Source organism: Mesocricetus auratus, unplaced genomic scaffold, assembly GCF_017639785.1.
Source record: "Mesocricetus auratus isolate SY011 unplaced genomic scaffold, BCM_Maur_2.0 Super-Scaffold_100013, whole genome shotgun sequence".
NCBI lineage: Eukaryota > Metazoa > Chordata > Mammalia > Rodentia > Cricetidae > Mesocricetus > Mesocricetus auratus.
This window is the reverse complement of record NW_024429196.1, coordinates 75,529,477-75,816,633: the sequence shown is the minus strand read 5'-3', so window position 1 is coordinate 75,816,633 and position 287,157 is coordinate 75,529,477. Positions and strand designations below refer to the sequence as shown.

The 287,157-nt window shown below is 48.9% G+C and overlaps 6 protein-coding genes and 1 long non-coding RNA gene across 19 annotated transcripts; 2 read left to right on the top strand and 5 right to left on the bottom strand.

Moving 5' to 3' along the window:
- The first annotated feature begins 80,804 nt into the window (after positions 1-80,804).
- Positions 80,805-91,930, top strand: Pitx1 (paired like homeodomain 1). Of its 2 annotated transcripts, XM_040756058.1 has the most exons (4): positions 80,805-80,960; positions 86,041-86,277; positions 88,394-88,626; positions 90,433-91,930. In XM_040756058.1, exons 2-4 carry the CDS (start codon positions 86,109-86,111, stop codon positions 90,973-90,975), a joined length of 945 nt encoding a protein of 314 aa, XP_040611992.1. In that variant the 5' UTR covers positions 80,805-80,960; positions 86,041-86,108; the 3' UTR covers positions 90,976-91,930. The 2 variants fall into 2 exon arrangements, with proteins under 2 accessions (XP_040611992.1, XP_005078437.2); XM_005078380.3 differs by lacking the exon at positions 80,805-80,960 and having other exon boundaries at positions 85,752-86,277.
- A 19,383-nt stretch (positions 91,931-111,313) lies between these two features.
- Positions 111,314-138,816, bottom strand: Catsper3 (cation channel sperm associated 3). 3 transcript variants are annotated; one of them, XM_005078460.3, is made up of 8 exons: positions 138,625-138,816; positions 134,381-134,534; positions 125,868-126,107; positions 114,581-114,763; positions 113,745-113,885; positions 113,220-113,339; positions 112,315-112,469; positions 111,314-111,447 (listed from the first exon to the last, which is right to left on the bottom strand). In XM_005078460.3, exons 1-8 carry the CDS (start codon positions 138,720-138,722, stop codon positions 111,348-111,350), a joined length of 1,191 nt encoding a protein of 396 aa, XP_005078517.1. In that variant the 5' UTR covers positions 138,723-138,816; the 3' UTR covers positions 111,314-111,347. The 3 variants fall into 3 exon arrangements, with proteins under 3 accessions (XP_005078517.1, XP_040611984.1, XP_040611983.1); XM_040756049.1 differs by having other exon boundaries at positions 111,383-111,466; XM_040756050.1 differs by lacking the exons at positions 134,381-134,534; positions 138,625-138,816 and adding an exon at positions 126,953-127,077.
- Positions 138,817-138,884: 68 nt separating this feature from the next.
- Positions 138,885-157,597, top strand: LOC121143675. Of its 2 annotated transcripts, none has more exons than XR_005880983.1 (3): positions 138,885-139,522; positions 154,142-154,352; positions 156,707-157,597. It is a non-coding gene; the product is annotated as an uncharacterized LOC121143675 (long non-coding RNA). The 2 variants fall into 2 exon arrangements; XR_005880984.1 differs by lacking the exon at positions 138,885-139,522 and adding an exon at positions 140,953-141,231.
- Pcbd2 (pterin-4 alpha-carbinolamine dehydratase 2) lies at positions 144,922-195,041 on the bottom strand. Of its 7 annotated transcripts, XM_040756051.1 has the most exons (5): positions 194,952-195,041; positions 190,912-191,043; positions 154,176-154,331; positions 146,200-146,280; positions 144,922-145,086 (listed from the first exon to the last, which is right to left on the bottom strand). In XM_040756051.1, exons 1-5 carry the CDS (start codon positions 195,024-195,026, stop codon positions 144,991-144,993), a joined length of 540 nt encoding a protein of 179 aa, XP_040611985.1. In that variant the 5' UTR covers positions 195,027-195,041; the 3' UTR covers positions 144,922-144,990. The 7 variants fall into 7 exon arrangements, with proteins under 7 accessions (XP_040611985.1, XP_040611986.1, XP_040611990.1 ...); XM_040756052.1 differs by lacking the exon at positions 154,176-154,331; XM_040756056.1 differs by lacking the exons at positions 154,176-154,331; positions 194,952-195,041 and adding an exon at positions 185,075-185,142 and having other exon boundaries at positions 190,912-191,044.
- Positions 195,042-202,338: 7,297 nt separating this feature from the next.
- Txndc15 (thioredoxin domain containing 15) lies at positions 202,339-212,679 on the bottom strand. Of its 2 annotated transcripts, none has more exons than XM_005078379.4 (5): positions 212,412-212,679; positions 209,428-209,909; positions 206,371-206,534; positions 204,040-204,170; positions 202,339-202,863 (listed from the first exon to the last, which is right to left on the bottom strand). In XM_005078379.4, the coding sequence occupies exons 1-5, from the start codon at positions 212,662-212,664 to the stop codon at positions 202,667-202,669; spliced, it is 1,227 nt and encodes a 408-aa protein (XP_005078436.2). In that variant the 5' UTR covers positions 212,665-212,679; the 3' UTR covers positions 202,339-202,666. The 2 variants fall into 2 exon arrangements, with proteins under 2 accessions (XP_005078436.2, XP_040611982.1); XM_040756048.1 differs by having other exon boundaries at positions 209,428-209,903.
- An 8,978-nt stretch (positions 212,680-221,657) lies between these two features.
- On the bottom strand, positions 221,658-232,637 carry CUNH5orf24 (chromosome unknown C5orf24 homolog). 2 transcript variants are annotated; one of them, XM_040756047.1, is made up of 2 exons: positions 232,374-232,637; positions 221,658-226,165 (listed from the first exon to the last, which is right to left on the bottom strand). In XM_040756047.1, exon 2 carries the CDS (start codon positions 226,160-226,162, stop codon positions 225,596-225,598), a length of 567 nt encoding a protein of 188 aa, XP_040611981.1. In that variant the 5' UTR covers positions 226,163-226,165; positions 232,374-232,637; the 3' UTR covers positions 221,658-225,595. The 2 variants fall into 2 exon arrangements, with proteins under 2 accessions (XP_040611981.1, XP_040611980.1); XM_040756046.1 differs by lacking the exon at positions 232,374-232,637 and adding an exon at positions 231,039-231,282.
- Positions 232,638-243,934: 11,297 nt separating this feature from the next.
- Ddx46 (DEAD-box helicase 46) lies at positions 243,935-286,699 on the bottom strand. The gene is made up of 23 exons (XM_005078377.4): positions 286,509-286,699; positions 282,332-282,520; positions 281,161-281,304; positions 275,390-275,486; positions 273,433-273,598; positions 270,254-270,405; positions 269,666-269,779; positions 269,031-269,196; positions 268,336-268,456; positions 267,188-267,363; positions 266,269-266,390; positions 264,183-264,261; positions 262,513-262,595; positions 258,811-258,975; positions 258,218-258,380; positions 256,989-257,182; positions 253,080-253,217; positions 252,672-252,821; positions 250,371-250,544; positions 248,424-248,642; positions 247,338-247,482; positions 246,494-246,567; positions 243,935-244,272 (listed from the first exon to the last, which is right to left on the bottom strand). The coding sequence occupies exons 1-23, from the start codon at positions 286,523-286,525 to the stop codon at positions 244,225-244,227; spliced, it is 3,096 nt and encodes a 1,031-aa protein (XP_005078434.1). The 5' UTR covers positions 286,526-286,699; the 3' UTR covers positions 243,935-244,224.
- Between the last annotated feature and the right edge of the window lie 458 nt (positions 286,700-287,157).

The window sequence follows — 287,157 nt, the reverse complement described above, 5'->3', positions numbered from 1 at the left end:
TCAGCTTCTAGGAACTTCTCCCGGGCACAGGCAAGACACCTGTGCCCCAGAATTTCTCACTACGACAAAAGACAGGGAGCAACTGCCATGCCCACCACCACCAGAGCACTGGTCAAAGAAGAAAACTACATCCTGTCTACACAACGGAGGGCTGGTCAGTTCCTACAACGGAACGCCGTGGGTGTGTACAGGCAGATATAGGAGGGGTAGCAAGATGCGCCCAGTGTTCCAAAGCAGCGTGAAGAAGTGTGGAGCCCTCTTCACTTGAATGCAAATCCCTAGCGGGGCGCAAAGCGAGCACTAGGGACAAACAGGTGGGGGGCCCAGTTGTCGGGGTGCACCCCTCCGTATGACACGTTCACCTTGCATCTGTGCTACCTAAGACAGTCAACAAGCGAACCTGCTTAGGAGACACATCCATCCGTGTTGTGTTCTTCCCACCCTGCCCTCAGCAGCCATGCAGCGTTCTTTTCCCTGAATCCCAGGGCCTGGTGACTGCAGGGAAGGGGCCAGTACTTCCAGCTCAAGGCTTCCCCAAGCCAACAGAGACCAGCGCTTGCTTCCTTCTCAGGGTCTATGCGAGCAGGGGGAGAGACAGCAGACCAGGCCACCAGCCCCCAGGACAGTGCTTTGCTGTGGGCAGTGTGTGTCCATAAGGGCCTGCAGGTCTGGAAGAGGCCTCAGCACAGCATGGGGCCTGAGACAAGCTGCCAGTGGTCCTGGGAATCCTCTTTGTTGACCAATTTCTGTACATAATTTACAACCAGGATGAGTCAACAGCCAGGACAGACAGGACTCCCTAGGACAGTCCCCAAAGCTATTCAGAAGTCCGAGAAGAAGCAAAGAGAGGGCCCCGTGTGGGTTCCCTTGGCCAGGCCACTCCTCTCTGGAGGAGCTTGTGTGTCAATCCCCAGGCCCAGTGGAGCCAACTTCGTTGGATGGAGAAGGAGCCCTGCTCTTTGGTACCAGGGCCAGGTAGCCCCTTATTCCACCCTCTGCTCCTCCGGCTGAGCTGGGTCAACCTATCCTACCTGATGCTTTCTACCCACCCTCCAGAGGCAGCCATGATGACACAATGCTACAATTCATCAAGCCCTGCATCCCCACACAAGTCACCATGACCTGGCTGTGGGCCCAGGGGCTGACCCTTCCCTCCCCTGCTGAGCACCTGCCTCAACAGGCAGGCTTTTCCAGTGGCTCCCATCACACCCCTCATGCACAACACCTCAGTCACCAGGCCAGGGCTGGCACTTCTGGAACCTCAGCCTATGTGTCTGTCAAATGGGCCCATGAAAGTCGTGAACCCAGCACACTGGGCACATTACGAGGACTCGGCAGCTGGCATACAGCACACCAGAGCGATCACCCCAGGGCCCCACACCACCTCCAGGGCCCTTCCTCACAGCACTGAGTCGTCGGGGAGGAGGACATGGGGAGGCGGGCTTCTGCTGGCCCTTGTGCTCTGCTCTGCAAAGCCCGGTAGCATCACCCCTGCCTGCTCCTTTGTTTGCTCTCCCCTCTCCTCCCTCCCCAGTGCCGCCTGCCTTCCCCTCGCCCGCCCCGCTCCTGCAGCGGCAGCATCTCCTTGTCGGCAAACGGCACATTAATTGCTTCTTGGCCATATTTCAAATGATATCACAGAAGCGGGCTGCTCAATTTGAGCGAATGGGAAGGAGGAAGGAGGGGCAACCTGGCAACCCCCGCCAGAGCCGGGGATGATGGGTAGCTCCGGTTACTAATTAATTGACTGCTCAGATGGAACAAATCTGAAAACCCCAACAGGTTGGGCAAGTGAGCCCTGGGCTCCCTGCCAGCCCTTTTTCAGCAGAGAGCAGAGCTATGGTCCCGACCACCTTCAGATGGGAGCACAGGCATCCCGGTGCCGGTGCCAGTCAGTCACCCAGGGAGTGTCGCCTCAGACACCGAGGACCAGTCTGCCACAAGATCTCTCAGTCCACGCACAGCCGCCATCATCAAAGCCAGCCTATGGGCAGTTGGCAGAATATGCTGCTATACTAACCTCTGAGAGTGCCGAGAGAGAGAGAGAGAGAGAGAGAGAGAGAGAGAGAGAGAGAGAGAGAGAGAGAGAGAGAGAGAGAGAGAGAGAAGAGAGAGAGAGAGAGTCCCATGTAAGTAAACAAAGGCTCTGAGGATACTGTATTTAATAAATCCATGCTAGCCTGGCCTAATGACACCTTCTACTACAGGGATTGCTTTGCACCAAGTAACCAATTAAAGCAATGTGTCGATCATGATAAGAGCCACCAAAGAGGAGGCCACCAGGAAAGAGTGATAATAGTGAGGTATGTCTCCAACTAACAGTCCATGAACCCAGGCTCACCACCATGTGAGTGGCCAGCCCAGCCTCATACCTTCTAACGCCCCCCACTCCCAAGCACAGAGGACCCAGGCAGGCAGGGTGTGGCCCAGGAAGAGTGAGGGTAGAAATGAAAGGGGAAAGCGGGGACATCTGAAAAATCTGGGACCCTGCCCAGATGCAATGAGACCACAGGTATATGGGACAGTGGTCCAGAAATGCCCAGACCATGTGGACCCACAATCCACTTTTTCTTCAAAGCCCAGTCCTCACACCATTCTGTAAACACCCAGGCTTCCATGCCCAGCAGAGGCTGTAGACCTCTCCGAGGGATAGCCATCACTTACCGGGCACACACCCCCAAAACAGTCTGCTTCCAAAAGAACTGCTTTGGAAGAGCATTGGGACACAAGCCTGTGCTTGAGTCTCAGTCCCATAACTCTGTTCTCTCTGTAGGAAGCCATTTAGTTTAGCTTTTTTGTTTTCTCAAAATAATTGGCCATTTTCTCTAACACAGGATATATTCCCAACTACAGGGTAATGACCATGTGACATATGCAAAAATATTAAGACCACATACATGACCCAAACTGTCCGCTGGTGACCTTTGTTCCCCTAATTTCCTTTACCAGTTAGTTTTTGGGTGGGGGTGGGAAGCCATCCTTGGACACAATTTCTGTTCCTCCCCTCCACCTGTACCACCTTTGATTGACAGCCCAGATAGTGTGTGAGGTAACCTTCCACTATCTCCTTCATGACCCAGGCTTACACCCAGCATGGAGGGTCCTTCCTCAGAGGTGTCTGACATTTTACAAAGCAGTGAGGTTTTTGGGCGTGTTATCATCTGTACTGGTATTAATAATGGATCCAGAATCCTGATAACAGACATGAAGCTAGCCATTTGCTTAGAAGGGAAGCCAAGAAGAGCATATCAACTAAGGTGTCCATCAGCAGATAAGAAAATGGGGTGTATACATGCAAGGTATCCTTCCACTAGAAGAGAATGAAATCCTGTCGCCCATGCCTCTTGTGACTGGAACAAGAAGGCTTTGTGTTAACAGAAGGAAGACACAAAAAGACAAATAGTACATATGTTCATTCTTTTGGGAAGCTAAAAAAGGTTGCTCTCAGCCAGGTAAAAACAGTGGTCACTAGAGACTGGGGAGGGCAGAGGGGAGGAGAGATGGGCAGAGGGGAGGAGAGATGGGCAGAGGGGAGGAGAGATGGGCAGGGAGAGGAGAGATGGGCAGGGGGAGGAGAGATGGGCAGGGGGAGGAGAGATGGGCAGGGGGAGGAGAGATGGGCAGGGGGAGGAGAGATGGGCAGGGGGAGGAGAGATGGGCAGGGGGAGGAGAGATGGGCAGGGGGAGGAGAGATGGGCAGGGGGAGGAGAGATGGGCAGGGGGAGGAGAGATGGGCAGGGGGAGGAGAGATGGGCAGGGGGAGGAGAGATGGGCAGAGGGGAGGAGAGATGGGCAGGGGGAGGAGAGATGGGCAGGGGGAGGAGAGATGGGCAGGGGGAGGAGAGATGGGCAGGGGGAAGAGAGATGGGCAGGGGGAAGAGAGATGGGCAGGGGGAGGAGAGATGGGCAGGGGGAGGAGAGATGGGCAGGGGGAGGAGAGATGGGCAGGGGGAAGAGAGATGGGCAGGGGGAGGAGAGATGGGCAGGGGGAGGAGAGATGGGCAGGGGGAGGAGAGATGGGCAGGGGGAGGAGAGATGGGCAGGGGGAGGAGAGATGGGCAGGGGGAGGAGAGATGGGCAGGGGGAGGAGAGATGGGCAGGGGGAGGAGAGATGGGCAGGGGGAGGAGAGATGGGCAGGGGGAGGAGAGATGGGCAGGGGGAGGAGAGATGGGCAGGGGGAGGAGAGATGGGCAGGGGGAGGAGAGATGGGCAGGGGGGAAGAGAGATGGGCAGGGGGAGGAGAGATGGGCAGGGGGGAGGAGAGATGGGCAGGGGGAGGAGAGATGGGCAGGGGGAGGAGAGATGGGCAGGGGGAGGAGAGATGGGCAGGGGGGAGGAGAGATGGGCAGGGGGAGGAGAGATGGGCAGGGGGAGGAGAGATGGGCAGGGGGAGGAGAGATGGGCAGGGGGAGGAGAGATGGGCAGGGGGAGGAGAGATGGGCAGAGGGGAGATTACGGCACTGAGTGCCAGCTGGACAGGAGGAGCAAGTGTCCCGTCCAAGCATGGGGTGACCGCAGTTCACACGTATGTGTGGTGTGCTTCAAAATAAGATGGCTGGGGCTGTCCAAGCCACAAAAGATGAGTGAAGGAAATGGAAATGCTACTTACCCAGACTGCATCGTTACATGTTGTAAACACATTTAATTATCACACTATAGCCTCATAAATATATGCAAATGTCACGTGTCCATTAAAAATAAATATGCATCAGTAAGAAGCTGGGGTGTGGCCAGTAAGACTGTGTCTGGACCTGCATTTGCATAAGGCATACCCTGGCATGGGCAGGAGTCTGGGGGCTATCTGCAGGATAGCAACAGTAGCAACTACCTCCACTAACTTTACCAAGCCTGGTGGCCAAGGGCTTTACAAAAGTTTCATTTGATTCTTTGACCAACTGAGACGGTATTAGCTCATTTTACAGACGAGTAAACCGAGGTCTACAGAAAGGCTAAGATCTTACCCAATATCCTATGGTTAGTTGGCCGAGAGTAGAACCAAGACTGAGACACAGACCCCTCAGATGCCACCTCCGCGGCCACTGTTAAGTGCAACCCCTACCCTCCTCCCCACTGCCCCACACTCCACTCTCCTGCCACTCAGGACACCCGCCCCACCCACCCGACCACCCAGGCCGCCAGCCTGCAGCTGGAGGGCTTCAAACTCCCCGCAAATGGATTTCTGAGCTCAGTCTTTTTTTTCTTCCTGGTGGGAGGCTGAAAAGACTACCTACTCTTGGTAACTGCTGTCTTAGGCTTCTGAAAACATCAGGGAGGCCCTAGGTGCCCACTAGGGTCAGAGCCCCCTCATGCAGGGCCTCTCCTCAACTGAAGGAAGCTTAAGGTAGCAAAAACTTCCCCTCCCTCCTAGACACACCTGCCGGGTTCTGTTCCTCGGAGGGCAGCCCAGCCCAGCCTCAGGCCACTCTGCACAATGAGCCCCCACCTACAAAGAATGCATGTAAATCCCGGGGCTCCACACAGGGAAAGCCAGATCTCAGGGCCTGGCAGCAAATCCCAGGATAAAAGCAGAGGCCATCCTGCTGACAATCCATTCGTGCTTCTCCCTCAAATCCATCCACAACAGAACTGTTAAGCTCATGTTTCCTCTTCTGCTGCAAACAATTGTAAAAATGATTGGTATCTGCCCTCGGTGGAGAGCCCGGCTGCTTCATCCCCAGGCTCGAGCCCCCTGGAAAGGGCTGTGTGTGTGAGAAGCAGGCGTTCCCAAGATGTGCAAACAATGACTGTGAGTGGAGACCCTAGTCACTGGGAGCGGAGAAGCGCCAAGACTGTTCAGCACAACCAAGAGCTTGCTGGAAGCCGGAAGCCCACCACAGACTCCAGGTGGGGCACCTGAAGCAAGGTGGCGTACGGTGTGTCTAGAAGCCGAACTGTTTGAAGGTGTCACTCTGCTGCTTGGGCTCCTGTGGTGCCTCCTCTAGCCTCCTGCCCGGATCTCCAGTCTTTGTAGCTCTAACCCTTGTCTAAAACAGAGGGGGGCATTGAGGAGCAGGGTTGGGGGTAAGGAAGAGAGCTCTGGCTGAGGTCAGCACATCTGTCTCCCATCCCAGAGCTGCCACTTGTGGGCGATGTCTTCAGGGGAGAGCCTTTGTGTCCTTGGTCTTCAGCGTTCTCATCCAGATATTCGGGACAAACACCCTCAGCGCACCCAGCCATGAGTGGCACATGCAGATTCCAGGATACTTATACCAAGTAGCACTACAGAGCCAATAGCCAGCCCCCAGTCAGGCCACGCACTGGCATCTGTGTGTCACTGGGCACAGCTAGGCACGCACCGTGTGCAGAGTCACACAACAGGCCACAGCAACTCATACAATGGGAGAGGAAAATCTCTCTTCAACCTGAAGCAACCCAGAGTGGATGTTCTGACACAGTTTTTCACCTTGAGTTGCTATGAGGAACATACTACCTGGTCCTCCCCACATTCATTTTCCTTCCTCCAATACCAGCTCCAATTTTGCTGGAGATCCATCGCTCCTACACTGTCTATCTGTGTGTATGAAGCCCAAGCCTCATATTTAAGCCAACCAGTACTTGGCAATTCCACTAGCCAAAATAGCTCAGAGGAAGACATGTGGCCAAAGCCAACCTAACCAGAGTAAGGCAAGGACCTCTACCAGGGATGCTGGAGTGAAGATTCTCAACCTATACCACTGGACCCAGTGAAATAGAGATGGGGCTGTTGAAGCCCTCCCCCTTCCTCCCTCCCCACCCTCCCACGGACCCCTCCCCACTCGCCTTCAGATTCATGGCCTCTTTTTTTCATCAGTTATTGCATGTATGTACTTATATGCATTTATATTATTAAACATAACATGTCGAGTCCATATATTACCTGCATGTGTGTTTTCAGGGTTGACCATTGGACACTGGACAACCAGTCGCTGTGCTCTTCCCTGGAGAGGGCCCCCTTTCTCACTCCCAGGCTTTACTTAGTTGCCTGTAGTTCTTTGTGTAGGGTTGAGGTCTCATGGGATTTTCCCTACCGGTGCTCCTTGGTGCCCTCCTTGTTCAGCTCATGTTAGGGCAGCCGTGCTGGTTCAGCTTCTGACGTTACAGGGAGGACACAATCCCACAGCAAATCCCTAAGCCTCTGCCTCTTACAGTCTTCCACAACGTTGCCTAGCGCAGGAGTGTTTTGTAGATGTGTCTACTGGACTGGGCTCCACAACTCTGCATTTTGATTGGTTGTGGTTTTCGGTCTTTTGCAAAGAGACGTTTCCTTGATGAGGTGCGAAGACTACACTTATCTGCAGGTATAAGGACAAGTGTTTACAGATTGTTGCTAGGGATTATGCTGGTTTAGTAAATTAGTGGTTGTAGATCCCACCCCCAATAACTATGAATTCACTAGCACTGAGCAGTTAGCTAGGTTTCCAGTGTCGGGCATGGGATCCGTCTTGTTGAGCGGGTCTTAAATCCAATTCAAGAGCTGTTGGTTCCTGTTGAAGTGAGTGCCCCAACTGGGTGTTTATCATGCTGTGCTGGTTGTTGATGCCGTTCTTACCCACAAGAGTTGGGTTGATGGCTAAAGCTATATTTTAACCGTGTGGAGACTGAGAATAAAAGCTTCTTAAAGCACCCAAGCAATTGAATTGTGTGTCAATAGACCATTGCGATAATGAACATTAAGAGGACATCACACTGATTCCCTATGTTCCTAATCTCCTTGAGGAAGCCCTCTGATGACTGACAACACAGCATAGACCTACAAGCAGAGCCAACCAATTCTTGGGACTAGAAATGGGTTGGTCCAATCACATACGGATGAAACGAACACTGAGTTACACATTTCTGCCATCAGTGAGACGGAGGTGCAGTCCTCACCCTCCAGACTGCCCGATGAGGCAACACCTCTGTTCTGCTCACAACTCTAAAGCATGGAGGCTATGGACGCAGTGTACCTGGAGAGGACGGGAATGAAAGACATCTTCCAAGAGCTATCTAACGGCATTTGCTACCCTCTTACACCTAAAGCACCACACCCCTCACACATCCTAGTGGGCCCCACGGCAGCTCTGCGGCACACACTGATCAGGGAGTACCACACCCATTCAACAGAGAAAGGCAGACTTGCATGGCAGGATGGGGTTAAGCAAGGAGGAAGAGCCACCCCATCTTAGAAGTGTCACCCTGTCCCATCTAGATTCCAGGAGTGTCCAGACGCCAACAGTGGCATCAAGAGGTTTAAGATCAGCCAGCTGCCCTAGATGCCTATGGTCTCTTAGAGACGTAAGACAGAGAAGGCTGATGTTGGCCAGGTACAGGGTCCCTACTGTGACTACACAGACCCAGACCAAACTCCCAGGTGGGGTTCACCACTTCTGAGGTTCCCACTGGCAGAAAAACCCATAAATGCTTCACACATGGCTCCACCAGATCCCTGATGGAAGGGGACAAGAGAAGCACCTGGCTCACCATCTTCATCCCAGGGCAAGGAGGTCCAGCAGACGGATGCACGCAATCCTCTCTTGCATATATGAACAATGGTGTGTTGAAGAACCAGAGAAAATAAGAGCAGTTTTAAAAGATGAAGAGTTTAGACTCGGGCAGCCCCCACACTCAGAGAGTGTTTACTACGCTGGTAATGAGCGCTTCCGAAGAACGCCAGCGAAGGCAGATGAGGATAACTTGGGCTTCTAAAATTCAGTTCCGCATCAGTAAGATAGAGATGATTCCTGCCCTCAGGGCTTGGACAGAGTACCAAGAGGTGCAAACAGACACAGCAGCAGCTGCCATGGTTACATAAATGGCAATACCTTTGACTGGTCCTACAGTTTCCATGCACACTCGCTGTCAATTTCCGCACAGAGCTACAGAAGAAAACTGAAGACACATCAGGCAAGAGGAAGAAAGAAAAAAGCCCAGTGATGCTTTTCCCATGAAAGTAAAAAATAAGGGCACGATGCATAGTCTCACAAAAGCAGCTAGAGGCCCTCAACACCTCCAAAACATGCAAAATTGGGGCTTTGCTCCCTGCCCAACAGTCAACACATTGAGGGCCATTCCCACCAGAGGCACGGGCAGAGCCTAGAACTCAAGTTTTCTCTGTTTCTGAGGTGCCTCCCAGCACTGCAGCACACTCAAGACACCAGAGCCTTGGTTGCTCTCCACGCCTAGTCATAGGACACCGTGGTCCAGCTGCACTATCGAGGGCCCCTGGCTCTACACTCCACATCCCCTCAGGCATCAGGGTAAGTTCACAGCCTTGGTAGGGTTTCCCACACGTAGCTTTAGCGGTCTCTCCCCTCTCTCATTTCTGTCTCCTCAGTAGTAGGCCTAGATAATCATGGCACCCACCTGACAGAGGACTCTTCTGGGATCTCTCACAGCCAGATGACTCTGTGATGGAGAGAGCCCGAGTCAACCCGAGTCCCCTTGGGAATGAGGGGCTCAGCTATGGGAATCAAGAAGACCCAATAGGCATTAACCTCAGAGGGTGAGGCATGGGTGCTAAGACTCCACGTGCCCGTGTGTTCTGCCTTGAGTGTATTATCTACGTGGAGGCCAAGTCCAGGGAACACAAGAGGCAAAGGCCTCAGGGCCACCCCAACCCACTTCCTCACCCCCAACACAGTGCGTGTCACTGGCCCTGAAGAACAGAGGAGAACGCTGCAGTCATCCTTCAATACCCACCTTGCCCTCCCTCTTCGCACGCTGGTCCAGAACGAGCAGCTGGATCTGGTTAGCACTCGCTCTCCATGCCATGAACGTCAAGCACCAGATGACAGCACACGACCCCATCCCTCAAGAGTTCAGTTGGTGCGTGACAGTTCTGACATTACAGAAGCCACTTTCCAGCCCTCTGTGCTTGTCACCAGGCTGCATGGCTCTCTGGAGTTTGTTCTTAAAGTCATGTATGTAGAGAGTGTCTGTGTGTGTGTGTGTGTGTGTGTGTGCGCGTGCGTGTGTGTGCGTGTGCCTGTGTGTGCGTGCGGTGTGTGCATGTGTGTGTGTGCGTGTGCATATGTGTGTGCGGTGTGTGCGTGTGTGTGTTTCATACATGTACAACATGCATGAGGAAGCCAGAGGATGACTCAATGCAGTCAGTTCTCTCCTTCCAGCTTTATGTGGGTGCTGGGGATCAAAATTCAGGTCACCATGCTTGTTCCTTTACCCACTGAGCAATCTTGTCTCTTGGGTCTCATTTCTTTATTTTTTGGCTTTTCGAGACAGGGTTTCTCTGTATTGTTTTGGAGTCTGTCCTAGAACTTGCCCTGTAGACCAGGCTGGTCTCTAACTCAAGAGATCCACCTGCCTCTGCCTCCCGAGTGCTGGGATTAAAGGCGTGTGCCACCAACGCCCGGCAGGTCTCATTTTTAAACTTTGCAGTTCTACTGTACACATTACACATATGAATAAACAGGGAAATAAACTAAGGCCATCGCTCCCAAGAGCACCCTGAGAGCAGAGAATAGGGACCTAGGGTGTTCTATGTAGGAAGAATGTTGACTTTAGGGTTGGCTCTTTGCACTGTCATTTATTCAACAATTTTCCTTAAGTATCTTCAGTAACTATCACAGTAGCACCAAATGCTTACTACATACCAAGCACTCACAAAATACTCTCTGCATTCTAAGCAACTTCCACCTGAAGTCCAGGAGGCAGACTCTGCTGTCCCAAAGTCAGACAGCAAGATCAGCAACAAGCCAGTCCAGTCCCATGAACTAGACCAGGCAGTCGGGTTCTAGGCTCCTGCCTATAGCAGCAGACACTGCCAGCATCAACACCCTGGGTTTCATCTGTGGTTCTAACCCCCGAGAAAACATAGGGGCTTCCTTGTTAGTTAACACAGTAAACACACCTTCACTATTAAATTCAAACCAAGTTCCTAAAGAGGCTTCCCGAGGTCATGGTGGGTACTCCTGGTCTAGAGCAGACAGTGCTCCTAGTAACCCTAGTTTGGGAAGGAGAAGCCCAGGTATAGGAAGCCCTGCCTTAATTGGGCTCCTAGTATTATGCTAGAACTATCTTCATAGCCAGCAGAGAAAGGAAACGGTTTATTTCAGATCACAGTTGTCATCAAGTATAAAGGAAAGCCAGGGCAGGAACTCAAGCAGAAACCTGGACTCAGGAGCCGGAGCAGAGGCCGTGGAGGAACACTGCTTCCTGGCTTCCTCAGTCTGCTTTCTTATGCGCCCCAGGACCACCAGCCCAGGGGTGGCACCGCCCAGTGGCATGGGCCCTTACGGTCATCTATCAAGAAAATACTCTACTGAAGGGGACAGTTTTTCAACTGAGGTTCCCTCCTCCCAGATGACTTTAGCTTGTGTTAAGTTGACAAGAACTAAAGAACACAGGCCCTGAAGAGACTGTACGACCTCCATCACCCTAATGGACTCCACACAGCCTAGAGGAGGGCTGGCAAGCAATAGGGACGGCCTGTCAGCTCGGAGGCTGAGGCTCACACAGTGCGAGCACTCTGCATGCGTGTGTTCTGTCCTATGCTAGGCCTCGAGTGAGTCAGCTGTGTGGAGGCCAAGTCCAGAAATCAGATAAGGGACAGAGGTCACAGGCCACCCCCAACCTTCCCTCCTCTAGAGGACATTCTGTGACCACACATCTCCCCGCTCCCTGCCATTTTTCTCCTTCCCTCTAGCTGTTTCCATGGCAACAAGAGAGGACTCTACTCATAAATAAAAACTGCTTTTCTCTCAAAGTCACGTAAAAGAGAAATTCCCACCTATTCTATGCTCAGATAGCTGACAAGCCAGGCACCATGTCACGACCCAAGAGGAGCTCCATGTCACCTCATACTCAGAAGACCCCACTTCCGTCCTTTGCCTAACCCCAACATGGTGACACCAGTGGGTCCAATTCACAGACGCTGCCAAGCACCCCTACTGTCCTCTCCTCCTTCACTGTTTTCTGACTCCCCACTCTGTACATCATTGCTTACGCACGGCATCACCAGGCCACCCCTAGAAGAGACTGGCATGTTCTGCAAAGCAGGCAGCTTTGAATGGGAAGGCAGTGGGGGGGCAGATTTAGAAGAAGACGGTGTTACATATGAAGCTCTGCATTTCTTCTCATGCCCAGACACACTGTTGTCCAACTGTGTTTGCTCTCTGCACTAGTTAAGGCCTTGATTCCCTAGCATTCCATGTACAGGTTCCCATAAAAATGCCACTTTGCCCCAATAACTTCCAGCAGCCACAGGCTCCACGTTGAACATCTCCCTAGCTGCTCACCTCGCAGGAAGATCTGTCTGCTTCAATCAAGCACTGAGCGGTACCCTTCATGAAGACCTGGGTATCACCCTCCATGACACCTCCCCTTAGAGGATGCGGACAATCGGTCTCACCATTGCTGCACTATTCTCCTTAAACATCTCTGTGGACTCCCCTGCGCTCTGTCCCGTTATCACCGCCCCCCTCCTCTCCACTGTCACACGTCATACGTGGTGCACTGACACCAGCAACTCGGCAGAACTTCCAACCATATCCAGGTGCGAGCCAGCCAACTGCTGCACGCTTTTAAGACGGGAGACGTCACATGGGGCAGGGCTGGGGCACAAACTAAGGATCCGACGCTTGTTTTTGTGGAGGTTTGTTTTTGAGACAAGACCTCACTGACCTCAAATCCATAGAGGCCCACCTGCCTCTGCCTCCTAAGTGCTGGGATCAAAGTTGTATGCTGCCTCATCCAACAGGAGCCCAGCACATGTGAGTGCCTTCCTGAGAGAAGCCATCAACAGACTGTAGGGAATGTCCTGTCATGCCTACTTCCTAATTCCTGCCCTCAGAAAGCCTAGAGGGAGGACTCAAGTGACCACAGTTTAGTCCCAGCTCTGCCTCCCACCCTGGGATGAGGCCCTTCCCTTCAGACAGCAGTCACTGTCACAGACGTCTCTTGGCCACTGTGTCCCAGACTCTGCCTGAGAGGAAGACCTCTAGACCACGAAAGGCGCATGCCACCCTGTTCACTTCCCCAGACACCACCTGGCGGGCCCAGGGTCACAGCTACAGAAGCAGTAGATCGGGGATTAGAGCCCGCTTCTTCCCACTTGATACAGTGGCCAAAGACCCGGGCCCTGAGTCCGGAGCCCATGGACCACAAGCGGGTTCACCACTCTGCCTACATGGGTCCAGAAGAGACATTATCATCCCCACGGTAAAACATGGTCAGTAATCTCAACCTTTTAGACTGGGAGGATTAATGAGTTAATGCTGCAAACTGGAGTAGCTCCTACCATGTTTGTAAGCACAGTAGCTTTATGGCTTTTTTTTTAATTTTTCTGGAATTATTACTACTAGCCCCCTAGCAGAGGCCCTGACACCTACGGCCCTCTAATTTTTGCCAGAAAACCCTAACTTCTGTGGTTCTCCTGCAGTATACCAGGAATCACAGTTGGGACTTGGCGTCATTCTACCCTGCTCAGTGCCACCTTCTCCCCCTTGCCCGGTCCAACGCTTCATGGGCTCTAGGAACACACCTGATGCCTGGTCAGTGACCACCATGAACCAGGAACACACCTGATACCTGGTCAGTGACCACCATGAGCACATCTGATGCCTGGTCAGTGACCACCAAAGTTCCAGATGCCTACCCCAACCCCATACCTAGGCCCCTGAACTTCTACATATGTGCTGCTTTGTCTCTGTCCCCCAGAAAATGGGGCGCCGAGGTTTAGATGGTTCCCACCTCAGGAAGCACTTAACAAATGCTAAACACAGCCAACGGCATAATCAAACTTTGGGAAGCAAGAAATCACGAACAAAGGCCCCAGGGACACATCCAAACTGTCTCTGCTTCCCTCACAAGTCAGAGACGTCTTTCTTGAACCAGGGACGTATTTGGGAAGTGAAACCAAAGCCCCAGGAATCTACCTGCGGCATCAAGGCCCCTCCCTGTCTATGGCCTGTCACCCAACAAATCACGCCAGAGGCATGGGGCTGTGGACTGCGCAGGTGCCGCCCCCAGAACTGACTGCCACCTCAACCAGAGACACTTTCGTCGGAGAACACCAGAAGGAACTGCGAGTGCACACATGTCCTCGTCCTACTGTAGGAACAGAGCCTGTCAGTGCGGAGGCCCCACATCTGCACAGACAGGCACACGAGTGTTTACACAAGGCCCACAAGCATGATGTAAGATGTGAGGCAGTAGGGCTTCCGCTGCACAGGAATTCCTAGGACTAGACCACAGAGCCCCCGCCTTTCTTCTCAGCGGGGATGCTCTTGGGGCTGGGTGAGCCTCCTGGAAGTCAGCTAGGGCCTCTCTCTCTGTCTTCCTGTGTGACTTTATAAGGGTTCCTGCTGCCGACAAGCACCCAAGCGGGCAAATGCAAGAAGAAAGAAAGCAGCCGCCCTCAACATCTCTGAGCCACAAATTAGCTTCCAGAACAACAGATCCAACATGCCAGGGGGTGGGGAATGGGCTTGGGCTCAGAGAGTAGAGCGTCTTCGATGATCCGAGCTTGACCTCCACTCTGCTGAAGTCTTGACCACATGATACCTCCTAAGAAGTGCCAGTTAAATATGTTCACTGAGAAGTTGCAACTCGTGGAACCCAAGTCTTTGCCATTTTATTCAAAAATGTTTACTTCATGTTTCCCTATTAAATATAAGCAACTTCCCCTTGTATATATTTGAACCACATTCACACAATGTGTTCCCCATCAACATTTGAATTATGGGCACGGGCCCTGAAATGTTAGTTTTGTGCTAAGATAAATACTGGAATAATATTCACTCTGCTTTTGTGAAGCGCTCGGCATTGACGAGCTGGAGCACCATTTGCTTTGTCAAGTAACAAAAGGGTAAGCCCGGGGAAGCAGACCAAAATGGCTCCTCAGGACACTTTCGCTGCTCTGTCAGGGTCTCTAAGGATTAGCACACCAGACACGGGCTCTCTGGCGACAACAGAAAGTCCCCGAGCCTCCAAGCCTAGCCCGGTGAGGATGGCAGCGTCCACTGGGAATGCCAACCGCCCGCCACCACTCTCCCCATAGCGCAACTGAAGCCGGAAGCCAGTGCCCACGTAAGCTTCTCTCCATGGAACTCTGGAAGAAAAAGGAAGCGAGAATGGGGGAGAAAGAAATGGGGGCCAGGGTAACAGCAGACAGGGAAGAAATCTCTTCCTGTCTCGGGGACCCTGACCAGGAAAAGCGCAGACCCCCTACATACACCTCTCGGGTGACTCCCTTAAAGTCTGCTGCAGAACTCAAGAACCGTAGCAGCGGGTCAGGACACCTGCTCCGCTACGCATCGTGCAATCAGTCAGTGGCTAGAAACCGAGGAAAACATTCATCTGGGCCATGCAAGGTCAGCCGCCTGCCCCGCTGTGGTGCTCTATCCTTAGGGACTCTGGGAAACGTAACATGCTCCCAGGCTGAGTCTGGGGACCTCTGCTTGCCAGTGAGGGACCCCGGTGTGATGGCAAGAGGCTACCCTCTGCTCCTCCTCCCCCTTGGATTAATTTTTTTTCTGGTATCGCAATCCAAGTCTGTGAGGAAACTGTAGTGTGTATGAGAAGCCCCATTTTACAGGTATGGAAAAGTGAGGCTCAGCCCCCTCACAGCCCCTCCCCTGCCCAAGCTTAGCTATGAGTTGCATCCCCAGAGCCTTCCCTCTGGTCTCGGTGAAGAATGAAAGGAGAGGGACCCAGGCTGTCATAAGCAACTTACTCCATAGCATCTCAGGAACGTCATCCCCTCCGCTACAAGATAAGGGGTGGCGCTAATTCTCACCACAGTTGCTACTGCTCTTGGGTTACTAGAACATCATGACCCCTTCCCAGCTCAGCTTGTAACCTCAGCATCCTTTCAAACACAAAGAGCCGTGAATAATAACTGTATGAAAGCCACGAACCATAGCTAGGGAGCACCTGCTGCTTTGGCCACCACTGTCTCAGAGCCCCTCAGTGCCCCATCTCACGGACATCACCCCCGGGACTGGACAAGACTACTGCAGCACCCGAGGCCGGCCACTTCCCTCCACCCTGCCAAGCACGCTCACTTCTGAGGGAAAACACGGTACGCGCTTGGCTCCGACGTTGGGGTATGATCATCCGAGCTCCGTTCAATTACTCCTATTAAATGCATGAGCGAAACACATAGCTGGTGGGTTGGAGTCTCGTTAGGCAAAATAAATGGGTTTTCTATTTCAACTTGGAAGACATCTCTAACCAACGGATCCAGGCGAATGAAGTAACTTCAGACCTCCATCCCCCACCCCTTTTCCACAGTGCTTCCCTCACAGGAGAAGTGCGCCTGGTTCACCAGAACCCCGGCCCATTGCTGATCTGCTCAGCCTAAACCCAGCTAATTAAATTAAGTCACTGCCACCTCACTCCTAACTGGGTGAAGAGGGGGCTCGTAAATTACGTTGCCCTGAGCTCCCTACAAATTGCCTGTCCCCAAAGAGGGCTTCGCCATTTGAGACGGCGCATCCAAAAGCAGTGTGAGGCGGCGAGGCCGTCATAATTGGTCCTTGTACTCGCCCTGCCGGCGCAGAAATAATGAGCTGCCAAAGCCACAGGGCACAGTAATGCGGAAGGGCTCGGGCTCCAGCGCTCAGGCCAGGGGCCAGCCAGTGCAGGCTTCCAGAGAGCCACAGGCAGCAGGCGGGCATCAGAGCCTTCTAGGTGAAGCCTCATTCCCTCCGTCCTGAACACACTCCTCAGAGACAACCAGTCACACTCGTAAGTGGTGACCTGGACGGGGAAGGCAGTCAGCTGGTCTTGCAGGTAGTACCAAGACCTCAGCCTGCCCCCACAGGACTATGGACCCCACAGACCCAGCACTCCTGTGAGAGCAGCACGGAGCCGTGGGGTGAGAAGGCCTTGGCACTCAGAGCCCCGGGAGCAGCAACCTGTGTGCTCAGCAGCTCCAATGCTACCACAAAGCAAGGAGGAAAGGGGACAGAAACGACTCCAGAGACTTTCCTCCAAGTCACCCCGAGGGACCTCCATGAGCACTTCAAACGCCCAGGGGAGCATGGGGTGTCCAGATCATGTCTCTTGTTTCTCTGTGTTGCCAGCAGAAGTTACTATTTTTATGCCAAAGCAAAGAAGAAAAGCTCTCCATCACTTCAGCTACGGGAGTGGCCCCCATTATGTGCAGGAAAATCCCCTGGGTGTGTCGTGGGCAGATCAGCAAGAAACGTGCAGCCAGGAAAGTAAAAATGCAGGCAGGCCTGGGATGGGAAGTTTGCAGAGCGCTAATCCCCCTGCACCAAGGGACTGACTTTAACAAGGCAGGCAGTTTGCGAGGCAATGCTGGGTTGACTCCCATGTGCTGCTGGGGCAGGCTCTCCTGCTTTGTTCCGGGCTCCGAATTTTCACGTTTCAGGCCCTCTGATCAGAAAGTGACTGTGCCGTGGAAGCCGGCTCCATTTTGCACAACTCCTCGACTTGAGACACAGTTTTATATGTCACTTCTTTGCAACACGCTGCCACTCAAAAAGGCAGGCTACAGAGGGTAGTTTCAGGTTCCCTCTCCATCCGCATCTGACTCCGCTCCCCTGTGAGCTAGGAGAGCACCCTGGGAAAGGAGCTGAGCCCCTCACCCAACCCCCAGCTGAGGAACAGCCTGATAATTGGGCTGCATGGCTAGGAAAACCCGAAGGCCACAGGGGAGCCGGGGCAGGTCCCTCCCCACTGCCGTCTAGAACTGCTCTCCCGGGACTTAGACAATAGCCGTAATAGCAGCCATTACTGAGCACCACGCACCAGGCACGGTGCCAGGCACTTTACACGCACCATTTCATTTAATCCTCACGGCAACTCTGTGAGGTGGGCACCATTATCCCCCTCTCACAGACAAAGAAACTGAGGCTTAGAAGAGCTGAGAAAGTTGGCCAACGTCCCACAGCTGACCGCCGATTGGAGCTGGCTTTCCGGTGCAGGATTGGTTTCCCAAGGGCTGTTACCCCCCTGTTGGCCTGTCTCCTGTGCATGTGTCTACTCCGCTCTCCGGCTAGGCTATGGGAGGCCACTGGCACAGTCGCCAGCCAGGAAAAAGATGGGAGCACAGAGCAAGCGACCAAGGCAATGGCTCCCCATTTTCCTAGACCAGTCCCGGCATGCTTCTGGGACGGCCGACTCCCACCTGCGCCTTGGATGAAACTGCCACAGTACTGCCATGAACCCCAAGTTGGGTAGCAGTATAAGACCCCCATGAGGGCTGAGGGATAGTACCTGGCTCGGTGCCAGAAACAGCAGGGCCATCAGAAAGCTGTTTCCTCTGTTCACCCCACCAAGGGTGGGCTAGGCCACTTTGTGAGTCAACAGAGGGTGTGGGTGACGCCAGGAAAAGGAGCTGAAAATTGACCTTCTCCCCAAAGTCACTACTGACATGGCACTGGTCATGTGACTCACAATGGCTGCAAAAACAGGGGGGGCTAAAACAACTGGTCCCATGTGTGTTGTGACCAGCATCGGAAAACCCACCAGTCCCCCTAGTTAGGGAAACCAGTTGGCAATGTCTCGCGAAGCCATCACCATGACAGAAGTCAAGTCCAAGCAAGGGCAGCCTGACGAGACAACCGTGCCCTCCCCAGGCCTCCTCATTTCTCTCACGCAACCCCCCTCCCGGATAAACACATGCTGAGTGACACTCGCTTGGAAATCCACATCTAGAGATGAAATCCCGGGTTGTCAGGCATCACACAGGACTGAGCATGACTCGCGGGGCGTGGCCACCCCCAGCCCAAGCGGCCACATCTGCTTGCATTTCATCGGCATTGGTAAAGTCTGACTTTCAGCTGACCTTGAAATCCACAGACTGCAGCAGGGAGAAGATGGAAGGAGAGGACAGGAGCCGAGGGAAAGCCGCTAAAGGAAACAGCCATAATCTGGGACCGCCCTGTGTCCCCCGGATTAAAACCAAATGGACCTATCAAAGGGCCCTTTCTCCAGCTGTTTGGGCTCTAGCGTGTCCCGGCTTCCATCAAGTCCCCGAGAGAGAACGAGCCAGGTGCCCACCTGTTTCACCTGCGCATCTCGGTCTGTGTCTGGGGCTTGTTTGGGGTCCCTTTCTCAAACACACAAACCCTGCTGGGATGCCCTCTCCCCAAGCCACGCCAGACTCCCCGAGTGCTGACAGGGCATCTGAAGCCTTGGCCAATCAGTCCATGAGAATCCGGCGGTATCTTAGGCGGCAGAGGGGACCTCCATGTGGGCCCTGGCTCAGATAAACCCGATCCCTCGGGACACAGGGTAGGCAAAGGGCATCAGGGAGAACCAATTACAGCTAAAGGCGCAACTTTGCCTCCTACCTCAAGGCACTCCCAGAGGGTAGAGGTAGGGAGAGGCCCTGACAAAGAGGCAGGAGGCCTCCCGCCCCGACCATGCGCCAGGCCAGTTCTGCCCTCATCAAGTGAGCCTTAGGAGCCTCCGCAGCACATGAAGACCAGGAAAGCTGCAAACAACGCGGCTCCGCCCTCATACCCCTGGATGGTGTAGACAAATGTATGCCTAGCTTTTGATTTTGTCAAGACTTCGTTTCAGCCTCACAAGAGCCCCTCAGGGGTGGGGCTACGGATAACCTTGTTCGGAGAAGGGAGGTGGGCTTCCCAGGGCGTACAGCTGGCTGGCCACAGCACAGGCATGGAACTTCTAAGTTAGGTGCCCATGCCAGGCTTCCATGCTGCCCCTCGGGGCCACCCCACCTCAGGCATCCATCCATCAATTCCAAGATGGCTGTGGTGCCTGTGCCTGGGGATTTTCCCCCAGGAGTCATCACAGTACCTCTGCTTTCCAGTAATCCTGGGGGTACCAGGGCAGAGGGGAGGCTGATGAGAAAAGGAAGCCAGAGGGTGAGAGCTGTCTTGAGAATGCAGAGGCTTTGCTCCTGTGCCCCACCCACGCGAGAGAGTAACAGCACCAAGTGTTTTCCGCCATCTTGTCGTTCAACTCCCAAGAGCCACTGAAGAACGAAACTGTGGCAGGGCATCCCTAATCCCGCCAGCCAAACCGTGTCAAAACTTCCCAAGGACTGGCATGACAACAAATGAAAAAATCCACACACGGGACACACAGGATGGGTCGTGGCCAAAACACAGGTGCACGTGCCTTACAATGTATATGAAATCTTACGCTGCATATGTAAAGACTTACACTAAAGTCTCACTCCCAAGACCTCATTATATCTGTGCAAATATCCAAAAACGTTCACTGTAATCCACAACCCTTTCAATCCTTCTTGGACAGGAGATAGTTAACCTGGATTTAGAGATCTCATTTTATAGATTCGTTCCTCCTCCATCCTGGATATATGGCTGTTATGATGTTGCAGCCACTGGACGAAAAACCTGGGACTCAGCAACCATGACTTACCCCAAGTCTCACTTCAGGTTCAGGGACAACCCAAGCACACCAGTATCATGTGGTCCCACAAATATTCCCGGGCTCATCCTCCCTTCCGCTGGAGGCTTCCTCCTATGAGGCGTCCATGAAAGCACAAACTCCGCAAGCATCTTAGGCTGTTACTAAGGCATCTGTGGCCAAGCACCCAAAGAAATGACTTCAGGAGAAAGATGTGGCCTGGCTCACAGTTTCAGAGGTGTCAGTCCATCTGTGGCAGGAGAGTGTGGGAGAGCAGAGCTGCTCACACTGTGGCAGCCAGGGAGCAGAGAATGGGAATCCAGGAGGAGTGGAGTGCAAATTATATAACAAAGGGTATGAGCTCAATGACCTGCTTCCTTTAACCAAGTCCCAACCCCTATTTTTAACCGCTTCTCCAAAGTCCTATAATGAATACATTATGAGGTTAATCCATTCATTAGGTCAGAGCCCTTAGGATCCGATCACTTCCCGAAATCCCACCTACTCACAATCATGCCCCCAGAACATGAGACTGTGCAGGACATTTCATACCCAAGCCTAACGTCTAGGAATACGCTATGTATGCTCTGACCTACCAGTCAGTTCATCTGGGCTGGCAGCAGAGTTGTCCCGCCCTGGAGTACTGACGGGGCTGCCTCGGGCTTGTCTAGTGTATAGTTGGCCAGCCCCGAAGCAGCAGGGTCCCTACGAGGCTTCTCATAGAAGAGGCCGGTAGCTCCCTGGGTCAGCTCACCACCGCAGCATGGGCCCCAGTAAGTCCAAACCTGCATTGCTGCAGTCCTAGACCAGAGCAGCAAGGCCAGCTCCGGGAGGCCCTCCGTACACGCGTGCGCTATGGGGCTGTCCTCCAGACGGCCTGGAGCCGTGGGCACTTTACATCCTCTTCATACAACCGAGCAAGAACGGCCGAGCAACAAGGCACGGAGTCCTCCCCTTAAACCCTCACAGATGCTGCTACCAAAAAGAAACCGTGGAGGAGCCACGGGCTTGAGGCCAGATCACCTGGTTCCAATCTTGCTCTCACCTGAGCCTCTCTGAGGATCTCACCTGCAAAGCAGGTGCTGCAGAGCGGGTACCAATGAGGGAACTTGGTAGGCGGCCTCAGACTTGCTTGAAATGGAGGCAGAAACTGATGAGGAAGAAAACTAGGACACAACAGGTGTAGCGTTTATTGTGAAGGCAGCAGGCACTTGACACAGGAATGGGTGGAATTGCCAAATAAGGTATATTACCCAGAATCCTCTTGTGCCACATCAGCACCGGTAGGTGATTCACAATTGGGTGGCGTTGGGGAGGGGAGAGTGACACCAGGAAAGACAAACGCACAGCATAGTCAAACTCTAAGCATTGAGCACCCACTGGAGATACTGTTCTGCCTGTGAGGTGCTCCGCTCAGTGGGCCTCCCTGCCAAAGGCAGATGGCCAGCCTGCCGCACAGACCTCATCCCCTTAGAGGATCATTTCCAAGACTCCAGGATGCTATGGCTCCTACATGAGAAAAACCCTAAACAAGATTCAACCCTCACATGGCTGTGTCCTCCTGGTCCTAACCCCGGCCCCCGGCTGTGGTGCAGAGTCCTTGTCTCCAAATTCTACACTCAACTCTACCCAGCTCCAGTATCCTTGTTCTGAGGAAGAAGAGACCTGCTAGTCATGAGAACTTGGGACCCAGGAGAGTCCCACATGTGTGCCCAACAATAACTTCCTGTAGCCAGGAGTCTCTACATGCCTCCAGCATGGCCAGACAGGCGTTGAGCTCCCAGAGATATAACATGACTGTTTCAAAGGGGGTCAAAGCCAGCTCTCTCTCACTTATGAACCTCTAACCACGCTGGGACTGTCCCAGCTTACTTCTCTGCTGCTAAGATAAAACACTGACCAAGAGTACCTTAGGGAAGGAAAGGGATTACCTCATCCTGCAGGGCAGAGTCCATCCAGGGCAGGCACTCCAAACACACTCAGCAGCCAGCTCCCCCTGGCTTGCTCAGCTACATCTGTTACATAGCTCAAGCCCACCTTCCCAAGGATAGCAACGCCCACAGTGGGCTGGGCTCTCCCACACCAGTCAAAAGGATGCCCCGCAGGTTGATCTGAGGCTCCCTCCTCCCAGGTGTGTCTAAGTCCGTGTCGAGCGGGCAAAAGCTATGACAGGAGCCATGGAGAAATGGGTTCGCTCTGTGCTGGGTTCAAGTTGTTAGTCGAGCTTTAACCAGTTTCTAGTAAGCTCTTGGGCCACAGCATCCTCAACTGAAACTGGGGGCTGGGGGTGGGGGGACAGGATTGTGTGAGGTGCAGAGATAAAGGATCGTCTGGCTGGTGCGTGGGGGCCATTCTCCCTGTAACGTCTGCAGGCCCAGCGGCCTCTGCAGTCCAATGGCTTCTTGACGGTTATTGGCAGGGCCTCACTAGCAGCCACGAGAGGGGGAAGGGGCAAAGAAAGAAAAAGCCAATTTTGTTTCCCAGGGAGAAACGATTGCTGACAGCTGTCCGTAGGAAAGCGGAGGCACGCGCCCACGTAATCTGAACTCAAGCGGCCCAGGTCTCCAGCAACCCAGAGATGAGCTTGTTAGAAGGTACCGGATCCCAGCCGTCTCCCTTGACAGCTTCCTTCCCCTAATACATGCGGCAAATTGGCAACCTGTCCTCCAGCATTTGCATCCCGTGTCCCTGGAGGGAGATATCTCTATTATTCTGTTTTGGATAAAAGAGGCTGTTTGAGATGACAGGTAGCAAGTGCCTCTTTAACAAACCACACAAGCAGGAGAAGGAGCCAGGATGTGGAAAGGGACTTGACAAATAGGTATATTTGCAACCCGGGAGCATTAACAGGGCCAGCCGGAGCAGTGAGCAATGGAAGGTTGGGGCCGTGAGCTAAATCACCCCCTTGTTATTCTGGTTTAACCATCTCTCTGCTGGAGACGCCGGCCGGCAGACTCTGGAACTGGACTCACACGCTGCTTTCTGGCCCAGGCCTTGCAGGCCGCGACTTGATTCTCTGAGCTCATTGCCTGCCACGGTGCAGCGAAACTTCCAAGTCAGTTTGAAGACCTTTGAAGACAGGCCCCTGCTCTTCCTCGGCCCTATCCCGCCTTCTTCTGGTGCTGAATCTGCTCTGTGCTCTCCACAAACCCGATTATAAGGGAAACAGGCATTTACTCAGCGCTGGCCGTGTGCATCTAACACACTGCTCCTAGTCTTAGTAGCTCATGCCCCTCTGGCATCCTCTGCCCTGCGTATTTGCTCCACTGTGCAGCTTCCCGTAAGATCTTTCTAGCTGGGCTCTCTTCTCCCCACTTCTTTAAGCCAGAGGTGTGCGGTGAGACGTTCTTGAGCTCACAATCGGAAAGGACTATGCGTAACCTGTCATGCAAGCTGCGCCCAGCAGCCTCCTGATTCTGTCCCTTCTTGCAGTCTTCCCAACCCCCTCTACCCCAGGAAAAATGCTTCCACCCCGGGATTCAGTGAACACAGACAAATACACAAACCCCTTCCCCTAGTGGACAGGCCCTGCACACTGCTGCCCGTGAGAGCAGGGCTCTTCACCTCGTACGTACACCCAGGACTCAGGCCTCCAGCTAAAAGACATGCTCAGTGACGGGTTGCATTCCAGCAATGCTCTGTGCTTTGGTTTCCACCTCTGAGTGGCCGTCCCAGCTCACAAAGGAGGGTGGTGACGAAATGGGTCAATGTGTTTTGCAACGCCTGGTGCACAATAGATGTTATGTCGGCACACTTCCTCCTCAGAACTCTCCTGGCCGTGCCGTCTTTGACCACTTCCTTGCTGAGAGCTATTGGATGAGGACTATGGGCTTGTCTGCTTCGAGAGGACGTACAGGTGCACTTGATGCAGCCAAGAAAGAAAGGGCCAACAACTGGGCCCCAACTCCTCTTCCTCCAGTGCCAGCTCTGTGACGCAGCCAGTGTGCCGGGATCATCCAATGAGACTGACAAAGGCGCTCTACCCGGGTCCTCCATCTTGATTTAATACATCTGGGATCTCACCTGAATAAACACAGTAGGGTTTTTGGGTTTTTTTGTTTTGTTTTGTTGGTTTTTTGTTTGTTTGTCTCTCCAGATTATTCTAATGTACAACCAAGACTGAAAACTATGAAGACTATGAGCATGTATGTGAGAAGCTTGCTGCCAGGGGGGGGGGCCTCTGGCATGTCCTGGGCCAGCAAGTCCTGGGGCTGGAGTGACTCATAGAGGTGATGCTGTAGAGAGAAGTCCCCCAACCCAAGGAGCCCAAGCGTGAGTGGTCGAGAGGGGTTTCCTGCTCAAGAATGCTGGGCTTATCCAGCACCCAGGAACTACAGCCAGTGTCTGGACACTCCTGCCCCAAGAGCCAAGACCACACTGTAGTCATGTGAAAGTCACCCTGGGCATTCTCCATGCAAAGCCCAACCCACTCTCCACAGTAGCTCCAACCTAGGCTTCAGCTACACACAAGCACAAGGGACCAGGGCTGATTTACTCAGAAGACCAGAAATCGTCTTCTGAGTACTCTTTGGACTCATGGCCAAGATGCAAAGCGTCTTCTCACAAAACGGAACGGAGTGGAAGGTGCCATGCTTCCCACGCTCACAGGACTGTGGGGCCGTTTGCTCACAGTATTCCAAGGCCAGCAACAAAGGATGACCGACTGCCAGAACTTCACACGGTGAACAGGCTCTGCCTCCGGGGGAGACGCAACCCCACGGAAGGGTGGCCACCAGAGGGGAAACTGCTGTGGAAGCACCAGGGAGACTCTAAGCCAGGAGTCACTCTAAATCCCACAAATAGTGTAGAGCAGGCTTGGGCAAAGCGTGGATTATGTAAATACGTATTTAGGGACTTTTTAAACACAGATTATTCACCCAATTAACTCTAATGGCCCCTCAGAGCTGAGAGAGACTATTGTGTAAACACGTGAGGCTGAATGTGGCCTTGGCCCCAAGATTTCCTCAAAAGACCAGGTTTACGAGTCCCCTATAAGGGTTCCCTCCAGGCCCCAACTTGGCAGATAAGTTCATTGCTCGGAAGGGAATTCTTACCTGAAATTTGGAAAAGGCGAGAAGAGAAAGAAGGACCCAGTCCTTTGTACGTGAGTGGGCCACTCTCTGAGTAGGCTTTATACACATTTTCATTTGCCGCAAAGCATATGTTATATGATACAGGGCATCCAGTAGGCTCTGGTCACCTAACTCTTCCCCAGTAATGGGAGAAATAGCAGTTACTCTCCAGCAGCCATTACACACACGTGTTCCAAACGCTCCCCCTGGATGCAACACGGCTAGTCGGGATTGCAGCCCGACTCTTGCTTCAGCGAGAAAGAGGAGCCCCGCGACCAGCTGGCCAGCCCACCAGCCCAACTGTGGGTGCCTGCAAGAAGCCCGGGTTCTTCCGGGAGTTAGGGTGAGGGTACCTACCCAACCCAGAGAGACTTGGAGTCCAGGGAGACTCATCCATGGTCATATCAGCCAAATGATAAGAGACGGGGACTAAATTTATAAACTTAACCAGGAGCAAGGCTCCCAGGATCCTCCTGGTTACTCAGGAGCTATGGTGGTTTCGGTGAGAATGGCTGCCTTGGGCATGCTTAGTCCCTGGTTGATGAATTTAAGGTTTCAAAAGCCCACTCCAGGCCTAGGCCCGAGCCCAGGCCCAGTCTCTCTCTCTCTCTCTCTCTCTTTCTCTCTCTCTCTCTCTCTCTCTCTCTCTCTCTCTCTGTCTCTCTCTGTCTCTCTCTGACTCTGTCTCTGTCTCTGTCTCTGTCTCTGTCTCTGTCTCTGTCTCTCTCTCTCTCTCTCTCTCTCTGCCTACTGCCTGATGTAAGCTCCAGCACCATGCCCGTCTGCTTCCCACCATGATGATCATGGACTAACCCTCTAAAACTACAAACAAGCTCCTAACTAAGTGTTCCTTTTATAAGAGTTGCCTAGGTCACGCCGTTTCTTCACAGCAGTAGAACACTAACAACAGAGGCCAGGCCAAGCATTTCAGGGTCAATCCCTGCAGACCTGGTCCTCCCTCAGTCTAGTCAGATCTCCACCTGCCTTGACATAAGAGCTGCTGGCCTCCTTTTCACTCACTGTGTAAGCCAGTAGTCACCTCAGCATCCCCAACATCACCCAAAATGCCCCAGGGTGTGCTCCAGAGCCACACCCAAGCCTCTGCCCGGGAAAGCCGCCCCTTCTGTGGAAGGCTTCCGTCCACCGTCCGCGCTGGGGGAAGGTAAATGTGACTTTGCTTACACAGTGCTTCAGAACCCTTTCCGGAACTCACAGCTGATAGCTGACTGGGTTCCTGCACCCAGCTGCCTGCAACCGTCCTCCCTCCTATCTGTCCAAGTCACCATCCCTTTCTTCCCCAGGTCTCAGCTCCAGGGTTACTTTCTGCCGGCACCCTTCCCTGACCCCAAACTAGCCAAGCTCTCTTGCAGCAGCATCTTCCTTTGGAAGCAGATTCCAAGGCAACGTCCTACCCGGTGCCCAGCACCCAGCACTCAGTGAAGGAACAGCAGGCATGTCCTGGGCACATCGCACCCATGTCTCCCTCCATGCCGCCCTCCCAACAGTCCTGGGCTCTGTTTACTGCTGAGTGCATTGTAAACTGGTGACAGGATTCTGAACGCTCATCCTGTTGACCTCACCACCCATGCTTTTTCTCAAGCCGTGAGGAGTCGCACTGGACAGATGGGGCCCAGTCACAGGGACAGGTGAAAGAGGGAGGTGAGGAGTCACACTGGACAGATAGGGCCCAGTCACAGGGACAGGTGAAAGAGGAAGGTGAGGAGTCACACTGGACAGATAGGGCCCAGTCACAGGGACAGGTGAAAGAGGGAGGTGAGGAGTCGCACTGGACAGATGGGGCCCAGTCACAGGGACAGGTGAAAGAGGGAGGTGAGGAGTCACACTGGACAGATAGGGCCCAGTCACAGGGACAGGTGAAAGAGGAAGGTGAGGAGTCACACTGGACAGATAGGGCCCAGTCACAGGGACAGGTGAAAGAGGGAGGTGAGGAGTCGCACTGGACAGATGGGGCCCAGTCACAGGGACAGGTGAAAGAGGGAGGTGAGGAGTCGCACTGGACAGATGGGGCCCAGTCACAGGGACAGGTGAAAGAGGGAGGGTCCAAACAGAGGAGTCGACACGAGCATGTCTACATAAGGCCGGCAGCGAGCACAGGAAACGCAGACGCTCCGGGGACTGGCAGAAGGCTCTGAGAGCACAGACATGAATTCTGAGCTCCCTTTGGAGCCACGGCGTCACAGCCTTGGAGCCTACGCGCTATCCTGGGTGACAGCAAACCATGAACTTGAGCCTGCCCTCCATGCCAGAGACAGTCACCAGCTGCCTTGTCACTGTAACAGCTGCGGCCTGTTTAGACCTTTTAGCAGATCCTCACATATCACCAGCCGGCCCGGAATGAACAAACAAGCAGAAAATGCAGGGCACGCCCAAGACACTTCTCTGGAAAACGGAGTCCGAGTTAGCATTAGCAAGTCCCGTCTCTTTAGGACCTAAGGGGGGGGAGATAGCATCTGGCTCCTGGCACAAATCAAACCTATGAGGACTTAAAAGGAGGGAGATGAGGGTCCTAAAGGGACCCCACCCACTACTTTATCCCAGGTCCTCAGTCTCTTCCTCCAGGAAGTCTCCCAGAGTTTAAGACAGCGGTTGAGCCCCCGGCCATTCAGCCCAAAGGTGCCCCTCCCACGCTTTCCCCTCTCACCCACGCCCCTGCACCCCTTTCCCACGTCACAGCACACGAGAACCCTGCCAGCTGCTGACAACAGTTCCCAGCCACCCTGTTAATCACCACCCTCAGCATTTCCCACTGGCTACGGACACTGCAGCCTCTGCAGGATCGTATCCTCCTAAGAGGGCTGGGACAGGCCCACTTCACCCCTTGGGGTGGCAGCCGGCAGGCACAGGCAAGCACCTAATGCCCACTGAGGCCTGAAAAACCTTTCAGAATCTGGTGAAGTATTGGCTAATTCCAAAACAACCGGCAACCAGCATTGCCTTGGGGCCGGCCCACAGTGCACCAGACACGGGGAAAAACGCAAGATGGCGGGGAGTGGGTTTCTCTCCTAATTGGATCAACCAGACTTCAGCTCATAAAGAACCAAGGCGGCGCAAGCAGCATTACAGGGCAAGGTTGAGAGAAAGGCATCGGGAGACAGCAGGAGCCTGGGCACCACTCGGGCGACGCACAGGAACGCACTGAGCCTCCAAACAGCCAGCCAGAAGAGCTATGGCTAACGCAGGAGGAAGGGCCATGGTGAAGGAAGGTTAACGCCAGACACTGTACCACAGACCAGTCAGGTGGATCTGTGACTGGCCCAGGCATCACTGTGTGCCCCCAAAGATTCACATAGCTCGTGTGCGTGCGTGTGTGCACTCGTGTGTGCATGTGTGTATGTGTGTGCAACATATGCATGCTTATGTTCCGTACCACTGGCCAAGGGGTTATGTAAGTCTGAGGTTTGGCCTTTTCTCCCATGGGAACGAGCTAGCAGACAGCACTTGAAACTCTCAAAGTACAACTAGGAGGTGCCAATCCCAACAGTGATGCTTATCTTGTTCTTGGCAAATGCCCATGGTGTCAGCCACCAAGGCCATAGGAACAAGAAGGTCCAGAAGAGGAGCCCCCTCACATCATGCTACCAACACCTTCCTAGCATTGTTTAGCAAGGCCCATGCCCAGAGCCATGCCATGTTCCAGGAGATTAGGCTGTGCCTCTACCCAACACCTCCAACCTTCTGTTGCTGATAGCCAGGAGCTGGTCCAACTTCAGGGCTGACTCAAGAGCCTCGTTACAAGCTGTGGACCTGAGAGCATGCCCAAGCTCACCACAGCACTGAGGAAAGTTGTCACTGCTCTCCTCATAGCAGAGGACTTTGGGGGACTTTCTTTCCCCACTCTGGGAATCAGCTTGGTCATCTAAACACAGCAGGTTTGGATTCTGTGATCTTTAGACCCGGCATCATCTACAACCCTGAGATCCAAGGGAACCATAGCATTCCTATAGGGCCAGAAATAGGCCAGAATCCACAGGCCCAAGCACAGCCTGCTTATTTCTATGAGAAAGGCTGGCCAGCCAGCTGCATCTGCAGAGGGACTCGCCTGTGGTAATGGCTCAGCACACATAATCCCAGCACCATGCCAACAGGTGGGCTCTGCTTGGAAACTGATCTAAGAAGCAAGGTCAAATGGCCACATCCCAGACTCGGGTCTCCTCTAGCCATGCCTGTGGCCTGGGGAAGGTCTCTGCCCTGCAACTTAAGAGTTCAACTGTATGTATTGAGGGCCAGCTAGCGTTCTGTTGATATTTCTAAGCTCCCCCACTTCCATTCCCCCAAAGACAGAGGGAGGAATCACTGGGAGTAGCATAAGACTCAGAAAGCGGGAAAATATTCATAGTATAAAATACCTTAAAACTGTGATCTTCATGAATGTGAGGAATGCATTATATAGGGTATTTGTAGAAGGCACATTATAAACAGCAGGCTACAAGTCCCTAAAGGTTTGCATTCATAGGACAGTTATCAAAGTGGCAACATCCCTGTGCAATGTCCCCCTTTGCTTAACTTCCAGTTTTACTTCCTTGATACTTTTATGTATTGACTGAGCGACTCAGATGAACATGTGTGATTTTGATTTTAAACAGCTTCTCACGACACTGCCCCAACTCAAGCAAAACTCTGTAGGAAGCTACAGTTGTGTCTCTTCTGTTGGACAGTGTATCCTCAGGGCTGTCATAGTAGCTGGTGCACAGTAGGTCCAAAGCACATGAGATTTTTCTTCCCTTTCCTTCCCTTCCCTTCCTTTCCCTTTCCTTCCCTTCCTTTCCTTTAATAACTAAGAACCATAAAAGACAACTCTGGTACTCGTGTATCTAAGGAGACTCTCACTCACCCCAACGGTTCTGCCAGCTGAAACTAGAAATGTTTGAGTTACCTGTGTGTGCCCAGACAGCAGCCTCTCACTTGCCTGGGCCCCTCCAATGGCCCCTTCTGACCTTTTACAGACCCCACCGTCTTGCACTGATACTTCCCCAAACATACTGCTACCTCTCATCAGCTGCTTGGAACACAGAAGAGAATGCCCAGCAGAAGGCATTAAAGGAGAGGTAGAATAGGGCCCAGGGACCAGCATCCCAGGTGCCCATCACTGAGCATCAATAGAATGGGACTCAGGGACCACATCCAAGTCATGTGCAACTGTCCAGTGAGAGAACCTAGAGTTAGTGGCAAAGATACCAGGGGGCCACACTTTCCAGGTATGAGGAGGTTCTGGGTACTACTGATCTGGGGGCAAATTAACAGTCATCCCATTTACCCCCAAATAAGATGTGTTACCATCCGGGTTTATGAGAGAGGAAACCCAGTTACAAAGAGGTCACTTGCCTGGGGTCACAGAGTTAGAACATGGTAGAGCCGGTACTGGGTCCAAGCAGACTGGCCGATATAGAGATTAAAGCCAGGAGAATGGAGCGGAAAGCACCAAGGACAGGGACTAGGGCACCCGTCAAAAGCTAGGCACCTTTGAGGCCAACCCAGGCAAGACAAAAAAGGGATCGGGAGCCGGGCGTTGGTGGCGCACGCCTTTAATCCCAGCACTTGGGAGGCAGAGGCAGGCGGATATCTGTGAGTTTGAGGCCAGCCTGGTCTACAAGAGCTAGTTCCAGGACAGCCTCCAAAGCCACAGAGAAACCCTGTCTCGAAAACCCAAAAAAAAAAAAAAAAGGGATTGGGAATGGGGAGTCTGCGTTGTATACAGTAAGTACTCAGTGCGTCAATGCATACAGTGAGTACTCAGTGTGTGCACGAGTCAGCAAGCCAAGAAGTAGGTGATGGCAACACCACGTGGCAGATGGGCGCAGAAGGTGGGTGCGCCCAACTGTGTAGACACTGCCAGGCCCAGCCTGTCCCAGAACACTGGACCCAGAGATCAATCCTGGACGGGTCTGCCAGGAGAGAACGGCCTCATCCCGCTCCGCTAGGCTTCCCAACAGCCGCTTCCTCTCCATCCGCTGGCTCTTCCTCTCTGCCAAGTTCTCTAGAGTGCGAAGAGGATTCGCTTCCCAAACAGCTCTCAGCTACGCCTAAAGTGCACACTATAAGATGCTGCCTATTTATAACTGCAAATTCCCCCAGAATCAAACAGGACAAAGAAAAGTAGACACTCTATATTGCCTTTGATTTTGTTTTAAATAACAGCTCAGAATCGCATCCTTGACTGTATCCAAGTTACTCCTTTTCCCCATATATGGCCAGATCCACTGTTTGCCAGGGCAGGCCGTGTTTTCCTTATTAAGCAATATACAAAGTTAGCAAACAGAGTCTGCTCACTGTCCATAGCGCAGTGGTCACAGCTGAAGCAGGGGCCTGACCAGGCTGTAAGGCATTGCAGCGAGGTACAGACCAGAGGACTGGGCGAGGACCCGAGAGCTGTCACGATGTAGGGACCCTGAGTATCAATCACATACAGCCCGCTGGTCCAGGCTCTCTGGGGACATTTATGTGGAATCTCAAAACAGCGATGAGGTGTAGCTGGGTTCACCCTGTCTTGTAGAGAAACAGAACAGGCACAGAGGGCGCACTGGGTGGAGGTCAGCCTTCTGGGAGGGTAGGAATGGAGAGGCCCGTTTCTGTCTGGCCTCCCAATCCATCTGCGCACTCCCGTGAGTCCTCTGCCCTCTCTGGGCTTAGTTTACTCATCTGTGAGCTGAGACAGCTGAAAGGTATTTCTCCAGCCCCTCTGGATCTTACACAAGTACTCACTCTGCTACAGGACAGCAGACGCTGGAGCCCTTTGGTCAAGGTCCAAGACTGAAAAAGAGCCACAGGTACGCAAAAGCAGACGCCCACCTTCGCCCGGGGCCAACCGCCAGGGCTAGCGTGCGGACCAGTCTCACCCCTCCCTGTTAGTGCTTCACGGCTCACAGAGCATCCTTGATCTCTCTAAGCCTCCCTCCCTCCCTTCACAGCCCACATCGTGCCCAGGGCCCTACTGCCTGAGCCTCACACATCTGACTCTGATCGCCAAGCCTCTCGTACTTGGCACCAAGGGCATGTGGGGCTCAGGGAAAACGTCCCTCTCGAGTGCCTGGACCTAGTGCCCCCTGAATCAGCAGAACCCATGCTCTACCTAGCATCTTTGGAAAACTCTAAAAGTAGCCTGAGCTCTCCAGGGAACCCCGCTTCACCCGAGGACTACCCGGAAGGTTCGAACCGAGTCTCTGGGATGGGTAGTGACCCTGTCTATGTGCTTAAGCGGTGCAGGGTTTCGGACGATAATGAGAGCCACCCCTCAGGACAGCACCCACTGGCTTCCACCCACCCTCCCACCTCACATACTCCACTCCCTCTCCCCCCCTCTACACACACAGACCCAAAGCTGTGGCCTAAGGATGCTCACAGGCCATGACTTCCCCTTGCAGACTGAATTCCCTAATGCGCTGTCTACTAACTGGACAATGAATGAATACCATCACTTTAAGGTGCCTTCATACCACCGGGAACCACAGTATCTCACTCTCCATCGGTCTAAAACAGCGGCCCTCAACCTGTGGGTTCCAAACTCACAGGGGCCACATATCAGATGTTTACACCGCGATTCACGACAGCAGCAAAAACTACGGTTATGAGGTAGCAACGGCTGGGGGTCACCACAACACAAGGAAGGAACTGTATGGAAGAGTCACGGCGTCAGGGAGGTTGAGAAGCACCGGTCTAGACAGCAGATTCTAACACCTCACTAGGGTGCTGTGAAGTTAGGTCGGCAAAGACAGGAATGAAGAAACCACAAGTCAGAGAGCCAGCATCCAAGCAGGTGGCTTCACACTGGTGAGGTTTTAAAATATCAGTAAATGTTCCAGGCCACGGCTGCAACACTTGGATCACACAAGGCTTTTAATCCATGATGACTGGGTGCCGAAGCTGTCATCTCAGACGGCAACCAGTCACCCCTGACCCACTCCACTCAGAAAGGCTCCTGGGGCTCCTAGGTGCTTCCCCACATCCTGTCTTCTTTGGTGTGCAGCATTAAAACTGAGTGCTGGTCATTTCAGTTAGTAGTGTGATGTCTTATAAAGATGCCCGATGATGTGAGAGCAAGAGTCTGGTCTAGCATGAGCTCGGACAGGCCAAGTGGCAGCAACCCTTCTCCTCAGGCACCAGCATTCCGACAGCACTTTGGAAGTCCCTGAGCACTGAACAGCGGGCACAATCCAGTTCCACCTGCGATTGCTGAGAAGCCGAGGGCCACCAGATGCTGCGGGACCCACAGCAGTGCTGTCCACTGTCACCTCTCCCCATCCTGTCAGTTGGCTTGTGATGCCTGGTGACACTTGACTTGTCAAGAACAGCTGCTCCCCTCACTGCACCCTGCTGTTTGTCCCCCACCACAGGGAGAGCTCTTCTGTCCTCCCAGGACCCAGCCCACTCTCCTGCTACAGGCAGGCAGTCTCCTCGGTGACTCCTGAGCACCTTAAAACCTCCTGCTGGCCTTCCTGCCAGCCCTCAGTTTCCTGTCTTCCTAAAGCCACTCAGACTGTCCCCACTGGAAGTCCTCCCTAAGACTTTGCTTGCCAGGACCCAATCCCTTCTCACATGCGAAGACACCCCAGGTCCACCTCCCCCACTGAGTCCTCCCTGAGAATCCCTGCAGGAAGCAAGCACTGACTGCTCCCTCGTCTACCTGTAATGGGCCGCAAGGAGCCACTTCCCCCAAGTCTGACCCATTGGGTGGACCAGGAGCTCCTTGAGGCAGAGACTAAACCTCATGTACTTGACGTTTCCATAAACCCTACTATGTGGAAAATATGTAGTAGATATATAAACCAGTCAACAACGGTGTGTGGGTAAATGGAGCATGAGGTCATTGAACTGCAAAAGATGCACGGTTAGGGACCATTTAAAAAGATGCAGAAATGCACAGTTAAGGACCATTTAAAAAGATGCAAAAGATACACTGTTAAGGACCATTTAAAAATATGCAAAATGCCAACAATCATGATTTTGATGAAAGGGGACGAGCTCAGGCTTGCAAGGCACATTCCCTGAGAGGCAGCATCCTGGGCAGGGTGAGACCTTGGAGGGAATAGGAATGAGACTGGGGACCAGGCGGGCTCTGCTCAGAGGAGTTTGAAACTACTGACCCGCAGAGCCACCGATCTGACTTCTCAACCAGACAAAACTGCATCTTGACCCCATCTCACCGCAGCACAAGGCTTTCTGCCTGAGGTAAATCTGCCTCAGGTGAGCGCCTTCACCTTTTCTCTGCGGGGGCCACCATTCCTGTCCTCCTAGGTCCATACAAAAGAGCCATCTGCTCCATGAAGCCAGTGATGGACAAGTAAGATGTGTGAACTCAGAAAGTTAAACACACACACACAAAAATGACTGGCAAGAAGATTCCAACAGTCTCGCTTTGTTTCCTCGGTACAGAAAAATCATTTTCTATACGCCATCCTAGAACCTTCATCCAGCGACAGACGGACGCAGAGGCAGACACCCACAGCTAAACACCGAACTGAACCCATAGAACCCCACAGAGAGAGAGGAGTGATGAGCAAATTGGCAAAGAATGGGCTAGTGAAACCAGCAGAGACAGCTGATCCGAACGGGGGAGAGCTCTTGGACCCCAGACCGACAGCTGGGAGGCCAGCATGGGACTGATCCAGACCCCCTGAGTGTGAGAGTCAGTGAGGAGGCCTGGGCAACCTATGGGGCCCTGGGCAGCAGATCAGTGCTTATCCCTGGCTTACAAACAGACTTTGTGTGTCCATATCACAAAGAGGGATGCTCTCTCAGCCTGGACTCTTAGGGGAGTGCATGGACCCTACCCTGAGTGAAATGACAGACTCTGGCTATCCCCTGTGGGGAAGGAAGTGGGGATAGGGTGGGAGGCTGAGGGGGGATGGTGGGGGGATGGGAGGAGGGGAGGGAGAGGGAACTGGGATTGACATGTGAAGCAAACTAAAAAAATGTAATAAAAAATAATGAGAAAAAAAATCACTTACTCTGGTTCCGCTGGTCATTATCTCTTGACACAGATGGTCACCCCCAACAACTGAAGACACAAGTCTTGCCACATGAGCACACACTGACAACTGACAACAGAACCAGTGTGCAGTTTGCTTATCTGAGATCTGCATGAAGACCTACTGTGTGCTGAGCACTGAAGGCTTAGAGATTGGCCAGATAGGCAAGACCATTGGAGCAGAACATTCATCTTGGTATTTTCTATGGCGCCATGACTAGGGCGACTTATAAAAGGAGGCATTTATTTTGGGGCTCACAGCTCCCGAGGGTTAGAGTCCATGACCATCACAGTGGGGACCACAGCAGGAGGCAACCAGGCACAGAACTAGAGTGGGAGCTGAACGCCTACATCTGATCCGTAAGCACAGGCAGGGAAAGGGAGAGCTAACTGGGAATGGCGTGGGCTTTGGAAATCAGAGACTACATAGTGACGCACCTCCTCCACTAAGGACACGCCCCCACTAATCCTTCCCAAACAGCTCCACCAACTGCAGACCAAGCATTCAAATATATGAACCTATGGGGGCCGTTCTCATGCAAACCACCACAACATCCTAAGTTTTAAAACACAGAAAATGGAATCTGTACAGAGGGCCAAGATGAGTTCCGGGACCAGGCTGGCTGCCCTGAGTGCCAGGAGGCAACATGGGACTAAGCCACACATGATGAAGTAAGCAGAGGCCATGGTTCGCGTGCAGAGAAACGGACTCCTGTGGGAACAAGCATGGAGGAAGGCTCTACAGGGCTGATGACCAGTGCAGAGGGTGAGGCAGGACATCCTAAGCATACCTGACCCTGGGGTGAGGCTCTCACTAGTCATCACTCTGCCCCCGGCCAAGTCAAAAGTCACCACTGGTACCGAGGAGCGAGTCTGTTGTCCAAGGCTCCCGACCCTTCTGCATCAGTCAGAGTGGACGCTCCCAGTCCCGCACTCCTGGGGGTGGGCCACAAAATACATCTGAAGCATTAATGAGACTCCCATGGCAGGGAATCACGTGCCTGAACTTGGCCGTGTATTGCATGTCACAGACTGGGCACTGACGGGCAGCAGGAAGGCACTGTGAGGTCCTAGAACACTAGCCACACTAGACTGTTTAAACTGGACTCATCACAGACTGAGTCGGACTCTCCCGTGGAGTAGGCACCTCATGGATGGGGTGCGGCACTTACTACTAAGAAGGAATTAGAAGGCAGAGTTTGGGGCTGGGACTGCTCTTCTCCCATCAGCCCCTTGAGCAGGAGCAGCTGGTTTTCTTCCAATGAACCTAACTGGACACAATAAATTCACTTTTCTGGAGCAGGTCTCCTCTTCACACGATGGCATATTCTGTACTTCCAACCCTCTTTAGCCTAATTTTGGGACAAAAAAAATGCAAACTCCCACACTACACAGACACATGTGTATACATGTGCGTGCGCACACATGCACGCACACACAGATACACACATCCACGCACACACACACATGCATGCATGTGGGAGGGCACGTGCGCACGTGTGTGTACGTGTGTGTGTGTGTGTGTGTGTGTGTGTGTAGGCATTCTGTGGCACTTCCTGGTCAGCACTACCCCCTGCCTAGGCTGGGCAGGTTCAAGGTAACTTGGAAACACCTTTTGGGGGAAAGAGCCAGAGAAAGATAAATACATAAGGTCCTGCTTACACCTCAGTAGACCTGTCTACTGGTCTACCTCACATCTCCCACTGTGTGGCCCTCGGAACCCCCAGCCTGCTCGTTAAAACAAAGCTCACCCATTCCCGCACAGATCTGATTCTTTTTAAGTCTCCCATAGCTCCAGGATGGTCAGCTAGGACCTGGCTCTCCTTCACCGGTCCCTCAGCATCCATCCAGGAAGCTCTGCCAATCCTGGCCCCCAGTCCTCTTCACTCCATGGCCACTGCTTCCGCCAGGGCCTCTCGTCCCTTTTCTTCTACACAGAATCCGTGGAAACCTTAAAGAGCATGATTGGCGTGCCCTGCCCACAGCCACAACCTCCTACAGGCTCCCATGGCTCCCCACACGGAATGCCCCTCCATGCCCCGCCCCTCATCGCAACCCTCTGGGCTTCTTCCTGGTACCTCAGGTTGGCTCACAGTCTGCTGGCTGTTTCTATAGACAGCCTCCCTGGCCACCCACCTCCCTGGCCACCCACCTCCCTGGCCACCCACCTCCCGTGCCTGCCTGGCTCAGTGTGATACCCCCCCTGCCGATGTCCTGCAGCTCCCTCCCTGTCCTGCCCAATACCAGACAGAGCATTCTGCTGTGGCATGCCACCAGCTCCCAAGCCGCTCAGTCTGTCCTGTCACCCACTTGCCACCCCTTGTCTGGCAGACCAAAGCTGAACACAGAAAGGGCACCTGGGAGGGCAGGGAGTGGGAGCAGGCAAACTACATGAGGGCCAAGGCCCGCCCCCTGTAGTAGAGACCGCCATTCAGGCCAGTCCCCTGTAGTAGAGACTGCCATTCAGGCCCGCCCCTTGTAGTAGAGACTGACATTCAGGCCAGTCCCCTGTAGTAGAGACCACCATTCAGACCAGTCCCCTGTAGTAGAGACCGCTATTCAGGCCCGCCCCTTATAGTAGAGACTGCCATTCCGGCCAGTCCCCTGTAGTAGAGACTGCCATTCAGTGGACTGGGCATTCCGGTTGGAGTGAGGCTGGTAAGCAAAGGGAAGTAAGCAACAGAAACAAGTGTGCCCGCCTCAGAGCCAAGGGCGTGCACCTCTGCCTCCTCTTGGCAGCTCATGTCCTTGCCAGTCTATGAGGGGACAGTCTTCCTCCAAGATATGCAGGGAGAAGGAAGCCACGCCTACGCACCTAGTCAGACCAGAGCAGGAGGACCTTGCTCAGCCATGTCAGTAAACGCCTTGTGGCTGAGTCAACGACTCCTGAAGCTCCAGGCCCATCCCAGAGCTTCACACCGAATTTCTGGGCCTTTTCTGCTCACTCAGGCCCAAATTCCTTGGGTCTGGTGGTCCTTGGGGCAGTAGAGACCCAGGTCAGGGAAGCAGACCGGACAGGCAAAACACAACCGCCTAGTCAAGCCTACCGCAAGACTCCTCACCCCGGAAGGCATGCCTGAGTGCTGCCTCCACCACTGCGGGACACCCCTCCCCCGGCCTCACAACCTGGGGTAAGCTGGAGGGAAAGGCAGCCCAGCAGTCACGGAGCAAAGTGCCAGCTCACTTGCTACAGAATCACTAAGCCAAACGTCTCCCAGCACGGTGGTTACAGTGTTTGCTCTCCAGTAATTTGTTAAACTGAATGTTTTCTATACATGCGATATTTCACAATTTTAAAAGGGTCGCAGGAAAAGGCAACTGCCTTTGTGGAATGTAAACCTGAGATGATGCCAGGGCCATCAACCGGGGTGCCGATGCTGCCGGCCCTGTGTGCAGAGCCACCCAGAGAGTCACTCTGACCGTGAGGGCCCACTCACTGCAGCAGGCTTGCACTGATGGGGGAGAAGGCTTTGCACAGGGAATCTGAGACACTGGGCCAGGCACAAGCTGCTCTCTGGCCCATTCTGCCGCCCACAGCCCTGACAGCCTGCCCTGGGGCTCAGGGGCTCACAGCACACAGACAGCAAAGTGGGGCGAACCTGAGTTACACTCACAGGGCTCTGCCTGCCTCTGCCTCCCAAGTGCTAGGATTAAGGGTGTGCTTAATTAATCTGTTTCAGCCCTGTTAATTTTTTAAAAATGATCACACACTATGAAATAAATAAATAGCCCATTAAAATACTATGTAAGAGATGATTGCCCATAAGTCTATCAGGATCGGGAGACTGAAGGAGCAAACAATAATCACATCTGGGGTATGGGAAGAAAGATAGAGAGAAATAACTTAGTGGAGTAAGTAAACTAAATCCTAAGACAGCCGTGCAGATGCCCAAAGTCATCAGTGTTCTCATAGCGTTAGACAAAGCTCAGGGTCTCTGCAAGGGAATGGGCAGTGGGCAGGGCAGCTGGCAGGATGTCCCTCTGCCCCTGCCACCAAATGACCGTCCTCTGCTCACTGAGAGGAGGCTGCAGCATGATTTTTAGGATGTTAAGTGGGTTGAATCTGGCTTTGAGGACATGGGTACTACATGGATACTACATGGGTACCACATAGGAAAGGGGGAGATCAAGTGAAAGTTTAAGATCTGAATACACAGACACACATACACACACACATATACACACACAGACGCACAGACACATACACACACACACACACACACATAGCCACAAAGGTCATCAACACTATAAAAAGAAAAAGGCTACTCTAGGTCATCTAGTTATCCCCTAGGGAGTGAAGGGGAAAGGAATGGAGGGGACAGGACACACACAGATACAGACACACACACACACACACACACAGATACAGACTTACGCAGACACAGAAACACAAGCACAGAGAGAGAGAGAGAGAGAGAGAGAGAGAGAAAGAGAGAGAAACAGACACGCACATACAGAAACACACACACACAGAAACACAGAGAGAGAGAGAAGGGGGAAGGGGAGGAAGGGGAGAGAGAGAGAAACACACACACACACACATGTGCACACACACACACACTTCCAGTTGGCTTTTAGTGAGTGTGAATAGACAGATAATGAGTACCCATTGCTAGAGGAAAGTTGGTGCCCACACACATGCAAATAACCAAATATAGTATAAAAACATAAGACCAAAATAACAGAACAACAACAACAACAACAAAGAAGCTTCTGGGAAGAAAGAGATAACGCAAATGAAGGAAAACAGAGGGAAGTGTTAAAGAATAATAGCTAATACAATGCGATACTGTATTAGAAGAGAGAGAGCTGGGGGCCCAGGTTCAACATTCATTGACAAAAGGAAAAGAAAGCAAAGACATTGCTTCCAAGAAACAAGAAAAGGACACTAGAGTAATAACAATATGGAGTAACCAGAAAGTTCTCAGAAATTGGAAACGGGATCAAACAAATGCAGCAGAGGAACGGAGAGTTTAGGCCACACCCCCAGACATGATAGTAAAGGGAAAACTCAGGACTACACACACAGAGACCCAATAATCACAGGCTCTGGTGACTGACTTGACAGTTCTTGGTGACAAACAAAGCCCATGGCGTGCAGCAGCAGGCACTTACTCCCCAGCTGCTGAGCTGGGCTCCCACCCACCCTCCAGGAGCTGGCCACCCAACTGGACATGTTCTTCTCAGGACAATGGTGGCAAAAGAAGCAAACAAACAAACAAACAAAAAGGAATCTCAGTTGTGCGTGTGGCCCTCAGGCCTCTGCCTGTGCCGTAATTAGCAGCACACCGCTGGCCCAGAGTGAGAAGATGGGTGAGCCCCGTCCCTGATGAGGGAGGAGGTTCACATGGCAAAGGACCCAGAAGCAATCGGGATCAGCTGTTCCTGTGATTCACCACGCGCGACTCTAGAGACAGACAGGAAACAGAGTCCTAAGAGAAGTCGCTCGTGTAACGATGCCTAGCACCTAAGACTACACCCAGTGCCCAGGAGGGATTACACACTTGAGGCCAACCTGAGCAAGACCCGGCCTCAAAAACAAACAGGGAGATGGCTGTTTCTGAGTGTTTCCTCTGTATCAGACCTGACATTAGCGCCAGCGCCACGTTAGGCCGCCTGTAACTCCAGCTCCAGAGGACCAAACACATACTTGTGAATAAAATTAAAAGTAAATCTTTTCTATAAAAACAAAAGCGAACAATTCTGGAGGAACCCCTAAAACTAGAGGATGTAAGTTCTCAGACTGGAATATCCACAGAGTCCCTAGTTTTAATCATACCAAAGATCACCGTCAGAACGCAGAGAACACAAGGAAGTTTCTAGAAGCATCTTCCAAGGGAGTAGCAATAGATTTTTATACAATGGCAGAAAATCTAAATAACAGAATTTCTCAGAATCACATCAGAACCCAGAAGGCAATGGGCAAGGCCCTCAAATTTTTCAAGGGAAATGATTTCCAAATTGGAATTCAATATTCAACTAGACTATCAAATTGAGTGTAACGGGAAATTAGTTCCTCACATGTCACATGGAAATGCGTTACCTCCACTGTACCCGTTCTCAGGGTCCCCAGAGACTGTGCTCTGACAAGCGTGGGAAGAAACCAAGGAGGCAGAAGCCGAGTGAAACGAATTCCCAGGCAACCCCGGGGAGATAGTGCACCCCAGGGGCTGGAGACACAGCTCAGCGCTGAAGAGCTCTTACTGCTCTGGTGAGGACTGAGGCTCAGTTCCCGGCACCCACACAGTGTCACGCCCTTCTGTGACTCCACGCCAAGGAGACACAGTGCCTTCTGACCTCTGTAGGCTCTGCACGTGCTTGGTACACGTACATGCATGCAGGCAAACACCCATGCATAAAGTAAAAAGAAACCTCAAAAAAGGCAAGTTAGTAGACACTCTCGAAAGAGAGAAACCAGTCTGAGCTGGGACAAGTCAGAATATTCCAGAAGAGACTTTCTGGGAGTACAAACCTGGTAAATGTCCTATGAGTCTGGAGAGAGAGAGAGAGAGAGAGAGAGAGAGAGAGAGAGAGAGAGAGAGAGAGAGAGAGAGAGAGAGAGAGAGAGAGAGAGAGAGAGAGAGAGAGAGAGAGAAAGACTAGGGGATAGTGTGGAAACGGATAGTGAAGACACGTAGAAAACTAAGCAAATAAAAATTACTAAAGCCAGGTGTTGGTGGCACACACCTTTAATCCCAGCACTTGGGAGGCAGAGGCAGGAGGATCTTTGTGAGTTCAAGGCCAGCCTGGTCTACAGAGCGAGTTCCAGGACAGCCTCCAAAGCAATACAGAGAAACCCTGTCTCAAAAAACCAAAACAAAACAAAAAAATTACTAAAATGTGGGGAGGGAGGAGACAAAAAGTGTGCAGCCAAAATCAAACACTTGTAGTTTAACACACACTGCCCAAATAATGTAAACACAGTGTCAATGTTGCGGCACTTAGACCGCGGGCTCATGTGAGGCTCGGGTTTGATGCACAGCACCAAGACAAGTGAAGACTGAGTACTGACCGCCCACATTACAGCTCTCGCGAGCGTGGGAGACAGGAGTGGGGCATGTGGGCGGCAAGCGTAGAAGGAAGTGGGCACTCGCGTCAGAGAGAGAAGTCAGTGAGAACGTGGACACGTTGGCAAGACGGATAAACTGAAAGGCCACAAGCACGTTTGGGGGAATTGTTGACGTAAATGCTAAGCATGAATCGGCTCAAATAGCTGAGCTTCCTGGTCTCTAGAGAGTGGGGAAGGACTTGGTGCAGGACTCTTATTCAGAGGTTCTGCTCGGGAAGGGAGACATGACTCGGGTCAGAGTACCTGATGCTCCTGCGAGAGGATACAAGTTCAGTTCCCAGCGCCCATGCCAGGGGGCTCGCCACCATCTCTAGCCCCAGCTACAGGGGACCCAACACCTCTGCAGGCACCCACATACATGTGACATTTGCTCACATATACATAAGTAAAAATAAATCTCTTAAAGTATGGTATGAGTATACTTTAATTCTCTGTGTTAGTGTAAAGCTTTTGTAACAAGTGAAAACCACAGAAAAAAAGAAAAAATACCCCTTCTAGAGAAAGAAGGGGAAGAGGAGGAGGGAAAGAGGAGGAGGAGGAGGCGACAGAAGCCTGATAGCCATGGGTGAGCAGGCATGGCAAGAAACTGTCCTATTCCGGGGACAAGCCGAGGACAGAGGACTAGGAGTGAGCAGGGATGGGAGGAAGGGTTTGGATTGAGTGATCAGAAGGTCTCTGAAGACTAGGTGTCCCATCATTTCCACTGGGGATGAATGTGTTCCAGAACCTTCTAATCCATCTCAAAGAGGCTTTGCGAAACAATATGCTATTTGCAACATGATGGGGGGGGATGAAATATTGGAAACGTCCCAAATGTTCATCTACGAAAGACTCACTACTTACTAGTGGTGAGGCACCCAGAGCGGAGTATGACAAGCTGTGTGCTGATGACACAGAAAGATGCCCAAAACACTTGTGTAAAAATTGCACAGGTAACGCACTGAGATTCATGGGAGAACAGTGGAAGCTTATCCATCCAATCATCATATTATTAAATAATAGCTGCTTCGTTTTTTCTAGGTGTGCTTATTTTTAAGTGTGTGTGTGTGTGTGTGTGCATCCACGCGGGCATTTGTGAGCGCAGGTGGCAGCAGAGGGCGTTAGACCTTCCTGGAGCTGGAGTCACAGACAGCTGTGAGCTGCCGCCTGCCGTGGATGCTGGGTACCTGTTTTTAACCACTGAGCCATCTCTCCGGCCCAGACGATGCTTGTTCTGAAGAGTGTAACAAACGAATTTTATATTTCATATATTATGTTCACTTGCTCTTCAAATATTTACCCAGCACTTAAATACACTGTACACACACTGTGCTGTTTGGAGTTTTCACTGTGACTGTCAGTGCGGGGCGGGGGGTGAAGAATTATAAAGCAGAAAATAGTCTGTGCTGACGTAACTGGTTCAAATACATTTTCATTTATCTGTGTGCCAGACATGGTGTCACACACCTTTAATCCCAGCACTCCAGAGGCAGAGGCAGGTGGATCTCTGTGAGTTCAAGGCCAGCCTAGTCTTGTAAAATAAGTTCTAAGCTACCCTACACAGTGCAATCCTATCTGAAAAAATAAAAGATAAGAAGTGACTCAGAAGATGTATGTGTGTCCATGCACCCACATAGATGCACCATTCCGGACATGTGAGAGGACCCATCTGCGTCATCCCTAGACTAGCAGCCACAGACACTCCTGACCCTGCTCACTCAGAGGCTGGCTGCACAGCTTGCCCCAGAACCGGGAAAGTGGAACCCGGCTGGGTCTAGCTGGCCTGGACCTATTGAGGCTGGGTGGCAATAGTCCCCATTGTGAAATGGGGACTCTCCGTTGCCCAGAAGCTATCCCTTAAGCCTGTCTTAGGGCCTCAAGTGCCCCTCTGACTGCCAGCAGCATCGCTTCTCTGCTCTCCACAGGTCTGAGCTGAAGAGCTGATGCTTGTTCATCAACAGCCTTAGACGTGTGTGGAGGACAGGCCGTGGTGTCTCAGCTCTGAGCTGAGAGCTGCCACCAGCTGGCTTTGAGGCTCTGGCTTTGGAAGGTGTGCTGCCTTCACTCCAGCCCAGCATTATGGGGCGGGCAGGGGGGGAGAAGGGCGGGGGGGGGGGGGAGGGCGGGACGATGGGTGGGCGGGGCGATGGGTGGGCGGGGCGGGGGCACCAGCCCAGCATTGCAAGGCTGGGGGGCGGGGGGGGGAGGGAGGGGGATATCCGAATGCTGTGTCTGAAGTGGCCAGAGAAGGACCCGCATGCGCTAAAGCGCTCGACAAATCTGCGTGCCCTCCTCAGAAACCGACTTTGAGACATACCTTCCAGGAGGTCAGCTCACACTCTCTCCTCAAAGCCAGCCAATGGAAAGTGAGCTTGTGACACAGGCATGGGAGGATGGAGGTCAAAAGGCATGGGGGCGCGTGGGGGCACCAAGTCAAAAGGAAGACCCTGAATGCAACAGGAGCACCAGAACAGGTCAGAGGGCTCTCATGGAACGGTAGTCCAGAAACAGAGAACCACAGGTGTCCACACAGAAAGGAGGACACTTCTTCAACCGCACAAAGCAACTTCCCGTGGGAAATGAGGCCAGTTTGAAAGCCTACGGCAGAGAGGCCTGTGATACCAGCTGGAAGCATTGCCCCCCAAGAACAGAAGTGCAAATGAGTGTACAAGCACTGAACACCTTCCTTTATCTAATAAGTGGGCATTTATTTATAAATTTATTGTCCGTGGTGCTAACAGAGGATGGTGTGGAGCTGACGTTCTCAAGGCCTGCTGGTGCAGATGCTGCCCTTTGTAAAATAATTGCCTGATACACAGGGCAACCTAAAACACGCACATCGGGTTAGCAATACCTACTGATAGGAGCTGAGAGACGGCTCAGCTGTTAAGAGGACCTGGGTTCAATTCCCAGCACTCACACAACAGTTCACAACCATCTGTAATTCCAGTTCCAGCAGATCTGATGCCCTCTTCTGGCCTCTTCAGGCACTGCAGGCATGTGGTACACATATACACACACACAGATAAACACTGGTGCATATAAAATAAAAATAAATCAATTTTTTAGGAAAGATGAAAAGTTTATTGATAAGAGACTAGCACAAGCATATTAAGGTGCTGATGTCAGTGTGAGAAATTGCTCAGGTTACATTAAGTAGAAAATTGCTGTTCATGTTACGAGAGTTAAGAGTCTGTATAGAGTACTTGCCATATGCCCTGAGTTTGACTCACATGTTCACACACACCAGGAAATCAGCGTGGGGGAATTTACCCTGAGGAAAACATGCCTAGTCAATTATCATTTGTGAAATAAAAAAGTGTGCGGAGATTTGGCCCTGAGGAAGCCCACTACGGCGTCAAGAAAAGCCAAACCCTAAAATCAGCCTGTGCTTCCATTCACAAAGGACAGTTCCAACCATAGCAAGCGGAAAAGCATTCTGTGACAGCCACAGGTGGCCGCAATAAAATCAGATGATGTCGCATAACATCAACCCATTTTGCTTCATATATAAAAATGACAAAAAATACATATTAGAAGTGATTTTCTTACTTGGTATTTTCTGACTTTCTATAATATTTCTTTTTTAATAAGGGAAACCTCTCTACTCACAAATCTAAAGACTGAAATGAGAGGTTTGCCTCTATTAAATGAATGGCCATGCTAGGTGTGGTGGCTTTTGCCTGAAACCCCAGAACTCAGAAGGCAGAGGCAGGAGAATTACAGCTATGGGTCCACTCCACAAATAATTCCAAGCCAGCCTGAGTATCCCTTAATTTTTCTCTCTGTTGCTGTGATAAACAGCAAGATCAGAAGCAATTTGGGGAGGAGAAGTTTGGTCTTAAATTATAGCTTGTTAAACAATCCATCATGAAGGGAAGTCAGGGCAGGAACTCACAACAGGAAGCTGGAGGCAGGCGCTGAAGCAGGCTGTGGAGAAATGCTGCTTACGGGCTCTCTCCCGTGGCTTGCTCTTTCTTACACCATCAGGACCACCTGCCCGGCAGGCATTGCCAGTGCTGAACTCAGCTCCTCCACATTGTTAGTCAAGAAAATGTCCCGCAGACTTGTCTACCAACCAGTCTGGTGGGGGCATTTTCTCAACTGAGATTCTCTCTTCCCCGGGCAGCAGAAGGGGGGGGGGCAGGGAGGATGGCCTGATAGTTCCAGAAGAGATGAAGTGAAAAGAATAAGTTGCGGAATGTACTCAAACCTGGCTCACCGCCAGCATGTCCCACAGCCCCCAAGGAGTGAATGATCGTGTCCCGGCTTTGACAGTGGGGTGTGGTCACACCTGGATGTGGTCTCCAAGCGCTGGCACCCTGTGTGCCTGCCACTTGAGCCTCCAAGAGGATGGAGGCCAGGCCTGAGACGGTAAAAGAAAAGGGACAGGAGAGCCTTGCACGGAGGACTCAGGCAGCCCCGTCGTGACCTCGCATGGAGGACTCAGGCAGCCCCGTCGTGACCTCGCATGGAGGACTCAGGCAGCCCCGTTCTGACCTCGCACGGAGGACTCAGGCAGCCCCGTTCTGACCTCGCATGGAGGACTCAGGCAGCCCCGTCGTGACCTCGCATGGAGGACTCAGGCAGCCCCGTTCTGACCTTCTGGGACCCTGAAAGGGCCACATCTCTCTGAGTTTCTTCTGTCTGTCTGTCTGCTGCTGAGCCCGCTGCTGCCTAAAACAACCGTGCTGATGGAAGGGGTGAGTGGAATATCTACAGCGCACCAGACGCCGAGGAAGCGCTGTGTGAAGGTGAGGCCATTTCCTTGTCCTTTCCACGGAAGACTCGCAAAGCCCAAGCAGACATCTGGAGATGGCCAGGAATGTGCTGGGGGGGGGGGCGTCTCCAGCCACCCCCTCCCTTACGCTAGCACCGTACCCGCCCCGCTCCCGTCACCTCTCAGGGCACCCTTCTACACACCTGCTGCCCCCTCCCTGCCACATCTTTCAAGGAAGTCAGAGTCCCGGAGCAAAGCAAACCCCTTGGGCAGCTGCTTGGAGCAACAGTAGCGCTACTGTCCCAGTTATGGGAATCCCTCTGCAAAGAAAGGCTCACAAAGAGAAAGGCAAAGAGAAAGGGGGGTTATGACAACACAAAGGCAGAGCAAACCATTTCAAGTCCTGACACAGGCAAACTGGTTCTGAAAGTCACCTGTTGCTGGGCAGGAACGCAAAGTTCTGTCCTGTCATGCCGCACAGCTGGGCCACTGTGCATTGCCAACTGACTTATGTAAGCTTGTGAAAAACCCCATTCGTTTGAGTTCCCTGTCTGTGCAAATAGTGTCGGGCACATCCGAGCACCCTGGCCATCCATCATCACGGGTACGCTTCCCAGGCCGGTGGTGACTCACCTTGGGCCGAACCCACACTGTGCACTCAACAGGCAGCTTCTGTCACTGGAGGCCTTTACAACCTGTGAATGCCTCTTACCCATTTATCAAGTCCGCAAAGACTGCACAGACAGAGATGAAACCCTCGGCAGGCAGGAGGCGATGGAAGGGTCAGGCTGGCTCAGAAGATGTGAGTGGTCTGTTTTCATCTCTCAGCTCATGCACGGCAAGTCCTCCGACAGCACACCTGCCTTGGAGAGGAGAATACCAGCGCTGGGGTCTTCCTGAAGGAAGCCATCATGGCAACCCAGAGCAAGAGCCACAGAGAACAGGAAGCCTTGAGGGCCTTAATCTCCACCCCTAGAGCTTATATGGTAATGGGAACCAAGATCACCAGGTCAACAGCCTGTAAATGTGAGGGTACAGGGGCGTCTGCCTCAAAGTCTGTAGAGACTCCCAAGGTCGGCCAGTCACAGAAGACCCAGTCCGCTTGGACCAATGTTATGTCAGTTACTCAACCTCCAATGGGAACTCCTTGCTCGACTCAAAAGGAGAGCGGACGGGGGTACGCTGGCAGCATCCCTCACTAGGAGAGAGCTTGCATAGCATACCCCGTGCCACAGGTTCAGGTCCACACACTACCGCCTCTTCTCCAGGAAAAAGAAAGAAAATGACACACAGCCAGCCACAGCATCACTCTATGGGCCAAGAGGGATCAGGGGGCGCACCCTGCATGCAGCTCCATGCTGTGCTCTGGGTGTGGCTGACACTGCTTCACAGTCCATTCCCTTAGCACACCAAGGAAACTGACGAGTTCCACTGGCAACCCTGAGAATGACTTACACGTACTGGTTACAGGAATTACCTCAGGCAGGGGAGCCAATCGGATAGCACAACCCGCTGTGGGACAGTTCAAGTTATGCTTGACATGATTGGCACATACTTCTCCTTGCTATTTATGTACATAAACAAGTATAGACACTCATAACCAAGGAAAGATGCCACAGCTGGTGTTAACCGAGCCCATTGATGCTAACATCACCCCCAAAATACCCAGGGGTGTTTTTAAAATGTCCTCTGTGAGATGGAGACTATCACGATAGGTCACAAATGCAGAGAACACGTGACTTTGGGCTGCAACTCCTTGATAATCATAGAAGAGGCCAGCGTAAAGACTCAGAACACCAGGGTACCTGCTGCTAGTGTCCTTCTAAACACGGGAGGAATGCTGTAGCCATGAAATCACAACAATATAGCTGTCTAAGCAAGGCCTGCATGATGACAACTTCAGTTGACATGCCAACATAGGGGAAATTTCACAATGTCCCACACCTACATGAAGAACTATAGGCACTCAATGGCTGCAGGGGGTGGAGAGAGAGAGAGGGAGGGAGGGAGAGGGAGGGAGGGAGAGGGAGGGAGGGAAAGGGAGGGAGGGAGAGGGAGGGAGGGAGAATTCGTTTTCTCATGGGAAGAGGAAGACAAGCTTCTTGATAGGCTGTCCAGTTCCAAGTGGTCAGTCCTAAATACATATACCTACCAGCAATGCTGAACAGACTCCATAAACTGTGTGTGTGTTACAACAGCGGTAACCAAATTATTGATTTGAGGTCATAAATTTGAGAGGGGTGCCGGGTGGTGGCGCACACCTTTAATCCCAGCACTCGGGAGGCAGAAGCAGGTGGATCTCTGTGAGTTCGAGGCCGGGCTGGACCGATAGCCTTCAAAACAATACAGAGAAACCCTGTCTCGTAAAAACCAAAAAAAAATTTTTGAGAGGGGTTGGGGGCATGGGAGGAGTTGGAGGAGGAGAAGGAGGGGCATAAACGATATAAATAAATTATTCACATATGAAATTCTTTAAAAAGAGTGAAAATTTTGAAATTCTCAACATGAAGGCCTTTAATCTGAGTTTCAAGCCTGCCTGGACTACATGATGTTCAACATGGTGTTTCCTTAAAGGCCAGAAAGATGGCTTCTCCGAGTCCCCCAGGGACCAGCACTGGGGGCTACTTAGTGAGAATGTGTCTTTCCTCCCCTCCCTGAGGGCAGGGCTTCCAGGAAGAGTTTCCCATTCTGACAGGGCAGACTTGAAGGATAGGGAAACATTTTCCTCTTTGGTGAGAATGTCTCTGAGCCTGATACTGTTCCAGGGGCTGGAAAGCTGCCGTGAGCTGAGCAAGACAGAGCTTCTCACAGGGACCTTGGAGGTGCCTGTCAAGGGAGTTTACGCCTGTGGACGCGCATCACCGTAAGCAGCAAAGCTTTTCTCCTGCTTGACTTCACTGTGGTTGCTAATCTCCCTTCTTTGATGTACTTGAGCCTCAGTCGCTACTAATGGCCACTGAAAAGCCACTACTAATGGCCACTGAAAAGCCACTACTAATGGCCACTGAAAAAGCCACTACTAATGGCCACTGAAAAAGCCACTACTAATGGCCACTGAAAAGCCACTACTACCGGGCGTTGGTGGCGCACGCCTTTAATCCCAGCACTGGGGAGGCAGAGGCAGGCGGATCTCTGTGAGTTTGAGACCAGCCTGGTCTACAAGTGTTAGTTCCAGGACAGCCTCCAAAGCCACAGAGAAACCCTGTCTCGAAAAACCAAAAAAAAAAAAAAAACCACTACTAATGGCTATGGATTATATATTTTCCTTTCCTGAGTTGCCTCTGACAGGCCAGAGGCCAACATATCTGAGTGCCTCCCCTCTGGCTTCTGGAAGCCCTGAGCATCAGATCACCTCCCCAGAATCCAGGGCAATCTGGAAACATCCAGTAAACTATGAGGTGTTTCTAAAAATGTCTCAAAAAGAGGTTCACAGGATTAAAACTCTTTCTTACCAAAACATCACACCAGGAGCTGAGGTGATGGCCCAGTAGGTAAAGTGCCTTCCACACAGTCATGAGGACCTGAGTTCAGACTCCGAGAACCTATGCAAAAAGTTAGATGTGGCTGCTCATCTTCTGTAACCCTGCACTTTAGGGCAGAGGCAGAAAGGCCACTCCTCAGAGCTCACTGGCCAACCAATCCAGTCAATCAGTGAGCTCCAGAGTCAGTGAGAGACTCTGCCTCAGAGAAATAAGGGGGAGACCAATAGAGGACATCTGACGTCAACATCTGCCCCTACATTCATGAGGACGTGTGTTTTATCATTTATTTTTGTTTTGTCTCTGTTTTGACTCACACATGTATATGCACCACATGACTGCAGTGCTCACAGAGGCCTGAAGAGGGTGTCATATCTCTTGGAACTGGAGTTGTGGGCCATCACATGGGTGCTGGGAACTGAACCTCTGTCCTCTGCAAGGGCAGTGGTGCTCCTATTGCTGAGACATCTCTCTAGTCCCGTGTTTGATTGTTTGGTAGCAATAACAGATATTTTGTTAGAAACAAAAAGTGCTGTGCACTTCAGGGCACAGAGGAGACAGCTGGCAAGGGCAGAGGGATGCTGCTTACAGGGGGCAGCTCTGCACAGCTCAGAACCCAGGGACTGGGCGTGGCTCAGTAGGTGAAGTGCTGGTGGGCAAGCATGAGAACCGGTGTCTGAATCCTCAGCACCCACACGAAAGCCAGGAGTGGACACGGCTCAGCCACAACCCAACACCAGGCGGGGAGCAGAGACAAGAGGATCTCTGAGGCTACTAACCAGCCAGCCTGGCCAAATCACTGAGCTCCAGGTTCAGGAAGAGATCCTGCCTCAAAAAATACAGTGGAGAGCAACTGAAGAAGAACCTGATCTGACCTCTGACTTTGTACCATATGCACATGAACACACACATGCACATGTACACACACACACACACACACATACACACACATACAAAGACACACATATACATACATATATACAGACATACACACACACATGCACATGTACACACACACACACAACCACACATACACACACATACATACATAAACACATACAAACACACACACACACACATATCCCATACAAAGGTAAGAGCCTATCCAGCTCAGCAGGATGGGGACCCTGACATACATACCTTCCTCCTATTAGATGCAAAGAACAGAGTGTAGACTAGAGTCAGTATAGCACTGGCCCTGAAAGCATGAGGACCTGGGTTCAATCTCCAAAAGACATTTTAAAAAAGAACAGGCATGAGGCATACACTTAAAATGCCACCACAGGGGAAGAGGAGACAGGTAGCCAACCAACCTAAGCTACTTGGAGACCTACCCTCCCCCTGCCTGCTCTGTCAATAAGAGATCATGTCTCAAAAAAAAAAGAAAAGAAAAAAAAAAACAATGGATAGTACTTGAGGAAGGTTTTCCTCTGGCCCAGTAAACACGCATGCATGTCTACATACACATGAACATGTGCACACACATATATACATGCTCACAAAGACAGGGAAGGAGGAGGAGGAGAAGGAGGAGGAGGAGGAAGAGGAGGAGGAGGAGAAGAAGAAGGAGGAGGAGGAGGAAGAGGAGGAGGAGGAGGAGGAGGAGGAGGAGGAGGAGGAGAAGGAGGAGGAGGAGGAGGAGGAGGAGAAGAAGAAGAACAGCAACCACTCTTCACTGGCTTTGGGCTCAAATCCTCCAACCTGACCCCCTTGGTTGCCTGGCTTTCAGGGGAGAGGCAGATACCCCTGCTCACCTGAGGGCAGGTCAGCCTTGGGGGCTCTCTCAGCAAATCAGGAGGGGTCGGTATTTCCCCGATGTTTTTAATCAATCATTCCCCTATTCAGCGCCCATGAGCCCTGAGTCGGGGGTCTCAGCGAGTGTGCTCAGAGCGGGAATAATGTATTTTCTAACAAAAAAAATGCACCTCATCTCAGCTAGCCACCACCTCGTTCATCTGTCCAGAGTTTATAATTATAGTATTTATTTCATAATTGCTGGCTGTTTGCAAATACAAAATCCCTGAACCTTAGAATAAATTATAGTTCCCTTTCTACTGAGAAGCCCTTGTCCTGCTGGGACACCAGGAAGAGACGCCCGCAGTTGTGATTTTAATAACAGGGAAGCAAGGTTTGGGTTTTCAGGTGATGTGGCCCATTGGCGTGGGATAGAAGTGTTGGAAATCATTATTGGATAGCTTAATTATGGATTCTTCATTCCAGGCTCAAGGATCAATGACAGCAGTCTTTGATCTGCCCTTTCCCTGGCTTGCTGTTGACCTTGGCACATGAGCACATGCCAGCCCCGGGCAGTGAGCATCCCTTGCAGATTTCCTGGTACCACTTGCTAACCTTGGTTACTTCAGTAGTCGACTCCTATTGAGAGCGCTCTGGACCTCTCTGGAGATCAGCGTGTAACATGGGACAACTTGCTATAACACAGGACAGCATGCTATAACATGGGATATCATACTATAACATGGGACAGCATGCTATAACATGGGACACCATGCTATAAAACTGAACAGCATGCTATAACACTGAACAGCATGCTATAACATGGGATATCATGCTATAACACTGAACAGCATGCTATAACATGGGACACCATGCTATAAAACTGAACAGCATGCTATAACATGAAACAGCATGCTATAACACGGGACACCATGCTATAAAACTGAAAAGCATACTGGACAGAATGCTATAACATGGGACACCATGCTATAAAACTGAACAGCATGCCATAACACTGGACAGCATGCCATAACATGGGACAGCATGCTATAACGTGGGATATCATGCTATAACACTGGGCAGCATGCTATAACATGGGGACAGCATGCTATAACATGGGACACCATGCTATAAAACTGAAAAGCATGCTATAACATGGGACACCATGCTATAACACGGGACACCATGCTATAAAACTGAAAAGCATGCTATAACATAGGACAGCATGCTATAACATGGGACACCATGCTATAACACAGAACACCATGCTATAACATGGGAGGGTGCAGACACCTGTGGTGCCTGGCCTGGGGGATTGGCACCAGGCAGGCGGAGGGCAGGTGTGCAGTTGGGTGAGGGCAGTAGGACCCTGCCAGGCAGGCAGATGGTCTCAGCCTCACCTTTGACGGGGCTTTTGCCACTGAGTGAGGCCCACAGCTGACAGAGAATGCTCAGAATAGCTCAGCGCTGCTCTACAGAGAGGACAGACCAACGAGTCATGCCCAGCTCTGAGATATTTAAGCCAGGTGTGACCAACGAAAGGCCATAGCACCACACTCCTCCTCCAGAGCCCGTGTTTGCTCAGCACAGGCAGGCAGGAGGCCCTGGGCCATGTGAGCACACATGCTCAGTGCTTACTGTGAGCTGTGGGGAAACCGAGGCAATGAAGCCTCCAGTCTTCGTCCCTGTGACATTCCGGTTAGTGCCAGCTCAAGCGTGGCCACATCCCAGCGCTGGATCTGGGGTAACACTGGAAGGCCACAGGGACTCATGGGCTGTCATCCACAAATGATGACCATTCATGCCCCAGACTCCAAACCAAGAACAGGTGGCACATGACAACAGGCAGAGTCCCTGCCGGCTGGTGTGACGGACAGCCGCCCAACATACACACACACACACACACACACACACACACACACATACACACGCAGATCACACGACCTTATCCAAGCCCCCTCACCCTTCAGCATTAGCTTTCACCTGAAAAGACAGTCCAAAACACTTGTGGGTCACTGGGTGCTGATCAAGTATTTCCAAAGGCCACCATGAGAAGTCGCCTGACTAGTGGTTAAGATCAGTCCTGTGGTGTGCTGTCTGTGTTTGGGTCCTAGCCCCCTCCCTCCCTAGCTCTCGCAAATAACCGGAGAGAAGATGGGCGTGGGCAGAGTTCGGGTGTGAGCTTAATGGTAAAGCAGTCTTCTAGCAAGCGTGAGGCTCTGGGGTCCAGACCCTAACACCCCAGAGAAAAAGAAGAAAGGAGCTATTCCGCAGGCTGGTGTAGAAAGAAAATAAGCAAGCGGTTCTCAAATGCTGGAAGCAGCTCCTGGCACAATCCAGCATTGATTATCCTATGGTCACCCTTGCTTGTCACCGTATGGCATGACAGTCCTGTGACTTAGAGACAGAACTGACATCGGGTTAATCTGCACAAGACGGTCGTTATCCACACCCAGTTATGAAGCCAGGCTCCATGCTGCACTGCTTCTACTCGCTACGTCGGGCTGGCCTCGCTCTCTCTGTCTGTAACACATGATGAAAGTGAGTTTGTGTTCTGCCATCTTTATCTACAATTGCCTCTAGAAATGATGGAGTGGACTCGAGGGGAGGGGAACCTGGACCACAAAGGCCCAAATGGACAGGCTCATCTGAGTGTATCTCAGCGGGTTCACAGCAGGGCGAGCAGGCAGGCGGGCAGCCACGTGGTAATCCACGGCTAGAGTCCACGCCCCCAGCGTGCACGTGCCTTACGTGCGCCAGAGCCAGGCGGGAATCCTGCTTCTCACACCACCTTTCTTTTCCCAAAGCTGCTGCAGAGGCAAGCCCAACCTGATGGTATCTCTGAGAATTCACTCTCCCAATGATCACCCCGCACCCTGTCCTATGCTCCCAAGCTGTCGCTCCAAAGCAAACCCCAAGGGACCTCTAGTTTGCCCTGGAACAGCAGAGCTGTGAGTGAGCCTGCTACACCCAGCAGGCAAGCTTTGTTCCCTCCCAATACAGCCCGAACAGAACCCAGAAGCAGACACCACTCAGCAGGACTAGCTGGGCCCCCAAACTACCGCAAAGCCCTACACCTTATAATTAGTCCATAGCCCAGGCAAAGGACAATGGCCTGGAAAAGCCAGCAAATGGGATACGTGCATGATAACCGGGTCTCTGTGCCAAGTGTGTAACTTAATTACATATCCCGGGTACTTGCTTCTCTCCTGAACTCTCACCCCAGCCAAAGGAGGGATTAGAGGGCCGGTGAGGCCAAACCTGCCTCGTCAAAGTAGAAAGTCTGTGCGGAGGCTGAGCGGAGCGGCCCTCCCATGGCGCCACAGAAACAGAGCGGGTGGGCAGCCAGGTCTTTCACCAGGTCCAGGTCTACTGCTGTGATACCCCACAATGACAACAGCCCCCCACGACAGAAAAGAAGCCTTCTCTACATGGCGACTGTGGCTCCAGAAGGTAGTCACCATGGCTTCACTACCATGCTTTCTGCGGCCACGGCCACGGCCACGCCACCTGGAGAGAGTTAACTGCCACTTTGGTCTGCGGTTTGCGCTCTGCAGGGTCATGGGCTTACCCCAACACCCTCCAGGATGAGCATGAAAACCCTTGTGCTGGAGGTATGCCATAGGGAATCGAATTATTTGAGGAGAAGAGTGCGGTCACTACCTTCACTGGAGAAGGGAATGCAGCCACAGGGAGTCTCCTCTCTCCAAAAGGCGGAGGTGATTTCCAACCTGCCAAGACCCAATATGGTTGTGACAGCACCTCCCTTTCCGGCCATTCAGATCAAGGGGAAGCAGAGCTATTGAACTCTGATGGCTGCCTGAACCCCATTACCTGCCCTTGGTGAATCATGGGCCTCCTACATCACATCCGGGAAAGCCACACCTAAAGATGTTGGGCCTTGAGCCTCAGAGAGACCCAGAGTGCCCTTCCCGAAGTCCTCAAATGAGCCGTGCTGGCCCCTGCAATGGGCAAAGTCTGTTGCTGCTATGGGCTGAGTCTTCCATGGAGGCTATACTTGCTGTCCGTAACAACAGAAGCACAGTGTCTCCATCCCAGGCAGCCAGCTCCAAAAGTGTCTAATGAAAAGAGACAGCCAAGCAGTAAGAGTCTGGCAGCTTTACCTCACCCTAATATGGGAAACGGTTTGGCCAAGAGGTTAAAAAGATGGGTGGGTCAGCTATATGGCACCCCATAGACCACAAACATGGAGGGATGCAATCTACCACCTCAGGAAGGGACAGCAACAGGGCCGGAGTACAGATCTGAGCAAAAAACCTCAACCAGGGGGTCCCTGGAGAAGCGGGGACCTCAAATAAGGGAGACTATGCTCCTTAGGTCCCCACACCCAGGCCTTTACCAAAGCCACCTTTGGGATGTCCGTCACCCCACACTGTGAGACCTCTGCATCCCCAGGCCTGCTGAGTCCTGGAACCACACTTGCAATGGCTGTCCCTTGTAGGGACCTTAATCAGATTCTCCAGACTGATTCTAGAATGCTATGACCAGATTCCGGCTAAAGCTAAATGCCAAGACTGAATGAAGCCTCTTTAACCACTCCTGCAGAGTTAGAGATCTCAGGAAGTTGCTGCTCCCATTTCATGACTGTCCAGTTTGCTTTTCTCAGGGCCAGGAAACAGGCAAAATATACAGGTGGCGGAAGCAGCCCCGCCCCTGAGGAAGACAGCATCTTGACACAGGGCAGCCTCTGCCTCACAGAGGCAAGCAAGGCGTACGGGACTCACCTAGTCCATGCTTACACCACCTCGGCCTCCTGATTCCTGTCTCAGGGCTTCGGGGTAATCACCTCTAAAACAGGGGTCACAAACAGCCCCTGCCTCCCATAGGAAAGCCCATAGCAAAGAGCCCTGTGTGAGTGTCCACGCTAAAACAGTGCCACAGCAGTCCCATGAGAGGGGATTTGCAGAGAGGAATCCCAGCACAAGAGACACACAGCTAAGGGCCAGCAGTGTCATCAGCGCCCCGGGCAGCCTGACCCCAGAGCCCTTCCTCCAAATCACCATTCTGTTGCCAACATCTTCTCCTCCTTCCTTCCCCCAGCCCACGGCACACCACGGCCACGCCTGAAACTTCCGGCAATCACAGGAGCTGCCGGGTCGGCTCTTGTCTTTCTCTCCCCCTCCCACGGCCCCACCCTTGCACACCCAGCTGGGGATGCGGGCCTTACTCCAGACATACTCACCGTCTGCTGAAGCGGGCCTTACTCCAGACATACTCCCCGTCTGCTGCCGCCTGGACAGCTGGCAGGCTCAGCCTGGGAGAAGCAACCCCACTCACAGGCTGCAAAGGCACTGATGAAACGGTGGCCATGCCTCGTGCCATGACCGGGGGAGCAACTACCGCACTGCCCTGTTGCCAGCCAGCAAGCTCAAAGCAATGCCACACAGGACTCAGCAGCGGGCAGGGCAGGGTGAAATCCCTCTTTATAGAGTTATTTTTGCTGTGGAATTTTCACTGGCCTGTAAAATATTTTTATATTTATTACACGTTTAACGGGAGCTCCTAGAACCAACAGGGTGTAAATAATGAAAACTAGGCCAGTAAAGGCCCCAATAAACCTCGCACCAGCCCTTTGATGCTCCCCGTGAGCCCCAGCTTCTCCTTCCTCCCCAGATCCCATCCTTTTGACCCAGAGGAAGCCCAGAGGCCAGAGACCCTCAGGAAGCCAACACTGGCTCTTGAAAATGATGGTCACCCAACTGACAACTGTCTGTGTCATCCGCAGAGCCCACTGAACGTGCTGACCAAGGAAAGGGCCTACTGTGTGTTCGGCCAACACTTAAACTCATATGAGCTGGGCCAGAAGACCTCCGTGAGAGCTTCCATGTCCCCCAGCCCTCCAAGCTCAGATGGCTCTCGCACCCCTATGTGCTAGAACCAGTCCCCAACTCTACAGACACGCTACATAGTCGTCACACTCCTAAGACCGCAGCGCTCCATTTGGCGAACCAAAAGTCCTCAGAGAAAGCGTTCCTCCATGAGCATGGAACCTCTATGGGCTGCCATAGAGCCCTGATCAATGTGCCTACACCCTGTACTCACAAAATGCTCTGGCACGCCCCCCATCTATGCTCCATAGCCCAGGTGTCCTTTATACACCCACAAAACTCCAGGGAAAGCAGGACCTTAAATCTTGTTCCAGGAAGAAACCTAGACTCACAAAACAGAGAGGAGACACATCCAGAGGCCTGAAGGTCTGTACTTAGCAGGGGAAGTCTAGCCTGAGCTACTCCCCAGATCAGAATCATCTCCCCATGTGTCAGTAGCAATTGCCTAGCGCGTGCACGCGTGCGTGCACACACACACACACACACACACACACACACACACCAGCTCCTCATAGCTCCAGGCTCAATGCCAGAACACTCTGACTTCATGTAATCTAGACTCTAAGCAAATCAAGCATGTACCTGAGGTGTCTCCAAGACTGTGTTTACAGGATCTGGCTAGCGGACCCAGCTTTGCAAGTAAATCCTTGCTGTTGAGTCTGGCCCGGCACACATACAAGGACGTCGACTTCTGACGCTACATGCATGACTTCACACTTGCCCTGAGTAAAGGCCATGGCCACCACTGCAGCACACACCGGCCGCCCAGCACCCATGCAGTCAGGACTGCAAGTCCACAGGCCCACACAAGGTGCCTGTCCATCCTCTCAGGCCCCTCAAGGAATGGGGGCCACATCCCTATAAGTAACACGGCAGAGGGTGGAAACCCACCACCCAGGGGGCTGCCGTCAGGCAAATGCAAGAATGAAAGGCCTGAGGCCCAGGCTCCTCAGAGGCAGAGCTGACTGGAGCAGTTCCTCTCTGGGGATAGATCAGCCGCAGCCCCTGCCTGCAGCTGCTGCCTCCAGCACCAGGAGATTCTTGTCTCTCAACCCCGATAATTATAGTCCCTGGTGCTCACTTAACACCCGTGTCATTGCAGGGTGTTGGAGCAGGCAGAGAGTAAGCGAAGGAAATTAAACAATAGCGTTTGACAAGCGGCCCATCCCCTGTGGCACCGCACTGAGCCAGGCCATAGGGGACAGTGTCTAGGCTCCCTGGCCCACCCAGGAGCTGCGGCCATCTCAAGGCAGCCAGGAAACCCATGGTAAGAAATGACAAGAGTCCTCTTGGAGAATCCAGGAATGGGGAGAGGCATGAAGGAAGATACAGGAAACATGTCTCCTCCTGGGGGAGGGGGGAGGCTGGCCCATGGCTTCCACACAGGAGGGGGTATCTCTTCCCAAGAATGGCTCACCCCCAGAGACAAAGCACAACTCCAGATTCAAGTGCACCCTGTCAAGAGAGCCCTGGATTCTAGTCCAACTTCACCAGCTGAGAAAGGGGAACCGGGTCTCTCTGAGAAAGGGGGTTCTCATTCTCTCAGCTTCCCATGCTGGGACTCCAGCTCCTCCCCACCCTCCTGAGAGATGAAAACCATGAGGGACCATGTGGGATCTCCCCAGGCCCCGCTGTCTCTGCCTTCTGGCAACTGCGAACCAAACCAAGTGTGAGCCCTGGTGCTCTGGTGCTAAGGGGACTACGCCCATGCCGCTGAGTCCCCAGGGGGTGTCAGCACCGAGCACTAAACCTCCAACCCTCACTCCATGGAACTTCCTCAGTCCCGTGACAATCAGCACTCTGTAGCAGGTGACCGCAGCACACTGAGCAGCCAGTACAGACCCAGGTTCTATGGAACCCTGCTCTGGGCCTGGTACGCATGCCTGGTACTCATGCCAGCTTCTTACTGTCTTGCTCCTCATGATCTATCTCCACAAGAGAACCAACGGTGAGCAGAGCCTGAATGACCAATCTACACTCTCAACAGTGGCTGTTTATAAGTATGGAAAGTTGAAGTGGGTTGGGGCTCAGAGACTTCATCTGAAATCACAGCACAGACCCAGGCCTGACAAACTCCAAACTTCAGGACATCTAAGGACAGCCTGGGCTTGTTACAAAGGGCAGGTCTGAGACCCCCTGAGACCCCGCTCCCAACACAGGCCCTGCACCCTCCTGGCTTTCCTACTCCAAGCTGCAGATGTTGAGGAGGGGCCTCTGGCTTCCCCCAAATCCATCTGAGGAGATGCTGAGCAGACGTCAGCTTCCCAGTACCCGCTGTGAGATGAAACACATGTTTTCTGTGTTGCTTCCCCCCTTGGGCTCCCCAAACATGCTGGAGATATTATTATTATTTATTATTTGCTGAGTGCTGACAGCACACCGAGCATCAGGCCCAGGAGTCTCGGCCCTGCCAACATGGCTTGCAGTCAGCCAGCGCGACATGGCTCCCTGGTGACTAGGATACAAACTCAGCTGCTGGAGCTGGCTGCTGGGGACCCTGGCTTCCAAGACCTTTCTTCCTACCCTCGGCCCCAACAGCCCGCGGCTCTTGGCCTCTTCCTGGCCCAGGAGGCTGTCCTCAGCCCAAACAGCTTAAAAAGAGTGGAAAGACTCTCTCTGGGCCGGGTTGGGCGGCTGAGGGAAGAACCCTCTCAGCTCAGGCTTGCAGGTGCCTGTGCGGGTCCTCAGGAGTCACCAGCACTCCTTTCCAAGGAAGCCCACTTTCTTTCTCCCTTTTCCCTAGGAGGAAGCTCCCAGACACGCAGAACCCTTTGGGTCTGACCTGGAAAGTAGAGGGAGGCCTGAAAATGAAGGTTAGTCAAAAATCCCCATCACCCAGAAACACTATTTCCATGCAAGATTTTGTTAAGATCTAAGCAAGTTACAGCAAAAGTTCGTGTTTAAAAGAAATAGCAAAATGTTAAAGATGGAATCGGCATTGTTGATTTGTTATGTCTTAGGCTACACATGATTCAACACGACACTTCAGAGAAGGCTCTGGGGCCAGATGGCCGTGTTCTGGTCCTCTGTGCTGGAAGAGTGCCTGCGCCCCATATCAATATCACGGGTCAACACCACCAGCCCCAAGCATGAGGGCCTCCAGCGGAAGTCCCCGGCTGCCCTGAAGGGTCCTCCCAGGAAGCACACACAGAGGCCGATGATGGAGCCTGTGATGTGTAGAAAAGGGGACGAGCATCTCAGGGCACCTACGCTGCCCTTTCCTCGTACAGAAATGGGTCTGTAGCCCAGTGACTTAGAGCAGCTGTCCAGTGCTGCAGACACTTGTAATTACATTATCATCTCAGCTCCCTATCCCCAACCACATGCTCCCTAGAGCCCCGGGGCCGCTGGGGACTTGGGGACAGCCTGAGGGACAAGTGCCAGGGGATCTGGAGCACCCCAGCCATCTGCTGCCACACAGTCAAGAGGACAGGTCAACACGTGGGTCTCCAGCTGAGCAGAAAGCATGACTCCCCTGCGCAGGCCAGACAGCAGCAGAGCGTTCCTCCTCACACCAGACACACTCAGGAGCACCAGTTTGTTGATGTGATTGTCGGAGCCTCTTCTGCGCCCACAGACACGTGCTCCGCCAAGGCAGGGCGAGGTTAGTTTTCTCCCCACCTCGGAGCCTGGGGAACAAGCACTGAACTTTGGAATGAATCGATAGATGAGAACAAATGATGGGATACATCAAGAATGGGATAGCATCGCCGTTTATCTGCCTGCACACGTACGCGTACGCAAGTGTGGTCCTAAGGTCCCTCCCAGGCCCTTGGCAGGCTGCCTGCAAGACATGCCTATCTGTGATTGGGGTCAAGATTCGGGATTGGTTGGATCCCACACTAGAAAGGAAGTCTCCTTCGGACCCCAGCTCAGAGCTCGACCTGTCCCGAGTGCAAGCAATGCCCCAGGCTGGCGGGAGGGCTCATGGGGTCTAAGACTTGGTTTCCTCTGCTTATGTTGTGTGAGTCTTCACACAGTCCACAAATGCGGCCAGAGGAGGACCTCCAAAGGTATTGGTACATGGTTGGGGATCTTGGGTGTTCCATCAAAAAAGGGTTAGTGACATTGCAAGAAGGCTTCACAGGTAAAGGCCTTTGCTGCCAAGCCTGAGGACCTAAGTCCTAGGACTCACATGGTATAAGGAGACATTCAGCTCCAAGTTTTCCTCAGACCTCCACACATGCACTGTACACGCATACACACCACATAAAAATATGTAAATTTTAAGACAGGTGTAGTGGCGCACACCTTTAATCCAACACTTGGGAGCCAGAGGCAGGCGGATCTCTGCGAGTTTAAGGCCAGCCTGGTCTACAGAGTGAGTTCCAGGACAGCCAGAGCTGCATAGTGAGACCTTGTCTCTGAAGGGGGGGTGGGGGGACATGTAATTTTTAAAAAGGTCAAGTCTACCCTGAGAACATGCATCCTGACAGATGAGGACAGCCTCATGGGAGGCTGAGAAAAATGTTGGGGGAAAGGAGCTCACATGGCCTGGTCCAGACTCCAAGATGTCTGTCTTGAGCCTCTCACGCCCCTAAACAGCTATATGATCACACACCTACTAGGCACTGTCAGCCCAGCTGATGGTGTGCACAGTAGGTACCCATTTCAGCCACAGACTGCAGCTGCTGCTCCCAAGGAGTCCCCTGGATCAGGGTGCTGCAGATAGCTGAGAACTGGCTTCCTCAAGCCTACACACACACACACACACACACACACACACACACACACACACCCCGCACACACCCCGCACACACGCACGCACGCACGCACGCATGCACCACGCTCCATACATATACATCTCTGTGTGCCAGCAGAAGACTCCGAGGGCCCAGGAGTTGCCATGGGGAGACACTCCAGTCTGTGATTCACAGCCCAAGACACCCTTCCCCAGGCTACTGTGGATTTATCAGCTCCACCATCTTCAATTACTAGGCTTGTCACTCATCCCCAGTCGTCAGAAGGAAGCGAGTGAAGAGATTAATGTCTTTTTAAAACTGCTTTCATCCTTGAAAGGGTCCCTCCCCAGACTACATTTGCATCTCTAAGAGGAAGGGCAGAAAGGAAGGACAGGACGGGCCTCCCCAGGGAGTGGGGGGGGGGGCAGCCGCTCACTGCCTTTCACTCATGAAGCCAGGCTGGAAATCCCTCCAGCTGAGATCATGGTAGGTTCAGGACCAGAGCTTTTCTAAAGAAACGGCAATGGTGACACAAGCCCAGCAATTCCACAAAGCCCCTCCCAGGCCCGTCCCACGGTAAAGTGTGTGTCCCTCCAGAGGCATGCTGAAGCCCTAATGCACAGGGACACAGCTCATTGAAAGGAGGTCATCTTGGAGTAAGGTGGGCCCTTCAATCAAGCCGGTGTCCTTATAAGAAAAGGGACATTTGGACACAGACATAGAGAACAAAGATAAACAAGCGTGGTGGGTCTACAAGCCAACAGATGCCAGGAACTGTCTATCACGACTGGAAGCCAGGGAAGAGCTGTGGCCCCTGTCCCTGGAAGCCTAAAGGAAGGAGATGACAGCTCATCCTCTGGTTCCACACTCAGCTTCCAGAACCATGAGTGGCCAGATCTCCACTGCTTTAAGAGCCTGTTTGTAAACTTTACTGCAGTGGTCCAAGGCAAGGAGCATCCAGCCATGACCGTCCCAGCCTTTCCTCCGGGGCAGTGGTTCTCAACCTGCCTAGCACTGCGGCCCTTTAATACAGTTCCCCAGCCATAATACCGTTCCATTGCTACTCCATAACTGTAATGTTGCTGCTGTTATGAATCATAATGTAAGTATGTTTAAGATAGAAGTTTGCCAAGGGGGTCACGACTGACCCACAGGTTGAGAACTACCTGTCTACAGCATCTCTTCTCTGACCCAGTAGGAGGGTGGGTACTGCAGGAAAGCCCAGAAGACCCCACCTCGTATCTGCCTCCCCTCACCACCTCACCCCTCCCGCTGATGTGCTACGTGTACGCGTCACCCAGTCCAGCTGTGACCTCCACCGTAGTATCCAGCTCTGTCCTCCTTAGACTTAATGATGACTGTGTCACAAAGTCAAAGGACGGGCTTCCTGGTCCACCTGTCCAGGTATCAGCCAATGAAGCGCTGGCAGAAGGAAGGCGTAAGACCCAGAAATGGCCCAGTGCCACCTCTGAGCCCAAAGTAAATGTAAGCAGAGGGAGGTACCACCTGGGACCTGAGCCAGGCTTACCCAAACCATATTCCGCTTGAGCAGGGTCCTCTGTACGTGCAGAGCCGAGTGAGGAGCCAGCAAGTGGCATTGCTTCGTGCACACGTGTGAATGCTTGCATCACACCAGAGGAGAGGCAAGAGTTGCCTTTGTCCAGGAAAGCCATGTGTCCTCTTCCAAAAGCCATAGTGCCCAGGGCTCCCTAGGAGCAGGCCTGCCCTCCACACACCCCCTCCCCCCAGCAGATGCCGCACACAGTAAGAAGGAAACTAGAGTCTGGCTGCATGGGACTTACCCATTCCTATGCCTCTGTTTCCTGATCTGCAAAAGGGAGGGGAGCTGCACCTGCTTCTGGGACGGGGGGAGGAGGGGGCAGGCAGTGGCTATCAATAAGTTAATAGTGGAAAGCACAGTGCCTGGCATGTGACGCATACTTGTTAAATGTGAACTGACCCTGTTCGTCATCATTTTCCTGCGTCCTCCCTTTTTGCTTTGGCAGTGTTCACTAACGGCCCTCTCCTGCATGTGACACCAACGCCTATTTATGGCGATTTATGCCTTGAGCCAGGAACACAGAGCAAGCAAAGTTACAAAGGCCCAGTGGGAAAAGCAGGCACAACACTTGGAAAGCATGAGACACGAGACATCGTCGTGGTCGGTGGAGAAGTACCTGAGATCACGCAGCAGAAGGCACGTCAAACAAGACGTTTAGGTCTTGAGGGATGAATAGCAGTTTACCAGGAGAATCTTGCCCAGGCTGTAGCAGATTTTTCCCATAAATAAAAAGAGGGCAAATAAGGCAGAAAAGCAACATTCAAGCCTCAGGGGACAGAACTTATAGTCAAGCGGGGAGTATGTGAGCAGAAAGGTAGGCTGAACTGAACACAGAAAGGTCCTGAACGCCATGCTCAGACAGGTCTGGGGGCAGCAGTGGGGGCGTGGTCAATGAGAGCTGACTGCAGGAGCCTCATCTTCCTTCACCACAATGAACCCTGCTTGCCATTCGGTCTTGACGTCTCTTCCCAGTAGAGATGTTCTCAAGTTCACATCCCTGGAGATGGCGCGTTTGTACCTGTTCTGGTTATGGCCATGGTGCCCACAGCTGTGTTCTATCAGAAGAGGTTCTCGGCCAAGACCTTTGGGGAAATTTCCATGGATTCATCAAGTCCCAGTTGACAGACGGGTCTAGGCCAAGAGACAAGCTCAAGCCCTAAACTGGAAACCCCTATTGGCATGCTGGCATTCCAGCACGTCCAGCCTGCAGGTCTCTCTTCTCCCCTGCTCCAGAAGCACACCCCTTCACCTCAGCTGAGCCCAGGGATCTGGGCTGGCCCATTCCTTTCTGAATGCCTGTTGTGATCTTCTGTGGGGGGGACACTTGAGACTCTCAAGTGTCTTGGGCCTCTGTGACTTGGCCAGCCAGGTCCCAACCTGTGCTCTGACTTCACCTCCGGGCAGAGATGTTGTCAACACTGCCACTATCATCCCCAACTGACTACCTAGCAGCTGGGGCCACACTCCAGAAGCTTCCCAAGCAGGCACTAAAATTAGGTGACCCATTAGACCCAGAACACGGAGATCATGGGCAGAGTGCCGACGTAGCCCCAAGGGTCATTCCTCCCAGCCTAGAACTCAAGACCAAGTGAAGAGAGTATCTATCCCCTTCCCCCCAGAGAAGCGGAGGGAAATTTGACCTTTGTTTGTTTCATTAAAAGTTATTCCTGGAGGCAAAAAAGTAGCACATATCTGCAGTAGAACTTTCACATACATTCTGCAAGTTCTTCCGTTTTGAGGATTGCTTTGAATGGGAGGACACATACTATGGGAGTCAGGAGAGATGCCTGAACCAGTGAAAGCACTGGCTGCCAAGCCCTGAGTTCAATCGCCGGGGCCCACATGTTGGAAGGAGAGGACTGACTCCCACAAACTGTCCTCCAACTCCCACGAATATCCCTTGGCTCCAGTGTGTGCACACACATACACAAAAATAACCATTTTCTCAAAAAGAAAACACACTGCACAGGCTTCACACCACTCTAGTAAGTCTTCAAAGAGTCACCCTGTGCATCAACTGGAAACAATAAATGCATAATATTCCATGTTGTTACTGTGCCACAATTAATGTAACAAGACCCCCATTGTTGGGCCTACAAGCTGCACCCTCTTCTGTATTGCTCAAGCAATCAGTGAGACCCTGTGGGTTTCCTCTTCGGGTGGGTTCCAGGCACCTCGGGCATGGTTCATACGAGAAGCAGGCGGTTGGTATGGACTACCCACCCTCTCCAAAGAGGTTAGACTTTGAAGTCGCCCTGCCTACCTCTCTCTGCCAACTCTGGCCATGACTCCTTACAACCAGTTTGCCCATTCAGTCCTGGAAAATCTCTCTCCCGAGAGGATTTAGTGTCTATAGAACTTTCCTGCCAAGCCCAGCAGGCCCATATCTCTCTGCAGTGTGAGCCTGAGCCATGGTTCCTTCCCCCTAAACCAGCCACAGCATCCAGGAAACACAAGCCCCACCCAAGCAAGTCTCAGGACCCAGGGACTCAGAGTGGCGCCTACTCCAGAGTATGTGGACCTTAACGGAGAGTCAAAGTGAAATACACTGATCAGCACTTGCAAACCTCACCCCTCCCTTCTCTCTGTCTCTTTTCTGCTCCTGCCTCCCCTCCCCCTCCTCCAGCTCACTCTATTGCACACACACACACACACACACACACACACACACACCCAGGAAGCAATCCCCTTCCAAGGTACTAGCCATCCCCCGTGAAGGTTAACTGATGACCCAAATTATGGCACCAGCCCTCAGCTAGCATCCCATAAAGCAGCTTGCCACAAACAGGATTGCCTGTGCATTTCCCAGCAGAGAAGCTCAACTCTCAGCTCAGTGTAAATAGGCTGTCTCTGGGCCCACCACGTCACGGCACTCGCTGGCAAGTTATGGATGGCACTATGGAATCACTGTCATAAATACAGCCCCTCTGTTAAACAAAGCCGACAGCTTTGTGCCAATAACCTTTGAACCACTCAAGCCCAGTGTCAATTGTATTTGTCTTTGAGCTGAGGTTTACTCTAGACTGTTTGCTAAATCAGGGCTCATCTGTGGAGATAATTCAAATATATTACAGGCACCAGGCAGACACGAGGCCCTCCCCCACATGGCGGCTGCGGCATGGGTCTCTGCCACCGTGGCCTGTGCATCCTCTAACCATTCAGCAAGACAGACTGGGAAAGAGCGAGGAAAACGGGGCAGGATGAGCGCCCGCCGAGGCCTGGGCGAGAGCAGGGGCTCTTCTGCTGTCCCGTCATCCCCACACAGAGGCTGTGTCTCCTGAAGGAATCCTGTGCTATCTTCCTGGAACGTGGGGAACGCATACACGGTCGGACTCTGGAGTGGAGTCGGCTTTGCAAATGGAAGCCTGGGCGGTGCAGAAACAGAGGCAGCCCCTACCCTCCAAGTCCTGCTGGGGCTAGCGAGGGGAGTGGCCAACACTTTCACCTGGGGACTGGGACAAACAAACATACTGAACAAAAGCCAGACAGCAAAGAACACTCTGGCCAAGCCAGCTGTAGTTACCACTGCCCAGGAAGGCTGGCGAGTTTGTGCCCTGTGCCTGCTGCAGGGCTGACCCTGGGCTGAAGCCAAGAAAACAGAACTCAGGCAAGACTCCTCCCTCGGTCCCTCTCTCAGCTTTGCTCACTCGCCTCCCAAAGCTGGGGCCCTCTCAATCCCACCCTGGACTCCCCAGTTCCCCTCGCCATTTGGGAGCTCCGTCCAACACAGCTACAAACCGCCCACCTGGCAGGAACCCAACCCCTCCCTCCCACCACCGGAAGTGGAACTGAGGCCAGGGAAGTACCTTGCTCTGCTTTGTCTCATCATTATGAAGCTGCAGGCTTGACAGGTCAGGGGGTGAGGGCGGGGGGTCAGGGTTTTGAGGGCTGTGTTTAGATTATGTCCCATGAGCCTCTTTGAAACTCAACAAGGAACACCCTGTGAAGAATGGGAGGGGTAAGGAGTGAATACAGCTGTGTCATGGTCAACAGAGGCAGACCAGCTGTGTGCCCTCGGGCAGTCACGGGCACCCATGCCTCCCATCTGTAAAGCAGCGATCATTTGCTTGGCCTAGAGATCCAGTAGGATCCTGAAGTGTGCTTGCCAGCAGAAGGACCTGTGGCCCTTGAGATTAGGGGTTGGCTTTTATCCAGCAAGGAAGAGCGGGCCGAGAGTGGTCCAGGCTCCATGCCTGCCTCACTGTGGGTCCTTGTTGACCAGCATCATTGGAGTGAGGCCTTACAAAAGTCAATAAAATTCCACTGTAGTCTGCTGCACTCTGATACCCTGGGATTTGAGTCAGCCCTGAGGCCAGCCCCACCCTCGACCTCCATGGGTACCACGGGAGTTGAGTGAGACCGGAGGCAGAACCGGGGGTCAAAGAGATTGCCGCCACTCACCTGGAGGAGCCTCACCCCTGCTTGGGATGTGGGAGGCCGCTGACTTCCACTTCTCATCTCTGCCAGCACCTGGGAGAAGGGAGACAAAGGTCGCTGGGTTCAGTGCCTGGGGCATCCCTCTGACATTTCCTACACCTCAAGGAAGCCTCGGAGCGGAGCAGCAGCGCCTTGGCTGCACAGCAGACAGCAGACACTTATAAATGACCCTCTTAGCTGTTTACAAGACACCTTCTGAAAGAAAGCAGAGGAGGAGAAATAAACTTGAAGTAGGGAGCCCTGGCGGGAGTCTGCCCTGCGCTTTGATAAGCCGGCTGCTTCAGCGTTTCTTCTCCATCTTTATGGCCAGCTTTACAGCCCTGTGTTTGGGATGCTTTATCAGGGGCCGGAAGGGGAGAAGGAGCAAGATCCGAGGCAAGAAGCCTTCCCCAACAACTCCTCCGACAGATACCGCCTCATCTGGAGATCAAGATAACCTGTGTCCCTCCCAGTCCAGGCAGCTGTCCCCCAGACATCCAGATCTGGGGCAGACAAGACATTCCTCATCGTGGCAATAAACGTGCAGATCCAGGCCCTCCTGGACACCTTAACGGGGACTGAGCCCCATGAAGTCAGAAGCAGGACCGGGGCTGGAACAGGTTCTCCCAAGACCAGACAACAGCCCAGCTCATCAGGACACGGACACTTTGTCCCAGAGCCCACTAAAGTCAAGCCTGGTGTCTCAGGCCCCCCCACCCCCGCCTCCAGTCTAGCTCAGTGCTTTGCTGGACCTGGGATAGAACTCAACTTGAGCCTGAGGCTCTGCCATCATTCCACGTCTCACCAGGATCAGAGCTCTATTAAGGGCCCCTCATACCAGGCAACCCAAGTCTCAACTCCAGCCCCTCCCTCTTGCTATTGGCCAGTAACCACTGGCCTCCCTTCTGTCACCTGTCAAACAGCCTAGCAGTAAGTCCCTCGTGAGGAATGGGACACACGGAGAACTCCACCCAACAGGGGCAGTCTCCATATCGGATGAGGCCAGAATTCACAGCTCAATTTCCCAAGCTGGCTGTACTCCTGAAGCCTCAAGCTATGCCAGCCTCGCCTGAGTGACAGTTGCCCTAAACCCTGTCCTTAAGGCATGGCTTCTCACATGGATTTCTGTGCTAGGGGACGAGGAGCTAAGAATTGGACAAAGGTACAGTCCTGATCCCCAAGAAGGCCAACCTGAGGCCATAACCAAGCCTACAATACAGGCTGCCCTCGGGCAGACCTGGCAGTGAGCCCAGAGAACAGGAGAGTGGACAGCCAGGGTCAGGGAAGGGAGGCTGGAGAAGGGACCTCAGTGGGCAGCCTGTGCTGGGCGGTGGTAAAGCCCATCTCTGCTGTCTGGTACCAGGTCCTTAGTGAACAGGGGGAGGGAGGAAGAGAAGGCTGGACAAGGGGGGATGCAAGAATGAGGATTAGCCTATTATTAGTAATGCCCTGTGGGCAGCCTGGCCTGCCAGTGGAGGCCGGGAAGGAGGCGAAGGAGGCAGGGACACTGCTTTAGCTTGCTTTAGGGGAACTCCTGTTGGATGTGAAGGGACAGCCCTAAAGACAAGGGAAGCTATCGAGGAGGCCCCAGTCAGGGGTGTTTTCTCCATTTCCATGGCCAGGATCCCTCCTTCTAGGGTAAACTCCTTACCAGGCCACCGCACTGTTGGACCCTGACAAACTATACACTGTCCATATAAACTACCCACAGGAATGCTTCTGAAGGGTCAACCAAGAAGTCAGAACCAGACAAGCCAGCAACTCCACAGGCTGCCCTGGGTCTGTCTCTGAGCACTGCCAGCCTTGCCTCTCCAGGGGAGTGGAGCCTTCTGGAACCCAGATGCCCTCTCCTAGGTTGGCCAAAGCTCTCACAGGCACACCCCACCCCCCACAGCCCACCGCCATGCCTTCTCTCTCCTTCCTAGTCAGAGCTCTCCCAGAACCCCTCTACTTTCATGTGTGCCTGGATGTGCTCTCTGCATCAACCTGCTGGTTTTCCAGAAGCAGGTCCGAACGGGCTCAGAGTGACTCGTGTGCCTCAGCCCTTCACCTCTGCCCTCCAACACCTGTTGTGGTCCCTGGCCCTCCTGTCTCTCCCAGGGTCCCTCCAACCACTCTTGTCTGCTGTACAGGCTTGTCCTTGGCCCCCAAACAGAACTTCTACCTGGTCTTTTGCTCATTTTAGTTAAAAAAATGTTTTAGAAGTTGCCAAATAACAGAGATGGGCCCACTGTATACCTTTCGCTGTTTCCCAGTGGCCACATTACCAATACACGTCAAGACCAGGACGTATAAGATGTGTGCACGTTTCTATGTCATTCCTCATGTTTGTGATTTTCCCAGGGAGACAGGAACAAACATCTCTTTGTTTCCCAAGCGGGGTATCAAAGACAAATGGAAGAAAAAAATTCCACCCGATTCCTGCTCCATGAGCCAGTGAATTAATTGGAGGCACTTACAAAGCCATGGTCACTTACAGGACCACGAGCGACCCAGAGGCAGCTGCACCCCAGTACGGATAACATCTCAAGAAAGAAAGCCGCACCCCTGCAGCTCCCTGCACACCTTGCAGGCAACTCTACTTAAGAGTCCCCTCCTGGGCTGGAGAGATGGCTCAAAGGTTAAGAGCACTGGCTGTTCTTCCAGAGGTTCTGAGTTCAATTCCCAGCAACCACGTGGTGGCTCACAAACATCTGTAATGAGATCTGATGCTCTCTTCTGGTGTGCAAGCATACATGCAGGTGGAACACTGCATATATAATAAATAAATCTTAAAAAAAAAAGAGTCCCCTCCTGCTGGGCAGTGGTGGCGCACGCCTTTAATCCCAGCACTCGGGAGGCAGAGGCAGGCAGATCTCTGTGAGTTTGAGGCCAGGCTGGACCGACAGCCTCCAAAACAATACAGAGAAACCCTGTCTCGTAAAACAAACAAACAAACAAAAAAAAAAGAGTCCCCTCCTTCCCGGCAGCTGTTTGTGTGACCTGGGGAGGGCTTGTGGTCTCATGATTCCTGAGCCTCCTCCATTTCCTTACCTTCTTGGGCCGTGGAAGCTCCCCTCCCTCTTCAGGAGAGAATGTCTGGATTTAGAGGAAATGACCACACAACACGTCACAAATATACGTTTATGAAATGCCCCGGAATCAAAGAGGTGGGTCACCCACTGACTTCAATGTCGCCTTTACCGCCCTCACAGCCACTCTGCCTCTCCTCTGCCTCGCCGTTCAGTGGATTAACGGTAACTGCTACTCATGCTGGGAATTCTGCCATTTTCCTGAAGAAGCAGCTCAGTGACAGAATGCGCAAGGCCCTACGTTCAATCCCCTAGAACTGAGGGAGAAAAAAAAATTGCTGTATCATTTTGGGGCTGTCACACAAATAGGATTGCATAATCAGCGAGCTTTTGAGAATGACTTTCTACAGTCCTTAGAAATGTACTGAGACTAAAGAGAAAGGACTCAATGGTTCATCCCTTTTGGTGGCTGGTATAACATGGTGCGGTGTGTTCAGTTAGCCATCTGATAATTACAAGACATCTTCTGAGTGCTAGGGTTGCAGGTGTGCCCCGCCATGCCTGGTTCGTTTGGTGCTAGAGATCAAGCACAGGGCCCTGCTGCGTGCTGGCAAGTACTCTACCCTGTGAGCTACATCTTCAGGACCCTGGCAATACTACTTTTAAAAATATTCATTTATGTACTTATTTATTTATATGTGTGTATGTGTGAGCCTACATGACTTTATATGCAGCATGTGCATGCAGTACCTGAGGAAACCAGAAGAGGGCATTAGGTATCTGGAAACTGGAATTACAGGTGGCTGTGAGCTGCCATGTGAACATTATGAACCAAACTCAGGTCCTCTGCAAGATCTTAACTGATGAGCCACCTCTCCAGCCCCCAAAATATCACTTTCAAAAGTACTTTGTAATATAGTCATTGTGTTTATGATGTAATAATGTATTATTATACATTGACTTCCTCCCCAAAAGCCTTTTTTAAAAGTCTATACAGGACTGTAGAGATGGCTCTGCCTTTAAGAGCATTGACTGCTCTTCCAAAGGACCCAGCTTCAGTCTCAAGCAACTACACCATGGCTCACAACCATCCAGTTGCAGGAGATCTGATGCCCTTGTCAGGCCTCCATGGACACCAGCCATGCGCATGGTACACAGACAAACACGCAAGACACACACACATGTGCATAAAATACAATAACTTGAAAACTTGAAAGGGTATGCAATAAATTCTTTTTTCTTAAACCTTATAAGAATAGAAACTGAACTCAGATATACACTGAACAGATCTGAGCAATGACTTGTGTTGGGGGTGGGGGAATGAGTAGTGAAAAATTGCTGTCCTCCTGCTATCCTTCCAACTCCCAGACTCAGCACAAGCCCCCCCCAGAGAATGGAAAGCTATGAAGAAATGTGAGGAGAATGATTGTGCTGGCAGGAGAGAGAGCAAGTCACCAGGGCTTCCATGAAACTCACTCATAACCCAGCTGTCCCACCGAAAGCTCCTTACTCCCTCCCTGTAGGCTAGGATGTGGTCAACACAGCAGACCTCTTCACTGCCACACCACAGGGCCAGATGGACCCCCGAATCAGAGCGGGGCCACAAGCCATATACGTCCTTGGATCTGTCTTTGCCTTCATAGGCAATAAGTTTCCCCTAGCACACCTCTAAGTAAGGTGCGCATCTAGGTAGCCTGGACATCCGGCTACGGGTCAAAAATAAGCCTGGTACCTCTTGGCTACCCCCTTTCCTTCCTAAACCTGGTGGAAGACGTTCTTTAAGCATATCGGGCACAGAGTACGGTAGCACTGAGCAAGCATGGAGACACAGCCATTCGCCCTAGCAGTTCAGAACGGGCTATGGAACCCAGGAACCCAAAGCCTAGCTTCTGGGATGCCTCTACCCAGAAGACAGGAACCAGCTCTGCTAGGTAAAATGGCTGTGAAGTTAGGGATTCGGCCTTTCCCAACCCAAAGGAAAAGGTCAGGGGGTCTTCTTGGGTTCTCCAGAGGCTCTGACCTAGACCCGCCTCCTAACCCCTCCCCACTTTCTCAACCAAACACCTTCAGGCTCTCCCCAGGGTCTTAAGGACCCCTTGGCCTGGCATTTTGGCCCTTCAGCTATCCCATCATCCCCCTTCCCCCCCCCCCCGGCCCCTCGTGAGCCCTTGGAGTTCTGGGACATGAACTAAACTGAGCTCACAGCCCTCAGATCTCCCGCACTCCCCTTTCATACCTGTGCTCTCTGCTGGTGAGAGCCGCACGGAAGAGGAAGAGGACTCTTCAAGGAAGCCCTCTGTGATCCCACACCTCACCTCTCTGGAGGCTCACAGTAACTCCTTCTCTGGGAGTGACAGTTACTGACCAAAGCTGAGGAGCCCACGTTACAGTGGAAGGAACTGAGGCAATGCATCTGCCTCGACACCCCCTTCTCCTGCCCTAGTCTGAGATTAAGACAGGCAATGCATCTGTCTCAACACCCCTTCTCCTGCCCTAGTCTCCTTGAAGAAGTGGGTAGATACATTCGCCTAGAACCTGGTCAGAGAGGTCAGCTTCACTCCCCAGTTTGGACGGGACCATCGGGCTCCCTCGTGGCCTGGCTATAGCTGGTGGTTGCCAGCCCTCAGGCTCCAGTGCCAGACTAGCTCTGCCAGCTTTAACCCAACTTCCTAGCTTCTAGAAGAGAAAGGTCTGGTCATGCAGCACCCAGGACCTCCCAAGGATGTGGTTCAGCTTTGGCCAGGGCAGGGGAATTACCAACGTGCTGCCCAGGCTCTGGCCAACTAGAGAGGCAAACCAGGGGCATTCCCCAAGAGCCTTCGGGCCCCAGGCATGCTCCCTCGTATTTACAGCCCCAGGAGGCCGCCTTCCTGCTTTGTTCTGCCAGACTTTCAGCAGAGACTTGGCCACGTGTGCCAAAGCTCCCTACCCTGCATTGTGTAGTCAGCAGGGATCTCCGCTCTGGGCATAGATGAGGGAAGTTCCCAAGGCTCCCGGGGAGCTTCTGACTCTCTGAGGCCCAGCCCCACCTATGAGTGTACCAAAGTGGGACTCATCAATATTTTAGAAGTCCAGCCTCCCTCCACCCTGCCTGAAATGTTACCACAGCCCCTGAGGATCATGCATTCCCGTTGGCACAAGAGTTGCATCTAGGCTGAGTTTGGGTATGATTTAGAATGGGGAGAAGAGGAGCCCATGAGGACTTGAGGCTTAGAGTGAGGATCTGACTTGACCCCAACTAGAGGAACTCTCTCTGAGAGAGATCCTACCCTCACCCTGTGCCTGGGCTCCTCTTGCCCGGTCAGTCAGGTCAGTGTGACCTCATAAATGCTGTTGGACAGGGAGCTGGACCCCAGAAACCTGGGTCCTCTGGGGAGATACCAGACCTTGACTCACAGTCACCACCAGGGAGGAGAGAGAGACCGTAAAGGTGGAGGCCCCAGAAGACAGACAAGGTGTGGGGGCAAACCCCTGGCCTCGGTTTCCCTTTTTATGTAGCCCAAAGAGGAGCCGGCTCACCATGAGGCTGATGCAGCTCCCTGGAGAGGTGGGCAGGAAGAGCCTGGAAATGCAGTCTGCCCTCTGTCGCCTCCAGTGTCTCAACATCTCAGCCCTGCCAGAGCAAAGCAGTTCCTGTCATCCTTGTCTGCTGTGAAAAGCTGAAGAAGTTCCTGCCCAGGACGCCACCAGCGGAGGCCTGGCCCACATCTGGGTGCTTAATCCGGGGCTGTGTTATTACTGTTAGTTGGAATCTTGGGCCAGTAGCTGAGCCTCTTCCAGCTTGAGTTCCTCAGCTGGCAACTGGCTGTGGTGAGGAGACAGCCCTAGAGAAGCCATCCAGCACAGACCCTGGACCACTGGTGCGAAAACAATGGCAGCCCCTCCGCACTTAGATCCGCCAGCAGGCTCATTTGGATCCCAGACGACTAAGAGGAAATTAAGACAGGACAAGCAACAAGAGGGCCTTGCTGCCCTGAGCAGACGGCCACATCAGGCGGCCAGGAGGGGCTTCCCAACGGTCCCTTGCCCCCGACCAGGCCCCACTCAAGGTCGAGTCCTGGGCTAGGTGTGTGGGCCCCACACCAAGTCCCCAGGGCACCCCACCCATCGGAGCTGCGTGCTAGGCCAGCACACATCATCCCAACATGAGTATTTATTTAGAATTAGAGAGGAGGGGGAAACACAGACCACTTCAAAGAACTTCACAGAGGAAAAAGGACCATAATTCTCTGGGGAGCTGGTAGGGGCTCCCAGAGCCCACCCCTGGGGTGACCCCAGGACCTTCCAATGGTTGCTCTGATGAACATGAAAGCCAGTGGTTCAACACCAATTCCTCCACATATGGTCTTCCCCATGCCTCACAACCCTGCAAGGCAAGAACTCACACACAAACAAACATACACACACACACAGACACACACACACACACACACACACACACACACACACACACACACCCTGAATGGCTAAAAAGATAAGGCTCCTGTGGTAAAAAGGCAGAGCTAAGATTCACACCCAGACTGCCTCGCTACGTGCCTTGAGCACCAGACAAACTCTGAACTGGACATATCTACCCAAATGTCTCAGCCCCCGAGTGCTGCCCCACTTGGGTCTGCTGTCCTGGGAGTGAAGCAGCAGAGGGAACATGTCCCCAGATAACAGCAGTCACTGAGAAGCCACCGGCCCTGCATGCCCAGGGTTCCCACGGTGAAGGAGAACAGCCCCCGTGACACTGGGGAGCATAAATATTTCATGGGCAGCTCCCTCCGGTAGCTCTCCAACCACGTTTCAATTGTCAGGAAACAATTCGGAATTTCCAACTCAGCCCAGGCAGCTCAAGCAGGAGTAATTATGTTAAAAGCTTCCGACAGGACTGTTCACCACGCTGGTCCCCAGATTGCCTGGCTGTGGCAGTGGCTGTACAGCTTCAGGTCCCCAGCAAGCCTCCTCACACAGCAAGCGGGACCCGTGGAAGGCAACTGAGGCATCAAGGAGGATGACAGCCACAGGGAGGTGACGTAAGGGGTGACCTAAGCTCCCCAAAGAAACAGCCCTATCAAGCTGAGGGGCTACAAGCCCTCTTTGCATTTCCCACGCCACGCTGCGGCCTCTGGTGCTTGTGGAAGAATGGGCTGGCAGGGAAATGGGAAGACAGACAGACAGAATGGTTTTGTGCATGAGGTTTCAATAGTCTGTTTCCATTCGCCTCGTGAAGTCCACGCTCCGCTGAGTGGGCTTTTGGCTTTCCTTTCCGTGTCTTGGTGCCTTGGGTCAAACCCAGAACCTCACACACGCTAAGCACATGCTCTGCCACTGAGCTACATACATCCCCATTTCTGGCAGAGTAATCTTTCTAAAATATAAAGCTGAGCGTGCATCTTCCCACTCCAGGCCTTCCTCTGTCCCTCTTGTCTTTCAGGATGACATCCCACACAGGTCTGGAAGCTGTGTGGCACCTGCTTCCCATTTCATCCTGACGTCCCCCGTGCTTTCTTTCCCTTCTCATGGGTCCCCAGGCACCCGCCGTACACAGCCACCCCGCCGTTCCTTTAGGAAGCACGGTTTCTCTTGCTTGGGAACCTTTACCTCTCCAGGGAAAGATACCCAGGAGTGGAAAACTGTCCCCGGTAACTCCTTAGGCTGTCACTCAAGGTCCTTTTCTCTCCAGCGTTGTAATTAATGCTGTGTGGCAGCTTCCTTGGCCCAACCCAAATGAGCAGAAGCTGTCTTCACCCGAGAGCCTGAGAAAAACTGGGTTCTGTCAGGGTTTGCTGACCTGAAGGGGTCAGCCCAGAGGGGCTCCAGGTCAGAGATCCTCCTATTCCACGTAGATGCTCAGTGGATTGTGATGAAAAGAAATATCTGAGGGGCTCGTATAGTTTCTGGGTTTTCTGGGAAATTTCTAGGAGTCTCGGAGTACAGTAGGATGATGTTCAAACATAGCAATGCCTTCCCAGATGCAAGAGAGGCACCTCTACTTTGACAGCCCCCAGCCCCCCCCCTCGCCCTCATAGATGACCTTGTAGCCTCTGCTCACCACAGAGCCATGGAGCAGCCATCCGGACAGACAGAGAGAGCCAATGCCTCCTGCTCACGTTGGGGAACTCCTCCCCCCCCCACGGTGTCAGCAGCAGATCCCGAGAACCCCCAAGGACAGCAGTTTCCGTGGAAAGCACTTTTACTCAATTGTCATCATCATCACCGTCATTAACATTACTAATTACTATGAATGGACTTTTAGAGAAGTGTGGTCACTACTCCTTCCCACAGCAGACTACCTTCTGGGGTAGACTAACCACAACCCTGAACCACTCTTCCTCACCAAGTGATTGATTCAGGAAGAGGGAGAGTAAGTCGTACACCACCAATCAGCACACAGATCCCCTTGTCAACCGTAGGGAGGGGCTAGCAGGAGGGACTGGGCTCTGATGTCAGGGAGCTACACTGGGTTTTACTCAGTCATTATACACATTTTAATTTTAAAAACGTGGCAATAAGAGTTGCTAAGGAAAGATATCCTCCCTCTGTTCGCTATGCTGACGTAAGAGATGCTACCGGAAGACTCTCCGTGGCTTTCCCAGTGTGACCATGGCCAAAGACTTTGCCTGTTGTGTTTGCTGTGAAATCATGTGACAGATTCTCCTCGGGATCTTGTACTAAAAGAAAAAACTTCTACCAAGAAGTATGCCCAAGCCAGTGTGTGTCAGACCATCCTGCTATCTATCCTTTCCCATAATGCACCTGGAAGTCACAAAGCATATGCACCCCGTGATACCAAGACACAAAGAGAAACTGAGGAACATTCTTTTTGGGAAGTGAGAAGACAAGATCAGGAAAAAGATATGCTTTGGGCCATGCAGGTTCACCAAGGACTTCTGGGATCTCTGTCGCCCTTACCTCACCGCCTGCCCAGCTGTCCTGGCAGGAACTTCCTAGGAGACAAGCAAGGCCTGGAAGGAGGTTTACTAGGTCACAAAAGGGGTCCATCCTGTGACCACCTGAGAAAAGAGGGAGCATAGCCAAGTGGCCCGGTGGGTGTCACCATAGCATTTACTTGTTTGCTCACAGGTCTATCCTAGCTAACAATTTCTTAAGAATTAAGAGCTCTCGTGGGGAAACTGAGGCTGGATATTCTATTACTTCCCCAAAGCCACACAGCTAGTAAAGATTCCAACTCTGGCCAACTGCTGCTTCAAAGAGGAAGGTTTGGGGGGGAGGGCACCCCAGGCAATGCCTGGGAACAAGGCCATGCAGAGAGTCTCACAGGCTGCCCAGTCATGAGCTGGTAACAAAACCCAGGAAATCACTACGGCACGGGGCTAGAATGATGCAGTTTCCCCCTGCAGACAGCAGAAGAAATGCCACCCCAACCAGGCGCCTATGTGCCCTTCAATAAAGGTCCAGTGTTTTGCTCGTGTGCTCAAAATGCCAGTAGACTGGGCAGCCTCTAATAAGGTGGACGGTCATTTTACCATAAACCAGCCAGGAGGACTCAAGAGACACTGGCGAATAGGAACCAGAGGCTCCAAGCTGGGAATGGCTTCTCTGCCAGGCAGTTCGAGATCCTGGTCTAAAAGTACTGGGCAACCAGGATTCTTAACCCTTCCCATCCAGCGAGCATGGAGCTCCTCAGCATACCCGCTTAGGGTAGAATGGAGATTGTGGAGTTTCTCTTCCTCATCTTAGCTAAGGGTCTAACTTTCCAGACCTCAGCTAGCCTGGACCCCGCAGATTGGTGCCAGGGTCTTGGGCCTCCTGGTTCCCGGGGCAGGTGGCCCTAAGGGTACCGACGAGTAGAGTACCAAGGCAGACAGAGTCGGGGCATCCACCACAGCAGCTGTGGGCTAGAACTAGGCAGGGAGGCGCCGCCTTTGATGGCACCTCATGAAACATTAATGCCGCTGCGCAGCCATCTCCCGGCACCTTACACCAGATCAGCCGCCCTGGATCTGATGCTCCAGGAAGCTGGAGGCCAGCCCGGGTCGTCTCGAACCCCTCAACCTGGTCAGTCGAAGGCGAAGGTGCATTCTGGAGGGAGCAGAGGCAGGTTCAATTTGGGTTGTTTTTTTTCTCCTCCCCGATTAGAAGACTCTTCTTGCAGAGTTATTTGGCCCCAGAGCACCCACTGGGTACCCAGTGGGCCGTGAGTTGTATGTCTGCTGCCTAAATTCTGGACATTTCCCAAAGGCCGCTAGTCAGGACCAGGCCTGCAGATCCACAGGGCTCCGTGCCTCTCTCTGTTCCCCATCCCAGATCAGGATGACCGCTGGAGAGGAAGAGCAGGACAAAGGGCAACAGGCGATCTCGTCGCCTGTGATCCTTCAGCCCTTACCTCAGCAGCCCAGCGCTTGAGGAGGAAAGAGTCACCCACAGGCGCGCACGCGCGCGCACACGCAACCCGGCAAGCATAGAGGGTGCTCTCTAGCATACCCCACCCCTGTACACAGAACCCCCGAGTGTGTGTGCAAACAAGTCCTCTGTGGATAACAAGATCTGTGCAGCAAATACTCCTAACCCGCAGAACGAGATCCCATCCTCAAGCCGGGCAGAAAAGTGGCTTGACCTTCACCTGACAGGACCCGGGAAAACTCTGGCCAAACCTCGACTAAACCAAAACCAGACAAGCCCCTGGAGTGTCGGGTGGGAAACTGAGACCTAGGAGAAAGTGTGCTGGGCCAGGCTAAGACCCATGATTCCGTCGGCCCAAGGCTGAGCCGCTCCCTGAGCACGCAGTCCTGGGCAACCTCCCCGGACCCGGCCGCGGCCCTGGGCTGCACCAAGGTCGCCTGAGCTAGCAGAAAGGCCCCGGCCCCACGCCCGTGGAACTCCGCGCCGCCCCCTCCCCTCGGGTCCAGGCGATCGCCTAGCTTCTCCCCACCCCACCCCCCCCATTCCCGCCTCCCCGGCCGGTGTCCCCGCCTTCCCCGCGGGCGTCGGGCGGACGGGCGGCGGCAGGAGGAGCGGGTTGAACCGAGGCAGCCTCGACCTTGCTAGGATGTAACGAACGGCGGGGACCCACACTGCGCGCAGAGCAGAGCCGGCCGCAACCTGAGCCGGAGTCCGCGGCGGGCGAACCCGGAGCCAACCAGCCGCAGACACAGCGAGGCCCCAGTACGGTAAGAGACGCCGGGCTACGGCGAGGGGTCTCGGAGGCGCGGGGGTGGGAGGCTAAGTCCAGCGCTGTTGGCTCCGGCGTGCCTGGGGTCCCAGGGCAGCGCAGGACTGTGTGCCATCGAGGCAACGCGAGGAACTGGTTCCCGCGCCCAAACGGATCGCGCCATCACCTGATGCTAACTCACCTACCCCGTGGGCCGGCTCGACCTGCACCCTCAGAGGGCAACTGTGTCGGGGACGCAGGCTCAAGCACCGCAAAGGCGCAACCCTGGAAGCTTCTGGCAGTGCTGGACGCAAGGGCCTGAGGGAGACAGTGGCCGGCTAGTCAGTCGGCAGCCGCCTGGTCCAGGGCTGGGGCCCCACTGCGAATGGAAATGCTGGCCCCTAGGAATGGCTAGGGACTTGGGGCACAGCTTCGCGTCAAGAGGGTATTTTCCCCAAACGAAACTGCTTCATTCGTTGGTTGGTTCGTTGGGGCAGCGAGGCAGCCAAAAAGCAGTAGACACGAGTCCCGACTTTTCTGCCCTGGACCACGATGTCCCGCCGCCACCCTCAGAGGTGCCCCAACCCATGGTAGCCTGCTCTCACTGGCACAGGTCTGGTTTTTCCTTCCCTTAAAAAAAAACCCAAATACTCTTTGTAAATTCAGATGAAGTCATTCCCGAGACTATCTCCGGGTTGATTGTTGACACAGAATCCCTGAGCACACACCATTTCTCTAGAACGGGGTCTCCAAATTCTGAAATTGCCCAGTCTCCTCCACTAAGGCGGATTAAGGCTGAAGCAAAGACAGGACTCCCGAGGCTCACCTCTGACCAAGGTACAGGGCATCTCAGGTTGAAATCCTGGGTCCCAAGATTTTCCTATTTAGGAATTCACCGAAATCTAAGAAAATATTGATCCCAATTTTATGAGAAACAAAGGCTTGGGTATTCTTTTAGCATCTCCTTGACCTCTGAAAACCACCGTGGCCAGCTAGAGAGACCCTCAGGTTGTTGTCCACTGGCAAAGATAAGGTCTAGGGGAATTGCCCGGTCTAGGGTAAGGGCGGAAACTACCAACAGCAGCGGCAGGCCTGGAGGAGACACCTTAGTCGGTCCCCTGTGGCTTTGGGCCTTGGTGCCTCCACCAGCGAGAAAAGGGAGGCTGGGTTTGCAGGGGAGGCTGCTTGCTTCTACCACAGGCAACTAATATAACATGTGAGACAGGCTTCCAGCACCCGTGGGGGAGTGAAAATCAAAGCCGACCCTCTGCTCCACAGCGAGTGACAACCGCCACCAGTTTCTTAGCCGCCCTACCCCGTAGCTGAACCGCTCTCCAGAACCAGTAAGCATGGGAGTCTCAAGGGTGAGCACAGGCCTGGAGAGCCATGAGCCGTGCCAGCCATGGAGAGCGCCAAGCCCTATACTTGCATTGTACCTGGTGGCTAGCTGTCCTGCCCCGTCAGCATTCCCACACATCTCTGCCCGGCTAAGAAACTTCAATTGGCAGGAACCTTCTGAGAAACTGACAGAACTCAACAAGCTTGATCAGATTTTCACCTGGGCACTATGTGTCTGTCTGTAATTGCTTGTATACAAAAAACAAACAAAGAAACAAAAAACAAGAGCTTTTATTGGGGAAGTGTATTAAATGGGGCAAAAAGAGGTAGGTGGTCCCTGATGCACTCCAAAAACTGGGTTTTCTAGTTTGAACTTCTCCACAGCCTAAGAGGCTTAGAGCTGGAATGTCCCAGAGAGTCACCGATGGCCCTGGGGGCAAGCCATGGCACATTCCTTCCTTTTTCCTAAAATCTCTTTATTCTAGGAGCACAGATTTTAGGACAGCATAGACACATAGGGGCATGAGGATGCCCCCCCCCGTCCTCCAGTCAACCTTCACAAGAATTAAATTTCTAAACCATTATTTTGCCAGATTCTGTTTTAAATAAGCCCAGCTTCATTCAGCAAAGGTCCTGTGTTGTCTACTTCAACCCTCCACAACAGCCCAGGCTCCTTGGGATCACAGTCTCCAAGTTTCTTGAAAATCTTCGATTGCTAGCTCTATGCAGGTGGGGAGGAATAGCGCTCAGGACCCGGCTTCAGTAAGCCCCCTTCCCTCCGCTCCTGTCCCATCTCTCCGCAATCTGGAGGTCGAAACAGTAGTCGGACTCTCGTGTTGAACATGAGAACTGAGATTCAGTGAGAGGTCAAACCATGTCCAAGTCACACATCAAATTGAAGGGTACTGCACATGGAGCCCCGCTTCCCATCCGTGTGTAAGTGCATGCACACACGCACGCACCGGAAGCCCCTGCTTAGACGGTGGGCGAGGCAGGCAGGGGACAGCTGGGGAAGAGCGAATTCAGGTCCCATTCTCCTACACACCCTTCCCCCCTACCCATGATCATTCAGTACTACTGAAAAACAGACAGCCCTGGCAGCCCCCATCAGTCTCCTCTGGGGCTCAGGGTCTTGGGGGACAGTGGAAGGATTATCTGAGAGGGTCTGAAGACCTTTGCACACACACGTGGCAAGCCTCGAGACCTCCAAATAAACGGAGCAGCGCTGTGCCTACCAAGAGCGGTGCTAGGGGCTTGGGCCCAGAGGGACACACGGATGGAAGCTTAATCGCTGCATTAATGCGTCCACAGTGAAAGATCAAGGAGCAAAGTCACAAAACTGCGCATCCTGTAGGACCTGAGTCATGTGCCCATGGGCAGACCATTTCTGTGTCCCCATGCAGAGGTGTACTGTGCTTTCCCACCTCGGCCTGACTTTGGTGGGCTTAGAGCATGCCCCCGTAACCATGCTATCCAGCCTCACACCAAACAGCACATATGAGTGTCCGCGGGTGCACAGCATGCCAGGTGCAGATGTTCACTCTCATCTTTGCGAGCTCGGGCTGCTCTCTGAAGTAGGGTAGCCTCATGGAGGCTATTGTGGGACAAGTACAGCCCCTGGACATCTCCTTGAAAGGAGACCATTGCTGCTGCAAAGCATTCAACCAGGAGTTGGGGTAAAAGGCAGAGTTCAGAGAGCTGCTGGGCAGCCATGCCTTCCCCCAAGCACCTCTTCAAACTAGTGGTGGTGAGCTCCACTTGCAGGGAGAAATCCCGAGTCCCGGGCCTAATTCAGCTCCCTGGAAAGCATGCTAATCCATCTTTGCCTAGATTCTGCCTCCTGCAGTCCAATAGTAAAAACGGGCCAGGCCCTAGGGAGCTGGGCGCCTTGGAGTAAGACCAAGGGAGTAAGGCAATCTCGGTCCCTCCCTGCATATCTGCTCTTGCCCCTACAATTCTCACCAAGGAACCCAGCCCTGTTCCCTCCGGTGGTGAAGACAGGAGCAGGGTCAAAGGCAGAGCCTTGCCGGTCCCCAGCACTAATAGCTGACACCTGTACGACCAGTCCAAGTGATGACTGCAGAGATGCCCTGAGCTCTGGACCCTGAGCCTAGAGAATAGGGAAGTGCTTCTCCCTGACGCTTCCGTCCCACTACCAGGGCTCCTACCCCATCGGTGGCTACTTCAGAGCAGAGCTGCAGATGAGGCCCAGAGGCAGCATGGGGGGGGTCCCTGTGGCCTGAGAAGCAGGTCAGGGCCACCTCAGTTGTGACCTGTTTACTCAAGACTCTGAGGTCCCTGGGCCAGTTAACAATTGTTGGATAAAATCCTTGGACAAACTTCATTGAAGCTTGAGGACTTGAGGAGGAGACCAGTCTTGGGAGCCCAGAGGGTAAAGTCTTTGCTTGGGGAGGGGCTGCACTAGGACTACAATTTCCTAGCACTGTGTAGGGGACTCTAGAAACCAAAGGCTTCCTGGGCTCTCAGCCCAGGGTCGTGAGACAGCAGTCACCTGGTCTACCAGGCCTATGCCTGAAGCCCTGGGAAGTCAGAGAGCAAGGCCCCTAAGCCACCCGCTCGCCTGGGCAAAGTTACCCTAAAGGAGGGCAGAGGCTGGCAAGACCTACCCCTTGGCTGCCAAAAAACTGATCATAGGAGATGCAAAACAAAGAGGGAGGTGGGGAAGGTAATGGCCTTGCTGGGCTCTTGGGGTCTCCAACCCCACTCACCAAGGCCTAGGGCCAACAGAAACGTTTCGTCTGATTAGAAGCCATCATTTCTATCCCAATCCCGGAAAATTGACTGCGGTGCAGACGAAGGCCTGAGAAGCAGCCTTAGGGGAGAGTGTCCAAACTAATTAGAAGACTGCATCCGGGGCCCATTAGAGCTCGCAGGCTGCTGTCACTCAACCGGCCCGAGTTCCTGGGAGAAGAGACTGGGGAAGGAGGGGCCGGCAGCCCCTCGAGGACACCGCTGGGAGCTGCGGGAACCGGGAACCGGCCCTTGGCTCAGCCCCCGCCTGGCGCTGGCTCAGAGGCGCCGGCTCAGAGCGATCCTGCTCGGCGAACCTTCACTCATCCTAGGTTGTTCTCGCCAGCGGCTGGGGACTTCGAAGCGGCCCAGACAGGAGTTGACTCTCAGCGAAACAAGTCATTTGGGGCCCCGAGGTGGGCACCAGCCGCGCGGGACTTGCAGGCCAGATGCGTTTCTTTTGTGCGGCCGAGGCAGAAGTCGGTGTGTCACCGGGGAAGGAGGGAGAGGCGCGGTGAGGCCGCTGGGGGGGGGGGGGGTGAGGCGGCGGGAAGGTGGCTGCGAGGGGGAGGGCGCGGGCGAGGCCGGGAGGGAGGGAGAGAAGGAGGGAGGGCGGCGGAGAGGGCGCGGCGCGGGCGGCTCGGGGCTGGATTCCGCCCGCGCTCGCTCGCTCGCTCGCTCGCGCCCTCCCTCCTTCTCTCCCAGCCCCCTCCCACCGAGGCCCACCCCACCCACCACCCCTGGCGCAGGGACTGCTGGAACCTGGCGGCGCGCGCTGTCGTTTTCAGACAGACTCTGCGGGCTCCGTCCCGAGCCTTAGTAACCGGCCTCGAGTCCGGAGCGGGGCCCCGGCTGGCCGGGCGGCTGAGGCCAGAGCGCGTGGCGGAGCACGGAGCCCCACGCCCGGCCCCGCAGCCCCGGGCGGTCGATGGAGCGCGGGCGGCGTCGCTGTGGGCGCGGGCAGCCCTGGGGGGGCAGCCGCTTAGGCGCCGCGCTCTTGTCCCCAACAGGTCGCAGCCGGGGCGGCCGGGCGCGCCCAGCCCCGGCCCCTGGAGCGCCCGCTGCGGTCCCCACCTCCATGGACGCCTTCAAGGGAGGCATGAGCCTGGAGAGGCTGCCGGAGGGGCTGCGGCCACCTCCACCGCCGCCGCACGACATGGGGCCCAGCTTCCACCTGGCCCGCGCCGCCGACCCCCGGGAGCCGCTGGAGAACTCCGCCAGCGAGTCGTCCGACACGGATCTGCCAGGTAAGCGCGGCTCCCCGCCGCGTGCACCCAGCCTCGGCGCGCACCCAGCGGCTTGGCGCTCGGCCGGGTCCCCCCTGCGCCTCGGCATGCAGGAGCTTTCTTTTTCCTCCCGTCTCGACCTGACGGTGAACGCGGAAATTTACACACGCTCTCGCGCGCACACGCGAAGCCGCTTCCAAGCCCAGAGTGGGACTGACAGCCCCCGTGGAACAGGCGCAAATAGCACGTGCGAGGGGGGAAAAAAAGTTGAGCTTTCCCTAACTGATCGCTGGGGAGCCGGTGGGGCGCAGGGCAAGCAGCAGATGGAGAATGGAGGGGAAGGCGAGACAAAGTGTCCAGAGAGAAGCAGGCGGGCGGATACCTTGACAGACCAGGAGGTGCAGATGGAGGAGAGGATCCTAGAGCTGGGGTAGGCGCACAGAACAGGCCAGAAGACGGGTCAGTAAAGCGGAGCTCCGGGGCACAGCGAGGGCAAGCCGGCCAGGAGGCGCGGCCCCACTCCTGGAGGAACCCTGCTGGAGGGTCCCGGCCCACGTGGACGCCCTAGCTCAGAGCCACCAGGGGTCCAGCCAGGGCGGGTTCTGGACTGACCCCGCAAACTCTGCGCTGCCTGCCTGCCTGCTTTTCCTTTCCTTCTTTCCTTTCCTTTCCTTTTTCCTTTCCTTTCCTTTCCTTTCCTTTCCTTTTCCTTTTCCTTTCTTAACCCAAGAGCTGAGCCCTCGATTGGGCGGCTTCGGCTGTGGCCATTTCCAGGCCTGTCCAGTCTCGGAGTGACTGCGATTCCGCGGGGTTCCAACCCTGAGTGGCCGCGGAGCTCCCGGCTGCCCGCTGTCCCGGCCCTGGGCGCCTCTTCCACTTTGATATAATCTGTTTGTTTCTGTTTTGCATCTCTAAGTGACTTTCCCCAGCCGGTCTGTTTGCTTGGTTAGAAAACAAAGCTTTGACTGTACTTTTGTTTTCAAAAGTTTTAAGCGCGGTGTTTGTTTAAAAAAAAAAAGAGAGAGAGCTCTATAGTTATAGATTGGTTTTTACATCAAATCAGCGGGGGTGGGGCGCTTAACAATTTTAACCATATGCTTCCTTTGAGACAATTCATTAGGTGTATTTCTCTGGGATTTAAAATACGTACATGCCGCGTGATTCTTGGAGAAAATTTTAAAAGTCAATCCAAAATGGCGCATTTCTCTGAGATTTTTTTCAAAACCCGTTTGTAGCAGTTTTATTTTGTGAATTTAAATAGTATAGCTATTACATATTTCTCTAGGGTTCGAAAATCTGTACCAGGGTGTTACTGCGAAGGAGTCTAAAATTTATCTGCGATGATACATGGATTTTTTTTCCAGAGAAATACCTATGTGACTGGTTTATACACATTCGGCTGTGTATTTAGTTTAGGGGTGTGCTTGCACGAACGGTTTTGACTTCTTGATTTACATTTGCTCTGGTTCTGTCTGCCTAGCTTTGAGGATTTGTGGACCTTTGTGTTTTTAGGTGGAGAGCTCTGATCTTCTCTAGGCTTCTGTTTTGTTTTTGAATTCCTTTTCTTTATATTTAAATGTTACTGACCCTGCGCGTCTCCTGTAGCTCTAAAGAGACAGGGAGGCCCGGTCACTTACACAGAATCTCTGTCCATGTAGGCTGCAATCGGTGGGTTTTCTAGACCTTGGGACCCGAGGCTTGTGGCTCTAACACAACCCCGGCAACAACGGTTCAGGCTGCCACCGGGCTCTTAGCCCACAAATCTGCTAGCTGCTGCTGGAAAGTTCTGGTACTAGTTCAGAAAAAATGGAGGTCTTCTGGGCAGATTTACACCCACAAGAGTCTCCAAACACAGCGTGCTTTTGCTGGTGACAGGGGCAGCAGGGCCGCAGCCAGCGCGGGCTGCAGGAAGCAGGCCCCGCCTAGCCGGGACCCCAGGTCCGGTTGGGGCGTCTGGACTCTTCTCGGTGGCGCACCAGACCTTGAGGTGCTTACTAAGGACCGGCACCCGGCCCGCTCTCTTCCAGTGGGGGACAGTTCCTAGGGCCCCTGACCGGAGGGAGGGCAGCCACTCCGCAGGCGCTTCGGTGGAGCCGGGACCGGGTGCAATAGTGTTAGCCCTTCCTACCTGCTGCAGACAAGGAGCGCGGCGGGGAAGCCAAGGGGCCCGAGGACGGCGGCGCGGGCAGCGCAGGCTGCGGCGGAGCGGAGGACCCGGCCAAGAAGAAGAAGCAGCGGCGGCAACGCACTCACTTCACAAGCCAGCAGTTGCAAGAGCTGGAGGCCACGTTCCAAAGGAACCGCTACCCGGACATGAGCATGAGAGAGGAGATCGCGGTGTGGACCAACCTCACTGAGCCGCGAGTGCGGGTGAGCCTGGGGCGCGCGTGCAGGGCCACCCTACCCGCGGGACACCTCTGGCGCGGCCCTCGGTAGCTCAGACCTGACTCTGACCTCGCAGACCTCCCCCTGTCTCCTCGGAGACCCCACTTTAGGCCCCAGCCTCCCGCGTCAGTTAGGCCCCTAGGCTGCCCTTTTACCTAACCTGCAGGAGCTACTGCAGCCCCTGTCCCTACCCCCAGGGAACTCTGTCAGGCCCCGGAGTCACTCGTGGTCGGTCTGAGATTGGGCACAGGATTCTCTGCCGCTAAGGACCTCGGGAGCTTTGAGCCTTCACCCCCGGGAAAACGAAAGGGAAAGGCAGGGCGCGCCTGATTGCCCTAAAAAGGCCTTGAGGAAGGGGGTGGGAGTTGGGGTTAGAGTTGGGGGGTCTGGAGCTTCCCGGGCTGTGGTCGCATTCTGAGTTTACCTTCTCCAGACTGTTTTTGGAATATTTTCCAACCTTTCCCAGCCAGTCAGCCAGGCACTAGCTGGACCCTTGCCTAATGCCCTCTCCCTCTGAAGGTCTGGGGTCGTGCGCAGTGGGGACGCTGGTAGCCAGTGGCCCTCCTACTGCCCGTTTTCATTTATAAGGTCCCAGACCCAAGGCCACGCTGTAGTCTGGCACCTCCCACACAGTTCCCAGCAAACGTTACACTTTCTTAAAAGAGGAGTGAGGGAATCGTTCCTTCCCTCGGTGGCAAATGTTTAATCAGAACCTGGAAGCCTTCTCAAGCCAGTCCAAAGTCCCACATGACCCACAGAACCGGCCGTAAGCCCTGCCTTTAGCCCTCCCCACTGAGACTGATCTGACCCGGTGGGACCCTGCAGCAGGGCACCCTGTAATTCCGAGCTCACTAATCCTGCCCAGGTTTATGGCAGCAGAGGTGGGGTGGGGTTAGGTAGATGGAGTCAGGGCCTGGGAAAAGCTGGGGTGTCGGGGTTCTGGGCTGGAGAAAGACCTAGGAGGTGAACAGATAGGTGTGGGGCAGAGAAAGGTGCTCCTCACCAAATTCCTCAGGAGAAAATGGAGGTGGAGACCAGAGAGAAAGTAGCACACTTACGGAAATTAAAAATCGGCAGAGAAACCTATTTGGAATATATTTAGGCAGCGGGAAAGAAATTAAATATTTAAGGGAGAAACAAAGAGGTTGAGCATTGAGAAAAAGAAAGGATCAACTATTTAAGAGAAACAGTGAAGGCCAGATATCTGGAAAAAGAAAGGATAAACTAAATATTTAGAAAAGAATAAAAATAAGGACGAGAAATAAAGAAAAAACAGACCGAAGTTTAGATAGTCAAGAAGTGAACAAAAATTTACATTTTGGGCAGGAGGAAAATTATTAAATACTGTAAATACAGATGAAAACCAAACTATCTGAACAATGAAACTGGTCTAGAAAATAGGAGACAGTCGTTTTCGGGGAAGAAAAATTTTTGTGCGTTTGAGGGAGAAGAAAAAGATTGAATTATTTACAAGAAAGATGGTGGCCCACTTGGAGGGAGCGGGTAAGGGACAGGTTGAGAGAGGAAGAAGGAAAACGAATATTTGTCCAAACAAAAGAGAATCCGAGTTGGGAAAAGCAAATCAGTTTAACTGGGGGAAGATGATAACGAAACGGGAAAAGAGGGGAGGGCTCTTATTTTCTGGAGACAGGAAAAGAACCATCACACAGCCTTGGCTGGGGCAGAAGAAAAGGTGTTGGGAGAGGAGGCAGCACAGGCTCAGGTCGGGGGTGAGGGCCCTTCCAGGCCACCGCGGCCCTGACGGCCTTTCCCGCTCGCTCGCTTCCCCAGGTCTGGTTCAAGAACCGGCGAGCCAAGTGGCGCAAGCGGGAGCGGAACCAGCAGTTGGACCTGTGCAAGGGCGGCTACGTGCCGCAGTTCAGCGGGCTGGTGCAGCCCTACGAGGACGTGTACGCCGCCGGCTACTCCTACAACAACTGGGCCGCCAAGAGCTTGGCGCCGGCGCCGCTGTCCACCAAGAGCTTCACCTTCTTCAACTCCATGAGCCCGCTGTCCTCTCAGTCCATGTTCTCGGCCCCCAGCTCCATCTCTTCCATGACCATGCCGTCCAGCATGGGCCCGGGCGCTGTGCCCGGCATGCCCAACTCCGGCCTCAACAACATCAACAACCTCACCGGCTCCTCGCTCAACTCGGCCATGTCGCCGGGCGCCTGCCCCTACGGCACCCCCGCCTCGCCCTACAGCGTCTACCGGGACACGTGCAACTCGAGCCTGGCCAGCCTGCGGCTCAAGTCCAAGCAGCACTCGTCGTTTGGCTACGGCGGCCTGCAGGGCCCGGCCTCGGGCCTCAACGCTTGCCAGTACAACAGCTGACCGCCCCGCCGGGTCCCCGGGGCCGCCGGCCGGCAAGGCGCAGCGGGAGCGCGCGGAGCACGCGCGGGGCGCTCGCAGCACCGCGGACCTCGCCTCTGCGCAGCCCCTTCCTCCCCACCCCGCCTCCGGGTTGGTTTTGTATTTGCTTTTCCGGACCCCACTCTGCCCCCAAAGAATAAAAAGGAAAGAAAGAAAGCCGAGGGAGGGGGGGAAGAAAGCACAAAGACGTCGGAGAAAAGTGCGGGGTGTGGGGGGGTGAGTTGCAATTTCCCTGGCGGTGGCGCAGGTGGTGTGTTCGGCCCCACGGGTCCCAGCTGTCCACTCCACCGAGGGGACGCGGCCGGGGAAGCCAGCGCCGAGGCCGCAGGGAGAAGACGCCTGGTCGCCTGCGTCCGGTGAACTGAATGTAGGGAGCCCGGGATCGTCCGCCAGGTCAAGAAGCGAGAGGCGCTCTCCAGTGCGGCCCGGCCGAGCAAGCGAGAGAGCGAGTGCGTGCGCCTGGCTGGGGATGACCGCGTCTGCCGGGGATCCGGCCTTCGCGCTGGATTAGCCAAGGCCCCGGGGTGCCTGGAAGAGCCCTGCAGCCCTGCGCTGGGGTGGTGAGGGGCCGCAAGCTTCAGGCCACAGAGCCACAACTGGCGGCGTCCAGTCGGCAGCAGAAGAGGAAGGGCTCAGCCCCAAGCTTAGCCGTCAGCCCGGCCCTCTGCTTCACTCTGGGTCCAGGAGGTGGCCCTGTGTCCCAGCGAGCAGCCCCCTCCTCACTGTCGAGCCAGGAGAGCACGGGGCCGCAGCCCCAGGGCCCCCGCCCACTTTGCACACCCGCTCTCTGGCCCGCGCCCGCCCGTTTACAGCGTCCCTGTGTATGTCGGACTGACTGTATAGAATTATAAATCTGTCTATATCGACTTGTCCATGTACGTCTATTAAAACAATAGTCCGAGCGTGCTAAGCGTCACTGAGCCCCCGCTGCTTATTCACCTGAAGAGGGAGGTCATCGCTCGGGGGACTGCACCACCCTGGCACTGTGGGTAGGAAGGAAGATCCCAGGCAGCCCCCCACAGGAGCTCCCCACCCCTATTCCTGCGTTCCCTGGCTTCTCAGGCGACCTAGCGGGACCCCTCTCCTTCCAAGGCAAGAACTCTGCAAGCTGCACCCGGTTGACCCTCAGATTCCTGGGGTGTTGTAAGACCCTTGCTGACCTACATCATAGGGGGGCACTGGAAACCTCTTTAGGGCTAGAGCTGTCTGCTCTCCCGAGACCCCTCCCCTCGTCCCCCATGGATCTGGGTGTTTTGGGAGGACTAGGGTAGGAGCAGTGCATGTTCCCGAGTCTAGACAGATTCTGCCTCTGCCTGCCCTAATGCCCCGACTACTTCCTAGCTTCCACCCAGGGCATGTGACTCCGCGGAGAAAGTGTCCCTTACCCTGGGCTCACTTCTCACTTCTCTATCTCAACTCACGGAGGCTGCTGGCCGCCTCTGCTCCCCACCCCCGGCTTTTGGAAACTACTGAACAAGACCAGCCTGTAAACTGCCTGTAAAATTCTGCTTCCCTTAAGTAAGTCACTTCTAATGGCAAAACAAAATGCTTGCAGCTGCTGCGGGGGAGGAAGGAGGGGCTCCTGCTTTGCTTCGGTATCACCTTGTGGTGGTGATTGGCACTGCCCCGGAGCTGGACTCAGGCAAGCCCTGGCTGGGACGGGCACGGCCGCAGCATTAGTCACAGAGGAAAAGCAGTCTCCAACCAGGTCGTCACCAGCCTTATGGGAGGCTCTGGGAGTCTGTGACTGGGCCCAGGTCACGCTAAGCAAATGGGCCTTGAGACTCCAAAGCCAGGCAGGCATCTTTCCACGGGTCTTCTCACCTTCAGATGAACCACGGAGAGGCCCTTCTCAGAGGATAAGTCAGCCTCAGGCTGGGGCTTGCAGTATAGGCTTCCGCTGCGTAGCCGGGGCCAGATACACAAGCTGGCGGAGGATAGGGGAGGGACGTTTGGGGCAGGGGGCTGCAGCCTCGCCACCCCTCCCCCAACAGCAACCACCCCCGGTTCCCTCTCACTCTGGGAACATAAACAGAATCACATCTGGATTCACAGAGTGCCTCCCCCAGCCCCGCACATCTGCCATGCCCTGTGTGGGTCCTGGTCTCAGTTGAAGCTAGGACATAAGGGAGACCTACGGGGTGGGGCTGTAAGAAACGGGGGAGCAGAGAGAAAACCAGAAAGCCGGGGGCAGGTGAGAGGGAACAGAATGCCTGTGGGACCAAGGGCAGACAGCTGCAGATGGTGAGGGTGTCCTATAACGACCCCTCCATCCACTGTGAGCCCCAGGCACATAGGTGAGTGCCGGCCGGCCAGCCGGTAGCTGCAACACAGAGTATGCAGCTTCCCTACCGCAGGAGACTCCGGGGGCTCCAAAAAAATGGCTTGTTCTGCCTGAGGGACATGGCAGGGTACATTCACCAATGGCTGTGTCCTTGTTCTTGGTGCTAGGGACTGGACAGCGGAAGAGAGGTGGCCCCTACTCTCCCAGACAAGTAAACACATGTACAGTGTAATTACAAAGTGTGTTCAAGAAACACCAGTGCCGTTCACAGGAAGAAATGCGAGTCCTGCCTTCAGCAGGCTGGCCATGCCGGGCTATCGAGGGGAATGGGGGGGGGGGGACTCTGCTGCTGTCCTCAATAGCAAGACTAACATTTACTGAACCTGAGTAGGTCCAGTGCCCGATGCTGTGTACTCATCCGATTGTCGAACCCCTTTGCCTGCACAGGGCCCTGTAAGGCGGGGTCCTCATCATGCCCTGTCCTTGACAAGGCCGCACAAGGGGGTCAGTTCAAAGTCAGTGTCTGCCTTTTACCCCCTACATGCGCTGTCCCTGCCATCCACCAAAGCAACACAAAGGGCCGCACAGGACTGGCCTGCTTCCACCAACAGCAGCTTTGCTCTTCCCTGTCCTTACACAGGGAGCGCCAAGAGTCAGCCATAGCTCTGAATGATAGGAGATCAGGGCTAGGCAGGAGGCTGAGGCCAATCAAGGGAAGCCCCGGAGTGCCTGATCGCTGAGGGGAAAAGCCAAGCTATCTCTCAGCTTCAGGCTGCACCTTAGACTGCAGTGTCCCTGGCGGTGACAGCCTGGCCACCAGTCCAGGCCCTGAAGGAGGAGGCCCTGTGTTGTCCTGAGGCCTGAACCTGTCCCCAACCCCAACCCCATCCCAGATGAGATAGCCCAGGTCACCACGAGGAGAGGGTTGATGCCCCTAGCCTTCTGCATTTGGGGGCTGGATAACGGCCCCAGCATCCACAGGAACTTGTTCGTTTGTGTTTGAAAGTAAGAATTTGGGTTGTGGCCCCAGGTCTGAGGTGTCTTGAGAACGACGTTAACATCCCTGGGCCTCTCTCGCCTCTTCCATAAAAGGAAAAATCATTCTCTTGTTTACAGAATTCTGAGAGATAATGCATGCACAGTTCCAGCGATGGTGCTGGCATATACAACACACACAATAAATGGGCAGTATTGATGAGGTTAGCTAGTATTGTCATCAGTGAATACCAGCCCTATCAATGAAACGTCCAGAAGCCGGCTGTCCTGCCTCACTGTCTCCCTTTGGCACGAAGTAGGGCTTTTCTGCCAGAGTTCCTTCCTGTACGAGATGTGGGTTTATTGTTTGAGGGTGGGTGTTGTTGTGTTTTGCTTTTATTTTATTTGTGGAAGGATGGCTGTCTTATTTTTTAGAAAGGGGTCCACATAGCCTAGGCTGGCCTTGAACATGCCATGCTGAGGATGACTTTAAACTCCTTCTGCCTCCTGAGCGCTGGGATTACAGGTGTGTGACACCATCCCTGCTTTATGTCATGCTAGGGACCAATCCCAGGGCTTCATGAATTCCAAGCAAGCATTCAACCAACCAGACCACATCCCTACCCCGCATTAAAAGTTTTTCTTTCTCTTTTAATTTTTATTTCATGTGCACTGGCATGTTGCCTGCATGTATGTCTGTGAGGGTGTTGGATCTTCCGGAACTGGAGTTACAGTAGTGAGCTGCCATGTGGGTGTTGGGAATTATACCCTGGTCCTCTGGAAGTACAACCAGTGCTCTTAACTACTAAGCCATCTCTCCAGCCCCAAAAAGTTTCTTTATAGGGTTCCCCAGGGCCACTGGGTATCACGTATCATTGTGATAATCTTGCTTATCATGCCCTCCCCTCCTCTTCGCTCCCCAGAAGCTCTCCTAGTCTTAGACCCTAGGTAACCCAAACCTAGGTCTGGGGCACCAGGCAGCCTGGGTTGACGTTTCCAGAATATTCTGTTGGCGGATCACCTCGCTCACTAACTTGGGACTTCACTACAAACAATTTACAAGAGTCACAGCACCCGCCATCCTTGTTTTTCACCAGAAGAATCAGAGGGAATCAGTAACTCCCCCAAGACAGGCCAACAGCAAGGAGTAGACAGACTTGAAGGACTGACTCCCCTGGTCAGGCTCGCTCCGCCCCTTCCCACTGTGCTCCGAGCTGCCAAGATGTGCCTGGCATTTGTTCTCAGGTGGGAAAAGAAACTAAAACGTCACTCACTGCAAGAGGTTCTATTCATCTGGGCTCTAGGACAGAAACGAAAGGGCCCTGCGCCCTGGGATTTGGCCTCTCAAGCACAGCGCTGTGTGAGAGTAGCGGATAGTGTTAGCATTGGAGACCAGAGAACAAAGGACCCTGGAACACCATCCCTGAAGCCAGGGGCCCCACCCCGCCCCACCTTAGGCAGTGCTGCAGCCTTCTCAGACAGGGGCTTGCGGTCTCTGCTCCACAGGGCTCCTCCGGGTGCCCCAGCTCCTTGCTGACCTATCCCCAGCACCCATCAGGCAACCTCCTTTCTTCAAGCCTCCCTCTTCTGTGCTGTCTTCCAAGATCCTAGATTTTGTCTAACCAGTGATGACACAGAGCGGTTGCAAAGCACCTGGGGACCCCCAGACTTGTGGAGGGGCAACAGTGGAGGGGCAACTGTTCCGCAGGGGGTAGTAGAGGGCAAGATGGCCTTCTCGGAGGACAGAGGCTGCTCTGCTGACTCGGGCATGAACTGTGCTGCCCCCGCTCCATGCACTTAACACCCCCCCGTGTGTGTTTGTGTGTGTGTATGTGTGTGTGTGTGTGTGTGTGTGTGTGTGTTGGAGACTCAAATATTCAACTGGCTGACTACAGAGGGCGTGGCCTAAATTGCTCTCATCACTGATTCTTGCAGACTGCACTGGGTAAGCCACTGCAGTCCCAGAGGACAGCATGGGACTTGAGTCACCTAGGCACAAATGGCAACATGGAAGAGAAGTGTCCTTCATGCAGTAAGTGATCAATAAGTAATTCTGTAAAAAAAAAAAAAAATATATATATATATATGAGGGGATGAAGCCGGGCAGTGGTGGTGCACACATTTAACCCCAGCACTCAGGAGGCAGAGGGAGGAAGATCTCTGTGAGTTCAAAGCCAGGAGAGTCTACAGAGTTCCAAGACAGCCAGAGCTACACAGAGAAACTGTGTCTTTAAAAACAAAAACAAAATTGAGTAGCTGCCTTCCCTCTCCCCATACTCTACAACGTATCTCAACATTTCCTCCTGCTCTGTCCCCTCCCTCTTCCTCCATTCATTCATTCATTCACTACACACACATACGTACACACAGATACACCCATACACACACACAGACATATACACAAGTACACACACACATATACAGGCATATTCACATGTACACAGACACACACATATACATATGTGTACACACACATACAGACATACACATGTACACACACATATACAGGCATATTCACATGTACACAGACACACATATACACATGTATACACACATGCACACACACACGTCAGCACAGGCAGCTTAGAAAAAAGCATATCTAAACAATTTTTTAAAAATACAAAAAACAAAGAAACCTATTAAAAATATAAGCAAGAGGCTTCGATAGATAATTCTCCAAAGAATGTGATACAAATGGCCAATAAAAGATAAATGACTGCCGGGCATTGGTGGTGCACACCTTTAATCCCAGCACTCATGAGGCAGAGGCAGGCGGATCTCTGTGAGTTTGAGGCCAGCCTGGCCTACAGAGCGAGTTCCAGGACAGCCTCCAAAACAATACAGAGAAACCCTGTCTCAAAAAACCAAAAAGAAAAAAAAAAGATAAATGACTATCAGAGACATATGCATTAAAAATTACCCTAACATAATCACCTCATGGGGCTGGAGAGATGGTTCAGCTGTTAAGAGCACTAACTGCTCTTCCAGAGGACCTGGGTTCAATTCCAGCACCCACATATTCTCACAACTATCTGTAACTCCAGTTCCAGGGGATCTGACACCTTCACGCCAGTGCACATAAAATAAATTTAAATAAATTATTATTTTTTAAAGAGACATCTTCTCACAAGTCGGGCAGTGGTGGTGCACACCTTTAATTCCAGCACTTGGGAGGCAGAGGCAGGTGAATCTCTGTGAATTCGAGGTCAGACAGAGAGAGTTCCAGGACAGGTTCCAAAGCAATACAGAGAAACCCTGTCTTGAAAAACTAAAGGAAAAAAAAAGACATCTTCTCACACCCATGAGGATGGCTACTACCAAAACCCAAACCAGAACACGTGTCTTGTATCTCGAGAACCCGGAGAAGCTGGGATGGTGTGGATCGCTGCTGGAAATGTAAAATCGGCCGCTGCCTGGGGCAGAGGGTGGCAAGAGGCCTCAAACAAAAGAAAGCCTCAGATGGGGAAAAGTGGGGGCGCCCGAAGCCAGTTTCCGGAACCCAAGGGCAAAGCCGCGTGTGGTGACAAAGATGCAGCTCCCTGGTCCTCTGGGCTAGCCTCGCCTCCCTGTGAGTACCAGGCCAGGGAGAGGTCCTGTCTCAGAAAAAAACAAGGTGGACAGCTCTGAAGAACACCTGCAGCTGACCTCTGTCCTCCACACGTGTGTACACACACATGCACTGCACACAGAATTAACATATGATCAGCCACTCCACTTCTGGGTATGCACTTCTGAGATTCGAAAGCAGGGATTCAAAGATCTATTTGTTCACCCGTCCCGACAGCAGTAGCTAAAACATGTTCACAACAGCCAAAGCAAGGAGGAGGAAACAGCCTGTGTCCATCAGCGAGTGAATGGCTGAACAGAACAGCTACAATACAACAGGATATTATTCAGCCTTTACAAAGAAGTTAACTCTAACGCGTGATAAATGAAATTATCCAGACACGAGAGTGAATATGATTCCACTTATTTGAGGTACCTAGAATAGACATGTTCATAAGACAATGGCTTCAGGAGGCTGAAGAGGGAGGAACAGAAGGTTACAAGGTAATAGTGACACTTGGTTGCCCAGCAGTGTAAACGTACTTATTGCCTGATCCGGATAAACTGACCAGAGCTCACCTGAACCCACTAAAAAATCAACTACGTATGTGTATCCCGCCAGCATTTTGTTTTCAACATTGTCAACTTATCTGTCTGTATTCATACCCCTGCCTTTTCCAGAGAGGCATCCAGATGCCTATACCAGGACTCCCAGGGCCACGCCCACTTCCAGAGTCAGTCCTCTGCTGGTTAGCCAGCCCCTCTCAGCTGGCAACCCTGGTGGGCCTCTGCAATGGGCTGTCAGCTGTGAACCAGGAGAGCGGATGGAGGCTAAGACTGCCATAGAATGAAGGGATAGGTTTGCTATTGTGTTTTAAAATGTGCTTCCTTGCCAAGCAAGTAACCAAAGCGAAAAAACAAGTAAGGTTAGCTGCATCCTGACCTACAAGCACGGAACCAAGGTTAGCTGCATCCTGACCTACAAGCACGGAACCATTTCTGTTGTTGTAAGCACAGAGACATCTCAGGAAAAGTGTTAACATAAGCTACTTTTGGAAACTGAGAAATAAGCTTTTTTTTCGTTTGTTCTAAGTTTTTCTTTTTCACACATGTAATACCTTAATAACACTGGAATAAAGCAATAAAAATTATTTTTAAAATGGAAAAACCTTTAATTCACGGGCTAATGCGAGGGCTCACACATTTAATCCCAGCACTCAGGAGGCAGAAGCAGGTGGATCTCTGTGAGTTCAAGGCCAGTTTGGTCTACATAGAGTTCTAGGCCAGCCAAGGCTACACAGTGAGACTTTGTCTCAAAACATAATAAAAGGAAATATAACTAGTGCCTTGGGGGGTCTTTCTTGTTTTGGGCAGAGCAGTGTAGGGTGACAGTCACCAGTAAATCTATAGACATCTTTGCAGAAAGGACATTTTTGTTTTATCATAGCACCTCCTTTAAGCAAAAATGAATAGATGCCAGTAAGAGCGTTGAGAAAGAATCATTTGTTACAACCCAGTTATGAGACGGAGTCCGTCTCTTCCCTGTCTCTGTTCCTCAGAGTCACCTCTATCCTCCCAACTCAGCCACCTAGGTAGCCCTACCTGCCTACACACACACAGACACACAGACACACACACACACACACACACACTCACACACGCACGCACGCACGCTCGCGCACAAACACACCGCCTGCTTGCCTACTAGCATGACCGTGGAATTCTTATGAGTTCCAAATTACCCAGGTTTTACAACACTACTAAAAATAGCCACACTTCCTCAGCTTAATAAGTCCACCTTTCCTAATTTTCCTGCCCAAGTAAACGGAATTGAGATATTCCAGAAATACATTTTTTTTCACTGAATTGAGAAAGTTTGCTCCCCCTCTCCCTTCATACTTCACTCCCTGTGTTCCCCCTTGCCTGATTTTCCTCTCCGCCATCCCGGGTCCCCTTCTGCCCCTGTCCCTACCCCCTTTTACATCTCAAACACAGGGGGGAATAGTAGTCATTTGAACTTGGCATCCATGCAAAATGGACCAATTTTTTTTAAGTGTTGATAATTTGTCCTGAAATGGATACAGGGAGTTGGATTGGAGCAGCTTTGAAGAATGGGGTTTTATGAGTGGAAAATGGGGCCTGAGTAGGGGTCCACGTGCTATACTTCCCTCTGTGCCTGGGACAGTGCAGGACACTTGACGGTGACAGCTAACTGCACGGTTACTGCTGTTATCACATTATAATATTATTAGCCATCATAACCAGACAAAGCTTATTAGCCCATTTAATTGAACCAGGCATTTAGCATCCCAGTGGCCTCATGGAAAGCGCTTGGCAAACTTACCACTGCAACCTCAGAGCGTCTGGCCACCTCTCTGCCTGCCAGGCTCTGACAGGCCCGCCGGGGTTTCCTCAGACTGCCTGCCTGTGGTCTCTCTGGGAACTTTCCAGGGCATAATAGAAATGTTCACCCCGCTGCAGCCTTTTTCATGCACACACACGCTCTCAGAGGCACGCACACGGTAAAGGGTATTTTATATCAAAGTCCCCAGCCCCCTGACAGCATGGCCGACAGTACCCCCACCTCAAACTGGCAGTCCTGTTGAGACACTACATGGTAAACTCCAGGCTACTTCTGAGCTTCTTGGCTCCCCTACAGCCTAGAGCCCACCCCCACAGCCCACCAAGTTCCCAAGACGTCCCCTGTCCCTCAAGGCAGGGATGCCCACTCAGTCGGGACTCACGAGGAACCTGGGAAGCCCTGGGGGTGGGAACAGACACCCAAATTCCAGCCACTCAGCAGCTGTCATTTCTTGGAGAGTTTGCCAAGTTCTTTCTGTCAGGTCACCGGAACATTAAGCCCTTGGTTCTCTCACAGGGCTTGTGGGCAGGCTCTGGACCTGCCTGCTGCTCCCTGGAGCTCCCTATCAGAGCCCATGGAGCCCTGGGGATGACCAGTATGCTTAGCTTTTAAGGGGGCTGTCAAACCAAAAGTACGAAATTCCTCGTCTTCATCACCTCCTACCTCTGGAAAGCGAGGAATCCTTCCCTACCTTCCCTTCCTGCCCTCCATGGTGCTGGGAACAAACCCAGGGTCTGGAGCTTGCTAGGCAATCACGCTCCCGTGGAGCTAGAGCTTGACCTATATGATGCTCTGCCATGCTCAGTGCGTCCGGCCTACCTCCCAGCCAGACTCCAAAACACTCTTTCCTCGTACCGTCTAAGGATGCTACAGAGATGCTGCCCTGCCCTGGACTCTCCTGAGGCCTGGGGTTCCCACTGGGTGAGTCAGAATCCCCTCCCTTCTCTGAGATCACCTGAGTACTGAACAAATAGTGCACAGGAAGGCCACACCTCTCTCTGCTCCCCTCAGCCAGCACCCAGGAGTGAGAGCCAAAGACAGGACAATCAGAGGCACAGAGAGAAGGCACTCTGGAGTCGCTCATGCCACGCCTGAGTGGAACTCGCAGCTGTGGCTTTAGTATTCACGCCCCTGTAACCCATGGAGTCCCCATGTCCGTGTCTGTAGTCGTGTGTATGACATAGTAAGGCTCAAAATAAGCATGGGATCTGTTCGCTGGCCATGTTCTCCCTCCCTCCGTCAGGGCTCTAAAGCTGGTGTACTTCAGGGCCCAACCTCTTGGACCACTCTGTCCCCAGCTAACGCTAGGAGAAATGCCTCCATGGAGAAGAATTAAGGAAAAACAGGAAATGTCGGAGGGTAAACGGCCCAGAAGGAAGAGGGCCCAGGATAACAGGAGAAATCTGGGAAGGCTTTGTGTAAGAGGGAGCACAGTACGGAGCCTTCAGGACAGGCAGGTGTGGGAACAAGTGGCAGTTTAGGTAAGTCTGAGCCAGGTAAGAGGAATTCCTGCAAGGCGCAGAGGATAGAACTGGAGAGCCTAAAATGCCAGGTGCCAAAACCTTGAATCTGTCCCCTTCCAGGTCCCTGCCCTGACTGCAGGCAGTCAAGGCCCTCGGGGTCCATATGCAATCTTCTCCCCCACATCTGCCTCCAGGGCCCCCAATCCTGAGGCTGCATGTGGCCTCACCAACACCTCAGCCCTTTCCCGGCCCTCTGCACATCTCCTGCCCTCTCTCCCTTCTGCCTGAAACACCCTTCACCCATCACACGTGTGCCTGTACAGACGTCAGTGCAACTTCAAGTTGCACACGTACACACGTGCACACCCACAGGTCATTTTAACATTTTTTCAGAGTAAAAATTGTGTACTTTTTCCTGATTACAAAATACTATTAATTCTTAACATGCAGAAAGTTTTAGAATGGGGTGAGGGTAAAAGTAACAATTGCCCCCAAACTATGACTTTCATGATTATGCTTCTAGAGGTTCTCAGCAGAGATACCTGTCATATCCAAAGTGGCTCTTGAAGCCATTTTTTTCATTCAATTAAAAAACCACGATGATCTTTATCAGCAAACTCCTCTAATGGCCCCGTGAAAGCATGCACAGTAGCCTGGTCCATGACTCTCTGCTTCATGGTCACAACCAGCATCCCCATTCAGGCATCTCCCCGCCTTTGTCCCTGGGCTCCTTAGAAAACACATGTATAAAAGCCAATAAACACTGTCCTATAATGAGGCCACACCTAACTGTTTTGCCAACTGTGGACAAAGGGGACCCATTGTCCAAACCCAGGCCTGCATTAGATTGTGTCTATAATTTCTGTTACCTAAAAAGGGGTAGAAAACTCATCAGCACTGTGTATGTTTGTGTGTGTGTACGTGTGCACGTGTGTGCGCGCATGTGTGCGTGTGTGCATGTGTGTGTGTGTGTTTTAACACAGGTAGTGGAAGCTGAAGGATCAGATAAGCAAAGCAGCCAGCCACTGGCTCTTACCTCTGCCTCAGACCAAAGGGGGCAATCCTATCCTCAGACTTGAACTCACAGAGATCGGTCTGCCTCTGTCTCCAGAGTGCTGGGATTAAAGGTGTGGCCACCGCTGCCTGGCCTCTATGGCTAACTAGTATGGCTAGCGCTGCACTCTGATCTTCGGGCAAGCTTTATTTGTTAGATCATAAACAAAATGTCATCACAGGTTGTGTCATGTGTGGTGCATGTACAGTTCCCCAGCTGGCTTTTCACACCTGACAAACATTTCCCTCCTTTTCTGGCAATAGTGGGGGGGGGAGGGCAAAACACTCCAGCCAAACTTCAGCAGCTTTTCGAGGTGCCTCCTCCAGGCTCTCACCCACCAGTGAGCTGAGCTATCATCAGTTACCCCCCCTCAAAGAAGCTGGCCCGGCCCTGCCCGCTGAGTCACGTGTGCCTGCCCAACATACTCGCTTGGACGCAGCTGGGCCTCCCTGTGGCTCTGCTGAACTGAAGCCCAGGGAAAGGCACCATCTAGGCCAAAGCCTCTCTCTGCCTGGGCTGTAATTTCCTGATTAGGCACCGCAGTCACCACCCTCTCCACACACCCTGACTGCCTCCTGTAGCCTCTTACTCTCTAGGGTTCCTGGGACTCCAGGACCAACCAGACTTCGGAGGGCCTCAGGAGGCACTGGGAAGGGGACAAGGAACTGGCCAGACCAAGACTGTGTGAGCCCCCTCCCTCCCAGCCAGGCAAGCCTACTCAGAAGGGATCATGCCTTGATTTTTTTAAAAGTTCAAGAAATAGTTTTAACGAGAAAGAAAAAGGTCACTGTGCTCCAACAGAACAAAGGGGTGCGTGTGTGGCCTGTGTTCAGATACTGACTGAATGCTGATCTTGGCTGCGTGGGTCTCACTGAGTGCCAGCTTGCCCACCTATAAAACAGGACAAAGGATTCCTTTGGAGGAGGCTGCGTGCAGAGTGCGGAAGAGCCGGGTGTGCCGGGTTGAAGCCCTGCCCTTCCTCCTCACGTGTGCAACCGTAGATACATTACATCGCCTCTTTGGACCTCAGCTTTGCCACCTGCTTAATGGGAACCGTGAAAAATACCTATGTCAGTGTTCCGTGCTTACATCTGTACATGTTTGGGTGACTGGTAAATGGAAGTGCCCACAAGCAGAAGGCAAGGTTTCCTCAGCCAATACACACACAAAGATGTACTTTCCATCTGGCCCGACCTCTTCCTCTGGCTCAGCATCATTTTTTTTAACCTCAGGCCTCAGTCCCAAGGCACATCACCCTGGGGAGGGTGGGGGGCACGGGGGTGTTCTGCCCTGAGCCCCTCACTCTCCCATGACTGGTATGCACCGGCTTCATTCAATCCTGTCTCTTGGAGTTAAAAAACGAACTTCCTGATCCCCTGTGGCCTTTTCCACGCTCCCATTTTGAGTCTTTCATTTTGCAAAAGCCAGTCATGTGTAGATGCACAGATTAAGATACTAGGACTAGGATAAATATAGGTTATAATTTTATTCAGGGAGAAGTCACTTACATAAGAAACCGATGACCAGCAAGTTCCAGCTCCAAGGATCCACACCCAGGCTGCTCTCTATGACCCATCCAGAACCAAGAGAGCGAGCTGGGGTCCAGCACCCCAGACCTAGCCTTCCCCCCTGTGACCACGCCTAAATGGGCGTGGTCAGGGCAACAGGTACGGGCGGGGTGGATCTCTCACTACAGTCATGCTTGGTGCCCCCACTTCTGAGATACTAGAGGAAGCTTCTGGTCCCAGCTGGGGGCTTAGTCCATATTTTATAAAGCCACCCCCTTTTGTTTTTTGGGTTTTCGAGACAGGGTTTGTTTGTGTAGCTCTGACTGTCCTGGAACTCATCTGTAAACCAGGTTAGCCTCAAACTCACAGAGATTTACCTGCCCTTGCCTCCCGAGTGCTGGGAGGTGTGTCACCCAAGGTCTCTATGTAGCCCTGATTGTCTGGAATTCACTGTGTAGACTTGAAGGCGAGGATGTAATGGGTTCACTAGACCCAAGGTAAATGATAAATGGGTGTTCACTGGGGAACACTTAGAACCGCGGAGCGCTTCTCTGCCCTTCCTACTCGATTGGCTGACCCACCAGAAAGAGAAGAGCAAAGGAGAGCCACGCCTCACGCCTCCCTCTTTCTGCTTCCTTCTGCCTGAAGCCACGCCCAAGGGGGTGTGGCCACGTTACAAGTTCACTGCAAGACCCCTACAAAAGCTAGCTAGACTGGCCTCATACTCACAGAGATCTGCTTGCCTCTGCCTCCAGAGTGCTGGGATTAGAGGTGTGCCCCACATCCAACCTTCTTAACAGTTCCCAGTTTAAGGAGGATCTTGTCTCCTCTATACCTCTGTTTATCTAGCTCATCTGGGAAACCAGGGCCTCACACACAACACACACAGCAACTCTTCACCACCGATGCCCCAAAGGATCTTTAATGTAATTTAAATAAATGCAGGCTCCACACGTCTAATCTATTACTCATTGGGCTCCACTTTTAAAAGGTACAGTAGAACACTTTTAGGCTGGGCGGTGGTGGTACACACCTCTGATCCCAGCACTCAGGAGGCAGTGGTAGGTGAATCTCTCTGAGTTCAAAGCCAGCCTGGTCTACAGATGAGTTCCAGGACAGCCAGGGCTACTCAGAGAAACCCTGTTTCAAAAATAAAAGGAAAATAAGCCCAGATTGCTTGCCTTTCCAAAGGAACAGCGGGGATCCAACTCTCAGCCCAGAAGCCCTCGAACCCTCCAGCTCCCCTCCCCTCTTCCCTGCAGTCTTCTCCAGACTCAGGTTTGCCCTCTCCCTCCCTTCCAGTGCCCCAGCTGCCGACCAGCAGATGCACCAAGCCTACCGACGGCGCACTCAACACCCTCGCTTTGCTTTGCTGTACCCTGGTCCTCCACCATGGAGGAGAACCAAGGGCTGAGAATGTTCTCCTAGCCCTGGCCCTGCGCAGTACAGTTCCAGAGCTCAGCACATAGTCTCAAATGTGGTGGTTCTTACCCTGTAGGTCTCAGCCCCTTTTAGAGGTTGCAATCGAATATATTTACATTACAATTCATAACAGTAGCAAAATTACAGTTATGAAGTAGCAACGAAATGATTTCATGGTTGGCAGTCACAACAACACGAGGAACTGTACTAAAGGGTCGCAGCCTTAGGAAGGGTGAGAATCGCTGCTCTAACGAAACCTAAGACAGCACTCAGGGAAGGGGAGCAGGGCTGACCAGGCACAAAGACATTCTCTCTGGGGAAGACAGATCTAAGGAAGGTGTGTCAATCACACTGGAACCCCTCCTCTTCTGTGTCCTCATCTCCTCTCTGTGGTGACCGGGTAGGAATTCAGTCACCTTCTCAAACATTTGCAGAACAATGGAGCACGCCAATGTAGGGCCCGGACAGAGTGAGAGACATGCCACAATCTGATGCCACTGAGAGAACCCGCCTGACAAAGCTAGTTTGCTTGAGAGATGTCCTGTGCTGTTTGTTCAAAGACACCAAGGTCTGCTGTCCCCAGCGTCTAAGTCACCAAGCTCCAGAAGGCTGATGGGAAAAAACAGAACCCCACACCACTGGACTGTTGGAGAACTCAACAGTGGTGGTGTGTGGGGGGGGATTAAAAACAACCGCTCTCCTGGATCCCAGGGTTAGGGCAGGAAAGAGACTCTTGCTTTCCATGGCCAGGCCTGGGCAAGCAGAGCTTCTTCTGTCCCGAGCGGATCAATCCAAGGCTTGGCCAAGCCTGTTTGAGTTGGTGAGGACCCAAATGGGACTTGCAAGCTGCCAGTGTCCTCTCTGTAGACTGGGAGAGCCAGACAGAAATGCTGCTCTGAGACTCTGCGCCAAGAGCCATTGGTTTATTCTGCCAGCAGGGCTGGGCCAGCTCTGACCACACCGTGGCCTCTCCCAGTTCTCTGCTCCCCAAAGCCTTCTTGTCCCTAAAGGTGGCTTGCTAGCACACCCCCACATCCGGGGACCTGTGCACCTGGGCTCCCTTCTGGACCCGGGACCAGGATCTCCAGATTTGACCTTCTGCTTTGACATTTGGAACCAGTGCTATCAGGAGAGGCATTCATGCAGGGCCCTGTATAGGCTCTGACCTGACCTGCTCTGCTCGGCTTCCTCCTGTCCACCAAGCCCAGGGCAGAGGGGGCGGGGCACCAGGAAGCACAAAACCCTGGGCTGGCAACATTTCTTACTCTCTTGCAGGTGTTCAGTTTGGTCCTTGTTTATAACCAGTCAGTTTCATCTCACTGTGAGAGGACGAGGAGCAGACACTCACCCCAGTCTCCTGCCTCCAAAGCCAGCGCCTTCCCCGTCTCTTTCTTCACATCAAAAGGCCTGGGAAATTCCCAAGGTTCCTAACCCGAGCAGGTGGATGGCTGGCGTGCTCCTTGTGCTAGGGGGACATATAGGGCAGCAATTAAAAGTTGCCTGCTTTGCCATAGGCCGGAACTGGAGCCACTGCCTGGGACCTGCCTACCCTGCTGAATGGGCTGCTTGCTCTCAGAATAGGGACATAGACACTCAACTTGCCTCAGGCCCATGTCTAAGCATTAGCACGAAGTCCTTCCACCTAGAAGAGGATGGCACCCACCTCTCCACAGGCCCTCCACAGGCCCTCCACAGGCCCTCCACAGGCCCTCCACAGACTCTCCACAGGCCCTCCACAGGCCCTCCACAGGCCCTCCACAGGCCCTCCACAGGCCCTCCACAGGCCCTCCACAGGCCCTCCACAGGCCCTCCACAGACTCTCCACAGGCCCTCCACAGGCCCTCCACAGGCCCTCCACAGGCCCTCCACAGGCCCTCCACAGGCCCTCCACAGACCCTCCACAGGCCCTCCACAGACTCTCCACAGGCCCTCCACAGACTCTCCACAGGCCCTCCACAGACTCTCCACAGGCCCTCCACAGACTCTCCACAGGCCCTCCACAGGCCCTCCACAGACCCTCCACAGACTCTCCACAGGCCCTCTACAGACTCTCCACAGGCCCTCCACAGGCCTTCCACAGACTCTCCACAGGCCCTCCACAGACTCTCCACAGACTCTCCACAGGCCCTCCACAGGCCCTCTACAGACTCTCCACAGGCCCTCCACAGGCCTTCCACAGACTCTCCACAGGCCCTCCACAGACTCTCCACAGACTCTCCACAGGCCCTCCACAGACCCTCCACAGGCCCTCCACAGACTCTCCACAGGCCCTCCACAGACTCTCCACAGACTCTCCACAGGCCCTCCACAGACTCTCCACAGACTCTCCACAGACCCTCCACAGGCCCTCCACAGGCCCTCCACAGACCCTCCACAGGCCCTCCACAGACCCTCCACAGGCCCTCCACAGACTCTCCACAGGCCCTCCACAGACTCTCCACAGGCCCTCCACAGGCCCTCCACAGGCCCTCCACAGACCCTCCACAGGCCCTCCACAGACCCTCCACAGGCCCTCCACAGACTCTCCACAGGCCCTCCACAGGCCCTCCACAGGCCCTCCACAGACTCTCCACAGGCCCTCCACAGGCCCTCCACAGGCCCTCCACAGGCCCTCCACAGACTCTCCACAGGCCCTCCACAGACTCTCCACAGGCCCTCCACAGGCCCTCCACAGACCCTCCACAGGCCCTCCACAGGCCCTCCACAGGCCCTCCACAGGCCCTCCACAGGCCCTCCACAGACTCTCCACAGGCCCTCCACAGGCCCTCCACAGGCCCTCCACAGGCCCTCCACAGGCCCTCCACAGACTCTCCACAGGCCCTCCACAGACTCTCCACAGGCCCTCCACAGGCCCTCCACAGGCCCTCCACAGGCCCTCCACAGGCCCTCCACAGACTCTCCACAGGCCCTCCACAGGCCCTCCACAGGCCCTCCACAGGCCCTCCACAGGCCCTCCACAGACTCTCCACAGGCCCTCCACAGACTCTCCACAGGCCCTCCACAGACTCTCCACAGACCCTCCACAGGCCCTCCACAGACTCTCCACAGACTCTCCACAGACCCTCCACAGGCCCTCCACAGGCCCTCCACAGACCCTCCACAGGCCCTCCACAGACCCTCCACAGGCCCTCCACAGACCCTCCACAGGCCCTCCACAGACTCTCCACAGGCCCTCCACAGGCCCTCCACAGGCCCTCCACAGACCCTCCACAGGCCCTCCACAGACTCTCCACAGGCCCTCCACAGACTCTCCACAGGCCCTCCACAGGCCCTCCACAGGCCCTCCACAGACTCTCCACAGGCCCTCCACAGGCCCTCCACAGGCCCTCCACAGGCCCTCCACAGACTCTCCACAGGCCCTCCACAGACTCTCCACAGGCCCTCCACAGGCCCTCCACAGACTCTCCACAGGCCCTCCACAGGCCCTCCACAGGCCCTCCACAGGCCCTCCACAGGCCCTCCACAGACTCTCCACAGGCCCTCCACAGGCCCTCCACAGGCCCTTCACAGGCCCTCCACAGGCCCTCCACAGACTCTCCACAGGCCCTCCACAGACTCTCCACAGGCCCTCCACAGGCCCTCCACAGGCCCTCCACAGGCCCTCCACAGGCCCTCCCACAGGCCCTCCACAGACTCTCCACAGGCCCTCCACAGACCCTCCACAGGCCCTCCACAGGCCCTCCACAGGCTCTCCACAGGCCCTCCACAGGCCCTCCACAGGCCCTCCACAGACTCTCCACAGGCCCTCCACAGACTCTCCACAGACTCTCCACAGGCCCTCCACAGGCCCTCCACAGGCCCTCCACAGGCCCTCCACAGGCCCTCCACAGACTCTCCACAGGCCCTCCACAGACTCTCCACAGGCCCTCCACAGACTCTCCACAGGCCCTCCACAGGCCCTCCACAGGCCCTCCACAGGCCCTCCACAGACTCTCCACAGGCCCTCCACAGGCCCTCCACAGGCCCTCCACAGGCCCTCCACAGGCCTTCCACAGACTCTCCACAGGCCCTCCACAGACTCTCCACAGGCCCTCCACAGGCCCTCCACAGGCCCTCCACAGGCCCTCCACAGGCCCTCCACAGGCCTTCCACAGACTCTCCACAGGCCCTCCACAGACTCTCCACAGACTCTCCACAGACTCTCCACAGGCCCTCCACAGCAGGGCCAAGTGTCACACCCTCGCTAGCAATTTCTCCTTGCCATTGCTCACACTGCTCCTACCATGTCCTTAGAAGATGAGCGTTAGCAGGTGGAAAGGGCCCGAGACACTCAAAAGAAGTTTGCATTTGAACGTGAAACTGGTTAGATTACTGACTGTCAGGGGCGGACTCAACTCCCATCACTAAATCCTCGGCACACGGCATAGCCCACTGAGCACTGTCCATGTACAAAAGAAGTTTGCATTTGAACGTGAAACTGGTTAGATTACTGACTGTCAGGGGCGGACTCAACTCCCATCACTAAATCCTCGGCACACGGCATAGCCCACTGAGCACTGTCCATGTACAAAAGAAGCCATGGGGAAAGGTTCCTTCTCCTGTCCTTGTCCCCTGGCCTCAGGGCACCACAACTCAAGCCAGAACCCATTGGTCAATCATGAAACCCTTTTTCTACAACAGTGGTTCTCAACCTTCCTAATGCTGTGACCCTTTAACACAATCCCACATGTTGTGGTGACCCCCAAACCTACAGTTATTTCCATTGCTACTTCCTAACTGTAATTTTGCTACTGTTATGATCTCTAGTGCAAGTATCTGATATGCAGGGTGATCTTAGGCGACTTTTGTGAAAGGCTTATCCCACCCCCTCAAAGGGGTCAAAGCTCACGGGTTGAGAACCTCTGCCTAGACAGTCCACCCCCTCTGTCTCTTTGTCTTGACCTCAGTCTGTGGCGCGGCCTTCGGCACCCAGCACCCAGCGGTGAGTACCAGCCTCCCTCCAGAGCTTTTCTCAGAACTGACTTCCCTCTCTGTTGAAGATGACATAGCCTAGGTGACAGGCCTCAGCCATAGACTACGGCAATGAGGAGAAAATGGACACTACCAGGACTGAGCTGGTCAGTGGAGAGCAAGAGGTCCTGCTGCCCTGGCCTGCCCGGCCTGCCCTGGGGATCCAGATGGCTCTGTCTTGTGACTGTACACGGTAGCACTAGCGCTTTCTCACCTCACCAGCCACGGGAGGGAAGAAGTCTGGAGGGCCAGACTCCAGGAGATGTAACGTGTAGCACGGCCAGCAGGCGGCTCCCCTAGGCAGAGCCCCATGATGTAATCTTTCCAGTCATGTCACATGCCCTGGCATGAGCCCCAGGGAAAATTAACAAGGACTTCCAAAGACGAGACTCTACAGCAGCGGGCCTCTGTCACACTGGGGCGCCCGCACAGGTCAGCCTTCAGGGGTCATGAGGAGGGCCATGAGGGACACAGCTGGTGACGCTCTTGTTGGCTGTGATCTTCAGGCGACTTCCCCGGGAGCTCAGTGAGCCCTGCTGTGGGATCTAGAGAAGCTGAGGGATGTAGTCATAAGCCAGGGTGATCTTGAACCCCCATCTTCCTGCCCCCGAGGTCCTCAGGGATTGACTCTCATGAACACTTACCAGGCCTGTACCCCAAAGGTGGATCTTACCAGCACCAACACTGCAACGAGTTTGAGAAGCCGCTCTGAGGGCCTGTGTTTAATGGACCTGCCACAGCCTTTGAGGCCACACATGCCCAAATACCTCTAAATCGTGAATTCCGAGCTATGGGACGACTTCTTCTGGGGCAAGTCTTCAAGCATCAGACGCAGCACGTTCACAATCTCATAGTACAGTTCCTGAAGCCTGGAGAGAAGAGCAGGACCTGAGGAGAAGGCGAGCTCCCATACCACCTTGTCCCCACACACCACACACTGGCACCTGTGAAGTCGCCACACCCACCAGGTATGCGTGGGGTCAGGAGAGAACAGTGACTTCAGGTGGGCTGGAGCCCTGGGTCTGTCACTCTGCTGGAGGCCCTGACGTAAGTTAATTTATCTCATGGGTCGTGTCTGCAGCAAACCCCTGGACTTTGGAATGGTGCGGTGGTACCTCAACAGTAGCTGGCCTGGTTCTGGACCCAGTGAGGGCACTCCTTTCCAGTCACCCTACTCCCTGAGGCTTCCTGAGGGAATTCGTAGAGAGGTCAGGCTTCTGGCGCCTGCTCTGCTTGGAACTCCACACTAGCTCCCTGTTCTCCACAGCTCTTCAGCTGCCAGCCAAGACCCCAGCTGGCTTGTGCTGAGAGTAAGACCTGAGTCAGATCCCATTTAACCGGCCCAGTGGCTCCTTGGGCGACAGGTAGGAGAAGGGCAGACCCTTGCTCTAAGACACTGGGAAGGTGGTAGCAGGGCCAAGCTGGCACCCTCTGCACTGGGGCTGCCATCCTCACACACGTTCCCTGCTCCAGGAGAGCAGGGCCTGCAGGGATGGAGGAGGCTAACCCCTGGGTACAAAGGAAAGAGTCGGGAGGGCCAACAGGGCAGAGTCCCCTCCACCACGGACCCATGTGCACCACAGCCCAGTGCCCAGGCACACGTGAGACCCTGCACTCCCAGGAAGGGCCTCTGTGTGCGCATCCACCCTGCCCCTTGGTCACCGACCCTTAAATCTCCTGGGATCTACAGGATGCCCTGGTCTTGAAGAAGTCGAGGGTAGGATCCAGTAACTCACTTGTTGACAGTAGTGTCCTGGTTGTCCAGGGTGGACAAGTAGACAGTGATGAAAGGGAGGCTAGTGCCAAAGTCGTCCAGGACCATGGGGTCCGTGTGCCGTAGGGTCTTCTTGAATTCCTCCACCAGCTCAGAGAAGCTCCTGCCACCACTTTTCTGGAGAGGGAGGCAAGGAAAGACCGGTGACAAAAGCGGGAGCTACAGAGACCCGAGACCCCTGCGGGTCCCAAGATCGTCCTGGCCGCTGAGCCCAGACCCTATAAGAATGAAACGGTCTCATGGACGCATCCCTGCTGTGAGGCCAAAGATATAAAGGAACGAGAGAATGTCTAATGGTGATTCTGTGTGATCTCCTCCAACCCTGAGCAAACCTTGGGCATAACTAGACTGGCAGGCATCTCCATCTGAGGAGGGACACGCTAATGGATGAGGGACCCAGCAGGGTCCCCAGGTTAGACCAAGAACACGAGACAGACAGAAGAGTGCAGCCCACGGGGTAGCACCAGACTTGGCAGACTCCCAGCCCATTGCGCTTATTATTGTCCCCGTTTTAGGGGCGTGGGGAATGAGGTTGAGTGACACCCCCAACAGAGCATTCCATCCTCACCCACCCAGTGGCCTGGGGTCGAGCCTCAGGAAGACACTCCAGCACGAAGGACCCCACAGTGGAGAGCCATTCACCAAAGAGGGAGCGTTAGACCTAACCACAGCACTCAACAGTCCAAATTGTTCAGGGAGGCTCACAAACACGGAAAGAAAAGCATGGCTCTCGTGGCTGCAGGGGAAGAGGCCTGCCTGAGCCCACCTGACCTCTACTTGAGTCCAGAGCTTCTTCCTCCTGGCCATTCTGCTGTCTGTCTGTCTGTCTGTCTGTCTGTCTGTCACCTCTCCAGTAGGGCCACCTGCCTGTGCGTTCATCAGCCTGTTGACCTCCTCCTGCTGGCGCTTCAGAATCATCTGCCTCTCCTCCATAAGCGTCACATGCCTCTCCACCATCAGCTCCCGCTGGAACTTTTTGATGGAGTCCTAGCAAGGCAGAATGCGCAAGTCAAGACGGTGGTCTCTCGTCTGCACCCTTTCTGTTCCCAGCCTTCCTCCTTCCCAGCCTTCCCTGAAGCTCAGGCCTCAGCAGAAAGGCCCACCCCACACAGGGCCAGCCCCCAACCCAAGCTGCCACCTGCAGATGCAATGACTTCCTACGCCTCACTGGCCCCCTGGCCCCATCATGAGGCAATGAACTTAGGTAGAAGGGTCAGGTACACAGGAGAGAGGTCATCTGGCTACTCCACATCACTTCATGAGAAGAACACAAGACCAGCTTGTCTAAGGAACCTGGCCCACGCCTACCTGCCACACCTAACCTGAACGGCACACGCGTGCACGCACGGGCACACACGCACACGTAGGCACGCACGACAGGCACAGGCTCACCTCCGTGTGCATGATCATCACACCCACAAACATGTTGAGGAAGATGAAGGAAGCCAGCAGGATGAAGATGATGGTGAACGCCCTGCTCACAGTAAACTTCCGGTTGTCAAGCTGCTCCTGCAGGTTTGTCCAGCCGTCAACCTGGTTAGGCAAGGCAGCGCATGCTGAGCACCGAGACCCAGCAGGGTAGGTTTCCGTTTCACGTATGCCAGAGGCGCGCCAAACCCTCGGAGGCGGTTGCCAATTCAGTCTCCACATCAGTCCTTCGGCACGCCCCCAACCACCCGCTGTCGCCTACAGAAATGCAGGGTACCACTAGTTGCAAGCCAGCATGCTTAAGGGACTCTCTTCTCTCAAGGCCTCCCATTTTCTCCTAAAATGCACAGCCTGTTTCCAGGCCCATCTTCGGAAAAAAAAATAAAAGCGAAACAATTTCTTTAAATGCCACTTTATATAATTCAAAAGTCTAGACTTTGAGTGCTGGGCTTTGCTCATTCTGGGTGGATCTGTGACAGTTTATTTTTTTTAAAAGCAGTATGCTGTGGGCTTCATTTATAACTTAAGGTTAATCCAAATTAAGTATCATTTGAGAATTCTAGCAAGATTTATTACCCTGAGCCACACATGGAATGATTTATAAAATCACAGGGCTAGAGACAGAAATGGAACCCACTGGCCTCTGACTAGCCCTGGCATGCCAAACCCAGCTCCCTGCGCCCACTAATAAGCACCCGAATGTGGGGAAGGGTCCCAAAAGAGGCCTCACCCACACGCTCACCCTCCCTAGACAGTCCCTCTCCAGGCTCCGCCCTCATCACAGTTCCCGAACACGGTACCGTAGCCAGACTGAAGAGAGTGAAGAAAGCTGCAGCCAGGTTCCCCCAGTTATTCAGGTCTCCCTTCTCTGGAATTCCAAACAGGCAGAACCCCAGGATGGCGAAGATGTACATGAGGATGAAGAGGAGGGTCAGCACCGAGGCCACCGTGTAGACCGTCTGCCCCACGGCGGTGATGAGCGTCTGCAAGGCAGGGGTATGCGGCTAGGCAAGAGCCCCTGGCCAAGCCAGGGCCCGAGGTCCAGCCTACCCAGCTCACAGCTGCCCTGGGGATGCCGAGCCATGCCTGACACTCGCGGGTGCTCAGTAAGTGTCAGCTGAATGAATGAACGGACCAACCAACCAATGATCAGAATCGTGCTCGGACAAAGGGCTGCACCGGTTTCACAGCGGCGTCCGCCCTGTGTCATAGCTGGGCCGTACACAACTGGTCTGGGTCGCCTCTCCATCTGCCCCAGTGGCCTCTCTGAATCTGTGGTCATCCCTGTGTATTGCCTTTGTGCTCCTCTGCTGAGAGCCAGGCCCAAATGTTCTTCCCCCCAGGCCCAGGAGGAACAGGGACACCATCATGTACCTGATGACAGAGAGGGCAAAGAGGACAATGGCTCCCCATTCTTTCTGGGCCTCACCTGACAGGCAGCTCCCTGTCTTACGACCTTCATCTCCCTCCTGGAGAATGGGTAGCTCTCTTGTCTGCCCTTCCCTTGTCTATCCCCGGAACGTTCCATGCATTTATTGTTCAGTTACCATGCTGACGTGCGCTGAGCATGTGCCTCGCAAACATGGACCTACTAAGCGTGCTTTCACAGTCTGTAGTGCTTTGAGTAAGACAGGCCCCCATAAACTCATGTGTTTGATGCTTAGTCACCAGGGAGTGGCACTATTTGAAAGGATTAGAAGGATTAGGAGGTGTGGCCTTGTTGGAGGAAGTGTGTCACTGGGTTGGGCCTTGTGGTTTCAAAAGCCCTCACCAGGTCCAGTCTCTCATCCTGCCCAAAGGTCAATCGTTCCTCCAGCACCATGCCTGCTGTCCCTGTTGCCAAGATCTCCACCATGATGACAATGGACTAACCTGCTGTGGAGTGACCCTTCTCATATTACTCTTATTGGTTAATAAAGGCTGACAGGCCAGTAGCCAGGCAGGAAGTTAGGCGGGAGAGCCAAACTAAGAATGATGGGAAGAAGGAGGGCAGAGTCAGAGAGTTGCAGAGATGGTGCAGAGAGAGGCAAGATGGGCGTGCCACACTGAGAAACAGCACTAAGTCACATCGCAAGGTATCCATAATATGGGTTAAGCTGGGCGGTTGTGGTACACGCCTTTAATCTCAGCACTGTGGAGGCAGAGGCAGGCGGATCTCTGAGAATTCGAGGCCAGCCTAGTCTACAAAGCAACACAGAGAAACCCTGTCTCAAGAAACCAAAAACCAAAATTAAAAAAAAAGAAAAAGAAATATGAGTTAATATAAGTGTAAGAGTTAGCTAGTAACAAGCTTGAGCTATTGGCCGAGCATTTATAATTAATACAAGCCTCTGCGTGGTAATTAGGAAGCGGCTGATGAGACACTAAGTCTCTGAAACTATAAGCAAGCCCCCAGTTAAATTCTTTTATAAGAGTTGCCTTGGGGAGACCATTCTAGACAGAGAGACACCTTGTCCAGCCTAGACACAGGGGTGTGGGGGTGGAGAGGCGGCGGCTTGGTCCTGCCTCAACGAGATGATGGACAGGCTTAGCAGGCTTCCTAGGGCAGATGGGAGGAGGAGGAGTCGGGGAGTGAGAGGTGAGGGGGGAGGGGGAACTGGGATTGGAATGTAAAAGATTAATCAATAAAATAAAGTATAGAAAAACAATCTCATACCAATGGAGGGAAGAGTGGTGATTCTCAGGTGCTAGTGAGAAGAGGGGGAAATGGAAGGCAGAGGAAACATTAACCAAGGAGTATTAAGTTGCAGTTACATAAGTAATTTGGATATGGTGTTACTCTGTAGAATTACTAGAGATTGTAATAATGTACTGTTGATGGGAAGTCCTGTGTGTATGTCAATAAAGCACTGTTGGCCAATAGGGAAGCAAGATAGGTGGGACTAGGAGTCCAGAAGGACTCTGGGTAGGAGAAACACAGGGAGTCATCATGTAGCCCGCCAGAGAAGTAAGATGTCCGTCCGGTAAGAGAAATACTTAGATGGGTTAAATACTTAAGTCAGAGCTATCCAGTAAGAAACAAGCAAGGCCAACAGCTTCATAATTAATACAGCCTCCTGTCTGTTATTTGGGGACTACAACTCAGCAGAGCCCAGGCAACTGGTGGGGAAAAACCAAGCCACTGACAAGGAAAAGGCATCACTCTACATACTGTCTCTCTAAAAACTAGAAATAAGAATACTGAATATTGAATGTTTTTATGATAATGATCAAGGAGATATATAACTGTATCTTGGTTTGGACATTTTACATATATATTAACAGATCACATATTATCCCAGTATTACATGCATTCATTTATGCTCTGTCAGTTAAAATAAAATACAATAAATTTATAAATGGCAAAAAAAAGGGTTGCCTTGGTCATAGTGTCTCTTCCCAGCATTGACTAAGACAGAGATTGATGCCAGGTGCTGGTGGCCCACTTGAGGGCAGAAGCAGGCAGATCTCTGAGTTTGAAGCCAGCCTGGTCTACAGAGAAAGACAGCCAGGGCTACCTAGAGAAACCCTATCCTGAAAACCCAAGAAAGAAAAAAAGACAGGAGTTGGTGCCAGGGTCTGGGGCAGCGCTGCGACAGGCCTGGTCATGCTGTATTTTGGAGGCACGTGGAAAACTTTGAGACTCTGTACTAGAAAAGTGGTTGGACACTTTAAGTAGGGCTTAGTAGGCCATCCTAGGAGGAGCATGGAAGACAGTGAGAGGGAGATTTGAACTATGGGGGCCCAGCTCAAGAAGTTCTAGAGAGAAAGAATATTAGTAAGTGGCCCAGAGCCCATTGTTTTAATAGTGTGGCAAAGAATATGGCTGCTTTTTGACTTTGTCCTAAAAATTTGCCTGAGACTGACTTGAAGGGAAAGAGTAAGGGGTAGGGACAGAGTCAATTAATCAGATAATGGTGCTGGAGGGGAGATTTCAAGACAGCCTATTACTGACTGTGTCACATGGCTGCTAATGGTCACTTATGCAGATCTTACAGGTAAAAAGGAGCAAGTGGGGAAAGGAGAAATACAAAATGTACAACTTGAGGGGAAAAGGAGCACCAGGAAGAGTAATGGCGCCAACTCTGCTGCTCAAGGAGATTAAAAAGTTAGGCGGATGCTAGAGAAATAAGGGGGTGATGACCCCAGGGCAAGACCCCAGCTAGCTAAGCTTCCAACTTGTGAAAATGAATTAAGGAAAAGCTTAAGCAGAGAATGAAACCATCCAAAACAGAAAGCTGGTGAATATGTAATTAAAAGGTTTCTGAGTTCAAGACCAGACTGGTCTACAGAGCAAGTTCCAGGACAGCCAAGATGAGGCAGTGAAGGAAACCATTGAAAGCAGAAAGCTGGTGAGGACATAATTGAACAAGGACCAACTTCTAGACCCAGCAAACAGGAAAAAGTTGGCAGCTTTGGTCATGCGGCTCTGACTTTAGAGTCCAGGACTCAAGAAAGAGGTTGTAGAAACTAAGGAAAGAAAGCTGCTGAGGCCAAGCATGTGTCAGGGGTGCCCCTGCATGGAGACCCAGAAAGGGCATTGTGTGAAGCTGTAAAGGTGAAGCCTGGATGGCCTTGGAGACCCCAAGATGCTGGAGATGGCAGAGTTGCAGGCTACCTGCTGAGGAGAGCCGCTAGCAGCGAGAGGGCCAAGAGAGAAAGTACGTTGCAGTCAACAAAGCTGAAAACAATTGAAGGTTTGAAGAGCCCTTTGACATCTGATATGCAGCTGCAGAATTTGGAGTTTGCCCTGCTGGTTTTAGGTTTAATTTTGGTCCAGTATTTCCTCACTATGTTCCCTTTCCTTCCTTTTGGAATAGTAATGTATATTCAGTGCCAAAGTATATTGGCAGTATGCGATCTGCTTTTTTATTTTACAGGGGGTTGCAGTTAAGAGAATGCCAGGAGTCTCAAAAGAGACTTTGAACTTTGGACTTTTAAATAGTGTTGACACTGTGATAGACTCTGGGGACTTTTGGAGTTGTACTGAATACATCTTTGTATTATGATATAGCTACAAGCCAGGAAGTGGAATGTGGTAGTTTGAGTAAGACAGGCCCCTATAAACTCATGTGTTTGATGCTTAGTCACCAGGGAGTGGCACTATTTGAAAGGATTAGAAGGATTAGAGGTGTGGTCTTGTTGGAGGAAGTGTGTCACTGGGGGTGGGCTTTGAGGTTTCAAAAGCGGATGCCAGGCCGGGTCCGTTTCTGCCTGAAGATCAGGCTGTAATTCTCAACTACTTCTCCATCACCATGTCTCTGGGCCTGTTGCCATGCTCCCCACACGGGGATGATAATGGACTAAGCCTCTAAACTCTAAGTGAGCCCCCAGTTAAATGCTTTCTGAGTTGCCTTGGCCATGGCATCTCTTCACAGAAATAGAACAGTGACTAGGACACAGATAATTTCAAATAGGTGGCTAGTGCCAGCGTGAAGAGTCAGAGACTTAGAGGACCAGTTTGTCCTGGTGACAAAACAATGGCCGAGTGAGGAGTGATTGCTAAACCCTTTCCCCCATGCCACTACCTCCAATCACCAGTGACCCTGAGCACAGTGACCTTTAAGACTGGTTTAGCACTAGGAAGGCAGCTTGGGTGGAAAGGTCATCTCAGAGCAGGAAATGCCCTAAATCCCCCAGGGGAAATCACAGTAGTGTTTTCAGATTCATTTTGGAAAAAAACTGAGGTTTTAATAATTGCTTGTCTCCCTGCTGGGGAGAGACGGAACTTTCTCTAAGATATCATACCTTATGTCACCTCTCACAGTCTCATGTACTTGGGCTCGCTAACCAGTTGGTTGGCTTTTCAGAAGTGGCTGGTCTCCGGCATAATCAATGAATTATTCACTTGATAGAGTCACAGTATGATGGGGGGGGTAGGAAGTGGAGCGTAGCCGAGGGCAGGAGAGCCCTGGCAGCACATATGGGGGCTGCTGTCCTAGCCCCTTCCTGTACTCCTCCCTCTGCTTCCTGTCTGCCGTGAGGTGAGAGCCTCCGGCACGTGCCAGACAAATGAAGTGGGTGACCAAGAAGATTACCCTCCTGTGGTGACAGTTACGATCTAATAGAGCAACTGGAGATCAAAATGCAAAGCTAGCCACAGCCATAGAGCCATGCGGTGGTGGCGCACACCTTTAATCCCAAGACTCGGGAGACAGAGGCAGACGGATCTCTGTGAGTTCGAGGCCACACTGAGCTACACAGAACTGATCCAGTCTAAAGGAGAAACAGAGCTCACATAAAGCCGATCCCAGCACTTGGGATCCTGCACCTTTAATCCCGGCACTGGGGAGGTGGAGACGGGGGTGACATGGCTGGGTGGAGAAGGGAATATAAGGCAGGAGGAGACAGGAACTGAGGAGAATGCAGTCTGAGGTTTGGTGGAGACAGGATCACCCATTTCAATCCTAGGTAAGGGCTACTGGCCTGGCTTCTTTGCTTTTCTGATCTTCAGTTTGCTTTATTAGATCACAAACAATATATCATCCGCACCCTCCCCCACACACAGGACAACTGAGGTCAGTACCCTCTACCACATGCTGGCCAACAGAACGAAGGACAATAAAACCATGAACCAAAGCTACAGAGAGCGGAGGGAGCCCGAGCCGAACGGTGGGGAAAGGTGTGTTGTCAACTGAGCACAGCCACATCAAGGATGCCAGCGCCCCAGACTAGCGGAGGATGGTAACGCCTCTGCCTTGGCATGAGGCTCAGAGGCAAGGAAAGCCCACCTCTGATCAGAGTGTGGATGCTGACCGTGTGTGCAGAAAATGTGCACCGTAGTTTTCTGCCCATCCCGGGGCTGTTCACAGACAGAAGCTGCTTGCCCATGGAGATTGCTCCTATTGGGATTAACTAGACCTGCACCCTCGACCCAGCTATATAACCCGCTTCCTTGGTTATTTGTGTGCAGCAACTTCACATCCTGTCCGGCTGTGTGCAATAACCATGACACACTGTTCACCTCTCTAGCATCCACACACTGAGCCTGGGGTGGGCAGCTGAGTTTCTGTCTCCATCTGAGCTTGCAGTACAGTGACTCCTGCTTGTCTGTCTGTGTGTCTGTCTGTGTCCATCTGAGCTCACGGCACACTGACTCCTGCTTATCTGTCCGTGTGTCTGTCTGTGTCATTTGTATTTGCTTTATTCCCTCACTGCCCGAGTCAGATCTGTCCCTAACCCTTGCATGGATGTGTCACATAATAAATTCTTTCCTTTAAGTTGTTCTCTCAAGTCGTTTTGGTGGCAGTTACAGAAAGCTAACTAACACACAAGGCCTAAGAAAGTGGGAGACCCTGAGCACCGTGGCCATGGCGCACGTGTAAGATCAGTGGCGGCAGGAAGCCAGTGTGCTCAGCAGTAGAACCTACACAAGACTCAGGGCGTGGCTCTTCCAGCGCATGGACCGGTGGCACCTGAGGTCACAACTGAGCAGCCTTGAAAAATGACAGCCAGAGGAAAAGAGGTCATGTTCGCTGCAAGGACTCTGACAGCTGCTTAAAGCCACATTCTTCAAGCACAAGCCCACCAGGCGCCGGCATCTAGCGGTTTGGATTGATACAGAAACTCGCTCTAGAGGATGGGTCCTCCACCGCTGAAGCCCTGGCCTTCTGACTCCTGTGGTCTAGCCAGAAAGCGGCATCTGCTTTTGAATTCCCAGTTGCTAGGACAATCGACTCTCAGCACCAGTTTAGCCCCTGGGGCTCTGAATCCATTGTTGTCCTCTTAGCTCTGAGGCATTCTGGGTGCCTCTAAGCAGAACAGGAGGCCTGGCGGGGCCCAGGACACCTAGGAAGCATCCACCACAGCAGCTTGGAAATGGGGAAAGCATGAAGCCCAGGCAGCAAGAGCAGGGAGGTGGCAGCTCCAGGCTGGAATGCAGTAGGGCCCTGGCAGCTGGGTGCTCATCTGGCAGAACCCGGTGTGAAAAGCGAGGAACCCGCTCTGTGTAACAGACTCGCAGCCATGAGGTGGAAGCATTGACGTTTCAGTGATTAGGGGTCAGGGACCAAGAACCAGCTTTGAGTACTGAGTTTGCTCATCTGTTAGGGACTCCTCTAGAAGTCAGTTGACAATCTGGGCAGCTCATGCCTTTAATCTCAGCACTCGGGAAGCAGAGACAGGAAGATCTCTGAGTTTGAGGCCAGCCTAGTCTACAGAGTGAGTGAGTTCCAGGACAGCCAGGGCTACACAGAGAAACCCTGTCTGAAAACAAAAGAAATAATGACCTGTGTGTTACCTCCCGCTAATTTGTCTGGCCATACTGCCGGTCAACCTTTACCAATACCATCTTGGTCTTGAAGCCAGTAAGGAAGCATGACTCTGCTAGATTCATTGTTGAGGCACAAGGCTACTTGCAGTCAGATGTCAAGGCTCTGGTCTAGAGACATGGTGTGGCCATTGACATGGTGTGGCCATTGAGCACAGGCTGGCACAGGCTGCTCTTACAGGAGACCCAGGGTCGAGCCCCAGAACCCACATGGTTTCTCACAACCTTCCATAACTCCCGTTCTAGGGGATCTTCTGATCTCCACAGGCACCAGGCACAAACATAGTGCACATACAAACGTACAGGCAAAAAAAAAAAAGTAATAGAACATCAGGGCCAAGCTCTGAAAGCTGTGCCTGGCTGTACAGGCCAAGCTGAACCAAGCCGTTCTGGCTGCCTTTCACACGGCGCAGGTGGCTGTGAGCCAGGACTCACCAGTGCTCGGGCGGCTTTGACCACTGGCTGTCACTCTTTTGGTGGAGAAGGTCTCCTCGTGTTGGTAAAGCCACTCCGGGAAGCACAGTTCCTGCAGTCTTCTTGAACATTCTCCAGAACATTTGGAATAGGCCTCGAGACTGACTCATACTCAACCCATCCCATAGCCACGCCTCCTGAGTCTGTGTTTGCCCAATTATCTGCTCTCTAGGAAGAGGCTTTTCTGGGTCTACTGTCTATCTGTCCAGTCAGGTGTGCCCGGGCCCTAAATGTGAGCTCTCCCCCTGGCATATGCCCACAGCCACTCATTACTTATGTAATCACACACCTGCGTATGGATATGTGATGGGAGATGAATGCAATATGGAATATAATATATTTATTTACATACAAGCTGGGGGGACAGAAAGTGTGGCAGGCTTCCAGAGGAAAGAGAAAGAGAGAATACTTTTCCTTTTCTTAAATAGCCCACCTGTCTAATCTTCATATCTCTGCCCTTTTGGGCGGACAGCTATGTGGGCTCATCCCTACAATTCCCCTTCTAGTCTAAATAGAAGATTTAAACTTAATACAAAGGCCAGGCATTGGTAGCGCACACCTTTAATCCCAGCACTAGGGAGGCAGAGGCAGGCAGATCTCTGTGAGTTCAAGTTCAGCCTGGTCTACAAAGCGAGTTCCAGGACAGCCTCCAAAGCAATACAGAGAAACCCTGTCTCGAAAAACAAAAAAACAAAAAACTTGATACAAAACTCAAACATATACAACATATATATATATACATGGAAGGTGATAAATAAGTTATACTCTACTTATATGCTAAGCTAGACATATCTATCCCTTCTAAATTCTAAACTTATCTGAAAGGACTGCTCAAGTCTGAACACCTTCTTCCAATCCCAACCCTAAAATAATTGAAAACTAACATTAACAAGTGTAAATTATCCTGTTGTATCAACAGTACGGAAAGGGGGCTTGGAATTCTCAAATTTACTTCCTGCTGAGATGGGACAATAACAATCATGGGGACCTGTGAGAAGAAAATGTTAGTGTAACAAGTGTCTTAAGTATGAAAATAAGGACTTACACAGGTTTCTGTGTTTTGTCAGGATCCCCATGGTATAGACAGTGCCCCCTATCAGCAGGAAGAAGTTTGGAATGAGCAATGTCCAAATTCCCAAATATTGTTTATAAATCTTTGTTTTCATTTGAATGGGGTTGCTTATAATTGGTTAATGATCACAACCAATTTCTTTTTAAAGGAAAAAGGGGATTATGGTATGGAAATGAATACTTTGTATTGGTATGGTTTTTCATTTATTGATACAAATTCAAGGTCAATTTTATTATATGTATATTTCCCCTCTTGATTAAGTATTGTGCTTATACTGATCTTTTAAAACATAATGCATAATTAAATATTATAGATAGTTACTTATAATAGTCAGAACTTATAGTTAGGTTAGTTAGGTTTTCTAGATATACAGAGATATATTTGGAATAGACAGTCTTCAAACCTTTCAAAGACCTTCAGAAAATGGCATTTTAAATGTTTTAGGGTTTTTCTTGACAATGAGAAATGTCTGCTCCTGGCAGCACCAATTACATCTAAGAGGAAGATGGGCATTGAAGAAACTTGTTATGGAGTCTACTTTCAACATGGAAAGATTAGCCATTTGGACAAGAAATGTTCTTGCCTAGACTGTTTGACTATTGCTGTATAATCTGGACATGCAGGACCCACAGAAAGTCACTACTGGATTTGGACAGTCTTTTTTTTTTTTTTTTTTGGTTTTTACGAGACAGGGTTTCTCTGTATTGTTTTGGAGGCTATCGGTCCAGCCTGGCCTCGAACTCACAGAGATCCACCTGTCTCTGCCTCCCGAGTGCTGGGATTAAAGGCGTGTGCCACCACTGCCCGGCAGATTTGGACAGTCTTAAATGGTTCCTGCTTCATGAAACAGTCGGCCAGACTTTCTGCAGGACACAGAAAAATGACTGACAGACTGCCAATGCAGATGTACAGCTTGAAATTTCCTGCTTTGCTGAGAAGTCTTCCAGACACACTATGGCCTATGGGCTGAAGATGGATGCCCCAACATTACAGAGAAACTTCGGGTGACTGTCCAGGTAGCAAGATGTTTCTGTCAATTCTAGTGTTTATATATTATCCTTCTGTGGTCTTTGATGGAGTTGAAGACAGATAGTTATAATCATAGTTTTCCTTAGTTATGATAAAAGATAAGTTACATGTAAGACTTCAGACTCACAAAGATAGGATAGACGATATTTTCTTTAAATCTTACTAAATGTTAATGGACTAAATATTGTAACTATGTTCTTACTTGATAACTGTCCTGTTATATATAATTTGACTATGTTAAAGTTAAGACCTTTCTTTTATTTAGACAGAAAAGAGGAGATGATGGGAGATGTCATTCTGTAAATCTGCCTCTTGTTGTTTGTTGAATAAAGCACTGTTGGCCAATAGGGAAGCAAGATAGTGGTACTAGGAGTCAAGGAGGACTCTGGGAGAGGCAGAGAGAGACACCATGTAGACCGCCAGAGGAGTAAGAGGTCTGGACCCTTTTCTCCGGTAAGAGAAATACTTAGATTAAAAATTATGGGTTAAATACTTAAGTCAGAGATAGCCAGTAAGAAACCAAGCAAACAGCCAACAGCTTCATAATTAATACAGTGTCCTATGTGTTATTCCGGGGCTGACGCAGCAATGGGACCCAGGCAGGATCCCGCAACAGATGCGCGTGTGCTCAGCCCTCACCCCTCCCCAGTTCCAGGCCAGGCTTCTGGGTAATGGTGTCTGAACTGTCTGCTCCCACTTCCTTGTCTCTCACCATGGACTGCTTTCTTCCCTCGAGTGACTAGCCTCTCTAATGATGTTACCCATCTGATGGGCATTTGCCTCAGTTTCCTTGCTGCTACTTGATTTCTCAAGGTTGCCTCCTCAATGTGGATTTTCCTGGCCTGGCCATTGCTTGGTTTTCTCAAGATTGCATTTGTCATTCTCTCTCTGTTTCCTCTCTAAGTGAGCTTTTGGTTTTTGGTTTTTCGAGACAGCGTTTCTCAGGGTAGCCTTGGCTGGCCTGGAATTCACTATCTGTAGACTAGGCCGGTCTTAAACTCACAGAGATCCATGTGCCTCTCCCTCCCAAGTGCTGGGATTAAATGCATGCACTACCACTCCCAACTAGTCATTATCTCTCACCCCCCACACACACATGCACACACACATGCACACGCAGGGCACACATACATACAAACACACATACACGAGTGCTCACACACACTCGCAGGACACACACATATACACATGCATGCGTGTACACACACACACGCATGCACATGTGCACACGTGCATACACATACACACACACACAGGTACTCACCCTGATGCCTCTGCTGTAGGAGATAAGCTTGAGGATTCGCAGAGACTGTATACCATCAGCAATGTGGAGGTATCTGTAATGTCTTCCCTTGATCTTTCGAAGGGTATAGGGTATCAAGATAATAAGGATAATGACCACATCCAGTAGGTTATAGCCATCCCTCCAATATTTAATGGGTTCCACATAGACCTTCATGAAGAACTCACAGGCATAGATGGAGACAAAGAGAATCTCTGAGATCTGCAGGGGTCACAGGAGTTAAGAGATCAAAACAAATGCAGAGACCCCATAGTCCTGGCCCTCTCCCTACTGAGACCACCCAATGAGGAGTGGAAAAACCCAGACAGAGCCCCTAGCTCTCATACTGAGGCTGGATCCCTTCCCCGTCTGAGGCTTCCTTGCCTGTGGTGCTAAGCTAGGGCGAGGTTTCCCCTAGACGCAAGGCTTTGGAGCTGGCAGCAGTCAGCAAATAGCTATACATACAGGTCCTGGTCAATATTCAGCATAGCAGGATACCTGACATAACTATTCCCTAAGAGAAAGTTACAAGAGTTTTCTGGTCATCCTGAATACATACACTTTTAAAGAAAAATATACAAATATATAGTTATATTTAATCCATTACCTTCACCACACACAAAGATCAGTCAACTAGCGTCACCTGCTTTTGAAGGATATTCTGCTTTTTCCCCACTTTTATACTATTTGAACCAATCTCCTCCAAATGCTTCTCCTGAGCCTACAACTCCAATGGCTCTACGATTGCCAGGGGGTCCTTTTAGAAACTTCTAAAATTTCCCACTTTATCATCTTGACAATCACCGAACATCCATTCACTCACGACTGAAAAGTTCTGTTTTGGTTAAGTGGAAATGAATGATTAAGGCAGATCCCAGTGTCGGGGAACAGAGAGAGGACCTCTGCACAGTAGAAGAGACATCTGGGGAGGAGCAACTTGGGAAGCAGGGAGTTGAAATCACCCAGGCAAGAAGTGTGAGAAGAGCTCTGAGCAGGCGCATTTGTCGTTGACACAGGGATGCACAGGGGAGAGACATCCAAGAAGCCCCAAGTGTCAGACACAGCACCTGGGTCAAGGCAGGTCTTTGGATGAGCTTGCAGTGAAGTAAAGGGGTGCATTTTTGGAAAAGCGCAGCTTGGCAACGGTTACGCTCTTTTCCGAGTGTTTGCATTGTTTCCTGGCACCCGGACAGATTTCATGACCCTGGGTGCAGTTTCCTCTTTCACACTGCCCTTGTCTACTGCTGGCCACGAAGGTTGAATTAGCCCCATGAGGTTGTGGGTGGGGCCGGAATGCCCATGTATGTAATAATCAGAGGAGTTTCATATGTCTAGAATTATACAACCCTCCCAAGTGTGTGCAAAACCTTCAGTCCAGATTAGCCTGGTTTTCAGGGGGTGGGGGCATCGAATTTCAATGTAATACTTCCTAGTGATGAAGGTTTGAAGGTTTTTACTTTCTTACAGAGAGTCAGTTTTGTAAATTCTTTTCTAGAAAATTGTTCCAGCTGGGTTTTCAAATGTACTGGCATTAGTTATCAGATTTTCTTTCTAAAGTTAGGCTTTACAGTTCCTTTTTTCCCATTCTATTTATTTAGCCTGTGCACATGTGTGTACAAGGACACTGACAGGTGTCACAGTGTTACGTGTGGAGGTCAGAGGGCAACTTGCAAAAGTCAGTTCTCTCCTTCCACAATATGGGTTCTGGGGATCAAACTCAGGTCGTCAGGCTGGGCAGCAGGCGCCTGTGCCCACTGAGCCACCCTGCGCCAAGTTATCAGACTTTCAAAGAGTCTGCCGTGCCTAAGAATTCCCTTCTCCTTTATTGTATTGTCACATGAAGAAAGTTACTTTAACTGCTTTAAGAGCCCACCCTGGGCTTTGTGATTGCTTTTCCAGTGCCTACGATGGAATCTGTTTCTATTTCATTCATTTCTGCTACGATGGAATCTGTTTCTATTTCATTCATTTCTGCTTTCAGTTTACTGTTTCCTTCTCCTGGTTTTGGTTCCATTTATCCTCTTCCCCAGCAGTGCTGCTCATTCCTTTCCTTCTCCTCCTCCTCCTCCTGCCCCTCCTGCCCTCTCCTGTCTTCCTCCTACCCCTCCTGCCCCCTCCTGCCCCCTCTTGTCCTCCTCTTGCCCTCTCCTGGCCCTCCTGCCCCCTCCTGCCCCCTCCTGCCCCCTCCTGCCCCTCCTGTCTTCCTCCTGTCCTCCTCCTGCCCCCTCCTGCCCCCTCCTGTCCTCCTCTTGCCCTCTCCTGCCCCTCCTGCCCTCTCCTGTCTTCCTCCTGCCCCTCCTGCCCCCTCCTGTCCTCCTCTTGCCCTCTCCTGGCCCTCCTGCCCTCTCCTGTCTTCCTCCTGCCCCCTCCTGCCCTCTCCTGTCCTCCTCTTGCCCTCTCCTGGCCCTCCTGTCCTCCTCTTGCCCTCTCCTGCCCCTCCTGCCCTCTCCTGTCTTCCTCCTGCCCCCTCCTGCCCCCTCCTGCCCCCTCCTGTCCTGCTCCTCTTCTCCCAGTCCCTCATTAGCTGTGTCTGGATGATGTGTTCCAGGGGGTGTGTGTGTGTGTGCTTGCCATACCCCATTTGTGGAGGTCAGAGGACAACTTTTAAGCATCTGGTTCTTTCCTTTTACTTTGTTGAGGCAAAGTCCTCCTGTTTCTGCAGCACTTCAAACCCCAGGCTAGCCCGGAAGCTCCAGCCACCTCCCATCTTGGAGTAGGAATGCTGGAATTATATATGCAAACAACTGGTTTGGAGTGTGTGTGTGTGTGTGTGTGTGTGTGTGTGTGTGTGTGTGTGTGTGTGTGTGTGTGTGTGTAGGCACAGTGAGCATGTGGTTGTCAGAGGACAACTTGTTGGACGGAGCCTGTTCTCTCTTCCACAGGGAAGGCTGAACTTGGGTCATCAGATTTAGCAGTGGGAACCTTCCTTCACTAACCTACAACATTTTGGTGGGAGTAGAATAGCTTGGTTTGGTTTGGTTTAGATGTAACTATGATCCATTGTAATGGCTACTTTTTCCTCCTTATGTTACTACTTTAGGCCCCCTTTCTCTGATTTGACCCTACAGGTTTTCTAATCTTGTCTGTCTTTTCAAGGAAGCAACTCTTTGATTCTTTATCTTGTCTTATTCATTTTTATGGTAATTATTTCTCTCATTTGCTAATTTTAGGTTTGATTTGTTTTTCCAGTGCTCTGAGCTTTGTCTATAAGCAATCTGGAACCTAATTTCCCTTATCATTTTAAAAGGATTTGTGTTGGGGGGTCACGGCCACAGCATCTAGGGGATTCAAAGCACTGGTCCACTCCATCCACCTTTCTGTGGATTCCAGGGATTGAACTCAGGTCTCTAGGCTCATGGGACAGCACCTTTACCCAGTGAGCTATCTTACTGGTGTGACACAGGCACTTAGAGCAGTGACTTTCCCTCTTGGGAATTCTTCTATTTATGCCATGGGTTTGACGTGTTGTGTTTTCATTTCATTAGACTGAAGGAATGCACTTTCTCCTCTTGATTTCTTCAAGGATCCATTCACTGTTCAATACTGGACTCTTTGATCTCTGATGGGGAAAGGTCTTCTGTGTATATGTTTGTCTGATTGGTTGATAAGTAAAGCACTGTTGGCCAACAGGGAAGCAAGATAGGTGGGACTAGGAGTCGAGGAGGATTCTGGGAAATGGAGTCAAGAGTGAAGAGTTGCCATGTGATCCTGGGAGGAGAGGACGCATCAGGGTGGCGTCCTCAGAAAGATAAGTCCTTATAAAAATATATATTAGAATTATGGGTTAATAATTAAGTCAGAACTAAGAAACCATAGCAAATGGCCAACAGCTTCATAACTAATATAGTGTCCCATGTGTCATTTGGGGACTGAGACAGCGGAGGGACCCAGGCAGCTGGGGAAAAAGAGTACATGTTACAGATATCCATGAGTTTCTCTTGCTGTTGCTCTGTAGTTTTATTTTCCATTGTGATCAGATAAAATACAATTATTTCAGCTTTCTTATATTTATTAAGATTTGGCTCTTTATAATAGAAACCTATGTCTATAGTCCCCAAATAATTTGGTTTTTACCATTAAACTTTTTTAAATCCTCCATTGTTTTAAGTTCCTTGCAGATTATCTGGTAAGGACTCCAAGTGCTGTGAGATGGATCAGTGGTTAAGAGCACTTGGAGAGGACCAGAGTTCATTTCCCAGCACCCACATCAGGTGGCTCAGAACCGCCTGTCTCTCCAGACCCAGGGGATCTGACGCCCTCTTCTGGCCACCATGGGTATCAGCATGCACATACACATACAGAGATACACACAAGTAATATTTTAATCCAAGTAGTGGGACGGAAGAACATTCCAGTCTACATCCTGGAGTGTGTCCTTCCTCTCCTCCCTGTCTCCTGGCAGTAGGCAGCAGGTTCCAAAAGCTTGAACACATTCAGGTTTATCCCAAGCAAGGCTGCAGTAGCTTCCTTTTGTAGCAGGCACATGGCGTCTCTGGTTTCTTGTTGATACTCAGTGCCCTGATCCATTGCTTCTCCAGAGTTGAGGTAGGTGACATATTGTCATTTCTTTCTTTCTTTCTTTCTTTTTTTTTTGTTGTTGTTGTTGTTGTTGTTTTTTTTTTTTTTTTGGTTTCTCGAAACAGGGTTTCTCTGTATTGTTTTGGAGGCTGTCCTGGAACTTGTTCTGTAGATCAGGCTGGCCTCAAACTCACAGAGATCCGCCTGCCTCTGCCTCCCGAGTGCTGGGATTAAAGGTGTGTGCCACCAATGCCCGGCCTGTCATTTCTTTCTAATGTATCAGCTGGGACACTTTACAGAACTATGGTGCACAGTGGTGCACCTGAAGCCCCAACACATGGGAGGCTGAGGCAGAAGGACCATGAGTTTGGATCCAACCTGGGCCGCAGAGCATGAACTTGTCTTACAACAGGAACTGCAGTATGAGTAGCCGCATGGTAGAGAACTCATTCATCAGAGACACCAACAAAGCTTGACTCTTTCTTGTGGCTTCCGTTGCAAGAGGAAGGGTTAGCCCCTTACCTCCTTGGCCTCAGCTCCGTCTTTGAGGATTTTCTAACCGTGGTATTTATTAGCCTTGACCCTCACAAGGTCTCATCTTCAGCCAGCAGAACTGACCCCGAATCATCTCCTGCGTCCTTTTGCCATGAGCGCCACCATCTCTGACAGCCTCCTTACAGCGTACATGACAAGACCCAGCACAGACCCTGGGATCAGCTATCCCTCTAAGCTCCCGTTTCACTGTCACAGCTGAGTGGGTCCGTGCTCTGGTCATTGGTGGAGAAGACAGAACACCCCCGGCTGTTTGTGCTGGCATTTCCAAAGCAGACACAGAGCCACGGACCCTGAATTCAACAGCATCTGTTCATCTCCATCTCCGGAGGTTCCACCAGCACCCTCATTTTCAGCAGCACGGGGTGGGTCCCAGCATTCGGGATGCTGAAGCAAAAGGAACATGGGGTCGGGGGTGCTACACATGAGAGCTTGCTATAAACAGACGAATGCCACAAACGAACAACACAGAAGAAAGCCAACAAAATGTGAGCTGTCCTTGGTGGGGTGGAAGATGGAAGCTGGTGGTCCAGGGCTTGCCCACTGTGTGTGAGCACACCCTCTGCCCTGGAAAAATAAATGGAAGAGAAAAACTCCACAATTACCCTTGTGCTTCATCAGATGTCTCAGAGTGTCACGGGATAACACTACTGTGTGTATCACGACTGAGGGGATTGTTGAACAGGGGCCCACATGGTAAGACCCTGTTGCTGAAGACATCATGCACTTTTAGCACAGAGGTCACAGAGAAGGCACAGGGCATAAGAGAAACCATCTCAAGCCAACCAGGAAATGCTCTCCCTACTGGCCAGCTCTCCAAGGGCCAGCACATGCACAGGCACTTATGGGCTTAGTAGGGCATCAAAAAAATTTTAAAGATATAAAATTTTGGAAGAGGCATGTTGGGAGGGGTACAGAGGGAATCAGAGGGGAAAGGAAAGATGTATATGATCATATTTTATTGTATGAAATTATCAAATTTTAAATTTAAAAAACAGTTTTGTCAGGCAGTGGTGGTGCATGGCTTTAATACTAGCACTCAGAAGGCAGAGGCAGGGGCATCTCTGTGAGTCTGAGGCCAGCCTGGTCTACAGATCGAGTTCCAGAACAGCCAGCGCTACACAGAGAAACCCTGTCTAAAAAAAAAAGTTTTAAAAAACTTTTTGTAGTGATATTTTGTTTGTCATCTAACAAATAAAGCTTGTCTGAAGATCAGAGTACAGAGCTAAGCCACTAGTTAGCCAGAGAGGCCAGGTGGTGGCACACACCTTTAATCCCAGCACTCAGGAGACAGAGGCAGACGGATCTCTGTGAGTTCAAGACCACACTGGGCTACTCGAGACTGAATCTGTCTAAAAGAGAAACAGAGCTCACACAACGGTGATCCTAGCACTTGGGATCCCATGACTTGAATCCCAGCACTAGGAGGTGGAGACAGGATTGACATGACTGAGCTGAGAGAGGAATATAAGGCGGGAGGGGACAGGCGTTCGGGACAGTCTGAGGAGGCAGACTGAGGGCAGGACCGCCCCTTTGGTCTGAGCATTGGTAGAAGGACTCTAGCAGCTGGCTGCTCTTCATCTCAGATCCTCCATCTTTCATGCCTGGTGTCTGACTCCCAAGTTTTTAGTACTGAGACCTATCAAACCTCGTGCTGCGACTCTTTGCAACAGCTCTATCAGATGTCCCTGGTCTTTCAGCATGCTATAACCTTAGGATCAAAGAACATTCACCGTGTGCTGTTTTTCCTGTGAAATGACAGTTTAATCCTACAAACAACTACACCTGCCATGTTCATTGCCAAAGTGATGCTTCTTCCGTCACTCGGGATGTGACTGTTTCTTAAGTGAATCCCTAAGGAAGCCTGAGTCCCCTCCATTCACCTGATGTTCAGGGTTCGCATGTTCTTCCCTGAGGAAGTTGAGCGTGTCACTCTACTATCTTTGGGCAGAGAGCACAGCCATGGAGAAGTGTGATGGAGACTTGAGTCTTCTTTAGCAGGGCTTCCCAGACTCTCTGAAGTCCAACCATTTGGCTCCAGCGCCCTAGTGTTTGTTGGGTTGAGTTCATATTCTTGGGTGTGGAATGTGAACTCTTTCAACATACAGATTGGGGTGCTTCTGGGGGAGGGTTAGACTTTTAGCATTCTGATCCGTGGATATCTGAAACACAAGAGTTCCTATCATCCTTACCCAGGGTCTTTTCCTCAACACCCAATACTCAGCATTTTCCGTCACTTCCACTTTTAATGAGTTTTTTTTGTTTTGTTTTGTTTTTTTCGAGACAGGGTTTCTCTGTGGCTTTGGAGGCTGTCCTGGAACTAGCTCTTGTAGACCAGGCTGGTCTCAAACTCACAAAGATCCACCTGCCTCTGCCTCCCGAGTGCTGGGATTAAAGGCGTGCGCCACCAACGCCCGGCTCATGAGTTTTTTTTTAATTCCTCGATTTAATTCAAGTTACCACCTATTGTACTTAACTGTTTGCTCTACTTTAGCCTTTGTTCTGAAATGGTTTTATTTCATGTCCACTTTCCTGAGTTCCGTCACTTTGCTTCCATTCCTCCAAAACCTACAAACAGCTTCCTGAACATCACTTTGTTTCCATTCCTTCCAACACCTACACCAGCTTCCTGAACATCACTTTGCCCCAGGGTTAGATGCTATCGTGTTTATCTGATTTTGTATCTTTACAGTGGATTTTATGACCTCTAGATCAGATTCCTTGCTGTTTTCTTACACTAACGTGTGGCGTTTGACCTTGTTATTTCCTATTGTGCTTCCCATCCTAAATTCATTTCCTAACCTTTAAGAAAGCATGCTCTAACTCCACTGAGCTTCATTTGGGGGGGGGAGGCTGTTTTAATTCTATTTCCTTCTGGTTTATCTGAACCCTGTCTTTTTTTTTTTAATCTGTGTGTCTCCAGCTTGCTAAACCTTACTCCCATTCTCCTAAGTGCCTGACAGTCCTTTGGAGGGGGCCCTGCCCGTCAGTTCTCCTCAGTCCTGGATTGCCCCAGCCCCTTTAGGAGGTGACAGGGGACTTCTGTACTGACTACTGGTGTGGGCAACAAAATTCTCGCTTCGGATAGCTAGCCTCACCTCAACCCAGCACTTTCCCCTCGTGCCCCCTGCTTCCTCCCCACAGGGACTGACGCTAGTTTCATTGGAAATGCTGCCTGTGAGTGAGTCTCAGTTGTGATATCTACTTTCTCTGCGTATAGTAAGAGAGCATTCGGGGAGATTTACCAGTCACATCACCACACCGCTTCTGTCACTGTCTAATGCTATTGTGGAGGTCAAAGACCTTTTAAATTGTTTCTACAGAAAATTTCTTGCAGCAAAATGCCTGTGGAATGTTTTGTTTTGTTTTTTTAACATTTCAGACATAAAACAGGCCAAGTAGAATAGAAGCATCCGTGTGCTCACCTCAAAGAGTCGGAACAGTTTGTACCTTATGTTGTAATCGGTTCCCAAGACCATGAAAAAGGCGTTTGAGGTGATGGTGCTGATCAAGAGGGCATGGAGCAAGGAGCTCTTTAAGATGGACCTGAAGAACGCCTGACACTCCACATCCTTCCTCCTGTCGGAAGGGCAGACAAGAGGCGCTGTTACCACAGAACAGCTCGGCTCCCACTCAACTGCACCCCCAAAGATGAGTGACCCCAAGACTGGGAGGTGGTCAGGGCAGCCTGTCCCCACCCTCTCCCTGAACTCCTGAAGAAGAGTTGTCACACAACAAAACAAGATGGAAACACACTCATCTCAAAAAGACTTCACCCAGTAAGTGAGATTCATGGAGGGGAGGGGGGAGGGAGAGAGGGGAGGGGGAGAGTGAGGGGAGGGGAAGGGGGGAGGTGCCTTAGGCAGGCAAGGAGAAACAGCAACACATCTTTACATAATGAAACAAACACAGCATAAACAAATGTAACACACCTTTACATAGTTAAAGTAATATTCCACAACAATAGCCGTGTTTTTTTCTGTATGTGTTATGTGCGTGCCAGCATGCATGTATGTGCCCCCACCTGCATGTGTGGCGTCCACAGAGGCCAGTGGGGCTTCAGCTCCCCGGATCTCTGTGTCTTAAGATGAATAACTCACCATGTTGTAGATCCGAGCTATCTTCCTGCTCAGCCTCCTGAGCAGGCTTGAGGTCTCAGGTGCAGGCTGTCGTAACTGAATTCCCTCTCCTCTCCCCTCTCTCCTCTCTCCTCTCCCCTCTCTCCTCTCCCCTCTCCCCTCTCCCTTCCCCTCCCCTCCCCTCCCTGAGTAACCAATAGCTAAGCAGTGGAGGGATAGGCAGAGCTGGTGGGCAGAGAGAATAAGTAGATAAGTAGGATGAAGAGCGAGAGAATGAGGAGAGAGAGGAAGAGAGGGAGATGGCCAGGGCCAGACAGCCAGGCAGCTATCAGCTTGCCAGAAATGGAGCAGGGCATATGTAGTGAAAGACAGGGACCTAGCATTGGTGGCACACACCTTTAATCCCAGCACTGGGGAGGCAGAGGCAGAAGGATCTCTGTGAGTTCGAGGCCAGCCTGCTCTACAGAGTGAGTTCCAGGACAGCCTCCAAAACAATACAGAGAAAACCTGTCTCGAAAAACCAAAAGAAGAAAAGAGAAGAAAGGTTAAAAAGCCCTGAGGCAAAATGTGGACGAAGAGAACCAGGTTAATTCCAGTTATCAGAGCTAGTGGGGGAGCATAAGCTAAGGCCAAGCATAACTAATAAGAAGTCTCCGTGTCATGATTTGGGAGCTGGTTGGTGACCCAAAAGAAAGCCTGTTACATTTGGCATTCTAATGTGGGACCCAAATTTCTACACAGGATCTGAGAAAGCAGAAAAAAAAACATAGCACAAACCAAAAAGTTGATTTGGCTCCTTTAAGAGGCTCTGTTGTCCAATGAGAGCTTGAGTAGCCCGCACATCGAGGGCTGAGGGAAAAACACCTGCCACCGTGAGGGTACCAGCTTCCTACAGCTCCCAGTTAAACACAGCTTTTAGCCAGGCTTGCAGGGCATAAAACTCAGCTCTCATGGACCTGTGTGGGGCAGAGCAGGTGCCAGTTCAAAGCCGCCTCGAAGTCCAAGGTTTGGCTCATGTGGTCAGAAAAAGCCAGAGACGCACATTAAAGACAGGTCCAGATTTGGGGCGGTGGGGGTTCCAAAACTCTAAATAGGGTACAGTGTGTTTACAAATGTGCATAGGCTTAAGAAAGAAAATGGGTATAGACAATCATAGGGAAAAGGGTTTAAAAATAATAAAGTAAAATCTTTAAAGACAGAGCCACATAAAGATGGGAAATGCACAGGGAGTCTGGATCTCCTATGGTGGTGTGCTGACTTTGAATTTTTTGAATGCTGATAAGTGAATGACAGCTGCTGAGAGACATGGGGTTGTAAGGGGACTGCATTAAAACAGCCTAGGTACTTTAGGGATGCCTTAACTTTAAAATGGAAGTCAGAAAATGTATTACATTGGGGAAGAAGTTATGATTTTGTTTCCATAGGAAATGAAAGGCTGTGGATTCATTCAAAATTAATAAAGATCAGGTTTGATATGGGGAGATCTCCTGAAAAATCTTGGCTACAGACATAAATGAAGAATAACTTCAAGACATCTTTACTGATCCCTAGTTCTGAGATGGACAACAAATGTTGCAACTAGTTTTCCCAGGACTTGACCATTATCTCAGTTTTTCTCAGGATTCCCTATAGATGCTGTCACCCTAGACAACAGAAAGCAGTCTGGAGAATGCAACGCCCACATTCCAAAGAGGTGGGGTGGGTGGTTTTTGGGTCATTTGCTGGGTTATGGATTCTCGTCATTGTTTAAGGGTGGCAGAGAAATATGGGATAAAGAGACAACTATTAATCTCAAATATTTTACATCGGTAAAATATGGATTCAATATATTGATAAAATTTAAAGCTATTTTTGTTATACTGTATGTATACTTCTACTCTTGTTTGGGGTATTGTGTTTATGCAGTTCACTTACAATATAATATATAATCAAGAAATGCAGGTTAGTAGCTAGTCATCTATAATAACCAAACTTGTAGTCATATTATGTTTGCTTTCAAGGATAAACATATTTTAGAGATAGATGCTCTTCAAATGCTTCAGAGACCTATAGAATATGGCATTTAAGATGTTTAATAACAAGATTTTTCATGACAGTGAGACACATCTGCTCCTGCCAGCACCAATCTACTTCATAAAAGGGTGATGGGCATCGAGGAACCCCCATATGGAGTTTGCTTCCATTGTGACAAAGCTAGCCACTTGGGCAAGAAACTGCTCTTGCCTTGACTGCTGACAGTATACTATCCAAACTGGACAAGCAGGGCACAAAGGAAAAAATAAACCTGCCAAACTTTGCCAAATCAAGGCAGGACAGTCCTTCAAAATTCCTGCTTCATAGAAAATTCTGCAAGATATTCTAGGCCTGTAGGCCAAAGATGGATGCTCCAATGTCACAAAGGAACCTTGAGTGACTGTCCAGGAAGCCAGATGTCTCTGTTACTTTTATAGTTTTGGAAGTGGCTTGTACTGTACTTCCTGGGGTCTTTGATGGAGTTGAAGACTAGATAGTTACAGTGTTCCTTAGTTATGATAGAAGGTAAACTAGGTACAAAACTTTGGGCTCATCAATATAGGATAACTAATAGAGTGTTTACTCTGAAGTTGCCAGATACAGATGGACTGGAAATTTTAAATGTAATTTTTACTTGATAATTGCTCTTACTGTATATAATCTTACTGTGTTACAGTTATTTTTACTTTTTATTTTTTGGTTTTTCAAGACAGGGTTTCTCTGTGGCTTTGGAGGCTGTCCTGTATGTTACAGTTAAAACCTCTTTTCTATTTAGACAAAAGGGGAAATGCTGTGGAATACTACTTTAATGGTGTAAAGGTGTGTTGCATTTGTTTAACGATGTAAAGATGGGTTGTTTTGCCTGCCTAAGGCATCTGGTTGGTCTAATAAAAAGCTGAACCGCCAATAGCTAGGCAGAAGAGGGACAGGCAAGGCTCGCAGGTTGAGAGAATAAGTAGGAGGAGGAATCTAGGCTCCAGGGGAGAAGGGAAGAGAGATGAGGGAGAAAGAGAGAGAAAGGCCTGAGGCCAGCCAGCCACCAGCCAGCCACCAGCCAGCCATCAGCCAGCCAGACACAGAGTAGGACATACAGAATGAAAGGTAAAAATCCCTGAAGCAAAACACAGATGAAGAGAAACAGGTTAATATAAGCTATAAGAGCCAAGCATAAGCTAAGGCCAAGCACTCACAACTAATAGTAAGTCTCTGTCGTGATTTGAGGGCTGGCAGTCTGAAAAAGTCTACTACAAATTATATATATACCTTATGAGCTATAAAAAACTATGTAATTTTCATTACATGCTTTGAAATAGGTCCTGCAGCAAAAATAAAGGGGGAAAGCCTTCAAATTATCCAATACTTTAATAGATGGGCACGAGTCAAATTCAGACTCCAAGTGGATAGCAAATGTGCCAACCTCACCCCTCCAGGGGGCCCAGCATATCTGAGCCACGCTCTTCTCTCTCAGGATACAGACAAGTACCTGTTGAAGAGGCTGGGGGAGTTCGGGGGCCTTGTCCCCACGCTACATGCTACTCTTCACACATTTCCTAACCACGGAGGCAAAGGGCACTTACTTAATTTTCTTGAATCTTGCATACAGTGCATCCGAAGCAGTGCCAAACAGTGAGCTAGACACAACTCTAACAGGGTTGTGGTGAAAGTACTGAGACATTTCCCAAATTGTCTTTTTTTTAATCCCTTGTTTTCAATCATACAACCAAAAACGTCTGCCTAAGGACTTCCTTGTCACCTAGATTCTAAGAAGCAGCAGAGGGGCCCTGAGGAGGATTCTCCACTTTATGAGGTCACTCTTCCCCATTCCGGCCGTTACAGCCTGAGAGGGAGGCCTGACTGTGGGCTCATCCACTTGCAAGCCCGTTCCTGAGGTGGGGACTGCCTCAGAGCGGATGCGTCCCTAGCAACAGAGGTAAAGCAGAGCAGCATTAGAGATGCAGACTTCCCTTGGGATCGCCCACTCTGGCAAAGGCCTTTTATAAGATGGCAAGACAAGCTGAGAGGCATGTAGGAGGAAAAATTATACGCTTTCTGAGGTTCTAAGGGACAGAACACACCCAGAGTCAGCACCAGAGACTCCTAGATGGAAAGGAAGATTGCAACGGTTGAGGCAGTGAACTCAAAAACCCAGGGAAGGCAGAGAAGGCATCCCAGGTCCTGCTATTTGGAGGTTTGGGATGTGGCTACCAAAACTCCTTTCCTGAGGAAAATGTAAACAATGTCTAAGGTCCCAAGGACAAATCTGGAGAGGACTGCACCAAAGTTCATTCCTGGGGAGTCAATGAGTTGACTGGGCTTGCTAACAGAGTACACAGGAGCATGGGAGTTCCCTCCCAAAGGCCACACTGGAAAGTCTACCCAGCAGGGATCATTGCTCTACCGAGGATGCACAGTCTATAAACTCCAGCCCTGGCCTGAGGCCACAAGCAATCCGGGCAGAACTACTTGCAACATGCGGTAAGGAACGACTGGGTACTCAGGTTAGGGTCCTGTGAAGCTCCCATCCTTCCTCCTGTGGGGACATCAGCAGTCAACCAGCCCAGCTGGGAGGCTTGCAAGCCAGCACAGCTGAACCCCAAAGATGCTGGTTGCTAGGCTCAGAGGACACTCATGAACGATGCAGAAACTCAGAGTGTGAGGAAGGACTTGTACTTTTAAGTACAAGAGCTATTGGGGATTTAGTTCTGTTCAACCTTCAAAATTGTTCTCTTCCTCCTTGCCCCCCTTTGGCTTGGTTCTCACAAGGCAAGACAGAGATCTGGATTGCTGTGTAACACTAAATGTTTACTCATTGAGTTAGACAAGTTCCTGAAAACACAGGTTCTTGAGCTATGAGGAAATAGGGTTGCCACCCACCATCTCTACTGTCCCTAATATTCTTTTCTACTGGCTTGCAGTGTTAGGTGAAGCAAGAGCCCACAAAAGCATGACAACCAATTTATGAAGGGGTGCAGTGAAAAGACAAACTCACAGACACAAAGCCAAGCAGATGCCACTGCCAAGAGCCAGAGCAAGAGAGCCAGAGTGCAGCCAGCTTATCAGCTGTCAAGCAGCAGACCAGGCCACGCCCTAGAGCTTGCTGCCCCAAGGCTATTGGTGTAATGAGTTCTCATAATACTCCCCTCTTTTTTCCTAAGTAAGAAGGTTCTAAACCTAATACAAAACTGTATACGATAAGAACAATTATCAAGTATTGTTCAGGAAAAAGAAAATCCAAATGATTATGGAGAGTAGGAAGGTGGAGTTAGGGAGACGCCATGTAGCTGCCAAAGACACCAGAACATTACCAGTAAGCCATGGCCACATGGCGATGCACAGATTATTAAAAATGGGTTCATTTATAAGAGAGAGCTAGCTAGAAATAAGCCTGAGCCATTGGCCAAACAATTATATTTAATATTAGCCTCTGAGTGATTATTTCATAAGCAGTTGCAGGGACCCATGAGCAGGAGAGAAACCGGTCCAGGGGGACCATGGAGACAGCGAAAAACATTTAACTACAGTTTCGGTGGAACCCACAACCTTACATGCTGGGCAAGCACTCTACCCAAGCTAGTCCTTAGTATTCTAAAACAAGTGCATGTCCACTGTTGGTAGGAAAACACTGACATAAGCAACTGAAACACTGACTTGAGAAATAATAGCATCTATGCACTTCCCAATAGGAGAAATAAGTCCTGGTGATTATAATCAACAATATTATGTCACATAATAAAGACAGAAGAGAGGACTTCAAATCTTCTGATCCTAAATGATAAATGTTTGAGATGGAGAGAAGTGCCCTGAGTTGGTCAGTGTGTGATATATCCATGTACTACAACATCACACTGTGTCTCATAAATACTGGTTTTCTGACGCAGTCTGACATAGCCCAGACTGGCCCCAAACTTCCTATGCAGCAGAGAATGATCCTGACCTCCCATCAACAGCTCCTCTCCTCCTCAGTGCGGTGTGCTGGGGTTATCGGTGGACACCGCCATGCCTAGCTCCATGCAATTACCTGTGAATTTCTTTCTAAAGCAAAGCTTTAAAAAGCATTTGGTAACTCAAGTGATGTCCTTACATCTAGATCTGGAGGACCAGAAGGGCCAAGATAGAGTGTGCGGGTCCCAGGGAGCTACCAGGAAAGGACTTCAGCCTCCCTGAACCATATACCACAAACCCAGGTACATGGAAGCTTGGGTAAGACGGTGGCTTCCGCTCTGCCCTCACCCACACAGCGTCATGTGGAGTCATCTAGAGCAGTAGTTCTCAACCTGTGGAGCGACACCCTTTTGGGGTCAAATGACCCTAGCACAGGGGTCACCAAAGATTGTCCTGAATATTAGGTATTTATGATTCATTAGAGTAGTAAAATTACAGCTACAAAGTAGCAACAAAAATAATTTTATGGCTGGGGGGGTCACATGAGGAACCGTATTAAAGGGTCCCAGGTTAGGAAGGTTGAGAACCACTGATCTAGAGCTGACAGGATCTGAGAACTAACTAAGCCTCTCAGCTCAGCACAGCTGTGTCTGCCACTCATTCGCCTACCAGTATTCTTTTCCTCTGGGTTCCTAACATTTAATTTCTGGTTTTGCATGTATGTCTCACGATGGCCTTTGTGTGCCCTGGGTGAAGTTTTAGAACCCCGTTTATGGTTTTTTCCCCCCACAGTGTGCATGCTATCAGGCCGCCCCTCTTGACCACATCCTCCAGCCAAGAGTCCCCCATCTGCTTTCTCAAGTCCTTTTCCTCTCTCCTTTTTACTTCTTAACTATAACCTCTGTCAGTGCAAAAGCAAACATGGCTCTCACCTTAAAAAGGAAAGAAGAGGGGAGGGCACGGGAGGAGGGGAGGGAAACAGAGAGGGACCTGGAATTGACATGTGAAGCAACCTTGTTTCTAATTTAAATTTAAAAATAAATAAATATATATATATATAAAAACAATAAAATTTACAATTTCAAAAAAAGAAAAGTAACATAAAAAATATTGACAGCCCGATAACATCAACTATTTAAAAATATATTTAAACATATAAGATGTGTTAATACTCTAATGATTTTGTAATGTACATAGAATAAAAACATAAAAATACAAAAAAAAAAGGAGGAAAGAAGAGGTAGCTTATTATGGAGCCATTTTGCAGGACCATGGCCCAGGAACACAGACTTAGGTCACCCCAAACCCCATGTTCCCATCAAGTATAGCACGTATGGGGATACCATGAGGAAACCATCCCGTTAGGGACTAGAGAGATGGTTTGGGGTTTAAGAATACGTATTGTTCTTGCAAGAGACCTAGGTTTGGTTCCCAGAATCCGTGACTGGTGGCTCACAGCCACCCCGAAACTCCAGGTTCAGAGGATCCAATGCCCTCCTGCCTCTTTGGGTACCTGTAACACGAACGTTTCTGGACCAGCTGGTCCCGCCACCCTTCTCTGCCCCAGAGGAACACACGGGCGCTATATTAGTATAAAGCTGTTGGCTGGTGACTTAGACTTCTTATTCTTAACCTATAACTACTAAATCTATGCATTTCCTCATGGTCTTGGCTTAAAAGACCTGCAACTCCTCTGCCTGCTACATGATGATGGCAGGCTCAGCGTCTCCGCAGAGAAGGGGGAGATTTCTTGTTCATCCCTGCTTATATTCTGCTTCTGCCCACCTATGTCACTTCCTGCCTGTCTGTACAGACCTCCAGACCTCTATGGTTAGCTAGTGGCAGTTTCTGCCCAGCTACATCACTTCCTGGGATCACATGGCAACTCCTCTCTGCCTACACTTCCCAGAATCCTCCTAGTCCTACCTATCATCCAGCCTGGCCAATCAATGTTTTATTCATCAACCAATAAGACAAGCATATACAAAGAAGACCATTCCCCCATCAGGTACCTGCATACATGTGACACACATAAACCCACTCAGGCAACATACACACAAATTAACAATAATCTTTTTAAAGAGAGAAGGACGTGAGTCTGAGATACAGGATACCCTGTCTTGAAAACACAAAAGCTAGCAAACAGTAATCACTGCATTAAAGTAATTCAAAACAAAATGGAGAGGTTGTATGCTTGGTGTCGGGTTGACTAGAGGTTCTGGGGGTCAACCAAGGAGGCCCACCTAAGCCCCAACCCACAGACCCCTGACTATAGATGCGATGTGACCAGAAGACACCTGCGGCCACCTTTCCCTGCCTTGATGGGCTGTGTCCTCTAAGAAGACATTTGCTCAGAGTCAGAAATTTCTAAGGCGCTGGCTAACTGAACCAGCCAGGAATCAGCCTTGGGGAGCTTGGCCCTTTTTCCGCATGACCATATGGATTTCCTCGTGTTGTAGGCAGCAGTGGCATAGGTTTGTCCTAACAGGATTGCTCTTCAGGCCTGTGGAGTGAGGTCTTTACAAAGATGATCTTCACTGGAGACTAAGTCTACCCACTCAGTTCACTGGCCACGCCGCACAGATTGTGTCATTAAGGCCCAGGTGGCCAGGTGGCCCATTGCGATGACAGGGAGTCCGTGGATGATGGCCACATCTCACAGGAGCCATGGACACTCGTCTTCTCCCTCAACACCTTGCCCAAAAGTAAAGCACAACCAAGATAGGTCACCCAACTTCTGTAACTTCTGTGATAAAATTGCCTACTCAAGTAGTGAAACGAAGCCAGGCGGTGGTGGTGCACGCCTTTAATCCCAGCACTCGGGAGGCAGAGGCAGGCAGATCTCTGTGAGTTCGAGGCCGGGCTAGACCGACAGCCTCCAAAACAATACAGAGAAACCCTGTCTCGTAAAACCAAAAAAAAAAAAAAAAAAAAAAAAAAAGTAGTAAGCCGGCTAAACCCCAAACAACTCCAGCTTTTTGAGAATCATTCAATGAACACACCTTCAGACTGGGGAACCCCTTCCTACCACCCTCTGACCCCATATTACAAAGCCCTGCTCTGCAGGTCCTGGGTGACAAAATCTAAATACTCTCCTGTCCTCATTCTGGCCTTTAAGAATGCCATCTGGGGCTGGAGAGATGGCTCAGAGGTTAAGAGCATTGCTCTTCTTGCAGAAGACCCAGGTTCAGTGAACTGAGTGCACAGACTTAGTCTCCGATGAAAATCATCTTTGTAAAGACCTCACTCCACAGACAACTCACAAAAGTCCATAACTGCAGTACAGGGGATTAGATGCCTCTTCTGACCTCCACAGGCACCAGGAGCGCACATGGTGCAGACACACACGGAAGTGGAACATTACACAGAGCCAGCGTTGGTGGCACACGCCTTTAGTCCCAGCACTAGGGAGGCAGAGGCAGGTGGATCTCTGAGTGCAAGGCCAGCCTGGTCTACAAAGTGAGTTCCAAGACAGCTAAGGATACAGAGAAACCCTGTCTCCAAATATATATATATTCCGGGGTTTTTTTTTTCTAGACCAGTCTGGATTATATAGAAAATCCAAATTCAGCCTGGCTACATACTGAGATCCTATTTAGAAAAAAAATTTTTAAGTTGTATTTCTTTGAAAATCTTATTAATGCAACAAGCCAGGTTGGGAGTGGAGAGACGGCTCAGCATCGGGAGCTTCCACGGCTCTTCCAGAGGCCCTGAGGACAGACAGCTCCAGGTCAGACAGCTCACAACCGCCTGTCTGTGAGTCTGGTTCCAGGGGTCCTGCACCTCTGGCCTCCACAGGCAGCTGTATGCGCACACACATTCGCACATTCGCGCACACACACACACACTCTCTCTCTCTCTCAATTTTTAAACAATAACTCAGGTTTATTGTATGTCTAACTAAGTGTAATGAAAAATAACCAGGCTCTGGGTTCAAATCACTCTGTATCTACACATCAACCATACAGAAATACATATACGTAAAAACAAACTGATTTATGACTTCATTTATTCACACAAATGGCCTTCGGGAACACTGCAGACGTGCGTTCTGAAAGAGATCACAGAGCAGCAGCCGCCTTTTCAATGAACTGGGCCAGCTTCACGTCACGCTTGGTCACGCCTCCACAGTCATGAGAGGTGAGAGTTATCTGGACCTACGAAGGGAAAAGCGGCTTGTCAGATCTGAGCAGTAACCTGTGTGGGGGACTTCTCCCTGGGTGGTTCGGGAATTATCTATTTCTCAACATTCATATTTGAGAATTGGAGGTTAGATGATCTAGAAAATGCTACATTATGAAGAAACTCTGCATTTCCCAAACCCAGTGAGCTTGGGGTGCAGGCTGCACTTGGCTGGGTGTGACGGCCACACCAGAGGGAAGGCTCCCGGAGGGCAAGGGGAGTCTGCTGCCAGCACGGACAATCTTGCTTCCTGGGAAACGGGGACGGAGACGGAAGCTCACACCAGCTCTGTGTGTGTGTGTGTGTGTGTGCGTGCGTGCGTGCGTGCGTGTGTGTGTGTGTGTGTGACTCGAGCCAACCTATCAGGCAGTACCTGAATGGGGCGGAGGAAAAGCAGGTGACCAAACGAGGAAAGATGACGTCACGAGCAGAGAGAAGCATCCAGGAAGGGGATGTCTAGACATCCCGAGTGGTGAGACACTGGGGGTGTGGCTGTTCTCGCTGCACCCCTTAAAACTTTGTAGTGTGCCCTCTGGAGATCAAATCTTTAATAAACACTTACTACAAAGATACAATTTCTGAGATTTATTTCAGGAAGACACATCAAGCCATGCTACCTGGTTTGCTACCATTCCTTTTAACACATTATTTTCAAGTTAAAACTCTGAGGTCTCAGGTAATTGAGTTGGCCATGGCGGCACATGCCTGAATTCCAAAAACTGGAAGGCAGAGGCCGGAGACTCTCCCACAGCCTGCTGTCATAGTGAGCTCCAAGACAACCAGGGGCACATAGGGAGACCCCGATTTGAAAAATATACCACTCCACAAAAATATATGTAAAATTTTATCTTCGCGGCTGATATCCAAGATTAACTCACGATAGTCCAAACTTCTGAAATAAATGTCGGAGGGCAAACCTGAGGACAAAAACCTATGGTTCTGCTCTCAGGAAAGCTCCGGACTGTGTTGTTTAACAACATGGGGTTTCTGAGAGAATAAGAGGAATCGTTCTCAGCATAACCAAATTCATAAAGAAATTTCTTCAATCCCCAGATTAACGTGATCCCGAAGTAAAGAGCTGCAGTTACCTTGTTGTACACGTTGAACCACTCTGGGTGATGATTCATCTTTTCTGCTTGTAGGGCAACCCTGGACATGAAGCCAAAAGCCTGCAAGACACCAAGGCCAGAATTACCGGCCCCACCCTGCACTCTGTAGCTGGGAGACCCCAGAGCCACCCAACCAGATAAAGGCTCGCTGGGACTCAGGGAAGGGACTCAGAGAAGGGCTGCTCTCTGCAGGCCAGGGCACTGGGGCAGCAGACTGCTAGGTGGGAAACAATGGCTCAAATAAACAAACCAGGAAATGAGTGTCACCTAGTGACCTGTCTGGACTGCTTAATTGTCCTAGGACTCCCAACTGCACAGGGATAATTTCCCTTCAGCCCAGTGCCCTGGTCTGCCTGCCCCAAATCCAGGGAGCCAATTTGCTCCTTAACCGATCCTTTTGTTTTCAGTGAACCAAGTGCTTGGGCCATTCAGAATGCAACTCTGTGGAGAAAGGCCCACAGCTGTCCCAGCCTACACTTCAAGGGACAGCCAGGGAAGGCCTACCTTCACCGCCATGCAGCCTGGAAGGGAGGCCCTGCATGCCCGCTGGGGAGTCTCTGGCTACAGCCCCACAGAGCCGAGGTGCCAGTGCACCTCAGCAGAAAACAAGCCTGGGAACACGCCGAGGACCCCACCCAACGACGAGGACAGCTGGGCTCACACCGCAGGGAAAGCAGAGCCACCAAGCAGAAGGCCTTTGTTCTGAGAAAACATTTTCCTCGTTTGCCGCCTTTCACATTTTTGTGATGGCAACTGCAAATAACAGTCCTACTTTACACAGCACCTCATAGGCTCCGGGAGCACTGCGCAGGGAGACCACAAAGTGTACAAGAGGCTGCAGGGCGGTGGGACGCGGCGTCCGCCAGTGCAATCATGAGCACATGACCATGCTAATCACCTGCACCGGGCACACACAAGACTGGGCCTGTGAACTGTCAATCACAGATAACACATTTTAAAAGGAAGGGGAGGAAGAACCCATTTAGCTACATGCAGATTTATCCAGAGCAAAGCAAATGTAGTCCCCTGCCCCTGTTCATTCCCAATCCGATTCCCCGGGTCCCACGGAGGGTACAAGCAGCACAGGGAATCTGGTTTAATTAACCAAACATGCAGTTAACAACGCTTCGTGGGGATTTCTACTGTCAACGTGACTTACTTTTATTCAGCATTAGCTGAAGCAGGAGACCGGCTGCCCTCGGTGACAGACAGTGACATGGTTAAGGGCCTCCTGACCTTTTGAACCTGGGAGTTCTGAGTTCAGATTCTGACACTACCACTTAACTGTCATATGATCCCAAGCCCATTTCTTTTCCTTTATCTTTCTCTCCCCAACTGGGCCTGGGTTTTGAGACAGGATCTGGTGTAGCTAGGCTGACCTCAAGTTTACTGCTAAGTGCTAGAGGTAAAGATATGTGCTTCCATAAATGGTTTCCAGGCACACGCGCTCTCTGGAGCACACGCGCTCCCTCACTCTCCTCCCTCAGCTCGTTTTTAAGATCTGATTTTTAAATGTGTATAGGTGTGTGCTTTCAAGTGCGTACGTACACCTGGAGTCACAGGTGGCTGTACACTGCCCAAAGGGACCTGAAGTCTGGTCCTCTGACAAGCAGTGCACACTGCCCATGCAGATGTCCGTCTAGCTGTCCAATCCAGTTGTCCATCTAGCCCTTCGTTTTCCTTTCTTTAATTTAATGTTATTACACATTCTCGCATGTGCACATAGTGCATACTGAGTAGTCTCATCCCCACCTGCCTACTACCTCTGTGCACTCTTCCCAGACCCTTCCCAAATCTCTCTCGCACATCCATGTCTACTCCCTTTGTTTTGCGACCCACTGAGATTAGCGAGGGCCATCTGTGACCATGAGTTTGGCGCCATCACTGGAGCTTTATGGGCTCAGTAGTGGGGACATAGCTAAAGACTGGTTCCCTCCGTCTCCCAGAATCTAGCAAGGATCAGTAAGGAGTTCAGAGGTAGGGCCTTAGGAGCCCCTGCCCCCTCCCTGACGGGCTGTCAATAGGTCCCGTGTCACATGGGCCTACTGTTGTGAGTTCACGACCGCAGTGGTGGCTCTCGTGAAGCGCACAGAATGGCATTTCTAGCCCCTCAGCATGGCTTTTGTCCCTTACAACCTTCCTGGCCCTCTCCCACCAAGTTCCAGCTTGGGCTCAGTTTCCTTATCAGTTAAACAGAGATAATGAAAAGCTCTTATTATCTAATGCATCCTAGTGCAGATTGAGGTGTGACGTCTGAATGCACTTAGCATGCAGCCCCTCGCCCAGAACGGAGATCAGCAACAGCAACAGCAGCCGCCACTGCTCAGGGTGAGCAGAGGCTGAGTAGTTCATTCTAGGGTTTAAAATTTGCTGCTGCCTCTCAGAAAAATGCCCCTTCCCGTACGTCAGACCAAGACACTCAGACATACACTTACAGACACTACACCAGGTGTGACACTGAATAGGGAGACAGTTAAATGACAATAGGTCAGATGCACACAGTCAGTCACTGCCTAATTCATCAGCCCTATACTGCAGCTTCTGCAAACTACAGCATCCTAAGAGGTCCAAAGTGCTGCCCAGCATCCCTTGGCGTTTTAGAAGAACAAACTGACCAAGTGGATTCCTCACATCTTTAACCTACGGTACCCTACCAGCACACCAGTAAAACCTTCTACCATGGGCATGCAGAGTTTATAGGAACTCGCACGGCTTAAGGGGAAAACTAATCAAATGAATAGCCTCTGCCGTATCTAAGTCAATTTTTTTAAAGCACACATCCAAAAACCATCCGGGTTTGTATTTGCCTCAACTTTGCCTATTTCTTTCAGCTGTTACATCATGTGCGCATTGGTTTTTTTTTTTAACATTTCCTCACATCTGTTTAGTGTATGCACCCGTGTGTGAATGCTACAGACTGTCTGTAGGTGTCAGAGGACAACTTGTAGAGGTCACTGTCTCCTTCCACCATGTGGTTCCCAAGCACTGAGCTCAGGTGGTCGGTCATCAGTCTTGGTGGCATGAACCTTTACTCATTGATTCACCTTGCCAGCCTTTAATATTCAGGCTTAATGATTAGGAAAACATTACAGGAGGCAAAGGCAGGCAGGTTTCTGTAAGTTTGGGGCCGGCCTGGTCTATACAAGAGTTCCAGACCAAACAGGGCTATAGAGTGAGACCCTGTCTCAAAAAAAAAAAAAAAAGAAAGAAAGAAAGGAAAAAGAAACCATTACAGAGCCAGGGAGATGGCATAAGAGATAAAAGCACTTGTCACATAAGCCTGACACCTGGGCTTGGCCCTCAGAGCCCACAGTAGAAAGAGCCAACTCCCAGAAGTTGTCCTTTGACCTCCTCAAGGCGATGGTATACATACCTGTAACACACATACAATAATAGTAACAATAACATAATAAACTTAATTTAGAAAAGAAGACATCACAAAATCTAATAAATCACACCAGACTTACTTATAGTTTCTCCACAGAAAAAAGTACGAAATTGGCTCAGAGGGCAAAGAAACGATCACCTCCATCCACTTAGCAGACTCAAACCCATTACGTACCGAGGTCAAAGTTTAGACATTTAAAACGTCCATAACCTTACACATCCAAGTTACCGGCCGTGTGCTGCAGGAGTCCAGATGAGTGAACACAGGAGAGGAGAAACCACGGGAAAGCTTGCGGTTAAGTGGGACACAATGAGGGAACCTGCCCAGAGGGCCAGCCCAGGCAACATCCTTCTTTCAGTGGCCTTCACAGCCCTGCTATTGCTCACCAAGGCTGGAACCTAGTGCCCTGGAGTCATTCAGAGAGCCAACCTTCTCAAATCATCCCATCCAGCAACGCCTGGAAGACGCAAGGCACAACAGACTCACTAGCAACCGGCCGACTGAGGAGATGGCAGCGGAGTAAACCCCGAGAGCTAGAGGAGGGGCTGGGGGCTAAGAGCACCGCTGCTCTTCCCCTTGTGCCCGGCTGAGAAAGCAGCCCTCGGTGTGGAGGGGGCTCCCAAAGTTCATCCTTACGCCACGGTAAACACTGATCTACTACCCAAGGCCCCAGAGACTTCTGAGGCCTCCTCACTGATGCTACATTCCTGGAAAAAAAAATTAAAAAAGAGCACTGCTGCTCTTGCAGAGGATCTGGGTTCAAGTCCCAGCACCCACACACAGCTCCAGTTCCAGGGGCTCCAATGCCCTCCTCTGACCTCCTTGGGCATCAGGCATGCACAGGGTGCACCTTAATCTCAGCACTTGGGAGGCAGAGGCAGGTGGATCTCTGAGTTCAAGACCAGGCTGGGCTGGTTTACAGGTGGAAAGAAAGAAAGAAGGAAGAAGGAAGAAAGAAGGAAGGAAGGAAGGAAGGAAAGAGGGAAGGAAGGAAAGAGGGAAGGAAGAAAGGAATGAAGGAAAGAAGAATGGAAGGAAAGGAAAAAGAAAAATTAAAAGAATGCAACCATGTCTCTACATTAGCAAAGTTAATAACTTAGATTTTTAAAAATCCTTTTATCTTTAGTAAGAAAATTCCATGTATAAGGATGAGAAAAATCTGTTGACTTCAAATTTCCATATATTGGCTTCAGCACTGGAAGTCAGAGGGACAATACCTACAAAGACTTTATGAAATGGAAGTGAAAACAAAGATTGCAAAAAAATAAAGAAATGCATGTTGTTATTGTTGTTGTTGTTGTTTTCCAGACAGGGTTTCTCTGTGTAGCCCTGGCTGTCCTGGAACTCAATCTGTAGATCAGGCTGGCCTTGAACTCAGAGATCTGCCTGTCTCCTGAGTGCTGGGATTAAAGGTGTGTGCCACCATGCCCAGTAAGAATTTTACACCCAGCTAAACTATTTTTCACAATATAAAAGCAATAGCTTAATGTGGTGGCACATGCCTTTATTCCCAGCGCTCAGGAAACAGAGGCAGGCCTCTCTCTATGAGTTCCAGGACAGCTGGGGATAACACAGTGAGACCAAACAAACAAACAAACAAACAAAAGCAGTGGAAGTGGACAACATTGTAGAAATGGGATGATGGAGGTCAGTGAGGTGGTTCCCCGGGTCTGAGTCCTCGTCATGCAAGCTGGGGAACCTGAGTCCAATCCCCAGAAGCCACATAAAAACGGAAGCAGAGAGAATGGGTTCCAGAAAGTTGTCCTCTGAAGTTCACATTTATGCTGTCTTATGCATACACACGCATTCACACACAGGTGTGTGCGAGCACACGCACGCACACACACACGCTCACATTCACACACGCATACACACAGGCATACACACACACATTCACCCACATTTAAATCTGTCTAGATAAAAAAGAAATGCAGCAACTTCCATTCATCCTTCTGAGAAACTATTAAGGAAGGATTATAACTGAGAGCCTCGTGGAAGGCAGGTTGAAAGCTGAAAGACAGGTGTTGAGATCTTTCAAGCTAGAAAACAGGACACAAACCAGGGAACAGTACCAAGTGGGACTGAACAGTGGAAGAGAGGGGAGAAAGCAGATGATGAGCTCTGACATCGTTTAGTGGGGACATGCTAAGGACATGCTAAGAGAGAGTGGCTACGTATGTCATGTAAAGCTGTATGTGTGATAGTACCCTCAAAACTAAAAATAAAACATAAACATCCCCAACTAAGGGAAACACAACTAAAATAAAACTTGAAAACACACCAAAATACCATAACTAAACAGCATTACACATACATAATTTAAAGTAAATGCTTTTGTCATGTTTTACAAAACAGTCAATAAATGTACACAGCCTAAATCTAAACAATTAAAATCAAAATAAGCTCATCAACAATGAAGACTAACTATGAGTTATTGGTACAATACAAACAGACTCAAAAATCAATGAGGCAGAAAGTACAGAAAATATAAGGCAAATAAAACATTTATGTTTGAGTTGGTGGGTTATCTTACCATAAATATGCCCTCTTTTTGTCTCTTTCTTTCTTTCTTTCTTTCTTTCTTTCTTTCTTTCTTTCTTTCTTTCTTTCTTTCTTTCTTTGAGACAGGGTTTCTCTGTGTAGCCTTGGCTGTCTTGTAACTCACTTTGTAGATCACGCTGGCTTTGAACTCAAAGAGATTCTCCTGCCTCTGCCTCTGCCTCCCCAAGTGCTGAGAGATTAAAGGTGTGTGCCACCACCACTGGGCTCTTTTTGAAATGTTGGGGAGGGGGTACAAAGATGTCTCAGTGGGTAAGAGCACTTGCTGATCTTGCAGAGGACCTGGGTTGGGTTCCCAGGACCCACATGGGGGTCTACAACTGTCCATAACTCCAGTTCCAAGGGATCCAACACCCACTTCTGACCTCCACAAACCCTGCATGTTAAAGATACACATACATACATGTCAACAATCACACATAAAAAATGAAGATGAATAACTTTTTTTTATTTTGGTTTTTTGAGACAGGGTTTCTCTATGTAACTGCCCTGGCTATCCTGGAACTCTCTGTAGACCAGGCTGGCCTTGTACTCAAAGAGATCTGCCTGCCTCTGACTCCTGAGTGCTAGGATTAAAGGTGTGAGCCACCACCACCCAGCCATGAATAAATCTTAAAAATGTGGGAGTTAGGTGGAATTGAGCGTTAGTTCTGCTGTTGTTTACAATAAACAATCCTCCTTTTTAAAAAACCCTTATGGTTAGATGGGGCTGGAGAGAGATGGACTGGAGCTTAAGCGCACCCGCTGCTCTTCCAGAGGACCCATGCCTCATTCCTAGAACGCCTATCGTGGTTCACAATCATCTGTAACCCCAAACCCTGAGATCCAGTGTCCTCTTTTGGTACCTCCTCAGGCACCAGGCACACACACCCTCACAGACATACCGGCAGACAAAACACCCATACTAGATAGATACAGACAGAAAGACAGGTAGCTGATAGATAATTATAAGATTTTAAATATATATAAATGGAGAGGAAGAGGTAGGGAGATGTAGATGAAATGTTCATGTTTGAAATTCTTAAAAAAAAAACTGAAGTATACATAAATATAAATGTCTGCTAGGCATGGTAGCACACTTCTACAATCAAACACCGAGGAGGCTGAACCAGGAGGCTCCCAAGTTTAAGGCCAGCCTGTGACACACGGCAATTTATCTCAAAAAGCAAAACCAGGGGCTGGAGAGAAGGCTCAGCAGTTGAGAGGCCTGCTGTTCTTCCAGTAGAGCTCAATTTCTAGAACCCATGTCAGGAGTCTCACAACCACCTGTAACTCCAGCTTCACACCTACACGAAGACATGCACATATGTGCAAAATTAAAAATAAAATGATTTCTAAAAAAAAAAAAAAAAAAAGCACAAGCTAGGCTTGGTGGTGCACGCCTTTAATCCCAGAGCTTGGGAGCAGAGAGGTGGATCTCTGTGAGTTTGAGTTCCAAGTCAGCCAGGGCTATCCACTACCTAATGAGACCCTGTCTTTAAAAGAAGGGAGGGAGCCGGGCGTTGGTGGTGCACGCCTTTAATCCCAGCACTCGGGAGGCAGAGGCAGGCGGATCTCTGTGAGTTCGAGGCCAGCCTGGTCTACAAAGTGAGTTCCAGGACAGCCTCCAAAGCTACAGAGAAACCCAGTCTCAAAAAAAAAAAAAAAAAAAAAAAAAAAGGGAGGAAGGGAGGGAGCAGGGAATAACAGGATGGGTCACACACAAAAGTGTTGCCACAAAGGCAGACTACCCAAGTTAAAGGCCTGGAACCCACAGTGAGAACCAGAACGGACTTCTTAAAGTTGTCCTCTGACCTCTACACACGCACCATAGCACACATGTGCCCATGCTCTCACAGACACACATGTACACATGCGCACACACTTGCATGCACACGACTTTAAACAGTCCCGCCTCTTAGCTCTTGACTCTGCAGACCCTCACACAGCAGTTACAGCCATGGTCACTTTGTATACTCTCCTACCGTGTTGCAGCACCAACTGGAAGACCGCGTGCAGATTATGATACCTGTATACACGGGAACGTGATGTAGTCATCAGGAAGGATGAGAAAACCATCCTCTGAAATGGAAATGCTGCCGAGACCTATCACAACGAGTGCACACGAGTCTATGAGAGGACGGGAATGCCCAAGCTCATCCGAGCACTCACACCGTAGAGTAACCTGCAAGGATACAGGAGCAATGTGAGTGGCGGGAGGCAGTGTCTGGGAGTCAGGTGACCAGGGCCAGAAACAGGAAGAACCCACTGCGTTCCTAGCACCTGACGAATTTGCACAGTGAATATATCTGATCTAGTTTTAAAAATTAGTTTGGGGGAAAATGGAGTCATGCAAATGAAGTTATCACTGCAAAGAGAGCCAGGGCCCTGCAATGTATGTATATGGTTCATATTAAAATACTTTGGCTCATGTTAACTTCTTAACATATGCCTACCTGTTGAGGTAGGTTTTTAGTGCCAATTTACAGCATAGTTTGTCTATGAGCCGTGTTCTGTTGAGCCACGGCCATTTCAAACAAACATATGGTCAACAAATAACATATAATGGCTGATAATAGTTTCAGTCTTTCCTGTATTGCAAATTACAAACATTTCGCGAACAAGCCCCGAGTGCATGATGAAGTATGACTCCTTAAGTCACTCTGCCATTTCAAGGAATGTGAGCATTACAATCACGGCAAATTGGGCCGATGAAGTTTGTCATTTGGAAATCTCCAAATCATCGGCAACTAAAGTTTTTTTTTTCCATGAACCCTAAATCAAGTCCCCTTTGGAAACTTGAATTTACCTCAAAGTTACTTTTGTTTCATTTCACTCCGTGGAACCATGAACACTATCAGATGCACAAAACCAAAACAGGAATCCTGTATCAATCTGTGAAACACGGAACAGCACCCTGAACTTAAAGCGCAGCCTCGGTCCTAATAACATGTATGACTTACTGAAGCTCACAGGCTTAACTCTGGGCGCGTTTACAATATGAGCCCTCCAGTCCTCAGCACAACTCCCTTTGATATATGTCCTTCAAATCAGTTGCCTTCATATTTTGATTATAGACTATCTTAATTACGTACTAAAAGAGAACATATCTCCCACTACGAAAATGAGCACCAGGTACTCCCAAGTAATTTCGCTGGTACAATCTCCATTAAGCCGTTAAATACTTCCCTCGCTAATTCAATGAATTAGAACTCTCTATTGTTTACGAATCACCTTCATGTTTGTAGGCCTAACCCTTCTTTTAAAAAACACAATTGCTGTGGAAGGAAATGATATTTATGTCTGATTAGAAATGAAAACACTATTACATAAATCAGTTTGGGCATTTCTTCACGTCTTGAAACTTGATCGGCAATTTCCTCTAATTGGTGATCAAGGAAACTATCTTGTGATCAATTAAAGTAATTACCAGATTCCGGCAACACAGCCTACCTTAATTTCAGCTAGAGTCTGCACTTCTTCAACTTTAATTAAAAATAATGAAAATTATTAAGCAAAATACAAGGCAAGATCATTGCCAAGCACGCACATGTCACAGGACGGGACCTTCCCCAGTGCTGGGGACATGGATCACATAAACATTGCTTGGTGCACGGAGGAAGACACTCTGCCCCCAAGTAGGACTACACATCTCCCTGTAACTTTCACATTGGAAACACTGTTCACTATTCCAGTCAGTGCAAAGGAAACATCAGATCTTAATTTGTGGGTCAACACAATAATCTTGACCAGAATTGTGAGGGACAGGCCCAGCCAAAGATGTATTTCACTCGTGCTCTTTCTCTCTGTACATGAGCCCAGGGGTCAACTACAGAGCTAGGGATCAGAGACCCAGGTTCAACTCCAGACTTCAGTAGTCACTGGCTACATGTCATCAGCAAAGCTCCTTAGCAGGGCTCCTTCCCGTGCAGACTGAGGCCTCTGAACCATTCTCCCCGCGCCTGGCTCTCCACTAAGCATTTACCGCTTATGGTTATGGCCATCCATGCTCGACCACTGTAGCACCTATGGTTGCAAAGGAAAAATTCTTCTCCAAACCAAGACCAACCTGGAGACCAAAGGAATTTACATCTGCAATGCTGAGAAAACCTGCAACATCTTGAAAACTGTTTTTGTGTGTGTGTGTGTGTGTGTGTGTGTCCTGAGGACCATTCCTTGGGCTTCCATCTGTCTGGAGGCAGATACATCTCCACTAGTACTGGGCAGCCAGCTACAAGCCCCCTAAGTAGCTGCTAGAGAACTTAGCGTTTCCAGTAACTCGGGACAAGAAAACCGCATTCTAAAACTCAACTGGCTCTCTCATGCTCTCAGGTAGAGCCAGCCACTCTCCCCTGCCCCATGCTGAATTATCGTGCTCTTAGTTAGTGATGAAATAAACACGCCACCTAGGAGACAGCATGCTCACTTCTAAACACACACACACACACACACGCACGCGCACACACACACACACACACACACACACACACACACACACACACACACACACACACACTCACACAATGACGATGGTAATAAGAAGACTCTTTTTCATTCCAGCATCACCGTTTCTGGTAACCTCCACAGACAGCCCACTGGAAAAAGAAAGCAGCACTTTAGCTAAGGCATGGCACCACCTTCAAAGCGCATCATTAAGGGAAAATGCAAGGCTGCAGAATCAGGACCTGTCGTGTTGAGCGCACGCCTCCCAGGCGCCTGCACCAGTGAAGCCTCCCCTGGCAGGAATCCACCCACCGAAGCCCTCATTTCTCAAAGCAGCAGTTTGACCATCATAAAGCCCTACACATGTGATCTACCTAAGCAAGGGCCCTTCCCTTCTAGTCTATTCTATTCCTAGTGACAGATCTTCAAACAGATCTCAGAAACTGATTGGTACAAAAAAAAAAAAAAAAAAAGACATTCTAGCCACGTTGCTCTTTCCCCCAAAAAGATACCACCTCTTTCTGACTTCCTCCAGACACTCTGACTGCACTCTGTAGCTTCCGTGGCTACTCTTGAGCAGACCGCCTGTCCGGTCTGACTCTGCACTTACTGGGTTTCTCACAACCCTCAATCTTGCTCTCTTCAAATCAGCGTGTGCCACCAGTCTCCTGAGTGTCCTCTTCCGTGAATGCAGACTGAAACACCGACTTCAAAGCCAGCCCAGGGAAAGCTGCCAGAGAAGCACTTCTTGGAGGTGCCCAACGTCCCAACAGTGCCTGGTGCCCACTCTCACCCCACAGCTGTCCGAGAAGCTTCCTTACCTGACCCTGTAAAAGCCGATTCCTGGAGTTCAAGAGCTCATGAAGTGAGAAGTATTACAAAAATGACCAAAGATCTTTATTTTCTTTTAGCAGTCTCTGTAGGAACTGAACTTTAAGGTCCTTGATACTTTCATTATAAAATTCATAAAAATTCAACTTTATATAGAAAAAGGGCAGGTGTTGGTGGCGCACTCGGGAGGCAGAGGCAGAGGCAGGGGCAGGCGGATCTCTGCGAGTTCCAGGCCAACCTGGTCTACAGAGCGAGTTTCAGGACAGCCTCCAAAACAATGCAGAGAAACCCTGTCTCAAAAAAAAAAAAAAAAAAGAAAAGAAAAAGAAAAAGGGTCTGTTTTCAACGTCATGCATCCAAACCATGTGAATTCAGAATATCAGGTCAATGCATCTAAAAACACACACACCTGAATAATATGCAAAATAGCAGTCTGTCCCTGATTCACAGATCCCTTCCCACTGCCTCAGGCCCCCAAATGCCAAGGTGACATGCCTGCTTTTTTTTTTTGGTGGGGGGGGGCAGGTCTCATGTATCCCAAGCCAGCCTTGAGATCCTGTAGCTGAGGGTAACCCTGATCTTCTGACCCCCCTACCCCCCCTCCATCCCCCTAGTGTTGGGATTACAAGTGTGCACCACCATGCCCAGTTTATTCAATTCTGGGAACCAAACCTAGGGCCTCACTCAGGACAGGCAAACACTCCACCATCGGAGCCACATCTCCAGGCCTGAATTTCTTCTTCATAATCTGCCAGCTGCTTTTAAGACATTGCTGCCACCAATGCTACAAAGTTCAGGGCTACATCTGAAGTGGAGCCGGGGGGGGGGGCTCTCTGCACCCCTTTCCAGGCAGGGACAGAGACTAGCATGTGTGAAACTAAAGTCACCATCCTGTAGCTGAGAGGTGGAGGGTGAGAACAAGGTCTCGGGCAGACAAAATACCCGCTCCCCATTATCATCTATAGGAAGGACGGTCACAAATATTTGAAAGAAAAGTAACTCCAAATGTGTCAGCACACACACACTCTGCAGGTTTGCACACACCATACACTCTATTCCGGTTTATACTCTCCCATTTCACGTCACCAATCATCTCACGGCACAAACAGCCACAAGTCCATGGTCATGCTTCTTTTTACTTTGTTTTAAACCAGGAGTCCATTTCCTTTCGGGTTTTTAAAAGTACTTTCTACCACGTTTGCCAGTTGTTTTCTTTTTTTTAATTTATTGATTTATTACATATACACCAGATTGAATTGTAGATGGTTGTCAGCCACCATGTGGTTGCTGGGAATTGAACTCAAGACCTCTGGAAGAGCAGTCAGTGCTCTTAACCTCTGAGCCATCTCTCCAGCCCGCCAGTTGTTTTCTGTAAGAATGCGGCACCTAAATATGGGCTATCTTGATAACTCCACAGAAGACCTCCAGGGACAGCACAGAACTGGGAGAAAAACAGCAACCAGAACCACGTTCCAGGGTGCCGTGCCAAGCAGGCAGCAACTGGGAAAGAGGCCGTCTCGGGTGTGGGGGGTGAGTGTGTGAGTGTGTGTGTGAGAGTGTGTGAGAGAGTGTGAGTGTGTGTGTGTGTGTGTGTGTGTGTGTGTGTGTGTAAGAGCATGCCACAATGCTGAGCATGGGACATTCCTTACACCTGTCTGCAGACGCTGAGCTGAAGTAAAACCACAGTATGTTCGGGATTTGTCACTACCTGTAATGATGAAGCTTAAGGTGAGTTGAAGTCTCACCCTTGCAGACTGAAAGAAGGGACTAACTAGTTTTTGGGTTTTAAGCAGCATTGCTAAACAACCAAAGGACAACCTCGGGGCTCACGACCACAGAGAGAATGAGCAAGCTCAGCACTCACTTTACTTCTGGTGTCAGAGACTCAGAGCTCAGGCGGGTAGTGCCATCATACCCGGAAAACTTTGAATTCTGGGTATGTCTCCTTCTGCGTACTGAGTAGACTTCAAACCTCTACTGATCACTGCAAAGCTGAGGCAGTCCCATCTCTTAAAGTCGCTGTGGGATGGGAAAGGCCATAAAGTCAGGACTGTCGTGCACAGACAGCATGCCACCACGGGGCATTATATATGGGGCTTGATGCACAGCTAATTTTTTAAACTAAAATATTTGTTCTCCGTGACCAAATAAGCTTAGTAAAGCACAACTGCAAATCGACGCACATCAAAAGTCCCCAGCTCAGATGACAGCGAACGGAGGAGGCACTCAAGAGAATGCCTTTTCAAGTCTGCTTCCTTCAACATGCACACATAAATTAACTTGAACTTCAGCTGCTGAGTTCGTAGGGCCTTCTCCAGCTTGGGTTTTATTTTCTATTCATAATGTATTTGAGGAAAGTTTTTCTGACCACTGGAACAAGAATGCTTGTTCTCCCTTCGGATCTGTCATGTCTCCAGGCAGGTGAGGCCACAGGCAGCAGACACAGCCCAGCCCAGAGAAGGGAATGGGGGGGGAGGGGGGAGAGAAGGAGAGAGAGAGAGAGAGAGAGGGAGGGAGGGAGGGAGGGAGGGAGGGAGAGAGGGAGGGAGGGAGGGAGGGAGGGAGAACACTGCCATTTGATTCAAGTACTACAGGGAGAAATTCCTCTCTTTTGTTTTGAAAAGTTTATTATTTCATATCTTATGCAAATCATACTTTATATATTAGGCAATAATATTTGAGAAATGCCGGAGTCAAATTAAAGGCTTCAATAGTCCTGGCTGAAAGCACTGTGATTTTCCTATAAAAAAATTATTCCAATTTGTTGATCTTACATAGGATGAAACACACTGTAACAATCTTCATAATTTATGTCCTGTTGGGACACGATGATTTAAAGTAACATAATACAGAGCCGCATCACAGCTAATCTAAACCACCTGACCAGATAAACACCAGCTTTCTTTCCCTCCTCGGCAAAGGCATTTCTGTTTATTGTCATACTGTTTCCTCATTCTAGAACACGCAGAATAAATGCAGCCAACCGTCCTTCAGTGGGAGACTGCGCTGGCCTTTCCCATGTCCCGGGTCTGTGAGCACACAGGACCGCACAATGTCAAGGGCTTACAAGACAGAAAGCAACCCAAGAATTCCACCCTCAAAAGCATTTACAGTGAGGCAAATCCGGATCCATCCAGCACGGTCCGGACCAGGTGTGGTGCTACGAACTAGTCTCCCAGTTGGTTTTTGTTTTTAATGTCAGCGAAAAAGTAATTCCTTCTTAAAAATTATGAGGCTTACTATGAGCCAAATTTTTACAAAAAGCTTCAATCATGCCTCCCGTCATGCCTGCGGGGACACATGATTTGATTCACCGGATGCCCAAGGTAAGCGGCGTGTCTTGGGCAGTGAGAGCCCAGGTAGAAGAAAAAAACAACAATTCGGCGTGGCTGGGCCATGTTCACTTCCAGTCCACAAACGCAGTACACACTTCAAATTTCAAGACTTCCCTAAGGCCTGCATCCCTCCACCCCCCCAACACACACACACACACACACACACACACACACACACCTCACTAGGCACAGGGAGGCTTCTGGGAGAACTTGAGGAAAGGGTTTCGAGTTTCATAAAAGAAAAAGCACAGGGGTGCACATGCAATGGACAGATACAAGTCGCTGAGAGTATTTTAAATCAAAACGAAATGCCTGTCTGACCAAATTTTTATAAACGCGGTTGGAGCAGAGGAAAACAAACAATTGTTCAAGGGTGGTTTCAGATGTTGCTTTCTGCCGCTCTGAGGTTTTTCAAAGTTCCTCACGCTCCATTGGAAACAGCTCTGCCTCACAGGCTGCTCTGGTTGGCCCTGCCAAGGGAACGGTCTGATGCACTTTATTACAAGTTTATCAGTGTGCTTACCCAGGCAAACATACGTAATAATCTCTGCCCAAAAAGACCAGTGAGAAACAGGACTCCCGCTGAAGCACCGGAGAGTGAGAGGCAGAGGGGGCGACGCAGGATGATGGTGCCCTGCCTGCCTCCCCAACCCAGCTCCTCTGTGGTCCAAACTACCACACCCAACCCAGTTCAGCCTGTCATGCACAGAGTCATCCGTCTCCCCACCCCACGGTTGGACTCTCCCAGGTATCTGTACAGGAATGAAGGCTACAAGTGGTTACATTTTTCACAACCTAGAGAACACAATTTTGGAATGTCTTTCTACAAGTAACAACCTATAATTCTGACACTCAGGAAGCTGAGTCAGAGCTGGGCAGTGGTGCACGCCCTTGATCCCAGCACTTGGGAGGCAGAGGCAGGCGGATCTCTGTGAGTTCGAGGCCAGCCTCGTCTACAGAGTGAGTTCCAGGACAGCCGGGGCTACACAGAGAAACCCTGTCTTGAAAACAATCAGGGAGGGGAGGGGGGAGACTCTGGCTAAAAGCGATTGTTGCTCTTATGAAGCAGCCAGGTTCGGTTCCTAGCACCTACATGCCAGCTCAAACCCTTTTTTAACCAGAAAGGAGGAGGAGGAGCAGCTGAGGGGGGGCAGGAGGTGAATCTAGAGTTCAAAACCAACCTGGGCTACACAGTTCCAAGTAAAATGCTGTCTCCTCACAACAGAAGCTGTATCTTTCCAAACTTAAGTCTTCTGGGCAGAGGGGAGGGCTCGGTCAGGAAAGTACTTGCCACATAAGTGTGAGGACCCAAGTTCAATCCCCACCACATATGGTGTAGCATGCCTGTGATCCCAGCACTGGGAGGGAGGGACAGAGGATCCCTGGTGCTTGCTGGACCGTCTACCCAAAGAGGCAAGCTCCAGACCAGTGAGAGACGTGTCTAGAAACAAAGTGGAAAGGAGCTGGTGGACGGTGGCCTCTGGCCTCCACATGCGTGCGCACACACACACACACACACACACACACACACACACACACACACACACTGTGCATGTGTGTGCATGCACATGGAGTGGGATTTTTTTATCCTACTCATAATCTTGACTAAGATACCACATTTGCTAGCTGCTTCCACATATTTTCCCTGCATGTGTACCTGAGATTCAAATCAGCTAACGTTGTTCTGATATATAAGAGCTCAGGACACCATGGGTTATTGTGGTATCACCTACAGGTAAAGTCTCTGATGATAAACAACCTATTCCTGGTCAAAGTCTGACCTCCCCACAATCCTAAACATCCATTCTTATTAGCCTGTGTACCAGAAGGCTACCCCAACATGTCTGGGGTTCCCTATAGAAAGCCATGCCTGTGCCCAAGGAGACACAAGGGTTCCTGTCATGGGACTATGGCCGTGATAAGTCCTGGAAAGAAAGTAAATGCTCATCAACAAAATTTACATCACTGTTTAAACTGCAGTCAATTTAGTTAAATGTCTAATCTGTGGCGACAAGAGCTTGTTTTAAACACAGCTAATATGCACAAGTAGAGGGATTCCGATGGGAAGGGCATCAAATGTGCAACCCAAACCTGGTCCCAAAACCCAGACTGCAAGCAAGCTGCATGACCCTGCTGGCTGCTTCCACGTGGAGAAGGAGAGACAATGTCTGCCAATCACACGGCACAGCGGCCACCCGTCGCTATAATAATGCCAGTAGGAAAACTAAAGGAAAGTATCGGCCAGTGTCTGAGCACACAGAATTGGCCATGAACTACTTTATTTTCATCATATGCATCCAATACCCAAGTAGACCCTTTTCAGATTAAGAAGCCCCTCCCTCTTCTGGAGAGGCCTGCTTACTGATGGCTGTGAATTCTAACTAGCACACCCTAGGCCATGGTTCTCACCACGATTCTCCTACTCGATTCCGGGAAAGAAACAAAGGAGAGAGATACTGCTCTAGGGCTGGGGTAGGGCTCAGTGGCAAAGCGCCTGTCTAGCAAACACAGTGGCCTGAGTTTCACTGGTGTGTGTGTGTGTGTGTGTGTGTGTGTGTGTGTGTGTGTGTGTGTCCCTAACAACATCAGAGAACACTTTTTCCTATTTTTCTTATACCTAAAAGTAAATTTTAGCATAAAATTTAAAATTTTAGTGACAAGCCAGGAGAGGTGGCACACACTTTTAATCCCGGGGTTTTTGAGGCAGGAGCAGGTGGATCTCTGTGAGTGTATGAGCTCGAGGCCAGCCTGGTCTACATAGTGAGCTCCAGAGCAGTCAGAGCTACATAGGGAGAACCTGCCTCCAAAAGCATAGCAATAATATTAACAACCAGCAACAACGGCACCATGGAAGGTTTAGAAAAGGGGAAGATGCTATTGCAGATCTCTGCCTGTGCCTTTCCCATAGCTGGTATAGCTTCCACTTACCTGTGTTGCCTGAGCAAACCACTCCATAAGGAAACACCTTCCTCATGGTCCAGAAAGCAACATGGTTTTCTTTCTTCACATTAGCAGCTGTGTAATCTCACACCTGGTGGGGAACTGTTCTGGAAACTAGAGGAAAAGCATGTATAAAAAAATACTTATTTTTATTTGTTTTTCCTTTTTAGATTTTTTTATGTGGATGGGTACTTTGCCTACATGTATGTCTGTACACCATGTACATGCAGTGCCTGCAGAAGCCAGAAGAGGGCATCAAATCCCCTGAGACTCAAGTTGCAGGCAGTTGTAAGTCACCATGTGGGTGCTGGGAATTGAACCCTTGTCCTCTGCAAGAGCAGCCAGTGCTCTTAACCAGAGTCATTTCTCCAGCCTTAAGGCCAGGCTCTCTGAACATAAAGACTGAACTCTCTGCCAACACATGTTGCAGTGTTTCAGGGATAGACTTTAGAAGAATAATGGATCACTGGGGTTGTAAGGCATAAATGAGAAAAAAAAAGTCTACTTTTTTCAACTCCCTGTGAAAACAGATGAGAGCAATCTCTTTGTGGGAGCATTAAGAGGAGCTAGTCATTTCCGGTATTTATAATCTCCTGTGCTAAAATGGCATTTTTTTCTCAGTTTCTAATACTCTTTGAGCAAATAGCCCACCACTTTGAACTAGAAAAAGCACTTTGCCACACCCTCAGGGTACAGGCAGCACAGCTGTGGGCAGAGTGCCCCTCCTTCTTGGAACAGACGTGTCAGGGGACCAAGTTCTTATGTTCACAGTGCTTCCAAATACTTGTATGATTATGGACATGCCACATACCCAACACTCTGCTCCTGCACTGGCCTACAAGAAAGCTCAACAGGCAGCGGTGCACGCCCTTAATCCCAGCACCTGAGAGGCAGAGGCAGGCAGACCTCTGTGAGTTCAAGGCCAGCCTGGTCTACAGAGCAAGTACAGGACAGCCAAGGCCACATAGAGAAACCCTGTCTTGAAAAAATAAACAAAACAAAAACAGCTCACAGAGGGTGCTGTGGAATGTGACAGTCGAGGAGATAGGGCGTAAAATATGTCCTCTGTCCTTGCGCTCAGAAAACACAGTGCTGCCCTGACACGACCCGCATCTTTCAGGAGACCAAAGCCTCCTCTACCACAAACGCCCTGAGCTTGGTGCTGAGATGAGCCCCTCCTGAAACCTCAGGGGCCAAACCCAGTTGCAAACCTAAGATCAGAATAAAGGATACGCTTTGCTATGACCGTGGGGAGTGGGTGTGAATCAGAAATGGGCTGGGGGGGGGTTCTGATAGAAATGCCGAGCATATACATGGCTCAATTAGCATCAATTAGCAGAGTGCTTGTCTAGCACACATTGGCCCAGAGTTCAGTCTCCAGGACAATATAAAGCTGGGCTGGCAGCTCAAGCCTGTAATTCCGGCACTGGGTAAGTGGAAGGATCGTAAGTTCAAGGTCATCCTCAGCAACCAGGATACATGAGACCATGTCAAAGGGGGGTAGGGGGAATGGACCAGTGGCAGGTGGCATGTGACCAACAGAGGGAGTGTTGTGCTCCCTGGTGAGTTCTCACAGGGAATAAAGGTTTGCTCCCGGGGTAGCTGCGAGAGAATGTCCAGTCCTTTGTCGGATACACAGGACTTACTGGAACCTCAGACGTGTTTTTACAAGCACTAGTAAAACTTGAAGGTAGTCAAGTGTCCAAATTTTCTCAGCTTTCAAGGCCTGTGAGGCAGACCCCAGATGGCTGTTCAGTCTCTCCAGAGAGAGTGCTTCTGAAGTTCTTCAGATTTCACGTGAAGCTGAGGGCTGAGCCTTCTGTGGCTGCTCTTAGCGGGCAGGTATTTTAGACCTGGAGACTGTTTACTCATGGCTGTTTCGTTTTGCAGACTGGGTTATTCTGCACTGTTCTTTCTCCTCACAAAACAAAACAAAACACCCTCCCAATGCCTTCCTATGGTCCAGCAGATACCCACACACACCAACATGGGCACAGCCAGTGACAAATCTGACCTCAGGATGAATTTAAGAATCAACAAAAACCTGGAATTATGCCAGGCTTTGGTGGCGCATGCCTTTAATCCCAGCACTCGGGAGGCAGAGGCAGGAGGATCTCTGTGAGTTCGAGGTCAGCCTGGTCTACAAAGCGAGTTCCAGGACAGCCTCCAAGACAATACAGAGAAACCCTGTCTCGAAAAACCAAAAAAACAAACAAACAAACCAAAAAAAAAACCTGGAATTAAGAAAAAGGCTATCTTGATATAGCATTCTAAGAAAGATGCTGGCCCAGCCTGATGGAGCTAAATGATGACATGTTAAAAGAGATATGGGGGATGGAGAGATGGGTCAGTAAGGTGAGGGAGGGGCTTGCCACCAAGACTGACAACCTGAGTTTGATTCCCAGGGCCCAAGTTGGAAAGGAGGAACGAGCTCCTGCAAATTGTCCTCTGACCCCCACACATATACCATGGCATGTGTACAAGAGTGCAAGTGTGCAATTGCACACCTTTGTACACACAAACAAATAAAATGCATAAAAAGTTAGGCATGCTTGTTGATAACTAAGGTCTCAAGTTGGAGTTTTCTCTCAAAATGTAATACTGTTCAGCATTTCTTTAAACAATAAATATAGTCAAGAATGTGGTATTTTTTCATTATACTAATAGGTTTAAGAAAAATCTGCTCAGAAATCTGTGGACAAGGAAACTGAAGGCTAGAGTAATGCAGCCAGTGTTGCACTATTTCATTCAGGTAAAGGCTTTGCATTTTACATGTGCAACCAGGTCTTACTTTATTAAAAAGCTTAAAAAATTAAAGTTAAATAGGGGTTTTTTTTTTTGGTGCAATGCCTTTCTTTTGCCACTTGTGATTTTATGAGTTAGTAATAAATGAGCCCAGCTATGTCAAAACAAATAGGAAATGGTTGAGGTTTTAATGCAGTATTTTAAAACCTGCAATAAATTCCTTTAATGATATTCTAGATATATACGTATATATATTTAAAGTAATTAAAATTTCTCAAGCTCTCAGAAACATTCGAACATTTCAAACTTCATCACTTTCCAAAGCTATTCTGTCGCTTCTCCGGCTACCTCCTCGGCAGGCTAAAGCTAAGTCACACTCTGAGCCAAACTCAGCTCCCAAAGGACCCCATGAAGGGCACAAAACCGCCAAGAAAAGGGACTGAAACAAAGAGGGCAATGAGCCGTCAGCTGGGCTACATGAACAGGTCCACGGTGCCCACATCATCAGGCAGACAGGAAACGGTGAGCTGGCAGAAAACTCTCCTTTTGTGTCTCTGCTACTATTTTGTAGTAAGAAAAGGACTTTTTGAAATCAAAGAGCCAAGAGAGGTTCCTGAGCAAACTGATTCTGTCCTCACTTCTGGCACCAAAGCCAATGGCCACAGAAAGAGACCTGGAAACACACACAGTCACAGAGAAACTGGAAACACAGTCCACAGTCACAGAGAAACTGGAAACACAGTCCACAGTCACAGAGAAACTGGAAACACACACAGTCCACAGTCACAGAGAGACCTGGAAACACACACAGTCCACAGTCACAGAGAGACCTGGAAACACAGTCCACAGTCACAGAGAAACTGGAAACACAGTCCACAGTCACAGAGAGACCTGGAAACACACACAGTCACAGAGAGACCTGGAAACACAGTCCACAGTCACAGAGAAACTGGAAACACACACAGTCACAGAGAGACCTGGAAACACAGTCCACAGTCACAGAGAAACTGGAAACACAGTCCACAGTCACAGAGAGACCTGGAAACACAGTCCACAGTCACAGAGAGACCTGGAAACACACACAGTCACAGAGAGACCTGGAAACACACACAGTCACAGAGAGACCTGGAAACACACACAGTCACAGAGAGACCTGGAAACACATAGTCACAGAGAAACTGGAAACACAGTCCACAGTCACAGAGAGACCTGGAAACACCTAGTCACAGAGAAACTGGAAACACAGTCCACAGTCACAGAGAGAGACCTAGGAACACACAGTCCACAGTCACAGAGAGACCTGGAAACACACACAGACACAAGGAGACCTGGAAACACAGTCCACAGTCACAGAGAAACTGAAAACACAGTCCACAGTCACAGAGAGACCTGGAAACACAGTCCACAGTCACAGAGAAACTGGAAACACACACAGTCACAGAGAGACCTGGAAACACAGTCCACAGTCACAGAGAAACTGGAAACACAGTCCACAGTCACAGAGAGACCTGGAAACACACACAGTCACAGAGAGACCTGGAAACACACAGTCACAGAGAGACCTGGAAACACATAGTCACAGAGAAACTGGAAACACAGTCCACAGTCACAGAGAGACCTGGAAACACATAGTCACAGAGAAACTGGAAACACAGTCCACAGTCACAGAGAGACCTGGAAACACACACAGTCACAGAGAGACCTGGAAACACATAGTCACAGAGAAACTGGAAACACAGTCCACAGTCACAGAGAGAGACCTAGGAACACACAGTCCACAGTCACAGAGAGACCTGGAAACACACACAGACACAAGGAGACCTGGAAACACAGTCCACAGTCACAGAGAGACCTGGAAACACACACAGTCACAGAGAAACTGGAAACACAGTCCACAGTCACAGAGAGACCTGGAAACACACACAGTCACAGAGAGACCTGGAAACACAGTCCACAGTCACAGAGAGAGACCTAGGAACACACAGTCCACAGTCACAGAGTGACCTGGAAACACAGTCCCATACAGGCATGGAGGGCACAGGACTGCAGGCCAAGAACCAAAGCTCAACCCCCACATCCACTAAGCTAAAACATTTCCTCATGTGAAAACAGAATCACCACTGATAATTTTTGGAAACAATAATTGAGTTCGGGGTCCCAGCCGAACCAAAACCAAATTCATTCATATTCCCCAAATCTTCAAACTGCTTCGTACCACTGTGAGGACATAGCTTCCTTCCAAACCCAATGAAATGAAAGGCAGAAAGCAGCAGAAGAAAAAAGATTAAATGACATGCATACGATAGCTTGCCGTTTTATGAAAAACAAATGAATTACCCTCACATCCCACTGATAAATAGGGAGGCTGCCAGTGGCTCTCAGAGCAGATGTAACATCTTAACAAATGTGATTGTTTGTGAACGAAATAATTCTGATCAAAAACTTAATTGCAGTCAAAGTGAGCTCTGGGCTTTGTCACAGTAATCCATTGTGACAGGAAGCAATGAGTGGACATTCCTACTGTGAGCAGGGCACACGTGAAGGAAAGGTCAGCATTGGCCTGGAACTTCAAACCGTTAGCATGTAAAACAGTGTGCATCAGAGCCCAGAATGACTGCCACTGAAGCAGCGGATGTCCGCTGTGCGGGTCTCATGTGCTTTCTGGCAGGTAACAGTTAATTGGGAAGTAGGCGGCGTGTTGTAACTTCCTTCTTTCCCTCTTCCTCACATTTACACCACAGAAATCCTTGATTATAGTCCTAGAGTACCGCAGTATTCCATTGGTAATACGGTCTCAGTAGAACGAAATAACGTTTCTCAAGCGAAACTCATCTATAGCGATTTACCAAACGCTGCTTATATTTAACAAATAAATGTCTGTGGACAGAATGAATGAAAAAATTCCTATGTAGCATGGATATATAAATATGTATACATAAGTACTGTGTGCGTATATTTGTTCAGCCAACTACAACAGCCAAATTTCTCTAAGTAAGGGTTTCATTAGAGAAAATATATTCTTTGCTCCTACACAGTAATCTGAAAAGCCAATTAAATGACAGAATTTTGCATGGCTTAAAACAAAATTCTAAATAAAAATACAGTTAATACCACAGTTTTCCCTGCCAACATGGAATGTTACTTATGAGAGAACCAAACTAAATATTACCTTATAAGTCAATGCATGCAAAAGTGTTTTGTGCCTATTTAGCCATGCAAGCTAGTCTATTTGGCTTTAAATTATAATCATTTTCCAACATCTAAACTACTTAAGGTAATACAGCATTAATTTGTGGTAAAGACAGGCACTGGGCATTGCAATGATTATTTTAAAATTTAACTCATTTCTGGATTGCGTAGAAGTATAGGTTCGCTTTTTTTAAAAAAAAATAATCAATTCTTCTAATGTTTTATTTCTGTTCTCAAAACCAACCTTCTAAAGGTATATCTTAGGCCACTGGCCAGATGCAGTTCCTGGACACTTTGTAGCCTAAACCATGGCTGGGGAGGTACACCTTCAGTAACTTCGTAGTTTCTGCCCCATGCGGAACATCAAATGACATCTTAGAGACACAATCACATATTTGCTACCAACTGCAATAAACAAACAACCAAGGAGAAAGTGAGAACTGGTCATCAAGACAAGCCATGGGTTTCTGATGTTTCTGCTTTCAGTATGAACTATGAAAACTTTAATGTATTTGAAAATGCCAGATTCTACCCCCATCCCCATCAGCCCCTGCAAGTCTATGGCACCCACATTCACTGCTCTGGTGTCTCTCAAGGATCTCCCCAGACTCCTAGTCCTGGGACCAAGAGGCTGTCCCTCAAGAACTGGACAGTGCAATGAGAGCGGGCAGCCAGCCCAGCCATGAAGAGTGCACAGAGAAAAAGGAGAGGAAACAGGCCGAGAGGACAGAACGAGACTGTCTCCTTCCTCATCAACGCCCATATGGAAACAACAGCCTACACCACCCAAGGAAATCACCTTAGCCTGGGGACAAAAAGATGCCATAATTCCCTAAAATGTCTTTCAATGTTCCAATTGGCCATTAATAATATTTTCTGTTAAGTGACCATTTCTACCTGATAATATACTAAATTATCATTTTTACCTTACTAATCATTTCTTCTGTGATAATTCAGCATAGCAATTTAATTATTATTACATTTACTTAATTTAAATGCATTCCTTGTGTGCATGCATGTATGCATGTGTGCTTGTGTGTGATCATTCGTGTGTATGTGTGTGCATGCATTCATGTGTATATGAGTGTGCAAGCATTCGTGTGTGTACATGCATTCATGTGTATATGTGTGTGCAAGCATTCATGTGTGTGTATGTGTGTATGTGCATGCATTCATGTGTATATGTGTGTGCAAGTATTCGTGTGTGTGTATGTGTGTGCATGCATTCGTGTGCATGTGTGTGCAAGCATTCGTGTGTGTGCATGCATTCATGTGCATGTGTGTGCAAGCATTCGTGTGTGTGTGTGTGTGTACTTGCATGTATGTGTGTATGCATGCATTCATGTGAGTGTGTGTGTATACACCTACAATATGACTCATGTGGTAACCACAGAACAAGTGGTGAGAGTTGCTTCTCTCCTTCCACCATGCGGGTCGCAGAGATCAAACTCAGACCCTCAGGTTTGGCAGCAGGCACCTTTGCCCACTGAGCCATCTTGCCAACCCTCAGCATAGTAATTTTGAATGCTGTTTCACTTGTTTGGTAAAACCAAGGCTCAAAAATTCTAGAACTCTCTTCTGGGGGTTAGGGATGCAGCTCAATGGTAGAGCGCATGCGTATCACATGCAAGGCCCTGAGCTCAGTGGCCAGCACAGAAACCAACAAAAGCCTTAGAATCTGGGGTGCACTTACTGCTCTCTCAGATGACCTGAAGTCAGTGCCCAGTACCCTATACAGTGGTCCACCCACCCATAACTCCAACTCCAGGGGACTCCTCAATGGCCTCCTCTGTAACTGAGGGCACCTGCACCCAAATGGCACACAAACACATACACATAAACATTTTTAAATTAAACCTTAGAGGAAAAAAACCTTCCCTCTAGAAAGCCTATTAACTGAGCTAGGTATGGTTGCACATATCTGTAACCCTGCATTTAGAAGGCTGAGGCAGGGGCTGGGCGGTGATGGCGCACTCCTTTAATCCCAGCCCTCAGAAGGCAGAAGCAGTCAGATCTCTGTGAGTTTGAGACCAGCCTGGTCTACAGAGCAAGTTCCAGGCTAGCCTCCAAAACAATACACAGAAACCCTGTCTCGAAAAACCAAAGGAGGAGGAGGAGGAGGAGGAGGAGGAGGAGGAGGAGGAAGAAGAGGAGGAGGAGGAGGAGGAGGAGGAGGAGGCTGAGTGGATGATCATGAGTTCTAGACCAACGTCTGGTGCACAGTGAGCTTGAATCTAGCTAGCATCTACAGTGAGGCGCTGTCTCCTGGAGGGAAAGGGAAAGGGGAAATTTAAAACGGGCAAACATATGGGCAGTAGCAGTGCACACCTGTAATCTCAGCACTCGGGAGGCAGAAACAGGAGGCTCCAGGCCAGCCAGGAATGTAGGACCACTCCCCTGCATCCATCTACACCAGTGTGTTGTTTCAAAGGCATCTCGGGAAACTGGGTGTCTGCCCTCAATCCATTCCTTCATAAACTGCTAAGACATAGAAAAACCCTGTTCTCTACGTGAAATAATGAGCTGGAACCCAGGTCTGGTTTCCAGCACCCACATGGCAGCTGTAACTCTAGTCCCAGGGGATCCACTGCCCTCTTCTGGCCTCGTCGGACACTAGTCACATACATTGTGCACAGACATACACACAGACAAAACACCCATACACATACATAAATTTTTAAAATAAAATAAACACAAATCAATAAGCAAACATTTTTAAAAAGATCACCTAGACAGGAAGTACCTCCATACCCATTGCAAGTGTGTACACTCAGGACTATGGCTGTACTAAGGGACACCAAGCTGTCCTAAAGTCAGTGCCAACGCTGACATTAATGCTGTCTCATTCAGAAGAGCAAGAAAAGCAAGACTACTCTCAAGGAAACTGCAATTCCTAATCAAGACCCAGACTTCTTACTTCTTAACTGCTTTATGCTTTACTCACACATTTTAAACTACAAGACATTCAGAAGGTTGGCATCGGTTGGTACTATGCACTGATTTTTGCAGACACAAACATGTTACCGATTCCATGTTAAGGAATCACTGGCAATGGGAAGGAAACAAAGACATTCGTCATTCAATTCTAATTTGCAGGAACAGATTTTCTGTAACTTGTAGATTATTTTGATTTATGGAGAATCATTACTATATTCATAAATGCTGGAACGAGGAACACTCGGATACAACAGTACCCCAAATAATTTTATAACTGCAGGTGTGTAAACCAGGACACGTGGACGACGACTCAAAGGACAACGGGAAACAGAGCGGTTTCGGGAGGAACTGGGCAAGGGCAGACACCCCAGTTTCCTGAGATGCCTTTGAAACCACAGACTGGTGTAGGCAGATGCAGGGGAGTGGTCCAGCTACATTTAAATAAGCCAACAGAATGCTTCATGATTTACAACAACCCAGTCACACTGCCCATTCTTTTGAGGTTAAACGCTACCGACATAAGCTACACCTGAATCCAATCAGCGCAGAGACATGGAGAAGATTCACACGAAAGGACTAAATTTGTCACAAATGGGTTGGTTTCCGATCTTAATGTAGCCAGGTTGCTTTACCCTAACCTCCGCTGAGCAAATCAACTTAATGGGCACTGGGGGTGCCATAAAACTTAACAATGGACTGATTTTTAACTTTTAAAATATAGTTATGAAGCAAAACATTGCATAGCTTCTACCATACTGGAAATCAAATTAAATCTAGATGCTTTTTAACAGTCCTGACAGATATAATCCTAGTTACCATGTAAATTTATGGTAAGCTGCTCTGATATTAGCCACAGGTGCTACTTCTAATATATGAGCCGCATCTGGCTGGGAATAGAATTTCTCAGAGGATTGCAAATGACCTCACTATCAGACAATGGAGGGGGAAACAAGACCACTGTGGCATATAAAAAGCTGAAGATGTGGTCCACAGCTAAATATTTCATATAAAATCCACTTTACCTCTGTAGTTTAGGTTAAAGGATATTAGGCTTTCAATACTTAGGAGGCATAGATATATTTCAACAAATGGTCAAAAGATTCAGAATTGTGAGACAGCTCTGAGGACTACATTATACTTCTAGTTTTCCAACCTTTGATCAGTGTCGGAAAAAATGATGTACTGAGACTTGAAAAGAAAATTCTTTCATGATTCCCAAGCATGCAACGTGATTAGACACTGCTGAGCATACCGAAGCAAGATGTCATAATTACCGTGTGTAGGACCCTGCACTGCAGCCCAGTGCCCAGGCGGTGGCTCTGATGCACTTTGTAAAGGTCGCTGACGTCATCATCACACCAAGGAAACCATCTGACCTAGCAAAATTACTTCTTAACAATCTCTACAAGGAATCATCATTCCAAGTTTAAGAACGCATAACATCACCCAGAGCCTAACACAACAGGAAAGATCTGAGCCTCGCCACTTACTCGACACAAAACTAAGAAAACACAGCTAAGTAGAAAAATACAGGCCTGTCTGCTTTTAAGAAATCCTTCCCTAACCACTCCAAAGTCATCAATTGCAAGAGAACTGACAAGTGTGGAAATGTGACAGAGGATTTACAAATATTTAATTTCCCACGAAATAACTCTTCCCAAATTAAACAAGCGCTCTTTATCTGGGGGAAATCTCAGAAAGAGAAAGCTTTCTGCGAGTTACTCCACGAACCCTTGCAGCGATAAACTCAGCGAGCAGCCGCGCTCAACTGAGCGAGCAGTAACCATGGAGCCCTTCAGCATGAGGCGTCCCTGCTGGGCCTCTCGAGTAACTGAAGGATGTAATTTTCTTAGTTTCAACAGATCAATCCTATCTAGGTGATGACTTCTATTTACTTTCTTCTAAAGGCAGGGTCTTGCTATGTAGCCCACACTGGCCTTGAACTCAGCCTCTTGAGTACTGGGACTACAGGCATGTGCCACCAACTGGCTTGATTTACTTTTTTAACAAGTGACTGGACCTGTACCTCATCTCAATGGACACCAAGATCCCAAACTCCATTAGCAACAAGGACATGGTCCGACTTCGAATGTCCCTGTGCTGAACTGACCGCCTATGCCTGGGGGGTCATTTGGAAAAGGGGACTCAAGCCTCTGCTGTGAGGATGGTTATTATATGGAAGTCCTGGCTAAGCTAACTGTGACCTTTCCAGGTCATGAGATATTACGTGGATCCTGGAGAGACGGCCCAGTGGTTAGAGCACTTGCTGCCCTCTCAGAGAACGTAGGTTCAGTTCCCAGCACCCATATGGCAGCTTATCATGTAGCACTCTAGTTCCAGAGGATTCAGCGCCCCTCCCCAGTGGCTTCTACGGGTACTAGGCAGGCGCATGGTGCACATACATACATGCAGTCAAAACATTCATACATGAATAACCCACAAAGGCTGATCAAAGCTCACAGTTCTAAACAAATAGAAAGTTGGAAGAGATACAAAGTTGCAAACTTACACCCTCGAATACAGTTTGAGACATTCAAAACACAATGATGGCTTCTCTTCTATACTTCTATATCCACAGCCATGTGGTCAGCGGCTTAGGAAGCCAGAATGTTAGCCAGGCATAGTGGTGCAAGCCTGTACTCTCAGCACTTGAGACGGAAGCAGGAGGATCGTGAGTTCAAGGTCATCCTCGGTCCCATATACTGTGAGTGCCCAGCCAGAAGAGATAACAAGACTCTGTTGTCCCTTACACCTACCCACCAAAAAGTGAATTTGAGTTTCTGGATACACAATGTGCATGTTTGCTCCACAGCCTTACACTTCTTCAAATAAAGCAGCCTGTTGCTCCTCTTTCCTCCAGACAAAAGTTGAGCTCAAATGTGTCTAAGATTAAGGACTGATAACTGATACCAAACAATGTAAGTTAATGCTTTCTGGACATGGCATAGGGAGCTAGGTACCAAACTTCAGGTCAAATTCCTAACAGAAGACAGACAGACAGACAGACAGACAGACAGACAGACACACACACACACACACACACACACACACACACACACACACGCCTACCTGTGACTCTTGAAACTTTCCTCACAAATATCAGATCTGGCTATTTGGGTTAGATAATGTAACATGAAGAGCCACTTACAACAAGTTACAATAGTACGCATCCGCAGGCCCAAGCACTAGGGAGGCTGAGATGGGAAAACAGTTTGAGCCCAGGAGTTTACAACCAGCCTGGGCAATATAATGAGACTCCTGCCTCAAAAATCAAACAAAAGCCTAAAAGTACTTCCTAAATAGGAACACACACTCTTCTTCTCTTGCCCAGAGCCACTAAGCAACATCTGTAGCACTTTCAAATTCTTATTCTGACATAGGATTTTGCTAATTTGCTCAGGCTGGCCTTGAACTTGTGATCCTCCTGCTGCAGCCTCCTAAGTAGCTGGGATTACAGGAATGTAACCCCAGTCTCAGTTATTCCGTGTGTTATCTTTTCTACAGCACATCAGCCAAGTGTTTACTTTATATACCTGCCCATGTGTGTTCAGGAGCCTAAGGAGGCTAGAGGATCCCCAGGCTGATCCCTGGAATTGGAGTCACAGGCTGTTGTGGGGGCTGGGAACCAAACCCAGGTCCTGTGCAAAAGCAGTCAGTGCTCTTAACTGCTGAGCCGCCTCTCCTGTAACCGCATCAGCCAAGTTATGACGGATGGGGGGGTGGGTGGAAGAAATACACACCAAGAGTGCGGAACAAGAGGTCACAAAGGACAGATTAAAGGACAGAACAGAGTGTCAGAGAGTTGTGTGGCGACAGAATCGAATGCCTGGTGGAGAGCAGATGAGCAGGCCTGTGGCAGCATGGTGCTTTGTAAGGTCTTGGAAGAAGCTACCAGGAGCCCATAGGACACTAATATCCACAATAAACTGGGGCTATGGTTATGAGTGGCTGAGGTAGTGGAGCCAACATAGTGAGTGACTGAAGGCAACTGAGAAAGGATACAGCAAGAGGCTGCCTCAAGCCGCACGTGCAGCGAGGCACGAGTACTGTTCAGGGGGTTCCCCGTGGCCCTACGGCTCACCCCATCACACACAGCCACTCAGCAGCCAGACAAGTCCATCCCCTCAGACGTCATCTGTCACTAGGAGTAGATGGACAAGGAAAGAGAAAAGAGTTTTAAGAGACAAAAAGGGGCTGGAGAGATGGCTCAGTGGTTAAGAGCACTGACTGCTCTTCCAGGGGTCCTGAGTTCAATTCCCAGCAACCACATGGTGGCTCACAACCATCTGTAATGAGATCTGGTGCCCTCTTCTGGCCATGCAGACAGAGCAGTGATAAAAAAGATACATAAATAAATTTTTAAAAAAGAGACAAAAAGAAGAAAAAAGTTAGGCTCTCTGGGAACTAAGGGCACTGACCTTCATGAACCAAACCAAGGGCCTCATGTGTTCAAATACGCCCAGACAGCACTGGGATGGTTCCGTGGGAAATATACACAAGCCAGGTCTCTGAACTTGGGGTACCCAGAGTCTAACCAGAGACTCAGGGGAGTGGCGGCAGTGACTTTCTGCGTGACCTAAACTGTACTTACTCTCACCCTCCTGACCCCAGCCACTGTCACCCTGGCAGAGAACGTCACGCCTAGGTGCTGGGCATCTCCTCCTTTTAATCTGCCTTCACACAGTCAATACCAAAGCACTAAGACGCGTGTGTTTAATATCAAAATGAGGCTAGAGGATGCCACAAACAAGATAGCCCAAGTACTGAGCCCCGAAAGGGACGGACGACAGACTAGGAGCATCTGAGGCTACAAGGATCTGTATGTGCTCCACGTTGGCTCAGGGCCGACACCCGCCCCCATCCTCGATGCTCAATCCAGCTGCTCAATCCAGCGGCATCCTTGGCAGCCACTTTACAAGTCTCAAGAGGACTGAGCCCGTCCTTCTTTTTCATTTTTTTTTAATTATTATTTGGTGGGGGTTGGCGGGTGTCACGGTGCATGAATAGAGGTCAGAGGACAACTCTGTGGAGACCGGCTCTTTATTTCCATGCTCATATGCTGTGGTGGCTTGAATGAGGAGAGTGCTCCGAGAATATGGAACACTTGGATGGCGCAGCCTTGCTGGAGAAGCGTGCAGCACGGGGCGGGCTCTCAGAGTTAAGAAGCCTCACATACGTTCAGTTCACGCTCTGCTTCAGACTCGTGGCTTATGGTGTGAACTCTCAGCTTCCTGCCATCCCTTCCCAACCGTATGGACTCTCCCTCCAGAACCAATGCCAAAACGAACTCTTCCTTCCATAGTTGCATTTGGCCACGTCACTTTGGTCCTGGCGTTTTGGAGGTGGTGTTTTGTCACAGAAGAGTAACTAACTTGCACATGGGTTGCAGGGATCAAACTCAGATCTCAGGCTGTCAAAGGCTTTGTCTTGAACTCACAAAATAAGCCAAGCTGGCCTCGAATCTGCGGTAGTTCGGCTTCACTTGAGTTCAGTCACCACACAGTGGCAGGACAGAGCCGACTCCAGCAGGTTACCCTCTGACCTCCACACATGTGCTGTGACATACCCAAGCCCACACAGACACAAATCAATAAATGAAAAAAAAAACCCACTTTAATTCTCAGCAATCCTTCTGCCTCAATTCCCACAGCTGTTAGGATTACAGGTGTGCACATCTGGTCGATTCCTGTCTTTTGGACCACTGCCTTCTTCCGGATTCTGGGATTAAAAGTCTCCCTGGATCCCCTGCCAGCTCCTCTTCTATCCAGGCAGTAAGGGGACAGAGCACCCAGCTCCCCCACTACAGACAGCACCCAGCTCCCCCACTACAGACAGCACCCATCTCCCCACTACAGACAGCACCCATCTCCCCACTACAGACAGCACCCAGCTCCCCACTACAGACAGCACCCATCTCCCCACTACAGACAGCACCCAGCTCCCCACTACAGACAGCACCCAGCTCCCCACTACAGACAGCACCCAGCTCCCCACTACAGACAGCACCCATCTCCCCCCACTACAGACAGCACCCATCTCCCCCCACTACAGACAGCACCCAGCTCTCCACTACAGACAGCACCCAGCTCCCCCACTACAGACATCACCCATCTCCCCCCGCTACAGACAGCACCCAGCTCCCCACTACAGACAGCACCCAGCTCCCCACTACAGACAGCACCCATCTCCCCACTACAGACAGCACCCAGCTCCCCACTACAGACAGCACCCAGCTCTCCCACTACAGACAGCACCCATCTCCCCCCCACTACAGACATCACCCATCTCCCCCACTACAGACAGCACCCAGCTCTCCCCCCACTATAGACAGCACCCAGCTCCCCACTACAGACAGCACCCAGCTCCCCACTACAGACAGCACCCAGCTCTCCCCCCACTACAGACAGCACCCAGCTCCCCCACTACAGACAGCACCCAGCTCCCCACTACAGACAGCACCCAGCTCTCCCCCCACTACAGACAGCACCCATCTCCCCCACTACAGACAGCACCCAGCTCTCCCCCCACTATAGACAGCACCCAGCTCCCCACTACAGACAGCACCCAGCTCCCCACTACAGACAGCACCCAGCTCCCCACTACAGACAGCACCCAGCTCCCCACTACAGACAGCACCCAGCTCTCCCCCCACTACAGACAGCACCCATCTCCCCACTACAGACAGCACCCATCTCCCCACTACAGACAGCACCCATCTCCCCACTACAGACAGCACCCAGCTCCCCACTACAGACAGCACCCAGCTCCCCACTACAGACAGCACCCAGCTCCCCCACTACAGACATCACCCAGCTCCCCCACTACAGTTTCTCCCGGGGTAGTTCTGCCTTTCCCTTGGCTTTTTCCCACACAAGTTCGTGACTTTCCTGTATCTGTGACCCGAATCTCATCTGAGCTCGGATCTCAGACATGAGGCCATGTTTTCAGAGCTGGCACCTGATGTCTTACAGCAGTTCATACGTCACAGTGTCTAAAACAAAAGCGTGTTCACAGTGCCTGGTTGTAACCAGTTCTTTCCCCAGCTCAGACAATGTATCTGCAGCTACCTGGCTCCTCCAGGTGCAAACTCTAAACATCCTCAACACCCTCTGCCCCCCTTCCTTTCCTCTCCAGTTGGAGAAACTTGGGTATTCTCCTTATTTCGCTTTCCTGTGTGTGTGTGTGTGTGTGTGTGTGTGTGTGTGTGTGTGTGTGTGTGTGTGTATGTGTGTTGTGTACCTGGTTTGGAGGGCACCAGCTCTTGTGTAACTCGGGCTGGCCTCAAACTCTGCCAGTGTCATTTCTAAACATATCCAAGCCCTGCACTTCCCCGCTCCCCCCCCCACTGTCCCGCACAGTGTCCAGCCCAGCAGTGCCCTCTCTCTCTGGATGAATCCAGCAGCTCCCTTGCTATTCACCCACCGACTCTCACTCTACATTTGACGGCCTCTGAGTGTCCTCCTCAAACAACGCAGCCACCCTCCGCTTCCTCCCCTCACTGCTCCCCACAGCACTTTTTCCTGTGACAGGTGGAGGACCTTGGCCAAGTCCCTCAGCCTAAGCTTCATCTTCCTCATCCGAGACACAAGAGAAGTAACATTCACGTCACAGCTCTGTGGAGACTACAGGAAGGAACCCATGTGGAGGCCTTAAGTCTCTTTTGTATTAGCGATTAGCATTTTCCTTCCTTTGTGGCTTTCACCTCAATTCAGGGTTATACATCCGTCCTTTCCAAGCTGTCCCATTTCCTCTATACTGTAAGCTCAGTGATGACAGGAAACTGTCTGCCGTGTTCGTCATCGCACCAGTGTCTGCCACGTCTAACATGGATGACATCGTAACTGTTTACTATTGAGTATGCAAGAAAACTCTACAAGCGGGAGCACATGGACAGACGTGGACAGGTGTGGGTAGACATGGATAGACGTGGGCAGACGTGGGCAGACTGGGCAGGTGTGGGCAGACGCGGGCAGACGTGGACAGACGTGGACAGGCGTGGGCAGACTGGGCAGGTGTGGGCAGACGCGGGCAGACGTGGGCAGACTGGGCAGGTGTGGGCAGACGCGGACAGACGCGGACAGACGTGGACAGACGCGGGCAGACGCGGGCAGACGCGGGCAGACGCGGGCAGGTGTGGGCAGATGATGTGACTGGAGGAAGAACAGCTTGACCACAACTGACAAGGATGGATCTGGGACGACAGGGACCCAGAACCAGTTCCAGCACGCCATTAACTTCCGGTGACCATGAACAGAGAGGACTTCACAGACCACAATACTAATCTCTAAATGAAGAAGCTTCTCACAGGGGTCATGAGATGCAGGGTCAGAGCAGCAAGTGGGCAGTTCTGGAAACCTCTGAGAAGACGAAGCACATCCAGGAAGAAACAATGGGAAGGCACTGGGGTTTTCCAAGCAAAGACTAGCACGGTCACAACATCATGGCACTCAGGCCAAGTGAGTGCGTGAGGAGCCTACAGGGGATAAGCTACCGGGAAGCTTCTACTGTAACTCCGTGGGATGGACGGCAGGGGCGCCCACACCAACAGCAGCTCCTAGGGACTGTCTCAAGGACAACCTGCAACCTCGATCTGGAGTCTGAAAACAGATGCTACTGCTGACGAGAAACAGCTGAACGAGAGTGACAAGAGTTTGCTCTCACACACCCTAAACCCAAGGCAGCAGGAACAGTGTCCCACAAGGCCCAGCTGAGCTGGTGTCACATCCTCCCTGCCCTCACCCTGTCACCTGCCAATTCACCCTTCCCCTCCTTCTCTCACACACACATTCCAGACCTTGAAAGAGCAACTCCAACCCTCTTTCTGCAGACACACCCTGAAGCAGGGATCCTTGACTTACCAGAACTCCACATTAGATCCCATTAGCCAGGACAATTTTTAAAAATTCACCACTTTGTAAAAATTGGATGTGCCATCTCCACAAGCCTGGGCACACTTGGGGAAGGCGATGAAACCATGAACCATGCGCTTCGGCTACAGCCCCCTCCTTCCTCATCCTGGCCAAAGGCAGCCGGCCCCTCGGGGGTTGGCACACACTGTCTTGTGACACGCACTAAGCCAGCCAGCCCATGTGGTTCCTCTGTCACTGGGTGCTGTCCCACACCCAGGGCCGTGATGGTGGAAGACAGCTTGAAACTGGCTTGGTAGAAGACCTTGGTCCTGCCCTGCTGTCCAGGAGCACCAAGCAAACAGACTCAATCACAGAGTTTGCTGTTAGGATAGAACTGATCTGGTGATACAACTGGATGACCTTTTATTGTTCAATAGTGAAGCATGGGCTACTCCCAGGTTAGTGTGGCTTTGTTTGTGTCACCTGGTGAGTATCCCTTTCTCAGGAGGTATGGTGAAATCAGCTTATGGAAAGTCATCCGACAGGTCGCCCTTGGAAGACAAGATCCCTGCTAGAAAATGACCACAGAAAAAAAAAGGGGGGGGGTGTATGCTCTGAAAACATTGCGGCTGAAGCCAGATATGAGTCTGGCACCTACTGTGACCTAACCCAGTGTGACAAGCCATCCTAGAACCTCAACTTGGCTCAGTGTCCTCTGTAAGATTCCATGAATGAGTTAGACAGTCCTACCCTATCCTATCCTACCCTACCCTACCCTATCCTATCCAGAGAACACTAGTGTTGTTTACAGCAAGGGCTGGATGGAGAGGTACTCAGTGGTTAAGTGCACTTGCTGCTCTTGCAAGAGGACCTGGGTTCAGTTCCCGGCACTCCCATTGTGGTTCACAGCTCACAGCCATCTGTAACTACAGTTCCAGGAGATCGGAGGGCCTCTTCAGAGGTCTGCAGGCATCGGGCACACACACCACAGAATTTTATACATGTGTAGGCAAAACACTTGTACACATACAATTTTTAAAGTAGAGAAGCCTGAAAGGGCATAGCAAAAGGAATAGAAGCCAGGATGGTCAAGGCCAGGGAAGAACCTCCCTTCCTACCTGTGCATATCAGTGGGTCAAGTGAGCCGTCAGCCACAACCCAACCGACCAGAGCTCAGGCACAGCTCTGTGCTGCTCCTGCAAAGGGCACGGCGGCACAGCTGGTCCACCAGCACGCTACCTGCATGCTCTGTCCCAGTTCGAATGGACCAGAACCCAGGGTCAAAGCTCACTGTCAAACCCAACCACTGCAGGGAAACACAAACAGCACGCAGGAAAGCAAACCCAATACTACTGAGGCAGCATGTAAGTCTCCTTCCATCACTGTCTGCAGTCACTGAACTGCCCGCTGGTCCTAACGCATTTCCAGCGTATTTAAGCAGTTCCAGCAACATCGGCTGAAGACAAGTGCCTCCAGAATTCTCTCATTCTTGAGTGTTATTTTCTTGCCAGTTAAGCATAAAGCCACCAACTCATGCCCACTTTATTCTGCTACCCTCATCCGAGTACTTCACAAACTCTAAATGCTACACTTAGGTATACTGACTTCACTTATACTAATGAGAACCATTTATAAAAAATGGAATTTATGTCAATGAATTTCACGACAATTTTTTTTTTTTTTGGTTTTTCGAGACAGGGTTTCTCTGTGGCTTTGGAGGCTGTCCTGGAACTCGCTCGGTAGTCCAGGCTGGTCTCGAACTCACAGAGATCCACCTGCCTCTGCCTCCCGAGTGATGGGATTAAAGGCATGCGCCACCAACGCCCGGCTTCACGACAATTTTTATTTGATAATAATTATGGCATTTATAGGTGAACATCTGCTGATAGTAACAGTCTAGACCTGGCAGAGTTTGAACTTGCAGGGCCTTCCAGGCAACGTGGACATTATCTGTGAAAAGCAATGAAAGAACCCGCGACTACATTAATCACAGCAGTATCTGCAGAGCATAACCCTGGAAGGCCTCATCAGCTCTGACTGCGTTCTTATTTTTCACACACCTGATTTTACACCATCTGTAAGAGGGTAAGACAAACACTGTCGAGGAAATTATATTTCTCGGCTTTCTGACTTTTAGAAAATGCTCAGGCTAATTTCTGTAAATATAAGATTCACTGCATGACTAAGAAAAGCTGGTACAGTTAAAAGTCCATCCCTGCGTGGCATCAGTTACCTTACTGACACCTGTTTTACGCTCACCCTCGCCTTTTACTAATATACTTGAGCTCTACACCTGTTCATGACACCAACAGCAGAATCGAGAGCCCAGCGACAATCCCGGAAGCTCTAACTGCTCTTTCTTGCGACAGCAACACTGGCGTTTCAGCCACCACCTGACAGCGTCAGACAGGAGCCCTGAAGCTGAAGGGGGCTCCAGCGTGAACACCAACAGGCAGCACAGACACTTCCACCAGCCTCCAGAGCCTTAGGTAGCATTGGCTAAAGACCGCCATCTCTAGTCTCCAAGGAAAACTGACAATGACTTTATTCTTCCCTTTCACAGAAAGAGAAGTGTGGGTGTCCATGTGGATACGTACATGTGAGTGCCGGTGCTTGTGGAAGCCAGAAGAGGACGTCAGGTCCCGTGGAGCTATGTGGGTGTGGGGACCAAACTCAGGTCCTCCACTAGAGCAGTATATGCTCTTAACCCAAAGGACGCTCTCTGGTCTCTAGTCTACTATGGTCACAAAAGCCGTCACTGCGCACATTAAACACAAATGCTGTCTGTGACAGCCATGCATGTTCAGCTTATCCTGTGACAAAAACACAAACACCAGCCCACACTTTCAAACAAAATGACACTTCCTATTTACATGGGCACATCATCTTGGTGGCTGGGGGCAGGAGACAGGGTACAGAGTGGCTACTATCAATCGACATCAGAATCCTCTCTCAAGGATAATAACTGGTGTGCTCAACAAACAAACAACTGACATGCTCACACGCTCACCCAAGGCCACCACAAAACTGCACAGGGCTGTTAAGACTCCCGTTGGCACCAGGCATGTGACACATGCCTTTAATCCCAGCACTTGGAAGGCAAAGGCAAGCAAATCTCTGAATTCAAGGCCAGCCTAGTCTACAGAGAGAGTTCCAGGACAGCCAGGGCAACACAGAGAAACCCTGTCTTGAAAGACAGAAAAAAAGATAAAAAAGACCTCCATTGATGGTTGCCTTTCTTCTGGTGTCCTCGAGCCTCTGAGGGCATCAATCATTTCTAATGCTACCCCCCTAAGCCTGCTACCAACGCTTCAATTTTTATGTGTATGAGTGTTTCACCTAAACATATGTCTGCGCACCACACGCAGGCCTAGTGCCTGTAGTTTAATCCCAGCACTCGGGAAGCAGAGGCAGGTGGATCTCTGTGAGTTTGAGGCCAGTCTAGTATGCAGAGTGAGTTCCAGGACAGGCTCCAAAGCCACAGAGAAATCCTGTCTCCTAAAACAAAACAACAACAACAACAACAAAAAGAAAAGTAAGTCATAGTAGCTTTCAGCTGCACCTGTGGCCATCTCTTTAGCCCACCAAGGCACGTTTTACAAACCTCCAAACCACTTCTGGAGAGCCTAAACCACCACCACCACAGAGACCACGCCTACCATGAGCTAGGCATGCGCTGGACACCCGCACTCCCTCTCCAGCTCCAGCCGTCTTTCAAAAGCCGCAGCTACAAAGGAAAAAGATAGGAATAAGCTGGAGAGCAAATGAAGCTCACCCCTTGCCTTGCAAAACTTCCACGTGGAGGCGTCCCCTTTGGAAGGGAAAGCTAGGAGGAGTCAGTCCATATGATTCGATCTCAGAAAACCAGCGCTCTGGCTAAGAAAGCAGGGACGAAGAGACCTCCTCTAGGAACTCGGAATGCAGCTGTTCTCAGAGTTTGGGCACCACCTTTAGCAACAGGAAAGCCCACATGGCCTCCACCTAGAAGCCCTCACATGCCCCAAAGGCACCAAGACGGGTGCAGTGCCTAGCTGTTCTGTTACCAACTCCTGACCCTGAGTGTTCAGACCTACAAGGGTGGCCCAGACACCCAAGAGTGAGAGAACAGGGACAGCCTTCCCAAGGCCACTCTGGGCTCCTTCCAGGAAAACCGCCTGCTGGCGCTGGGGGGAACTGCTTCCGGGGTTCTAAAACGGCAGGGGCTGAGCATCTAAGACGTCCTCCTCATTCTGAAAGCTTCCCGTCCACCCCATTCATTCATAGCACAGTTCCTCACCACGGAACACACACCTGCATTTCTACATTTTTGTTCTTTCAAGGCCCTGCAGGTGACAAATGCCCAACAATGAGTTTATGTCGGCCAAAGCCTCTCCCTCCCTGTGCTTACACGGGCAGAAAAGCAAAACCCCTTTGTAAATGCCAGCCCTGCCCTGTCTCAGTCCGGGTGCTCGAAGCATGGAAGTCCCCATCTTGAGACCACAGTGCCTCAAAGTGTCACTTTCTAGTCTGTCATACTGCCCTCCCACAACGTACTACAGAGCTGATACACCACTACTAAGGGCAGAGGCCACAGTGATGGATGCCTACGGCTGCTTTACCAACCTGCACCGGAGAATCCAGGGATTTTCACATTTCCAGTACTTACACCCATTTAAAATATCAAATGAAAAAAATATATCAAGTGAATTTATAGTATATGAAAATAACCACATTTTACAATAAAATCCCTTTGAGAAAATAAGATCAAGTGTACTCTGCTGGCCACTTATTACTATTAGAAAGTCTGAAAGAACCCTAAGCTTGGCGAACGGGTTTCTACCCAAGGCGACATCACTGAAGTCACTGTGAAAAAATAAACAGCTCACTTTTGTCAGCAGAACATGAAACAAAGAACGAAGCTGTGATTCCATCTGAAACACACTACTGAGCAAGCCACTTAAAAACTGCAACACTCGCCAGGCGTTGGTGGCGCACACCTCTAATCCCAGCACTTGGGAGGTAGAGGCAGGCGGATCTCTGTGAGTTCCAGGCCAGCCTGGTCTACAAAGCGAGTTCCAGGACAGCCTCTAAAACAATACAGAGAAACCCTGTCTCGGGAAAAAAAAAAAAAAAAAGCAAACATGCAACACTCAACCAAGTGTAATCCTGAACCACTTTTTTTTATTTATTGTTTTGAGACAGAGGTCCGTGTGGCCCAGGCTGGTCTTGACCCCTCTGCTTCCAGCTCCCAACTCATAGGATTACAGGCTACACCACTGTGCCTGCTAAAGACTTCACATGGAGCTGGAGAGCTCTCAACATTAAGAGCACTGGCTGCTCTCACAGAGAACCTGGGTTCAATTCCCAGCACCTACATGGCAGCTCACACCATCTACAACCCCGGTTCCAGGGGATCCACCGCCCTCTTTTGACCTCTGCAGGCCAGACTGCACATACATGTGGTGCACAGACACACGTGCAGCCAAAACACTCATACATGTAAAATAAAAATAAATCTCTTTTCAAAGAACTTACAGAATAAAAATTAAAAGACTAAGAATCAAAAAAAAAAAAAAAAAAAGGCCGGGCTTAAGTGCCGCACACTTGTAAAATCCTAGAAATTGGGCATCAGGCATGGAAGGTAGAAGGATTAAAAGTTGGAGGCTAGTCTAAGATAACTGGTGAGGTCCTGCCTAAAAAATAATAATAACCAACAAAATGCTTGTTAAAAATTTAGAGCTTGAGAAATGGAGGCTAGGGAGTGTTGTGCATTGTTTTTGCTCTTTTGGCTTCTTGAGAGGCCCGCCACCCAGCTCCCAAGTAAATCACACACAAAGGCTTATTCTTAGCTACGTGCCCGGCCTTAACTTGGCTTGTTTCTAGCCAGCCTTTCTTACCTTTAAATTATCCCATTTTCCTTTTGCCTCTGGCCTTTTCCTGTTCTCTTCTGTAAATCTTACTCTTACTCCATGGATTGCTGTGTGGCCGGGTGGCCGGGTGGCTGGCCCCGATGCCCTCCTCTCCTTGTTCTCTTGCTGCTCTCTATCCTTCTCATCTCTCTTCATATTTCTCCTCTCTGCCTGCCAGCCCCACCCATCCTTGCTCCTGCATCCCTATTGGCCATTCAGCTCATTATTAGACCATCAGGTGTTTTAGACAAGCAAAGAATCACAGCTTCACAGAGTTAAACAAATGCAGCATAAACAAAAGTCACACACCTTAAAATAATATTCTACCACAAGGGAGATGTCTCAGTGGGTAATAACGCTTGTTATTCAAGCATCAGAACCTGAGGGGTGTTGTGTGTGCATGCGTGGTGTACGTGTGTGGTGTATGACGTGGTAGGTCCATGAACATACATGCAAAGTTAAAGCAAGCCAGTGTCTCTCTACGCCTCACTCTCTGAGACAGGGTCTCCCACTGACCTAAGAAACTGCTTATGCCAGTAAACTCCAGCGCTGTGAGACAGATGGAGAGACAGGTGGATTCCAAGAGCTCTCTGGCTGCAACCAGCCTAGGGCAAATGCCAGGCTTCAGTTAGTGAGAGACAGTAAGACGGAAAAAAAGAGAAAGACATCACTTCCTGGTTTGTCCTTTGCCTGTGCGGTGCATGGGTGAGCTCACACCTGCACCTTCACATACATGCAACACACAAACACACTCACACACACTAAACTGAATAATAATTTTTTAAAAAACCTGACAAGGTTAACTACCGCATGCTCCAGAAAAGTATCCCCAATGCACCCATCACCACCACAGCCTGGACTCCAAGGGCCAATGGTTTAGCCCCTCCCTTGTACCCACCTTTATCTCTCTTACCCCTCTATTACTCCATGGCACCTGTTTGCCCAAAATCCAGCTGTCTTTTCTTTTTTTCAGCCCAACCCAGTATCTACTCCAAGCCTGTGTGCCCATGCAGCTGAACACAGCTCTGTGTGTGTGTGTGTGTGCCTGTGTGTGCGTGTGTGTCTGTGTGTGAGAGTGTATATACATGTGTGTCTGTGTGTGAGAGTGTATATACATGTGTGTCTGTGTGTGTGTGTGTGTGTGTGTGTGTGTGTGTGTGTGTGTGTGTGTGTGTGTAACCCAGGCAACAACTTTAGGGAGTCGGTTCCCTCCTTCCCCCTTGTGGGTCCTGGGGACTGAACTGAGGTCATCAGGGTTGGAAGCACGTGCCTTTACCTGCTGAGTCGTCTCTCCAGCCCGTGTTTTGGTTTATTCTTTGTGTCAGAGACCCTCTCCACAGCCCAAGCTGACTTCACACTGTGGTCTTCCTGCCTTGGTGCCCTAGATGCTAGGACTACAGTGTGGCGCCACACCAGCTGCTACTCCCCTGCTGTACACAAATACCATCAACAGCAGCAAAGCCGTTCTGCAACCATCATGTGTTAGGAAAAGCAGCGTAGTCTATGATGAAATCCGCACAGCCAGCCATGAGGGCGCAGAGCCACACAATAAACATACCTGCTTACTGGCTAATGCTTCTTTCTCCGTTTAGCCCTGGCTTCTTTGTCTAATGTCCCTAAAGTTGAGATTCATAAAGTGCTGGATCGTAGACCCTGCTCTGTTCCAGACAAGACCCAACAGAGGGCAAAGCTGGTTCCTCGGAACATTCCAATCTGCTGCGCAGGCTGACTTCCAGCACCAGGCCTTCAATGCTGTCTTCCTGGGATGCTGCACACAATGTGCCCCCTCCCTCTTCTCCCCCAGTGAGCAATGGGGCCCAGCTTGTTAGTTACAGGGGTGTTCTGGTTGTGTGTTGGCAGTGACAGCTGGTCATGACACCAGTACCAGCACAGGCCACTACCCAGGGAGAAGTCACAGGACCTGCTAGAAGTGAGTCAGGATGTAATGTTGACGCTGGTTCCCCTTCCTAACAACTGGGAGGAAAGGCCCAGGCAGTGAAACATCACGGTGAGTGATGATTCAGTTAACCCAAGATGCTCTGCGCAGCTTCCCCCCTGCCCAGGGTGCAGTGGTTCTGGAGGACCGACTGGGGCAGAGCCCGAGACAACACCACTCTAGTACTTTAAGCCACATGTTCAAGCCTAATAAATTAGCCCAGGCTTAAAGAAGTCAAGCTGTACACATGTAAGAATTTTAATAAGCTTGGAAAAAGGCTACCTGGAGCTATGTTCAGCTTACTGTACCAGTGAGAAGCCCTGCCACCAGCCACAGAGTGCTAAGTCAAGCTGTCCAAATGTAAGAATTTTAATAAGCTTGGAAAAGGCTACCTGGGAGCTATGTTCAGCTTACTGTACCAGTGAGGTGCCCTGCCACCAGCAACAGAGTGCTAAGCCCCCGACAGGGGCTGGGGAGCACTCGAGGCAATAGGAACAGGGAGGCGGTTTGCAGGTTTTCTCAGGACTTGGGGACTTACAGCAAATGGCTGGCAGTCAGATGACAGACAAACAGAACAGGGCAGGCAACGCAGCAGAGCCAATGGCGTTTACCAGGAAAACGTGCCAAGGGTTTCGTTGGTGAGAATCTGGTGCTTGCACACCCTTGTAGAAACCAGCAAACACCGTCTACATTGTAATCAATGCCTGTTTGTACTCAGAACCATGTTAGGGACAATAGAGAGCTAAGCAAACATGGTCTCTGACTTCTAGATGCCAACACCTAACATAAATAAAAACACTAAGTCTGTCCAAAGGATTACCAAAGTAACTGAGCAAACACGAGCGAGTCAGAAGCATTTGCCTTACACAAATGAAGTGGAGTCATCATGAAGGCTAAGTCATGGGAGATGACTCTCTGAGCAGGGCGGAGCCCAAACGGAACAGTTACCTGTGAAGGTTGAGTCTGGGGGGGGGGGGAGGCAGACTCTGAGAAAATGCTCAAGGGCTAGATATCAGGCTAGCAATGGGCCAGGACTGGGAAGAGGCACAGCACAGGAGAGGGTCTAGAGGCAAAAACACAACTGTGAGTTTTCTAAGTGCCCTGAAAAAGTAGAGAACACAAGCAGGCTGTTTCTCAACTGGCCTTCTCCATGAAGCCTTTTAATATACAGAAAAACAATCTTATCCTCGTTTAGTGTTATTTAAAATTCAAAAAAGACTAAATATCTTACCCAATCCCAAGTCACAGCTATAGTGGCTTTACAATCTAATATTCAATCTCATTCTCTGTCTCTGTCTGTCTCTCTGTCTCTGCCTGCCTGTCTGTCTGTCTGTCTGTCTGTCTCTCTCTCTCTCTCTCTCTCTCTCTCTCTCTCTCTCCCTTTCTCTCTCAAGCTGGGGGGTCAGGCTAACCGTGAATTCACAATCCTGTCTCAGTTTCTGAAATGCTAGGATTACAGGTGTATGCCGCCACACAAGAAGTAACACAAAATCAACACTTCCCCCAGAGCTAGAACCGCCCGAGTCAGCAGGGACGATCTCTGTCACAGAATTCATGGAGGAGAGGATGTGGATCCTAGTCCACATGGGACCAGACAAGCATTTGTCACAGAAACATAACAGGGCAATGGACAGAAACAGAACCTGACGCATCAGTAATTCCCAGGAATCACCTGATTAAAATTCTTGAAGGTGAACTCTTTGTAGATGGCGTCTCTCTCACTTAATTCCGACCATCCTGCTGCTTTCAGGCCAGAAATAAGTTGGTTCCTCTCCTCGGCTGTCAGCCACTGTGCATCTGAAGACTAGGAAGAAAACACATTTCTTGTCTGAAAAGATAGGCAAACTCTGTGTGGGCTGTCCAAAAGAAAATGGCTGGCGTCCTGGGTCTACTCCAGACTCCAAGATTCAGCATCTCCGGTTTATTACAGCTACGGGTAAGACTGCCATGCCACCGGCCTTTTTAGATGCCACAGATTCCCAGGCTGTGCGGCCAGGCAACACCAGCTCTCTAGGGGAGCAGCCAGAAGGACCAGGACCAGATCCCCGGGCTCTCACTGACCCTGGTCTGCTGCTCTCTGGGTGAGGTCCCAGCACCTCCCGTCTCTGCAGCTCACTCAAGAGGGTTAGACTACGTAGAGAGTCTATTCCCTGTCGAACACAATGAAAACCCCGTTACAAAGGGGGAGCCAAGTGTACATTCCCATGGAACTTCGTATAACCACGTCTAGGGGTCCACAGCCCCTCTACCACAGGCCAAGTCCTTGCCTTGATAACGAGAGCAGCATCGAAACAAGCCCCCTTCACGTGTCTCTGGCCCACCCAGAGCATCCGCAGCGCCGCCTGCTCTGTCCACCTCGCCCCTGCTCTCCAGGGACAGCCACAATTCAGCCCTTTTGCCATTCATTCTGGGCCTTTCTTTGCTAACTAAAATTAAACACCATGGTCACATTTCTAGACTGAACACAGCGTCTCATTCCAGCGTAAGCACCCACGGCCACCTCATGCTTCACCTCCTCGCAGGGTGACTGGAGGCACTGGTGAGACCTTCCCAGCAAGACTCTCCCCCAAAGACGGAGTCAATGCTGAAGGCTCCACACTGTACAAGCAGCTGCAACTCACTCCTACTTCTGGAATCCTCAAACTTTTTATCATAGACATTACTGTTAAGAAGCCACGAACGATAGGTGGTGGTGGCGCACACCTTTAGTACCAGCACTCGGGAGGCAGAGGCAGGTGGATCTCTGTGGGTTCGAGGCCAGCCTGGAATACAGAGCGAGTTCCAGGACAACCTCCAAAGCTACACAGAGAAACCCTGTCTCAAAAAAGCAAAAAAAAAAAAAAAAAAAAAAAAAAAGACCACCCTGCACCAGGGGCTGCAGTCAGCACAGTGAAATGGAGCTGCTTCAGCTATATAACACCAGTGGTCCTGAAAAAAATGTACTCTCAGCAGAACTCCTGGCTTGTTTGTTTTTTTAATTGTGATTTGTTTTCTAAAGATTTATTTACCTTTTATTTGTTTGTTACTTATTTTAGTTTTTCAAGACAGTGTTTCTCTATGTAACAGCGCTGTCTGTACTAGAACTCACTCTGTAGACCAGGCTGGCCTCAGACTCACAGCCATCTGCCTTCCTCTGCCTCCCAAGTGCTGGGATTTAAGGCATGGGTTTATTCCCTTTTATTTTGTGTAAGTGCTTTGCCTGCATGTATATACATGCACCGTGTACATACATGCTGCTAACAGAGGCCAGAAGAGGGCATCAGATTCCCTGCTACTGATGTTTCAGATGGTTGTGAGCATCCTTATTGCAAGAGCAGCAGGTGATGCTAACTGTTAGACTGGCCTTCTGTACAGCCCCCAGCACAGTCCTTTGAAGGAGCCAGGGAATGAGTTTCATAAGAGCTGGGGGAGATGTGAACAAGTACAGAATCTGAGGGGTGTAAACGGTTATCTTTTTACTGCTGGATGCTAAACCTGCCTCTCTGGCTTCCAAGGCCCTTGGGTCTGTGGCAGGGACAGTACAGTATCAAAGTGCCAAGATATTTTTGTTTTTATTGTTGCTTTTATAATTTATTTATTTTTATTTTATGTGCTTTGGTGTTTTGCCTGCAGGTATGTCCGTGTGAAGGTGTCAGATCTTGGAGTTACAGACAGTTGTTGGCTGCCAATATGGGTGCTGGGAATTGAACCCGGGACCTCTGGAAGAGCAGTCGGTTCTCTTAACCACCGAGCCATGTCTCCAGCCCTTGTTTTTAGTTTTTTAAAGACTTAAAGAGATCTTTCAGTGTACACCTTAACCCCAGCACTCGGGAGACAGAGGCAGGCGGATCTACGTGTTTAGGCCAGCCTGGTATACATCCCAATTGTAATATTCAAAGAAAGACTGAGGGAAGGAGGGGAAAGGGAAGCAGAGACCTTGACTGCTGTGGTGGCCACCAGAGACTCTGGCTCAGAGCAGCCATTCAAACCCAGGTGTGTGCTCGCTCCTTCCCAAACACCATAGTAACGTAAGGTCAGCAGCACTTTGGGTAGGGGTATGCCTTGAGACACACCTAATCAAGTTGTATAGAATTTTGAGCTATTACCTTACATGTTACGTATTAAAGAAATTTCACATGCCTGTGTTCTCAGCACTTGCAAGGTGGAAGCAGAAATGTGTTAACGGGCTCTCTCTTGGGCTGCCCACCAGCGCCTGAATCATGACACGGGGACTTATCTAGTTACAAATGCTCAGCCTTAGTGTATGCTTGTCCCCTAGATCTTGCGACTTACTTCAGCTGTTTCTTCGGGCTCCTACCTCTCCTCTATTCTTTATGTCCTGCATTCACCGCTTGCTCTGAGACTGGCGGGTGGCTGGTTCCCAGCATCTCCCCCTTTGTCCTTCATTCTCTCTTCCTTTTCTCCCCTTTTCTCTTCCCCTATTCGCTCTGTGTGCCAGCCTCTCCTAGCCGGCTACTGCCTAGTATTGGCCATTTGGCTTTTTATTAGACCCTCAGAGGCCTTAGGCAGTCAAGGTGAAACAGCAGCACTTTTCTGCATAATTAAATGAAGCATAGACAAATGCAACAAACTTTATACAGTTACAGTAACACTCTGCAACATAAACAAATGTGACGCATCTTTACATAGTAAGAATTCCACAACAGGAATATATCGAGCTCAAGGTCAGCCTCAGCTACATGAGACATACCTCATTAAAAAGAAAATGAAATTCCATTCCTCCTTCCATTGGAAGAAAGGATACAAGTGGGAAGGGTGCATAGAAGAATGTGTTTAGTGTACCTGAACTTCACACACATATACACCTGTGTGAAAAATCATTTTAACTAAATTAAAAGAAACAAATTAGCAAAATGTAAAGACTGGCCCTCGGTTACACCAGGAAAAAAACAAACTCTAAAGTCATTATCGGCAATAATTTTCTGACTTCAACAATTCTACTGTGTGATAAAAGAAAAATTTGTGTTTCAGAAATCCATTATAGAGCTTTTACAGGAATATAAACCATGCCTGTGACTTATTCATGAAAACATTTTCCAAACGGTCGCTAACAGGCTGCTGGAAACGAAAAAGGTGCGCTTCGTGCTACATTTTCCACTAGATGGAGCTGCGTGTTAAAACTTCCCTGGATTTACTCTCCCTCTAACTCAGCCCTCCAAACCCTTCCCTCCCAGACGGTACCGCGGCGCTGCTCACTGGCTTCGCGGTAATCCTCCTGCCTCAGCCTGGCTAGGCGCAGGAATTACAGGCCACAACGCACGGCCAAAACACTAAAGTCTGAAGTAAGAAAACTTAAAATGTCCCCTTTACAAAGTTGAGAAAAATCGATGTGCCGTTCAAAAACGTGGAAGGAAAGGTAATTTACTAATTCCTCCTAAAGCTCACGGGCAAGCCGGCCCCGCTAAGGGGCCACTTAGGGGAGCCTCCCGGGCCGGCCCACTAGCTCACCACTAATCCTCACAGCTAGATTTCTGTTGTTTTTGTTTTGTTTTGTTTTGTTTTTACACCTTGACGGAAGCCGCTCGGGGTGTCCCGTTTTGGGGCAGGTGCCACCACGTAGCCGTGGCTGGCCTCGAACTCACACGCGCCCTCCAGCCTCCGCCTGCCCGTGGCCGGGGCGAGGGCGCGCGCACGGCGCTCCGCCAGGTCTGCGCCCGCAGCCGCCCGCACCCAGCCCCGGCCCGGTCTCCCGCACCGCGCGCTCGCACTCACCATGGCCGCCCGGCTCGCACCCCGGCCGCGCAGCGCCGCCAACCCGCGCAGGAGGCCGCGCGCCCCCGCCGCCATGGCCCGGGCTGCCCGGCGCGCTGCCTGACTCCGCCCCGGCCCCGAAGGCCCCCGGAGCGGGATGGCCGCCGCGCCCGCGGGTGCTCGCGGCAGGCTCGGCTCCCTCGGCCGGGCGAGCAGCCCCGGGCGCTGGCGGGAGCGCGCCGGAGTGCGTGGGGCCACCCCTCCGTGCTCGGCGACCTTCGCAGCTGAGCTCGCCCCTGCACCGGCTGAGTCGCATGCACAGGGGCTCTCCCGGGAGAGCCGAGACCGGCAAGGACCGGCTGAGACAGTTGCCTCCCGGGTACTGAGACGGGTTCTTTTATATGCCGTCTGTGTGTGTATTAGTCTTCATTATCCTTCTGCAGTTTTGTTTTTCTTGAGATGTAATTGACGATAAAATTCACTCGTTAAAATCCGTGGTGTGGGGCCAGGGTTTTAACCCTGTGGTAAGTTTTGGTTAAAGTGTTTCAGTTTTTAGCCGGGCGTTGGTGGCGCACGCCTTTAATCCCAGCACTTGGGAGGCAGAGGCAGGCGGATCTCTGTGAGTTCGAGGCCAGCCTGATCTACAGAGCGAGTTCCAGGACAGCCTCCAAAGCCACAGAGAAACCCTATCTCGAAAAACCAAAAAAAAAAAAAAAAAAAAAAAAAAAAAATTAAAGTGTTTCAGCTTTTAGTTCCGCTTGTATCTTTTGTTGTTTGGCTTGGCTTTGGTTTTCTGAGACAGGGTTTCTGTGTGTTGCCCTGGCTGCCCTGGAACTCACTCTGTAGACCAGGCTGGCCTCCAACTCAGATCCGCCTGCCTCTGTCTCCCAAGTGTGCTACCACAGCCTGCCATCCTTTTGGGTTTTTTTTGTTTTGTTTTGTTTTTTTACTAAGTATTTTGTATTCTTTCTTGAGACAGTTTCCTGGATCCCGAGTACAACATTGCAGAGGCTAGCCTTGAACACCCGTCTGCCTCCACCTTCCAGGAGCTGGAGATTGTGGACATGCGCCAAGCCCAGCTCCGTTATTTTTTTCTAAATTAGCACATTACTGTTATCAGTTTGCCAGACATGGTATCATACACCTTTAATCCCAGAACTCAGGGGCTGAGGCAGACGGATCACTGAGAGTTACAGGCCAGCCTGGGATACACAGGAAGCTGTAGGAGAGCCAGAGGTGTATAATAAGACCTTGTCTCAAAATGTATATTTTCTTATTTTCATCAGTCTTACAGAGAATTTGGCAGAAGGATATATGTACTAAAGAGTTCATTTAAGACTAATTTCACAATTGTTAGCAGTCTTATATCCCAAGTGGTCTTAGAAAAAATAATAAAGCCTCAAAACAGCCGAAAATTTAGACTTCAGTATTGACCTTTTTTTTTTCCTGATTGCCAAGATGTAACAATCTGGGAAAGAAAAACTCCAGGTACTCGGAGGGCACCGGCCCAACAGCACTGACTTGAAGGAACTTGGGTGACAGTGTGGGTTTCTTTAGGTTCGTGCCTAAGGATGAGTGCCAGGGGCAGAATTAAAACAAAAGTCTTATTGCTGGGCAGTGGGGATGCACTCCTTTAATCCCAACACTCAGGAGGCAGAGGCAGAAGGATCTCTGTGAGTTCAAGACCACCCTTGTCTACAAGAGCTAGTTTCAGGACAGCCTCCAAAGCCACAGAGAAACCCTGTCTCAAAAACACCAAAAAAAAAAAAAAAAAAAAAACTCAATAGCCAATAGCTAGAAAGAGGTTAGGCAGGACTTCTGGGGGCAGAGAGGACTCAGAGAAGAACAAAGAGTCTCCTGCCAGACATGGAGAGGAGACAGGAAACACAAGACAGAAGAGAGGTAACGCCACATGGCAGAACATAGATTTAAAATGTGGTGAATTAAGTTATAGAAGCTAGTTGAGACTAGCCTAAGCTAAAGGCCAAGCTTTCACAATAAGTCTTCGTGTTTGTTATGTGAAGCTTTTCCTTTGCTAGCTGCTTTGGTATATCCCCTGCCAGCCGCCTGGGCTCTGCCGCTTTCTAGTCCCCCAAATAAACACACAGGAGGCTATATTAATTATGAAGCTGTTGGCCTTGCTTGTTTCTTACTGGCTAGCTCTGACTTAAATAATTACCCCATAATTGTTAATCTAAGTATGTCTCTTACCGGAGAGGTTTCCGGGCTTCCTACCCCAATGGCGTTACATCTCGACTCTCTGTGTTTCTCCTACCCAGAGTCCTCCTGGACTCCTAGTCCCTCCTATCTAGATTCCCCATTGGCCAGACAGTACTTTATTGGCATAAGACTTCCCCAACATCTCCTCTTTTCTGTTTAAACAAAAAGAAAGGTCTTAACTTTAACATAGTCAAATTGTATATAACAGAACAGTTATCAAGTAAGAACATAGTTACAATATTTTAGCAAGATTTAAAGAAAATATCATCCATCCCATCCTTGTGAGTCCAAAGTCCTATATGTAGCTTATCTTTTATCATAACTAAGGAAAACTATAATTATAACTATCTGTCTTCAACTCTATCAAAAACCACAGAAGGATAATATATAAACACTAGGATTGACAGAGACATCTTACTGCCTGGACAGTCACCCGAAGTTCCTCTGTAACATTGGGGCATCCATCTTCAGCCCATAGGCCACAATGTGTCTGGAACTTCTCAGCAAAGCAGGAAATTTCAAACTGTCCATCTGCATTGACAGTCATCATTCATTTTTCTTTGTCCTGCAGAAAGTCTCGTAGACTCTTCATGAAGCAGGAACCCTGTAAGACTGAGTTCAGCATTCACTTTCCTGTGGGTCCTGCATGTCCAGATTATACAACAACAGTCAAACAGTCTAGGCAAGAGCAGTTTCTTGCCCAAATGGCTAATCTTGCCATGTTGAAAGCAAACTCCATAACAAGTTTCTTCGATGCCCATCTTCCTCTCAGACGTAATTAGTGCTGCCAGGAGCAGACATTTCTCATTGTCAAGAAAAGCCCTAAGCCATTTTAAATGCCATTTTCTGAAGGTCTTTGAGAGGTTTGAAGACTGTTTATCTATCTCAAATATTTTTCTGTATATCTAGAAAACCTAACTTACCTAACTATAAATTCTGTTATAAGTATCTATAGTCTGTATTCAATTGTGCATTACATTTTAAAAGATCAGTATAAGCACAATACTTAATCAAGAGAAGAAATATACATATCACAAAATTGACCTTGAATTTGTGTCAATAAATGAAAAACAATACCCATACCATAATTCCCCTTTTTACCATTAAAAAAGATTGGCTGTGATCACTAGCCAATTATAAACAATCCCATTTAAATGAAAACAAAGATTTATAAACAAGATGGGAATTGGGACGTTGCTCATTCCAAACTGCTTCCTGCTGGAAGGGGGCGCTGTTTATACCATGGGGATCATGACAAAACTCAGAAACCTGTATAAGTCCATATTTTCGGGGTCTGTAAGACTGCATCATCTTCGCTGTTTTGATTGTTGGAACACCTGGTCCACTGCTTCCAGGGGTCTTGGTTCGTCAAACCACAAAAGCCTGGAAGGAATCCTTAGCTTTTCATTTTCTGTAGAAACATAAATAAAAACTCCTTTTCCAAGTAACATATCCTTACACTTAAATTTTGAAGTCAAGGCATTTTTAAAAGATAGAAGTTGGATTAATTCAGCAGCATTTATAATCAAGTGTACTTTAGCAGCAGTTCCTTCCTGAGCAAGCAAAAAACTGAAAAACACAATAGCGTACAGTATCCAGACTTTCTGTGTATTTTCCATCTTTACGTGGCTTATTTATTTATCTATTATTACTTTATTCATTTTACGTTTATTTATTTTTCTTTGAGACAGGATTTCTCTTTGGAAATCTGCCTGCCTCTGCCTCTGGAGTAAATCCTACCGGCATGCGCCACCACAACGCCGGCTTTTCTATTTATTTACCACTTTGTCGTTTCATTTTCTCTCTCAATCTCACATATATTTTTAAACATACTGTAAACCTTTAGAGGTTTTGTTCATCCAAGTCTGACTTTACAGTAAATCTTTATGTTTTTCTGGCCACGTGTCTTATTTGTAAAACCGCGGCTGTTTTAAACTGCCGGTTTTTCGTCAAGATGGCGGGCGTAAGCGTGATTCCAGTTTACCACCTCAGTCCATGCTGACATCCAGCAAAAGCTGCCACTTCCAGCTGTACGTACACACTTTTTAATCGTTAGCAGAGTCTCTTAAAACAACCTTGTTGTTGTTGTTGTTGTTGTTTTTATGCCGAGTCAGGAAGACTCCAGTAAGCGAGCCACGTGAATCTCGGCTTGTGGCTAGCAAAACAGAGCACACCTGAGAAAAATGCTGCTACCAAAATCTGTGCTTCTCTCTGTTCTTCTGTTTCTAAAATTCCTTTAAAGCTTTTGTTGTTTTGCGTGGAAATTCAATCCCACTCCTGACAACCATTCTGTTAAGAGAAGCTTTTCCTTTGCTAGCTGCTTTGACTAGAAAGCGGCAGAGCCCAGGCGGCTGGCAGGGGATAAACCAAAGCGGCTAGCAAAGAAAAAGCTTCACATAACACGTGTTGGCCACCCAAAGGAAAGCCCAACTACAGAATGTGTCACTGTGACTCGGGCTTCAAATGGAGTCACCTCTCCAGTACTGTGTCCCCTTCTCCACATGTGCCTGCATGCCACCATGCTCTGCTGTGATGACGATGGGCTGAGCCTCTGAACTGTCAGTCAGTCCCAACCAAATGCTCTCCTTTCCGAGGTTGCCACAGTCATGGTGTCTCTTCACAGCAATGGAACAGTGACTAAGCCACCTCTCTTGGGGGCTGGAGAGAGAACAGTTAAGAACATTTCACTGGCTGATATTCTAGAGGCACTGGCTCCAAAACCAAACCGGAGTGTGTGTGTGTGTGTGTGTGTGTGTGTGTGTGTGTGTGTGTGTGTGTGTCTTTTTGGCTTTTTGAGACAGTGTTTCTCCGTGTAGCCTTGGTCATTCTGGAACTAGCTCTGTAGACCATGCCTGCCTCTGCCTCCTGAGTGCTGGGATTAAAGGCATATGCTACTACTTTCTGGCCTAAAATCCCATTTTTTGAAAGAATAATTCTCATTCCAGAAAATACTCCAAAGGAAATGAGAATACTATGATAATATCTAGATGAAAAAGGCAAATGTGTTAAACTTACTTGAAAGCCTATTCTATACCTAAGGTTCCGGAAGCTACCAGGAGCCAGAAAGATGGCTCAGCAGAAAGATGCTCTGGCCATCAAAGTTTGGACACTTGGGCTCAATCCTTTAGGCCCACATCCTGGAGGGAGAGAACTGACTCCCACAAGTTGTCGTCTGACCTCATATGCGCCATGACCCATGTGCCTGAACACATACACACTAAATAAAAAGGAAAATGTCTTAAACTATTAGCAACAGTGAAATGCAATCATTTGATAAGAAAGGCGTTATGCCAGATGTGTGTGGTAGCACTCGCCTCTAACACTAAAGAGACCCTGGGGGCCGAGGCAGCTGGTGAGTTTGAACCAGTCTAGCGTACACAGACCAGACGGTTGGTCCTGTCTCAAAAACTAACAAGGTTAAAGGTGCCTGTGGCGGTCGGAACGAGAGACATGCCCCACTGGCTAGGGTGTTTGAACTTGGTCCCCAGCTGGCGGTGCTGTTTGGAGAGGTTCCGGAACCTTCAGAGGGTGGAGCCTCACTGGAGGATGTTGCTGCAGACAGGTTTTGCGAGGCTGCAGGTTTGCCCCCGTCCAGTTCAGCCTCTCCGCTTCCTGTCTGCAGCTAACAACGTGATCTCTCGCTTCCCTACTCTGTCTTCCCCAACACTCCCAACTCTCTCTTGACCCATAAGCCAAAATAAACGTTCTTCCCTATCCCACTCTTGGTGGTTTCATCACAACAAAAAGCACCTGATACAATTACAACACACTGGAGAGACCAGAGGTAAACACAGCCAAAGGTCACCCCGGCCGTGGCATAGAATGAGGCAGAACCAATCCTCTGGGCTTGGAGCCAAGTGTGGTGACACACATCAGGGATCTCACAGTAAGAGCCAGAGGCCAGTGTGAGCTCCATCTCAAGACTCCAAAGAACAAACAACACAAACCCTACAACCAAGGTCTGAAAGCCGCACAGCCAGCAATGAGTTATTCCAAGCTTCAGTTTACACTCTGAAATGAAGACATTTGATGGCAGCAGTCTCAGAGTTGTGTTCGTAACTGAATCAGTATGGCAAAGAATGTTAAATAGTAGCTGGCCTTCAAGTGGTGATTCAAATGTTACTGTGAGAGTCAGAATCACTAAGGTTTGTTGGTTTTTCTCTGCTAGATTTGTGATTACACGTCAAGGCCCTCAACTTACTGTCTTTGTAAGCTGGGCAAGTTGCTCAACCATTCTCGGCCTCAGTTTGCTCATCTGTGAACAGACATAATGGTCTCTTTCTGAGTCACAGTCCCCTCCACCAGGGGACACCCAACAAGGGCTGTTCATGACACTATGCACACCATAAAGTTGTAAACTCTCAACACAATGCTCTGTTTCTACAGGATGAGTAGTATTTTACACACATTGAACTAATGCCTAAAACACTGGAAGCAATTAGTATTAGAGTAATTTACCAAGTCAGGTGCGGTGTGCACGCCTTTAGTTCCAGCACTTGAGAGGCAGAGGCAGAGGCAGAGGCAGGAGGATCTCTGAGTTTGAGGCCAGCCAGATCTATAGAGCAAGTTCTTGGACAGCCAGGGCTACACAGAGAAGCCCTATCACTAAAAGCCAATAATAATAATGATAATAATAGAGGTTTGCACAAATTATATGTTGCCTCTATGAGGGGTGCATGCTGTGGTGAACATGTAGAGGTTCAGAACTACTCGGGGCTTGAACTCAGGTCTTCACACTTGGTGGCAAGCATCTTCCTATGCTAAGCCATCTCAGCAGCCCATGCTGTCACTCTTCTATTTGTGTCCTAAACTAGACTCGACCTGCAGGCAAGAACAGTGTTTTATATGGACCTCAACCCAGCTCAGTGTTCAGAGGTTTGTTTGTGTTTTCAAGACAGGGTTTCTCTGTAGCCCTGGACATCATGGAACTCACTCTGTAGACCAGGCTGGCCTTGAACTCAGAGATCCACCTGCCTCTGCCTCCCAAAACTAGGATCAAAGGCGTGTGCCACCACCACCACCTGGCTTGTAAAGTTCAAATCCTGCACATTGGACACACGACTAAGCTCACACTGTAGCACAGAATTAACATGTCTTAATCAGAACACTTATTTTTTCCTACCGTCTGCAATTCCTAGAAACAAGTGAAACCTCTTTGAGTTCAGATAAAGCAGAGATCACAAAACAATGGCATGTGACCTTTTATTTTTCATCAGGTGCTACTCAGAGGCCCACACCCATCCTAGTCACTTTTCCCATGTTCCTGCTTAATGACATCAGAAGAGAAAATTCATTGTATTCAAGTATTAAAGACAAGAATGGTCAGTTCTAGAGAATACCTTTGCATCTGCAAACTGTCACAGTGAAAACACATTTATATGTCATCTCTTAAGCCTCAGTAGTTCGCCAAGAACATGATTCTTGAATCTGACTTCCCTTGTGAGCCGGCATTACAATCTCGGGCGTTTTCTCCCCTGGAGCCTAAGTCGGCTGGGACTCCTCCCCTTCAGTCGAGTCTACTCTGCATGCTCCTGCTCTTGTCCTGGAATCAGCCACCGAATGCTCTCAGTCCGGATGGTAGCATACATAATAAAACTAATTAAAAAGAATAAGGAAAACACAAGCAGCCAATCCACGGTCTGTATCAGTGTGCTGGGGAGAGGGCCCACTTGGTCAGCTTCTGTCACCACCACGTTTTTCCTGGCCTCTATACCTGGAAGACAAAAGGAGAGAAAGCACACTGGAGTCTTGCCTGGCGTATGATGCGTGGCATGCAAAATGACAAGCAGCCCTAGAGGAGACACCCCTGCGAGCAAGGGTATCTTGGAAGGGTTTCACCTGCATGCCAGTGCAACTTGTCACTTGCCTTTCTTCCCGCCGCATCAAAGGGTCAGGAATCCTTCCAGCAGTTCAAAGCTAAAACTCCAGAATTCCTGTGAGTCCTTGGAGCTTTCCTACTGAACCTGCTGTTAGAGCTGCCTTTGATCCCTTAAGACCAAAGCTCAACAGGCAAGACCACTCACAAATGCTTCCATAGGTTGACTTCTGTTTAAATAAGTTACTGAAAGAATTGTTGCCACTGGACCGGTGACTTCTAACGATGCCAGGAACCTCAAATCCCTCTCCAAGCACTAAACACAATGGCTTTCTGTCCCCACGCCAGTCAGGGACAGCACAGGCTCAGGGTTCCCAGCAACCTCGTTGCACTCTCCCCTCTAAGCTAATGAGGATCATGTTAGAAGAAACCTGAGTGCAATGCGCACTGAGTGTGCTCCAGACTGCACTCACTTCCAGGAAGTGCACCTCGGGGACAAGAGGGTGCTCACAGTAGAGAAGGGAAGTTTCCTTCAGCTCCCACAATCAAACTTTTACAAGAAATAAACCACAGGGTCATAAGCTTCAGCAAACATGACAGAATTGAAACAGCATAACGGAACACACGATGGTGGCATGCACCTTAAATCCAGCACTCGGGGAGGCAGAGGCAGGCGGATCTCTGCGAGTTTGAGGTCAGCCTTGCGTACAGAGTGAGTTCCAGAATAGGCTCCAAGGCCACAGAGAAACCCTGTCTCCACCCCAGCCCCAAAAAACTAACTAAATAAATAGAACACAACACAATAAAAACAAGACTTCGCCATGCCCAACAGTGCAGCTGAATCTCAGAAGCACAACAGTTAGCAGCGATAACACAGACGAGAGAAGACACGCCATATGCTACTACTGACATAGCCTTCTCTGTGAGTTCAAGGCCAGCCTGGTCTACACAGAGAGACCATGTCTTGAAACACACCACAAACACACAGTCACACACAGTCTCACATACATAGTCACATATACACACACAGTCTCTCACACACACACTTCTCCCCAGGATGTCCTTTCTCCATACCTGTCTGGTTGAAAATGAAGGTTTTCAGGGTCTCCAGTGTTCGATCAGTATGATTAAACCTTGCCATTGGTTTAGCTCCTTGAAATAACAAAATGTTAGGGACAGCCACAGTGCCAAACCTGGTGGAAAGGCTGTAAGAGAGAGAAGGCAGCTAAGTTAGAAAGCCCAAAAGCAGCCGGTGGTGCACGCCTTTAATCCCAGCACTCGGGAGGCAGAGGCAGGTGGATCTCTATGAGTTCGAGGCCAGCCTGGTCTACAGAGCTAGTTCCAGGACAGCCTCCAAAACAATACAGAGAAACCCTGTCTCGAAAAAAAAAAAAAAAAAAAGAAAGCCCAAAGCATGCTTCCCGCATGGCTAGTCTGTCCAGCTTCCTAGACTTCCTTATGGGTCAGGGACAAGGCGCTCCTACTCTGCAGCCCAACTCAATTGCTTCTAGCATTGGTTCTAGCCATGACCTAATGATTCCACTATTTAATTCCAAATGTCAAAACAGCTCAGACCAGAAAATTCTAATTCATGGATAAAACACAGTGTGTCAATTTTTTTGACAGAAAAAAAAAGTCAAACTTTGGAATGGCCATCCCTTCCTCAAAAAGGATCAGCATAGAGTAAGTAATTCTTTGGCAAATTGGTACAAAGGAATCCATGACTCAACCTGCACACCAGGAGGCTCACACCCAGGAAGGGAGACTTGGAAAAAGCAGCCTGCTGACTTGTTTCACCTTCACAAAGACTGGGCCAGGTTCTGGCAGTGGTGTGACCTCTGGGAAAGGTCATTATTTAACCTTACTATGCCTCAGCTTCTCCTGTCACTAAGCAATCAGTGTTGGATGCACTTTTGTCACTGAGACATTGGCATATGAATCAAACACAGTTCAGTCCCTGTAATGAAAACAAGTGGCCTCCATGATCGACATAAGGTACTCAGTGGAGACAAGAGAAGGCACCAGGGCAGATGCCAGCAGCTTCTGGGGGAGCACAGAGAGAGAGTGCCAGACCTCAGTGCCCGAGTCCAGTGTATGCTTTCGAGCCTGACTGGCATGGCTATCCTTAGGACATGTCTGGAGCAGACACAGTGTCGCTAAGTTAGGGCTGGAGAGATGGCACAGTGGTTCAGAGCACGCTGCCCTCCTAGAGGACCCGTACGGAAGCTCACAGCTGCCTAACTTCAGCTCCAGGGACCTGACACTCTCTTCAGCCTCCACACATGCAGACACTCACATACAATACACATGTGACAGCTCATCTTGGATGTCAACTTGACCACATCTGGAATCAACTGAAATCCAAGCATCTGGACACACCTGGGAGGGATTTTCCTGACTGGATAATCTGAAGAACCACCCTAAAACGGGGCCAAACCTGGTCTCAGCCTACATAAAATGATGGTGAAGTAGACAGTTTTAGCTTTTTGCCTGCTTGCCCTCACTCGAGCTGGCAAGTTCATCCACCCTGCTGTGCAGGCATTCCTTCACCGATATTAGAACCTACTTCTTTGTTTGGGATTCCAATGTAGACTGGAGACCAGCTGAGGCATCCAGCCTCGTGGATAAGACAACGCCTGGATTCTTGACCTTTCCACTGGGAGACAGCCATTGTTGGACTAGCTGGCCCATAGCCCGTAAGCCACTCTAATGAACCCCTGTTTAATATATACAGATTCAGCCGGGCGGTGGTGCACACGCCTTTAATCTCAGCATTCGGGAGGCAGAGGCAGGTGGATCTCAGTGAGTTCAAGGCCAGCCTGGTCTACAGAGTGAGTTCCAGGACAGCCTCCAAAGTCACAGAGAAACCCTGTCTCTAAAAACAAAAACAAAAACAAAAACAAAATGTAAATGTAAATAGGTATAAAGAAAGAAAAGATGGGAAAAGAAAAAGTGAAGAAAATAAAGGGCTGGAGGGATGGTGCAGTGAAGTGTGCACATTGCACATTGCTCTTGAAGAGACCAGAGTTCGGTTCCCAGGACCCATGTCCCATGCTCACCGCCTCCTGTAACTCTCACTCTCATTCTGGGGACCCGACAGACACCTTTATTAGCTCCTTCAGGCGCCCACATATATGGGCACATGCACAAAGACAGATCTTTTTTTTTTTTTTTTTTTGGTTTTTCGAGACAGGGTTTCTCTGTGACTTTGGAGGCTGTCCTGGAACTAGCTCTTGTAGACCAGGCTGGCCTCAAACTCACAGAGATCCACCTGCCTCTGCCTCCTGAGTGCTGGGATTAAAGGCGTGCGCCACCACCGCCCAGCTCCCTACTTGTAGCTTAACCAACAAGGGCCTTGTGATTACGGCCATCAGTTGAAAGGACAAGCACCCACACCAGCCATACCTGCTGTGCTGAGAGGCATCCAACGCCAAAAAGCCAAGAGTTGGAAATGCCCGAGGCAGAGAGTTAAAATGAGGGGCCAGGCTGGCAGAAAACCGGCACCAGGGGGTGTAGAAGAGGACCAGCGTGCAGTCACTGCCATTTGGGTTTAGAAAATCCATGAGGTCCTGTAGAGAAAGAGGCAATAGTTAAAGTCAGCATTAAATGTACATGTGTAGAGAAAGAGGCAATAGTTAAAGTCAGCATTGAATGTACATGTGCGGCCTAGACAAGGAGGGAGGGAGAAGGAGCTCCTTAGGTTAAAGGGCAGCCTGGTCTACACAGCAAGTCCCAGGGCAGTCGGGGCATCGAGAGACAGGACCTGTGGCAGAAACAAAGCCAAACAAAAAACAGACATGTTGCTGGGCAGTGGTGGCGCACGCCTTTAATCCCAGCACTTGGGAGGCAGAGACAAGCGGATCTCTGTGAGTTCGAGGTCAGCCTGGTCTACAGAGTGAGTTCCAGGACGGCTAGGACTGTTGCACAGAGAAACCCCCCCCTCTATATATATATATATATGTATATATATATATGTATATATAATTTTACTTCTGTGTTTGTGTGTGTAATGTATATATATGTGCATGCAAAAGCCATGGAAACCCGAAGAAGGCATCAGATTCCCTGAGCTGAAACTACAGGTCATACTGAGATGCCCAACATGGTGTGTGGAAGCAATGTCAGTCCTGTGGAAGAGTGGCTTACTCCTCAGCCTGTGAGTGTTAGAAGGTTGTTCCAACATCAGAAGGGAAGCTCCGGTAGGAGGTCACAGGTCACCAGGGCATGCCGTGTCATTTCTGAGTTTTCTGCTGCTTGTCTGTGTACCAGTGTGTGCCTGGTGTCTGTGGTGATCAGAAAGAGCGTCGGATCCTCCGGAACCAGAGGTACAGACGGCTGTGAGCTGCCACATGGGTGCAGGGAATAGAACCCAGGTCCTCTGCAAGAGCAGCCAGTGCTCCTAACCCTGAGCATCTTCCCAGCCCCTGGAGTATTGCAAACTTTGCACGTTGTCGGACCCTGATCTTTCTGTTTTGTTTCATTCACAGGGTCTCATTATGGAGCTCTGGCTAACTTAGAGCTCACTGTGGAGGCCAGGCTGACTCCAAACTTGGCCTCTTCATTCTCTTTCTACTGACCAGTCCCCAGGAGGTGAGGTGTTTTTCTAACATGTGTTCTCACCATGGCAGGCTGCCTTACCTCAGGCCCCAAAACAATGGAGCCAAGTGATGGCTCCAAAACTGTGAGCCCAAATAGGCTTTCTTTCTTTTCAGTGGGACGGCCTTGGGTATTTTGTTTCAGTAAGAAAAAGATAACACATCAAACAATTTCCAACTGTCATCTTGGCAGAGCTGAAGCTAAGATCAATGTGTACGGTCAAAGGTCAGGGCAATTCAAGAGATCACTGCTCCTGCCACCAGACTGGCTTGTCACACGTGTGACATCACATGGCCTGGCAACTGTTTAGGAAACATCCTGGAGGGAATGTGAGTCGGGCTGACCCCAGCCAGGCCCTGGAGACGCTTCATGACTTAAGTACAGCTCTTTGACACTGAGCCACCACAGCTGACTGCATGCATCCTGTTCCTTGCCCTTCTTAACCATCTACACGAACTGTCTGCCATTGTTCCAGAACACCCCTGGGGAATCATCGCTCATCTCAGCGGAAACGTGGAGCGGTTTGGGACAACGGTCCGACTCACTGCAGAACTAACACTAGACTCACACCGACACATTCCCCAGCATAAGCAGTCAACTGCAGCGTTGGCTGGAGTTCCGTGTGACTGTGAGCCATCCAGTGTGTGTGCTGGGCACCTGAACCTGAACCCTCGGGAAGAGCAGGGGTCACGGCTGAGCCACCTCTCTAGCCCCTCCCACAGACTTTTTAAATCTTTTTTTTTAGTGGTACTGGGGATGGAAGCCAGGGCCTTTGACATGCTAGGCAGGTGTCTGTCACTGAGCTAGTCTCAGCTCTAAAACAGCAAAGTATTGGGACCCTGGCCCCACGCACCCACCTGCCACGAGGACACTTTTCATGAGACTTGGTGGGAAAGGTTGTCACAAGAATGACTAGCCTTTGGTCACCTAAAAACATCTTTTCAGGGCTGGAGAGATGGGTTAGCAGCTGAGCACCGCTCTTCTGGACACCCAAGTTCAATGGCACCCACAGGGCAACTCACAACTATCTGTAACTCAAGTTCCAGGGGATCCAACGCCCTCACACAGAGTACATACAGAAAACACCAATGCACACTTAATTAATTAATTAATTGATTGACTGATTGACTTTAAAAAACTTTTTTGGTCTTTCAAGACACGTTTTTCTCTGTGGCTTTGGAGCCTGTACTGGCACTTGCTCTATAGACCAGGCTGGCCTTGAACTCACAGAGAACCATCTGCCTCTGCCTCCTGAGTGCCGGGATTAAAGGTGTGCACCACCAGCTGCCCAGCTAAAATCTTTTTTTTTAAAGACAGCAGGCTGGACCACAGCTAGGTTGAGAGAGTGCTTACATGGACAGAGCCCTGGGTTCTTCCCCAGCACCTCATAAAATTAAGAGGGATGGCTCAGGCCTGTGACCCCAGCATTCCAGAGGTGGAGGCAGGGAAACCAAAGTTTAAGGTCACAGGCCATCCTCTGCTATGTAGCAAATTCAAGGCTAACCTGGGATAGCTGTCTTTTCTGCGACCTGTCAAGAGAGAGCTGCAGCTAGCCCATGAACTGGGATTACAGGTCTGCACCACCACATCCAGTTTCACATGACAGACTGTAGAAATATTTCATCTTCTCCCTACACACTCGCCGAGAGCAAGTCACTCAGTCGTTCAAACCATCCTCACTTACAGTGACAGAGATGAGGTCACACCCACCCAAGCCCAGGAGTTGGAGACCGGCCTGGGCAATGTCCATCTGAAAGTTGATTAGTGGTGGCGTATTAAATCATAAGATTTAAGTTTGGGAGAGGCAGAGACAAAGTGACAAAGAGAGAGACAGACAGACAGACATTTTTAAAGCAGGCTTCCTACCTGGGACATGTTTAAAATCTTCAGGGTGAAATTTTCCAGGCCGGTCACATTCCTCTCCTCACAGTTCACTTTGGGGGACTTGAGACTGTCGGTGCTGTTGGCATCCTCGGTGGCTACCGGCTCGGCCTCCGCTGCTCCAGACTCGGCATAGTACTCCTCCTCCCGTTCCGGGAAGCCGCCCATGCCGTGCATCGCGAAGAGGCTCTCTTGGCTGCAGCTCGGCTCGTCCTCTCCCAGCGTACCGCAAGTGCCATCTCGGGCCTCGGCGCTCCGCTGGTCCTCAGCTGCACCCGGAATCACTGAGAGCACTACCACGGGATCTCCGCGAGGACCCGGCCCCGGAGAGGCCTCGGCAGGCTGCCCCACCCTCTCCTGTCCCGGATGGTCCTGTGCAGCCTCCTCATCGTCCAAGTACAGGGCCCCAACCTGAAGAGCTGGGTCAGGCTGCTCCTCTCGCCACACATGGCCACTCTCCTCTGCAACTACAGCAGGGCAGCATGTTGTCATATCTGACCCCAAAGCAAATGAACCCCAAGACTTGTCTTCCAAAATGAGACCCCCCCCCCCGCCATGGAGAAAAACCTTTTCCTATCCATTTCCATTTTCCTATCAGAGAGCCAGCCTCCTCCTCCAGCTATGGAGACCACAGTCAGGGATGCTGCATTGATAGATGCCAAGTAAAGAGATAAATACAGAATACTCTAGAAAGCTGGGATTTGCCACATGAAGTACAATTAAACAAACAAACAAAAAGTCACCAGTGAAGACCACCAGTTAGGAAAAAATAACAGAACAAAGACACAAAGAAAATAATAATGGATGATGGCCTCCAATACTGCAGAGGCAGAAGCAGGCAGATCTCTGAGAGTTCCAGGCCAGCCAGGGCTACACAGAGAGACCCTGTCGAAAGAGGGGAGGGGAAGTTCCTTCTTTTTTGGTGGGGAGGGGTTTTGAGACAGGGTTTCTCTGTGGTTTTGGAGGCTGTCCTGGAACTAGCTCTTGTAGACCAGGATGGCCTCAAACTCACAGAGATCCACCTGCCTCTGCCTCCCGAGTGCTGGGATTAAAAGCGTGCGCCACCACCAGCCAGTGGGGAATTTCTTCTTTAACCTGACAAACAGATCAGACTGATTGCTGCTTGAGCCATGTATAAGACGACAATTACTGTATCACTAGTTGAAAGTAAATTGCTGAGGAAATAAAATGGGAGGGGTGGACGGTGATGGCCCCGTTCTTCCAGGGAGCACAGCACCACCCAGAGTCAGTACTCCCCACCTTTCAGCTTCTCTCAGAGGCTCTCTGCCTTTGTACATGGGTGCCTAATGAGGAAAGGCAGAACAGACTGTGGCTCTGGAACTCACAGAGATCTGCCTGCCTCCCAAGTATTGGAGGCCATCATCCATTATTATTTTCTTTGTGGCTCTGTTCTGTTATTTTTTCCTAACTGGTGGTCTTCACTGGAGCCTTTTTGTTTGTTTGTTTAATTATACTTCATGTGGCAAATCCCAGCTTTCTGAACTCCCTAAAGGCAATCCTCATTGCAGCCCAAGCGGGACTAGAAGCTGGGCAAACCTGTTCTTACTTTTCCCCAATATAAAACACTTTTCAGTGCCTTCCCCTGCCCTGTGTGATTTATTCTCTATACTGTCTGCTCCCTGATCACTCTCACCGACCCTGACCTGCCTTGGGCCATTCCTAAGGATAGTTTCTCCGCCAAGAAAGTCCTCTACCAGGGGCTGGAGAGATGGCTCAGTGGTTAAGAGCATTGATTGCTCTTCCAGAGGACCTGGGTTCAATTCCCAGTACCCACATGGCAGCTCACAATTATCTACAACTCAAGTTCCAGGGGATCTGACCAATGCACATAAAATAAAGATTTAAATGGCCGGGCGTTGGTGGCGCACGCCTTTAATCCCAGCATTCAGGAGTCAGAGGCAGGTGGATCTCTGTGAGTTTGAGGCCAGCCTGGTTTACAGAGCAAGTTCCAGGACAGCCTCCAAAACAATACAGAGAAACCCTGTCTCAAAAAAATCAAAAAAAAAAAAAAAAAAGGAATTAAATGAATTTAAAAGCTCTCTACTGTACCTCCAGGTGAATCCAATAACCTTCAGATGGAGGCACTAAACATCTGTCCTGACCTTTAGACCAGGGTAAGCAGTCCCCAGATGGCACCCAATAATGTCCTGGGACTTTCCTTGATGTATTTTGCACCCTTATAATTCACTTAATAATTTGTATTCATTTGATGCCTGACTAGCCCTTCAGATAGGAAGGTAGGCTCTCTTCTTCGGCTAACCCTTCCCTGATGCACGGAAGACTCTGCACACCTGTAATCTTGGTAATAGGGAATCTGAGGCAGGGGGACTTCTCTGACTTCAAAGTAGGATGGGCTACATTGTATGACCGCCCTCAAAAAAACAAGTTACAAAATTGCAATCTGATATTTGACAGCCTAGTAAAGATCAGCACAGGGTCTTGGATCTCAAGAGCAGGTGTTCACTACCCTTCCTCACTAAGGGGGGGCCCAGGAATCTGCTGTTGGTTTCCAGGCCTTTCCTTCATACTGAGCAAGAGTGGTCCAGCAGGATAGAGTGGGAAGCCAGAGAGACTTGGGGCGCTGATGTTCACCGCGAAGTGCGGGACTGACAGCCTGTTATCCCTCGGTGTAGCCAGCCTGTGGGAGGACGGTATTACTAGAAGCTGGCTCCCAGGCGCTGGTGGAAGGACTGACTGGCATCATGGTGCAGAGCATCGGGCAGAGAGAGGTGTGGGATTCTCATGAGGCCACCATCACAGTCGGGCATTGGTGACGACGAGGTGGATCACGGAGCGCTCATCACAAAAGGGCCCGCTGAGGGGGGCTGAGCAGGCTCGACCGCCCCGCCCCGCCCCGCACGGCCCGCGGGCGAGCGAGGAGCGGCGCCGGGTCCCCGCGTCCCCCGTCCCCCCACGCAGCCGCTTCGCCCGGCCCGGTCCGCACTCACCCTCCAGGCCGCGGGCCGGAAGGCCCAGCACCCACAGCAGGACTGGCCACCAGCAGAGGAGATGCATGGCGCGCGACGTGGGGCCGCGGCGACAGCCACCGCGGTGGGGGGGACAACCGGCGCACGGCAACGGGAGTGGCGCCCCGACGCCAGCGAGGCTGGGGGGGCGGGGGAGGGGGAGGGAGAGGACCCGAGAGCGCAGGCGCGGCTGCGCGTCGCCATCTTGACTCCTGGCGGCCGCTGCAGACTCCATCTTGGAGTGGGGCGGTCGGCTTCTGGCCAACCGTGAGCAGCCGGCATTCAGTATTTTCGAAGTCAAAGTAGACATTATCCCCTCCCGTATCATTACCCCCTGTGCTTGCAGCACATACTGCACCTGCCTGATGAGTTTCCAGAGACAAAAAAGACTCGGAGTCTTGATAGGTGCACTGTGGAGGAGGGGGTAGAACTTTGGGAGGCCGCAGATATTTCTGATCTGTTATTCCACCATGCTACACAAGCTTATGTTGCCAGACAGAGGAGAAATTCAGTTAAGTCTGCATGTCACATAACTAAGTTTTTAGATATATGCTTCTTGTAACTGAGCATCCTGTAACGGGCTACACCTAGCAAGCAAGGTTTAACTGGTTAGCTGGCTTTAGCACTGGGGCTCAGAAGAGTATGACTAACTAGCATACTGGGAACTTTGAACTAAAGAACAGTGGAAGGCCTCTTCAAAAGCAGCTCCAGAACCAAGGCCTAAGGCCTACCCAGGTGTGGTGGTTCGCGCCTAAAATCCCAGCGATAGGAAACCTGGGAGGCAGGAGAATTACTGTGGGTTCCAAACCAGTCACGGCTACGTCATGAATTCCAGACCATTCTAGGCTACAGGGTGAGACCCTATCTCAAAAGTGAGAGAGGGAGCGGAGGGGAGAGGAGGGGAGGGGGGGGAGAAGGCAAAGAGCACATGCTGCTCTTGCAGAAGACCAAAGGTCTTGGCACTCTGAATTAAAACACTGCATTACTTAGCTGGGTGCTGGCTACTGTCACTCAAAACCAAAAGCAATAAGCCTCTGACCTGAGGACTTAAGAGCCACAAGCCTTGGGCATTAAATCACGGAGGCAGAGCCTGGAGGAATGGCTCATTTGGTAAGAGCACAGGACCCAGGTTGGATTCCCAACACCCACATGGCAGCTCAACCACCTATAACTCCAGTTCCAGAGATGAAGTGCTGATGCTGGCCTCCGTCGGTACCAGGCACTAACATGGTACACACATACATACACACATGCATATATGCAGGCAAAACACCCATAAACATGAAAAATAAATATTTTATTTTGGTTTGTCTTTTTTTCTTTTCAAGACAGGGTTTCTCTGTCTGTACTGGAGCTAGCTCTGTAGACCAGGCTGACCTCAACTCACTGAGATGTGCCTGCCTCTGCCTCCCGAGTGCTGGGATTAAAGGTGTGCACCACCAATGCCCGGCTGTGTTGCATTCTTTCATGTTGCATTTGTTTAACTATGTGAAGCTGTGTTACTGTGCCTGTCTGGAACACCTGGTTGGTCTAATAAAGAGCTGAATGGCCAATAGCTTGGCAGGGTTGGCAGGCAGAGAAAATAAATAGAAGGAGAATCTGGGAGGAGGCAAAGATCAAGGAGCTAGAAAAGAAGGGGCCAGCCACACAGCAAGACACAGAGTAAGAAGGAAAGAAAAGAAATACAGAAATATAGAAAGGTAAAAACCCAGAGGTAAAAGGTAGAAGAGATAATATAAATTAAGAAAAACTGGCTAGAAATAAGCCAAGCCAAGACCAGGCATTTGTAAGTAATAACAAGCCTCCATGTGTGTATTTATTTGGAAGTGGGATTGTGGGCCCCCCAAAAGAACCAAAAAGCAAAAAGCAAGAAGAGTTAAAAACAACCAGCACCACTCTGTAGCCCTGGAATTCACTATGTAGGCCAATTTGGCTTATGAACATGTAATTGGGGTGGCTTATGGTTTCAGAGGTTCAGTCCATTACCGTCATGGCAGGGAGCATGATGGCGTGCAGGCAGACATGGTGCTGGCTACATCTTGATAAGAAGGCAACAGGAAGTGGACTGAGACACTTGGGCAGTAGTCTGACCATAGGAAACCTCAAAGGCCATATTCACAATGACACACTTCCTCCAACAAGGCCACATCTACTCCAATTAAACCACACCTCCTAATAGTACCACTCCCCATGCAACTATTGAGGGTCAAATTACATTCAAACTACCACATAGGTCATCTGTGTAGTATATACTTTTCTATTTTTCATCATAGTCTGAACTCATAGCTTGTGGTATGGGCTCCTGTGCAAATCCTCCAGCAAAGGAGGATGAAGTTGTAGCCTCAATTATTATGAGTCTTAGGGCAGGTAAGCCTCTTCTGTAGAGGGTGCATGGACCAGAAGTCCACACAGATTCAAAGGGAGGAACTTGACTCTACCTGTAACCAGGTTGTAGCAAAATTACACCATTAAACAGCACTGGGATGGTGAGTTGTGACTGTGGGAAACAGTTTGCTACAGTGACCTAAAGCACAGTGCTTGTGTGGGTGTTGTCTGTGTGTTGGGAGGAATGGGGAGGTAGATCTTAGAACTCCTCAGACTAAAAAGTCTAAGCAGGCATTAAAGAGAAACAGTGTCTTGAAAAAGAAGGAAGGAAGGAAAAGAAAAGAAAGGAGGGAAGATAGTTACTATATGAGACAGCACAGTGAGCTCCAGGCTGGCAGGCTAAAGCTACTTAATGAGACTTTGTCCCACACAAAGATGTTTCTCCAATTTGACACACTAGGAAAGAAAATTTCACGTTTAGGTCACGAAAAAGGATTTCAACAAAGCTAAGACAAGAATTCTAACCTAAACTCAAAAACTTTTGTAACATGCTGTGTTAACAACCAACTCCCATCAAATTCTATACCACAGTTTGAATCTGGACTGTCCCCCAAAGTCTGTTGGGGTTAGGACTTGGTCCCCAGATGGCATTGCTGAGATGGAAGAATGCAGAGGGGTCTCCTTCCCTTTGAGGTCTTTAGTTCAGTGGAGGTGTGCCCTTGGTGGGTACCACAGGGGCCGTCTCTTCCCCTTTCTCTTCCTGGCCACAGGGGAGCAACTTGGCTCTTGCTGCCTCAGCACAGGCCAAAAGCAATGGAGCCAATGATCATGGACCGAGACCTCAAGTCTGTGAGCAAAGGAACCTTTCCAATGTATAAGCTTGGCATCTGGGGTGGCTGGCAGTGGCAGAAAGTTACCATGTGGTAATAATTGGAAATAATCACTTATAAACAGCACATTTAAATAAGCTAATTTCAGACGGGGACACACTATAGTCCCATCTTTAAAAGGATCACTTAAACTGAGTGTTGGTGACACACACCTTTAATCCAAGCACCTGGGAGGCAGAGGCAGGTAGATCTCTGTGAGTTCAAGGTCTCCAAAACAATACAGAGAAACCCTATCTCGAAAAACCAACAAATAAATAAATACAACCCAAGACAGTTCAGGTATGGTAGGCTTTTCTGCTTCATTACTGAAACACAAAGCTAAGTAAAACTGAATAGAATCTGTAGCATTGTGGTTTCTATGCTGATTGACAGATTATTCTAGAACCATTTCTCTACTATGTATGTCCCTTCCCACACTGCACCCAAACCACAATGCTTAGCTCCATCAAAAGAAGCTGCAGGTAATCATCATTCTAATATATACTGGTGTTTTGCTTTGAATAAAGTAAGTTTGCTACTTCGCAATCTGTACCTGGGAACCCTGCCCAGACCACCCCAGACCCCACCACTAGCATCAAGCCTGCTCCTTTTGTTTCCCTATTGCAGCCTCTTACTGGAAGAAACACGTCACTGGTGGCTGGGCTTTGAGAGTTTATGCTCTGCCTCACTTCCCTGTTTGATCACTCTACTTCCTGTTTGCGCTTGAAGATGTGCGCTCTCAGCGTCCTACACTGGCTTCCTGTTGTCATTTTGGACTTTCCCTCTGGACCCACCAACCAAAATGAACTCTTTCCTCCATAAGTTTTTGCTCATGGTGTTTTGTTATAAAGAGTAACTGGTACACACTTTAAGAAGCTTTTTCATTTGTTGAGACAACTCATGGCATACACCACCTTGAACTTGAGCTTATCCTGCCTCTGGGCTGGGATTTACAGGTGTGAGGACCAATCCTGGCATGACCACCTTCTTGGCAGAGGAAACAGTTTGCCTGCTCTCACTCCTTCTGGTAATGGGAGGAGATGCTCACTTTACCTTCTCACATTTATCCATCCATAGATTATCTTCTCTGTAATCTTAAACCACCTCCTGTGGCTCCTCATTAGTGTATAAATTAAGCCAATTTATTTATTTTGTGACAGGATCTTTTTTCACTGGTGTCAAATTCCTAGGCTTAAGTGATACTTCTTGTTTGTTTGAGATAGGGTTTCTCTGTGCAGCCCTGGCTGTCCTGGAACTCACTCTGTAGACCAGGCTGGCCTGGAACTCATAGATCCGCCTGCCTCTGCCTCCTGAGTGCTGGGATTAAAGGTGTGCGCCACCACCGCCCAGCTAATAATAAACATTTTTTAAATGGGCAGGGAACTGGAATGGCTCCTACAATGCAAAGCTGGAGCCTTTAGAACGTAACAATGAATAATCTCGAACAAATGTGTTACATTCGTTTACGCTGTGGGATATTTGTTTAATGACGCATTGCATTGTTTCACGTTGCATTTGTTTAACTCTGTGAGACTGTGTTGGTGTGCCTGCCTGATTGGTCTAATAAAGAGCTGATCCACCAATAGCAAGGCAGGAGAGGGATAGGTGAGGCTGCCAGGCAGAGAGAATAAACAGGAGAGAGGAACAAGGACCGAGATAAGGAAGAGGATATCAGGAGTCAGTTACCCAGCCAGTCATGGAGTAAGAAGGAAAGAAAGATGTATAGATAGAATAAAAAAAAAAAAAAAAGGCACACAGCCCAGAGGTAAAACATACTTAAGAAAAAAATCTAGGTTATAGAAGCTGGCTAGAAACAAGCCAAGCTAAGGCCAGGCATTCATAAGAGTAAGTCTCCATGTATTTATTTGGAAGCTGGGTGGTGGGCCCACAAAAACCTGCCTTTAATCCCAGCATTCGGGAGGCAGGGGCAGGTGGATCTTTTTGAGTTCAAGGCCAGCCTGGTCTACAGAGCGAGTTCCAGGACAGCCTCCAAAACAATAGAGAAACCCTGTCTCGAAAAAAAACAACAACAAACCAAATACAAGTGTCTATGTTAGGATGTTTAGTTCATGGGGCTGTAAACTGAGGTGGTTTTTTTTTTGTTTTTTTGTTTTTTTTGTCCTACCTGGCCCCACAGCCACTTTTCAGATAACCACTCAGAGGCTTAATCACACGTGTCTTTGTGGTGTTCCTGTTCCCCAGCACATCTTGTTCTCCCAGTGGCGGCATGTTGGCATCTCCCTGATTCCGCCCTTCTTCTCCGTACCTCCCGCCTGGTTCTATCTTGCCTTGCTATAGGCCAAAGCAGCTTCTTTACTACCCAATGGTAATAAAACATATTCACAGCATGCAGAGGGGCATCCCACAGCACGGCTCAGTGGGTGAAGCTTACCAGCAAGCCTGACAACCTGAGTTCAATCACAGGGCCCACGTAGTGAGGAGAACCGACTACTGTGTGCTGTCCTCTGATCTCCAAGTATGTAGCATGGTGGCTACACAAACAGACCAAGTAAATGCAAATTTTTAAAAACTGTGAGTCCACAGATATTAAAAACATCTTCAAATACATTCTAATGTATTTCCGTAACCTTTGGAAGATATTGGAAACCTCATTCTGAAAACCGTTAGGATGGGGCTCGAGACGGCTCAGCAGTTAAAGGCACTTGATGCTTTTCCAGAGGGCTGGGGTTCGGTTCTGCAGTGCCAGGGGACTGGATGCATTCTTCTGCCTCCTCAGGCACCACACAGGCATATGGCATGTACATACAAGTGAAACAGTCGCTAACATGCTATGGAATAAAGATGTGCTGTTCTATGCTGTTGAGTATTTGTTTAATGATGCGCAGATGGGTTGCATTCTTTTGTTATATTTGTTTAGCTCTGTAAAGCTGTGTTACTCTGTCTAAGACATCTGATTGGCCTAACAAAGAGTCGGATGGCCAATAGCCTGGCAGGGAAGAGAGACAGGCCGGGCTGGCAGGCGGAGAGACTAAGAGGAAAGAGGAGAGAAAAGAAGCTAGGGCGCCAGTGACCAGCCACCCAGCCAACAATGGAGTAAGTAAAGAAAGACACACAGAATAAAGGTAAAGGCCCAGAGGCAAAAGGTAGACAGGATAATTTTTTTAAATTTATTTATTATGCATATGCATGCCAGAAGAGGGTGTGAGATCTCATTATAGATGGTTGTGAGCCACCATGTGGTTGCTGGGAATTGAACTCAGGACCTCTGGAAGACTAGCCAGTGCTCTTAACCTCTGAGCCATCTCTCCAGCCCCCTAGACAGGATAATTTAAGTTAAAAAAAAAAAAAAGGTGGATTAGAAACAAACCAAGCTAAGACCAGGCATTCATAAGTAAGAATACATCTCTATGTATTTACTTGGGAGGTAGGTGGCCAGGCCCCCAAAGAGCACAGAGTAAAAAGAAAATTCAACTACACAATAAGCTAAAAATAAGTAAATCTTTTTAAAAAAATAAATAAAACCAGAGCTAGATGTTAAGACCCCATTACGTGAGAGCCCATGAGTTCTGGTGGCAGTACACAGGAGAATCAGGCTGGCTCTGACCTGCACATTTGTCCCCTGTAGGCTGGCTCTGTGTTGAAGGTGCTATGCCCCCTGCTTAGGGAGACTGGTCGTCAACAGACGACTTCCTCAGCTGAGTGCCCTGTGCCCTACACTACTAACTAGCCAAGTAAGGTGGTCCCAAGGGTGCAATGGTGCCAAGTCTGTTATGAGGATGACCAATTGCTTTCTGGTTAGATTTGAGGCCACGCTCCATTGGAGGGAATTCATACCTGGTACTGTAACCTATTCAGAAGCCTGTGGCAGGGGTGGTCAGAGGACCTAGTAGCAAAGCTACTGCTGTTTTGCTAAATGTTTTGCCATGTGCCTATCCAATTTCCTTTTAAATTCTTGGGTTTATGCCCATAATTAGTGCTGCTGTCTGTTTGGCTCAAAGAGGCTGCTCTGCAGCAGGTAGCAGCAACTAGAGATCCATGACTGGCCAAAGAAAATTAGTGACTCTTGGATACTGGTGTGATTTGAATATAAAGTATCTCCCATGTGTGAACACTTGGTCCCTAGCTGACGGCACGCTTTCACAGGTTAAGGAACACTTAGGAGGCAGGCTTTGAGGATGTATATATAGCCTGGTCCCAGGTCCTGCTCACACTCCTTCCCAACTGCCCGGCTGGCCTCACACTCCTGCTGCTATGCTGTTCCTACTATAATGGACTCTATCTCCTCTGAACCATAAGCCAAAATAAACCCTTTCTCCCCTGACTTGCTTGTTAGGACATTTTATCACAGCAACAGAAGGTCATGAGTCAGATGTTCAGCCACAAATCCAACTGTCCTGTCTAGTTTCCATATCCACTCACCTGAACTCAGAAAATGCCTCCATGAGGCAGGCCTGTTAGTAACTGATAGGGAGGCCCTGCCCATTGTGGACGGGGCCATGCCTGGGCTGGTGATCCTGGGTTCTCTTAAGCAGACTGAGCAAGCCAGCCATGAGGAAGGAGCAGGCCAGTAAGGAGCATTGTTCCACCCTGACTACTGCCTTTGATGAACAGTGTAACCCAAACAAATCCTTTCCTCCTCAAAATACTTTTGGTGTTTCATCACAACAATAGAGACCCTAAGACAAGGACGTATCCATCATCACCTCAAGGAACACAGCGGAAGGGGGCAGAGAGCCAGATGACGGGTGGGGTGGAATGTGGGACACTGCCATATGGTGATACATTATGATTTATTAAAGCTTGCTTGAGGATTCTGAAAGCAAAGTCAGCCAGACTAGAGAAGCCAGGCACATACCTTTCATCCCAGCAGCCAGAAGCTAGGAGGTAGTGGTACACACGTTTAATCCTAGGACTCAGGATCTCTGTGAGACCAAGGCCACCAAGATCTACACACGACTGAATCTGTCTAAAGGAGAATTACAGCTCACACCTTTAATCCCAGCACTAGGAGTATAAGACAGGAGCAAGGAGTAGGAGGCATTCGTTCTCCAGCCATGCTGAGGAGAGGTTACAGTCTGAGGCTTGGTGAGAGCTTGTGACAGGATCAGCCCTTGCAGCCTGAGCTGGAGTGAGAGCTCGTGGCTGGCTGCTTTGGATCCTTTCACTTTTCCTGTCACACTACTGGGCACAGGGCCGTTGCACTGACCTCGAAGGAACTGCAGCCAGCTGCACGAGACTGGGCCCACTCCTCCCCGAGGACTTAAGGCAGTCAATGGTTGCTAGAGGAGGAAAGACCCTCTTCAGCAGTGTGCCAGTGATAAGGTGCCTATGCTCAAAGTGACCCTACCGAGACTCTTGGATAACCAAAACCAACATACTATATAGGAGCTGCTTCAGAAGAGGAAGGGGATTGGAGGAGCGGGCCAAGAAAGGGTGAGGCATGGATATGACCAAAATACATTCTAAATACGTATAATCGCTAGCAAAAGCACTTAAGGAAAATCCTGAGGAATACAAGCACAAACAAGAAACATACAACAGACAATATATGAATTTTGCAAGACTGCAGATTATAATGTATAAAACAAGGCTGATGACGCCAGGTCTGACCCCCAGCGGAATCTCCAGAAACCATCCAGTGTAACCAATTTCCACAAGTTGTTCTCTGAACTTACACACGTGCGACAGACAGACAGACAGACAGACAGACAGACAGACAGACACACACACACACACACACACACACACACACACACACTAAACAACAGCCAGGTGGTGGTGTGCAGGCTGAGTTTTCCTGTCTCAACTGCCTGCTCCTAAACAACAGGCAGCTGATTCGCAAGTAACTGACTTAATATAAATTACAAATGCTGGGTCAATAGCTCAGGCTTGTAACTAGCTAATTCTTACACTTAAACTAACCCATACTTCTTATCTATGCTTTGTCACGTGGCTCAGTGAGTGAGGTACCAACTCCCAAAGGTTGTCTTCTGATATCCACACAGACGGCATGTGATCTCACAACACCATATACAAAGTAAGTAAACAGGAAAAAAATAAAGCAGTAAACAGCTGGTTTTAAAGTGATGCCTTTATTAATAAATATACATCCATATGATGATGTAGATACAAATCATGAACACTACTCCATTCCCATACACATAATTGCACACGAGTAGCTCAAGTTCATGGACATTAATTAATAAAACATACACAGTATCTATTCAGACTTTACAGCAGAGGACAACGTGCTTATTATCAGTTAAGTGGTAATTATTTGCTTCATAATTGTCTGTGGAAAAAGCAAATTGTGAATCAAACAATCAGAATGGCCTGATTAAATCATACAACTGACTTGCTACAGCACTAATTCTCAAAAAACTTAAATACACTGTATGTGAGGACACAGATTTGTCTACTTGGAGGAAAAGGGAGAAAAGCAAAGGAAAAATTCGGATACACCTTAGAGTTTGAGCAAAGTCAATGACGTTATAATAGAACAAAAGAGCACAAAACTCTTTATGCTCAAGACTGCTGAGTTATGATCTTACTGTAATGGACCATAACTTACTGCACATAGCCAAGGGATGGCAGAGAGGTTATCAACACTCCCTGAACCATTCTGTCAAAGTTTCTTAAAGTATAAAGAAGTTCACTGTCTAAACTCACACTGTGATCATTCTTACACTGGATGAAGTGCCCTTCACCTCAAATTAAATGGATCCAGATTTTACCTCAAAGAAACTCAGTATTCTTACTTCATGAAAACATATACAAGTTCACACAAACAGCAGTTGGAATGAATAAATACCACATTGACAGATGTTTCTTTTTAAAAAGTAAATTAAAAATACAAAGAATTGTTAGTCTGATTTAAACACTGATTTTAAAAAATGTTCCCAGATATTAAACCAAATACTATTTAATTTTTCAATATATTGTGCCAATATATGTTTTTAATATCCAGTGCAAAACTCCAAAGATAGTATCAAAATCACCCCATACTAAAGATTAGTTAGGCAAAGTGATACCTGTGGAAAATGAAAATTTCATCTGTATTGACTCCTTTTTTGTTATAACAATAAATGCAGCATGTTAAAATATCCTTTTAAGAAAAAAAGTAAAACAACTTACTGGAATAGTAGATAATTTTCTGACAGTTTTAATATAGAATAGTGAAACCTATTTTATGAAGAATAGAATCACGCAGTATAAAATTAGCAATTTACCTTTTACGGAACAATTATACAGTGGGGGAAGGGCAGTGTTCCCCAACTGAATATACTGACATCTAGGCAACTGTTTAACATGCTATTTCAGTGTCTGTCATGTTACAAAAGATGCAGAATGCAGTCTTTAGATCCACCATGTAGAAGTAAAAATATGTTTATGTGAAGACCTCCTTCCTGTCATCACATCTGTGTCTCTCCAGCGTGGCACTAGTAAACTGTCCACAAGGAGGAAAGTAGAAGAAGATGTTCATCAGTGGGCACAGATACTAGTCCAGGAGTGCTCACTGGAACAGTAAATTCCGTTTTCTAAGTGATGTTATCCATCCACAACTGTGGCCGCTCATCCCCCTCTCCTGGGATAAGAGCTCCCGATAGATAATAACACTGCTATGAACATCTCTCCTTAAACTCATGTCCCATGTCACGACATGGATACAAAACTCACTGTACAACACACCACTCTGTCTTCTGACACAGCACAGCACCAGAGTAGATGTGTTGGGGAGCTTGGGGGGGGGGACAGAAGGGTACAAAGCCAGGAACGAAACCAAACCGAAAGGATGATGAGCGGACTCACTCTGAGACACGGCACGCACCCACATCCTTGCCAGTGGTGTGCACGACTCTATCGCGGAACGCTTTAACTGTCTTCAGGAACTAGCCGTGCAAGGATCTCTAAGCAGCCAGCTGCTAAACATCTTCAGAAACCACTAAGTGACGGATACTCAAGTGACCAGGTGAACACATGAGAGAAGATGCAAGCATTTGTGTGTGTCAGAAGTTACACTGTTCTGAGTAAAATATTAAGTTCTGTATTCTAAGCTTCTGCAAGAAGAAACTCTTGAAGCAGTTTAGCTGCCTGAATGATACAGCTGGCTGTGTAGTCACCAGCATTGTTTGCTGTTCCCTACAGCTTGTGCAAGGCTAGTAGTGTTGAGGTCGCTGTCCCCACATGCAGTGTGACACCTCTTACTGTCAGTGCAGAAGCCCAGCTCTTGTGTCAGCTATCCTTGGGGCACCTGAGGTTTGCTGCTTGTTTCCTGATAAAGGCCTAAAACATGGCATTATGTGCAGTTGGTTTGCATGAACTGAGAGCAAGCCTAACCAACAGGTATGCGTCCTTTTAAATTTGATTATTTCTGAGGTTTTTTTTTTTAAAGGATTTATTTATTTTATGTATGAGTACTCTATCTGCATATACAACTTTATGTGAGAAAGGGGCACCAGATCTTATCATAGATGGTTGTGAGCCACCATGTGGTTGCTGGGAATTGAACTCAGAACCTCTGGAAGAGCAACCAGTGCTCTTAATCTCTGAGCCATCTCTCCAGCCCTATTTCTGAAGTTTTGAATCCTGTAAATCTATACTTTATTAAAGGCATCTTGAAATGCAAGTAAAAAATGTAATTTTTAAAAGTCCAGTGAGAGCTTTTCATTCTTTTTTGCTCTGTTTTGTTAAGAGAAGGTTTCTACATAGTGCTGGCTGTCCTAGAAATCACTATGTACACCTCTCAAACTCACAGAGATCCACCTGCCTCTGCTTCCCGAGTGCTGGGGTTAAAGGTGTGTGCCACCACTGCCCACTGAAGCTTTTCAATTCTAAAGTTCATATTATTTTATTTAGAACAAACTCAGAATAAATAAAATGTATTATTAACAAGAAATATTTCAGAAAGGAAGATATTCCTCTGTAACTACACCTATGTGTCCAGAATTTTTCTCTTTTCTATATTGCTTTTAAAGCAAGTCTCCCTAGGGAAAAGAGGTTTATTTTGGGAGCCAAATGCCATTTTTAAGCTAACCAGCACTTGTTTTACAGGTTTGTTCACAAATACTGAGTTCCTACATCTCTTGGTATTTGGGTCTTGACAGCCAGGAGACTATTCTCTGCCTAGACCAGTTTTGCAGTCTACCACTCAATTTGTACCCTTTGGTAGATATAAACCTGAAAATGCAGTTAAGTACTAATGCAATGTAACAACAATTACTCAGAGAAACGAAAAAGGCATTCTAAATAAATGAGCAATAGTAATATTTTTAAATATAATACTTTGAGACTCATTAAATATATGAAAGACAAAGATTGATTATAGTTACATGCAGACCTAAAGGTTTCTTCTTCTTGTATATTAAATATAATGTGCAGGTTTATGAAGTATTTAAGGATCTTGCTGTAAGTATGAATTGTTTGTAGTGTTCGGTGTATATGCTCTTAAGCAACTGGAAAACATAACCTGTAACTATAGCCTTTGCAAGACCAGTATTAGACAACCCTTAGGAATGATGATCAGCTCATGTCATGTGAATCAATAAATAACAAGTTGTGTTTTACATTCCAAAGCATCCAGACAACTGTGCCTTGTTTCATGGAAGGTCTAAACTCACACAGCCACACCCTTTGGTCTGTTAACTAGCTGCTGTTCTGCCCCATTGGTTAGAACGCCACAGGCAAACATTACCGCACTGGTTTCCTCACAACTGAAAACAACCGTGGCAGCCGGTAGCCTGTGCAGCATCTACTAAGAATGGTCCAAAGGGAAAGCAAAAATGACTTAGCTTGAGTGTTGTCTGAACCTTGTACAATATAGATTCAATGCACTACTCCTGCCCTACGCGTATCTGTCAACACGTGGCAGCTTCCGAGCAAAAGGAGAGGAGGAGTGGGGAGTAAGGGAGATCAACAGAAAACAAAACTGGGAGTCCAGGGGGTAGAGCCAAATGAAAGCAAGAAGCTTTGGAAAGCCTCAGTCTGCTCCTAACACGAGCTCCCCTGCCTGGCTCATTCACTGGGCGGCTTGACTTCACTGCTGGTTCCCTGAACCCCGTGAACCGCTCTGCTATGCATCATAGGGTAAGGAAAGGCAGCAGTACCACAGCCATAGCCAAGATCTGCAAGCCGGGACAGAGCTTTAATGCTACCTGGAGGTCTCCCTGGGCTGACCTTATACCCTGCAGCTTTGGTTGTACCCAAAGGTCTGCCTGGGCTTGTCTTAAATCCAGCTGCTTTGGTGGTTCCCAGGGGTCTGCCTGTGCTGGTCCGGTATCCCGCTGACTTGGTGGTTCCCGAAGGCCGGCCGCGCTTACCAGATCGATTGAGGTTTTTCTTTTTCTTTAGTTCATCTTTTATCTCTATGTTTCTGCCACTGGTGGGCTGCAAGTGCGTTTCATTTAATGGGTCTTGCCTCTGACAAACCATGGGTTTGTGGCTGACTGTGTGGCCGTACTTGCTTTGCTGGGAAGAATATATATCAAACTGGTCAGCAGCTCTCAGGGCATCTTCACTGAGGCAGGAAGGCTTGCCAGGCCCACAGAACGCTGGGTTACTGCCGGCAACAGGATGCATCATTTTCTACCAAAAATAAAGACAAAGATGTATAAATACCTACCTAAAATTAGGGCAATAGGAGACTCCAGAACACTTACGCAAACACACATGAGCAGTGTTCCGTTGACAGCCTCACCACGCCCACCCAATTGAATCATTCCTTCCCAAAGGACAGAGACCCAGAAAATTCAGTAAGTAAATAAGATATATGAGGTTCAGGAAGTTAGGGGATTCACTCTCCCTCCCTCTGCAAGTTTGTAAAAGCAGGAAGGAGCTGCTAGAGAAAGACTCTCCAGTGGACAGGGAGTTCTAGCAATGTGGCTTTTATAAGCTGTGACCTTGCGAGGAAGTCTGTTCAGCCACACAGCTGCCTCTGAGCTACCCATCCATCTGTCCATAACTCAATGAACCCACTTGCTCACCACACTAGCCCTGCTTGGATTTCTTTATTAGTGCCCTATCAAGGGTAAACAGAACTATCCATGCTTCCCCCCAAAAAGTCACAAAACAAACAACACAAGAGTCTTGGTTTTCTCAATTACAGGTAGGAACAGATGTTATATAAGATCACTCGATTAGAGGCTGGAACAATGGCTCAGCCGTTGAGAGAGGACTTGCTGCTCTTGCAGTGGCCCAGGTTCAGGTCCCAGTACGCATATGGTGGCTCACACCATCCACAATTCCAGTTCCAGGGGACTGATACCCTTCTCTGACCTCCTTGGACACCAGGCATGTACATGGTAAACATACACACATGCAGGCGACACAGTCATACGCATATTTTTTTATTTTATTTTTCAATAACTGGAACTCACAGAGATCTGCCTGCCTCTGCCTCCCAAGTGCTGTGATTAAAGGAGTGTGCCACCAACACCCGGACACATAAAATTTCTTAAAAATCTAATTTTTTTAAAAAGGCAACTCAAAACACTGATTTAATAGCTATTATACTCTGATTAAAGCTAGCTGAAGCATAAAAATTAATATTCTGTAGGCTTTTTTTTCCTTTTGAGTTATTAAACCCTAGAACCACTACATAACAGTAAAAAACCAGAACAAGCCTCAAGGAGATGGCTCAGCAGGTAAAGGCACTTCCACCAAGCCTGACATATGTTCAATTCTGACACACATACAAATAAATAAATATTAACAAATTAGCTAAAGCCAAGAACCCTTATTAAAATGATGTCCCATGCCTAACCTTAAAATGCCTTCACTGGGTCTTGGCACATTCTCACATGTATAGTCTTAACCTGATCTGTTTCCACAAGATGGATACTCAGTCATTATGGTAATTTATTATTTATGCAAAGCCCTGAGTGTGTGTTACACTTTTCAAAAGCCAGATAGTGTCAAGCAAGGAACACAATGTCTTGGCCCAGCACAGAATCCCTTCCAATGGCCTCTATCCAAACAAAAGGCAATTATCAACACTGAGGATAAACAAACGTTTCCATTAGCTGAAACAGATGAGCGCATACACAAGCAGTGAGGACTGAACTACAAAACATGGGCAACAATCAAATACGTCTACTCCAAAGACAAACGCTAAATGTCAAACAGATCACACACAGGTTGCCATATTCCTGCTTCACAGGAGCCTTGAACAAGTCAAAAGTCACTGTTTTGTCCGAGGGTCTTACTACAGTTCCCCCCCTACAATTTTCCCTTCTACATATCTCACACGAGCATTGAGCTTTCATGCTGCAGCACTGTAACACAAGAAAGACAAAGTCATTCACTAGTTCGGATTAAGGGCCCTCCTGAAGTGTCATCCTTCACATACATAAAACTGCAACTCTTCCCAGAGAGCACAAATAAGGAATTTGCTGAGACTCAATCAAGAGAGTTGTTGCCCAGGTAGTTTAAGGTCTCGATTCTGAAGTAAATGTCCACCAAGAAGAGAAAAAGATGCCTGCTTATGGTCAGAGAAACCAACACAGACCTAAAATTATAGAACAAGTCAAAGCAAAACAAAATACTAAAAGGGATCATCTTTACTCACTTCCCAAAGATAGGAGCTAACTATGAATACTTTCCTTGCTACAATTCTAATTTCAGTTAGTTTTAAGCACAGCATTAGCCCCAGTAGTTTCTGAACACTTCCTGTGTGGCAGCCCTTACACAGTCCCCAGGGCTCAGCAGCCACCAGACCTCTGCACACACGCAAGGGCTGGAGTTGCCTATAAGCACCCACCTACAGACCCGTCTTGCCTACAATCTCAGCCTGCTGAACAGTGGACAAGGACCATCAGTGGAGCCTGCTGGCTTCCAGCCTAGCTGAGAAAACAGAAGCCCCAAGTTGAGCGAGGCACCCTGCCTCAACAAAGGACACTCAACCCACCCTGGTGTCTGCATCAACACAAATAGACACACATCTTCATTCTTTCTTTTTGGTCTTTCGAGACAGAGTTTCTCTGTATTGCTTTGGAGCCTGTTCTGGAACTCGCTCTGTAGACCAGGCTGGCCTCGAACTCACCGAGATCCGCCTGCCTCTGCCTCCCGAGTGCAGGGATTAAAGTCGAGCACCACCACCACCCAGCTTTTTTTTTTTTTCATAAAGAAATGGAAACTGACTTAAGTGACCCATCAGGGATGCTTTTTAGGAGACTAGAAAGCCAAACAGCAAGTTAGACAATCTGAATAGAGGCAACAGTTCATGTTACAGCATATAGCCATTCCAGGATCTGTCTTCTCTACACCAAGGGTGTTCAACAGCATCCTACTAGATGTCAGGAATACAGCTTTCCCCCCCAAATTAATGACAACCAAAATTTTCTCCAGATAGTGCCCTAATAGGCAAACCCTCTCCTACCATAGGAATCACTCTACTGCATTCACCTATTTGGGGCCAGGAACGTAGCCCATGTGCAGAGCCCTGGGTTCAACACCCTCATCACACAAAACAGAAAGAATCTCTTTAGCCCTTAATTTTATAAAAATCCACAAAATCTTCCTGGTGGAAACTTAGATTGTCCAAAATGAAGAAAAGCTAGTCTTGTGCTTTGTGACACAATCACATTTCTAATGTCTAGGTCCCCATAAAACCCTACCAAGCCCAGATTTATCAGGAAATTTGGGTAGGAATAGAGCTGATGCCCTTCACTGTTTATTAAATCAACAGTGCTAATAAAAGAAGTAGAGCTGGGGCAGACTCCAATCCTCTTTAACCAACTCCAGAATTCACTCAAGACGAGCCTGTCAGACTGTAAATGCAGAAACTGTATAGTGAGAACAGGGAACGCTGCTGTACACTTGTCTAAGTACCGCTTACCAGGTGGCATCAGTAAATGAATCCAAGACACACCTCTAAACACACACTCATATATGTGTGTGTGTGTGAATTAAGTAGGACTGTTTATAGCCAACGAATGTGGACTAGAGACTATATGCAAACTCAAGGAGAAACACACTTATTTGTGAGAAAACTGAATTACTTAGAAAGCTCTCACAAAAAGAAACTAGAGCCAGGGGTGTGGCACATGCCTTTAATCTTGGAGCCTACGGAATCTTTGTGGGCTCAAGGTCAGCCTGGTCTCATGGCAAATTTCAGGACACCCAAGGCTACACAATAAAAGACCCTTAAAAAAAAGAGAGAGCTTCAGTACTGGCACAGTTGTTGGTAAGGTTCCCCGGCTGTTCAAGCCCAAGGCTCTGGGTTTGGATCCCTAGCACACACAATTTACTTCAGGGCGAAATCCTTTTGTCTTTGTGTGTGTGTGTGTGTGTGTGTGTGTGTGTGTACATATACATACATACACACATTTACAAACACGATACAGTTCAGCATTTGGTTAACACATCAACATTAACCCTGTTCTTAACTCACAGCAATCCTCGGGCCTCACCAAGCAAGTTCTAAGAGCAAAGGTGTTAACCAGCATCCCTGGTCAGCGACCGTTTTTTAATTATGTTTTTGTGCATGAGAACACGTGAATTAGGGCAGCCCTGGAGTGCAACAGAGTAGGTGCAGGAACCAACCTCCAGTTCTCAAAACCAGCACACACTCTGAAAGGCTGATTTCCATCTTACTATCTTGAACTCTTTCCATACAACGTTCGCCAAAATGATAGAGAAAATCCTAAGAATTTCTCTAGGATGTGGGTGGACGGCAAGCTAGGAGTTACAGAACAAACTGTGTTGCCTAGCAAAGGCTACAGTTGTTTTCTTTTCTGTTTTGTTTCTGGTACCTGGAGGTGGAACCCGTGGCCTTGCACATACCAAACAAGGAAGGAAAATCCCTTTAAATGGTTCACTCCAAGTTTAAGGACGCCAACAAGAAGTTGGACTGTGACTAAATTAACGGTCCTGAAGGTGTGCTGAGATTTACTGAGGAGTTTTAAACCCTGTCCTTCAATGAAATCAATCGCATCTTGAATGTGGCAGACATTAAGGCCAACAAAAACTATTTTTAGTAACTTCACAAGGCACCTATGAAGCAAAGCTTCAAAACCCCGCACCCTGTCCCCCTCCAAAAATCAAGTGTCACATGATACTCGGGCTTGTTATTACAAACGACTTTATAACCGAGGGGAGTTTGGGTTCCCAGGACACAGCATAAACTACGGTCTCCTTTGTCTCCTCCGCACCCCTTAACCGTGCCCGACGACCGTACTTCCCGCGCCGGCATCGGCCGCAGCGTGGCCGGGATGAGCCGGGCAGCCGCGACTACCGCAGCGCGGCAAGTTAGCAGCCCCGCGCCCGCCCACCAGGCAGGCAGGCAGCCCGGGCTGCGCGGCCCGCGCCGTGACTTCCGCCTCCCGCGAGGCCGGCGGGCGCCAGGGCGGAAGTGCCGCGGGGACGGCCGCTCCGGAGGAAGGAGGCGCCCGCCGCCGCATCCCGCGCCTCGCTCGCCGGGCCCCGCGCCCGCCGCCGCCGCCGCCGCCCCGCGCCCTACCTCGGCCGCTCCGAGCCCGGCCCTCAGCGCGCCCAGGGGCCGACCATAGGCAGGAGAGCTCCCGCCCGTTCCGCTCACTCCGGCCGGCCCAGTCCAGTCCACCGCAGAGGGCCGGCGGCGGCGGGGAGGCCCACGCCAGAGCCCGACTCCCAGGAGCCCTCACCGCGGGCCGGGACGCGGGAGGAGGAGAAGGCCGCCACAGCCCCGGAACGTGAGCGCCGCGCACGCGCACACACACACGCCTAGGTATCGCGAGACCGGCTGCCCGGCCCGCGGCCAGAGTGCGCGTGCGCGGAGTGAGTGGCGGAGGCCTGCGCCGGCCTAGAGCCCCGCCCAGGGCGGCCGATAGCCGAGGTGACCTGATGGCTCGCTGGATTCCTCTGGGCAGAGGCTCTCCCAGTGAGGCAGGCAGGGCGTGAACCCCGCCTTTCTCCGATGGGTGTAAAAGGTGTCTGACTTCTCACACTCACTGTCGGGCTGTGGCAGCACACGCCTTTAATCCCAGCCCTCGGGAGGCGGAGGCAGGAGGATCTCTGTGGGTTCTAGGCCAACCTGAGTTCCAGGACAGACTCCAAAACAATACAGAAGCAAAAAAAAAAAAAAAAAAAGGACTTATTATCTGACCTTCAGTTTCTTACGGGTGGTTAGGGTCCCGACCTCCAAACAACAGGGACTGACTTTCCAGATGCTGGTGTTAGGACCTTCTGCCATAAAATAACAAGATATGTAATAATTAAAAGCATTTTGTCGGACACCCTGTCGTATTAGGTTTTGGTTTTGGTTTGTTTTTTTAAATCCCGTCACGCCTAGAATGCGCTACAGTTTTAACCCTGGAAGAGGCTGAACCACTAGCTTAATTCCATTTGGCTGTAACTGTTTCTCTTGTGAGGAAATCTTTTTGTAAAGATGTGTCTTTGCCTAAGGCAACTTCTGATTGGCTTAATAAAGAGCTGAATGGGTAATAGCTAGGCGGGAGAGATTGGCGAGGTTGGGAGGGGGGTGTAATCTATAGTGTGGAGACTCGGAGCAAGTCAGACATTCGGTACAGGGAGGTAACCGAGCCATGTGACAGAACGTAGATTAATAAAAACTCTAAGCTAAGACCAAGCATTCATAATTAGTCTCTGTGTTGTTATTGGTGAGCTGGTGGCCCCAAAAAGGATCCAAGCACAGTTTCCTTCTCAGTCGTTTTGATGTATAATTGTCTTGGATTCTGATAGAGTTTGTACCACAAATACGTAATATGAAATCAACAGTCTTTCCATACTCCAAACCCACATACACTTCCAAGGAAGAGACAAAACCTGTCCAGCAGGGTAATGACAGGAAGCTCACCTGGGGGCAACAGCCCTGTCTTCCTCTCAGGAGCCTGAGGATCTGCCAGTCAAACAGCCCCTCCCTTCACAGACCCTGGATGGTCAGCAACAACACAGCTGTGGTATTTTTGTTTTCGTTTGAAGTGAAAAAAGGAGAGCCACAGGTCCCTGGGCTGCCGGGGGAGACTCCTGCGCCACAGAAAGAACCGTGCAGTGTCGTCACAGCTGCTCCAAAGGGCCGTGCACGAGGCAGCCTACAGCCACCCCGGATGGCCCGGCTCACAGACACATTGGGTCTTACTGCAGCAGGCTTCCATCCGGTCAGACAGGACATCTCGCTAGCCCACGGTGGCCTGGGCAAGTGACTTGGCTGTACAAACTACACTCCCTCTTCACGCTTCTGAAAGCAGTTGGGCAAACTTCCTTCCTGGCAAGGCTTCTAGGCTGCAACGCAGGGCAGGCCTCAGTGAGGGCTAGCCTAGCAGTCACATCAGCCCACGGGTGGTTTCTGACTGCTGGTAGAGTGGGCCACGGGGGTTGTGGGGAAAGCAGGTGACTGGGAGGTACCAGCCCCAAGCCGCCCGGACTTGAACAGGTCGACCGCAGAGGTGAGGGGTCAGAGGGCTGAGACTGGAGGAGCCCTCCGTCCTGCCCTGGTGCTGAACCGCACTTGAGGCCGGAAACCAGGCCACTGGCACTTGAAGGCCACACTTGCAAGGAGGGTCCTGGCACCGCACTTTGACTTGCTGACTGTGAGTGAGTTTCCACTTGAACAGAGCAAAAGGACCTCATCATGATGAAGTGTCGGTGCTCTGAGTTATGCTGGACCATCAGGAAAGAGGGTCACTCCAGAATAATCAGGTTCCAAGGCATCGGAGAACAATCTCTGATGGGCTGAACCCCAAAAGCCCACAGAAGCGTATTTCTAGTCACACCAAAGTTTTTAGAGTAAAACAAATCCTCACAACAAACACGGATCTAATGTATTTCCTTCTAGAAGGAGCACCTCACCCTTGCGATCTTTCTTCTCTGCACTGTTTGTGGTACTCAGTGGTGCAGACATGCAGACAGCACACTGTAGATAATAAATCAATTTAAACATTTTTTTCAGAGCATGCAAGTAGAGGTCAGAGGACAATGTTGTTTGTTGTTCTCCACTGCCGTCTCCATTATTTTCTTTCTTTCTTTCTTTCTTTCTTTTTTTTTTTTTTTTTTTTTGGTTTTTTGAGACAGGGTTTCTCTGTATTGTTTTTTGGAACCGGTCCTGAAACTTGCTCTGTAGACCAGGCTGGCCTCGAACTCACAGAGATCCACCTGCCTCTGCCTCCTGAGTGCTGGGTTTAAAGGCTGGTGGCTGGCTCTCTCTTAATTATTAGCCCATTTCTATTAATGTGTTTATCTCCACATGGTCTTGGCTTCCTGGTGATGCCCAAGCCTCTTGCCTGGACAGTCACCCAAGGTTCCTCTGCAACACTGGAAAATCTATGTTAAGCCTACAAGCCTATCTGACAGACTTTCCTATGAAGTAGGAATGTTGAAGGACTGGCCTACCTTGTCTTAGCCAAGTTGGCTAAGTTCTTTGTGTTCTGCTTGTCCAATCTGGACAACATACTGTCAGCAGTTGAGGCAAGAGAAGTGTCTTGCTCAGTGGTAAACTTTGCCACAGTGAAAGAAAACTCCACATGGAGGTTCTTTGATGCCTCTCATCTCTGAAGTAGACTGGTGCAGCCAAGAGCAGGCATATCTCACTGACATGAGAAGCCTTTTTTTATTAAAACATTGTAAATGCCATATTCTGTAGATCTCTAGCATGTTTGAACAGATCACCCATCTGTCTAAAATATATCTAACTTGAAAACATACCTATCGAGCCGGGCAGTGGTGGTGTATGCCTTTAATCCCAGCACTCGGGAGGCAGAGGCAGGCGGATCTCTGTGAGTTCAGAGGCCAGGCTGGACCGACAGCCTCCAAAACAATACAGAGAAACCCTGTCTCGTAAAAACCAAAACAAAAAACAACAACAACAAAAAAAACCATACCTAGCATGACGACAAGTTTGATTGTTATAGATGAAAAACTATGAACCTGCATTTCTTTTTCTTTTCTATGGTTATCACTTTAATAAAACCCAACAAGTAGGTGATGATGAGCTCTCTGAGCTCTACCCTCTTCCCACAGGAGCAGAGAATAAGGCACCGTTGGTCCCCATTTCCCTGGTCAGCAGTAGAGGAGGGGCAGGCCAGGCAGGCCTGAGACAGTCTTCATTGGGCTCACACTAGGGCTCCACAGGTGCTGAGGGTCTCTGTGAACCTGCTGACTTTCCTATCCACAGTCTCTTCTGCCTGTGCCATCGGCTTCCAGAGCTGCTCACTCTTCCGACAGTGGATCTTTTCTTCCATGTCTCCTGTTACTCCCACCTGACCTCATGAGCAGGACACCACAGGTAAGCAAACTCGTCACAGGGTGGAAGGATGCCACCCAACGCCTTACGGTGTTCCGGGGCAGCCTGGCCTTTTTTTGGTACTGTGTGGCAGCACACGTCACACCAAAAACTGCAGCTGGGGCTCAGAACTGTTAGGGACATTGAGAGGGATTGGTGTAGTACAAATTCTAATTGGCCTTAATAATAAAAACCTGAAGCCAGATGGACGGGGCTAATACTGTGTGAAATGTTTTTACTCTTTTGTCTTTTTGAGGGGTCCATGAACCAGCTCCCAAATAAGCACACACACACACACACAGGCTTACTATTATTTATGAATGTCCGGCCACCTTGGCTTATTTCTAACCAACTTTTCTAAAATTAACCTGTCTACCTTTTACTCTGGGATTTTATCTCTCTTCTTCCAACTGCGTGGCTGTCTGGGTGGCAGGGTGGCTGGCCCCTGATGCCCTCCTCTCCTCGTTTTCTTGTTGCGCCCTCGTTTCTCCTTCTATTCATACACTCTGCCTGCCAGTGCCACCTGTCCTTACTCCTGCCTCGCTATTGGCTGTTCAGCTCATTATTAGGACCACCAAGTGTTTTAGACAAGCACAGAAACACAATTTCACCAAGTTAAACAAATGCAGCTTAAACAAGCCGGGCGTTGGTGGCGCATGCCTTTAATCCCAGCACTCGTGAGGCGGAGGCAGGTGGATCTCTGTGAGTTCGAGGCCAGCCTGGTCTACAGGGCTAGTTCCAGGACAGCCTCCAAAACAATACAAAGAAACCCTGTCCCAAAAAACAAAACAAAACAAAAAAATGCAGCTTAAACAAAAGTCAGATCAGAGAAGCAGAGCAGCTGTCCACTAGTTCTCACCTGTGAGTCCTCAGAACAAAGGGGCGGTCCCGTCTCTACAAAACCTCAGATTGAATGCGATGAGCTCCTGTCTCCTCCTGTCTTATCCTCCTCTCTCTGCCCAGCCGTATCACTCCTGTCTCCATTTCCCTAGCGCTGGGATTAAAGGCGTGTGACTCCCAAATACTGGGATTAAAGGTGTGAGTCACCACTGCTTGGCCTCTACGGCTAAATAATGCCTAGCTCTGCACTCTGATCTTCAGGCAAGCTTTATTTGTAAAAGCACAAACAAAGTATCACCACAGATTTGTGGTCATGTGTTTTTAAAGAAAGGCCAGGTACTTTAACCCTTCCAGAACTGTTGATGTCCTCACGACACACAAGCAACACCATCCGCCCAGTAGTATCTGCTTGGCCAAAATGGCCGCCAGACAAGATGACATTGCCATCTAACACCAGGACCCCTACACCAGATTTGGCAACCACCTAGGAAAAAATTAACCTGAACTTCTTAATTATCCTAAACAGTTTGTCATAACAGTTTTCAAGGACTAGAAATTTACATTAAAATTTTAAACAGGCTGCATAGGTACAATACCTTAAACAAGAGTAGAAATATAGAGGTATAACAACCTTAAACTCGTATCATAGACAAAACCACTTGAGACTAGTAGATGCTTTTTAGTAGTCAGCCATGTTCCCTTTCATCCCACCATCCCTCCATTCCCCACTTTCCTTTCTTTCTATCCCCAGCCCCGTTTCTCAACACTATGCCCAAGACACAGAAGGATAGAGGAAAGAAGGAAAGACATCCCTTCATCTAACCTTCTTTGTTTAGCTTCCTCCCTGACCAGGACCAATGACCACTGGTAACTAACCACCCTGAACAACCGCAAGCATCCAAAACCCACCAAACGGCAAAAAAAAAAAAAAAAAAAAAAGAAAAAGAAAAAAACCACCCACACCCTCTTTGGAATGTGGGCATCGTGTTGTTAAGATGACTTCCTGTTGTCTGGGAGCGACGGCATCGGAAACACTTGGGGTAATGGTCAAGTCTCTGTGTGATGGGAAAGCTGAGGGCGTGTCTGAAGCCCTGACTGGTGTACTCTGTGAGGCTGGGCCATTTCAGCTAGCTGCTCTGAAGCGTCCCTGAGCGCTTTGTACTCAAAACTGATCTTTTTGGTGGTGGCTGTCAGCTTAATCGTGTTATCTCAGTCCAGGTGGATCTTGTCATTGCAGGGCACCATCATCTTTCTGGAGACCCCATAGGTTGTGGTTAGAAATGGTCACAGGAGGCAGATACCCACAGCTAGACACTGAACTGAACTCCTGGAAACCAGCTGCAGAGGAGGAGTGATGAGCAACGGGGTCAAGACTGAGCTGTTGAAACCCTCAGAAACTGCTGACCTCAAGAAGGGGGAACTCATGGACCCCCAGACTGATGGCTGAGAGGCCAGCATGGAACTGATCCAGGACCCCTAAATATGGGTGTCAGTGAGAAGGCCTTGGGTACTACATCAGTATTTATTCCTGGCATCCGAATGGACTTAGAGAGCCCATTCCACATGGAGGGATGCTCTCTCAGCCTGGACACATGGGGGAGGGCCTAGCCTAGGCCCTGGAGGATATGACAGACTCTGGAAACTCCCCGCTGGATAGTGGGTGGGGGGCAGGAGAGGAGGGGAGGGAGAGGGAGCTGGGTTTGACATGTGAAGCAAGGTTGTTTCTAATTTAAATAAAAAATGAAATGGTCACTGTTTACTATGTAAAACTTACATATTTTAACTAGGCGATGGTAGTGCATGCCTTTATTTCCAGCACTCTGTGAGTTTGAGGCCAGCCTGGTCTACAAAGCTACTCAGAGAAAGCCTGTCTTCAAGAACCTAAAACTTACATATTTTAAATGTCATATGCAATGGATCTGAGAGGTTAGAGGACCATAATCTATCAAGTTCATCCAGAGTACACAAAACTAGTTCCTCATACCTGATTTAGACCCAAACCCGAAACACCTACAGAAAGTTAGATGACGCTTATTTCTAAAACTGGATGGTACTCTGTATGAATACTTATATAGTTTTTTTTAAAGATTTATTTATTTATTATGAATACAACATCCTGCCTCCATGTATGTCTGCACACCAGAAGAGGCACCAGATCTTATTACAGATGGTTGTGAGCCACCATGTGGTTACTGGGAATTGAACTCAGGACCCCTGGAAGAGCAGTCAGTGCTCTTAACCTCTGAGCCATCTCTCCAGCCCCCCTTATATAGTTTTTATATAAAAGTTTTTTTAAGTCGGCATTGGTGCACACATCTTTAATCCCAGCACTCGGGAGGCAGAAGCAGGCCAATCGGTGAGTTTGTGACCAGCCTGGTCTACAAGATCGAGTTCCAGGACAGCCTTGAAAGCCACAGAGAAACCCTGTCTCGAAAAACAAAACAAACAAAAAAAGTAACGATTTTTAAAGAATCAAAAGCAAAGAATTATGAGATGAGTAGCAATGGAATGATCCCTTAGCTTCAGTTCTCTTCTGCTCCACACCTGGTAACTGTTCTCACATGAGACAGAGATTTGGGATTTTCCTGTAACAAGCATGCTTGAGTTTAAAAGGAGAGAGTCACGCTCCAACGCCAAGGCCAGCTTTGACTTTTAATTGAATTGGGACCACAAAAAGACTATGTTTGTACAGAGCAAAAACAAGCATTTAGGAACATCTGTGAAATTCTACCCAGTTGGAAATGTGTTATAACATGAGGCCATTCACACTTTTTCTTGGGACGTTTTCTCTCTCTCTTTTTTTTTTTTTTTTTTTTTTTGGTTTTTTCGAGACAGGGTTTCTCTGTGGCTTTGGAGGCTGTCCTGGAACTCGCTTGGTAGTCCAGGCTGGTCTCGAACTCACAGAGATCCGCCTGCCTCTGCCTCCCGAGTGCTGGGATTAAAGGCGTGCGCCACCAACGCCCGGCCGGGACGTTTTCTCTTGATGATTTCCCCTTCTTCAGATGTCTCATTTGTCCAGTGCTCTTCAGATTCCTTGGTTGGATGCTTTTATTCTCCTGCAAAGACAAAAACAAAATCCTGCCCCAAACCTAACTATGGGAAATTCCTTTTTTTTTTTTTTTGGCAAGTTATATTTTTGTTAAAGCAAAATGTTTTTTGGTAACAGAAAGTTTTTTATTTGTTTGGGTTTTTTGTTTTGTTTTGAAGATAGGGTTTCTCTGTATTGGTTTGGAGGCTGTCCTGGAACTTACTCTGTAGACCAGGCTGGCCTCGAACTCACAAAGATCCACCTGTTTAAGGCCACCAACGCCTGTCTTAAAAAAAAAAAGTATTATCTTTAAATAAAAAAAATTTTCTGTACTTGACCAAATGAAAGGAATTTGTTAGTCATTTAAAATAAATATTTATTAATAATAAATAATATTTATTTGAGTTCGAGGCCAGCCTGGTCTACAAAGTGAGTTCCAGGACAGCCTACAAAACAATACAGAGAAACCCTGTCTCAAAAAAAAAAAAAAGGAAAAAAAAAAAAAGGAAAAAAAAAGACCCAAAATAAATAAAATACTAATGACAAAGAAATGACAGCTATGGAGAGGCATGGATAGCAGGAAAAATGCTTATAAGTCAGCCTGTATATAGTAATGATATTTTAACCTCAGAATGGAAACCAGAATATGTGTTACATGGAGAAAGGCTTTGATTTTGTTTCCACAGGAGAAAAGCTATGTATACCATCAAGATTGATAAACATTAGATTTGAACAGGAGAGACCTTTTAATTAGTAGAGGAGATATTTTACCAAACAGCTTGGTCATTCAATCCAAACTAACTTAGAAAACTAAAAAAATGCAGGGGCTGGAGAGATGGCTCAGTAACCACTGAGCTGCTGTTCCAGAGGGCTTGGGTTCAATTCCCAGGACCCACATGGCAGCTCACTGCCCTCTGTAACATTAGTGCCAGGGGATCTGGAACCCTCACACAGATATAAAACGCAGGCAAAACACCAGTATATATAAAAATATTTTTTTTTTACAAGACAGGGTTTCTCTGTATTGTTTTGGAGGCTGTCGGTCCAGCCCGGCCTCGAAGTCACAGAGATCCACCTGCCTCTGCCTCCTGAGTGCTGGGATTAAAGGCCTGCGCCACCACCACCCGGCTTTTTTTTTTTTTTTTGAGACAGGGTTTTTCTGTGAATCACTCTTGGCTGTCTGAGAGCTCATTCTGCAGACCAGACTGGACAAGAACTCACAAAGGTCCACTCGCCTCTGCCTCCTAGTGCTGGGATTAAGAGCATCCACCACTACTACCTGGCATCATTAACATTTTAAATACTTAAAGTTAATAAAATACTGTATAATCTACCTCTAGGGGTCTTTAGTACGCCTGTTTATTAAGCATATCTTTTAAAGTGCGATTAGATCTTTCTATAACTGCTTGTCCTGTAGGATTGTGTGGTACGTCAGTAATATGCTCTATGTTGCAATATGCAAAAAACCTCTTTGATTTTACTAAAGCCATATGCTAGAGCAATATAAGGAACAAGTAAGACATTTACTTATCATTTCCTTAGCTTCTTGCCAAGTGATGGAAAAAATATATTTCTTCAAATCTTTGCTACTAACAAGGTGGTTTTATGAAACTCTGAGCATTTTAGCCTATTTCCCATTAGTGGCTGATAAATTTCACCATTACCTTGTGTCAGAGGGCCTAGCAGACTCATATGGGACCTAATCTGTTTTATACATGTGGTGATTTCTATTTCTGGTTACTTGATGGAGTTAAATAAACAACACAGTTAGTTCTGGATCATCTGGAATAAGTTCGACAGTTTCAATGTATACAACAACTCTCTCTCTCTGCATATTGAGAGTCAGTAACTATATTAAGAGGCTCTAGAAAATCTAATAATATCAGCCAGGTGTTGGTGGCACACGCCTTTAATACCAGCACTCGGGAGGCAGAGGCAGGTGGATCTCTGTGAGTATGAGGCCAGTCTGGTCTACAAAGTGAGTTCCAGGACAGCCTCCAAAGCAATACATAGAAACCCTGTCTCAAAAAAACAAAAAAGGAAAGAAAATCTAGTAATATCATGAAAATAACATATAGCTATGTTTTTTTAACTGAATCTTAAGGGCTTCAAGACACTTATTTCTCCTGACTTATCACCTACCTTTTCTGACTTGTTTGCATCACTACAGAATGTACAGGCTCCAGAAATTGGTGTTTCTTTTACTATATGAGGGAGCATCCATTAGTTCCTTTTATAAACTGAAGTCTCTTACTGGGTCAATTCCTACTAAAAGACAAAGTCTCAATTTTCCTTTCAGAATCTTTTCTGAAACTGTTTCTACACAGGTCTTTATTTTTTTTTTCTGTTTGTCTATTATCTTCTCTCTGCATAATAATCCCTGTAGGACAATGAGTAGAAGGTAGAATGACTAGAATACAACCACCTCTGGATCCAAGCAATCCACATGTGCAGCCTCTGATTTCTTTCTTTCTTCTTCTTCGTTTTGTTTTTTGGTTTTTTTCGAGACAGGGTTTCTCTGTATTGTTTTGGAGCCTGTCCCGGAACTTGCTCTTGTACACCAGCCTGGCCTCAAACTCACAGAGATCCGCCTGCCTCTGCCTCCCGAGTGCTGGGATTAAAGGCGTGCGCCACCAACACCCGGCATAAAGTTTATTTTTTTAAAAAGAACGTATTTTTGATAAACAAATTAGTTTTTTTTTTTGTTTTTGTTTTTTAGGAGCACACTATGTATACCCCCCAGCTTTTGGGAGGCAAAGACGGGAAGATCTCTCTGTGAGCCAATCAAGCCTACAAAACAAGTTCCAGGATGACAGCCTGGGTAGCAAAGTGAGATTCTGTTTTTAAAAAAACCCAAAAGGATACGCCAACAATAATACTTCTCTTAGAGCCGGGCATTGGTGGCGCACACCTTTAATCCCAGCACTCGGGAGGCAGAGGCAGGCGGATCTCTGTGAGTTCGAGACCAGCCTGGACTACAAAGTGAGTTCCAGGATAGTCTCCAAAGCTACAGAGAAACCCTGTCTTGAAAAACCAAAAAAAAAAAAAAAAAAAAAAAAAAAGAAAGAAAGAAAGAAAGAAAAAAAATACTTCTCTTAGATGCCTAAAAATATAAAAGACTTGAGAAAAAGCAAAACAGGAAGTATCCAAGGAAAGATAATCTGAGACAAATGAAGAGTTAATTAACTTTATTCTTTAAGGAATCTAGAGCGTTTGAGCAAGTATTGATATTGTATTAAAAACAAAATCTGTACATCATTCCAACTTTAAAAATCAGTCAGTGTTGACACTAAAAAATGTACTGAGCAATGTTTTGTTTTAGAAAACTCACGATCAGTGCTTCTTCACAACTAGACCCATAAACAGAAACTTTGAAACGATGCTAACTTTTGCGTCTCAAAGGGACCCAGTGAGCAGGGAGCACCATTGAACCAGTGTGACTGCCATATATTCAGTTAAGTAACAAAGACACCTGGTGACAAAGAGAAGCAAATAAACTGAGGTGGAAAGACGTCCTGAATTGCAGTGTACAGTTTTGTTTCATTTTATTGTTACAGGTATTTCCTCTACTTTCTTCCTTCAAGAGAAGTAACTGGATACATGAAGGTCTAAAAATATTTTCCAATTTTACTTTATCTTTCCAGTACAAACACACTTGTACTTAACAAATAGAATATTCATCTGTCAATATGGCCATTAACTAGGCTGGGAGTGTTTTGATGGCTCTTTAGATATATTCACTGGAACTACATACAGCTGTGAGCTGCCATGTGGGTACGGGAACTGAGCTTGGGTCCTCTGCAGGAGCACCAGCTTCTTAATCAGTGGACCGCCTTTCTAGCCCTAGAAGGATTCAACAAGCCTAGTGCACTCTGACTTAAAACATCTAGATCAAGAATAGATACACATATGTTTGTTCCCTTTTCATAAGACAGGGTCTCTGTGCAGCACTGGCTGGCCTGAAACTCACTACGTAGAACAAGTTGGCCTTGAACCCAGGTATCATTCCAAAGACTGGGATTACAGGGCCACCACACCTTGTGGAAGTCAAGAATGTTTAAAAAACTTTTCTCTCTTAATTTAAGAAATATTTATTTAATACCCAATAAAGCTTTTTTTTCTGATGACAATATGAAGTTTTCATGAGTCTTGAAAGCAGTTGTAGGTAATCCAATTATTATCATTCAGAATGAGACCACAAAGGCTCTAAAGTACAATTCTTGGGTTTTTGTGTACTAAATTTTATTGAGAGGCTGTAGTCTGAAACATATTTAATGTAATTTGTTGTCTTTTACTATGTGTGCACGTGGTGTGTGTGTGTGCGCGCGCCAAAGAACAACTTACATGTTTCCTTTTTTATTGTGTTAGACCTTGGGTGAGGTTAGGAAAGTACATTACCACCGACCTATATCCTCAGCCTTGTTTGTTTTGTTTGGGGCTTTTTTGTTTGTTTTCTTTTTCCAAGACAGGGTTTCTTCGTGAAGTCTGTGAACCAGACTGGCCTCCAACACCCAGAAATCTGCCTGTCTCTTCGTCCTGTATGGCTTCATTATATAAGCCCAGGACAGCCTCAAATTCATCATCCTTCTACCCCTGCCTCCTGGGTGCTAGGATTACAGGCACTCACCACCTGCCTTGTTTTAAAAGGGAAAAAAAATTCACTTCCTATTCAATCATCCCGAAGGAAAATTAGATTGACAGTAATAAGGTGTTTGTATATACCATATACAGATATTTAAAGATACACGTTGGAGGGAAAGGAATCATATTAGCGTGTATTGGCCACAATCTCTTTCTCTAAAAGTAGGCAAGAAATGAATCAGCACTTAGGCAGAGTCAGAGGCTGAGCGGGAACCTGAAATAGTAACACTAATGCAGTAGAAAGAAGTGGAAAGCTGAGTGTGGTAATCCCAAATACCAGAAGGGTTAAGTGCAGGAGGATCACAAGTTCAAGGCCAGCCTGAGCTTCACAGGGACTCTGAAAGGAGGAGGAAAAAGAAAGAAATGCAAAAGTCCCATTATGCTACGTATGTTTAATTTTACAAAACCAAACGCAAACCAACTACTACTCATTTTCAATGAAAAAATTAAAATAAAACTCTGAACCTATTTTGTAAACATCTATTATAACACTCCTGGATCCAGTTCTTATGTTCAATTCAGTCAAATAAGATTTAAGCTTAAGAGGGGGCAACAAAACATGACATGGACTTGTACCTTTTCTGGGGAGATGATCATATCACAATTACAGTGAAAGAGAAGAGGTCAGTGGTCCCTTAGTGACTGACACTTTATTATTACATTCAACACAGAATCCCATGTTTCCAGACACTGAGTATTAGTATCTAAGGTTTACATTAGGAACATCACATTCTGAAATCAGGTCTGATGGAAATGGAGTTTGGATCAGTGTGGGGCAGTACTTACTGACAACCGACTTCTGTAACAAACACTGGGTTTCTTGTTTTTAAAAAATAAGCAAGACAGAATTTTCAAAGTCTTACTTTACAATACATTGTAAACTTCACAGACCAGCACAGGTACAAAGTGGCTCCAAGATGTTTATAATACTTTGTATCGTCCTTTATTTGTTGGTTGGTATGAATTTTGCTATGATAGGAAATAAAAGACAGAAGGTTAGAAAAACACACACACAAAAGTGAAAGTTTGCAATCATTTTCTTTTAACAACTTGTAAAACTACTAGATAGCCAAAATAAAGTCTGTGTTACTGTGTGGAGGCAGAAGGAAGGGCTAAAAGAAGAATTCATTCTTTCTGTCACTGTGCACCCCTTCTCCATAACTCTGTAGTCTCTAAGCATGAAATTCTTTTTCTATTACCCTTTGGTGAAACAATCTCAAGACCTCTGCATACTACCACATCATTAGTACATTTTTGAGACAAGGTTACATTCAATAGCCCAAGCTAGCCTTGACTTTATGAAGTCCTCTTGCCCAGCTTCCCATGTGCTAGGATTATAGGTATGAGTCACCATACTTGTCTATATTTTCTCTCTTGTTTTATATACCCTCTCTTTAAAAAAAACTATTTCCCCAGGCTGGAGAAATGGTTCAGTAGTTAAGAGCACTGGTTGCTCTCCCAGAAGATGTGGGTTCAATTCCTGTTACCCACATAGCAGCTCACAATTGTCTGTAGCTCCAGTTCCAGAGGAGGATCCTACATCCTCACACAGGAATACATGTAGGCAAAACATCAATGCTCATAAAATAAAAATAAATTATAAAAAAAGTATTTCTGGCCGGGCGTTGGTGGCGCACGCCTTTGATCCCAGCACTCGGGAGGCTGAGGCAGACGGATCTCTGAGTTCGAGGCCAACCTGGTCTGGTCTACAGAGCCAGTTCCAGGACAGCCTCCAAAACAATACAGAGAAACCCTGTCTCAAAAAAAACAAAAACAAAAACAACAACAACAAAAAAAAGTATTCCCCCTCCCCACCTCAAGTTGGGCACTTGCATTTAATCCCAACACTCGGGAGGCAGAGGCAGGTAGATTTCTGTGAGTTTGAGGCCAGCCTGGTCTACATAGTGAGTCCAGGACAACCAGGACTACGTAGAGAAACCCTACCTCCATAAACTAAGTAAGTAAATAAATCAATAAATATTCCCCTTAAAAGAATTCTATGTGTTATAAATGGAAATTCAGAAAAGCAACTTCCCCCATTTATCCTTGGATAACCAACCAGACTTCCTTCCAAAGCAGCTGCTGCACACTGGTACTAAGGACCAATACTGTACCTATGGCCTCTTAGGAAGGTTGTCTTTTGTTTTTTTGTTTTGTTTTGTTTGGTTTGGTTTGGTTTTTACGAGACAGGGTTTCTCTGTATTGTTTCGGAGGCTATCGGTCCCTCCTGGCCTCGAACGCACAGAGATCCGCCTGCCTCTGCCTCCCGAGTGGTGGGATTAAAGGCGTGCACCACCACCGCCCGGCAGGAAGGTTGTCTTTAGCAGGCTGTTCTTTTTCCAAAATTAACCCACTGCCTATACTTTGAAATACCGACCAAACTATGGGTTGGACAAGACACAGAGTGGTGGCTGGCATTTTCTTTTCTTTTTGGTTTTTCGAGACAGGGTTTCTCTGTGTAGCTTTAGAGGCTGTCCTGGAGCTCGCTCTGTAGGCCAGGCTGGCCTGGAACTCACAGAGATTCTCCCGAGTGCTGGGATTAAAGGCGTGTACCACCAATGCCTAACTAGTAGCTGGCATTTTCAGATGCTCCAATGAATGAAAATGGGTAAATGCTTTTGTAAAACAAGGGAGTAACACTCACTGAAAAGATAAACTGTATAGGATTTATAAATAGAAATCCTGTTCCAAAGTGTAAACTCAATAAAGAAATGCATTAATATATAGAAAAGTCAAGGAAGAAGATTCATAGAAATGTTATTCATAAAAGCCAAAAGCAGAATATCCTTCAGTCCAATATGTAAGTTAACTGTTATGTTTTAAACAATTACATAGCATACAGGTATGAAAAAGTATGCATTGTTGCTACCAGAAACAATAGCCTGTCCTCCTCAACATAATGCTGAGAAACAAAAAGACTAGACAGCTTATCATCACACTACACAGAGATGAAAACACATAATCTGGTTTCCAAATGTAGAGTCACAGCATGTCTACATCTGAAGGTGATGGAGTGGCATGGAAGCCAGAGGGCAGCTTCGGGATGGAGTGATGGTCTGTGTTTCTTTGTACAGACAGTGATGACAACGACGTGCCTACTCTGAAAATTCACCAAGATGCACACATGCTCCTGTGTTGGAACAGGGTCCACGCCCGTCACTGACACAGGTAGGGCCGAGGTCTCACTTACCAGTCGGATCAGCTCTTCTTTTATGAGCCTAGTGATCTCCGCCTTCGCTTTCTGCACAGCCAGCTCGTTGGCACCTGATGGTTGAGCAGAACACAAACGGTTCACACGCTGAGCTCCTCTGGATGCTTCTCCACAGGAAGGAGGCCCAGGAGACAACACCTCGAGTAACGTTAGGGAGTGCACTGCCGGCCAAGATGGTGAGCTAGCACAGAGGGTTTACTCTCTAACTTAAACCCTGATCAAAATACTCGACACCATCCAAGGGCGTCGGTCCTGTGCCCACTTGGACAGCACATGGACTACAGTATGAAAGACGCAGACACAACGAGCATGGTTCCTGCACAAGGGTGACACACAAAATCATCAAGTGTTCAATCTAAAAAGAGAAAAATGTGGGCTGGAGAGATGGCTCAGGGTTTAAAGCACTGCCCGTTCTTCCAGAGGTCCTGAGTTCAATTCCCAGCAACCACATGGTGGCTCACAACTGTCTATAATGAGATCTGGTGCCCTCTTCTGGCCTGCAGGCATAAATGCAGGCAGAACACTGTATACATAACAAATAAATAAGATCTAAAAAAAGCAAAGAAAAATGTATGCCCTTAAAATCCGTACTTTCTCTAGAGCATTTTTCACATTTAAATCCCACGAATAGATCTTTCAGCTTTACATTTATATGGTTACTGGACTTCTAAGACCTCAAGCAACACATGGACATACATTTCTTAGAGGTATTCCTATTTTCAGTCTCTCCTGCTATCAGCTTCACACTGGCCCGTGTCACATCTACACCAGCCCTATCTAATTCGCGCTTCACACAGAAGCAACGGCACGGCACGGCACGTACTTTCAATCGCCAAGTAGATCTTCCGCTCCCCTTCTTTGGGTTCTTTGCCAGGAGGGAAGTAGGTTCCTCTGATTGTGATCGCGGCTTCTGAGTATTCGCTGATTCTCTGCAGGGCTTCCTTAGAGGTGACTTTCCACCTCGCCGTCTACAAGACAGGGTTGGGAAATAAACAGAAATCTGAGCTGAGGGCAGTTGAGAGGGCTGACCACCTGAATGCAAACCCTGGAAACTGCCTGGAAGAAGAGGAAAACCAGCTCCTGCGAGTTGTACTGACTGGCACACACCCATCCTGACACCTGTGCCCCACCACACCCCCAATATATAAAATCAAAGAGTCTAAGATTCTGGGTTGTAAAGGAACAGATTCACGGGGCCGTGGTGACGCACGCCTTTAATTCCAACATTCAGGAGGTGGGAGGCAGGTGAATCTCTTAAAGAGTTCAAGACCAGCCTGGTCTACAGAGTTCCAGGCCAGCCAGCACTACACAGAGAAACCCTGTCTTAAAAAAAAAAAAAAAAAAAGAATCAATCCACTGTCTATTACTGTCTCCCTATATAGGTAAAAAGCCAAGCAGGTAAATGTTCACTTGAAAACAGCCCTGTTTCATGGGCTGGAGGCTCAGGCCAACACTGCAGTGCTTCCCTGGCAGGTACCAAGTCCTAAGTTCTCTGTAGTGCTGAAAAAATAAAGAGACAGGTGTGCACATCTGTCATCCGAGCACCTGAGAGGGAGGAGGGCAAGTCATAAGCTCATCCCTAGCTTCACACTGAGCGTGAGGCCAGGCGTCCTCTGAGGCCCAATTTTTTTGTTTTGTTTTGTTTTTTGGGACAGGGTTTCTCTGTATTGTTTTGGAGGCTGTCCTGGAACTCACTCTGTAGACCAGGCTGGCCTTGAACTCACAGAGATCCACCTGCCTCTGCCTCCCGAGTGCTGGGTTTAAAGGCGTGCGCCACCCAGCCTGAAGCCCAATCTTAAAAATAAAATAAACAAGCACAGAAAAAATAATAGTTCCTGTGTTTTAAGGAAGGGATTCCTTCCTGAAAGAAGCACTTCTACCTCATAATATAAAACCCTTTCTATCTTACCTGTGGGAAGTCATTAATTTCTAGTTCTTCCTCGTATCTCTTGAAAGATTCGCTCTGCCCACCCTCCTGTCTCTCCTCTTCCTGCTTCTCCAAAGGCACGTAATTGAGCTTGGCATTGATCTTTTCGGCAAGCTGTTCTGCGATGGTTTTCGCAGACACTGTGGGAGCCAGAATGGTGCCCCCTCTGAGGATGGCGTTGGTGGCTTGCTGCATCACATCCTGCGGTTTAAGAAGACCCCCCCAGTTAAACCTCAGCTGCAGGAGACAGGGCCAAGTGATTCCCCCACAGCCGCTAACTAGCTTAGTAAACAGAAGTATCTTTCTAATGCAATCCCTCACATATGCGACTGACTGACCACTGTCAGTCCCTAACTGACACTGCCATCTTCCTCCCATCCTGAGGAGAGAACTGAGGATATCCAATGGTCTACCACAGACAGGAACCACTGCTAACTCTCAGTACATAATACACACCTGTGACTACTAGGCGTTTCTACTTCATTACAATACTTATGCTGCCATCATATGACCCTTCCCCCACCCACAATGAACCATCCAAACACTCAATAAATTACAGAAATGTCACAGTATTTTGGACATGCTATAAAAATTCTGTTTTACTGAGAAGTAAACAGTGTCCCGCATAAAGGCACACTCCGGTAATCCCAACCCTCAGGAGGCAGAGGAAGGGGAGTTACTGCCAGCTCTAGGTTGGTCAGAGAACACAGGGTTAAAAAACCCAAAACCTCAGCTCGGCGATGGTGGCAAATGCCTTTAATCCCAGCACTTGGGAAGCAGAGGCAGGTGGATCTCTGTGAGTTCGAGACCAGCCTGATCTACAGAGTACAATTCCAAACAGCCAGGGCTACACACAGAAAACCTGTCTCAAAAAACCAAAGAAAAGGAAAAAAAAACCTCAAAACAAAAACCATGTGAAATGTTTAGAGAAAACACTGCTCAACTGTTTAAACATACTATTCTGAATGAGAACGAGGTGTTCATATATTTGGGAACTGTCCCAGTACCCAATAAACCCACCCCATGAAAGACATTAGAGAAGAATTAAATTTTTCAGCTTTAGTAAGACAAAACTACAGTACAAGCTGGGGTCTCTTACCCAGAATGCTGGGGACAGAAAGAAGCATTTTGGAGCTAAAGCTTTTAAATTTTACAATATTGGCACAGATGTTACCATTTGAATATACACAGCTGAACAGAAAAAAAATCCAAAAACATATTGGGCAGTGATGGTGCACGTCTTTAAACCCAGTACTCAGGAGGCAGAGGAAGGTGGATCTCAGAGTTTGAGGTCTAGTCTACAGAGTAAGTTCCAGCACAGGCAGGGCTACATACACAGAAAAACCCTGTTCTGAAAACCAACCAACCAACCAAACAAACACACAAATCAGCATCATGTCACCAAAGAAAACTTCTCCAGTTCTGGAGTATCTGCAATGGGGATGCTCATCTGATCTACAAAAACAATCCAGACTCACGTCCTCACAGGGTTCTGCAAGAGGCACACGGAGATATCTTCCCAGGGCAAGTGTCAAAGAAGCCCTTACTGAGTGTGCTATATATTCTTGAAAACTCCAATTCTAACAAAACTTGTCCACTGTGCTCCTAGAAAGGATCTGCATTCAAAGTAGTGTCTGAAGCTCAGCGTGGGGGTTTGGGGGATACACTTGCTGAAGCCCAAGGGAGAGTCACACTTGCTGAAGCAGTGTCGGGGAGCACACTTGTCATCGAGGCATGTGGGAAGCAGAGACAGAAGGACTAGGGGAGGGTTATCCTTGGCTACACAAAGGGTTCAAGGCCAGGCTAGACTATAAGAAACCTGGCTTTTTTTAAACAAAGACATCTTTCCATTTTTGAACGTCACTCTGAAGAATCTCACATCACAGCAACCAGAACAATGACTAAGACTCGGAACAAATTACTTAATACCTGAGACTCGATGCCCAGGTTCTTCTGAGCGTTGATTCGAAGAGCCAGCCTCTTGGCGATTTCTAGCTTCTCGGCATTGCCTGCGGTTGGGGCAGGCACACTAGATGTGCCCGGTGCAGCCATGTCTTTTACTCTCTTCTTTGAATTAAACATGCTCTCAATCTGTTCATCAATCTAGACCAGAGGAAAATCAAGGATTAATAAACCCCAGGTTAGACATAGTAATTTAGTTATATCTATATATAAAAGAAATGTATAGACCTGTCCCTGAATCATGAGCTGGCTTTTTGAAACCTATTCCCCATTCAGGGCTACCTCGTTCAGCCTTGATGCAGGGGGAGGAGCCTGGTCCTGCCTTTGTGAACTCCCATGGGAAGCTTTACCCCTTTCTGGGTAGGGGAGGAGTGGGGGAGAGAACGGGAAGACAGGAGGGAAGAGCTGGTTGGTATGCAAAATAAATGAAAAATGTAACAAAAAGGAAAAAACAAAGAAAGACTATGCCATGTAACCAGACTTGTGGAAGCACAGAAAACCCACCCCAATCTTGTCGATGAGGACACAGGCTCAGGCCGGACAGAACAAATGAAGCACTGAGCAGAAGCCCACGCTGTTCTACACTGAACAAGCTAAAGAGGCTGTGACTCAAGGCCGTGATTCCTAGGAACGACGCAGTGTGCTCCTAAGGAAGCCTCCCACCCCAATGCCTCCGGCAGGCCTTTTGCCATGTAGCTCTGCCTGACCTCAAACTCACTGCATAGCTGAGGATCATCCAGAATGTTTTTTTTTAATTTATTCATTTTATGTGTTTTGCCTGCTTGTATGTATGGAACTGCACTAGGCTGGCTGTAAGCCACTTTGCGGGTACTGGGAACTGAACCTGGGCCCTCCAGCAGAGCAGCAGCGCTGTAAGTACTGAGCCATCTCTCCAGCCCTGACCTTGAAGCTCAACTCAGTTCCTGCACTGCTGGAGATCATGCCAGGCTCCCGTACGCCAGCAAGCACTCTACAGAGCCACGTCCCTACCCCGTTGTGTCGGAAGAAGAGAAAAGGATTAGCACAGTGGTACATGCTTCTAACCCAGCACTGCAGAGATTGGGACAGGAGGGTCAAATGGAGGCCAGGGTAGGCTATATAACAACAGCCTGTCAACCAAGCAAACAAGAGAAGGGTGAGGAAGGAGTGAGGTGAGCTTCCTTATGAGGCAAGAGCAACAATGAAGCTTTCAAGTCTCCAAGGTCACGTGAACCATAGTGCAGTTAGGTCTGCTATCATTAAAAAAGAAGAAAACACCTGCTATTAAGGTGTGCAAAAGTCTCAAAGGACAACACGTGGGGTCAGCTCCTTCTTCCCATCTTTACAGGGCTCTGGGGATAGAACTCGCATAGCCAAGTTTATATGGCAAGGGCCTTTATCCGAGCCATCTCACCGGCTCCCTTGTCTTTCGTGTTAAATGATGTCTTTGAACAGGGCTTGTTAACACACACCAAAATACTGCCTTAAAAAATGAACAGAAATGAAACCATAGCTAGTGAGGTGGCTCAGAAGGTAACACAAAATTAATAAAACAGATTAGGGGAAAAAAGGACAAAACAAAAAGGGATAGCTTTGCCCAAAACAACTTGTGGCATGATGAAAGTCACACAAATTCCTCCAAAGACCAGATAAGATGCAATGGGCTTTTTTTTTTTTTTTTTTTTTAAATCTTCTCAGTCTCAAATACAGGGGAAGCTTGGTCTACAAGAGCTAGTTCCAGGACAGGCTCCAAAGCTATAGAGAATCCCTGTCTTGAAAAACAAAAAGAGTATGCCACCATGGCCAACTCCAACCTGTTAATTTGTGAGTCAACTCAATACAAGGTAAACACATAACCAAACCCCAACGTTACTTCACTCTAAGCCAGTATGGTGCACCAGAAAGAAATGGCCTGCAGCTGACAGGAGACTTGCCCATCTGTGTTCATGGTCCTGGACCAATGCTCACTGGCTTCAGTGTCCCCAACAGTATGGCCAGGCTGAATACACTCACAAGACTATGTTCTCAGTGGAGGACGTGGCTGCATGAGAATGTTCTGTGTTGCCCAGGCTAACCTTGTACTCTGGGGTCACTCCTACCACAGTGCTTGGAGTAGTAAAGTCATGGATCACCACATCTAGCTTGGGATAGTTCACTATGATGTATAAAGAATGTCCTATGAACAAGTGTGCTGGAAAATTCCTGGATTAAACAGGTAAACAGTCTGCTCAGATTATTTTTCAACTCTCACAGGCTACTCTATGCACACGCAGAGACTCCGATACTCACATCGACGGCAGCATCCTCATCATCGGAGTCCTGCAGGCCAAGAGCAGCTTTCTGTAACTTCTTCCTCTCGTTGGCCAAAGCCTGTTCTGTTTCATCAAACTTGAATCCCTTGCCAGAGAAACCACTACTCTTTTTAATTATTTTTCCTTCCTGTTAAGAAAAAAAGTTAAAAGTTATTTTTAGAGTAAACACTATTAATTAAATATTTTCAAAGTAGAATATACTGACTTGATAAAATGTGACAAAGTTTAAGCAAAAGAGAAGATTCTATTTTCACTATTTTTCCTAGTTCCAGGACAGCCAGAACTACATGGAAATATCCTGTCCAAAGCCACAAAGATAAACAAACAACAAGATGCAAGTGAACACGTCATCACAACATCCAAGAGTAGGGGAGTTTAGACTCACCGCCTTCTGCTGGTCTTTGAAGTCACTCCAGAGTTTCTCCAGGTCAGGAGGTACTGCCGTGCCTGACAATTCAAGGGCTTTAATTATGTCACCAGCATAGCGAGCTTGATCTTCTGTGATGAAAGTGTAGGCATAACCCTAGGAAAGAGGAAGCAGAGTTAGACAACCCAAAAGCAACATGCAAAGCTCAGGACATTGGTGTAAACCAGCTACAGACTCACTGACAAGAGAGTGAGGAATGCATTACTTACAAGCCCTAGAGAGCAGTCTAGAAGCAGGCCTAAGCAAGGAGGCCGACCCTCTCCAGCAAGCCTGAGCAAGGAGGTGCCCATTGGCATGAGCTTGTTCAGTGTGTACAAAGCCCCGGACCCCACCCCACCACACAGGTGGGGCAGCTATGAGTTCTAGGCCTACCTAAGGTATGAGACCCTGTCTCCAAAGAAAAGAAATTCAATGAGAAACAAGATGGAAAGACCTGTAGCCACCAATAAGAATTCATAATGATGTGACATTGCTATATTAGTGAGAAGTGATCCACAGATTCAATTAACACCCAGAAAATTCCAATGACATTCATTATCACACTAGGAAAAAAAATCCTAAAAATTCACACAGAAGCACAGAAGATGGCAAGTAGCTGAAACAATACTAAGAAGAACAAATATTTAAATATCGTAATTCTGTCTTCAGTTCAATGTAGATTTTTTACATATCTATGAAAAATGGGGCGGTGAAGGCTGTGTGGTTTTATTCCTGGACCTTCTATTTCTGTTTTGTCTGCATGTCTATTCCTGTGTCAATACTATGCTGTGTTCATCACTATGGCACTCTTTTATAATCTGAGTCAGCAGTTATGGAGGAGCAGAAGGGAGACAACAAAGAAAGGTAGCATTATCAAACAAGACATTGTCTGGAGAGGCTGCCTTGAGTCCACAGTGGAGCAGAATACCCCCCCAGTCAGGTTTCCAAATGAAAGAACAAATAGCAGCAGGCTTGATTCCTGTACCCACATGGTGGCTCTCGCCCATCTGTAACTACAGTTCTAGAGGATCCACAGCCCTCTTCTGACTTCTACAGGAACCAAGTCCACACATGGCACACACACACACACACACACACACACACACACACACACACACACTTGTTGTGTGCGCACATTTGTACAGTATGTGAAGGTGTACTGACATGGTTTGGTGTCATAAAAAGCTGACCAGCCAACAGATAGGCAGGAGGTAATGGTGGGACTCCCAGGCAGAGAGAGGAAGTAGGAGGAGGAATCTAGATGATTCCTACATGAGGAAGACGCCAGGAGACACAAAGAAGAAACAGGAAGTACAAGATAGAAGAGAGCTAATGCCACATGACAGGATATAGATGAATAAAAATGAGTTAGTCTAAATTATAAAAACTAGTTAGGAACAAGACTAAAATACAGGCCGAGCTTTCATCATCATTAATAAGTCTCCGTCATTACTTGCATGCTGGCGGCTGGTGAGACACTATGTCTACACATGCATGAAAGTAAGACATTCACACACATAAGCAATTATTTAAAATTTGTGTAGGAATGTTTGCCTGCGTGCATGTCTGTATACCACATATATGCAGTGCCTGTGGAGGCCATGAGAGGGTGTTGGATCCCTTAGAACTGGAGTTAACAGACAGTTGTGAGCCACCAAGGCTCCTCCGTAAGAGAGGCCAGTGCCCCTAACCCTAAGCCATTTCCCCAGTCCCCTTTGCTTTTGTTTGTTAAGACATTGTCACTCTGTATCTAATGCTGGCCTTCAACTGATGGCAAGCCTCCTGCCTCAGCTTTCCAAGTGCTGGGACTGCGTGCATGAATTACCACACTGAGTTTTAACATCTAAGTTTTAGGATATTTATATACATAGCTTTCCATTTTTGGTTTATTTTCTGAGTCAGAGTCTAGCTTTGTAGCTCAAAGTGGCCTTGAGGCTGCCTCTGCTTCCCAAGTGCTGATATTAGAGAAACGAAGGTGTGTATTTACATTAGATTAAGTACGCAAACATGTTCTTTACATAATTACGTATTTCTGAAATTATTTTGCAAAAATGCTATCAGTTGTATCATCTTCCTGGGAGTCTGGAAAGTGAGCAAGTGTTCAGATGCTCTGGCAGCTCTTTGGTCCATGCAAGAAAAGACTGGGACAGGAAAGAGAGCACACCTCAGGTTATCATCCGCACAGACATTCTAACCTAATTTCAGGAATACCTGAAATTATTACCTGCTGCCCAGGCTCTGGTGGTACGCTTCCCAAGAGCTAAAAATCCTGTTCTATACAGTTATAAACACAGATGTGCAGGGAAATAGGATGTGATGAGAGAGTTTATGGGTCCCCTAAAACATACTTGCTACTCTTTAACCTTTAAAAAAAATTATGCCAGTGGTGGTAGTGGCACACGCCTTTGAGGAGGCAGAGAAAACTGAAATATATCATTATTACTGTTTCTAACAATGAAATGCCCTCATGCCCTCAGAAAGAATTACTGGCAGCAGAGAAAACTGAAATATATCATTATTACTATTTCTAACAATGAAATGCCCTCAGAAAGAATCACTGGGAGCAGAGGAAACTGAGAAATGACTTGGTGGTTAAGAGCACTGTCTGCTCCTCCAGAGGGCCTGGCTCGATTTCTAGTACCCACATGGCAGCTCACAACTGTCTTAACCCCAGTTCCAAGGCATCCAACACCCGTGCCTGGCCTCCACAGGCATTGCATGCATCTGGTGCACGCAGGGAACACATCCATACACATAAAATTTAATTCAGGGTTAGCGGGAGGCAGTGGCGCACACCTTTAATCCCGGCACTCGGGAGGCAGAGGCAGCCTGGTCTACAGAGCGAGTTCCAAAACTACAAAGAGAAACACTGTCTCAAAAAAACAAAACAAAATTAATTAGTTAATTATTTTTTTAAAAAAAGAATACAGTTCAGTGTTGAGGCACTTGCTATATCCTGGGCATTGCAAAATAGAGAACAGAAAAAAGGAACTGCTTTTGTTGTATGTGGTGACGCATATACAATTTGTTAACAGCCTTGACAAAGTAAGATATCGTCCCCCAAATGAGCAGTAGCAAGAGGCCTTAGACCAATGGCTCTCAACCTCTGGGTTATGACCCCATTGGGAGTTGCATATCAGATATTTACATTATGATTCTTATCAGTAGCAAAATTACAGATACGAAGCAGCAACAGCATGACTTATGGGTGGGTGGGTCACCACAACAGCTTTAGGAAGGTTGAGAAGCAATGCCTTAGGCTCTGTAATGTCAAGCCAAGAAAGCAAGCTACACAAAGCAATGAAACATCCTGTTTACATACAAGAGACACACTACCCGCAGGACACCACCAAGGCACCTGTTAACCTTAGTTTTGTTTTGGTTTTTCAAGATGGAGTTTCTCGGTGTATCTCTGGCTGTCCTGGAACTTACTCTGTAGATCAAGCTGGCCTCAAACTCACAAAGATTCGCCTGCCTCTGCCTCCCAAGTGCTGGGATTAAAGACATGCACCAACACTACCCAGCTTAATTTTGGTTTTTAAACGTGAACGGGTATTTAGCCTGTATGTCTGTGCACCACATATACACCTGGCTAGAAAAGGATATCAGGATCCCTGAGAACTGGAGTTACAGACGGTGGTCAACCCCCATGTGAGTACTGTAAACAGAACACAGGTCCTCTGCAAAAAGAAGCCAGTGTACTTAACTGAAGCACCATCTCTCCAGCCCCATAACTGGTAAATTTAACAACACGGAGACAGACACATATGTAACTAACAACATGCAATCATGGTCTGCTTTTAAAAGATTTTCAGAGTATCGTAACCTCTGCTATCTGCTCTGAAACTGGGCACTGTGCTGGGACAGAGGCGACTGTAAAGTGTTTACTTTGTTGCCTGCTCTTCCAGTCCGTCCAGCTCTGTGCACATAGTCTTCATAATGGTTGGGGCAGCTGTAATTTACTACAAGAATGAGATGTTTCACATCTAGACCTCGAGCAGCAACAGATGTGGCCACGAGAAGTTTGCAGGTCCCATTCTTAAAGTCATTTATGATGCTGTCCCTGTCATATTGATCAATACCTGCAAGTAAATTAAAGAGACAAACAGAAAAACATGTTGACATTTTCTACTTCCACTGAGAAAGTTCTAAATGAAGAAATAAAAACTAAAACCCCGAGTTCAATTCCCAGCAACCACATAGCTGGTTGCTATATTGAGATCTGGGGCTGTCTTCTGTTGTGCAGGCCTGCACGCAGGCAGAGCGACACGGTACACGTAATAAATACATAAATCTTTTTAAAAAAGAAAGAAATCAGTTCGATGATTTCTCAAACACTTAAAACGAGCCTATGATTCTAACTCCATTACTCAGAAGGAACTGAAAGCTGCTAAGCTATTCACGCACCATGTTCACATCATATACAACAGTCAAATAATAAAATGTCAGATCTCTAGCAACAAGCGAATCAGGAGATGATAGTGAGTATACACAAAAGGACAGATTATCCAGCTTTTAGAAGAAAATGTAATACATGTTAAAATATGAATCCTCATGACTGAGTGAACCAAACACAAAAGGATATAAATGTATTATTTCACAATATACAGTACAAAGAATAAGAAATTCATAAGGACATACGATAGTTTGGCACTATCAAAGTTATAATGGACAGGTGGAAGAAAGAAATAGAGAATAAATGCTTAACAGGCAATGTTTCCAATTGGGAGAATTAAAAAGTTCTAGACACAAGGAGGCAGGGAGAAGCTTCAGTGGGAAAGTGCTTGCTGTCCAAAAGTGAAGGCCCAAGGTAAGTCCCCAATGCCCATGTAAACAGGCAGGCAGGTCTCACACCTACAACCCTAGCACTGGGTCATGGAGACAGGTGGATTCTCACAGCCTAATGGCCAGGAAGCCTAGTGGTATTACAGTGAGGCAATTGTGTGAAGGGCAATAGGCAGTAGCAGGCACCATATAAAGCTGGAATCTGTCAAATGTCTGTCACATTTTTCCACCTCCACTGCAGGTAACAAATCAAGGACTATTCAGAGCACAATGCAGTTCTTGGCAAGTTAAACACTAAGACATCCTTATGGGAGAAGTTAGGCAAACCTTACCTCCATGAAGAGACATGCAAGGGTAAGATGCCCTCATCAAGTCCTTGAGAAGGCCATCAGCATGTTCCTGCTTATCCACAAATATAATGACAGACCCGGACTCCTGATAATGGCCTAAAAGCTCGAGCAATTTCAAGAATTTCTTTTCTTCTTCAATCACAATCTGAAAACACCACATTGTAGCAAATTAATGTAAAAAAACACAGAATGTGTCCTAAAACAAAACGGCTGTTTAGCCTGTGGTGGATTGAATAGAAAATAATAGCTTGCTGCACCTTATACTGGCTAAGCAAATGTGGACTTTTAACTGGTAGATTTGTAACTGTGGCAACTGGTCACTCTCTGCCCTTAACCTCAAAGCCTATTAATCAAAGTCAAGAGGGCTGTATAACATTCCGTGAGCCCTCAATTCTCGTGGGAAGAACTCACAAGAGCTTTGTTAAGTCCGTTCCACGGACCGGACAGCAGACTGAACGTTACAACTGATGCATATATTTAACTTTACAAGTTTCTACCTAGGCCACAACTGTGACACAAAAAGGACCCATCACTGCCTAAACACCAGGGAAACTGGAAATTCCGAGGGTACCCACCACTTGTTGCTCCACATCTGAGCACACCACGCTCCTGCCGCCGACCTGAACTTCTACGGGCTTGCTCAAGATCCTGCGGGCCAGGGCCTCCATAGCTCTCGGGAAAGTAGCCGAGAACATGACAGTCTGTCGGTCAGGACGAACATTATCCACGATGCGCATGACCTGAGAAAATGATGCATGTACACAGTGAGTCTCCAGAACCCTGCACAATGCTCACGTCAAGCAGAAGGAACTTTGGAGAACTATTCGGCCACTTCAGATCCATTATCTTAGAAAACCTGAACAGACTTCACACCTCGTATTCAGCAGTTTTCAGTCTCACTTTGTCAAGGGCAGGCTGAGCTGGGTCGGCAAGTTTGAGTATGCGCTGGAACCAGCATGAGATCCGAGTCCCAAGCCTAGCGCCCAGGTGGAAAGCATGTACAAGTACCCCAGCCGGGGGCTTCCTGGCCAGCCACTATAGCCTGACCAGAACCCTAGGTCCCCTTGACAGGCCTTGTACAGCAGCTCCTGAAGAACAGCCAATACCATCCTCTGATTTCCAGACACACCTGCACACACGTGTACCACAACCACACACTTCTGCTCCTATGCACATACAGTAATACTGTTAATAAGTATGTAAATGAATGCAATTTAAAAATAAAGTAAAGCAACAGTCAGGGCTACAAAGCGAAACACTATATTATATATACACACACAGGCTGATAAGTGGTGGCACACTCGGGAGACAGGCGGATCTCTGTGAGTTCAAGGCCAGCCTGGTCTACAGACAGAGATCCAGGACAAGGCTCCAAAGCTAGAGAAACCCTGTCTCAAAAATAAAAACAAAACAAAAACTCAGTAACAACAAAAAAGAGAAACGGAGGGTACTTCAGAATCTTCATCTCATTCCACGTTGTCAAACACCAGGCAATGGTGTCCAGAGGGCGATAAGCCAAGGAGGGATGAGCCCTCACCTCCCTTAAGTCTTCAGCCTCTCTGTCCCTCGGGTTTGGTAATGCCTGCAGCCCGTCACCAAGTCTGCTGATTCGCTCTACATGCTTAAATCCCTTCCGGTACTGAGAAATGTCTGCTTATAAATAAATCTTTTCTTCAGTAAAACTAAAAGGAGTTAAGGTTTATGAAAGAAGCAAAGTAAACAAGTAGTCATCCATGAGTTTGGTCCTTTAAAACTTCATTTTACCCCCACAGTAAAAAATTGTCTTGTGTGTGTGGTGGGGAAGTATCTGTGTGTGAGGGAAAGTGTGTATACGAGAGGGAGAGAATGCACACGTGTTCACACTCGAGAGAACGCATGCATGGCAGTCAGAAGACACCCTCGACGGACGCCCCGGCACTATTCACCTTTCTCCTTCCCTTGAGACGGTCTCTCACTGGTCTGGACCTCACCACGTGTGCAGGCTGGCCTCCCAGTGAGCCCCACGGATGAAGTACATCCATTACCAGAACTGACCGTGGGTCCTGTGTACACTCTGGGAACCCAGCTCAGGTCCCTGCAAGCACTTTACTGACCATACACTCTCCCCACCCCCAAAAGCGAATTCTTTGCCCTTCAAGTTTAAAGTTTAAGGTGACTTATTTCTGTAAGTGCATGGAAAAGCAGACTCCAGCACCGTATGTCTATGTCGCCAGACAGCAGAGTTTAGTGAAAGATGAACATTCAACGACATGGGTTAATTCTAATTTCCATTCTCTTCCTCAATATAGCCTTCTGCCTAGAACCATCCTACTGCTTTCCCTCTTCTTTCCAAACAGAGCCATGAGAGGCTAAAACATGATCTCTCCCTTCCTGAATTATATTAGTCACAGTGCTTTATCAATATCCAAATAGTATCCTATGACACTCAAGCCCTACTTACCCTGTACTTTTCACCAATACAGCTCACAAAAATCACCACTCCCTCTAATTTTCCTCTCCACAGGTTTTAGTAATAATAATTTTTTAAAAAGGAAAAGGAGCCCTACGATGGGTCAGCAACAGCTGGAGAACTGCAGAAGCTGGCCCATGTTTCAGAGGAAATAAGAATAAGGTGACACAGGAACTATTATTTTTCTGTGCTTGTTTATTTTATTTTTAAGATTGGGCTTCAGGCTGGGTGTTGGTGGCGCACGCCTTTAATCCTAGCACTCGGGAGGGAGAGGCAGGTGGATCTCTGTGAGTTCCAGGCCAGGCTGATCTACAGAGTGAGTTCCAGGACAGCCTCCAAAGCAATACAGAGAAACCCTGTCTCGTAAAACCAAATAAATAAAGAATAAAAAAATAAAAAGGAAAAACGACACTGGTTCAGTACACTAAGGAACTTGGTCCACCAAGTCTGACTGCCGGAGTTCAATCCCAGGGTCCCACATGACGGAAAGAACTGACCCTTTTAAGTTATCATCTGACTTTCACAACTGTGCTGTGGGAAACCTCCCCCACCCCCGCCCCCGCCCCATACACACATGTGCCCATATGCAAAATACATATATAAATATTTGGGGGGGAAAACTATTCAGTTCTGCTCCTCATTGACAAAGCAACCAGTTTTGTCCCGCAACAAAGCTTGTTCAGTCCTTCCTCATGCTAAATTAAGTTCCATTTCCCTTTGGCTTCCCCATTTGGTTTCAGTTCCATTCACTGAGACCACAGCCTATAAGGACAAACTTGGAAAGAGCTGAGCGTGACAGTAAGTGCTCTCTCTGCTCCTAGCTACCGAGTCTAACTGTATGTCAAATGGTTCACCTAGCCCACAACCCGCTATTTTTAGGCCCACCTACTCAGATCTCATTTAGAATTCAGTTCAGCACTGGGGACGCAGAGACAGGTGATCTCTGTGAGTTCGAGGCCAGCCTGGTCTACTGAGCGAGTTCCAGGACAGTCTCCAAAGCCACAGAGACACCCTGTCTCAAAAAACCAAAAAAATAATTCAGTTTCTAAATCTAAATATAATATGGCAGGCAATGTCTCTTTGGAGGACATGGAAATAAACTGACAGGCTGACCACTATACTTCTGCTATCCCTTCCCATGGCCACTCTTCCCTTTCCTAAGACAGGGTTCACTATGCACCCCAGAAGCATATGAAGCCGGACAGCACACTCACAACTTACACTGCTTGCTTGGCTCTGCTTTTGAGTCACGGTAGAGCTCTACACAGCCTTGGTGACTGGAACTCATATGCAGATTAAACTGGCCTCAAACTCAGAGAGCCTCCTGCCTCCTGCCTGCTGGGTTTTTGGTACTCTTATCATTAGTACTCTAAATCCAGTCTGACCAATGATATTTCAGATTGCTGAGGAATACCAGAACAAAAACCATCAAGTTTTAAGAATTAATCTGCAATGTAAATATTTATTTCAATTCCCTATGTTGCCAACACACTATAATACCAGGCAACACAGAATGAGTGTTAATTTCAAGACCACACAAACATTTCATTCTCACAACATATAAAATCCCCTTTATATTTCAAACACTTAAGAACCACAATGAGGGGCTAGAGAGAGCTCTTAGAGCAGGCCAAAGTCCAGTTGGAGGCACCCAACCAGCACCCACACGGGACACTCACAGTCGCCTGTGACTCCAGCTCCAGGATGGTATGACACTTCTAGCTCTGAGGCCACCTGCGCTCATGTGCACACACCACAAAGACACACATCACACACACAATTACAAGTAAAATAAACCTTTAAAATTACAAAGTGATTTAGTTATTACCTGTGGTTCAAAACCCATGTCAAACATTCTGTCTGCTTCATCTAAAACAACATATGTCACTCTTCGAAGATTTGTGACCCGACCTAAGGTAAGAAAAAAGAAAAACAAAAAGAAAACTAACTACCAGTCACAATTCATGATGACAATCAAGAACTTTAAAAAACCATAAAGGGAACTAAAATGCCTGACTTAAGCAGAGGGGTAGATTAGGTTTCTTAAACAGTGAAAAGAAACTTTGGTCTAAAAGTCTTAATCTAGTGGCAAGTACTTTCTGACAGTGGGTACATGAGGCCCTTTATTTTGTCAAACTCGTCTCTTGCATACCATCATAGGGCCTGAAGAACCTGTAAAATTCAGAAAACAGCCCTCTCCAAAACACATCATAAAACTAAGACTGAGATGATGAAGCATCGAGCCACATCAGCCATTATCTGACAGCATCACCTAGAAAAAAACATATTAGAGATTACAGCGTATGTGTGGAAAGCAGGTTCCAGTGCTAACTACTTAGGAGGCAGAAAACCTCTATTACTTTACAGCCTACTGCCAAACGATTAGAAGCGCCTTAACTGGGCATGTTAAACCATTAATAAACCACTCAAAATCATTGGGTAACAATATCTTACATAAACTTTAAAAATTAAATGCATTACATACAAATATACTTTTCTATGCAAAGATACACATTAAATTATTAATTGGGGCCACTGGTTAAGTAATCCTGGCTTCTTACCCAGCAAAAAACTAAAAATTCAGAAAACTCTCTCAAAGACCAATAAGCATTGCTATCAACTGCAGAACCTACCACCTGGCAAAAATAGTCATTAAAAGACAAACGAAAAGGACAAATAAAGGAAAAAGTAAATTAATCAAGATGAACTTCAGGAGTTTTCATTGATACAACAGTGAGAAAAAGCAAGGGATTATACAGTCAGCATTCATCCCCAAACCTTCATCTGTTACACAAGCGCAAGACCTCAAACCTCACGGAGAATTAAGTTTACCCCAAGCTCAGGCGGAACACTAAGTACAAACATGCACTTCTCAGATTCCAACACTCAGTTACATACAGACTGAATGCTTCCACAGAAACCTTTTAAAAGCCGTTTCTCCAAAAACTAAACAGGTAGTGTTCACACTAACATCTCCAGTTGACAAGAGTCTCTCTCGAAAGGTTGGAAACAGCATTAGGTCACCTACCTTGGACGGTTACCGTCTCGGAAGCCCAGGTCTATAAATCCTCAAGGGCCTTTCTCCACAGAATAATGTCAACAGTTTAGTATCAGTTTTGACAGGGAATATTTTAACAAAGCATAACATTTGAGCTAAAAACATGCAGTATTTACAAAAGACACATTTCTTGAAGCTGCAATAACTTAATGTGTCTACTAGTATAAAATACTAGCTCCCATGGAGAATTCTCTAATAAAAGGACTATAATAAAAAGTCAAGTTAAATGCTAATAAGGTCCTACAGAGTTAGTTGTGAAAAGAAATTGAACTGCCAAAAACTTAATACTTTCAACAATAAATGTGTCACAACTCACATTTTAAGATATTACAGCTTTAAGAAGAAACATAGAAACCCTTTGTTGGTTTCTCATATCTGCTTTAACAAAAACGTGTCAAGCTCAAAAAGGAAAAGAAAACAAAAAAATACCTGGGACTTACCACTGTTAGCCGCTAACATGTCAATCATTCGGCCAGGTGTGCAAACAATAATCTCAGCGCCTCTTTTCAGCTCAGCGATCTAACGGAACAGGACGAAATTTTACACGAGAGCCATCACTGCTCCTTGAGCAGATAGATGTGAGGACAGCAGCTGGCCCACCCACGCTCTACCCAGTAAGACAGAGTCTGAGGAGAAGACTGGAGGCTGGCATGTAACCCTGGGCTGCTACGATTCTGACGACAGGGAGCAGCAAGGTGACAACTGGGCCAGACATTTGAAACTAGTGAACTAATGAATTTCACAAAATTTAATTTGCAACTATTGCTCAAAAACCAAGAAAGGGAGGTCGGAATAAGCAATAAAATATATACTCTTATATTTAAGAGATGGAAGCTTTCCAAACTTAGGAAGCCATGATGTTAGTCTTGTAAGCCACAGTCAGCAATTTTACAAAGACAATGAAAGCACATGGACATGATGAGCTCTACACAAACACATACGTACGTACCAGGTTACACTGTAGGCGTGCACTAGCTCATTCTCTTCCCTTCTGCCCTTTATAGTATTCTATATGTATGGGTGTTTTGCCTGCATGTGGGTCTATGCACCACATACATACAATACCTGCAGAGGCCATTAGAGGGCACTGGCTCTTCCAGGAACTAGAGTTATAATCATTGTGAGCCACCCTGTGGGCACTGGGAATCAAACCCAAGAGGAGCAGTCAGTGCTCTTAACCAATGACCCACCTCTCCAGCCCCTAAAGCAATTGCAAATTCTGGAATGTTGGCCTATCTCCTATAGCTACAGATGCCAGCAAGAGTGAATTCTTCTGAGGCAAATATTCTAGAAGACATACTGTTTCCCATGTGTTTTAAGTATTTAAGAAAATATATTTCAGGGCTAGTGCTGTGTACTGTGGTAAAAGTGCCTGCTGCCAGTCTGACAAGTTAAGTCCAGCGCACAAATCCCACATGGTAAAAGGAGTGAACTGACTTCTACCCGCCATCTTCTGACTGTATCACACATGGGCAAACATACACCAGCAAGGTCTTATACACACACACACACACACACACGCACACACGCACTGTAATTTTAAGAAATAGACTTAAAAGAACTAAAGTATAAGAGTTTCTTACTGAAGTTCTACTGACAGAGACCAGTCACACATAAACCTCTCACAACGCTTCAACTTTCTTTCTGTTTCCTCTATGAAAGAGCTGAGATACTTCTCTGAACTCAAAGCTAAGGTGAGCCTGGCAACATCATCTTCACCTGCCCATCTGGCGGGAACTTAAAGTACCTGTGGCAAAAGCACACCCCATTCTCACTGCAAAGGCTCTACGATGTATTTTTGTTATAGTTGCTTTCAAAATTTTTGGGGGGGTTTTGTTTTGTTATGTTGGTTTTTCAAGACAGGGCTTCTCTGTGTAGTCCCAGCTGTCCTGGAACTCACTTTGTAGACCATGCTGGCCTCAAACTCACTGAGATACACCTGTCTCTGCCTCTCAAGTGCAGGGATTAAAGGTGTGTGCCTGGCTTCAAAATTACGTTTTCTTGCCAGATGCAGTTGGCATAGGCCTATAAGCCCAGCACTTGGAAGATGGGAAAAGAAAGATCAGGAAATCAAGGTCACCGTTGGCTATACAGCAAGTTCAGAGCCATCCCGGGCTAAGATTCTGTCACAAAAAAATACCCACAACTTGTTTGCCAGACAGTGGCTTTAATCCCAGCACTAGGGAGATATGTCCTGTTTACACACTACACACCACACACACACACACACACACACACACACACACACACACACACACACACACACACACAGCCTTTTAGAGACAGAGTCTTTCCGTGTGGTTCTAAGACTTCAAACTAGCAATCCTTCCTCAGTTTTCTCAATGCTGGGATTACAGGCACACCACAGGCATGTAATTCATTCTTGTAATTATTTCACACCAAATCCCTTTAAGACTTTAAGGGTAATAACCTACATCCAAACACTAACACAAAAGAATAACTTCTTAACTCACTGGGACATCCAACTGGGAAAGATAGAAGGGCTAGGTGCTTTATTCTAACTACCTGCTCGCTGATTCCTGTCCCTCCATACACACAGACTACTCGGAGTCCCAAGGTCTTCGAAAACTTCTTACATTCTTTAGTGATCTGTAAAGCCAGTTCTCGAGTTGGAGTCATGATGACAGCTGAAAAGATAAATATGTCAAAGCCTAACCCCCAAACCCTTTAGAAGACACTTTAAAATGCTAAAATTGACCTCTGTAGGATGACTCGTGTCTCAGTCAAATTTGTTTTGTCTTTATGGAAGTCTGAAAATTCGTGTTTCAAAAGCTCAGTAATGGCAGAAACTGAGGTAAAGGGCAAATAGATTAAGATTATGCTACAAGAAAATTAAGAGTTAAACACCATACTTAAGCCTCAGAAGAATACTTGAAGAGAATGCAAAGTTTTCAACAGCAAATCACAGAGCAAAGGGAATCAAGTGACTCACTGTGCTACAGAAGCCACAGGGCTGCTTCCCAAAAGCTTGTCGCTCTGAGAGGCACACAGAGCATACAACTCTCTCTAACCAAATATGCAAACAGAAACTGTAAAACACAACAAGAATCTGAATCTGAAGACCTAATCCTACATGAAACACTGACGCTTTTCGCCTTCGAGGCCAAAGCACTGCTAGGAAATGACATTCTTTTATCCTGAGTTTAAAATGCACCGATCTGGGCTGAGAACACACCTCAACATAAATACAGAGATAGATGCATGAGGGTTCTACCTGCCAGGTCAGAGTTCTTAGATGTCACTCCAGAGCTCTGAAGAGTTTCATTCCACCTGCTGATAAGGGGAAATCAGCCCCAAACTGCCATATTGATAAGGAAATGCACATCAAGACAGCTTCATTGTCACAATTAATAACTCAAAGGACCAGATCTTTCTGTTGTTACAACAGGCACATCTAAGAATCATGTGATAAAAAGACTTGTACCTATTGGTCCCTCTCCTTCTTCTAATGATCTCTGATCCATGATGTGTCTAAACATGGGCAAAAGAAAGGCAATGGTTTTTCCACTTCCTGTCTTGGCAATGCCAATCAAATCTCGTCCAGACATTATAGCAGGAATTGCTTGAGTTTGGATTGGTGTGGGCTTTTCATAGCCATGCCTTAAAAAGAAAAGAGAAAGAACACAAGGTAACAAGCCTGAGCGTTAAAACCCGAGGGACCACAAACATTACCCCTTCTAAATGGGACATATCCACCTGATAAAATATTTGGTGGAGAGCAGAAAAGGCCAAGGGCTGGGCAAGCAAAACGGCTTACTTGCATAGGCCAGATAACCTGAGTAGACACCTGAGCCCACAAGGTAGCAAGAAAGAATAGATCCCAAGCTGTCCTCTAACCTCCATCCACACATGCCATGGTGCAGGCACTTAGGCAAGCAAGCCTAGCATGGTGACACACACCTTTAATCCCAGCACTGAGGAGGCAGAGGCAGGAGCATCTATGAGTTCAAGGCCAGCCTGGTCTACATAGTGAGTTACAGGACAGCCAGGGCTACACAGAGTACATAGAAACACTCTATCTTGGGGGGAAAGAAGGAGGGAGAGCATTAATAGTTTTTAAAATAAATAAATGTTTTGTTTTTTTAATTGAGAATGAAAGGAAGGAAGCACTAAGAAATTCCACAACATAGAACCCTGAAAAGAGTGATTTTATCAAGTGACAAAAAGTCATCGGAAATGACACTGCTACATAATTCTGTCTGTATCATGGGAGAAGATTGATAAAGGATGGGGATTCTACGGAAAGTGATGAAAAGTTCTACAATTGGATAGTTGCACAAATCCACAAACACACCGATGGACTGTATACTCCAAATGGCCGCCTCCACATTTACGTTATAGCTCAATAAAAACATTTACAAATGTTTTAAAACAGGGCTGGGGCTAACATACAGCTCAGGGTGGGTACTTCCCTAGCATGCTCAACTACCTGGGATGGGTCTCTTCACCAAAGAAAAAAACGTCCAGTTATGAATATATTTGAAATCCAGAGATATTTGTGTAAAAGAGCTATGTACTAAAAAAAAAAAAAAAAAAAAAAAAAAAAAAAGTACATAACCATCAGCCACTTACTTCTTGAGAGAATTTAGTATCTTCATGGAAATTCCACACTGGACCCATGATTTAATTGGCTTGGGACAACCTTTTCCTTTAACCGTAATGCCCTCCATTTCCAATCGAAACACATTCACCTCTGGAAAACAAAGCCCCTGTTAGAAGCTCCTCTACTGGTACCATATTCTTACATGCACTAGGCGATCAAAACTCAAACATCCTTATCTCTCTTTAAGAGCTATCTAATAAAATCCCATAGCTGAGCTACAAGAGAAACACTAAAGCTCAGAGACAAAGTAACTACTGCTGCAGTGAGTCAAGAGTAACAGGAAACACCCCAATTTCAGCCCTTTGGTTTTCACATTTTCTTCCATTGCAACAGAGTACAAATGACTGACAAGAGAACCACCTGTGCTAGCAGGAGCTGCCCCAATGGCCTTTGGCTAACCAACAGCAGACTGATGGCTGTTGTCATGCCAACTGTCTCACACACCAACAGGGCCAACGGAAACATTTTGTTTGAAACTCACATGAACAGTACTTTCCACCCTAAGAACATCAACTATGTGACTAAATCCATTTTGCTCTTTTTAAAAATACTCCCGGAAACATCTTCCAACTCCCAGGCCTATGCACGCTCACATACTCCCTGAGGAGTGCAGCACCCTCCCGGAGGCCACCATAAAATGACCAAGCGCACAGAAGCATCTTACCCTCCTGAGACATTTTTGCTAGTTCTGGAACTTCAACATAAAAATTTTTCCTGAATGGTTCATATTCAATCTTTCCATGATCAACTGGTTCTAGAAGTTTCCTCTGTTTTGTCTGGTAGCCTGTGAGGGCCGTCTGAAGATCAACTTCCTCTTCCTCCGAAGAATACTGGAATTTTCAGGAACGCAAAGGAAAGTTCATTATTCTTCCCCTCCAGAAGACAACAGTTCCAGTGGTCAAAGCCCTTTTCTCTCGTAGGAAGCACTCTGCGAAGCTTCGTGTGCTATCTCTAACAGACTGGTCCACAAGGAAATAGTAATACAAATCTCATATAATTCTCAGAAATGGCATTAAAGTTTTGCTAGTGTTTTCATTATATAGACCTTTACAGTACAGGTTAGTGGGAAGAAAAGTCATTCATTTTACTACTTCACTTTTCTGTTGTATGTCTGAGCTGAGCCCATAAAAGAGGGAATGAAAAAGTAGGACCCAACACAGTTAGACACCATACTGACAGTAGTAAGAGTCTGCCCAGTAGTAGTTTGTGTAACTAGCTGCCAAGCACATCAACATCAACGCTTTACAATAAATGCTCCTAGGACACGATCGATATAAGCCAAGTAAAATGAAAAATCACCTCCATAGCATCCTGGTCATTCTCCATCAGCTCCCCCTTCTTCTTATCGGAATCTACTACTGCTTTTTTGGTTGTTACCACAGTAACAACTTTTGTGACTGTTGGCCCAGACTTCTAAAATAAAAAAGAGGTATTAAAATATTGTGTAAAAGTAAAACAAAAAATAGATTTAAAATACGTGGACACCAGATACAAGACAATATTAAACCCCACAGAATGTAACTGGAACTAAAACGATTTAAGTCTTAAGAAGACCAAGAAAGCTTCATTTTGTTTTGTGTGAACTTTTCCATGTGTCTGGATGACAGTTCAGATACATTCACATACTTAGAACTTATGGTAGAACATCTTAAGTTTGAACAACTTTTTGTTTGTTTTTGCTTGTTTTTCAGAGACAGGGTTTGTCTGTATAGCCCTGTTGTTTTGGAACTCCCTTTGTAAACCAGGCTGGCCCCAAACTCAGAGATCCACCTGCCTCTAACTCCCATGGAGGGATTAAAGACATGTGACACCACCTCCAGCAGTATTTTTTTACTTCATGATCACTTAACGTAAAAACCTGCAGAACAACAGAAGGACAGCACGCACCTTCTCATTCCCTGCGCCGCCTTTCACACTCCTCATGTTAAATTTCTTTACTTCTTCCTTCACTTCTTCCATGTAGGCATCTAACGGATCCAACTCCTCGCCCTCCATTTCATTTCCTTCCTTTTCGGCTTCTGCAGGGTCATCTTCATCATCTAAAACAGCAAGATGTATTTTCTTTGTACATGTACTTCAAAAGGAAATGCACAGGCCAGTGACATGCTCAGGGGATTAAAAAGTCTTGCTGCACAAGCCTGACAACCTGAGGCCAAGCCCACACCCCACAGTGGATGGAGAAATAGCTCCTGAAAGCTGTCCTCTGACATCTGCACGTGTGCGTAAGAGCGTGAATGCAGCCACACACAAGCACACACAAATACTATTACGATTGCTCTTTTAAAGAGGAGACATGCCACATCTGTTCTATTACTTCCACGGTTCTTCCCACTGTGCAAACATCCCTCTTCTGGGCTACAGTTCACTCTAAGGTACAGGTCAAGTGCTCACAGATGGAAGGTCTTACATTCCTAATAGTGCATGTATTACTGTTAAATAACAGTGAGCAAAAAAAAAAAAAAAAAAAAAAAAAAACTAACAAATCACTTAACTAAAGGGGGGTAAAAGAAAACCAAAAAATAAGTAAGCAAGCAAACTAACTAATTAACAAACAAATAGGCCAGGCAGTGGCGGTGCAGGTCTTTAATCCCAGCACTTGGGAGGCAGAAGCAGGTGGATCTCTGTGAGTTCAAGCCCAGCCTGGTCTACAGAGTGAGTTCCAGGACAGCTAAAGTTACAAAGAGAAACCCTGTCTCAAAACAAAAAGAGAGAGAGAGAGAGAGAGAGAGAGAGAGAGAGAGAGAGAGAGAGAGAGAGAGAGAGAGAGAGAGAGAGAGAGAGAGAGAGAGAGAAAGGTAAAAGGGTAATTGTGCTTAAATGTATTTCTAGAATTGGGAGCACATACAGCTCAGCAGGAGAGTGGCTTTTCTAGTAAGCATTAGGCCCTGGGCTGGATTTTCCAACAACCAAACAACAAAAATGCCACAGTTCTAGTTCATACTGAACACGTTCTCTGCTAAAAATGAGATTTGTTTCTCTTGATGCTCACTCGTCCGCTCCTCACGTGTGTTCAGTGGCGACAAGTCAACTTAGACTGTCATCCTTCTGGTGCTTTCCACTCTAGTGTTTGGAGGAAAAGTGCTTCCGCTTCACTCGGCCTGGAACTCATCATGGGAAATGAAACTCAGCTCAGGTCTTCATGCTCGCACAGGAAAAGAACAACAGCTATTCCTTCCCAGATTTTTAACTATTCTTCCTTCAAGTATCTTTGAGTGACAAAAAGAAAAACACTGATCACTCTTAACTCAAGAAAATCTAATCATGAGCGCTGATAAACAGAAACTATGTGTTTGGAGTTGTGGTAGATAAGGATGTATTAACTCTTGGTGCCTTCTCCAGCACCATGTCTGCCAGTACATCACCATGTGACACCATGATAATAATGGACTCAACTTCTGAAAATGAAAGCCACCCCAATTAAAGAGTTGCCATGGTCATGGTGTCTCTTCACAGCAATAGAAACCCTACCCAAGACAGGAACTTTCACAGAAAATGAGTCAAAATTCTATTTTCCTGTAAGATACCATAATCTTCTACTTTAGTAAAATCTCAAGATCAAAATCAGAAATGGAAATAGGCTGGGGTGTAATACAGTGGTGCAGTGCGCTGACAACTTGAGCTATGCCCTGGGTTCAAGCCTCAGAAGGACAAAACAAGATGAAAATGTTTCTCTCCTAAAGCACACAAAGGTAGAGGCGTGTTTATGTTTTTAAGATAAACATGTATGTACATGCGTGTGTGCCTTGGTGCTCAAGGATCAGAAGAGGGCCTGGATCCCTGGAGCTGGGGTTCTGGATAATGGAGAACCACCAGGAGAAGCTTACTCTCATTAACAGTTACACTGGCAGCAAATACGTTAGCACCATCTACTATCTCTGCAAGTGCACAACTGTGTGCTCTGAAGTAAAACTAGTGGGTCTTACTGGATGCTACTCTACAACTGAAATTTTAGCATCCATTGAAGCAGGTCTTTTAAAAAAATCTCCATATGGCCAGGCACAGTGGCTCACACCTACAGTTCCCAACTACTCAGGGGGTAAGGGAAGAACCACTTGGGTGCAGAAGCTCGAGGCCAGCTTAGACAACACAGTGAGATCCTACATTAAAACCACAGGAATCTTAGTGTGAACCCAGCAAACCCACTTCAAGGTACATAGATTTACAAAAACAGAAAAGTTATAAACAGAAACTCAAATATCCCTATGCACACCGATGCTCACAGGAGCCTTAGTCACACTAAAAACAGAAGGCAGAAACAGCTCAAATGTCTACAGCAAGTGAGCAAGTGAACAAAAATGGCACAAACCAGACACAGTAGACAAGCCATAACCCAAAGTTGGGGACGGAAGTAGAACCACAAAGTCAAGGCCTGCCTAGGTTAGGAAGAGAAACCCTGTCTTACACAGAAAAACAAAGTATTTCCAGGCATAGTGGCATGTGCCTTTAATCCCAGCACTTAGGAGGCAGAGTCCAAGGCCAGCCTGGTCTACATAGGAAATTCTAGGCCATCAGGGGCTAATATAGTGAGACCCTATCATGCACATTTACTAGGTTATTTCTCAGCCATGTAGAAGAAAGTAGAGCGTGCTATAAGATGAATGAGTCTCAAGGCAGCATGCTAAACAGAAAGCCAGACACAAGAAGACACCTGTAGCATGGCTGTATGGTGAGGAACATGGCACAGGCTCCGAGACAGATAGCAGTGTAAGGTACAAAGGGCTGGTAGAGGCAGGACGGTGAGATCTTCAGCAGGTGACGTTTCTAAACGGATGATGACAGCTCCGGAAACAAGCATGATGAGGGAGGGCTACACGGCACTGCATAGACCATGAGCAACCACACAGCGCTGCCATTACACAGCGCTGCACGTATGTGACACTGTATTACACAGCACTGCATTACCCAGCACTGCGTGTACTAGCTTGCTGGTAGAGCATGATGATCATGCCCAAAGCCCTGGCTTTGACTCTCAGTTTGACAGGGCAAAAACGTTAAGATGTAAATACAACACTGTGCATATTTTCCACAATTTTAGAAAAAAAGTGTCACCCACACCCCAAATATACCATCATCATCTTCTAAACTCCATTTTTTCCCTTGTTTCATTTCTTCAATTTCCTTTTTCAATTCCCCTATGTTTTCCATGGCCTTTTTACGCTGCTCTTCTCGCCACTTTTCAACTCTTTCTTTTCGTTTTCTCATTTCTTCCTCCAGCTTATTCTGGTCAAAGTTCTTTGGGGAGGGAAAAAGAAAAAGAAAGGAGAAAAAAAAGAGGGAAAATTAGAATTAGCAATTCTAAATAAGTTCTCCAAAGTATTAAAAAAAAAAAAAGGATGTATATATACATTCCTAAATGGACACCAGATTTAGTAATCACCCATCTTTATAATGATGCTCCTATTATATAGAAGCAGGGCCAGCAGGATGGCTGAGGAGATAAAGGCACTTGCTGTCAAGAATGACCATCTAAGTCCAATCCCTATAATTCACATGGTGGAAGTAGAGAATTAATGCTTGAAGGTAAACGTGACCACTACACTTGTGCCATGGCATGGCATGTATGTAACACTCACAATGCAGCATAATTTTAAAAACACGTATTTTGGAATCACAAAGCTAGACCTGGTCATTAGTACCTGTAACCAAAGAAAGCACCAGGCACACAAGTGGTAACATACACACGAAACACCCATACACATAAAGTAATAATACATAAAAACAAACACACAGACATACACACGAAACACCCATACACATAAAGTAATAATACACAATTAAAAACAAACACACAGCATTGGTGGCGCACGCCTTTAATCCCAGCACTCGGGAGGCAGAGGCAGGCGGATCTCTGTGAGTTTGAGGCCAGCCTGGTCTACAAGAGCTAGTTCCAGGACAGCCTCCAAAGCCACAGAGTACCCTGTCTCGAAAAACCAAAAAAACAAACAAACAAACAAACAAACAAAAAAAAACACACAGACATACACACAAAACACCCATATACATAATACAAAATTAAAAACATAACAAAAGAACACCCATATGTTGGGAGATAATCTTTTTGTATACTATAAAGATGGATCTCTGTCTAAGGGGCCTTCTGATTGGTTTAACAGAAAGCTGAATGGCCAATAGCTAGGCAGGGGACATAGGCGAGACTTCCGGGGGAGGGAAGAAGAGAGGAGGAACGCCGGCAAGACACTGAAAAAGTTGGACATACTGTACAGAAGTAACCCAGCCAGTGACAAGTTAATTCGAATTATAAGAGCTAGTCTGAAAAAGCCTAAGCTAAGGTCAAGTTTTCATAATAATGAGTCTGTGTTATTTGTGAGTCTGACTACACCTGTACATTATCAATCATGCCCTACTAGATTGATGAAAACAAATTTTGATAGACCCCACACTGGGAAGGATGCAAGAAAGAAAAGCACACTGCTGTGTGCCTTAGTGCTTTCCACTTTCATTTATTTCCACATGCACGCCTGTGGGTGCACACGCTACAGCATGAGTTAGCAGTAAAAAGCAAATGCCCCTGCCCTTTCTTCCCACCTTCACGTGGGTTACTCCTTCAAATTCAGGCACCAGGTATCCGTGATAACTGCTTTTCCAGCTAAACCATTGTACTGGTTGGTCCTAGACTGCCTAGATGCCTAAATTCTTGAGTCTAAATTTGTATCACTTTTTAGGCCAACGTGGGCTGATCACATTTTCAAATTAAAAGCAGATAACTATGCAACATTTCAGAGTGATTCTTCAAGACTTCTGTTTACCTTATATTACTGTTATACATTACTTAAGAGTAAAAATAAAGAGCATCACTAAGAAATTATTTCTCAGGTGCAGGGGCTTACAGTTTGTGTTCCAGCACTCAGGAGGCAGAGGCGGCTGGGTCTCTGTGAGTTCAAGGTCAGTCAAGGCTGCACTGTCTCAAAAACCAAGAAAAAAAAGAAAAACAAGAAAGAAAAAAGAAGTAACTCTGCTGCAAAAGCAAGACTGGCATACAGAACTGCCCCAAGCTGAACGCACCCCAGCATCCTTCTCCTTGTCGTCCTCCTTGTCATCTTTGTCTTTTTTCTTCTCCTTAGAGCCGTCCCCACCTTCCGCTTTCTCTTTGGACCTAGACCTACCAAAGAACAAGAGAGAGTAAGTGAGATACCGTCATTGGGAAATCATTTGTTCTTCACCTTATGACACGGATTTAGCAGAGAGAGAGAGAGAGAGAGAGAGAGAGAGAGAGAGAGAGAGACAGAGAGAGAGACAGAGAGAGAGACAGAGAGAGAGACAGAGAGAGAGACAGAGAGAGAGACAGAGAGAGAGAGAGAGAGAGAGAGAGAGAGAGAGAGAGAGAGAGAGAGAGAGAGAGAGAGAGAGAGAGAGAGAGAGAGAGAGAGAGAGAGAGAGAGAGAGAGACAGAGAGAAGTCAGGTCTCACACACACTGAGGACCAGGGTTCAAAGTCAGCTTGAGCTTTGACAGCAAGCAGGGCTGAGCCATCTGAAGGCCCTGCCATACTCATTTAAGACTATGTAACACTTTGAACCTCATTTTCTTTTTTCTCAAATGATTAGCACATTGTCACATTCCAGCAATAAATACCTGGAATATGAGAAAAGTAAATCTTTTAACACTAATAGAAAACATTACTAAACATTTGGAAATTTGTCTAAAAAATTACAAAACTGAGACAGAATGTACAACTTTAGTAATTTATATATGTATTTAAAATTCATATATTTAAAATCAGAATGGGCTTACAATTTGACTTATACCTCTAATAACAAAAATGGCTTAATGCTTTTTGTCTGTCTGTTTTTTTGAGATAGGGCTTCTCTGTGTAGTTTTGGAGCCTGTCCTGTAACTCACTGAAGACCAGGCTGGCCTTGAACTCATAGAGATCCGCCTGCCTCTGCTTCTCCAGTGCTGGCATTAAAGGCGTCAGCCACCACTGCCTAGTTCAAACTGTCTTAATTTTAATGATATAAAATTAACCAATGTCAGGCTAGAGATCTGGCTCAACTGTTAGGTGCACTGCTACTCTTGAAGACCTAAGTTCAGTTCCAGCTCCCACATGGAGTGTGCAAGCACTGGTGACAGTTTCAGGGATCTCTTCTGGGCTCTGCAGGTCATGTACGCATGTGGGATCCAGACGCATACAGGCAAACACTCACATACCTAAAGTAAAAACATCCACTCTCTCCTCTTCTGCACATGATTGGTGTTTCTGAGTGACCCTGTCTAGACATCCTTTCAGGTTTGACAAAGATACTCAGAGGTGAAAAAGATATTCTCCAATAAAAACTCTAAAAATTACTTTTTTTTTTTTTTTTTTTTTGCCATCTAATTTGCTCTTTATTTGCCCAGGACCGCTTTCTATTAGTAGCAAATGTCCCCGGGACCATTTACCTTCAGAGTGTTTCTCACTCCCTGCAATGTCATTTTCCAAATGGCTGGCACAGCTCGTTACGCTCTCTCACTGAGCTGTTAACCCATCTCCAAACGTACACCTGACACCATCCACAACTTCTGAGCAACTTTCTGAGACGCTGACTTTATGACTGTCTTTATGGATGTGGCACAAGAAGCCCTCCAACCTTGTTTTTCAGATCATGTTCTTTGTATGTCTTCTAATGTGTGTTCATGAGTGCTCATGTGTGTGCATGCACGTGTATAACAAGAGTCCAAAGGACATACTGGGGTAGCATTCCTTAGGAGCTGTTGGTCTTATTTGAGACAGGGTCTCTCACTAGCCAGGAGCTGGCTGATTTGGGCTAAGCTGGCTGGCAAGCAAGACACCGATAAGCCTGTCTCCTCCCCAACGCTAGGACTGTACGTGCATACCATACTTTAGCTTTATTTACCTGGGTACTTGGGGCTTGGCTAAGTCCTCAAGTATTCTACCCCTGGGCCACCACTACCAGCCCTATTTATAATCTTATAATCAGGTTGCAAAATATCCGTCTAGTTATGTTTGCTAAGAAGTTAAAAAATATAGCTATGTTAAATTTAATAAAATGGGGTGAAGAGACAGCTTGGTGGGTAAACGGCTTGCTGCACAGGCCTGAGAACCTGAGTATAGGTCCATAGCCCCCAGGTGAAGGCTAGGCATGGGATCAATTTCCAGGAATTCACTGGAAACCTCCATGCCACATTGAGGAAGACACTCTCTTAAAAAATAGGCTGGAGAGATAGCTCAGAAGTTAAAAGCACTGGCTGTTCTTCCAGAGGTCCTAAGTTCAACTCTCAGCAACCACATGGTGGTTCACAACTATCTATAATGAGATCTGGTTAACTCTTCAGGCATACATGCAGACAGAACACTGTATACATAATAAATAAATCTTTAAAAGTAAATAAATAAGATGAAGAACATTTGAGAAGGACACTGAAGTACTGGTCTTTACATGTGCACACATACGCACATATTCAACACACACACACACACACATACACACACACACACACACACACACACACACACACACACACACACACACACACACACAAAAAGAAGCTGGAGCCAGGCATTGGTGGCACATGCCATTAATCCCAGCACTGGAGAGGCAGAGGCAGGTGGATCTCTGTGACTTCGAGGCCAGCCTGATCTACAGAACAGCCATGGCAACACTGAGAAATCCTGTATTGAAAAATCAAAAAACAAACAAAAATCTGACAAAGGTAGCATAGAAAGAGCACATTTCATCTAAACAAAGATTAACATACTAAATACAGCTATATATGTCTATATACATAGACAAAGGTATGCGCCACCACACACAGAATCAGGCTTTAAAAAAATCATCGTGGGCTGGAGAGATGGCTCAGCGGTTAAGAGCACTGACTGTTCTTCAAGAGGTCCTGAGTTCAATTCCCGGCAACCACATGGTGGCTCACAACCACCTTGAATGAGATTCAGTGCCTTCTGCTGGCATACTGTATACACAATAAATAAAATATTTTTTAAAAAGTTATTTATAAAAAAATAATAAAAAATCATCATTTATCACAAGCACAAGTTGAAAACCCCTAATCAGAAATCTAAAATCTAAAACTTAGTGTGTACTTGACATCTCTAGAAGGAAATTTCCTATCTAACTGAACACACCAGGTTATAGCCATGCATACACACTAAAACATAGTCTAAAACTAACTTCAGAGGGATGGGTGTCACTAGGGGACGAGGGAGGGGCACCTGCTTAACCTGTGCACAGCACTGGATCAATCCCCAGCAGCAGCACAAAATCAAACAACAAACCCCCACTTCCACTTCCAGGCATAAAAAATAAGTTCTCTGGTTAGACATGGACATCATTCCTAAGACAGCTCTCATTATACATATATAAATAACAAAATAAGGAAGTCCCAGACTGAAACACTTCTGGTCCCAAGCCTTTTGGATAAGAAATATTTAACCAGCAAAATTAAATTTAAAAGAATAAATTATTAAAAAACAAAGTAGAAATTAAAAAAAAAGAAATATTCAACCACTATCACAAAACAAAAGAAAAAATTCCTATAAATGAAATTTTCAAAGAGAAATTATCCAAAAGGAAAATGAGAAAGAAAGAGTGTGGGCTGGAGAGAAGGCCCAGGAGTCAGGAGCACTTGTTGCTCTGACAGAGAACCAGGGTTTGGTTCCTAGCACCCACATAATATACAACCCAGCCCTCTCTGACCTCAGCACAAGGCACGCATGTGGTGCATAGGCATACATGCAGGCAAATACTTGTATACATAAAATAAAAGTTAAAGGAGGCTGGGCGTTGTGGTGCATACCTTTAGTCCCAGCACTTGAGAGGAAGTATGGATTCCTGTGAGTTTGAGGCTAGCCTGGTCTACAGAGAGAATTCCAGGACAGCCAGGGCTACACAGAGAAACCTTGTCTTGAAAAAAAAATTTAAAGTAATAATAAAAAAATTGTTCCAAGATATGAACATGTACTTCAGAAAAGAAATTCAAATGGCCAATAAAGAATCAAACAATACCCAGCCTGAACAGCACTCAGAAAAGGGCACACTTAAGCCACAGTGAGGCACCGCACTCTTCAGAAGCCTGCAATCAACTGGGGGGGGGGGGGGGCTATTTGTTTGGCTTTTGAGACAGGGTTTCTCTGTGTAGCTCTGGCTGTCCTGGAACTCTCTTTGTAGACCAGGCTGGCCTCAAACTCAGATCTACCTGCCTCTGCCTCCCAAGTGCTGGGACTAAAGGTGTGCACCACCACCACCTGGTCCAAACCTTCTCCCAGTAATAAACTTCTTTCCAATTCTTTTTTTTTTGTTTGTTTGTTTTTGTGGTTTTTCGAGACAGGGCTTCTCTGTATTGCTTTGGAGGCTGTCCTGAAATTCGCTCTGTAGACCAGGCTGGTGTTAAACTCACACAGGAGGCAGAGGCCGGCAGATTTCTGTGTGCACCACCACCTCCTACTTCTTCCCACTTCTTTTTTTTTTTTTTTCAAGATTTTTGTATTTATTACGAACACAACACCCTGCCTCCATGTATGTCTGCACACCAGAAGAGGGCACCAGATCTCATTGCAGATGGTTGTGAGCCACCATGTGGTTGCTGGGAATTGAACTCAGGACCTCTGGAAGAGCAGGCAGTGCTCTTAACCTCTGAGCCATCTCTCCAGCCCCTCTTTCCAATTCTTAAAGCAAAAAGAAAAAAAGAAAAGAAAGCAGCAGGCGGCAGTGGAGCAGTCCAGAGAGGTGGAATGCTAAGAACATGAGGTAAAATGACAATACCCTTGAGAGACAGAGGCCAGCCATGACTACATAGCAAGATGCTGTCTCACTAAACAAAAGGACAAGGAATAAAGTTATTTGAAAATATCATAAAACATTCCTATAGCCAAGGTCAAGCGATAAACAAGCCAGAGAAACGGCTCTGGTTGAAAACACCATTCGCCCAGGACTCTGATTTGAGTCCTAACACCCACACAGCAGCTCAAAGGTCTCTGGCACCCTTTTTAGGGGTCCTACACCCTCCTCAGCGATCCACAGACACCAGACATGCAGACATACACACAGGCAAAACACCCATACACATAAAGTGATAAAATTCAGTATTCCCTAACTCCTCCGTTTCACTCTTTTCTTTTCCTTTTTTTTTTTTGTTTTGTTTAAATTGTTTTTTGCAAAAGGGTCTCTCTACAAAGCCCTAGACTGATCTCAAACTCAGAGATGCCCCTGCCTCTCTGACAAAATCACAACAGTATTAAACTGGCCTTAGAAAAAGAAAAGTACACTTTGTGAAATAAACAATACGGGAGAGGTAGCAGCAGCTGAATGAAGACAGGAGCAGGAAACGGTGAGAGTCAACCAGCCAGTTCTTGGCTGCAGGGAAGCAGCCGTGACAGTGGCAGGAGACTATGAAGAGCAGGCGTTTCAACTGAGTATCACCAGCATCACTAGAGACACAAGCAAAGGCCACACTTTGCAAACAGCAATTCAATAAGGTACGCCATGAGCTGACTCAGCGGTTAAGTCCACTTACTGCTCTTGCAAAGAAGTTCCGTTCCCAGGACCCCCAACAGGTGGCTCACAACCACGTGTAGCTCCAGCTCCCTCCTGCCTCCACTGGCACCTACACTCATGTACACATACCTACACAGGTATGCTTACATTAGTAAGAAATCTTCAAAAAGTTGTCAACAAATAACTATCTGAGAACTGATGCCAAGGATGTAGCTGAATACATGTCAACTAACAGGACTACTTCAATACTCATCACTGTCTCCAAAAAAGTCTGTAATTACTGATAAGGAAGGAACTGTACAGCAGATGTGGTCAATAACAGCATTACCTGTTCTCAGCCTTCTTGCTTTTGCTGCCAGGACTGGAGGACCGGGATCGCCGGCCCCGGCTTCTGCTCCTTGAGCGCCTCCTATCTCTGCTCCGAGATCTTCTTCTGTCTCGGCTTCTGTCTCGCTCTCTGCTTCTGGAACGCCTGAAAGGAGAGTTTTCAATTATTTTGTGCCCAAAGGAGTTATTATTTCAGATTATGACTGTCCCTAACTGAAAACAGTTTCTTAAAATTAGGATCATGATAGCGGTAGCATTCTTAATCAACTACCCGATCTGCTAAACAGGATATAAGTGAAGCCAGTTCATACAGACATCAATGGAAACGTGAGTTCTTACAGACATCAATGGAAACGTGATTATACAAGTCCCATGATGCCTGCTAACAAACACAACAAGCTGTAACAATAAACACTTTAATCTACCATCTATAGAATCAAAGCCAATTTTCACACAGCCCAGGACCGGGGCTGAGGCCTAGCACTCACTGGAGCACTGGCTGAGCTGTACAAAACCCTAATCCCTGCAGCAGGGGAGCCTGGTCTACAGAGCTAGTCATAGTCTAACTACCTATTATTTCCTATTTTAGTAAGAAAAAAATAAGTAGGTAAACAAAACTGTTTTTAAAGACATTTCACTTGGAGGAAGTTGTAACTATTGACACTAGTGTCAATAAATACGTAAGTAGTCTTTGATCCCAGCACCTGGGAGTCAGAGGTAGAAGGATCTCTGTGAGTTCAAGGTCAGCCCGGTCTACAGGGTGAGTTCCAGAACAGCCAGGACTGTTACACAGAGAAACCCTGTCTGGGATAAATAAATAAATTAATAAATAAGTAAATGTAAAATAGAAACGTTGAGAATGTTCTATCTCAGGCAGAATCAAATAAAATCTCCATAAACAAAACATATTATCTTCTATCTCTCCCAGGGGACTTCAAGGGTTCTCTTTGGATTACAGAAAACACAATCTAAATTTCTAAGCTTAAAAAAAACTGCTTAGAAAGAATTGCTTAAGAGAATCTTAATAGACAAAGCCTATGCCTAATCAAACAGTGAGGAAGCGAGAGGCCCACAAATGACCACTAAATTCCAAACCAGAGCACACCTTTAACGGGGACCAATTTATCCAGTAAGGCCCACGATGGCTGGTTCTTCAGAGATAAGTGGCTTACCTCAGACGCTTCCTGTCCCTTGACCGTGATCTTCTTTTGTCCCTACTCCGAGACCTCTCTCTCCTTCTGTCTCTATCTCTACTCCTAGAACGTCTGTCATCTCCACGTTTACTTCTTTTGTCAGAGGGTGAGCGACTCCTAGACCGACTTCCAGAACGTCCTCGTGATGCTGATCGTTTTCGGTAATGGCTAGAATAGTACCAAATAAAGATTATGCTTAGTAAGCAGCTTGAATTTAATCTCTATGTCTTTAAAACCCCAGCACATCAAATCCATGTACAAGGACAGGGGTGACAAGAAGGGTGCCACATGCACAGCACTTGGGAGACTGAGGCAGGAAGATCACCATGGGTGTCAGGTCAGGGTTTGAGGTCTGGGCTACAAAATAAAACTCTGTCACAAGGGCTGCAGTGAGCCGGGCAGTGGTGGCGCACGCCTTTGATCCCTGCACTCGGGAGGCAGAGGCAGGTGGATCTCTGAGTTCAAGGACAGCCTGGTCCACAGATCAAGTTCCAGGACAGCCAGGGCTACACAGAGAAACCCTGTCTGGAAACACCAAAGGGTGGGAGCTGGAGTGAGGGCTCAGCATCACTACTTTCCAGAGGACAGCTTGTGCTCTGGTAGGGAAGAGACGGCAGCAAGTGAAGGAAGGCGCAATGTGTCGAGTACTGGACTGCAGACAACCAGCCCAGAATAAAAGAAAGCGAATGGGAGGCTTGACATTTTCTATCAGACAACTAGCAAACCTCACTAATTAAGGGACGGTTTCGCTGGGCAATGGTGGCGCACGCCTTTAATCCCAGCACTTGGGAGGCAGAGGATCTCTGTGAGTTCGAGGCCAGCCTGGTCTACAACAGCTAGTTCCAGGACAGCCTCCAAAGCCACAGAGAAACCCTGTCTCAAAAAAAAAAAAAAAAAAAAAAAAAGGGACGGTTTCAGAGATCCCTGAAGCAAATAAAAGCAGGAACCATGCAGACATGCACGGAGACACCCAGGGGAGACATTCCAGGCAAACAGTACAAGAGTGAACTTATAGAAAGTAATCTGGGACAGCAGCAAGGAATACAGTTAAACAAGCTGCAACAGCACACCAGGCATGGTGGCACACACCTTAACCCCAGCATTCAGGAGGCAGAAGCAGGCAGTTAATTGCAGGCCCACCAGGACTACATAGTAAGACTCTGTCTCAAAGAAAAGACCAAAAAAAAAGACCAAGAGAGTGCCATGGGACAAGATCAGAAATGAACAAAGTAGTCAAAAATGGAGAGCTTCAGAGGCTCTTTACTCTGAGTAAGGTGAAAAGCTACTGGGCCACACATGGTGGCAGACACCTATAGCACCAGCTACTAAGACTCAGGAAAGTTTAAGACCAGCATGCTCCCACGTCTAAATGAGTACTTTTAATTCATTTATGTGTACATGCACATGCCGAGTATACTTATGTGCATCCCATGAGTGCAAGTACCTATGCCACCAGAAAAGGGCATCAGCTCCCTTAGAACTGGAATTGCAGGCAGCTGTGAGCCATGTGGATGCTAGAAATTGAATCAAGGTCTCCTGGAAGACAAGCAGGTACTTTCAACCACTGAGTCATCTCTCCAGCGCCATGAATAAATTTTCTTACCAGAAAATAGATAATAAAAAAAAGAAAAGGCTGGGCTGGAGAGATGCCTCAGAGGTGAAGAGCACTGCCTGCTCTTCCAAAGAGCCGAGTTCAAGTCCCAGCAACCACATGGTGGCTCACAACCATTCATGATGAGATCTGGCGCCCTCTTCTGACCTGCAGGGATACATGCAGGCAGAACACTGTATACATAATAAATAAATAAATAGCTGGGCGTTGGTGGCCCAAGCCTTTAATCCCAGCACTCGGGAGGCAGAGGCAGGTGGATCTCTGTGAGTTCGAGGCCAGCCTGGTCTACCGAGCGAGTTCCAGGACAGCCTCCAAAACAATACAGAGAAACCCTGTCTCAAAAAACCAAAATAAATAATCTTTAAAAAAAAAAAAACAGAAAAGGCTGATTCTGGAGAGATGGTCCAGTGGTTAAGAGCACTGCCTGGTCTTAGAGGACCAGGGTTCAATCCCCAGCACCCACATTGCGGCTCACAGCTGTCTGTGACTCCAGCCCCAGGGCATCCGTCACTCTCACACAGTCACACACGCAAGCAAAACACCAAACACACAACAATAAATAGACCTGCTTCTTGTCTTTTTTGAAGCCATTCACGTGCGCACCTGATTATAACTATAATTATACGATGTGTTGAAAACTTCAGGATGTTGATGGGGGTTCAAGACCTTGAGGTTGATATTTTTATTGTCTTGAAAGATGACTGGTATGTGGCGGGTCTGAAAGATACTATGGTTCGGTGTCTAGGGAGCAAGAAAATTCTGCCTTCCTTTTAATGCACACAGCCTAATCAGATGAGTGATATAACCTCATAACTGCTTTTACAAGTATTACTCAGAACCAGGTATGTAAGCCAGCACTCCAGCACTCAGAGGTGAAGGCAGAATGACCAGCAGTTCAAAGCCAGCCAGCCTAGACTAAGAGATCCCCCCCCTCTCTCTCTCTCTCACTCTCTCCTGTGTGTGTGTGTGTGTGTGTGTGTGTACACGCCCGCATGTGTGAGAAATAGAAGCATTATTTTGTTGCTAAGCAAACAAAGTAGGCAACAGGAGGAGAGAAAATATGACACTAAGGCAACCGGGGCTGGAGAGATGGCTCAGCAGTTAACAGCAGTGGCTGCTCTTGGAGAGGACCCAGGTTCAATTCCCAGCACCCACACGGCAACTCAGAACTGTCCATAACTCCGGTTCCAGGGGATCTGACATGCTCACACAGACATGCATTCAGGCAAAACACCAACGCACAAAAAATAAAAATAAATAACTCATTAAAAAAAATTCTTAAAAAGCCAGGTGGTAGTGGCGCACGCCTTTGATACCAGCACTTGGGAGGCAGAGGCAGGCGCACTTCTGTGAGTTCAAGGCCAGTCTGGTCTACAAAGTGAGTTCCTGGACAGGCTCCAAAGCAACACAGAGAAACCCTGTCTCAAAAAAAGAAAGAAAAAAGGGAGAGTGGAAGGGAGGGAGGGAGGGAGGGAGGGAGGGAGGGAGGGAGGAAGGAAGGAAGGAAGGAAGGAAGGAAGGAAGGAAGGAAGGAAGGAAGGAAGGAAGGAAAAGAAGACAATTCAGGGATTGAAGCAGTCTGGGCAATGAAGGGCCTTAATTAAGTCAGAGATCAGGAACGGGGACATACTGCAGAATCTAACTAGAACAACGCAGTGTGGGAGAGGACGAATCAAATATTGCTTCCCGATCTCTGGTCTAGGTACCCAGATGAAGATCAGTGCCTTTGAGAAACTTAAAAGGTAGTCACATGAATTGGCCGTACTGCCTTTATCCGCATGACGCTACAGGCTTTGATATCCGCAAACTTTCAAGACGCTCCGCTCACGCTGTGCTCATGCTCCTGTGCCTAAGTTACAGCCCAGTAAAAGGCTGTGTGCATTAAAAGCAAGGCAGAATTTTCTTGCTCCCTAGACACCGAACCATAGTATCTTTCAGACCCGCCACATACCAGTCATCTTTCAAGACAATAAAAATATCAACCTCAAGGTTTTGAACCCCCATCAACATCCTGAAGTTTTCAACACATCGTATAATTATAGTTATAATCAGGTGCGCACGTGAAAGGCTTCAAAAAAGACAAGAAGCAGGTAACAACGTAATATATGGAATCTATCTGCGAAGCAGATGTCCATGACACAAGTGTTTATTGCAACCCAGTAAGAGCCGGTCGAACGCATATTACAGGTACGGTTTTTAAAAAAAAAGTCTGCCCACACGCTCCTTTAAATGACTTAGGAAGACCACGAGCGCACGAAAGTAACCGGGAGTGGGAGTGAGCAACGTTGCAGGGGCGACGCGATAAGGCAGTGTGAGCCGGGGCAGGGCTGGCCGAGGTGATGAGGCTACAGGCTCGGCGAACGGGCGGCCTGAGTCGCGGAAGGCTGCTCCAGTCCAGGGGGATCTGCACGCCAGCAGCGCAGCCTCGCAGCCGAGGTGACCGGCTCCTCTGCGGCCACACGTGGGGCCGCCCCAACCCGCCGCGCCGCCACCTCCACCCGCTCTCCCCTCGGAGCCCAAGAAGCCGCTCGCCCGCGGACTCACCGAGACTCCCGGCCCATGCTGCCGGCCACCACAAGTTCCGCGCCCTGGAGGACGACGCGCAGGCTTGTCAAGAGGACAAAGGAGCGGGGCACCAAGGCCTCACGGTGTCCAGCGAGGACCGGCCCTATGAAGCGGACACAGACCCAGCACGGACCGCCATCAGAGCGCGGCCAACGAAAACAGGATGTGCTGGCGCCGGGCGCGGAAGGAAGGAGCGGGCCAGAAGGAAGTGGCAGCTTCCCCACAGCGCCTCCCCGAGGCTGGAGGCCGCGCGGCACGGACTGCGCCTGGAGTGACCCTGGCCGGGTTTTCCCATGCAACCCTAGGGGCTGGCTAGTTGGTGCGATGGAGTGGGACCCTAAGCCAGGTCAGCGCTGTCAGAAACTACTGAGTAGCCCTAGGTCTTCACCCTGGTGACTCTACACTAATGTGACAGGCGATCAAAATGCGGCAAGCCTCAAAAGCATATAGGTTGCTTGGCTATAGACAGACACAGTGTGACCAGGAAAACGGACCAGGTATGTATGATCCGGCAGTTTAAACTATTTGGGAGACTGCGGTAGAAGTCTCACTTGAGCCCAGAGGTCAGAGGGCAACTTGGAAAACAGAATTTAAATGTCCCAAAAGAGGGAAAGCGGAAAGTAGAACC

Coding starts and splice junctions, on each gene's coding strand:
- Pitx1 (XM_005078380.3), top strand. CDS start 85,959: ATGGAGCGCGGGCGGCGTCGCTGTGGGCGCGGGCAGCCCTGGGGGGGC. Junction 86,278..88,393: donor GTCCGACACGGATCTGCCAG/GTAAGCGCGGCT, acceptor TACCTGCTGCAG/ACAAGGAGCGCGGCGGGGAA. Junction 88,627..90,432: donor TCACTGAGCCGCGAGTGCGG/GTGAGCCTGGGG, acceptor TCGCTTCCCCAG/GTCTGGTTCAAGAACCGGCG.
- Catsper3 (XM_005078460.3), bottom strand. CDS start 138,722: ATGTCTCAGTACTTTCACCACAACCCTGTTAGAGTTGTGTCTAGCTCA. Junction 113,340..113,744: donor TGATGATCATGCACACGGAG/GTGAGCCTGTGC, acceptor CTGCCTTGCTAG/GACTCCATCAAAAAGTTCCA. Junction 112,470..113,219: donor ACAGGCTGATGAACGCACAG/GCAGGTGGCCCT, acceptor CTCCCTCTCCAG/AAAAGTGGTGGCAGGAGCTT.
- Pcbd2 (XM_040756051.1), bottom strand. CDS start 195,026: ATGGCGGCGGGGGCGCGCGGCCTCCTGCGCGGGTTGGCGGCGCTGCGC. Junction 191,044..194,951: donor GTGCGAGCCGGGCGGCCATG/GTGAGTGCGAGC, acceptor TTTTCTTCCTAG/TCTTCAGATGCACAGTGGCT. Junction 154,332..190,911: donor CCTTCAAGAATTTTAATCAG/GTGATTCCTGGG, acceptor GTATCCTTGCAG/GTTACTCTACGGTGTGAGTG.
- Txndc15 (XM_005078379.4), bottom strand. CDS start 212,664: ATGGAGTCTGCAGCGGCCGCCAGGAGTCAAGATGGCGACGCGCAGCCG. Junction 206,535..209,427: donor AGATTTTAAACATGTCCCAG/GTAGGAAGCCTG, acceptor CTTTCTCTACAG/GACCTCATGGATTTTCTAAA. Junction 202,864..204,039: donor CTTCATTTTCAACCAGACAG/GTATGGAGAAAG, acceptor TTTGTCTTCCAG/GTATAGAGGCCAGGAAAAAC.
- CUNH5orf24 (XM_040756047.1), bottom strand. CDS start 226,162: ATGATGCATCCTGTTGCCGGCAGTAACCCAGCGTTCTGTGGGCCTGGC.
- Ddx46 (XM_005078377.4), bottom strand. Junction 264,262..266,268: donor GGACAGGAATCAGCGAGCAG/GTAGTTAGAATA, acceptor CTGTTCCGTTAG/ATCGCTGAGCTGAAAAGAGG. Junction 244,273..246,493: donor AAGAAGAGCTGATCCGACTG/GTAAGTGAGACC, acceptor TTCCTATCATAG/CAAAATTCATACCAACCAAC.